This window comes from Diabrotica undecimpunctata, chromosome 4 (assembly GCF_040954645.1).
Source record: "Diabrotica undecimpunctata isolate CICGRU chromosome 4, icDiaUnde3, whole genome shotgun sequence".
Taxonomy (NCBI): Eukaryota; Metazoa; Arthropoda; class Insecta; order Coleoptera; family Chrysomelidae; genus Diabrotica; species Diabrotica undecimpunctata.
In genome coordinates, this window is record NC_092806.1 from 3,808,780 (window position 1) to 4,087,825 (window position 279,046).

Sequence of the window (279,046 nt, forward strand, 5' to 3'; positions counted from 1 at the left end):
TTGCAGAGAAAACAATAAAAACAAATTTCAATCAAGCAATCCTCACAATTTGTCCGCGTGTGCGCCACGTGGCCGAGCACACCCTCACGTGAAGCCGTGGCTCTTCCGCGTGTGAACATACGCTCGCAAATAGAAATGCGTAACGAGCGATGTGCATTTGTTTACATTGGTTTGTTTTCAGTTTAGAATCGTTCCAAAAGTCGACACCTCGTTTAATGATGTACCATGTCGATCAAAAAGGTGTGGTACGATGTGTTTGCGATCGTGATGTGGAAGTTTTATCGTGAGATAAGTAAATATTGGTCTTAGGGTGGTTTTTATAACGGTCAGTTAGTTTCCTTTGAAAGATTTCGAAAGAAGTTGCTTTTTTCCAGTTTTCTATTGACTTATTTCTCTTCAGTAATTAATTTCAAAAGCTTTGCTTTGTATGGAACCTATTAAGGAAACTTTATTGAAAGAAGCACGCGAGTTTTCTCTAAATCTCTAAATAAAACCAAACACAAAAAATATGAGCGGCATTTTTTAATTAGGGCAAGAATAAAAAATTAAAAAAAAAAACACTCTTACAGGTGCCATCTCACCCAAATATTTGTGGGTACACCGGATTACAAAAATAAATAGATAATCTACACTCTATATATATATATATATATATATATATATATATATATATATATATATATATATATATATATATATCACAAATGTATGTTTTTTGCTTATACCCATGCACTCGACATGGGTCCATTTTGCATAAATTTGACATCTGATCCATTTCTCTTGAAATCAAGAGATTGAAAATAGCTCATTACAGAAGATACAAACTGCATCTTAATCGTAAGCGTCATCAGCAAATAACTCTGAGCTATCACTGTTTGCTTTCTCTTCAATTAACATTTCTCGCTTTATTTTCTTGGCAAATTTTCTTAGTTCTTTTTGCTTCTCTTTAAGCAGTTATCTGTTTGGCTATTTTCATTTCAGGTGTAGAGTTAAGAACTCGATATTTTTCTTGATTTCTGTTAGTCTTGCGTTTAGTCTGACTGGCAGCTGGAAGAGGTGATCAGTAGCGCACCTAGAATTTGCCTCTGGGGGGGGTTTTGGTTGGTCACCAAAATTTTTTTTATGGTGTTACCTCCATTTTGAGTCCTTAAAATGTGTAAGTAACAGTGTCGGAATAGGGTCCTGGGGGGGGTTTTAACCCCCAAAACCCCCCCCTCGGTGCCCCACTGCAGGTGATATTTCGGCTACTGTTATGGACCTGGCATACCTACACTTATTGAGATGGGAATTTCTTCGTTATGCAAAGGATTATTGCTTGATTAATTCTCGATTCTAAGATTAGGTTTAGCATCATTTGGCTCGTCTGGAGCCTTGGGTATATTGGTAGTCTCTGCTGAGGCAAATGAATAATCGAGAAAAATCTCTGCATTTAGTGGACATATTCCTGTTGAAATAAAACCGCTTTGAGCACTTTGAGCTTCCTGGGTGGCTTCTAATTCATTTATTTAGTGCTTGGTTTAGAACTATAGTATTTAAAGGTCCATAAAAGCTCAAATCAGGTGGTTGTACCCTGTGGGGGCAATGTGGCGGAAAGCAAAATAATATGACACCATTAGATTTCGCATATCCCATCACTTCGAGGCCTTTATGACGACCGTGTTCATCTAAAAGCAATAAAACTTTTTGTGGTTGGTCTTATAATCTTGTCGAAATACTTCATCCATTGAATGCAAACTTTACAATTCATTTACCCATTTTCTAGCTGTGTTAATCTGACTACTTGGGAAGTATTCCTTCATTATGTTTTGTAGGTATGGGCATACTTCCAATTTTTCCAGTATTTCAGCTATTACTCTTCAGCTTGCGCAGTTAAAGGCATTTTTCATGTCCAGATAGAAGGCCACCAACCACTTGCTCCTGATGTGGCAGTTATTTCCGTGATCCGACTGACTGTGTCTATTGCAGATTTTCAGTTCCTCAATCAATACTGGCGTTTAGACAAGCCCCCTTTATCTATGACTTCTTCTTCTAGTTTAGTCTTTATAAGTATCTCGAAGATCTTTCCGATTGTGTTTAATAGGCAGATCGGTCTAAAAGCTCTCGGTTCCGTAAGTTCTTTCACAGACTTGGGAATAAGTAAGAGATTTGCCGTTTTCCATGCTTCTGGGAATTTTTGTTTAGAAGGTCATTCATGATTTCTTTCACCCATGATGCTTTTTCCTCTATGATTATCTTTACAATTTCTGGTAAGTCTCTGTCGGATCCAGGTGCTCTCCCGGCCTCTAGTGCTTCTCCGGCTCTACCAGTTTCTCTGTAGAGAAGTCTACTATCAGCATTTCTACATGAAAATGTGTGAATTTCTTTATATCTCTCTATGGGAATAGCTCTTCTGCCAGCTCTCTCCTTCGGCTTTCTTCGATTTTGATGATATTACTTTCTTTAAGATTTTTGGTAACTATCTTGTACACAGCCGAGACCAGACAAATATAACAATACAAAATCATACCATAGAAAATGTTGAACATTATGTATATCTAGGTCATGTTATCAAACTAGGAAAACCAAATCAAGATGCTGAAATTAAAAGAAGAACACAACTGGCATGGGGCGCTTTCGGCAAATTAGCATATATCTTGAAAATCACCCCCATTCCTGTAAACTTAAAGAAAAAGGTGTATAACACATGCATACTACCAGTTTGTACTTACGGCTTGGAAACAGTAGCCCTTACCAAAAAATCTGCTAAAAAATTAGAAACAACGCAAAGAGCAATGGAACGAATCATGCTTGGAATATCACTAAGAGACAAGATTAGAAACACCGAGATAAGACGTAGAACGAAGATTAGGGATATTGTGGAAGAAATCGCAAAAATGAAATGGCGCTGGGCAGGTCACGTAGCCCGATATAATGACAACAGGTGGACACGGAGAATTCTAGAATGGAGACCAAGGACGACAACAAGAAGCACGGGAAGACCTCAAAAAAGATGGGTAGATGACATAAGAACAGTGGCAGGCAAACAGTGGATTAGATGGGCGCAAAATAGAGAAAGATGGAAGCAATTGGGAGAGACATACATTCAGGAGTGGATGGAAAATGGTTGACAAAGAAGAGAGAAGAAGAGATCTTGTACACATCACCCCAGATGACATTCCCGAGGTTATCGCACATTTCTTTCCAGTACCTTTTCTTTTCATTGTTTATTTTCTTTGCGTGTTCTTTCTTTAAAGTATTGAACCGCTCTGCCTCTTCCTCCACCAGTTACTTCTTTTTGTCTCTAGTGACTTTTCTTCTCAGTTTAATATATCCTTTTCTGATCCCCTCTATGTTGTCTGTCCACCAATATGAGCGGCTGCTTATTCTTCTACCTTGTGGGCAGCACCTTTTGGCCATCTCTTTGATTTTTTCGTCTCTCAACATAGTTGTTGTCTTTCATTGCTCTGTTGTGGATATTGGCAAGTGGAAATAGGTTCAGCAGACAAAGCCTAGACATCGTTTTCGATTGGCCAAGGTCTATGACAATTCACTGCCCTGCCTTTTGGTCTTTGTAATGCTCCAGTCACCTTTGAAAGATTGATGGAGACAGGGTTGAGGGGATTAAATTAGTTATTATAATTTAGTTTCTGCCCATCGATGGGTTTCGTTCTTCGTTCTTCTACCATCGTTTTGTTTATATTCTTTCTTATCTTGGATAGGTTGTGTCCATAGTGGGTAAATATTTCCTCCAGTGCCCATTCATTTATTTTCCTCCCCATGGTCTCCGTAGCTAGCGTGACATATATATGAATCCGGCTTTCCCTCCTAACAAAAGTTGGTTTGCCGTTTGCCCATAGCACAGATTTCGCATTTATGTCACCCGCAATAATTAATCTCTTTTTTCCTGTTACATGACTGGCTATGTCTTCCACGACTTTCTTGTATTCTCTTAGTGTATTCAATTAGTGTGTAGGCAATGTTCCTGCTTGAAGACCATCCTTGATTCGATAAGACTCAATTCTCAAATATTACTGAGAACTACACAAAACCGCATTACAGTTTGTCGAAATTTTTGTTAACTTATACCTACTGATGAAGAAGGCAGTTATACATCAAAAATACAAAACACTGGTTCATTTAAAGAAGTTATTGAAGAAATTCCAGACAGGAAAAAGGAAGAAAATGTTTTAGTATTTGGTCTGCAGGAAAAAAAATATCCAGATAATAATGAAGAAAGAAACTCGAATGATCTATACGTGATAAAATATATTATCACAACTGTTGATGAACACTTTAAATAATAATTTACCAATAAAAACATTCCGATTAGGCAAATTTAAAAATGGTTTTAGTCAAAATTATATTGGAGAATAAAATACACGCATTCTGTATCAATAGAATCCGTTGTAGAAATCTATCAATATCATTTGACAGGACTCCAAAATCTAAGATCATTATCGTAACCTAAACGAAAAATTAAAAATCAGGTTTATCAATAGTATCCCAAAATTGTTTCTTTAAATTAAAAAATATACACTTAATAATATTAATCTTCAGCCTTTTAATTTAATTTAATCAAATATTATGGAGTTTCTAAAAAAGTTTAACACTTTTTTGCTAGATTAACAATAATTTTTTTTCAAATAATCAAATAGAGAAATATTGCGAATTGTATAGAGAGTCCCTCTATATCATTAATAAACAAATAATATTCCTTAAAACAGTGATAGAGTTCTATAAAAAACTTTAGCTTCTTTGTTAATTTGGTATTACTCCAATAGATGGCACAACTAGTTGAAATATCGGAAATGTCTATAAAAAAGAGGTACGTGACAAAAACAAATTTTATAAATATTATGTAGAAATAAAAACCCCTTTTTTCTAGAATTCACACAAAAAGTTTTGAAATTTATCAATTAACACAGCGTAACACACCCAAATAATTTTAAACACACCTAGATTTTGTAAAACGGATTATTGTGTCTAAAATTATTAATCTAGCATAAGTTGGTATTTTCTTATTTGTAGTTGTTTTAAATTTGTTCTGTCGTGACAAATATAGTTAAATGTTTCTTTTGAAAATAGTTTAAATAAAAAAACATTTTTCTAATATCATTTTTAGTTATTACTAAATGACTCAAATAATTTATTCTTGATCTATATATCCTTATGATGGGGTATTTATCCACTACCACAATACGGTCCCTTTCAAATTAATAAGTCAGAAAGAGACAACTATATCAACATGTCAAAACAACATATGACAAAACGACATAAACTAACCAATAAAATTGTGACAAGTAATATTTAAATAATTTATTATTAGTTACAAGATTTATCAGCAATAAATGGAAGAGAAGAAGAAATAGTTCTTATGCCTGGTTATAAAATAATTATAACATTAGTATAAATGATATAATATTGAAGAATATTAACAGTTTAAGATGAATTCAACAGTATTTGATTTATTTAGAACAGCGGCTTTGCTAGTTCTCACACCGAAATGTTTTGATAATTACTTTTTAGAATTCAACTATTTGGACGGTAAGATCAAATGTTTAACTAGCATTTAAGGTCACCTATTTTTAATTCATCTATCAATCTTAATTATTACTACCGGTACCGGTTCACTTCACCCTTTGTATTAAGTATATAACCACCAGCCAAATAGATTGCTACTGGTGTCATGGTAACTGTCTTGTAGTATCTTTGTGTAATTGTTCCTGACTCTACTTGAATTTCATTCGCATTCCTAGTGAGATGCTCATTGTTTGTTTTTGTATTTTTGGCCATTATATTATGTTCATCTCCATTCTGTTATAACATTTAAACAACTTGTTTTAAAAATAAAATGAATATACTTTTCTTTGAATTGTTTGATTTATCAATATCATTGGTTTCCTGTTGATGTTTTTGATGCTTCTGTAATAGTTTTTGCTTTCATTGCTTCAAAAGTGTATAAATAGTTGGTTCTCCAACTCAGGTCATGGTTGAACAGTTATAAACTACATTCCGAATAATACTAGTGCTGTATTTTGTATATATAACCTTATAGTGATAGCAATTCTGAATGTATTGTTTTAATGAATAATTTTTTTATTTCAGGGCCATGTTTTTTTGCATCATTAAGTAAAGGCCTAGGATTTGGAATCATTTTGGGATCACTAACAGTTAAAGTTCCCCAAATCCTCAAAATCCTTAACAACAAGAGTGGAGAAGGCATCAATATATTAAGCGTGACCCTCGATTTGAGTGCCATAACAATTTATATGGCATACAGTTTTGTGAAAGGTTTTCCTTTCAGTGCTTGGGGAGATGCAAGCTTTTTAGCTATACAAACTGCTTTAATTGGATACTTAGTATTATATTATCAAGGAGCTATAACCAAAGCAATTATGTATATATTAGTATATGGAGCCATATGCTATGTTATGATGTTCGGAATGACACCGCTAGAATTTTTGTGGTCTCTGCAAACCTTCAACATATTTTTAGTGGTGGTTGGAAAACTGATGCAAGCATACACTAATTTAAAAAATGGACACACAGGTCAGCTATCAGCAGCCACCCTGATTATGCTGCTAGCTGGATCTTTAGCCAGAATCTTCACTTCCATGCAAGAAACTGGAGATAGTGTAGTAATTTTAACTTATATAGCTAGTAGTTTATCCAATGCTGTTCTAGTTGTACAATTATTATACTACTGGAATGTCGATCCTAAGAAGAAGGTAGAATAAATTATTCCATTTAGTAAATTAAAAGAAGTGTGAACTTTATCTTCTAAAGAGAAAATTTTACTACATAAGACTTGTAGATGTACTGAGATAAATAAGTTAAAAATAGTGTAGCAAGTGGTTCTTTTTTAAAATTTGTATCCTTTTCAAGATGTTTCTATTTTAAATATTTATATTTATTGTGTGCTGGCTGGTTCAATTATATTGTAAAATTTATTTGATTTAGTTGTTTTTTTTTTCATTGATTCATAAGGATCATAAAGTTTCTTTCTATCAATAACATTAAAGAAATAAGGTGAATAAGAATGTTTTTCATATTCACTGTTTTTGTGGTTTGGAAGCTTGGATGCTAAATAAAATTGAAATAGGGAGACTCAACGCCTTCAAAAGATGGCCTTATCAGCATATACTAAGAATATTATATATTTAGAACTTTACTAATATATAACTGTGTTGTAAAATTCAGAAGAATACAGATTAAGAATATATTGAAGTATTTAAGAAAAGAAATGAATTGATATTTAAATATTCACTACTACATAAAATCGAAGCATTTCTCATTAATGTTGGATTAGATAGCAGGGATTAGATCTGTGGTGTGCCATGAGAGAACTGAGCATTATAAAGAGGTTAATTAATCTCACTAAAGCTTGTGTAGAGAGATCTACATATATACTATAACTTGAAGGAGAACTGTCCCATCTTTATAATTGACACTAGTCTCAGATAGGGAGAGGCATTATCCCCACTCTTCTTTAACATCACTTTGGAGAGCATCGTGAGAAAACAAACACTAAAACTCATCGTAATTTAATGTTATATAGTTACAAGTATTAATACCAATGAAGATTTCATTAGACTGGGAAATATTGCAAAAGAAGTTTGGCTGTGAATCAATATTATAAACAATATATGGCTCAAAAAAGAACTGAACGACAAAAAGTTTAGCTACAAAAATAAGAATTTGTTCTTATTTTTGTAGCTTCAGAGAGAGAAGGGGACACTATATGCTAACATTTGAATACTGGTTTGAAACAAGTAAGTATGTATTTCTGTTGAAGTATGTAAATCTGATTTTATACTTGGATACATATATCTTTCATCAAACTCACCTGTAGATGACTACTTATTTATGGGTGAAAGTATAGATTTAATTTGTGGTATGTACCATGAAGCTGACAAGGAAAATGTTTGCATTGTATTAACTTCAGAGTCTTGCAACACAGACTAAACATACTGCCCCTGTCATAAAGCATAGTAGTAAGCGACCTTGACCTGCTGTTTAAAATCTCTAATTTTCTCATTGACTGTCCTGAGTTGGCTAGTAACATCGACTTCTAGATCCCACGTAATCACAAGACTTCTCATACCATTGTATAGAACTAATTCTGCAAATCACTCTAGGTGGCCTACACACTTTTAGGGCCTAACTCTCTAGGTTCGGAAAGGCCGATACAGATGAATGCCTAGACTGTAGATACTGTGACACATACGATGTTAGAGTGCAACAGATGGATAGTAGAAAGGAATAGAATGGAAAGTGAGAGGTTTGAATTTTGTTACAGTGAGAGAACTACTGTAAGTACTGCTGATGAGTGAAGTGTTGGATGGCAGAGGAAGGTCTGGTTTAGCAGGAAGGCGTTCGACGTAGACTCGGCGATGAGAGGGCATTTTAAAGTAACTCGGGAACTATCGCCGGGAGTACGAAGAACGAATTCTTCACTAAGGTCAGTCAGGCGGCGTCCTGGACTGGGATGTCTTTGAAGATTCCAGACCCCCCTCTATAAAGACGAAAAAAAAAAGGTTCTCAAGGAGCCGTGTCCCGTGAGGAACTATGTGAAGAAGTAGTTAGTCCCCCTATGGTCATGTCTTCCAGTCTCTCACGTCTGGTATCAGTGTTCTTGTCCATTAGGTCCTATGTTCGTTTTACCACTCTTCTTGCCATTTCGCGTTGGTCACTCCTCTCTCAGCTACTTTGTCGTTTTCACATACTTGATGGCTCTTTCCCTCACTAGTGGGTGAACTCGTAGCACCCCTGGTATCACTTCTAAGGCAACTGTCGAAGTTGTCTTATATGCACAGACTACCCTCAACAGCGCCCTACTCTGAGCTTCTCTGAGATGCTCCTGTATTTTTGTTTACGCATTACCTACCTGCTGGCATATTTTTGCTGCGTATAGTACCTATGGTGAAATAAACCACTTTCATAAGAACTCTTCGTTTACCTGTCCCTGGACCTCCTACGGTTGGCATGATCTTTGTTAGCGACGGTGTTCTTCGATCGGCTTTTTCACGGTATATATTACGTGTTAACCGAAGCTGTTTGGTGTCGCCAGTATTAATACCAGATACTTGACTTTCTTCTTGACAGGTAGAATACTTTCTAAGTGAATTAATCCCTAGCCAAGTTCTGCAGATATGGGGATATTTCCATTTCCGCTCGTGTTGTTGAAGGCGTTCTTGATGTCCAGGAAGTGTGCTATCATCCATCTACCCCTGCTTTTCATATACTGGCAGTCCAACAGGCCTACCTTTTCTTCTATTTCTTTTTCGCGCCTTTATGAGGACTTCGAATAGATTGCCTAGTGAATTTAGCAAGCATATTGTCTTTAGAACATCCAGTTCTTTCATTTCTTTCCCATGTTTAGGAATGAGGATAAGGTTAACCGTTTTTCATACCGTGGGAGCTTCTGTCTTCTAAAAAGGTCATTCATTATGTTCTCATCCATTCAGCGTTCTCCTTAATATTGGAGTTTATTATTTCCGGCGCAATTCTGTCAGATCCGGGTGCTTTCCCTGTCTTTATTGTCTTTTCTGTTTCCAATATCTCTTCCCTTGTGAAGATATATTTATATTAATGCCTTTGTAGGTATTATTTGGAAGGTTTTCTCCACTCTTTGTGAGAACAGTGCTTACACTAGTTTTCTCCTGCGGCTGTCCTCTTTAAGAAGATGCTTACTTTGAGTTCTCTTACTGCTTATTTTATATGCGTCTTCACATGTTATTTTCCAGGATTTCGCATAGTTCTATATAGCATACTCTGTTTTCGCAGCTTATTTCTTTCTTTAAGGCTTTTGGTTTTTCGGACTGCGGACCAACGACACTGTGCGGAAAAAATAGTTATTGACACAATTTTTGAAGCAGAAATGTGCATCTTGACTAGAGACGAAGTGCCACCGCCCTGCACGATATCGTCAGCTTCAACATCGTCATTTTCTTCGAATACTTGATAATCGTACTCTAACCCAGCTCCCCCAAGAGTAAACCAACCCCCAGGGCGACACTAATAACCACACTATTAAGAAAATGTTGCTAACTTCTCCTCACTTGCCTCATTATGAACTTGTACGCTTATTTATAAATTATAATTTTTTACTTACTCCCTTAATTATTACCTGAATATTTTCCTTTAATGCCTCGTTGTAATAGCTGAGCAAGTTTCCATTATGATGTACTGCAGAGTCTAAGAAGCAATGGCATAAGTGAATTTTAGGTCTTCTTAATCATGTTGGGTATCTCAGTGTGATAGTAACTCGAGTAGATAATTGAAACTTTCTTGGTTCATTTACAAAAAGTTTCTGTAATTCTCTGGTTCTGATCACGCAGAAAATTTAGAAGATATTCATGGTTTCTTATTTTGTTTCATCCTTGGACCTTTCCTTTGGTTTTTTTTACGATTAGTGTTAAGGCTAAGAAGCAAAAATCTGTATTCGAAGCCATTGTTCCCCAAACTCAACAACAAGAACGAAACACAAGCACAGAACCAAGTGTAGCGTGTGAACTGTACGTCGCGTCGATTACTGATGAGCGGGTTTTTATAAAAATATTGAAGAGCTGATTGTGGTTGATTGAAGTCAATAGATTGACTCAATCATTTGATTAAGCAGATTTATCGTCTAAACATGATGTCTTAAGATAAAGGACAACCAGAGGAGAGAACTTGCGGAGGCACTGTTCTCAAAAAGACTGGAGAAAACCTTCCAAACAATACCTACAGAAGCACCAACAAATGGCTTTACAATGGAAAAGACAACGTAGGAAAATGATAAGATGATAGTAGAGTAGAGTTGAGTATGTTATTAAATTACATTACAGCTAATACTTTTATGTCTTTCAAACTGTTTCTCCGTGTGTAAAGGTTACATAATATTTACTAAAATTAGTTACTCTAACCTTAACATCACTCTGTATAAAACTCGTTTATTTAGCAGAAAATATTTCGTCTTTGGGAACCTCACACATCACCGAAACTGGTTTTTTATTGTTATTTACATTGCAGATTTACAATTTTAATTTAATCGTGTTTCTAGTTTCTGGGACGCGAGTTTGTTCAAAAGAAAGTTGTTAATCCGTTCCTTCCCATTTAATAGAATAATTGGTTTGTTACGATCGCGATCCGTGTATGCGTTGGAAATACACAAATCTTATCTTCATTCTTTATTATTTCGTGTATGATAAATAATAACATTGTAAATTGTTATAATATAAAATTATAGTAATCTGTAGGATTATATTATAATCTTTATCTAGAATATAGTGAGCGTTCTGTGAGAGTGAAAAAAAAATGAACCGTAAAAAGTGTGTGCAGTTATCTGTGAGTGGAGTTGAATATACAGGTAAATAAATATAATACATACTTAATAAGGGTCACTACTTGAGAGTTAACTTACGCTAAAGCAAATAAATAGAGAAGAAGGTCATAATTGGTCTCCCGTTTTTTTTTCCAAATATTTTTTCTCCTTCATGGTAATCATATGAAATTGGACATGTACTTAGATTCAACATTCATAAATAATCCTGAACAGTTATTTATCAAAAATAGCTTCTGGAAAAGCAAATATTAAATATAATATAAATTTCGTGTGACTTTAAAATTGCTCGTTGCATTGGAAATATGGGCACGAAGCAAAATCACACAAATATTTTATTTAACCAAAGAAACATAGATCAGTAGGGTAAAGTGCTTCAAGAATGCGCACTTAAGGTTTAATCAAGTGTAAAATCCAAACCAATCAATCAATCATAAATAACAAAATCAATTTACAATTTGCGAACTAAACATTATTACTTTAATAGAAAAAGTGAATCTAAAAACTTTTGCGTACTCTTATAATCCCGCTTTTTAAAAGTATGCATTTAGGATTGTAAGATAAATAGGTCACACTTATAAGATCCAAAACCTGCGTAGGCACTGCACTTTTCATGCCACCATACAGCACATGATATGCACTTAATCCAGTCTTCTGTGATAGGTTCTTTAAATGTTTCGTTGCACCCTGGACAGCTCCAAATTTTCTTATGAGGCGTTGTTTTTGGCTTTGTGAAAACAGCTTTTTCATTTTTTTGTATCTTCTGTGCTGGTCCGAGGTTCACATCTGATTTCCTTTTTAAACTCCCTCCCAGAAGCGCTTGCATTGGTGGTAGGTTATCGCCAACATCCAGTTTGAGTTTGTATTGCGGCTTTTTTTTTTCTCATTTTCTTCAATTAGTTGGTCCTTATATGAAGAGCTGGTGATATTTTCCGACTTTTTCCTTCTGCGATTTCTGGATCTAACCACAATTAATTTAGGTAACGGAGAAATGGCTGTTAATTTAACTTGATGATGTTCCAGAAGTGTTTGACAAATCAAATGTTTTTGTTTCTGGAGCTATAACAACTTTTTCTTCCAAAGATATTGCAGGTGTGTTGGAAACCAGATCTGTAATCTGAGGGGTATTGTTTTTGATCTGAGAAATCCTTTTCGTACAATCGGGTTCAGATGTAGGTATTTCGCTGATTATGGCATCCCTTTTATTAACATGAATATTTTCGTTAGTAGTGGAATTGTCAAGAACAATAGTTGGACTGTCAAGAACATTGGGAGTATTTTCAGAGGCTGATTCAGACATTTGATGTGGTTGAATATCGATTTCAGACGAAGAGTTTTTAGCGACTCCTGATTGTACGTTAAACGCTTCTAGTTCCGTAGTTACTGCAGCTGTAGCAGGTTCTTCCCGTTCTGTGACAAAAGTGGCCATGAAGTCAACGTCAGTAAATATGTCATTATTAAAGGGACATATCCTTCGTCACTTTAAAACCTCCAATTGCATTCGTTATAGTAGCAGCTTTAAAGTATACATGAGCAAATATTGAAACAATTTGGTAAACCGTAATTACCCGCCCTGGGTGGTTCGTCAGCCATTTTTCACATTCATTGGAATAAAACTTTTTTAGCGGGCTAAAAAAACATACGCATACGGTGACTACTATGAGAAGGAAGTGTTATTGCGATAATGTTATATTGTCGAAAAAAATCAATTGCTGCAATGGAACAATGGGAAGTGTGATTATCCATTATCAATAGGACTGGTTGTTCTTTTGTCGGCTTAGCGTGATTTCTAAAATGTATAGCATAAGCAACAAACAGGTCGTGATTGATGAAACTACTGTCGCATACCATTCCAACCGATGATGGTGGAGCACCATCCAAAAGTTCTGTCTTCATTCTTTTACGTGGATATATTAATGCGGGAGGAATATATTGTCCACTAGCACTCATTGTGTATACAACAGTAACATTGGTTTCCCGTTCTGCGCTAGATATTTTATTGACACACCTTTTTCCTTTTGTAGAGAAAACTTTAGGAGGCCTATTTGGGACAGTGGAAAATCCCGATTCATCCATATTGTAAGTTGCATGTGGCGGAAATTTATATGTATTCTTTAACTTCGAGAGATTTTCATAAAACCGCTGTGGTTCATTAAACCCAGTAGCCCTTGCCTGCCATTTTTTAAGTTCTATCAAAACGATGTTCTAACTTATTTATTTCAGCGAACTTAAACGCTAGACTTCTTAGGGTTCTAGAAGGTAACCCATAAAACATGTTGTCTATTGTTTTTATATAGTTGCACAACTCTTCTTCCATTTCTGATGTTAAAGCAATGTCGTATCTTTGCAGCTTTGTAGCTAAAGTTGTTCTTTTTAGCTTTTTTCTTAACGTACTTTCGGCCATTCCCATAGATTTTGCCACGCTTATCTTACTTTCTCCATGTCCAACCCTTTTTCTTCCTGCCTTCATAACCACCGGTGAGCATAAAGCACGCTGAGAAGTTCGTTTTCTGCCACACATGCTTAAACAAAAGAAAAAATACGGTTAATCCGTTATAAAAAAAACCTGGTTTATAAGAGTGCGCGCGTACCTTACAATATTAATGACAGCGCACTCTTAGAAATCAAGCATGTTTTAAAAAATGCAAGTGCTGCCTACATCTTGGTGCAAAATTGTAAACAACGGTATGATACATACGATTATTCAAAGTTTATTGCAAGTATGGTAAAATATTATCACGAAATTCTTACAAACTACAGTTATGTACAATATCAAAACTTTCAAAATATAATAAAGAAAATAGATTAAACTAATTAAAGTTACCTAATAACGTTATTATCGGCGTTTATTTGCCTAAAATCCTCAAGACACATACAAACACTTCGCTTAATCGGTACGAACCAAAACTTTATTCCTGTCCACGACGCACTCCGAAAATCGACTTACTCGATTGTGCACTCTTATTGACCGCGCACCCTTAAAGCACTCTAAAGTTTATTCATTTAGCAAATTCCCATCTGTAAACATGAGCACGTGTTGATATTCGCCCTCTCATTCGTCAATAGGCTATTAAATATAATTTATTGCCTTAAGCCAGACGGATTCTCATGGTACAGATCCAAACTTTCCAGTCTGTTTAAATTCAAATTGTAGCGCGTTGCTTTTTTATTCAAAATGTTTACTTTTTCATGTATTTCTCAGTTAATGAATATTTTATTTTTGCACATTTTCCTTCAATGGAACATTAAATTTTGCTCACAGTGATTAAATTTCAAGAAATTCTTACACTAATAGTTTCAAAAGTAAATATTTTTAAAAATCATATAATATACCTCAGTACGACCCTGTTTGGCTTTCACGTGCGTTTGTTGACGGATGGGAATATGTAAAACGAATGAAGTTTACTCTAACTTAGAAAAACAGAAACAAATTAAAACTATTTGCAAAAATCGCAAACATAAGTGTCTTTCTCATCTCCCGAACATAGTTGATGTGCCCACAAATTTCACATAAGACATTAAATCCAAAGCGCTTTCTTTTAAAGTTCTATTTCTGTCTGCTTGAATTTCCCTTTCACAAAATATACACTCTGCATCTTGGTCGTCTATTGTGTCTTGCTTAACTTTCTCAAAATCAACATCATTGTCAGCTGGGAAAAATAGTTCAGATGCTGTAGAATTGCCTTCTCTGCTGGTTTCGGATGTTTTTAATTTCTTCTGAATTTTTCTTTTATCTGGTAATAACTCTCATTTCCTGAATTTCCAAATGCTTTTCTTTTTAGTTCATCAATTCTTTTGCTTGGAGTTTTATCGACATAATATTGTAAGTCAGTTTTATAGGGATCGGAGGTGATTATTTGCGATTTGCAACTTCTACGTCCACGAGTGGATGCTTTTTTTAAGATTGGTATAGGGAATATTGCAAAAGGGGACACAATAGAGAAAGCTGCCTAAAGCATGACGTCAATAGCTCTATAGACTATTTTTGTCAGTGAATTTGGAGCAGGTTGGTAGTAATACCATCAGATTCTATTGCAGAGAACCAGAAGCTATTCTTTTGGGAATATATTTGTTGGTTTCCACATGGGATCTTCTTAAGTCCGCTTCACCAAACCAAGCAGTTCTAGCAGAAGCCCAGGAACCACCTTTACACATACATAGGCAAATGTTAGCCAACAAACGTCTAATAACATACAGATCGTTTAATACAACTATGGTTCACAAAATAGGTTTACTTTTGACAGAAAATTTAACAAATTCATACTGGAGAATAAAAAATTCTCCTCCTCTTGCAGAATCTTTTATCGATACGAATTCATTTCAATCTTATATATTACAGCTACCAAAATTTCCTTTTTACGTACAAGACTTTGAAGCTCTGATAGACAAACCAACCATTATAATGCCCTCTTATTCAGACTTGCCAACTTTAACTAATCCGATATTCAAATCCATACTAAGCAAATTAGGGGAAGATTTAACAATAATTTATACAGATGGATCAAAAACTGTTGAAAGCACTGGTTTCGCTTTTTTTTGTTTCAAACAGCAATTATGTTGAGAAATATTGAATTCCTGAATGTTGTTCTATTTTTACAGCCGAGGCTGCTGCTATACAGAAAGCACTAACTTGGTGTGTCACTATTTATTGTGAGAACATGGTAATAGTATCAGATTCTCAGGCAGTATTACAAGCTATTCGTAGCCATCCATTAGATAGTTTTCAAGACTCCATTATACTTGATATCAAAAAATTATTACATGATCTAAAATTCACCAAAAAAAAACAGTTACTTTACTCTGGGTTAAAGGACACAAAGGAGTAATTGGAAACGAATTAGTGGATGGTATGGCAAAAAATACACCCGAGATATCCGAAATTACAAATTTTTACTACTTTATGATCTTTTTTCTATTATCAGGAGTATTGGCAGGGAAAGATGAATGTCAGAATATAAAGAGGTTCAGAAGTCTTGAAGAAACCATTACTTTTCTATTTATCCATGCTTACCAAAAAATATTCCAAATTTTAATTTTAACTATAATAAAGTACATTCTTCGTTAATAACCCGGCTAAAACTTAACCATGGCCTCTTTCCAGAGCATTTGCATAGGATTGGAATCTATGAAACTCCTTTCTGTCCTTGTGATGGTAAATCTGTCGGAGATTTGAACCACTTATTTTTCGATTGTCCTAATCATAGGGAACAGACTCGAAGCCTATATTTAGGTTTAATTGATCTCAATATTAGCCTACCAGTTAACATCAGCAATCTGTTATCTTATTCTGACAAATCTATATATAATATTCTAATTAAGTTTATTATAAACGATTCTAAAATAAAAATTTAAACATCCTTATAACAATTTTCTGAGGCAAAAAGATTTTTTGTCTAATGCCATCTCTCTCTCTCTCTCTCTCTCTCTCTCTCTCTTTCACACACACACACACACACACACACACACACACACACACACACACACACACAAGTCCGCTTCATTCTCAAGAACAATGACGTTAGGCTTTAAAGTCTACCTCAGAAAAAATGTTACGGTCAAAGGGATAGATTCCCGCTCTGGATCCATTTACAGCAATTTATCCAGACTGTGACTTTAAAAATGCCTTGCCTAACAATTCGGCTAAGAAAAATTGTGTGAAAGCTCGCTGATTTACACTAATCCAATTTCTTATTTTCTCGCCGTAGTTTTACAGCGGTTTACCCCTGTAAGCAGAGCCATTAACCGAATAAATTATTTTTTGCATTTTTATCGTACCAAACCTTTTTTATTCGATTTTTATCTATATTTTTAAGTTCAAATGTATTTTGCTTTCATTTTTCCAAGTGGACCGGAAATTGTTATTAACAAAAAACGTACAACAAAAAACAATTCCCGAATCGATTCGAGTAAAATTTTTTTAGGCGTATCTCATCGAAAAAAATACTTTTTCTAAGCTAATAATTTTTAGAAAAAGCTTTCTTTTCGAGCGCAATTTTTTGTTGAATTTAATTTAAAGTTTTCTTCTTTTGATAGTCAATTCAATATTATTTCAGCTTCATTTCCTATTATTCTAGTACCTTCTGCCTTTGATATTCTTGAGTCCATTCGTAGGATTCTTCTGTAACACCAAAATTCAAATTTGGTCACCTTATTCAGATGCACTTGTTTTAATGTCCATGCTTCCAAGCCATAAAGAAGAGTGATGAATACGTAACACCGAAGCATTCATTATATATTTATAGAACATAAAAATTAAAATGGATCATATTTTATACCTTCTTTAACGAAAATAAAAATTGATCATATTATAGGTAGGTATCTATTTAATCTAACCAAGAACTAAAATTCTAAAATAGTTCTTCTCTACTTAATATAAATAAGAATTATAAATTTTTGGCTAACATAAACCAGTATTCGACTTTCAAGGTCTCTTTTTATGGTTGGACGACCATTTTCTGTATATTTTCCCAATTTAATATGCTGTATGTATGATAATATATGCATAATCACGTAATATTTGTTGTTTTCTCTCTGTCTTTGTGTCACATAACTGGTAAGTTTATAAAAACAAAAGGATTGATTTTGTACCCGAGCAACGTAGACCTGAAGACATTTTAAAAATAACACAGTGTATTTAAATATTGATGTTTTCAATAATAAAAGTAGCAAAACAATATCAGATGCAGGAAATATTTGGTTATAATAAAAAATATACAAAAATGGGCTTTTTATATACAGGGTGGCGCACCGAAAACGAAACAGATGCATTTACTGGCAGATGATTCCTTTAAAAAAAAACGCTTGGACCCGTCGATTTTGTTATCGAGGGGGAAACAAAATTGGCATAAAATCACATTAACATTTGCAGCCCCCTAAGCGGGGGTGGCACCATCCCTAAAATCTTAAATGGAAAGGGGGGTCGAATGATCCATCATTTAAAAGGTCTTTCAACTCCCTTTACAATGATGTAAAATTCATGTACTTCAATTCAGTAGTTTTGGAGATTTATTGATTTAAAGTTTAAATACATCATCGTAAGAGGAGATCAATACATAGCAGCAAAGTTGTTAAAAAATAAAGAATGAACTGACCTGTCAGCCGAGTAAATGTTGAAAATGACCACCATTACTTTCCATGCAATAATAAAGATTTTGCTGAAAACGTTGCCGGACATTTTGCAATATTTGAGGAGTAATTTGATGGCACTCATTCACAATTCTTTGTCGTAAATCTTCTAAGGATGTTGGCTGAGTAGCATAGATTTTGCTTTTTAAGTAACCCCACAAAAAGAAATCCAAAGGTGAAAAATCTGGCGATCTTGGGGGCCATTCAACGGCACCTCTTCTACCAATCTATTGACCTGGAAAGGTCTTATCTAAATAATGCCGAACTCTTAATGCGTAATGTGGTGGGGCACCATCCTGTTGGAACATCAACATATTCTCAACGTATCGACCATCATTCTGATTTTCAATTATATCTGTTAGCGCAGGATCTATGGCATTTTGCAGTAATTCCAAATACATTTCACCAGTCAAATTTCCAGGTAAGAAAAAAGGACCAACCAAATGATCGCCAAAAATGCCAGCCCAAACATTTAATTTTTGTGGCTGCTGTGTGTGTACCTCATGGTAAATTCTGGGATTGGAGTCCGACCAATATCGACAATTATGACGATTTACTTCGCCATTTAAAAAAAAAGGAACATTCGTCGGAAAAGCAAATGTTAAATAAAAATTGTTCATCGTTTGTAATTCGTTCACTCATAACTTCACAAAATTCTAATCGCTTATCAAAATCGTCTTCATTAAGTTCTTGTACAAGGTGAATTTTATACGGATGAAAATTATGGGCCTTTAGAATCCGTTGGATAGTACGTCGACTAACACCACACGAAGTTTGCAATTTGCGGGTACTTAATGTAGGATCTACAATAACTTGCCCTAAAACCCCCACTTCTGTTGCTTCGTTCCTTATAGGATTTTCAATATTACGTTTTTTATTGGCGACTGATCCAGTTTCCCGAAATTTAGCTACAAGTTCTAGAACATATTTTCGGTGCACATTATTGTTCTCATGTCGCTCATTAAAAATTTGTGCTGTTCTATTAGCGCGCTGATTATTTCCGAAAAATATTTCAATAATTTCAACCCTTTCTGCCGTGGAATATACCATGGTTAATTTATGTATAAAGCAATAAATGATATTTTAACAACAAAGATTGGTCAAATCAATCGCAAACTAATGTACTATTTCCTATTTAAAATAAGTACGTAGCATTCTCTACTTATCTTTCTTCAAGAAACAACTTTTTTTGTCACAAAGGACGCTTCAATTGCTATTTTTATTATTAATAAACCATGGGCGTAGTAAATAAAAGCATTTACTTATCAAGAAAATGCTTTTACTCAAATTTCTTCTGAAAGAAGTACAAACTAATTTGATGTACCTATTAAAATCTACTTTAAACTTTAAATCAATAAATCTCCAAAACTACTGAATTGAATACATGAATTTTACATCATTATAAAGGGAGTTGAAAGACCTTTCAAATAATGGATCATTCGACCCCCCTTTTTATTTAAGATTTTAGGGATAATGCCACCCCTGCTTAAGGGGCTGCAAATGTTAAAGTGATTTTATGCCAATTTTGTGTCCCCCTCGAAAACAAAATCGACGGGTCCGAGCGTTTTTTCAAAAAAGGAATCATCTGCCAGTAAATGCCTCTGTTTCGTTTTCGGTGCGCCACACTGTATATACTTAACAAGATTTTTACAAAATACCTTACAAAATGAATAGTGTTATTGAATATAGTAGTAATATATTCATTATTACTTCTGAATTATCATCATCATCATTCTGGCTTTACTACCCTGCGTGGGTTTTAGTCTCATCAAGAATTTCTCTCCAGTCTCTCCAGAATAGAAAAAAATTGTAAAACATAACAACATTGGTATTTGTTTTGGTATAAGTAAAAACTAGAAATTATAATTCTTAAACCTAAAAAAAATATAATGCACAGGCACGTCATCGGTCCATCTCTCCTCAACTGTTGAGCTGAGATGGGCCACTAGGAGTAGGAGAGATGGACCAAGATAAACCTTTTTCTTTTTAATAGCAAGAGACTTTTCGCACTTGTTACAGAGATTAGCGAAGCCAATACAAGTCTCATGTAACCAGTCATCTTTTTTACATGTTTAGCGATAGTCCTCGTTGCACCCAAGACACACATTTTCAATGTTACTCACGTTTTCATCACATAGTGTCGTTTAGAGTAACATCTTCAGATAGTGACGATTCGCTTGGCTTTCCCTTACGTTTATGTTTTTTTATAGGTTTTGAGCTTTTTTTAATCAAGGCATCCTTCTTCATTTTAATAAAGTCTTGAGCAGCAATCACTCCAGTTATTTTTGTACAAACTCTCTTTACTGCTGCTGCCAATACAGGCGTTACGGGTGTTACCTCACCAAGAGCCTTTCCGGGAGTTATATCTTCATCAGTAATTGATGACTTGTTTGGGCTACCGTGCAAGGATATTTTACCACTAATTCCAGAGGGACCTGGTTGAGGAGATTCTGATCTAACTTGAAAATTCACCGTTTCTGTTTCTAATGAGGTGTGTGTCAAAATTGTATATTCTGGGATTATTAATGTATTAAATGAATCAATTCCCGTGGATTTAAATACAGAAGCCGCATTTTGGACAGTTGCTGAGTTTCCCCATGCTCGACCTAAAAGTTTACCAAACTGAAGGCGTTTTAGAACCCTGTTTGTGTTATTCTGTACCATAAAATGGCCATACAATTCAGTAATGCCATTATGGCCACCTTCTTTATATAGTTCAGCTGGGAGAATATCTATTCCGGTTGATTTGTTTCTGGCTAGATTTTAACTGCATCTTTAACTTCAAGAATTGTTGGTGGTTCCTCTTCCCTCTCGTTTGTTTCTCTTACCTCATCTCTTTCATCTTCCAGGTTTTCTTCTTCTTCCTCTAATTGTTCTGAATTATAACCATCCAGATTTAAGCCATATGTACTTTTCCCTCTAAGGGACAAAATAACTCATCCCAAATAGCTATGGTATCAAAAGGATTGAGCTCTGGTGGGACTCTTTCCGTATTATCGAGACCTAGGTAACTTGAATGTACGTTGAAGAATCTTGTAAAAAATTTTTGTATCTGGATATTGAGACCTTTCTCCATGCTCTTATAGAGATGTTCACTAAGATCCAGCTATTTTATCTTCTCTTGGTGGTTCTTGGGATGATATCAGTAGCAGAGAGAATAATAGGCATCGTCTATATACTTTGCATTATCCATTGTTTTCTTAGTTTTTATCTCAATGCTTTATCTTTGTTCGACTTCTGGGTGATCTTCTTATATTTAACACGCATGTATCGCTACATTAATTAGTGTTGTGTGTTAGATATTTTATTAACTAATATGAGATGCGGTCTATAATGTGCCACTGCCTGGTCTGTGAGCACAGTGCGGCCCCAGTGTAGCTTGTAGTTGTCGTTTTCAAGCATTCTGCATGGACCTATTGCTAATAAGGAAGATGGTTGGTTTAAAGAAGTCATGATTTATTGGCTAGTTCTTGATGAAATTCAGTGGGGTATTGGATATATTTAGGTATTTTAGTGGAGTGAAAAAACAACAATAGAATTCTTCAGAACTGCTGCAGACACATTAAAATAGGCCGTAATGATCGCCAATATCTTTAAAGGATGAGGCATACTAAGAAGAAGAAGAAAAAGTCCGCGCTGGTAAACTTCTTTTACAGGTTTTTGGCATCACTCTAATGTACCAATATTTTTTATTTAATCTGTTGTGATAAAGTTGCTACGCATATATATGTGCCCAATTAATTGTATTAATTCTATATCAGCGCATTTTCCCTTCCTCTTAGTTAACGCCACCAAATCCCTACCTACTTATGTTTATGTTTGTAGCCAGTTTACCATATGATCTATCCGAAATACGGAGGGAGGCATTTTATAGAATTTTTATATATTAATTTTTTTATTGTGCCAGGGAACTTATACGATTTCATAACCTTCTACCTGAAGTACAGCGTAATTTTATTTAAGGATTTCTCTCTAGGTTAGTTCTCTTTCCGGAATTTTAGAGCTAATCTCCCTCAATTTGTCTGTATTTTTCTCCAGACGAAAGGTATCACCTAGAAGACCTACTCAGGTGCTACTTTTTTTACCCGAAAGGCAGTGGAATTTACGTAGGGAGGGGTTGATTCAATATACTTGACAGGACTGTTTCCCAAAAAGTTTCCGCATGTAAACAATAAAACTATGTCATTTCAAAAACTGCCTCTAGTTCTTTTTTATTGAATTAATGGATTTGGATAATTTAATCCATTCAGCTACGATACTGTATTTGACTACTTGAATTTGTTAACGAACTTATTACATTTGTTAACAAAATATTACTTTGCCTAGAGGTAAAATAGAAGAATCATTAGATTGACAAGAAACCATACTTTCATTCGTTAAATTAAGGGCCTTAACCCAATATAAATTGAATATTTAGAACAAACAATGGATTAAATAATATAGGGATACTTTTTACGCTAATGTGCCGTTCATAATTTATATCTACTTTATTACAACACAAGACAGGCAATGGCTAAGAGGTAAATATATAACATACGGATAGACAGAGGCTAGATTTATACATTCCATCCTACACTTTTCTTTTTGTCCTTTTTAAATATCCCCAAAAAATTTGGTTAATCCTACTATTACGACGAGAGATATATAAAATAGAAAACACTGAGGAAAAAGTATTTGTTCTTTTATCAGATTTTCCAATAGATACTTTAATAGCAGAATAGCAGCATCATTATATGCACCCGAACATCTAATGATTGATATAGTCAGTGTTACCATTACAATCGCAGAGTTCTGTTTCACTTGAATTAAATCTACTGCCTCTTGTTAGTTAATAAATATAATATTAAGAAAAAATCTAAAATTTACTTATTAATATGAATATTGAAATAAGTTTCATCTGACATAAAAAATTGCTTAATTTTTTAACTGCTTCTTTAATAGTTTTTTAGGATGTATTACAAGGTTAAATTATATACATCGTTGGTTTGATCTCGAAAAAAACGTGTTTTACATATTCTACTTACAAAACAATTTTATAAAATACAACAGGCATTTATGTTTACCTAATTAATTTTATTTTCCCATCTGATTTGTTTAATTCATCATATCGGTTTAGACTTTAGTGTATACGTGTAGTAAATAGTGTATAGAATGCACTCACTAGTTATATTTATTATATTTTATTTATATATCTTTATTATTAGTTATATTAAATGCATAGTGTTATGCACAGTCAAATCACATTTTTTGTAAAATCGTGTTATCCCACTATGTTTTTGTAAACACGTATTACCCGATCAGCTAAAATGTTAAACAATGGTTAAATATTATCTTTATAAAATATTCGTTTAAGTCAAAATTGATTGCAATGAACATTACATTTTATAATTTTTGTTTGACGTTTTAATTTCCACTATTTCTAAAAATCTATTTTAAAAATATGAGAAAAGTATAACCAAAAAGTTGGTTAGTGGTTGTTTTTCAAAATTTTTTTCAAAGAGAAAAGATACTTGATTTTTTCCTATTTTCTCCCCTCTTTTTCATTTTCCTCTTTCGATTTCACATTATGACAACGTGACAATGAAGTACGAAAAGAAACCAGTCGAAGGTTTACACCTGAAACATACGTAATTCTGCGACTGTGCTTGATTAGTGAGATTATTGTTAAATATTTCCAGTAACGTAAATCGCCGCAACTTACGCAATGGGCGGGGGAACGTCCAATCACGAATTGTCGTGCGTCAAGCTAACCTTATATCGCTCACGTGCATGCCTGGTCACGTTTATCTCTGTACTATATATATATTTATTTAAAGATATTACAGTATTCCTGCTTTCTTTGGTCTCTTCACAACCTTCATCAATATATGTGGTTTTATTCCCCATTTCTGATGAATATTTTTATTCATATTATTTTACTTTGTTTAATTCGTTTCTCTAGGATGTTCTAGGTAGATCCATTAACTTTCTTTGTTAGAGAAGATTTTCATTCAACCATAGATCAATACGACGCGGCGAAAGAAATGACCATATAACCTCCCAAATATGACAGTAACATAAGTAATCCTTGCACTAAATTAATTTCATAGTTATCATCTAATTAACATTATATATAGTACCAACTCTCTTACTTAATTAAGGTTACACTTGTTTGCTTGATTGTTAATTTTTTGTTTCATGTTGTTGTTTTTTAGCTTTTAGTTTTTGTTAAAACAAAGACCTATGTAGTGTAGCCTGATAATGAGTGAATGATGAATGAATGAATTGTAATCTTCAATAGCGTAGAAAGTATACTACAATAAAAAAACTTACCTAAGATCGCGAAGATTGACTTATTTCCGATGCACTGTAACGATTATTTTTGCCTACCACCTAGGGTATTACTATAAGGGGTTGAAAATTGAAGACAGAAATTATGGGGCTAAGGAGTGGGTAACCAAAACAAACCGAAACGTTTGCGAACGGCTACTCAGGGTTTTTTGGAGAGCTGGATCGTGGATAAGTGAATGACAAAGGGGCTGGAATGGGATAACTACACAAAATAAAACAAAAGGGGTACTTACATGAATCTTCTGGACAAACACAATACAAGAAGGTTCTTAAGCTATTTAAAGTAAGGACGCTGCTTGGAAGAATCTTCCTGCTGGATGAAAAAAAGGCTCTTCCTTCCAAAAAAATTTAAAAAAGGGTTAGAAACTTAAAAAACTCTTTTTTTAGGGAAAAAATTACATATTTATTGTTGTCTCACCAAAAATAATTACAAACATAAATAGTAATAATAAAATACAAAATAACAAAAAAAAACTTACTATGCTACTATCGGTTTACAAACTCTAGAAGTTGGAGATACCATAAGAACTTACAATTGTTACTAGGCAATATTTTGTAACAGGAATAAATTATTACAAATGAAGAAATATCTTTTTAAATGGAACTATGCATAGAGGTTAACTTTTTTTAAAAACAAAACAAAAACAAAAGAAGATCTCAATTATGATTAGGTGTATATCAACTGTCAAAAAATAGTGCTAACTGTCATATGTCAATACTAAATCTTAAAACTTTGAGAATAATTAATATGACAGCTAGGCCACACCCTAACACATTTATAATTTTACTTATTACAATTTCTTAACTTGCCATGAAAGCAATTATTTATGGCAAATGTATATTTTTACTTTAAAAGTTCAACAAAAAAGTTACCTGAATTTCACTAAATGTTATTTTTTTCCTTTAAAATTTCTGGGATTGGAACTGTACTCGAATTTACTGCAACGCAAAAAACTGCATCTCACACTGCAAAATAGCCTGGAATGACAACCAGGGACAAACAAAATGAGGATGGAAGCTGGGCACTGGACGCAATCTTTGGAACTTGGTTTGTTTAATTTTCAAACACAATGGAACCATATCAACAAATCTCTCAGATGAGAGACGACTCGAAACAAAACAGTGACCACTCTTGCGAAAACTGACACATTACATACGAGTACAATTCACTTTTTCACAACAAATTTGCCGGTTCCTTTAAACTAAACACGCCGCGTCTGCTCTCAATAAGATCTCTCCCAAACCTAACTTCACTTACTGCACAATTAACTGCCACCTTACTACACATTTTCCCATAAAAAAGACGAAAAACGAAAATCCATTACAAATTTGACTAAAAATTTGGACCAACACCGAAACCACTTCCTTTGACAGTGGCTCCAGCAAGAGTGAGTAATTTTTACAAATTCGCCCAACTCGGTATAAACAAAACATATACGGTTAAATTCCTATTTATTTGACGCGCAAAATTTCCTAAAAGCGGTTCTCGATCAAAAGAACATCGCGGAAATACTCATCTGTGATATATAAACAAACTTTAAAACGTGTTTATTATTATTAAACGTGTATATTATTATACAAGGTGATTTGAAATGCTACAGCACTAGTATTATGGACTCACATTGGCAACCTTTTCACCATTCTGTTTTTCTTCTTTGGTTCGTTCTTTTTGTGATACTGGAGTCTCCCGTTTTCTACGCTTCTTTCATTTCATTTTATTTCAGGGATAAGATATTTGTTGTCTGTTCCAGCATCTTACTTCTCTCCATGTTTTCACGAGGCGTCCTACGCTTCGTTTTCCTTTCGACTCGTAATCTTTTATTTGTTTAATTTATGCTATTATTATTTATTCTCTTTATATTTTGTTAAATATTTATAATTAACACGGTTCTAAAATATATTGTTTTATTTATTTCAGTAACTCCTGAAGATGTGGGACCAGAAACTACTCTCAACCAATATCTCAGAGAAAAACTGCACCTTACGGGAACCAAAAGGATGTGTTTGGAAGGAGGATGCGGAACATGTACCGTAGCAGTCGAGGAGACCGTTAATGGAAAAAAGAAGATATTTTCAGTAAACTCCGTAAGTTATTCCAAACTCCATACATATCGTTTCTTTTATTGAATTATAAATAATAAGAAGGTACCGAAATAAAATGTATTAGAATATTTTATCTTCTGAAAAGCATTTTTCTTACCAGCATCTCTATTTTATCATTCCCCAATATTAAGTGAGGGGATCTTATGATCTTAGAAGGAGCTATTCCTGCGTTGGAGTAGATTTAAGGTACTGGGCTAGGTCTAAGGCACTCTGTAGTGATTCGACCCGTCTCATTTAGAGCAGTGTTTATGGACATGAATGTTATGCACTGGAAATTGTTTATTAAATCCAAATGAAAACAAATAGAGTAGTAAAGACGACAAGAGACGGTTCACAAATAGAAAAACGATCACTCGAAAGACCACGAAAACAGTGGAATGACATTTTACTGGAAGCACATTAATCATGTCTACATAAAAAAAGAATATATCATCTACAGTTGATCTGTTTTTTAAAAGATTTGTTGCTCTTAAAAGTTTAAGAATTGTATTGCGTCTTTTGTAAATATTTATAATTTTTTACACATTTTTATTATTAAAATATGTTGCGAGAACTGTCATACATGCTATATCTATATTCATTTTTGTAAACGTGTAGGTATAGAGATTATTGACATTTATTTTTAGTGTTTGGTTTCTATATTCTCCTGCCACGGTTGGACAATCCACACAATCGAAGGAATCGGCAATCCTTTGATTGGCTATAATCCAATCCAGAAAACTTTGGCTGAATATTATGGTACTCAGTGCGGATTTTGCTCATCAGGAATGGTAATGAATATGTTTGCTCTTCAGTCGTCAGGGGAAAATACGAAGGAAAAAATCGAGAATTCATTTGGAGGCAATCTCTGTAGATGTACTGGTTACAGACCTATATTAGATGCCTTTAAGTCAATTGCTAAAGATAAAGGTAAGGTTTAAGTTAAAAAATATTAAAATATCTTGATATTAATTATCTAATCCTTCTATTCCTTCTTCTATTAGTTTTGACATAATTCTTGCATTCTTGTACGTGTTAAATTTGACTTGTTATGAAACCAAAGTGGTGTTTTATTGAAATTTGGAAAAAAACCCATTTGTGTTTTTATTAACTTTTTATAAACTATTTTGACAAGTATAATAATACCAACGCCATGGGTGTTTGGCATTATAAATGTAGAAATGAAGAATTTTAACCCTAGAATACTAACTTTAATGTACAGTCCTGTAGACACTAATTATTCGAAATAATTACGATTTTTTTTTCAATTCCAAGAAAGTAAAACAAAAAAAATTAAGATGAAATATATGCCTAAAATATGCACAAAAATTTAAAATTTATTTATCTACGTCACAGGTAACGCAGCAACAAGTTCGGTGTTCTGCGCAAAATGCTCGTTTGCAGTGATTGCAATGAAGTGACGTCATTCTTCTTTTTTTGGAGGGACAGATGCAGCTTGTAGTACGTTGATTAAGATCAGCAACTTCCAAATAAATTTTGAATTAAATCGCTAATCACAAGCTTCACCGAGCGTTGCAAAGTCGGCATAAAAGCCTTTCTCGTGATTGGTGCCTGATTATTCCTTGATAAATTATGATTATATATAATTCAAGAGTTTATACACACTATGTTGATCATACCATAGAATTTACAAAGCGGCTATCTTGGAGTTTTTCGGGAACAACTTCGGTGGCCACACATTTGGTCGAAAGTTTAGTAGTTGGGAAAACAACTGAACCTTCGTGCATTGTCGATAAAACTAGAACGGTTTTGTTCTTTTTGGATTTATACGACACTAATGTCTTCTATCGGTCAAAGCAAAATCTTGAATTTCTGATTTCTCTGTTTTTAAGTTTAATCATTTCAGGGGGTCGTTTATCTCTCGTTTATTTTGCCGCAAAGTACCAATAATTTTAAGGTTGTAAGGAGGCTTCGTAAGAGTATCCGCAAGGTCCATTGAAGTGAACCAATTGTCCATTGTGACGTTTCGGCAACTTCCGTAAATACAGTAGTTTCAGTCAACTTTCTAACATAGTAATCTCCTAGAGATTCTCCATTTATGTGCATATGTTTGCCGAGGTAAGGGTCTGCGTTCATCATGTATTTGGTACCCACGTCGCAAGTCATCAAAATTTCGTACTTGACAGGCTTATTCGGGATATACATCTTAAAAGGGCACCGGCCACCAAAAGCTAATAACTGCTCGTCAATAGTTACATAGCTACCTGGTCCATAGGACTCTTTACAATTAAAAATAAATTCCTTCCATATTTGCCGGGTAAGGGCAAACCTATTTATATTTTTTCTTTCAGTTCTTGTGGTTTTATCATCGAATCTACGATTATGTAGAAGAAAATCAAATCTTTCGCAGCTCATTGTTGCTCTATAAATGGAGCCAGACATTTTGGAATCAAACGTCTTTCTACTATGAAGATGATTATCTTTTTGGGCTCCAAAAAATATAAGTAGTCCAACAAGACCATTTAATTCATCCCTTGATACGAGAGAATTAGTGGATTTAAAACTTTAAAATTTTTAGACTTTGGGCTGATTTGAGTATTGGTGTGCAACAGAATTTTTATGAACATATTATAATCGTTCATTAAACACTAAAATAAATCTAATGGTGTATTAGCATCTTTTGTCTGTCCAGATGTCCTTGAAAAATATGCAAAATATTCCTTTTTGTGGTACGTTTCCGAAGATTAGATACAGTACACCAGCTATGAGCATTTTTGCCTTTGAGACTCGTAGTAAAAATGGAAGTATGCGGTTCAGATTCCTCCACAATATTTTTGATTTTTCGTTCTTCAACTTGTTGAAAACACACTTCTTCATTACCTCTTTCGTTTTGATGAGGCTAAATTATTATTTCTCAAAATGAATGGTATTGTTGAATGTAGGTTTCCACAGAAGAAATCTCATATTAAACTCTACATCAAATGCTAGGCGTAGAAGGAGAAATTTAGTGGTTATTAGGCTTTCTTTTCTTCGTTTTAGCACTGCTACAGTCAAAATCGCTGCTTTTATCACCAGAAAATTCTGGCTCGTACTCCGATTCAGACAATTGAAACAATGTTTGAATTAATAGAAGTTTTGTCATTTGATTGAAGGCTGCCATCATCTAATTCACCCATCAATATTTTTTCTGCCTCCAGTTCCAATGCTTAAGGGTTAATGGTCTTTTATCGTCAAACTTTCTAGCCATTTTTCAATTAAATTGTGTGTGAATGAAAAAAGAAAATAATACCAAGATAAAAAACTTAACGACTGCACAAAGAAAGGCAACTACACTATAAATGTACTCGACAAACGATTACTCCAATAGCGTAGCTACTCCAATAGCTAGGTACGCTTCTACAATTCATGCAATGTTGCCAAATCTTAAAAAAATAATCAGCGTTCGTAAATTTTATGAATGGTTAGTGTTTACCATAATATAAACCCTATAACCTAACTGTATTTTTGCAAGGCATTTTGAGATATCTCGTAGATTTAGCCATATATTTATAAACCCATAAATTGATTTCACGCTTCTTATATCAATATTTTCTTTTTTAGAAGAAATTCCTGACATCGAAGAGCTCAAACTGTGTAAAAACGATCCCAATAAAATTTGCACGAATGACTGTAAACCCAAGGACAACTTTTATCTTGAGTTAACTGATTCTAGATGGGTTAAAGTACATACATTAAGAGATTTATTGGAAGTTATTAAAATTTCACCTACCAACAACTATATGTTGGTTTCTGGAAACACTGCAAGAGGTAAGACACATTTTATTTTTTCTGGAAAACCCATAACACTAATAATTTATTTATTTTTCATCACAAAATTATCGTAGAAAATGACATAGTGCTAAAAATAAGAAAAGAGATCCGCACACATGCTCTATACAACGTAAAAAATACGCGCGTTTGGATGGAGAAACTTCTACGTCAGCAGTGCCCGGTAAGCTAAACCCTAAACCAAAGGTTTCCTATTTTCCGTTCAGGATTCGTTAATTCCCCATTGAATAAAGGTATATTCTAGTTTACAACGTACATGGAAGACATATACAAGTGTTTCAGAGATACTGAAGCTTACCAGGTCACTTCGTTTTGAGTAACATGGAAAGAGTTCCTCAGAGCTCAATCGTTTTGATGCCGTAGCTGTATGGAATAAAAGGGTTTCTCATTTAGGGAGAGTGAGAGACGTATGACTCAAAAATGGATAAAAATGTTTCCAAAACTCAAAAACTTAAGTAATAACTGGGTAGTAGAATTAAATGAGAAACTTACTCACAATCTATGTCATGTCATCATCAGGTTAACGGTAAAGTACAATCTTTAGAATGATTTCGGTACAAGGTCTCTTATTTAGCGTGTTTCAAATGCTCATCTGTTTTAAAGTTTTTTATATCGGCAATAAAATAAATAAATAGATTGTGAGTAAGTCATTTATTTCTACTACTCAGTTTAAAATGGACTGGCACGAACAACCAATAATTTATTATTTTAAGTAATAACATTTTTTAGGTGTTTATAGAGAGACTCAACTTCCTAGTCAATATATAGATATTCGAGAGGTCGCCGAACTTACTCAATATTATGTGAATGCAAACGTGCTTAAACTTGGAGCCAACATAGTTTTAACCGACTTCATGAGCATCTGCACCAAAGTTTCAACAAATCCTGGATTCGAATATTTGAAAACTGTCGGCGAACATGTAGATCTGGTGGCTTCTGTCCAAATAAGAAATGTAAGTAGTATAGTTGCAATGGTCATTACATAACCTAAAACTTGCTTTCGTGTTACAATGGCGTAGAGTTTAATTTTTAAATGGTTTTGTTCTTTAGTTCCTGTATCAAGCGGTCCTGATCAGATTTGTCTGCTAAATATTATTTTAATGTCCTGTTTATATTACACCCTGATGATAGATTCATGAGATAGGGCTTCTGATTTTGTAAACTATGTAATATTTCAACATTTGCTCAGACTATTTTAAATTTTCAATGTGAAAGATATTTAAAGCAAGTTACATCACTCACCAAACAGTTTTCTAATAGTGTAAATAATAAAAGATAATTAATAAACAATTATATTAAATAATAATACTAATATTATAAATTAAAAACAAAAGAATCTATCTTTCCTCACTAACCAAAAGGAAGGAAAGACAGAAGGAAACTTTTAGCAGTTATAGTTCAATCTGGAGCACCTCACTGCCTTTTGTGTTAAAATATCCATTTTCAATATACACGTATCCTATTGAAGGCGCCAATTATTTTTTTTATTTTAGGAGAAACAGTTTTTGCAAATAACTTTGTTTTGACAATACAAAAATATGACAATAACTATTAAAATTAATAAATAGAAACTTAAAAAGAAGTTCTTAAATTATAAACAAAAGCATCTGTATATATTCTTGTATTGCATCCTTATCAGGGTGTTAAAATATGCAGATTTTAAGAAATACAGGCTTGGAACTCTTATATATAAAAATAAGATTATTATAAAATCTAATTTAATTTTCTATGCCACTCTCTTTAACTTATGTATTTTATTAATTAAAGAAGGTCCAGAATTTTGGACGTGTACGAACTCATCATTTTATAGGTCTTTAAGTTCTGCACAGTTAATAAATAAAACAAAATAAATTTATAATGCATTACTGCAGACTCACTGAAGGGCACTGCAATTGGTATGGTACTAGAAAACAGCGTTTACCAATATACTCGCATTTTAATATTACTTATTATTTTTTTTAGTTAGGAAGTCTGGCTGGAAATCTGATGATAAAATATCGCCACAATGAATTCCCTTCTGATATTTTTCTACTACTTGAGACATTTAATGCATCTATTCGTTTAGGTAAACTATACTCCTTTAATATTTTTTTCTTTTACTCTTACAAAAATACTTCATGTATAATTTTATAAAGAAAACTACAACTCATTTTTTTGGATTTTAATTTTGTAATTTGCACCAAACTATCTGCTAAAAAGATTAAAGTGATAACAGTATGGATACTCTAAGGACGCTGTAAAGTCCTATGACATGCCATATGTCTTATGTTGGGTTTTGATTCTATTCAGCATACACCATGTGTTACATGCTAGTTTGAAGTCTGATAGTTTTTGAGTGTTACAAGACATGTTGAGGTTTTGCTGTTTAGTCCATTATCGGGTCCACGCGGCTGTAATTTGATCTTGTGAGGCACTGGTTGTAAGGTATTGGGTTCTGATTTTATTCAATATACACCATTTGTTGCGTGCTAGTTAAAATCCTAGTGATTTTTCAATGGTAGATACAAGACATGTTGCTATTTTGTAGTTCAGTCCATTATCGAGGCCATGCGTCCAATTTGGATAATGGAATGTAGATCGAAAACATCTACTTCCATAATCGAATACAGGCAAAGATACATGGAAAAATAACACAGTGTATACCAGTACAAAGCGGAATCAGACAGGGTGCCTGGTTAAGCCCACTTCTTTTTAGGACGAAATAATCCAAGCAGTACGTAAAGGTCATGGATATAGAATGTGGAACAAAGAAATTCAAATATTATGTTATGCAGACGATGCCACATTAATCGCCGAGACAGAAGACGAGCTCCAATGATTAACACATATCTTCAATACAACAGCCAAGAAATACAATATGATAATATCAGCAGAAAAAACCAAATGTATGACAACATCTAAATACCCACTCGATGTAAAATCGAAATTTCGCGAAAGCCAGAATTTGAAAGAACAAATACCTAAGATAATATTCAAAACAAGAATATATAAAGCAGCAATTAGATACATATTAACATACACGGCGGAGACAAGACCTGACACATCTAAAACAAGACAACTACTAGAAACAACAGAGATGAAAATACTTCGACGAATACAAGGAAAAAGTCTGTTGGATAGGAAGAGAAGCGAAAACATAAGTAGAGCATGCAATATAAAAGACATAAATGGATGGGTGATAAAACGTAAATGTGAGTGGAACGAACACATTAGTAGAATATCAGAGGATAGGCTAGTACGAATAGCACGAGATAAGTCACCAAATGGACGAAGTATTGACAGACCAAGAAAAAGATGCTGCGATAATTTAAACAATTTGGGAGGCCAATATTGAAGAAAAAAAAGGCTTTAAAGCCTACATACAAGAAGGAAGAAGAAGTAGAATTTAGCTTGTTGTTCCCAGTGGGTTGTTCAATTGGACATCTATTTTTTTATATGTCGGTTCTTAAACCAGACTGCAAAGTAGTACTCCGCGATAGAAAAGTAAAGGCCCATGGCAGATGTTGCCCATGTTGTGACCCACAGCTTTTAAATGAAGTTGATTTTAGATTTTAGGTTTTCCGCTGTTTTTGTCAAATGAATTTTGAAGAATAGTGTCACTTCTAGGTATTTTGTTAATTCCGTTAATTATTCTTGTTGCAATATGATTATTTAGGTTCAAACTGGAAACCCCTGTGTTCGTGACCTATAGTTGGAGCTTCCATTTATGAAAGTACTTTCCCACTATATCTAGATTGAGTAACCTGCTTCTTGTTGTAAGGACCCAGTCATGAGCGTAGGCAAACTTTCTCGCCGCAATGTAAACAGAGGAGGTGGTACCGATCTTTGAGGTAGTCCATTCTTCAGTTTTATTGGTGTGCTGATGTTGGTTCTTATCACCACTTAGTTATTGGAGCATTGGATTGACCAAAAATTTACGGAGGAGCTTGTATATCACACATTCTCTCTAAACTGTATCATACGCCATTGTTAAGTCTATGCATGCTGTTGCGTTTTAAGATTTCTTTAAAACTCTTCCTCAATAAAGGTGGTAACTGAAGTTACTTTTGATCTTTATTGCCTTTAGTTTTGTGCTGATTCTATTATGGATTAGTCGTTCTAGTAACTTAAATGTCTGTAGAAATTGTAGATTTTAAGATTGTCATCATTTAGCTTGTCACATTTTAAGATAATCTGTAAGCATTTAACTTTTTGTGAGTAATCTGCAACCGGTCTTAATTATGTTTGTGAAAAAGTGAGCATATTTTTTTTTTGAATATTTGGCACCATTATTTACAAATTTGTGCTCGATACTGTCAAAACCTGAAGCCAAAGCTTTACTTAAATTTACATCTTTAAGAGTAACTTCGTTGCATATGCAGGTGCCTTTGTGCGTGAGTGTTTGATTTCTTTGGCTTCGGATTGTAGGGTCTTGAGCTATTGTTTTAACTTGATTGTGGGTGGCTTATATTTTGATACTCTGTATTTAGATACCAAATATAATGCAATGGTATTTGCACTAGATATTTTTTGTTAATGTTTTGCTATAGTTCTTTGCTGATATGGGATCAACCAGAACCGAATTACTTTAATATTCCTTTGGTATGTACTCTTTAGCTGTGCTTTTTACTTTCGCGAGAAATCTTTTATAATTTGTGCAGGCAGGTTGTATACAGCTTAGGTTATTGTCCAAAAAATAAACATTTTCCGCTTTTCTCAGTAGACACAAAAAAACATAAATCCTGGTATAAAAGGCTGTATGCCTGCCTTTTTGCTACTGACATAGATATAGATTGGTCTTAAGCATTAAACTTAAGTGAAGAATGTTTATGTTTTACCCATTTTTTTTATGCGTTCCTATTAGTAATGTTGTAATCTCTTACGTATAAGGATGGGTGAGGATGTGTGAATTATTAAGCTGGTCAAGATACAGCTAGTGGTTTGTAGGTGTTGTATCGGTTATGCGCTCAATTTTTGTAACATTATCGATTTTATTGTTATTAGGTATGGTGATGGAGTTTTCTGTATCTTATTTAAAATAACTTGTTGTACGTGGCACCCAGTTATTCAAAGCTCGGTGCTTTCTCTTTTTTCGTAGTTATTTTTTCGTTGCAGTTTGCCAATTGTAGGACGATCAGGTCAATGTTATGTCTTAAAAAACTGTGATAGGTACCGGCCTTTTAAATAGTTGATAAATTTCTACACGTAAATAATAGAGTCTGATTATAGGTCTGTTTTTTATATTCGTTCAGTCCTGAGCAGTTCTTTTTGTTTTTTTTTTGTATTGCTAATTTGATTTCTGATACTCAAGAATGATGTCTCTATAGTGAGGAGACCCTATAAGATTGCCAGTATTTGCTAGCTCATTTAACGTTACTTGTGTATGAAAACTAATAAATATAAAAAAAAAAACACAAAAATATATTTCTTTTAACGTTTCACATAACCAAAATTTTTGTGCGATACATCACTATGGTGCACATTTTGATATCTTTATCTGTATCTGTAGAGTAGGGAGGACGAGTTAAGTTTCACAGCACTTAGGCCAAAATTGACCCATTGTACATCCTCCAAGGGAGCTGTCGCCCTTAGCTCATTGTCCATCCTGCCATTTCTAGGAAGGTGGACAAGTCACCAAGAGACATCTCTCTTATGTGGACAGGTATGGGCCTGGACTCGCCGAGCGCGTACTCTCGTATGAACGATAACTCTGGGCATTCACATAGGACATGCTCTATAGTTTCGTCTTCTCGTTCACACTTCCTACATAGGGGTGTGTCTGCTAGCCCCAATGTGTGGAGGTGTTTGTTTAGTTGATAATGACCAGTTAAAAAATCAATTACCAAACGTAGGTTTTTCCTGTTCATTCCCAAGTACTTCTTTGATGTTGACTTTTCAAGGTTACTTAGTGTTACCCTGGCAAGTTTACATTTTTGCCCCTCTTCCCAGCTTTTTACGGTTTGCGTATGGAAGTGACATTTGACACCACAGTTACGTCTGAGGTGCAAAACTGCGCCATGGGGGAGGCTTCGATTTTTCTGGGAACATATATTGCTGTTCTTGGTTGTTAATTGCTTGGTAAGCTGAAAATTTGACCACTTAGACCAGTTATTTTGGTCTTGGTTATTCAAGGTTCTTGGATTATTAGTATTGCATCCTCCGATACATTCAGGCAACGACATAGTGTCGCCGTTGCCACCTTTTTGTGTTGGAGGTTGCATTGAATAATAGTAACCTTATTTTTTCTGACGTTCTTGCCCATGGCTTAGGTATCGTTCCGGTTCCTTTAGGTGTCCATTTCCTCCTCGGTTGAGGAGGGGGCAGCCTTAGTCGTTTCGGAGCCTCCTCTGCAGAGTTCGTCAACCATCCACATTTTGATATATTTATTATACAAAAATATATGAAACTTTTCCATTTTTATTTTTATGTATCTGGAAATATCTTTTTGGTTTTTTAGTTGACGTCGACGGTAACGAGTCTTTCTGCACTCCTCAAGAGTTCCTTCGAGTTGATATGACTCGGAGAGTTATTAAGAATATTATATTAAGTACTTTGGACTCCAGCTACAAGTATGCAACATACAAGGTAAGTAATTATAGCGGAGGTCAAGATATATTGTTTTATTTTACGGCTTTTTGCTAATAAATCTTTTACAACTATAAATATTCTTGGTCAAGCATTTTAACTTAGTTTGGAATCGAATATCTACTCTGGGAGACAATACTAAATGGTATCAATTGCTTTATTTGAATAAATAAGTGTTAACAAACATGAGTCGATCACTACAAAACTTGTCAGTGTTAAATGTAATACTTAATCGAATTATTTTAATCTGACTAAACTGTTTTCAATAATTGTATAATTACACTGTTCAATATAAAACTTAAACTTGTTATCTTAATATAATAGAAATAAACTTTTAACTAAACGAAATTTGTTAAAAATGTGTTAATAATCTTAGCGCCATCTGTTGGAGATACAAAAAATGATTTTTCTTCGTGCCTTCACTTGACCGTTATATAATAGGAGGATTATATCTTTATTTTCAGATAATGCCAAGGGCACAAAACGCACATGCCATGGTAAACGCAGGATTTCTGGTAAAACTTAAGAACAACGTCGTTACTTACGCGAATATCGTTTATGGTGGAATCAATCCCCAGTTCGTACATGCTTCTAAGACAGAAAAGTACCTAATTCGACAAAATTTGTATAACAATGATACTTTACAAAAAGCTTTCAATTCACTGAAGCAGGAAATAAATCCGGATTATGTACTTCCAGATCCCACTCCTGATTTTAGAAAAAATCTAGCTATTTCTTTGTTTTATAAAGTAAGTGGTATTGAAGATAATTTTTTTGATATCGTAAGTTATTATTTTTAAATGTTTGTGAACAATATTATGTACTGTTTTTAGTTTGTTTTAAAAACTAGTCCACCCAACCTAGTCGGAGCTAGATATAAAAGTGGTGGTACCATCCTAACAAGACCACTTTCGACAGGAGTACAACAATATGGTACAGATAACAAACAATGGCCTTTAACTCAACCTATTCCAAAGGTAGAATCGTTGGCACAAACGTCTGGTAAGTGTCATACTTTTAGTAATTTTGCGTGTCTAAAAAATTTCAAAATTTCTAACATTTTGAGCTTACATGAAATAATTTTCATTTCATATTTTATTTTTTAGGTCAACTTAAGTATATAATGGATATGCCGGACATACCACATGAATGCATTGCAAGCTTTGTAACAGCTAAATGCGTTGCAGGTTCTAAGATCATAAATGTAGATACCTCACAGGCACTGGTAAGTATCTATACTGTTAGATGACACTGTAATTCATGTTTTTATGAAGAATTTTATAATTTTTTTCTGCAAAGTTATGAGGGAAAGCTACATATTTGGTAGGAGAAGGTAAATTGAAACAAAGATCACTTATGACGAGGTTAAACAAGGTAGGACTTTATACTAAACCTTAAGGAGTATTATCGGTTTGAGTATAAACCATTTACATAAATTTTGAAGGTCCTTCGAGAAAATTTTTGTATGAAATGAAATATATTTCTGTTGATATTATGTTGCTTTGGCTTGGCGATTATAGCTTGTTGACTAATCGTGTCAAATGCCCCATTTATGTCAATGACGGCAGCCATAACTTCATACTTTTCATTTATTGACATGGCGATGTCACTCTGGAGAAGGACAAGATTGAATCTGTGTTGTCGAAAGCTAGATTGTTCTTTCGGAATAATTTTGTACTAGTCAAAATAACTCATTAAATTTGGAAATCCGTGAAAAGTTTACAAGATGTTACGTGTGGTCTGTACTTTTGTATGGATGTAAAACTTGGACTTTAAACGCCGATATTATGAATAAAATCGAGGCGTTTGAGATGTGGTTGTATCGAAGGATACTAAAAATTCCATGGACTAGCAGAACCAGAAACGAAGAAGTTCTTCGAAGAATGGGACATCAACAAACTCTATTAAATATTATTAAGAGGCGTAAACTAGAATATCTTGGACATATAATCAGAGGACCAAGATATGAGTTCCTTCGGCTAATTCTCAACTGTAAAATCGAAGGAAAGAAATGGAATAGGACGGAAGAAACTCTCTTGCGGACAGCGGACCAATTGCTACACGTAGCGCAAGACCGAGAACAGTATAAAAATATTATAAGTATGGTAGTCGCCGACGTTCCGTAGGGATATGGCACTCTAAGAAGAAGTCAAAATACCAGATAAAACGTTTATTGAAAACGTTTTAAAGTATTTTACAAATGGTGAAGGTAAGATATATAGGTCTACAAGAATCAGGGGCAGAGGCAGGTAGTTCATTTTTTTATTGGTAATACTATTGACGTTCACCATCCATTCGGAAACTTGCGGAAAAACCGTATTTTGTATAGACAGGGAGTTGACAATTTCTTTAAGAATATGTAGGGAACATCATCAGGGCCAGCAGGCCAACAGCTGTGTTTTTACATGATTTGAGTGCAGACTTTAGTCTGGAATAGATTATAGGAGAGCTCAGATAATTGTAATCTTGTAAAACTGTGGATGAATAAGGAAAGGATGAAGGAAAAAAGAGTAGGTCTATAGGTTTAGGTTGAGATTTGTTGTGAAATTTTTTTTCAAAGTTTTTTGCTAGAATCTTGGCTATTTCTTGATTGTCAATGATAACCTTTTGATTAAAAAAGAGATTGGAGACTTTAAATTTATTTTTTTTGTCCTGTATTTGTTTAATTTTGGATGAAGACATTACAACATTTTCAGACCATGCTTATATAAACCCTTGCGTTCAACTTTTGAACGCTTGGATCTACTTCCCCAAACACTTTTCAAAAAGTTTTCATTTATAGTCGCAGGGAAAATGATTATATTTCAAAATATTCTACAATTTTTAGTTTATGTATAAATGGCATTGATATATAGAAGAGTTGATAAATGTACTCAAGAAATTTAAAATAGTAATATTGATAAATAAGCTAATTATGAATTTTTAAAGTTCAAAAAGCTCTTTTGGCAAAAAGTTGGTCCCAGAAAAACTTCTTTTTTGGAAGCATAGCTTTTTTATCGCAGGCTACGGACTGAGCGGAGCGGTAAATAGCACTGAGGTATGAAAAAAATAAAACCGACATATAATCTGTAACGACTGTAATGACTGTAACGACACATCGCGTGACCATATACTACGCGCAACCACACACTACAGGAGTAGGCAATGCCATGCATGTTTCTGAATAAAATAAATAAAAAATAAAGTAAAATAAAATAAAATATTACTATTTTAGATAGAAATAAGCCACAATTTAAATTTAAAATGAGTTTATTTTTATACATTTTATAAAATAAAATAAAATATATTCTAATTGAATTGATTCGTATTGAGTTAATAGAATTGAATCGAGTCTAATCAAATATCGAATCTAATCGAATCGATTACTTAATCGAATCACTCATCGAATCAATTATTGAATCGATTATCAAAACGATTATCGAATCGATTATCTAATCGAATCGATTATCAAATCGAATATAGAAAAAGACTTCTTCTTCCTATGCCGTCCCCATTACCGGAGGTTGACGACCACATTTCTAAAACTTTTTCTTGTAACGTGGAATAATTCGTCTACAGTCATGTTTGTCCAGTCTCGAATATTTTGCAGCCATGAGTTCCTATTTCTACCTATTCCCTTTTTGCCATCGACTCTACCCTAAATGATGACCTGCAGAAGACTATATTTATCATTCCTCAGTATGTGTCCAAGGTATGTAGTCTTGCGTACTTTTATTGTTCTCAACAATTTTTTGTCTCGACCCATCCTTCTCAGCACTTCCTCATTGGTGACCCTGGCAGTCCACTGAATTCTCAACATTCTCCAGTATATTCAAAGTTCAAAGGCTTCAAGCTTCTTAACTATTTTCGCTTTTAATGTCCATGTTTCTACCCCGTACGATAGTTGCGACCAGACGTAGCATTCAACAAACCTCAGTCTCAGCGCAGTATTCAGATATTTGTCACAGAAAAATTGCTTGAATTTTATGAATTCTGTCCTTGCCATTTCTATTCGTACCCTGATCTCTTGGTCTGGATCTAATTCTGTGTTGATGTAAGCTCTCTGGTATTTATATTTTGTCACTCTCTCTATTTGCTGTTCACCAAGAGTTAGTTGTTCATTATTTATTGGACTCCTTGATACTATCATAAATTTGGTTTTATCTGTGTTGATGTTAAGTCCCATTTGAATGCATTCACTATTTATTGCATCTAGTGAAGTTTGTAGTTCTTCTATACTCTCAGCCATAGTTACCGTGTCATCTTCAAATCTCATGGTGTTTACGATTTCTCCACCAACTCATATTCCCTCTTTTCTTTCCCATAAGGCTTTTCTGAATATGATCTGTGAGTACACGTTGAAAAGCGTCGGAGACAAGACGCATCCTTGCCTAACCCCTCTCGCAATCGGTATATTATTTGTTTCTATATCGTTCACCTTTACTACTGCTTTCTGGTTTTAGTATATAGCCTTAATAAACTCAATGTCTTTTTTGTCTAAATTGATGTTTTTTAATTCATCTATCAACTTCATATGCTGCACTCGGTCAAAGGCCTTCCTAAGGTCTATGAAGCATACGTGTATGCACATATTCCCGAAATTTCTGCAAGAGTATCGTCAACGCAAATAATGCTTCTCTTATATCCATGCCTCCTCTGAAGCCAAACTGCGTTTCATCTATCTGCTCCTAACATTTCTTATAAAATCGATTATCAAATCGAATTGATTATCAAATCGAATCGATTATCAAATCGAATCTATTATCAAATCGAATAGAAAAAGACTAATAATGTTTTTTCATTCGGAAGTTTATGTTTTAGAAAATTGAAGGCGTTGTTGCCTTCATCGACAAACGAGACATACCTGGTCGTAATACCTGGACACCAATAGATCCTTCCATGGGTTGGTCAGTAGAAGAAGAATTATTCTGTAGCGGCACAGTTCAATATTATAACCAACCTGTAGGTCTCATTATAGCCAAAACAACACATGCTGCTCTAACCGCCGCTAATTTGGTCCAGATTAAATATACTCCTCCTCTAAACAAGTATTACTTGGATGTTAGAGAAGTTGTTGCAGATAATGTGACCAGTAGGATTACTCATGTGGATACAGTCTTGCCACGTAGTAAAGGTAGGTCTCTTAATAATAATTCTATTCGTCGATTCATTTTAATTCAATTTAAGGTGACGAAAATGAAACAGAATCGGTTAATGGACGAATAGTTCGGTTCGATATAAAAGTTAGTGGGTCGGTGTAGCTCATTGAATGTTTTGTACCGCAAGATTTAATTCTTACCATTATCATTCTGCATGAGTGATCTCAAGAATTTCTCTCCAGTCAGCTCTATCCATCCGCCAAGCACTTATTCCCATATTTCTCATGTCTTTAACAATGTTACCAAGGAATCTAGTTCTGGGTCTTCCTCTTCATCTCTGACCAATAGGTCTATTAAGGAGCGTTTTTCTAGCTGGGTAATTTTGTTCCATCGGCCTTACATACCCTTTTCACCTCAAACGTCCTATCTTAAAATGTTTTACGATATCTGGTTCCTGGTATATTCTCCATACTCCTTTGTCATTCACTACGGCATAAATTTGCCTTAGTACTTATGTAATGGAAACATGACACGGAAGTAAAGAAGGAAAAATTAAGAGGTAATTAGCCTAGTAAAGAGTAATAATTATTTAAGTAATTATTATATATTCCAAATTAATAAAGAATAAATTCGACACAGTTTAACGTATGCATTTCAAATTAAAAACAAAACAATTGACACAGTTTAACACAAGCCTGAATGTTTAAAAAATTATGACACTTAGACCTTGTTGGAAATTAATACAAGGTACGAATTGTTAAACAAATAAGAAGAATTGAGCTGACTAAGAAGTTTTACATAGCGTGATTCAGTTGAACACATGGAATATATGGCATAATCAGCGAATACATAAAAAACAAGCAGAAGTTGGTCAAACGTTCAGTAATAGCGCGGCGCCTGAGAGGGCCCCACGCGAGGGCGGACTAGTGAGAAGTTGGCACTCTAGACGCTCCACGCCATAGTGTGGAGATCGGACGATACGCAGCGAGTGGACGCGCTATCTAACTTGACGATATAGTGTGACGTATAAGTGTCGGCAACTGGAGATTCGAAGGTTCGCAATCTCAAATCCCTGTAGGACTGGAGGCGTATTCCCTAGCTAGAGCCTAGATACGCGAAGGTAACTAAGATCTATATACTAACCCAAGGTATATCTAATGATACGGAATTGTCCGACCTTTAATTCCTTGCTTGTCTCTTCTCGTCTCCCTTCGCGCCTGATCGAACATTTTGGTCATAACTGATATTTTGTAGTGTACAGTCTAGTCAATACATTGTAAACTCGAAATTTGTTTTTGTTATTCCTAGCCGTTACAGGTCGAGACCAGAAGAGATACACATTTCGCTTATGCAGTGCTCCGGCTTCTAACGTAAGCCCATAGCCTCTCACTCTTTGCAGGACCTGAGACCGAGAAGTCCTTAATTCCCTTCTTTCCAAAAATTTCCTTACCCTCTTGTTAATCCGCGAGGGGGATCCAGTCAGTCCGGACTAGTGGAACCAGTAAGCCTCGCCCGCTCGCAGGGATAAGTATCCCCTAAGAATTGTAGAGGCATTATTAAGGAGATTGAAACAGACGTCTTCTACAATGGTGACAGCCTTTATCAGAGTGGAGACAATTCATTAGAGGGGTTTATCCGATTCATTTACAGCTTCAATTATAAATTATCACACTTAACCCCCCCAATGTTATTAGACTTAGCACTTATATTTAATTCTTGCGATATAAAACTGTCTTTTTTGACCAATATATAGTTTCGCAATCAATTAGATTGAGAAGCTATATTTTGGTCTTTTCTCAAGATCTACTAAAATTACCTTTGATAACGTAATAAATTCTTGGTTGTATTATTTTAGGAAAGGATGTTAAGCATACGATTAAGGGAGAATTTTTCTTGGACAAACAATACCATTTCCACATGGAAGTACATTGCTGCAAAGTTGTACCGTTAGACGATGGCGGTATAAATATATATTCCTCCACCCAGTGGATGGACGCCAATCAAATCGGAGCTTCCACAGTTTTAAATATGCCCACCAACAAGTAAGGAAAACTAAAGATAGTAGAAGGTATTATAATTATATAGGTAGTCCATCTTGGTCTGGTGATGATTTGTTTCTTTTTTATTGACATGATTGTCCTTTTGACTTAGGTTCTTGGTTTTTTTCTAAACTAGCTGTTCTTTTGAAAATAAAAACACGATTTCTCCAACGTATATTAATATCCTCCATAATCCATAGACGCAGCATATCTCACGAATGCAAAAATGGAAAATTGTAGTAAGCGTTAGTAATATTTAAAATATATAAAAATATAGAAGAGAAAGGTCAGGAAGAATGGGAACTAAATGCCAGATTGGCAAAGGGAAATAAAAAGATGGGAAGCCTAAGACCACCGATCCAAATCTGTATCAAGAAAAACAAAGTTAAGGATATATAAAGCAGTAATAAGTCCCACAGTGACGTATTGTAGTGAAGTGCGAACAATGAAAAATCAAATACGGAAAAATTGGAAAGAGGGATCAGAGAATACTAATAGCTATATATGGAGGCAAAAACACAATGGAAGGTTGGGTGCGATGAACAAACAGGGAGCAAGAGGAACTGTATAATGAACTAAGCATCAGTCGCTTCGGAAAAGCACAGAAAGTGAGATGGATAGGGTACGTGTGAGAATAGAAAGGAAGAGGATGCCAAAGATGATTCTAAAACGCAAAAGAAATCCAATCAAGAAAAGAAGAAGAGGACAACCAAGAAGGAAGATCTTAAAAAAGAGGGAATTAGAGGGAATAGCAAAAATTATTTTTTTCCCCAACAAGATAATTGTCCAGTTCACACTGCAATTATAATAAACCAGTTACTCTAGAATAACAACATCGAAACCTTACCATGGCCCAGCTACAGTCCAGGTTTAAACCCAATCGAGAATGTGTGGAGGGTTATTATAAAACGGTTGCATCAGCTTAACTTTATACGTCAAATTGCTGAAGAGCTGTGGCACAGTATACAACAGGTTTGGGAAGAGTTCTCTAAAGAGGACAATTTCATAGTTTCTTTCACGCAGATGGACCAAAGACTACAAACTGCTATCAATGCTGATGAAGATTACAAAATAATAATTTTATTTTTCTTACATACTCAAATTTAGTATAGTTTTGGTCTTCCAGGCCCTTGCTTTCTTTTGATAGTTTCTTGTTCTCTCCATTTTTTATTAATAGAAAAACTGTGGTTCTGTTTATGCTAAAATGTTTTGCTGCCTCTGATAGTGTCGAGTTATATTTAAATTTGGTTACAATTCTTTCTTTAATATATTGTTGAGTTAAGTCGTTTGTTTTATTCCTTAATAATAATAAAAATAATAACCACAACCCTATTTTATGGAAAAACTATCATTCATATAGTCTTTATAAAATGCCGGAATTCAAAATAATATCAAACTTTAAACCTTAATAATTATTACAATTTATGAATTAACATGTGTAATCAATTATTTGTTGTTTGTTTTTTTATTTTATTATTTGTCTGTCATAATAAACATAATATATTGTCATACCAATCAAATACACTGCTCAAAATAATCAAATCTTACTAAGAATCTTAGTCTACTTACTAGATTCTACATAAAAGGTTTCATTTTGTTAGCCAAAACGTTTGTAGAAGAAAAAGTCGTCTCCTGAAAAATGAAAGCTTTGCCGCTTATGATGTTTTGACAATAACCCATCGACATTTCCTATCCCTTCTCTTATAAAGTATGGGTTGGGTGTCCAGAACAGTATGTTCCAGAATGATTTGTTTTGGTGATATCATTCATTAAGGAATTCTAAAATAATCAATGCGTATTCCATTTATTTTAATCTTTAATCTCAAATTATAATAGACTACCTAAGGATCTGACGTCATAATGGGCGGGGGGAGGGAGGGGTTAGAAACATTTCTAATTCATGTGTATTTCTGCCTCAAGAAGTTGGAAATAAGGGATTTTTTAAATATTTAAATAGTAAATAAGGATTTTTGGAACATTCAATTTGTGCAATTGGTATTATTTGTTGTTAATAAATTTGTAAGGTAATTATACCGTTCGTAAATGACACAGATGCTTTAAACACCAAATTTAATATAAATGAATACAAAGATGCATTAAACTCATTTAAACAGATTAATGAGAGTCTAGATAATATCCCAATGGTTTTTCTTAAGCATCTACCTGAGAATGCACACAATCATCTTCTTAATATAATTAATATTCTTTGGACAGAACATAAATTTCCTACGGCATTGGGAGATTCTATTATAATACCAATATTAAAACCAAAATATCTCAAAACAGATCCTGAGTCTTATAGACCAATTGCACTAACATGCCAACTGTTAGAAAAAAAAATGGTCAACCGTGGTCTCCTCTGGACACTTGAAGATCGAAATTTTATTATTCTAGAACAAAGTGGTGTGCGACAAAATACATCAACTCTAGACAATATTATAGACCTACAGAGCAGTATACATGAAGCCTCCCTTAATCTAAAATGTATTGGAATATTCTTTGACATTGAAAGAGCCTTTGATACAGCTTGGCGCCACCATATCATCAGATTACTGTACGATTTAGAAATTAAAGGACATTACCTTGCATTTATAAAAAATTTCTTATATAAAAGGACTATGCAAGTTAAAATAACTAGTAACTTGTCGTCAAAAGTAGAATTAGAAAATGGAATTCCTCAGGGATCTGTTATAAGTTCTACGCTTTTCATAATTGCCATAAATGATGTTCTACGAAATTTAAAACTTCCACTTAAAGGCCGCTTATATTCTGACGATCTCATAATATTTGATCAAAGCAAAAACTTAAACAACTTCTCACAACTTACTCAGAGTTTCTTGATAGATGTTGAAAAATGGTCACAGGAAACTCTATTCATCTTTTCAACAATTAAACGTAAATATATAGTATTTTCTAAAAACAAAGTCAGTACACCAATCTCATTATATCTATACAACTAATCACTACAACAAAAAGATTCGCTAAAATTGCTAGGAGTTACTTTTCACAGAAAATTGAATTGAAAAGAACATATTAATAATCTAACATGTAAATGTTACAGAGAAGATTAAATTTACTAAAAATTCTAGGGCACAAGAATTGGGGTTCAGACAGCAGTACATTGTTAATTATATACAGAACTATTAAACGATCACAGCTAGACTACGTGGCTATAGCTCACGACTCAGCATCGAAATCAGTACTTAAAAAGCTTGACAATATTCACAACACAGCATTCAAAATATGTCTGGGAGCCTTTTTATAACACCGATTAAAAGTTTACTTTGCGAATCAAATGAATTGTCGTTAAATTATAGAAGAGCTTACCTTAGTCTAACGTATGCAACAAAAATTAAGGATAATGCAAAAAATCCTGTCTATAGAAATACTTTTACTGATAATTACCCAAACCTTAATGCAAATCACCGTTCTAATAAACCTTTCTATAAAAGAATAAAAGACCATTTGCATCTGTTTGACATTGTCATACCTGAATGTCTTCCATACACATATTATGACCATAATCCACCTTGGATTTAAAACACACCATCATATAACTTTGAAATTACGTCATTTGATAAAAACTCCACTAATCATGATTTAATTATTTCCCATTTTAGAAAAATCCTTAGTCGTTATAAAAATCATACCCAAATATACACTGATGGTTCAAAATCATCCGAAGGTGTGGGAGCGTCTGTAGTAACTCCAGATAAGGTCCTTAAATTCAAACTATCTAATGTTAGTATTATGTATACAGCTGAACTGTATGCTATCTATCGCGCCATAGAGCTAATCAATCTGACAAAAAACTGCAAATATATTATCTTAACAGACTCACTTAGTGCCATACAAAGCAACCGACAACTTATATCGATCATAATGAGATAAATTTCATCTGGATCCCATCCCATATAGGAATAAAAGGCAACGAAACTGCTGACCATAGTGCAAAAGACGCGATAGTGAGTGACGTTTCCGAAATCGTAAACACATCAGTATCAACGGATATAAAAGCTTATATAAAAAAATCAATCTTAAGTGCGTGGAAAAATAAATGGAATGTGTCGAATTAAAAATTAAAGCAAGTGAAATCCAGCATAAAGCCATGGTATGTGTTACCTACTTCATACCGTCGGATTAACGCATGATTACTTAATTACAAAGTGCGAACCGCCGCGATGTGAAACGTGTAATACGACACTAACAATAATACACATACTATGTGAATATCCCCTCTACAATCAACAACGAAGTGACAACAAGATACCAGGAACACTTCTATAAGCTCTAAGTGCAGACTGTAACTTGAGAAATACTTTGAATTTCTTGAAAGAGATTAATTAATTAAGTACCACAATATTTAATAAATCAAATTGTAATGCAGTAATTGCACCTAATGCAATCCATTAATTTTTCGCTAATGGCCATTTGGTCGATGCGATTTTCTAAATAAAAAAAAGTTCATGACCACAAATCCTTATTTACTATTCAAACAATTAAAAAACAATATTTCCAACTTCTTATGGGGCATATACATACGAATTAGACATATTTGGAAAGGTTTTCTAAGCTTCGCACATTATGACGTCAGACTTACGTAATCCATTTCTCTTATTTCTAGAATTAACGTCAAAGTTACACGTCTGGGTGGTGGATTTGGAGGAAAACTCTTAAGAAACAGCATGATATCAGCCGCAGCAGCTGTAGCAGCAGTAAAACTTCAAGTACCTATAAAACTAGTACTAACTTTTGAACAAAATATGGATATTATAGGCAAGCGTTTTCCTGCCTATATGAAATATGATGTTGGTGTAAACGATAAAGGAGTCATCCAGTATTTAGAAGCAGATGCCTACTGCGATTTAGGTGTAGGTGGAAACGAACCATTTTACGCGTTGTTTACGACTAGTTTTGAAAATATTTATAATATGGATTCCTGGGAGTTCTCAACTTATAATGTAAAGACGGACAATGCTGCAAACTGTTACACTAGAGCTCCTGGTAAGATTCAACAGCAAGTATTTTATATCTATAATATAATGGACGAGTTTTCTATAGCTTGTGCCGTTTCTAGCATCCTAATTTCCAGCGTTTTCTTTTGAAGTAATCTTCAGTTTTTAAATCTCTGGTCATTGCATCATCGACATCTTCTCTCCAGGGCTGTCTTGGTCTCCGTCCTTTTCTTTCAGTAGCTAAGTCCATTTTTCTATCATTTTTGACCATTTATTTCAGGCATTCTCTGCAGGTGTCTATTATATCTAATTTTCATTTGTCCCCTAATATCTACGTTCCTAACTCTATTAAGTCTAGTGTGCCGGAAGCAAGATCAGGCAGGAAAGGGGAAGATCATGTAAAAGATGAGGCTTTCCAGGTCGATAGCAAGCAAAATCCTCGTTTAGATAATAAAATTCCACGTCTAAGAATACACAAACATAGACTATAAGAGTTGCAACATGAAATGTAAGAAGCTTGTACCAGTCAGGAAAATTATACAATTTAATACAAGAAATGGCCAGAATGGAAATAAATATACTGGGCATAAGTGACGTACAATGGCCAGACACCAGCAAACATCAGCCAAAAACGGCATGATGTATTATGCTGGAAACAACGATAAGGCTCATCGCAATCTTGTTAGACACAAAAACTAATAAATAAGTTATTAGCTTCACTCCTTATCAGAGAGAGTGGTAACGGTTCAGCTGAAAACAAACAGAACAAGATAACCTAATTCAAGTATACGCACCAACAGCCGATAAGGATGAAGAGGAGATAGAACATCTTTACATGGAGTTAGATACAATTTCAAGATCTATAAAAAAAGAAGACATTACAATAGTAATGGGACACTTCAATACTAAAGTGGGAAGAGAAAAAGTTGACGAATATGTTGGGGAATTTGAACTAAGTGACAAAAATGAAAGACTTGAGAATTTTTGTCAAAATGAACATTTTGCAATAATGAATTTGGCATTGAAATCCCCCATTGTTATTGTTATATCCCTAATATTGGTGCTGTCTAGTGCTTTCTTAATGTCATTGTAGAACTCTTCTATTTCATTTTCATCTTCATCTGCAGTGGCGGCGTACACCTGTAAGATATTAAGAGCTCTATGCGCTGTTTGGGCTGTGATCATTAACACTCTATCCGATATAGGAAGAAAACAAGTTACAGCCTGGCAAAAACTGCGATCAACCACTATCGCGACGCCATTATAGTGGTGAATATCTTCATTTCCTGAGTAGTATATTTTGGCACCGTCGACGTCGATTTCGCCAGATCTAGGCGATCTAAAGATCTTCAATGTAGTGGTTTCTCGTTGCCTTCTACATCCTTCTGCCGTTGACCACTTCTTTGGTTCATCCGCCTTTGAAGTCGATTTCTCAACTCCAGGACAAAAGAGTGCCCTATCACTTATCAACTCATCCGCCCGTAGCCGTTGGTCAGAAAGTGAGAGATTGCTTATACTGGCAATCACTCGGTCCCTATCTGCATTGGCCATCTATAGATAGATGTTGCCCATCTTCTACCACGTGGAAGTTGCAGATTTGGATTTTTCTTTCATTTTGATAAAGACCTTATGGCGTTTCCTAATCCCTTCAGAGCTTTAGAAGATGTCCTCAAGATGCCCGTCATCTTCATATTCTCTATAGAATAGGATAACAACATCCGCTAGTAATTTCCATAATACTCATGGGCTGTGTTTTAATAATTCGTTCGATATAGCATGGCTTTCAATATTTTTTCTACTTCGTGTTGCATCTTCGAATTCCTGTACTATTATTTCATCAGCTTCATCGTATTCCACTTCATATTTTGTTGTGATGATGTTCGTGAATTGCGGTCTTGTTTCAGTCAGAAGTTATGAATTATGTTCGATCCAAGATCATTCTTATCTTATATCTATTCTACTCGTTTCTTTTCTGTTTGTTGTAAGGTTTTTACCATTTCTATGCTTCAATTAATCTTGTTGACAATATTTAATGTTTGATATTTAATCCTAATTGATTTGCATATTTTAGGTACAGTAGAAGCTCTAGCAGAAATTGAAAATATCATGGAACATATTGCTTTTACTCTTAATATAAGCTCCGATGCGGTAAAGCAGGCTAACACCAGCACAACGTCATCTCCTAAAATGCCAGGTTACTGGACTGATCTGAATTCTTGGGCTAATATTGATCAGAGAAAGGCAGACATAGAAAAGTTTAATGCTGTAAGTTGAAATGATTAAATCAATATAAAAATTTTTTTGTTAAATATTGTCTTGTCAAAATTCACGTAAAGGCAGAAAGGTTCTATTGTAAACCAAATTTCGTCTACTGCGTCGTGGTTAGGAGTGTTTGCACTATCTCGACCAAAGTGCATTGTTCCTCTAATCGCCTTAGCTCACGCTGGGTTAAGCTGTTTTTAATAGCGACTAGACTGATAATATTTTATGATTGATAATTTTATGGACTTCAAAAATGTGATTACAATTTTTGCCGCTATTAATCAAAATTCAGAGTTGCCACAATGATATGACATGATTGTAATTTCGAGACGAATCTATTCATGTAAATTATATTGCATTTGAGTGACATTAAATTTTTCATAAGATATGTGTGATCTCTTTTGGGGTAGCTCTCTATGCAATTTAAGCTCTAAAATAATAGTAGCAAGGTAGTTGGAAGAGGCATTTGTATGGTCGCCGAAGGGCTATAAGGGGTACATCAACGGCAGTTATAGAGACCGTACCAAACCTTTCTTCTTTAAATACAGATACGCAAAAAATTATAGTTAGCATTACAAAATTAGCGTAGTCTTCCGATTCCGAAACCAGAATATTTCCGACTGAATTTAACACTGTTTAAAATATCATTTTTTACAGAAACATATCTACTAAACGAATTTGCTTGGTGGCCCTGCCAATTAGTATTGCTTCTTCTTCTTCAAGTGCCATCTCCGCGGCGGAGGTCGGCAATCATCATAGCTATTCGGACTTTTGAGACGGCTGCTCTGAAAAGTTCATTTGATGTACATCCGTACCACTCTCTCAGGTTGCGCAGCCAGTATTGCTACGTCGTTTTAATACTTGGTTTAACTGCCTGTATAAAGAGGAATATGCTTTTTATATGTAAGCGAACTGTGGGACTTTTGATAGATCTAGGTATCCAGGTATATAAGGGGATCAACAGGGTAGTCCTCGATTTGTTCCAGCTTAAAATATGGATATTTTTTAAGGTTTTAACTTTGTCATGTTCTTGTCTATGTTCTGTATAATTTTTTTATATTCTTGTCTTTGGCGTTCGTTGTAAGAGTTTCTTATTTTGTAATTTTTTTTGGAAATTCTTTTAAATCTTTCCTTGAATTCCCTTTTCCATATCCTGTATCGGTGGTTAATAATGATATATTCTATTTAATTAGGTTTAATATGACCTTTTATATGTTGTTATATTATTTTAATATTGTTAGAATTAATATAGAAATGAAATAAACAAAAATATCTTATAAAACGTTTTAGGCCAACCGCTGGACTAAAAGGGGACTATCCACAGTTCCAATGCGATGGGTTTTAGATGTGAATCTGAGTTTTTCAATTCTTGTTTCTATTTTCCATCGAGATGGAGGTGTTGCTGTTTCACACGGAGGTGTAGAAATGGGCCAAGGCATAAATACAAAGGTAATACTATGTAGTTCAATACTTTTCCCTAAATAAACTACGCAGTGATGATCTAATAATCATAAAATGCATGTCCAAAGCATATTATAAAATTATAAAATTTTAATTAATTCACTTTTAGGATAATGCACTATTTATATAGGAGATATAGAATTAGCTGGTTAATTAAATAAAGCTCAAAAAATTAAAGGTATATGGTTGTAAATAGAAGAACAATTCAATTGGCACAACTCATAAATTATTATCAGTACAATAGGGAAGCTACTGACCCTTTGAATGTTGTAGAAAATAGCAGCTAAGAACAGCCGCCGGACGGTACTGATTTTTCTGCGTTATGAGCTGGAGATCGTTGACAACGTTGGGAGTTCTGACTAACCTCTACGCAGAAGATGTATACGTCACAAACTCTACCCTCTGAGATCCTATTTACGTAGATCAATCTTGTAAAATTTACAAAAAACCTACTTGTACAGTTTAAGAGACGTATTTAATTAAGTAATCTTTAAAAAGGCTATTAACTTGAACGTTTTGGGGTAAATTCTTGATTCTCAATAATATAATAATTCAATATAGCCAATTTTAACGTGGGAAATTTAAGTTGGAAAATGGGATCTTTTCCAGATTGCACCTTTTTGTTTCTTAAGAGACACAGCTGTAGGCGGAAAAATTCCAAAGGATAGATGGCAATAAAATAATAATGTGTTGTACTAATTCCGATGGAAGTTTTTATTATTAGAAACTGTCAAGAAATTAGCAGAAAAATAGCAACATTCTTTCCTTTTTTGACAACTGTTCTGCCCGTAAACCTGACGTGAGGTTGAATATTGTAACAATCCATTTCTTGCCCGCCAATACTTCTTCTTCTTCTTCCTACTTTATAAATAGGCTTAATGCCTGTTTTACTTCGGTTTTTAGCCTCAATTGACGTTGTCTGACAATCTTTTCCTCGGTCGTCCCAATGATCTTCTTCCATTTGGCAATTTGTCTCTTGCTATTCGTACTATTCTATTTTCTGTCATTCTTTCGATGTGTTGATTCCATTCCACTTTTCTTCTTTTGGTCCACGCGTTTATTTCCTCTATAACACATCTCACTCGTATTTCCTCACTTCTTACTCTGTCTCTTAGAGTTTGGTTTGTTATTTTTCGTAAGACTTTCATTTCTGTTGTTTTCAGTAGTCTTTGTGTTTTCGCCGTATCTACTCTTGTTTCCGCTGTTTACGTCATTATCGGTCTTACTGTTGATTTATATATCCTGGTTTTCGTTTCCGTTGTTGAGATATCCTGCTGCTTTGTTTGCCATGTTTACTTGTTTTTGTACTTCTTCTTTCACTTTTCCGTAGCTTGACAGTTTTATTCCCAAGTATTGAGTTTCCATGACTTGTTCTATTATTTTGTTATTTACGACTAGATTACATCGTCTCGGTTCCGCTGATATCACTATCGTTTATAGCTTCAGAACAAGATATCACTATCGTTTTAGTTTTCTCTGTTGAGATCTCCATGTTGTATATGAGCCCCGTATCTTCGAATTCTTTAATTATTCTTTGTAGGTCATCTTCATATTCGCCAATACAACTTCACTTATTCGACCGATGGATCAAGGAATAATTTCTCCTTTTAAAAAAAAATTATACAAAAGAAGTTGTATGAAAAATTATAGCAAATATGGATTTTTTGTGACACGACGTCAGTCATCAGCTAGTTCTAATGACATGACAAGAAAACTTTTAGTTCTTTCTGCCATTCATATGATAAACAAATGTTGGTGTAAGTACTTCTGAAAATTGCATGAAAAAAATTTAAAAAGGTAGAAATTAATCACCTGTAGAAAATTAGGTAAATCCAGAACTTAACAAAAGACGAAGAATTTTCAACATTTGTTTCTTTTGACGATAATTTATCTGTTTTTTGAAGATACTCTAGATCTATAGCCAAATAACAAAATCACCCAACTAAACACGAAGAATTCCAGTCGCTGGAAATCTTTACATGAACACTATTTGGTCAGACTGGAGCACAGTAATCTCCCACAGAGTATACTATATTCGTAGTGTGTCTGCTGATGCTCCCCACCTAACACCACAGAGATTTTAGACAGCTATTGGCTTCTTTATGTGCTGCTAGACTAAGGACTTGATCTGCGCAGCGTCTATTCTATCTGAAAGTTGCTTGTTCGGGTGGGATACTTTCAAGAATTAGTACGCCTGAGAAGTCGCTTCAGCAGTTTATAGCAGCATCTAAGAAGTGCTATAGGGCGATAGCTTTTAACGTCATCGTGTAGTTTAATGAGTTTTGTTGCAGCAATTACTTCTTCGCTTTTCTTAAAAGATTTTGGTAGGTTAAGGTATTAAAATACATGAAATAAATTTTAGTTTTTTTTATATAAATATGCCTATATCCTGATCCCTATATCTAATCGTTTAAATATGCCTTAAAATAGTGATTTTTATGTATTTATATAAAACTTGTTTTCCTATAATATGTATTTGTTAAGTATTTTGTATTGAATATTGTTATTCAGACCATACAACCAATTTTTTTCTCGCTTACGACAAAAAAGAGAGGTACTGATTTCTTGAAGTCAGCACCAATTGATCTTTGGCGATCGTCTTTCATTTCAATAGTTTTTTACAAATTTATTTCAGGTGTATATTAAAAGAAAATATCAGAGTTCATTATTATATGTTATAAAAACTAAACAAATTGTTTTAAATTTGTAGGTTATCCAAGTTGTTGCATACAAATTTGGAATCGATATGGATAAAATCTCCATAAAACCATGTTACAGCTTCGTAACTCCAAACAATGCCTGCACAGGAGGAAGTCTAACCAGTGAAGCTATATGTTATGTACGTTTTTCATTATTACTTTTATATATAAAGTCATAAATGTCCAATTAAATATTAATATTTCGCGAAAAAATTACGAAATAGAACATATTATGTCAATAAGTTCACTCGTCCATTTGAATTTAAAAATGTTTAGTTTGCAAATAAGTACATAAGAAATCTTCAACGGCATGGCTCATTTCATCAATACGGCTTTAAACTTTGTTATTGCTTAAAGGAATTGTTGTGGGTACATCATGTACAGATTGGTGTAGAACACTTTCTGTTCACACACGTTTTGTTGTAGAACAGCTGGCAAAATTAGTTGATCTCCAATATTATGAGGTTTTTCTTAAAGGCTTCTAGTACTCAAAATACGAATGAAGATATCCAAATGACAGGTAAGATTTGATTTTACATATAGTGCTTCTACAATTTGTTTATACGCATTTCGTGCTTTTCGGGAGTCATTAAAGCACCTCAGTAGGAAGCATTAAACGTGAAATTAAATCTTTCCCGTCAAAAAAAAAATAATATGAAATACCTTTCTATAGACGCTTACAGCAACATCTAAAAGTAAAGCTCAAAGTAAAAAAGATTCATATTAGGGGAAAGTATTGTATCCTGGACCAATTGACATTTTGCGTATTTGTAGAAATCTGTGTGATCTCGCATTTTTTTAGTTTCGTAGTGGCTCCAAGAGATGTCGCCACTTCCTGTTGTTGTTGGAATAAGAACTAATGTCTAGAGCCTGACCCACTACTCTGAGCCGCGTAATGTGGGTTGCCTATTATGAATTTGAATCGGGAAAATTACTGACTTACGCATGCATGACGTCCGACATCGGATAGTCATTTTTTACTCAATAGATGTTATAATAATTATTTCTCTTCTAAAAACGGATTGTCATTAGAACAGGCAATTTTAGTTCTATCATATAATTATTTAATGACTCCCTTTTTAACATTTATGTTGGGATTTGATTTATAATTTAGATATATGTTCATATACGCAACAAAAAATATTAAAAGCCAGAGCTTTTCGAGGAACTAACCATCATTTAATAAATAATCTTTATATAACTTTGCTGAATAATGTATTTCGAAACGGAGAAATTATTCATTTATTGATATTACAAAGAAAAGGTCTCTAAAACGTTTTTAAAAAAGCCAAAAAAATCACATTACAAGGCATGAATGAATCAAATATGTAGCACCTTTTTTGTAGATGTATTATTCAAAAACAAACTGAACTTATTACTATAAACAGGGATCTGTATAGCTAGGGCTATGCTTAACTTAAATAAAACAACGATTAGATAGAAAAAAATCACAAATTTCATTAAAATTATCTTTTTTTAAATGTTAATATAATTTGGTACATTGATTTGTATAATATGTAATATTTTCTAAGTAAGTTTTTATATAAATAAATAGTCTATATATAAATGTACCATTAGATGAAACTTTGAAAACAATTTAGGACTAAATTACAAAATGATAGATTAACAACTAGAACCAAATTAAATGTGTCAGCTATAACGGAACTGTTGACATTATCTACTTACTACTCTAACTTATTTTCATCTAAACAATGATTTCTATAAACAACATTTTTAGGCTGTGCTTGAAATCCATTATTAGCTAATATATTGACGGAAGATTTCAAAACAAATATTCCTAATCAAAATTTAAAGGCCACAATACGTTGGAAATATGTAGATGATCTGTTGGACACACTTCTGATTAATATAAATAAAAGATAAAAAAGAGGAGTCAATAAAACTTACAATGGAAAAGAAATAAAATAAATCGTTGCCTTTTCTGGATGTTTTCAACACATATGAACATTATATCTAAATTATAAATCAAATCACAACATAAATGTTTAAAAGGGAGTCATTAAATCATTATATGATAGAACTAAAATTGCTTGTTGTAATGACAATTCGTTTTGAAAGAAAAATAATTATTAACATCTATTTTAGTCAAAAATGATTATCCGATGTCGGACGTCATGCGTAAGTCTGTCAGTAATTTCCCCGATTCAAATTCATAATAGGCAACCTACATTACGCTGCTCAGAGTAGTGGGTCAGGGGTCAGGCTCTAGACATTAGTGGAATAAGATCATTCTGTTTCACTGCAGCTCTTGATATTTTTTCATTTCGTGTGAAAGTAAAAAATTTTGATTTTAAACTTTTAGTGTTATTGGATTTTCTGTTAATATTGGGTAACAGTTCCTGTGTAGGTAAGCTTGTTGTATATTCTTCTTTTAAATGCAGTACTGACCGAATTTTTAAACATAACCTAAAACACAATATGAACTTGGAAAATGGTGTCTGTAGCTGGGTATAAGCTGGGAGGGAGTGGATACAAGGATTTTTACTTATACACCCAACTATAGCTCTACGACAACCAGAAGCTACAAGTATTGCAAGAGCTACTGCTTTCAACAAAAACACTGTTTCAAACTTCTTTGTTAACTTAAAAAAAAGTTACGATCGCTACCATTTTGAGGCAAACAAAATATATAATGTTGATGAAACTGGTAATACTACCGTTCAAGTTTCTCCAAAAATATTAGCACAAAAAGGTCAAAAACAAAATGGGAGCGTAACTTCTGGAGAACGAGGAGTCAACATAACTATGTTGGCAGCTATTTATAAATGCAGTAGGTGCCCCCTGATTATATTCCCTTAAGTACACTTTAAGGAACACAGGCACAGCGGTTGCAAATCCTTCAGGATTGATAAGCGAAAAATTATTTGTAACATATTTGAAACACTTTATAGCTCATGTTAAGCTCAGATCTCGGTTCCTGCAATAAAAGTGGCAAAAGATCATAAAGTAGTATTATTAACTATACAGCCAATTGACAGAACTATTTTGGTTCATATAGAATGTTTTTTAAACCAAGCTTCAAATCAGTGGTTAACAAATAATCCAGGAAAACCTACAAGCATCTCATTTCCGAAATAATTGGAACGTCATGTTTGAAGGCTTTTTCGATTACCAATATTGTGAAAGGCTTTCTTGTGACATGAATTTGGCCATTGAATGACACCGTTTTTAGTGAAGACGAATTTTTGTCAGCCTACGTCACCGACCGACCTAAAGAGTTCGAACCAGAACCTTCTAATAGTATTGCAAGTAATAAAGATGCTAATAACGATGGCAATAACGCCAGTAAACAACACTACACCATCTACAAGTCAAGACAACCAAACTATAGTTTCTCCACACGAAATTAGGCCTTTTCCGAAGGCAGCACCAAGAAAAGAAACTAAGAGGAAGAGAAGAAAGGTAAGAAGTGCAATTTTAACAGATACACGTGTTAAAGAAGAAATAGAACAATATAAATCGACAAAAACCCAAGAGCAGTTTAAAAAGTGTAAAAGAAAGATAAAGCGGAAAATGTTTAATGAAGAAGAACCAGAAGAAATCCCTAAAAGGAAAATTATAAACAAAAAGAAAAATGAAAGTCGCAAAGATAAACGTGAAGTAAGTCTTACAGTGTAAGATTCGTCATCAGATGAAGAAGAAGAGTTTTTTGAAAAAATTATAGCAAAAGCGGAAAACAAAGAAAATGAAGAAAATTATCAAATTAACAGTAATAATTTTGTATTAGTAGAATTAGCTACAAAAAAATAAAACGACAATTTTTAGCTAAAGTTATTAATGTCCTAGATGACGGTTATATAGTTAAATTTTACAAGAAAATTGATGGTACAGTAACATAAGAAATTTCATACCTACTGTAGTAATGAAGAACCTTTTTTTGTTTACAACTCTGATGTAATACTGCGTCTTCCTCAACCTAAATCTGTGGGTTTGTCAAAACGGCAAGAGGCATAACTATACTAAGTGACATAGAAATCCGAACACCCAGTTTAAATGATTTTACTTTAATAAAATATTTGTATAAGTACTTAATGAAGCATAATAAGTAAATGATTAAAATTTCAAAATGATTAAATTGCTTTAAAGCCCTTTTACCTTTAATAATGTGTGGATGCACCCCGATGTGTTACGCATTTTCCAACGCGCCTAGACATGCTTCTGATCAGGTGGTCAATGTCGCCTTCTAACCCTCGCTTGACCATCGTGTATGCCTTAACAAAATCGAGACTTGTCACTAAAGACAATACTGTTCCATTCCTGATTCCAGAGTGACCGTTCTCTGCACCACTTAAGGCGATTACGGCGGTGTTCTGGAGTTAAAGGGAGGACCCAGTGTGGTCGGTATGAAAACAGGCCAAAACTTCTCATTCGTCGGTAAACACTTCGCATGCCAATAGGTCTTCCGTGTTCTGCAAACCATTCATTTGCAATGGAGCTGGTAGTGGAGAAACAGTCTCTTAAGGCCAATGATCTTAGGCGGCGATCTTCACGGTCTGTTGTTCTACCGCGGCGTCCAGTGCCCCTTGCTCTTTGCGTACGGCCTTCTTGAAGCCATGCCTGACAACACCTAACCACGGTGTCTACACTTCTTTGCACTCTAACTGCAACTTCCCGAAAAGAAAGTCCAGCTTCCCGAAGTTCCATTATACGGCCCCTATCAAACTCACTAAGTTGACGAAATCGTACAGGTCTCCGTACTCTAGGCATCGTAACCAATCGTAAAAAATGTCAAGAACCACAATACGCCAAATTTGGATCTTTACTGCGGCTGAAATATTCATTTTTAGATTGTTGGTGAATTTAAAAACAAAAAGTATAAAAACCGGAATCTCCAACTGATAAGGCTAAAAACTTTATCACTTGTTTTTTTCAGTAAGATAAATAAATTATACCAAAGTTTATTGAAATAAAATCATTTAAACTGGGTGTTCGGATTTCTATGTCACTTAGTATATATTGGCAGTTGATTTTAGTCAATACAATGTTGTTTAGTTTATCGGGTATTTATATTTTAAATGAAGTTTATTTTTAAGTTACATTGTACTGTTTTCTCTTACAAAATATGTACAACAAGGAGTTGTTCCAGTGTACAACCCTAGTTGTTTCAAGGTACAACCTTATGTTGTACCTCAGACTAGAGATTGATTATTTTATAAACTTATTTTTCAAGTACTTATTTCATTTATATCAAAATTGTAAATGCATATTACAAAACTGATTAAATAAAGAAATCTTGTTTATCCATAATTTATTTATTTAATGCTATCTTTACCCAAATATCGAATTAAAAAAAAATGGTCCAAGGTACAACACTTTTCCCTATTTGTTCGATACCAAATTTCAGATTCTCACCCAAATCTGTGTTTTCTACGACTTTCAAAACAAAAAGATGATGAATAAAGTGACATGCGACATATTCATCGTGAATGATATGAATGAAATCAGAAAACTAATAAATCTGGCAACATTGCAATCATCAAATTTTAAATTCCCATATTGCAGAATATGTGTCTCATGGTTTATGTACAATTCGTATCATCATAATATATACATTCGTATCGTGCTATATATACATATACCAATTTTAGGCTGTTATCGTCGCTTGTGATAAGATCTTAGCAAGAATGAAGCCTGTCAGAGATAAAATGAACAATCCCTCTTGGGTCGATTTGGTCAACGCCTGTTATGCTGCTTCAGTGCAACTATGTGACACTGGATTGTAAGTACAATTAATAAAAACTTAATAACTTTTTCATTTACTGATTTAACCACGTTTCTAATATGTATCCATATTTATAGTTATTATGGTCAAGCACCGAATATTGAACCCTATCCAATATTTGGAATTTGTGCTACAGAGGTCGAGGTCGATATATTGACAGGACAGCATCAAATCCTGCAAGTGGATATTATTGAAGATTTGGGACAGAGCATGAGTCCACTGATCGACATAGGACAAATCGAGGGAGCCTTTGTCATGGGTAACATAAAATTTTCTAATAAGTAACAATAGAATCTCTCTGTAATTGAGTACAATTCATCATTATCTTTACGTTTGTCTCTATATTGTGTCGGTTTCCCTAATTTTGTTTTTTGTAAGTTTCTATATTAGTGCATAGTTAGTCATTAGTTTAACCTTTAAGTAGCAAACACCTTCTTCAAACAACATCCTCAAAGGCTATATACTTGAAAATCACCTGCAGACAGATAACATTGTTAGAAATGAAATTGACTTTATTTTCCTCGATAACAACTTCAAGAAGTACATAAAATCGACTAAAAAAATCTAAAGCTGGCATTCATAGCGATCACAATCCAGTTATAATGGATTTTAGCATAAAAAGGTTTCTTAAAGTTAAAAGGGAAAACGTGTCAAGAAAAATAGACATCTCACAACTAAAGAACCCTGAAAAAATAATGGAAAAAGTATTAAGGATAAGAAAGAAATAGAAATGCTAGAGAACTTGGTAAAAACGGACGTTGAAGTAACATGGACTGCTCTTAAAATGCAAATAACAAAGATAGGTACAAGAAGACGACATCGAGTTGACCAAAAACAACAGAAAACAAAAATGGATAACACAAGAGATTATGCACCTCATGGACGTAAGACGAAAACATTAAAACAAAACCAATAGAATACAAACGAGTCAATCAAATCATTATAAAAAAGTGCAGAGAAGCTAAAGAAAACTTGATGTCAACCAAATGCCTAGAAATTGAACAACTTCAGGAAAAATACGACACCTTCAATGTCCATAAAAATTCAATGTCCATAATGGATTTATTTATTGTATTCCAAAAATGGAAATGTTATTACGAATCATAGAAGTTCCAGGAAGAATATTTATTTGCAAAAGACTTTGGCCAAATGTATATATCTACCGAATTAATATAAAATAATAATATTATTAAATATATTTACAAAAGGAACATTTTTATTCTCGAGAAAGAAACAGAGAGAAAATATATCTTCTGTCTCTCTCTTACCTATATCTTTTACATTATGTAATGGTTTTGCCAATTCACTCCCGTACAAATTTCCAACGTCGAACGCGCGTATAGAAGTATAATTTCAATAATCCTATCAAAAATCGAACAAGCGAGGAAAATACTCATGAACATGAAAACATTTTTTACTAGATCAGATCTTAGCTGTTTTGCTGTATGGCTGTTAAAGTTGGACAATGGACTTTGAAACAGAAAAAAGAATAGATGCCGAGAATTGAATTCAAAAAGTTACCAATGGTGAGATACTTCTGGGCATGAGTAAACAAAAAGAATTACTCAGCATAATCAAAGAGAGAAAAATACAATACTTTGGTCATGTGTTGAGAGGTGAAAGATATGAATCACTCCAAATCATATTGGAAGGTAAAGTGCAGGGCAAAAGATCAGTTGGAAGACGCCAAAACTCAAGGCTGAAAGACCTGAGGAGATGGTTTGAGTGCTCATCCATAGAAATCTTTAATGCAGCAGTTTTCAAAGCTACAATTGCTTTGAATATTAGGAGAAGTCATAAATAATACATCATTTTATGATAAAAGATGACAGAGTAGGGAACTGTTATAAAGGTACCACGTCAGTACTATAATGATTTGAATGCAGTAAATCATTCAATTAATTAATAGTATTTTTTTTTTGAATACTTTTAAATTTTTAGGAATTGGATATTATACGACGGAAGAGCTTATCTATGGAAAGGACGGTAAATTGTACACAAACAGAACTTGGACATATAAGCCCCCAGGAGCCAAAGATATTCCAATTAACTTCAGAGTCAAATTCACCGAAAACAGTTTTAATCCCGTTGGAGTGCTTAAGTCAAAAGGTAATGTGTATTATTTCTCAATTATTTAAAAAAAGTTATATTTAAATTTTACATTTATCCGTTTTACCCAAATTTTCTCCCAGTTTACAAATTTTTGATTTTGGCTTTCCATTTTGACCTTGAACTTACTGAAGGTTAAAATTTCTAAGATATTATAAGACAAAAACTGGATTTATGTTTTAGCTGTTGCAGAACCACCGATATGCTTGTCTGTGGCCTTAGCTTTTGCCATCCGAAATGCACTGTATTCTGCTAGGAAAGAGGCTGATCCGAATCATATTGAATTTTTAACCATGAGTAAGTATTTAGATCATAAAATCCGGGTCACCTGGAAAATTTCAAGTTTCTGGAATATTTTTGCCTCTGGTGGAGTAATAACCTTTTTTTTAGGTTAACGTATTTTTTATTTGTCATCAATGTTTGGTTTGAAAGAAAAAAAAACGGTTTTTTATGGTTTTTATTGAAAAAGCTGAAAACAAACCAAATTATTGATAAAACAAGCATACGAAAAAAATGGAAAATACAGAACGTGGTAAAATGTCAGTGAAATTTCAATGACTAATATCGTGTATTGCCTCCACTTGCTCTAATGACCTCTTGCAGACGATGGGGCATACTCTCAATTTTTCTCCGGATTACATGTTGTGGTATGTTATTCCACTCTCTCACTAACATATCCTTAAGCTCCTGTACGTTATTAGGAGGAGATGTTAGGGGTTGAATACGTTTTTTCAAATCATCCCAGATATGTTTGATGGGATTCAGGTCCGGAGACCTAGCTGGATAGGGTAACCTCGTAATTCCAACCTCGTCCAAGTATTGCATACTGATCGTGGCAACGTGCTTTCGCGCGTTGTTCTGCATAAAAACGACGTTTTCTCCAAGCCTTGCCATGGTATGCATAACATGTTCTTCCAGAATCTCCGTAATGTTCCTTCGTGCAGTTAAGGACCCATTTTCGATGAAGGGTAATTCTGTGCGGAAGTCGGAAGAGACACCTCCCCAAGCCATGACCGAGCCTCCACCAAATGGCATTCTTGGAGCAATGCAAGCTTGTGAAAATCATTCACCGGTTCTCCTCCAAACTCTTACACGTCCATCGGATCCAGTTAGGCAGAAACGGAATTCATCTGAGAATAACTCTTTGCTCCAATCGTTAATTCCCCAATGCGCGTATTGTCGAGCAAAAGCTAGTCGTGCAACTCGATGCGCCAGGCGAAGTGGCGGTCCTGTAGCCATAACCCAAGAAGATAGTCCAAAAGAACGAAGTCTTCTCCTGACTGTTGCAACGCTAACATTGCCATTTCGTACTTCCTGTAGACGATTTCGATGCATAATCGCAGTTGAGGTCCGGTTTCGTAAAGCCTGAAACACAAGAAAACGGTCATCTCGTACCGTGGTCATTCTTCTTCGTCCAGAGCCAGGTCGTCTGGATAGCAAACCCTTCTACTGAAAGCGTTGAAGCACTCGTTGAACCGTAGAAAGGCTTACGCTAACAGTTTTTGCGACTTGCCGTTGAGTGTGACCGTCTTTCACAAGAGCAACAATTTGTGCCGTTTCAACAACAGTCAAGGGTATTTTTGGCAAAAAATAAACAATAATAAACACTAATAATGGCACTAATAAACACTAATGGTGGCAATAATAAACGTTTGTTCGTTGCGTTTGAACAGAAAGTCGAAGCACAAATGAGACATTTAAAACAAGCGGCAGTTACAGGTACCGTTCATTTTGGGAAGTGTGCGCTTTCCCGCGAAATCGGCACTATTGAAATTCTTTGTTGCAAAGGAAACCGCTAAGACTACAACAATTCTCAGAAACATGCATTAGTTTGTATTTGTGTTATTATTATTTACGATAAAGCTCGTTAAAAATGAAATATCGGTGATTTTCAAGGTGACCCGGATTTTATGATCGCGAGTGTATTTTCAGGCCTAGGGCATTAACAACTAATACGACAAAAATTTTTGCTCTACCCGTAATAATAATGGAGAACACTTTCAAATATTTGCTTCATTAACTATTGTGTTCATGATAATTCAGTTTTTTCAATGGGAAGTTCAAAACCACTGGTGCAATATATTTAGCATATATCCATATATTTGTTAATTTAAATCAACAAAACGATAGCAACTTTTGCTAGAAGATTTATTATTTTACACATTTCGCATAGCCCAGAGTACAAAAAAAGATATTATTATATATTTTTCGTTCATGGCCGCCAAAGCAGGTGGCGCCTCTGCATGCTAACCACTGCTGTGGTAAAATTTTGGGAGACATTGGACTTTCCGAGTTTGAATTTGTATCAGCCCAAGTGTCGGATGAGGCTGGGATAGGCCGAAATGATCATAACACTTTATTGATACCGATTCGAGTACGGGAAGTTTAACGAATTTGTCCTTGTAGGCCATATATTTGGCAATTTAAATCAACAAAGCGATAGCAGCCTTTGCTAGAAGATTTATTCTTTACACATTTTACACTATTTACAATATTTTAAAATATTGTACTTACATAACTATATAATTTTAATAAGTTAAGTTTTAATGTTTTGTCAATTTAAAAATTTAATGGATTAACCTCATGTTGTAAGTTTTTATACTAGTTTTATACAATGTTATTTAATTCTAATTTCATTGTATTTACTGATACCATATTTTAGCATATCCTGAAGAAGCAAATAAATTTTGCGATAGCTTGATTAAAGAACAAAGAGTTTCACTTTCCTGCCCTATTAATGACTGCATCCTCAAAATAAAAACTTTATTTTATATATATACCAATATACCAATTTATTTGCTGTTTTATGTCTGGATCCAAATGTTCCAGCTTCGAAAAGAATTTTAAATCGGTTTTTAAGTCATAAATATCATACAACAGTTTTATGTTTTTTTTTTTTTATTTTTCAGATGGACCTACCACTGTAGAAAAAACCTTTTTATATTCCAAGAATAACTATCAACAATACGTTTTACAGTGATGCAACTTTTAATTTAATGTGTAAGATAATAAAATAATTCCTAATAATAATAACATGTGAATGGTTTTTTTTTACAAAATATACTTTTTAAGATTTTATATTTTATTCACCATGACCCACCAACTAAAAATATATCTAATGTCAGTTGCGAGTTACAGATGTTGGCAGAATTGTGCCGACAGCTAAATAACACAACACATTAACTACTGTTTACTCTGTCTTTGTTATCACGCGCTCTTAGTTGTGAACTAATGAGCCAGTTGACCTGGAAATTCCAAAGATTGATACTCACGGGCAAACACTCGTGTATAAATGTGAGCGATTTCTAGGTCAGAGGCTAAAGGCAACTTTAGATAGGGTTAGAAATCGAGTCCGCCTCCTCATACCACTTACAGGGGAAATTGAACGAACACACACAAACTCCCGCACATACTTATAAAACATTCATTTGGCCCTTTATAGAGTATAAGTCTAACTTATATTATCTTCTGAGAGATTATCAGAAAAAAAGACTACTCGCTGATAAACGCAGAATTCTGCGTAGTGTAAGGAGAAAACCCTGGAGATTCTTATCCCATGAAATCCATAATACCGCAAATGTTGCCACAATCATCGAGAGAATTAAAACTCTCAACAGCAACTTTACGCTTATAACCATCAATGACCCCCACTTACACCCAAGAAATCCTAAAAAGTACCTGCTCTTATCTAGGTCACATAAGAACCGGGAGACCACAAGAGAAGAACTTCATATTCCGTCCATTCCAATGCAGACCTGCATAGACGAAATCCCGGGCGAATACGCTGATATCCTTAAAGCTACTCTGCTAACTTGTAACGATAAGACTACCAAAGAGAATTGAAATACTATTGTAAAAATAATACCTCAATCAACCATGGGAGCTTATCGTCTATACCTTGCCTAGCTCAGTATCTCAAGGGTGAGTTCGTCTTGTCTTAAACTAGGGATTGAACCTGAGTTCTCAGTTGATAGCAAATAAGACAAATTTTAACCAATCATATTTATTTAAATCAATAAAAAAAACAATAATTAACCCTGCCAAAGCTTAACAGTTATAAGTGTTACTTATTGCTTCGATGGGCGGCTTGTGTGTTCTAGCTGTTGGATCCTCCAATTAGAAGTTGTAGCTTCTGGAGAGCTGCAGTCACACGTGGCTGTATGTCCGGACCAATTATTGAACTCCAAATATGCCAATAAAACCAATAAACCAATTAAATTGTCCAGTAAACCAATAAGTTTTATATCTCCAATAAACTAAAAGGATAAGAAACAACATGCATTAGAAACACATCAAAAAGAAAGGTTTAACTTCCTTGCCATCTTACAAAATTACACTTAAACAAATAGCATATGGCAAGGATAAAATGAAATATGAATGTTACTACTTAGTTAAATTCTGTTAAAGAGTCCTAATGCATATATCAGAAAAAAAAATGTGCTTTGGAAAGAAAGTAAGGTTACAAATATTGGAAATGTGGTCAGAATTATAGAATAAATATCACAATGAAAGTACTTACCCCAAGAGAATTTGTAGACCATAAAAATGAGTCTTATAATAATTTTTGCCTTCTTTTATAAATTTCAAAAAGAGGCAAAAAATAATCCCACTACAGAAAAGTTGTTTTGACAGAAAGTGGGAGACTGAATGAAGTTAGCACAGATGTCATAGAATGTTGGTATAGATATCATGAAACTAGCTTGTCAGTCAACACAGAACAGAATAGTCTGCCGAACAAAAGTGAGAGGGCAAATATTTATTCTATGGGACAGAAAGAGAGAAAATAAAGACAGAGGAAGAAGAGAAAAACAGGGGCGCCAACTATTTTTATAAACAAAAAAATAGTAAAAATTAAACTGAAGATAAAGAAATTAATAAATTAATAAAGAAATTAAAATGAAATAATTATTAAAATATAAATTAATAGAGATGTGACGTTTATAACGTTACAAACTTATCGAACCAATCTATAACCTAATCCTTTCCCTTACCCCGGACAGGAGGAGATTGATTTTGTGCGGTTTCCTAATCTCACTACTCAGTGATACCTGTCCGTCCCGGTAGGGGACATTGAGGAACGTTGAAATACTTTTCTACCTCTTGAAAAGTGTTCAACACTATCATGATTCTTATATCAGTTAAGCCCAGAACTAGCGCAGAATCCTATAGACTAATTTTTCTCCTAAACCCTCGAGGTAAAGTCTTTGAGAGGATCCTCCCAAAGTTTCAATTCGAATTTAAAGCTAGACACTTACTTCACTTCATTAATTGAAGCAGCCGCTTCCGTTTCACTATCCATACACCAACACAATAGGTTCACCATTGGCATCATACTAGACGTCCAAAAGGTTTTTTGATCAGGTTTGGCATGCCAAACTGATCGAAAAATTCCACCACATTTTACTTCCTACATCGCTCGTCAAAATTATACATTACTATCTCTCCAATGGGACAATCCGAGTCAAAGTAGCCAACAAACTCCCAACGCCCTTTACTTCACTAGCAGGAGTTATACCGGGCTTAATTTTAGCGCCAACATTTTACACAGTCTACAATCTATCTCTATATGCTGATAATACGGTGATGATGCTAAGACACTCACCTATATTCGATGGAGCTCAAAATTTCTTAGACAAAATTGTAAGGTGATGCAATAGATGGAGAATCGCATTAAAACCAACCAACACCCAAATAATTCTATCTAGATCTCCTCGCTGTAGGGCGAGAGTAACTCTCTTAAGAGACAAGCTCGAATTCAGAAGAAGATTAGCGTTGGTGTACTATTTGGGTGTTCATTTTAGTATGACTCTCAATTGGGACATTGATATTTAGTACTCTCTACATAAAGTAAGGAAAAAAGCTAATCTTCTAGGTGCGTTGTCTGGTAAAAGAGGTAACACTAGCTCCAAAACTCTCTTACATACTTACAAAACCTTTATAAGGCCAATAATTGAATACAAGCCGGATATCTATGCGTCAATTAACACGTGCCAAAGGAAAAAATCTTGCATGAGAAAACGTGCTGACTATCCGTCTGCACTAATCAACCTTTACGCTATAGTGATCAGAATCCATTCTCTCAGTAAAAGATATGTATTGCGCACGATAGATAGCTGCATGACTAGAGAGACCTTTAACACTTCTTGCCATCGCCTAGGGTACATACTTATAGAAATCCCATTAAAAATGTTCCATTCCTTCCAGCCAAACTTCTGCATTTGACTGGTAACCAACTCCCTGATGAGTCCTAGAAGCTACACTCGTAAAATATCGCAGATAGAATAAGCTGCATGCCAAAACGTTAATCTAGGAGCCGTTCCCATAGTATTAATAGTAACAGCGAGGGTACTTGCTCCTCGACTTCTCCCTGTACAAACAAAACTTACCAATACTGCTACTCCAATAGAGAATGGAGTTCCGCCAGAGTGAGATCTGGCGGATAATCTGGTAATCTGGTGAGAACTTCATCGGGCCTTTGGGTGTTGACTGAAGGCCAACCTTCCGAAGTTATAGGAGTCCAACACTCTGATAGGTTGATCTGGTAACAACTCCAGTGGCCTCAGGATGTTGACTAACAGCCAACCGCTTCTGCTAGAGTATTGATATAGCGGCAGTTCCTTATCGGTCTTAGAGTGTTGATCTGAGACAGACCTATTCCGTGGTTAAGTGTTGATTAATCATTTTCCCCATTGGGCCCTAGATGACGTTGGAGTGGATATAATACATCAAATTTGTCAAAGAGTGTGGGAGACAGGTAAATGGCCTGAGGACTGGACACAATCACTATATAATTACTATTTAAATGGGAATAAGCCACAATTAAAGGTTAAAATACGTTTATTGACGTTTCAATTTCCACTTTGGAAATCGTTCTCAATTTTTTTTTGAGAACGATTTCCGAAGTGGAAATTGAAACGTCAATAAACGTATTTTAACCTTTAATTGTGGCTTACTCCCATTTAAATAGTAATTAATTTAAAATGCCACAAGAAAATAGCTTCAGAACAAAATCACTATATATTCCCATACATAAAAAGGGAGCGAAAGATTTATGTAGCAACTATCGCACAATTGCTCTAATTGCGCATTGCAGTAAGATACTCTTACACATAATTCTCGAGAGGATAAAGCCCTTTTTACTACCTAACATTGCGAAGGAACAAGCAGGTTTCGTCCCCGGACGTGGTACTAGAGAACAAATTTTAAACGTACGGCAGATTGTAGAAAAATCCAGAGAATTCAACATTACAACATATTTGTGCTTCATGGATTATAGTAAAGCTTTCGATTTGGTCAACTGGAGTAAAATGTGGCAGGTTTTGTCTGAAATGGGAGTCCCCAATCATCTGATACTGCTAATTAAAAGCCTGTACAATAACAATTATGCCAGAGTTAGAATAAATGGGGAACTAACCGATAGTTTCAGGGTCACAAAGAGCGTGAGACAAGGCTGCATACTAAGCCCAATTCTATTTAACATCTATGAATGGTGAATGGATAATGCGGAAAGCTACTGAGGACTGGGACGGTGGCATCACCATTGGCGGGAAGAAGATTTGCAACTTGAGATGTGCAGATGATACTACTATCCTCGCTAGTTCTGAAGCTGAATTGATTCATCTGCTACAACGGATAGAAGACGTAAGCTTAACGATGGGCCTTAAAATAAACAGAGAAAAAACGAGAATCATGATAATTGACAGAGCTAACAACAATCAAAATCATCTGGTCATGATAAACAATATCGCTGTTGTAGATAAATTTGTGTATCTGGGCTCATTAATAACCAACAAAGGAGGCTGTACTGAAGAAATAAAGCGGCAGTCAGCAATCGCAAAAAGCGCTATGGCAAAATTAACAAAAATTTGGAAAAGCCATGAAATAACTACCGATACAAAAATGAGACTAGTAAGAAGTCTAGTTTTTCCAGTTTTTACTTATGCATCGGAATGCTGGACCCTTACTGAGAAAGACAAAAAGAACATAGATGTATTTGAGATGTACTGCTGGAGACGAATGCTGAGAATACCATGGGTGGCCCGAAGAACAAATGAATCCATACTGGACCAGCTAAACATAAAGAAAATACTAAGAACACAAATATCAGAACAAATAATAAGCTATTTTGGACATGTGCTTCGAAGAAATTGTCTTGAAAAACTTACCATCCAGGGAAAAGTAGAAGGCAAAAGAAATAGAGGTAGATCTCCCACACGATACACGGACCATATTGTTGCTACCATTGGCGCTCCATTGTCAGAATGTGCTAGAATGGCAGAAGATTCTACTAAGAAGACGAAGAAGAAGAAGAAGAAGAATCATTTTCCGCTCCTTGCCGGACGGAGTATATACGTTCACCTCTCATTTGTCCTTCCGTTTCTTTATCGAGTGTGTATCAACGAACCGTAATTGTTGTTTTAATTTATGACATTAATTATATTTTATTTTTTGAAGGTATTAAAGAGAGGGGTTATCGATACCGTCGCCGTATTATTGGCATTTAAATTTTGCACATATCATCTCGACAATACTAATCTATAAAAATAAAATATTTTATTGTTTATTTGTTTTAAATATATTTTTATTTAAATTTAACCTGAGTTTTACTGAGCCTGCTGTCTAAAAGATCTATCCGCCAAAAATAGTATAAGAAGAAGTGATAGAGTTCAGTATTACATTGAATGATATTATGTGTAACTAATACTAGTCAACCAACCCACTCTTATAGATATTATTAAGAAAATCTACATTTTAGGAGAGAAATTGTATAGCATTAAAAAAATATGGTATTAAACCTAAAATGTCTGGACCAAAGAGAGCTTCTAACACTTCAAGATGTTCTCTGTGTAAAAATAAAACTACAAAAGCATGTAAAAGTTATTAAAATCCAATTTACGATTAACATTTTCACGAATTTAAAAAATTGTAAACATTGAAATTTCAACAAATTAAAAAAAAAACTTAATCTTAGTTTTTATTTTAGTAAGTGCCCAAAGGGTCGTTAAACATCCACTCTCGAAGTCATAGAACTACATATTAAAACATTTTTTTTTACTTTCAATAATTTTGTGATACAACACGTTAATTTCAATAATTGTTTTAATAAAAGTTCATAGTTGTGGGTATTATGGGCAAATTTAGTTCACTTATAAAACCACTCAATTTGATTTAAAACTAGTTGTATTTTCGATTCCTTTGTGTACACGAGCTAGATAATCCTCTTAAATTTTTAGATAGTATTGTAATATAGGCTTAATAAAAACTTAGATATTTACTGAGATAAGATATTTAGATTATTCAGACATATAGATGTAAAATATGTACATGAGAAAATTAAAAAATGTTTTCTTTTGTTTTATTTATAGGATAAGTAAAGTGTTATAGATTATCATATGTCAATATTGTTGATAGATAGATACTTTGGGTTAGGGGATCCGAAGGGGTTTAAATAAATAACGAAATTCATTTAATCGATTGTGTTAAAAATAAGCTACTGTGTTTTTGATAAAAAAATGTAATGGCCTCAATGTGAAAACCACTTTTGGAATAAAATAGTTTGTGTCTTTATTTTAGAAAATTTTAAATCATGTTGAGACTCATCAACTTCTAAAGCCAAATGTGCGCCTTTTTAATATAAATTTTAATGTACAGGGTGATTCATCTAGCATAGACCATTGTCTTTATGTTTTATGAAACAAAATTGTATATTTTCATGTTTTAAAAAGTTCCTTAACAACATGTTCTTAACGAAATAGATCACGTTGGGTCTATTATAAATAAAAAAGGTAAAATTGTGAAATTCTTTATTATTTTTCGAAACATTAAAATAAATACTTAAAATGTTGGCTGTCTTCTTGACAATAACACAATCTTCTATAAGAATCGTCCCGAAATTTGTATAAAGTTTGAGGTGAAATATTTCATACGTCTATAGTTATCCTTTCTTTGAGTTTTGCAATGCTACTTGGTTGTGTTTTATATATTATGTTCTAAAAATAAAGCCACAGAAAAAATTCAAGAGCGTAAGGTCTGGCAATCTAGCTGGTTACTCCATAGTGCCTCTTCGTCTAATCCATCTATTGGGGAAAATTTCGTTTAAGTAAGCTCTTACTATTACAGCGTAATGGGGTGTTGTCCAGTCCGACTGAAATCAGACTTTTTCATTCGATAGATTCAGATAAAGAAAAGTCTATAAATTAAATAATAGTAATACGGGTTGCCCACCTAGTTATTTACACATTTAATCGTTCTCAGCCTTTGCGTCAACTCCACATGATGTCATGTTTATCAACTCCTCCTTTACTATTAGAAAATCTGCTGCTAATCTCCTTTAAATACCTTTTTCAAAAATCTTTCCAATCCATCTTTCCAATACTCCAAACTCCATGAAATTTATAATCTTATCTGGAACACTTGTAAACTCCCAGATATTTGGAGCAATTCTACAATCATTACAAGTAAAAAACCTGATAAATCCTCCAGAACCTCTAAATCTTCTCTTCCGAATTCTCTCTCGTACAACCTGCAAACTTCCTGAAAAAAGTGATTAATAAAAGACTTATTTGGTTCATCGAAAAGCGTAATTTTCTTCCCGAAGTTGAGCCCGGCTTCTGATGAAACGATCTCAAACTCTAAAGTCAGAAAAGGATATCTGGCAAAACTTATAACAAAAGAGCAAAACAACTCTTCATGAACTTCAACCATTTATTGGTGACCTCTCCCTGGACTTCTTAACTAGAAGAGAAGCATCGATAATTTGAAGACTCCAAACCAACCACACCAAACTTACCAATGGTTTCTTGATGTCTTCTGGAACTCTTTAACTTGCCACCATTGCAATGTTTTCCTGACCGTGAAACACATCCTATCGACTGCAAATCATTCACCAACCTGGATCAAGCATTGGACTTGAGACCAACTCTTCAGGAAATGCTCAACAACCCTAGAGCGATCACGAAAACTATACACCGCTCAGCTTTACTACAAGACAACCTAATAGACATTAATTAAAGTGATGTAATTATTATTTTACTTCGTCATTTTATTTATATCTAATGTTAGTGTTCCTGTACCAATGACTATACTTGTCGAGGTACTTTATGTAAATAAATAAAACAATTCTAGTTTTAATGAAATTTTGCTATTATTTTAATTTGACAATTAAACTTTTTGATATCTTGATACAATTATTTTATATTGCTTTAGTAATAAATGCGGTTAATGAAAACTGAAATGAGTCTAAAATAATATTTACAATAATAGCAATTTATTAAATAGATTTTTTTGTGTTGACATTATCTTTAGATATTAGATCCATATAAGTATAAGCAGTGCATTTTTATTTTAATTGTTGCAATAAAACCCGGTTGGAACTGAATAGTTGTTTATCAGTGGGAAGTTTGAAGTGTACTACAAATCATTGTGTCTAAAAATGGAGCAGACGGAAACGATAACGTTAACCGTTAACGAAAAACAATATACATGTAAGTATGTATATCTATTTTAATGTCAATAATAGTAGTTTTGGCCAATAAATTACTGGAAAATGAAACACTAAGTCTAAAATTAGTGTAATTATTTTTTAGATAACTTTCTCTTCTCATTTTTCTTCTTATTCATTCGTGATTTTAAGCAAAAGCCGTCTTCATCTCTTTCAGCGATAGCTCACGCTCGGATATCGTACTAGTTTATCTGTATGTGTCTTTCTAGGTATTAAATCTTCATTGCATTGTTTGCAGCAGCCTTTCAAATTGTGATGTTTTTCCATGATAGGATAAAGAATGGCTTGTTTGTACACATGCACATAAATAGTAAGTCCCAGCTTCAATGAAATGAGATTCCGGAGTAGGGAGTTCTTCAAATCCGAAGATTAGAAACTTAAGAAAAAAAGTATCTTGTCTGAAGCGGTACACATCCCTTTCCCAATGGCATGACTTAACGTTGGAGAGACTTAACTTCTTTTATATCTTCTATGCCTTGGGAAATGAGGCACCTGGGAGAGGTTGCTGCGATGATGCTGCCTAATATAGGAGGTAATGTTAGGCGTCTTTCTCCCCTTTGTCCGTGTTTTTATTATGTAACTCTAATTATGCCTCTTCACTGTATGTGTGCCCATCTAGAGGGCCAATGACTTCTTTATTAACTATCTATCCAGAGATCATGAGTGCCGGCCGATCAGCTGCTGATTTAGTAAAATAAATTTTGCTTTCCTGGCTAGCCGATCTCTGGGAGAATCTGGCCATTAAGTGGGCTTCTATCAGTGCGCGACCTTGATGCTCAGAAATCGGTGCTGGTTGCATCCTGTAAAAAATCATTATTATCTAAAAGTGAGTCCTCTGTGTGTATAGTACCCTCACATGCTAGATACATAGATAGATACATTCAGGACCCAAAAAAATTCGATCCATGACATATTTCTTATTTATTGCGAGATTTAACACTTAGAACTGATTGTTTGGCATATATAAATTTAGAGAAATTCTCGTATAATTACACTTATTAATTTTTATATATTATTTTTAAATTTTTAATAGCATTTCTTTATAAGCAATAGAAATTTATGTTTCATCAAAAATTTAAGTTTAATAAACGGTAAGAAATTAACTTGTTATTGTACTGATTATAACAACCAGACCAATTTGGTAATAAAACATTTTAAATTCAGAACTTTTAATTTAAATATTAAAATGAAATTACCACCAATGGATGCTGAAAGATCCGTGGCTTTAGTGCAAGATGGTCACAGCCAATATTACGTCGTCCGGGTGCTAGGTGTTAGTCGTTGTGCTGTTCAAAAAGCCATTTAGCGGTTCAATCAAAACGATAGCTACACTAGGTCAGGATCAGATCATCAAAGATCTATTTTTGGTTACTTCGTGTTTAAGAAATAGACATCTTACTTTAACTGAGCTGTCCAGTAGGTGAACAGTTCTTTGATGACTTCATAACGCAACTTTATTATATAGAAGACCAGCTCTATGTCCTCAGCTATCTGTGGAATACTACCGAGCCCGATTTGCTTGTGCAAGGGAACAAGAAAATTGGAATTACGCAGATTGGAGCAAAGTTTTGTTCTCGGATGAGTCCAGGTATTTCTTAAAGTCATTAGACGACCGGAAGAGAATCTGGAGAAAGCAAGGAGAACGATTTTAGCAATGTAATGTTGCTAATAGAATAACCTATCAACGAAGCTCAGTTATGGTTTGAGCTGGTGTAAGTTTCGATGACTGTACTGATTTAGTTCTTGTAGATGAAAGTTCCGAGACAGAAACAAGGAATATACTAACCATTTTAAACGAGTATATGGTATCTTTTGCGCAATTCATAGGAACAAAATTGATTTTAAGGACGATAATGCGCATCCTCACTGTGTTAGAATCGTCAATGAATACTTAGAGGATCTCGATATTGTCCGTATGAATTGGTCAGTTTTCAGTCCCGACCTTTATCCAATCGAACATCTATGAGATACATGGGGAATACAAATTAAAAGCAAAGCATATCCATATATATTTTAAAATTTTTTTTTTTTGTATTTTAACAGCCGATTAGAAATGTTTCCAGAGTCATGGCTGGAGATCATAAAAATCTCTGGTTGGCAGACTTTCGAACCACATTCTTAAATAAAAATTTTTAATAAAAGATAGAATCTAAAAACCTATGTCCTCTTCCAGAACGACGGCTGAAGATCATCTAACGGCGGATGAGCCAACCGAACTCCAATTTATGTTGTTATGAGTACTGAAGTCGTATCACAAACTGAGCGTAGTCTTCTAATAAATCCGCATTGGATTTTAATGTCTACAACCTCCATGATTGGTTTTGTTCTGTATTATTGGATGACTGTTATTTGTAGATAGGATTTCAGGTTGATTTTATGTCACGTACTACATATCTTGTTTTTTATATTTCGGCTGGGTTTAAATTTAGCGGATACTAGTTGGCTGGTTTCTCTCACGTATCTTATATCACATGTACCACAGGAAATGCTATAGACCACAATTGTAATATAAAGATGCCGTTTTTGCTAAAACTCGTCTAATTTGATTTGTGTTTACTTTGAAGAATGGAGAAACTTCTTTTGGTTTGTGTGTTGTAGTTGTATCTACTGACTGATTGGTACAAGAGCACGGGGGTGTTGGTAACTGCTTGTATTGGATGAAGGATGATAATGTCAGATGGCATTTAGGTGTCTATCTGTATGGATTGCTTTTCGGTAAACGGCGTATCCAAGTATTCCACGTTGGTGTTTGGTTGTTGAGCCATCCAAGAAGGGGATTTGGTTGTTATTCTAGTTGTAGTATGATGTAGTATGAATTTTTGGATTGATGGACTTTAAATTGCAATAACATTTTTGAAGTGCGTCTATCACGTAGAGCCAAATACCACAAATGCATAGCTAGATTAGCATTCCTGCCTCTTTGAAAATAGTATTATTCTTCTTCTCTCACGTCATCTTTTATTTTATTATTAATAATTTTGGAGTATAGTTGGCGTATTTGGAGTAGTTGGATTTTTTTAACACTTATGATCAAGGATCCCCAACCTGGATAAAATAATATCACTTTGTCAGATATCTTTAAGAGCAGATATTAAAATAGATATAGTAATCACTGATATATGTTACATAGGACCTCAGCTCTTGTAATGGCAGATTAAACCAACACCTAACTTTGATATGAATTTAATTTTATTAGAGCGGTTTTCTGTACCATACAAAAATCACAAATTTTTTCAGTTTTGGATGATTCAAATAATTTCGTTATCTATAAAGATTCTTTTACACTACAATAAAAAAATATTTTATTGTTTTTACTAATAAAATAAAACCAAATGTCCTTGTGATTTTAACATCTCTTTATACTTATTTGATTTATCTAACCCAAAGGTGTCATTAAAGCCCGATTTGGATAATGCGACCTGTTGATACGTCTTTAAAATCAGCAGAACGTCATTGACTTTCCTTTTTATTCTCATATTAAACATAGAATTTTAGTGAAACTATCGGCTTTATACTATTCGATTGTTGATAAGTTGTGAGAGTTACAAATTATCGATAAATTATATATAACAGTATTAACATTAATTATTTATCAAATTTTTAACAAAGTTTTATCAGCCGATGTTAATTCTACACGACTTTATCTTTTGCACTGCAAATTCTTTATAAGTTGAGAATATTTCAGCTATCGGCTAGTATTCAAGTACCTTTTTGTTAAAGTTTGTTATTAAAAATGGTGCTCTTGAAAACTATAACTTTGAATGTTAATGGACAGGAACATACTCGTAAGTTTCGTTTTTTATTTTGATTTGTTAATTATTATTTTTATTTTTTTTTATCCTAAAGTCCAGGTGTTACGATATAATTTTATGTATTTAACAAATTTAACAGTAAAAAGATATGAATTGTTTAATTATTGTAAATATTAAGATTGTTTGAAAAGAACTTTGATTTACAATAAATCTCCTCTTGTTCAGTGCTAGACATAAATCTCCCTCATAATTTCCATCTGTTTCAATTTGGTGTCTCTTGCATCCAGTTTTTTTTGGTTGACAACATTTCAGATCGTCTGTCCACCTGTTATCTGTCAGTCAAGCCCAGTTCCATTTCGATGTTGCTATTCTCTTTATAGCATCAGTTACTCCTGATCTTCGTCGTAGCTGGCGGTTTGGAATCTTGTCTCGCCGACATAATACTGTAAGTCAACAGCGGCAATACACACTGTTTATTTTTTTTTCTTTTAAGTCATATTGGGAAGTCTGACGATTTGAAAACATGGTTCTTTTGAACTTTCTAAAGCTGCTCAAGTCAGACTTAACTTGACAGGGAGACTACGACAGAGAAAGTCAACGGTTTAATTATCTTTTTCTACATTGACTTTCAGTCGCTAGGGAGATCCACGAAACACACATGTCTGATGTTATCATGAGTCTGGCCCAAAAAATCGTATTAGGGAGATTGATATGTTTAAAACATTATATTGCTAACTCCACTGCTCACTAATGCCCTGGTAATACATTTTACTACAATAGTCCTAGCTTTTGGTCTAAATCTATAAAGACGTTTTAGTTAATCATAAAATTAAATGCAAAACACTGCTAAGGCAGCTCCTCAGGTATGAATCAGAAATATGGACCCTAACACAGTAGGATGAGACACTTTAATTCTTTAAGGGTAAAATACGGCAAATATTTGGAGCTATAAACAAGTAAGGGCAGTGGTGCAACAGATATAACTTCGAATTATACCTAAAAACTTTACAATGAAGTAAAAAAATAGACTGTATTTAGTATGTGTTTAATAAAATATATAAATAATAATAAATAATACCATATAATAATAATTCTTCTTCTTTACGTCCCATCTCCTCGACGAAGGTTGGCAATCATCACTGCTATGCTAACATTTGACACTACAGCCCGAAAGAGTTCAGTTGAGCGGTATCCAAACCATTCTCTGAGGTTTCTCAGCCAGAACATTCTTCTTCTATGTATGCTGAGCTTTCCTTGAACCTTTCCCTGCATTATTGGTTTTAGGAATTCATATCTATCACCACGTGCTATATGACCCAGATATTGTAGTTTCTTATCTTGATGAAATCCAGTATCTCCAGATTCTCAGCATTCTTCGATATGTCCACATTTCAAATGCTTCCAATTTATTGAGACATTGTTTATTTAAAGTCCATGTTTCCACAGCATATAAAAGAACAGAAAATACATAACACTTTAGTACTCGTTTTTTAAGATTTAGGCTGAGGTCTCTACAACATAATATTTGTTTCATATTATTGAATGCACTTCTAGCCTTTTCTATTCTAACTCTAATTTCTTTGGTATAATCGTTTGCTTCATTTATGTTTGCCCCTAAATAGTTATAATTCTAAACTCGTTTTATCGTCTTATTATTTACGTGTAGATTGATGTATCTAATATCTTTCTTTGATATAACCATGAATTTTGTTTTCTTTATCTTTAGTGACAACCAAATTCTTCACTCGCTACAAAAACCTTATCTAAAATTCTTTGTAGATCTGTAATATTTTTTGCTATTAGTATTGTATCAGCAGCATATCTAATTTGCCGTATGGGTATTCCATTTATTTTTATGGCTGCTACTTCATCTTCTAATGCTGTTTTGAAATTTTTTTCTGAGTATGCATTAAACTGAGTATGCATCTCAAAAGTGAAAATAGCTGTGATAATTACCAACCTCCTTAGAGGAGACGGTACCTAAAGAAGAAAGAAGAAAGAAAGAAGAAAGAAGAAAGAACACCTCTTTTGATTTTTATTTTATTAGTTTTTAAATTATTTATTCTTATGGCAGCTTCTTGTTCATATTACAGTTTATTTATTATTCTTATATCCTGTGTGTCGATGTTCTTTTTTCTCAGTAGTTTTATTAACGGATTATGTTTCACTGTATCGAATGCCTTGTTATAATCTAAGAAACAGACATAGATGTCCTGCTTTACATCTAAACATATCTGTATTAGCACTTTTACTGCATATAATACTTCTTTGGTTCCTTGAGCATTTCTAAATCCGAACTGAGTTTGTCCAATGTCTTGTTCTAGTTTTTTATATATTCTACGATGAATAATCTTTAGGAATACTTTTAGTATGTGGCACATTAGACTGATGGTATGGTGATCGCAACATTGTCTGGCGTTTTTCTTTTTAGGTTTAGTCACGAATGTTGATAGAGGCCATTCTTTAGGTAATATACCTGTTGTGTATATGATATTAAATAATTCGACAATAACATGTATATTGCAGTCGGCGATAAGTTGCAATATTTCTGTCGGTATTTCGTCTGGTCCTACTACTTTCCCAGTTTTCATTTCTTTAATTGTGTGTTTTACTTCACTTTCTGTTATTTCTGGTCCAGTCTCTTCAACGAAATATTCGTTATCCATTTTGTCTTGTTTGTCGTTAAACAGCTGTTCTGTATAGTTTGCCCATACCATCAATTTGTTTTCTGTATCCATTAGTGTGTCTCCCTTTTCATCAACTAGTATATTTTGTTTGTATTCTAGTCTTCTAGTTAATTCTTTTATTTTTCTGTGTAAATTAAAGCTGTCATGTTTATTTTGTAGCTTTTCTATTTCTTTACATTTTTCTTTTAACCAATTTATTTTGCTATTTGAATTTGTCGCCGTATTTCGTTTTGTATTTGCTGGTACAATGATTTATTTTTGTCCTTATATACTCTTCTTTTATTCATTAATTTAGTATTTCGCCCGTCATCCAATCTTTTTTCTTTTCTTTGGTTTTGCGAAGATACTTTTTTTGAAGGTTCTATTAAGTCAGCCTTTATTTTTTCCCAGTTTTGTTTATGTTTTCTTCATTGCATTCAATAATAAGATACCAGGCAATAAATAGTTAGCGGGTGTATTCTGACCAACTCAGATGTTAGTGCAGTTTCAAGTAGAGGCCATAGTGCTCATGAAAAGTTAATTATTTACATAAACATCGACAATACGTGGTTTAAATTTATAATTTTAACTATTTAATATGTAATATAAACACTGCTTGGTAATAAGGTTATTTAGTAAGTACTTCAAAGTTCACTAAAGATGGTCTGATTAAAATCAGAATGGCGACAAATCTTGAAGTAGCTCACTATCCACAAAGGTGGTGATGATGATGTATAGGTAGATGAGGCACATTAATTGAAAGATTTTGGTTTAAGATGAAATCTTTCATTCAGTATCTTTATATTTATGCGAAGATATCTATACGAAGCATGCTGCTCTGTTTGAGTTCCATCGATATCGATACTTAAACTAAGTTCATCTAATCTTCACAGACTCCATGTAACTTTTTTAATACTTTTTTGACACTATTAATACACTCTGCGTTTAAAAATTGGCGAATTAAAGATTTGATAGCACTTTACCATTAATATTTATGCCCGAGCCATACCCTAATTTATTTATTTGCACATTTATTAGGGCATTTTACCAAACAATGGCCGAACTTTCTATCGGTAAATTTAATATCTATTGATAAATATCACTTTAATAAAAAGCATTAACCTTTAAATCATTTTTAATAATTGATGTATTAAAAATTACAATAGGAGCTTAAATTATTATAAGGATTTTTGAACAATAAATAAAGTAGGATTCTATTATAAAAATAAAAGTAAAACAAATCCGTTTATAGGGTTTCTAACGAAATGTAATGTTGATGCTGTAATCTAAAAATATATGATTTCTGATCACTAAATAGGTTAATCGTTATAGAGTACTGTTAGAATTAATTGAATCATAGACTGTTTTAATAAAAAAACAGTTTATTTAGAAAGTTCACAAATATCCTCTCATCACAAATGTCTTCATCATTTGCTTTGACTTATGACAAGGAGCAGAATTCTGTTGAAGAATTGCTCCTCCTTGGGGCTGACATTTTTGGAGTTCTGTGTCCAAACGCTGTTTCAACACAGATTTGTATTTTTGGCTGTTCATCATGCTTTCGATTAGTACCAAAGATCCAAACCCTAAGTATGAAAAACATCCTCCAAACATTTTTTTGTTAGATGTTTTACGGTTTCATCAATAAAAGATGGTGTAAGGTTTTCATTGTCAGACTTCCTGACAAATTTCGACCGCTGTCACTGAACTATAAAGTAAGTTTTATCTGTAAATAGGACTTTTCTCCAGTCATCTACAGGGTGAGTCATGAGGAACTTTACATACTTCTACCATATGTAGAGTCCCTCAGGGAGCATATCATGTGGCCACTAAAAAATGTCAACTCCTCTTCTTTATTAATTAACAGGGTGATTTGTGTAATTGACCATTTATTTCATTTTAGTGTAGTGTTTATACGGCTCATTTGATTTTTTAAATTTTTGCATGATACAGTACACTACTATCAAGCATTCGACTGGTATTAGCTAAACTAAAAAATTCCAGGACTGGCTTTGGAAAAATTAATGTTTTGGTAGAGCTTTTGTTACTTTCGTTCAAAATGCCACATCAGTCTTCGACCACAGAATATGCAGACATAATATTTGTTTATGGATTCTGTAATGGGAATGGTAGGGCTACTAGTAGAGAATATCGCAGGAGATTTCCTAATCGTCGAACTCCCAGTCATCCAACATTTGGGTCAGTTTTTAATTATTTGCAAGCAAATGGCACTTTTCCTAGTGGAATAACAGAGCGACATGTAGATGAAGCGCAGGAAGATGACATTATGGACGCCGTTACTATGAACCCTACAATAATCACTAGACAAGTAAGTCGAGAACTCAATGTTACTCAATCAAAAGTAAGTAGAGTCTTACAAAAAAATAATCTATACCCATATCACATTCAAATGGTTCAGCGACTACATGCTGGAGATGAGATCGATAGGTTGGAATTTTGTAGATGGATTAACAATAATCGACCAACGCTATACAGGACACTATTTACAGATGAAGCCCAATTTACCAGAGACAGGATAAATAATTCACGAAATTCACATGTGTGGATAGAAGAAAATCCCCATGCTATTCGAGAACGTCGTTCTCAGTTAAGGTTTTCGGTTAACGTGTGGATTGGTGTCATAAATAACCAATTAGTAGGTCCTCACTTTTTTGATGGTCCTTTAACAGGGCAGGTCTATTTTAACTTTCTACAAAATATTTTGCCAAATTTGCTTGCCAACGCGAACGTTGCTATCCGAGGGATGTATTTTCAGTATGATGGGGCACCCCCACACTTTTTACTGGCAGTGAGACAACATCTCAATAATGTTTATGGCAACAGGTGGATAGGACGTGCAGGTCCTATTTCGTGGCCTTCAAGACCCCCGAATTTAAATCCCGTTGATTACCATATTTGGGGACGATTGAAGCAACTAGTTTACGCAGTGAATATTAATAACCGACAACAATTAATTGATAGAATTATACATTGTTGTAATACTATTAGAAACGATCCCCAGAGTATCCGTAATTCAATACGTCAATTAACAATTCGGCAACAAAAATGTGTACAGGCTGCAGGGTTCCATTTCGAAAATCTATTTTGAATTATTTTTATTTTGTTACCATTATTGTATCTTTTCCAGTTCTAATTTATGGGTTTATCATAACTATGTACATATTTTTAGTTTTTTTTTAAATTGTTCTTCGTTATTGTTAGTAGTTACTGTTTTTTGTTGTGCAGTGACTCAGTTTATTATTTCAATTAAAATGTTTGAAATTTATAACATTTGTTTAAATTAATTACCTTATAATTTGATACTTCATTATGGTTGTTCTATTTTTGGTAAGATTTGATCGTTCACTAAAAATTTAATAAAAGTGAGACAACATTGTCGCATATGTCGTTTTCATTGGCTATTTATGTAGTTTGAAAATCACTTATTGCATTTTAAAAAATATATATACAGGGTGTAATATTTAATACGAATCGCTAAATTAATTTTTCCAAAGCCAGTCCTGGAATTTTTTAGTTTAGCTAATACCAGTCGAATGCTTGATAGTAGTGTACTGTATCATGCAAAAATTTAAACAATCAAATGAGCCGTATAAACACTACACTAAAATGAAATAAATGGTCAATTACACAAATCACCCTGTTAATTAATAAAGAAGAGGAGTTGACATTTTTTAGTGGCCACATGATATGCTCCCTGAGGGACTCTACATATGGTAGAAGTGTGTAAAGTTCCTCATGACTCACCCTGTATAGTACAATTAGAGTATTTTTTAGTCCACAACAGCCTTTGTTTTTTTATTATTTTAGTTAGAAGCTGTTTTTCTGTGGACGCACTGCCCTTTTACCATTCTCCAAAAGTCTTTTCTTTAAAAAACTTTCTATTTTCTTTAAAACTTTCCAATAGTTAAGCCTAAAATTTTGATAAATTTCTCTAGAAATCTATTATAAACAAATCATAGCTATTTTATTATTGACCAAAAACTTTTTATAGAAGTGTTTAGAAATAGGAGTATAAATATAAATAGGAATATAAATAAAATTTGCAACAAAGTCAAAATGTGCAAAAACACCTAGAATAGGCAAAAAAGATAAAAAAGGCATTTTGACTATAATTCGAGTTTTATTAATAACATCATATATTATTTTCAGTAAACACTAATGATGTAAAACCAGGAGACTCTCTGAACTCATACCTTAGAGATGTGTTACACCTTACAGGCACCAAGAGAATGTGCTTTGAAGGAGGCTGCGGAACCTGCACGGTGGCTGTGGAAGAAACAGTGGATGGCAAATCTAATGTTTATTCGGTTATGTCTGTAAGTACACACCGGTTTTATTTTTATTTAATCGTATCTTTCCTCGGTGCTTTTTAAGTTGTTTCTGTCAAAATTGTGTTTTTCAGAACTTTGATTTTCATGATAATTATTTTATCTATATTTTCTTTTGATTATAGTGTATTTTTATGTATGAGAGAGTAATAAAACAATAAATTATGTATGCAAATCCCTAAACTGTTGATACGGGTGACTCAATGAAAAACAGATATTTGTCAACAAGTTTACAGAAGTATATAGGAAAACAATTTTAAATTGACTATGACCACCAGGTATAAAGGTTGGAGCAGAATAGAATACAATAGTTGTGAGGGTTACTAATCCCTAAATAAGGTTGCCAGTGTCGGAGTGATGGAGGTTAACAGGTACTAATGAATTTGCAAGAAAAGTAAGATGTTTATTTTATTGGTTATATATAACCAATAAAAGTTTAATAAGTAACTACCTATTTGCAAAATAAAGTTTAATTCTTTAGATAAAATAAAACGTTTTATTTTATTTGAAATGAGTGCATTCCACGAAGTAAGGGTTTCAACAATCAAACATTTAATTCTTTAATTCCAGGAATCTACGACAGTAATTTACTAGATAATTACCTTCTAAACTTATTCCACAGAAAATGTGATAGTGGGTTTTTCCATTTTGTAGGAAGGTCCAAGTGGCGTATTCAAAATTCTTAACAGTTCACTAAAAAGTTTGGAAAATTTGGAAGTGCCGTGTAAACGCCGAAAAATTGGTACTTTAACAGTTAATGAAAAAACATTAATATTTAATTGTTTTAAATCATTTACAGACAAACGTTTATGTGAAAGTGTTGATGAGACCGTTGAGTTAGTTAGCAGTACACTTGGTGTTGGGAAATCTACGATTTACAGAGTTATTAAAGAAGAGAAATGTGGTAGTTTTCAAATGCCACGTAATGCTCCAGGGAAATCAAAATTTCAAATAGAATATCATTTTAAAGAAGGACTTCGACGGAAAGTGCATGAATTCTTCTTTAGACAAGAATTTCCAACATTGGATAAAGTTCTTGTCTCAGTTCAAGATGATAAGGATTACCCAGAAATGAGTCGAAGTACGTTATGGAAACTTTTAAAAGAAATAGGCTTCCGCTGGAAAAAGAATCCCAGAAAGTCTATTTTATTAGAAAGAAGCGATATTGTCATATGGAGAAGACATTTTCTAAGAACCATAAAGGAAATGAGAAACCAAAAAAGAAAAATATTTTATCTTGATGAAACATGGATCAACGAGGGCCATACACCAAATAAATTTTGGCAGGATGAAACTGTTACAAGTCAAAGGCACGCTTTTGTAAATAACTTATCTACTGGTTTAAACCCACCATCAGGAAAGGGACGCAGGCTGATAATAGTACACATTGGCAGTTCAGACGGTTTTGTTGAAGGTGGTTTATTAACTTTTGAATCAACTCGTACCGGTGACTACCATGAAGACATGAACGCTGATGTCTTTCAAGAATGGTTCGAACAAATGATAGATCTTCTTCCTAAGAACTGTGTAATAGTAATGGATAATGCAAGTTATCACTCCAGACTTATAGAAGGACTGCCCACAACCAAGTGGTTAAAAAAAGACTTGCAGAATTGGCTGAGTTCAAAAAATATTACGTATAATCCCGGATCTATAAGAAAGGAACTTTATTCTTTGTGTGCCCTTCATAAAGAAAAATTTTAAAAATACGAAATTGATGAAATTGCCAAAAATCGTGGAATGACAGTACTTAGATCCCCACCATATCATTGTGAATTAAACCCGATTGAACTGGTATGGGCACAGATAAAGAGTGAAGTTTCAAGAAAAAATACCACTTTTAAAATTCATGATGTTAAACAGTTGTTTTTGGAGGCCGTAAATAATGTAAAACCTGAAAACTGGGAAAAGGCAGTAAATCACACTATTAAAGAAGAGGAAAAAATGTGGAAGCTGGAAAATATTACTGATAAAATGATCGAGCCAGTTATTATAAATCTTGGTTCTGAAAGTTCATCTTCTGAATCTGATTTGGATTTGTAACAAGTAGCTGTAAGTTTTATATTAATATTTTTATTCATCTATTTAACATACCTTAGACGGTTTTAAAAACTCTTTTTCTCTTTTGTAATTTTTAAAAATTAAAAAAAAATGTGAATTTTTTAAAACCCTTTTTAATGTAGGCCAGTCAGTTCTAATATAGTGTGTGATAAAAGAGGTCACTTTTGTTTACATTTATTCAAAGTAATTTTTCAATTAATCTTGAGCACGCCCATGGAGTGGTCGGAGGTACCAGTTAAAATTATGCTAATTACTCTCTCGTTCATAAAAATAAACTATAGTTGACAAATTTATAAAATAATTAAAAAAAAGATTTATAACCTTTTAGTAAGTAATATAGTGTTTTACATTTTAGTGTTTGATGCCACTCTTATCATGCGACGGCAAGAAAATTCACACTGTTGAGGGAATTGGTAATCCTATAAAAGGATACCACAAAATCCAGAAAACACTCGCGGAAAATTATGGTACGCAATGCGGTTTTTGCACACCCGGAATGATAATGAATATGTACGCCCTTCATGAATCTGGTGTTAAAACTGAAAGAGAAATTGAAGATTCTTTCGGAGGAAATATATGCAGGTGTACAGGATATAGACCAATTTTAAAAGCTTTTAAGGAACTAATTGGTAATACATGTTTACACACAGTTACAAAAAACTATAATATTTTGCTTGACATTCATTTTTAATTATCACAGCTCAAACATTTTCCCTTCCAAATCCTGATCTAAATTCTATTCCATTCTATTCTATTCTATTCTATTCTATTCTATTCTATTCTATTCTATTCTATTCTATTCTATTCTATTCTATTCTATTCTATTCTATTCTATTCTATTCTATTCTATTCTATTCTATTCTATTCTATTCTATTCTATTCTATTCTATTCTATTCTATTCTATTCTATTCTATTCTATTCTATTCTATTCTATTCTATTCTATTCTATTCTATTCTATTCTATTCTATTCTATTCTATTCTATTCTATTCTATTCTATTCTATTCTATTCTATTCTATTCTATTCTATTCTATTCTATTCTATTCTATTCTATTCTATTCTATTCTATTCTATTCTATTCTATTCTATTCTATTCTATTCTATTCTATTCTATTCTATTCTATTCTATTCTATTCTATTCTATTCTATTCTATTCTATTCTATTCTATTCTATTCTATTCTATTCTATTCTATTCTATTCTATTCTATTCTATTCTATTCTATTCTATTCTATTCTATTCTATTCTATTCTATTCTATTCTATTCTATTCTATTCTATTCTATTCTATTCTATTCTATTCTATTCTATTCTTTTCTATTCTATTCTATTCTATTCTATTCTATTCTATTCTATTCTATTCTATTCTATTCTATTCTATTCTATTCTATTCTATTCTATTCTATTCTATTCTATTCTATTCTATTCTATTCTATTCTATTCTATTCTATTCTATTCTATTCTATTCTATTCTATTCTTTTCTATTCTATTCTATTCTATTCTATTCTATTCTATTCTATTCTATTCGTTGCAGAGTGATTATTTTTGAAAAATAATATAATAATATAAATAATATTTTTAGACAAAGAACCTATTGCTGACATAGAAGATTTAAAAGTTTGTCCTAGCACAGGGAAAACGTGCGCCAATGGTTGTAAAAGTAAACAAACTAAAGTTCTCGAACTTGGTGATTCGAAGTGGGTCCAAGTTAATTCTTTGAAAGATCTGTTATCTACGTTAAAAAGTATAACAACTACCAACTACATGTTGGTATCTGGAAATACAGCTAAAGGTAAGGTCTTAAATGGAATATTTCTCTGTAAATTAATTAATATTTTAATTTAAATTTATCACATTAGAGTCTTTAAAGATTCTTCTAGTATTTGAGGCTGACCAAAACCAAAATCGTAATAAAAGTCTAAGTTAACAGCGATAATTTGGTTCACATGACACTAGAGCATGTGAAGTGAATGTGAACCATTACATTTTTGGAAGTAAAAAAACTATATGTTTAATATCAAAAAATATGTCAAATGTTTCAGGTATATTCCGCAGTATTGGCAGCGCAGACTTTTATATAGATATTCAGAACGTCCCTGAGATTAGCGGCTACTCCATCACAGATAAATCTCTAACTCTTGGTGGAAATGTAAATCTGACACAGTGGATGCACATATGCCATGAAAATTCCCAAAAGACGAACTATTCATTTTTGGACACTATTGAAAAGCATCTTGCTTTGGTAGCGACAGTGCAAATAAGAAATGTAAGTTTTAACACAAAGTTTAGTAAAAAAAAAATATAGTAAGCGGTACAGTAGACTATAATAACACCAGCTTTCGGAACTAACAACAACTTATGCAAATATATTAAGAATAACATGAGTCCAAAGACACTTATACAATGCCGACTGCCCAAAAACTTACATGGTCAAACAGGTAGAACTTTTAACAAATGCATAGCAAAACACAAAAGGGGTTTCTATGATAGAAAAACAGATTCTACGTACGCACTTCACTTTCTAGGCCATAATCACTCTTTTAATGACCAATTTTAAATTCTTCACACGCTAAATTCTTCACACGCAAATTAAAGGCCTTAAGCTATGTTTATTAGAATCTATGAAATTAAAACAAATTAACGAAATAACAAATTAAAAAATACAGACATAATTCTAAATGACTAACTTGGGACAAACAGTTCTTCACTCCTTAACTTATTCAGTTAAAGATTATAAAGTGTAAACGCGTACCAAAAATAGATCACTAGAGAAAGACACTAAAGACAAAGTTTTATTGTTAGATTTTATATAAAGGGTCTTTCTTTCTCTTTCTCCCTCCCTCATTACTGAGGATTTCTTCCCAATATTCCTAACAATTTTTCTCCATTGGTGTCTATTTTCAGCTGCTCTGGGAGCTTCGCAGAATAAATTTTCAGTTTAATTCTTAATTTGTCAGACCATGTAGTTGGTAATCGTCTTCTTGACATCTCCCCGGAACGTTTCCAAAAACAAATAATCTCTCCAAACTATGGTCACCTCTGCGAACTACGTTACCGAATAATTGCAGAGTACGTTGCTGACATATTGTGTACAGCCTTTTTTTAATCTGGAGTTGGTTTAGAATGGAAACCTTTGTCCTTCCCGAATGGAAATCAGCTGTCCAAGGTATAAGCAGCATTCTTCTCAAGCACCACATCTCATAGACACCAATTTTTTGGCTCTCACGTCCGTAAAAAGGGCATTCACCAGTCTCATCTTAATATTTTGAGAGATATCTCTGTCTTTCCTGAAAGATTAAATCATCTAAGATTTGCAGATGATGTTGTATAAATCGCAGATAACTTACAGGATACAGTTTCTATGATACATTCGCTTAAAAGTCTGTCTGAAAGAGCAGGATTAAAGATAAACTTTAAGAAAACTAAACTTATGACAAATCTCGTAATGAGTGGAAATATAACTATAGACAATAATACGATACAACAAACAGACACTTATAAATATCTGGAACACGAGATCAAACTAAGCAGAGACAATCAATCACATGAAATACAGAGGCGAATAGGCCTGACATGGGCAGCATTTGGCAAATTAAGCCGTATTCTAAAAAGTTCAATTTCCATGTGTCTTAAGCGAAAGGTTTTTAACCAATGTGTTTTGCCTGTACAAACTTACGGAGCAGAGACTTTAGCACTCACGCAAAAATCTGCGAATAAACTCCTCAACAAACTCCTGAGCGTTCAAGACCACATAAAAAACCAACAAATTAGCCAAAGATCAGGAGTTCAAGACGTCGTCGAAAGAACCACGACGCTTAAGTGGAACTGGGTAGGGCACTTAGTGAGAACATAAAATGGACGGTGGACGAGACGTATTATGGAATGGAGGCCCAGAATCTATAAAAGAAGCCGAGGACGACCACCGACTAGATGGACCGATGATATAAAACTTGTAGCGGGAAACTGGCTACAGCGGACCAGTGTAGAGAACACTGGAAAGAACGGGGGGAGGCTTATGTCCAGTAGTAAACGCGATTGGCTGATTAATGATGATGATCTGTCTTTCCAATCTTTAGTTAGGCCACTCATCGCATTTTTTGTCATACAAATACGTCTACGAAATTCTGCTTCTCAGTTACCATCGTTAGTTATACTATACCAGAGATAGACAAAACTGTCCACTATCTGGTATTCCTGTAACATGTTACTCAGTTAAATAGTGTGGAATTTGTCGATCACCATTATTCTTGTCTTAGCTTTATTGATTTTCAGACCAACTTTATTGCTTTCGTACTCAACTCTTCGCAGGAGATTAATATTTCTTGCTCTTTGCTGCTATAAGTGTAGTGTCATCAGCAAATCTTAAATTGGAGATTTTCCTATTAGCCACTGTTACTCCATGATCCCATCCATCTAAAGCCACGCTTATGACACGTTCACCATAAATGTTGAATAAGTCAGGTGACAACACACATCCTTGTCTAGCACCTCTCTCGGTCTTGAATTGGTTTGATAACTTCTGATCTAGTCGTACTGTTGCTATATTGGACTGGTACAGATTTTTAATAAGTGTCTCCAGGTGAATTAGTGTGCCAATTTCTATTAAAATGGACTACAGATTCATCCAGATTACACAATTAAATGCCTTTTGGTAGTCAAAGAAGCTTATAATCATAAGTACTTGAAATTCTCAGGTTCGGGATTTGTTTCCATATACCTTTACCCTTTACAATCGCTGCTTGTTCTTTAGGTATTTGGTAATTTAGAAAGTCCCTTTTTTTGTGTAGCGGGATATAAATTGAAGTACACCAATCAGATGGCTATTTTCCTGAATTCAAAACAGTGACACAGATAAAATGGATGATCTGTAATATTTCTCTTTTTTTTTTATTTATTTACGCTGTAACCACCAGAGTTATTAGCGACCTAAATATATAATACAGGTAAAGTTATAAAAAATTACAATAATTGATACAGTCCTGAGTCTTTAAGATAACTTATTGTGTTTTTAATGTTCATGTTTTTTCCTAGGGCTTCCTTTATATTATTTGGTATAGTGTGCTTCTTCTTGCTGCTTCATATGTTTTGCACTGAGTTAGTATATGTTTCACGGTGAGTGTTACTTGACAATTTTCACACATTGGCGGCACAGTTCGCGTAAAGAAGTGTTTATGTGTAAAGTTACTGTGTCCTAGTCGCAAACGTGTTATTCTCACTTGGTCCTGTCTATTCGCTGTGGGTTGGAACCATGGTTTCACTAATTGTTTGATTTCCTTGAGTTTATTTTGTGATGCACTCCACTTATTTTGCCACGCACTTAACACTTTATGTTTTATTTCTGACTTAAAGTCATCTGAAGAAACCTCATTAATAAGAATGGAGTCCTGGCTGAAGGATGCTAAGCGTGCTAGTTCATCTGCTTCTTCATTTCCTTGTATACCTGAATGTGATGGAACAAACATGAAGTCAACAGTGATCTTATTATTATTTAGAATCTCTATTTCTGATTTGATATGTGAGGCAATTGGATTATTGGTATATAAACGTTTGATAGTGTGAAGTGAGCTTAGTGAATCGGTTATTATGAGAGACGGGGACCGTTTTGACTCTTTTATGTGGATAAGTGCTTGTAATATTGCAAACAACTCCGCAGTATATGACGAAGTAATGGGCTTGAATTAAAATTTTAAGGATGTATTGGGTGTAAGGATGGCTGCACCAACACCGTTTGAAGATTTGGATGCGTCAGTGTATATCTTATAGTGATTTTTATATCTGTAATCTTTTATTACCTAGTAACTGTAGTATTTAACCTGGTATTGAATCAATGCCTGGGGCTTTATTTCTCTTTAGCGATTTAATTGCATCTTTGACTTCAGCGAGTAAGACAGTAGGTCCTCTAGGGTAGTCAGAGGGTCATATAAAGGGTATACACATAAAATAAGAAACATATTCTACAAAGCAATACACAATATACAATGAAGACGTGCTCATTTATCTACAAATTTAAATTCAGAGAACGACATTTTCTTTATGACAAATTTACCAGAGAAGTGGTAACTTATAAACGTACAGGGACCATTTTCTACTACATCTACACACATTTTAGCTATAGAAAACTTTTGCATATTAATTTTTTTTGTGCAACTTTTAGGTTAGCAGCATTGCAGGAAACTTAATGATAAAATATAAATACAACGAGTTTCAGTCAGATGTTTTCATCTTACTTGAAACTTTCAAAGCCTCTATTATAACAGGTATGTATCATAATGAATGAAAAATCTCCACTATTACATTTAAACTTAATTTATTTCTTAAACATTTTTATATCTGAGTCATTTACATTCAAACATGTAAAGAGAGCTTTTACATTTTTCTTCTTTTCCTCAGATTTCCTCAGACTTTATTCAGGAGTTTCATATAAATTAAAAACTGTGCATTCAGCGTAAAAATGTAAATATAACACAAGACATAGAGGTACCATTACTGAAATGCCAAAGGTTAATCACTCCTGGACTAGATACAATACATCCCTTTATGACAAAAAAACTATCATGGTGCTGAAATTATTTTCTTGTCGCACTTCTATTATCTACTTTATTAAGAAAAAAAAATAAATCACAAGCTTATAAGTTTTTAAAGCCTGATGTAATAGTATATTGATAAAAATATGTAATACAATACTTAAATTTTTAGTTGATGTTCATGGTAAGGAAACATGTACCACTGCCCAAGAATTTTTGAAACTGGACATGACAAAACGTGTAATAAAATCCATAGTATTGCATTCTTTGGCTGATACCTTAAAATTTGGTTCTTATAAGGTAATTTTTAAGTTTTAAATCAACATTATATGTTTGGAAAAGTATTTATTGTTTAACTATATATATTTTATCTTTAAATTCTCATGGAAAAATTGGCTATATTCATATTTTTACTAAGTCTGGAAACCACTTGTCATTAATTACCCCAGAGTGCTCGAGATAAGAACTTTTAAAGGATCTTATAGATCTTATAAATGGTGCCTTATCTAGTTTACTATATTTCAGCTTTATTGTTTATTGCATTCATAGAATAATTACATATTTTTGCTCATTCATCATCATCATGCAACCTCTTCTGTCCACTGCTGGACGTAGGTCTCTCCCATTTTTTGCCACTCTTCACGGTTCTGTGCTTCTTGTTGCCATTTCTTGGATATTCGTCCAATGTCGTCCATCCAGCGTGTTGGTGGTCGTCCTTTGCTGCGTTTTTCTTCTCTTGGGCGCCAGTCAATTAGTTTTCTGGTCCATCTTGTGTCTTTCAGTGCTCATTAGTTGCCAAGAAAATCTTAAAAATTCAAGAAATTGGCAGAAATCCTTCCTCACTTTAATAGTAGATTAGATTAGATTAAGAGAGGTTTCTATTCGGCCTATTCCACTGCAACCTTTTCAGATCTATTGTGGTCCTCTAGTCCTAGATAATATTCTCTAGCCTAACCCTTTTTATAAAGTCTATTAGCTTCGAGACTGTACCTTCCATGTAGCTATTTGCGGTAGATTTTCTTCTCCTAATGCAAAGAACCGCACATTTGCCAGACTGTCACACTGACATAAAATGTGCTTTGCTGTTTCTTCTTCGAGTTGACAGAATCTGCACAGGTCATCATCTGATAATCCCATCAGCTTCAAGTGCCTATTACTTTAATAGTAAGATTAAGACAGTATTACTGTGTAGATGTAGGACTTGGATACCTAATGACAGATGGAACACGTCAAGTGTTTTGGTGTCAAAGTCTTAAAATATCTAAAATAACAATTAGGGGAAAAATAAAATTGACTGGGATTTGCTAAGAAAAATTACTTAAACATAACAAAAAATCTATTGGATACATTACAACATTATAGTTAGTTTAAGAAACATAGGATCACGACAATGATGGTTACAAAAAAAATTAAGATAACTACAAAACTATAACGAAGGAATAAGGAATGATAGGCTTCGTGGATGCCCATGCTTTTCACAAAATGAAAAATAATTTTGTTTTTGCTTATGTCCATTCTTTTACAATAAAATTTTTCGAACTATAATACTAGATTATCAATTTTTCTTTTAGATTATGAGAAGGGCACAAAATGCCCACGCTTTGGTAAACGCCGGATTTTTAGTAGAACTGAATAGCGAAAATGTTGTCCAATCGGCTACAATTGTATACGGATCTATTAATAAGGACTTTATACACGCAAATGCTACAGAAGCTCTGTTAAAAGGAAAAACCTTATTTAATAATGAAACTTTACAACAAGTTTTTGACTCGCTAAATAAAGAGCTTGTCTGTGACTATACTCCGCCTGATCCTTCTCCAGAATTTAGAAAAAATCTAGCAATATCATTGTTTTATAAGGTCAGTATACATTTTTATATAAACATTTTTTACATATACATATAAATAAGTCGTTGTACCCCGCTTATGTATTTACCCGAGAAAAATTTTGAATACAAAAAAAATTAAAGATTCAAATTAACTCTTCCAGTTCATTTTGAAAATATGCCCGGAAGGAATTGTAGGGGAAAAGTATAAAAGTGGTGGAACCCTATTGGATCGACCAATCTCAACTGGAACTCAAGAGTATGGTACTATCCAAGACGAATGGCCTTTAACTCAACCCATTCCAAAGCTGGAATCTCTAGTACAATGTTCAGGTATGCAAAAAATAATTTTGATTTGTATAACTAACATGCTGTTAATGAGTCTTATATAAGAAAGAGATGGATAGTCTAGGTCAGCACGCTTAAGAGTATGGAGTAGAATTTCGATTCGGAAGATGATCAGTCTTAACTGAACACGCTGTAAGAAATCCATCTAAGGCTCAACAAGCTCATTATTAGTCAAATGCAGTATACGTAGTGAGCTTAACAATTTTTAAATATGTACTTTTGAAACTATCAACACACCAGTTCGTTTTATCTACTTTCACAAAAATTTGTAGTCTACCACAAGGAATACCAAATTAGTTGGTAAATTTAACAAAACTAACTCTTGAAAAAGTTTAATGTAGAGTACGAATTCAGAGGGAAGTGTCTGAACCTTTTAACACAAATAATGGGCTGCGCCAGGGAGACCCTCTCTTCGGTATACTGTTCAATCTGGCCCTGAAAACGCTGTACAAGAGGCGTGCGCAGCATTAAAAGAATCAGCTACAAAAATGGGTTTAATAATAAACACCAACAAAACGAAGTATATGAAAATAAGTACGCAACCACAAATCCTACGACCACTTATTATAGAAAACGACGTCATCAAAGCAGTGAATGAATTTTGTATACCTGGGAGCGCTCCTTAACACTGAAAATAATACTACCGCAGAGATAAACCGTAGAATTTGCACGGCCAAAAGATGCTATTTTGGGCTCAATCTCCTCCTTAAATCTACAATTATAAATCAAAAATTACAAAAATAAAACTCTACAAAACAATAATACGCCCAGTCCTAACATATGGTTCAGAGACCTGGACTCTTCCAAAAAATCATGAAAACATATTAGGATGTTTCGAAAGAAAAGTACTAAGGCGAATCTATGGAGCAGTGAATGACAATGTAGTGTGGAGAAGACGATACAACTTCAAACTTCAAAAAGAATATACCAGGAATCTGATATCGTAAAACATATTAAGATAGGACGTCTGAGGTGAATAGGGCATGTAATTCAAATGGAACAAAATGACCTAGCTAGAAAAACGCTCCTTAATAGACCCATTGGTCAGAGAAGAAGAGGAAGAACAAGGTTCCTTAATAATATGGACGAAGACATGGGAATACGTGCTTGGCGAAGAAGGGCGATGGATAGGGACGACTGGAGGGAAATTCTTGAGGAGGCTAAGACCCATGGAGGTTTGTAAAGCCAGAATGATGATGATACCAAAAGGGTAATGAAAGAGGTAGTAGGATGCCGTATTGTAGAATCTGTTCAAACTGCAAAAATGAAGAATATAATAAGAGAATTAAAAAATAAAATGTCGAAATAAAAGGTAGGTTTTCAAAAAATCAGAAAAAAAAATCTAGGGACAAACAGAAAAAAATAATTGCAACATTTTTTCACTTAGACTTAGGCAAAAAACATAAGGACAAAGACTACATTCATAGTAATAAGAATAATGTAATAAATAGTTGTACCCCTTTCGATAACAAGACGTGAATCACAAAGAAGTAGTTGGCTTTTGGACAATTATAATACCTCGGTAGATTCCCATATCCACTTTATCACTTTATTAACATTTTAGGTGAAGCAGAATACATCATGGACAAACCACTTAGACCAAATGAAGTTTTCTGTTCATTTGTGACAGCACAAGCGCCCCCTGGGTCGACAATTGTTAAAATCGATGCATCCAAAGCTCTAGTAAGTTGTTTTACTTGATTAAAATACATAATACAACTATTATAGTATAACCCCGATTATTCATGTTCCACGAAACCGCAAATGGCACGGATAATTTATTGTATATGATACATATGTACACACATACATATTGTACCTATAATAAAAAGATAGCAGAAAAAATAAGTATCGTAAGTTCAAACTAACTTTTAAATTACATAAAAAGATACACAACAAAAAAAACAGTATATTAAATAGGTAGCTGAGTTCTTGAGAAAAAAGTCAGTCACTTTGGCTTTTGTTAAAAGTCTTCGATTTTTTTATTCTTCTGATATATTCTGCGCAAGCCCAAGATATAGACTAGTTTCCAATTTTTTTCTTCTTCTTCTACGGCACTGCAGCCCAAATTGAGCCTTGGCCTCCTTTATTTTTTGCCTCCACACTTGTTTGTCTGTGGCTGATCTCCATACACAGACTCCTAAAAGGGCTTGTACGTCGCTGTTTACTGTATCTTCCCATCGCTTTCTTGGCTTTCCAACCGTTTTCTTTCCCTGCATTCTAGCATTCAGTTGTCATCACATGTCCGGCCCATTGCGATCTTTGTATTCTAATGAAGTCTGACAGTGGTGCTTCCTTATAAAGTTGATAAGGCTCGTTGTTGTATCGACTTCTGAAGATTCACTTTTCCCCCACAGGTCCTAGTATTCTCCTCAGTACTTTTCTTTTGAATGTGTCGAGGTTCGAAGGTTTCCGTTTCCCAAAATAGTCTAGTAGAATATTGGCAGCTTCGTCAGCCTCCTGCTTAGTTACTCTTTTGCTTGATCCCGTCCTATCATTTCCTTGGTCTTGACTCTCATTTTCTGATAAATCAGTTTGAAAGGTTCTTTGAATGCTTCATCGAGTTATTGAGAAGTCGATTTTTTTCAATGATTTTCGTGTAGATATGTTTTTAAAAGAATCAGACTGAGGTTGCCAACTTCATAGAATTGTGACAATTGTGCCACACATTCACCCTTTTTACTTCTGTTTAAAATCACTAGTTTTTAACTACTATTTAAATGGGAATAAGCCACAATTAAAGGTTAAAATACGTTTATTGACGTTTTAATTTCCACTTCTGAAATCGTTCTCAAAATACAAACATTAGTAAATTATAAATAGCTTCAAAATCACTAGATTTTGTTCAATCGGTAAAATAGTTCTTTTGCGTTTAACCCTAGTTATTGCCATTTTGGAAACACGTATTAAGAATATAGCAGAGTAGCGTGTCTTCGCTAGCGCGCAACTAAACTTCACATATTCGGTGCAACTCGTAGTGGCAGATGATAAGCAAATGATTTCCAGGGATTCCCCGAGCGTTGTTGCTATCGATTATTGTGTTGGGTGTCTCTCCCACGTCTCTCCCACGGCGTAAAGAGTTTCCATCAAGTGATTTATGGTGACGCAATTCCAAAGAAATATCAAAAATGCAATTTGAATTTCTACACTGAGGATTTCTACATTTCTTTCTCCCTTTCTTAGTTTTATCTAGCTTCATCGTCTTCTAATTTAATGATTTATCTATTGTATGTGTTTGTGTATCTGTTGATTTATTCTGGCCTTTTTGGGGGCTTCTTGTTACATCTGTTTATTTATTCTGCCCCTTTTTGTGACTTGTGGCTGCCCTTAGATGTTCATTAAAAATATAAAATAGTAATTTTTATCATGGGGAATATTTTAAAGAGAGTGGGGGATATAAAATAAAGCAAACTTGCAATAGACCTTTTTTTCGTTTTAAATAGGTGTTATATATTGGTTTTGATTAAATTGTCTACTTTGTTATTAGTGCTTTTAATGCTTATGTCAGTTTTTGTAAAACTAAGATATCGTTCATTATTTTACATAATTTTGTTCTATGTATTGATGCGTACTCCTCTTAAGGTCTATAAACGTTAAATAGACGAGCCTATTTTTAGCCATAAGTTATTTGAACGTACAAATGTGATCTATACAAAACTTTTCTGCTATAAATTCGAAATTATATAAAAAATATTAAAATACCTTAATATTATCGTTAACAGATAATTTATTTTCTTTTGAGGCTCTTCCTGGAGTTGTAGCATTTTATGACATTAACGATATACCAGGAAGTAACATCTTCACGCCAACAGACGTAACCGTGTTTTCCGTAGAAGAGGAGTTATTCTGTAGCGGAAAAGTCACGTATTACAATCAACCCATTGGAATAATTGTTACAGAATCATCAGGTCTTACCTTTACAGCTGTCCCCTTGGTCAGTGTTACGTATGAGGCTCCTACCAGTAAACCCTACCTGGACGTTAGGGATGTGGTTAACGATAATGTTCAGTCAAGAATTGAATTACAAGATACTCAGAAACGACTCAGAAAAGGTAGGAAATTATAAGTTTTAAAGAGTCCATTATTATATTAAAAACAAGTGGGCTTAACGAGTCACCCTGTCTGAATCCGCTTTGTACTGGTATTCACTGTGTTGGTTTTCAATTTATCTTTGTCTGTATGCGATTAGGGAAGTAGATGTTTTCTACCGTTTGTATAATATTAATTGGTATGTTTTTTTATACACTAGGTGTAAGACTTCTTTATCTCCTTTCTTGAACATTGGTATCATTATGCTATTTCTCCATACGTCTGGTATCTTGCAGTGCAATATAAATTTTTGTATAAGTTTTGTCATCTCTAGAGTTATACTTTCTCCTTCATGTTTTAGAAGTCGTTGGTTATTCCATCTGGTCCTGGTGACTTTCTATTTTTGAGTGAATTTATAGCTATCTCTACTTCCTGAAAACTGCCTTCTATTTCGTGTCTTAATTCAGGTACGTTATTGTCTTGATTATTATTTTCCTTTACTTTAAACAGTTCCTTCAGGTATCTTTCCCATTCGTTTGCTGGTATGTTATTGTATTCCTTCAATCCTGCCTTTTTTCCGTTGGTTTCTTATGAATCTCCATATTTGTTTTTGTGTACCGTAGAAGACGCTTTCCATCCTTTTTATAAACTATTCCAGTGTTTACTTTTTGTTCTTCTTACCAACTGCTTCGTTTTATTTCGTATTCTTCTATGGGTGTCTCGAGATTCTGGAGTATTTGCTGTTTTGTACTTAGGCCTCTCGTTACTCTTTACATTTTTTTTTTATTTCTTTTCTAAACCATGGTGTATTGGTAAAATTAGTTCGTACCAATGAATCACTTTCTCCAATAAATTGCCAGAGTAAATTTATTTTGACATATATTTTCTTCAAGAGCGCATAAAAACAACAGCCATCATGCCACACTCCTTTTTTGTATTGTAGCATCTTCGCACAAAGCATCTTCTATTCCTAGAGTGTCTTTTTGTGCCATGGCGATATTTTATAATTCTTCTATTATTTTTGTTTATGGCTAAATTGTTCAATGATTCCATTAGAGTTTTATAGTGAACCTAAAACTTTCTCGAAATCCACAAAGCACGGTGTTATGAACATAAAGTTACTATTATCAACAATTTTTTAGGTGACGATGTGAAGAAAGTTGTTAAAGGAGACATTTACCTAGGACCACAATACCATTACCATATGGAAGTTCACTGTTGTAAAGTTGTACCAACTGAAGATGGCATCGACATTTTTCCTACTTCACAATGGATCGATGGCAACCAGATCGGAGCTGCAGTTGTTTTGAATTTACCTACAAATAAGTAAGTTTGCTAAAATTTTTAAACATATATTTAAGAATTTTAAGCCTTTTTCACTTGGAGATAGTTTGAAAAAGTCCTTGATTGTTATAATCACACCAAGATTTAAAATGCGTGTGAAAATATTGAATATGTGTTTTATCTATGAAAACTATAGACTGCTTTTTACTGCTTTAAAAAATATGCCCTCTTGGTTAAATGACGGGCTTCCCTTCTTCTTTTTGATGTGCCTATCCGTGATGAATGTTGGTGATCACGATGACAATCTTAATTTTGTCTACAGCCTAAAGTAGGTTATAAGGTTCTTTAACCAGGATATACTTCTTCGGCCCGGACCTGGCTTTTCAAATTCTCGGGCTTCTTTATAAGAAGAATTTTCTGTTGGTTCTTTTTTATTCAACTAAATTTAATCTTTTTTTTACAAATGGTTTATTGTAGTAAAACTTTAATATCAAAATTGTCCAACTGTGTTTTAGGAGATATTTTTTTAGGAAAAAATTCTGCTTGTTCGCTATCTTCAACAATTCTTGTTCGTTGGGCTATTTTTTTTTAAAACTCACAATTGAATTTATTTTAACTCCATAACTGGTTTCTTCACCATGCTTCACTCTGCATTCTTCTTCTTCTTCAGTGCCTTATCCGGTCCAGATGTTGACGATTATCAAGGCTATCATGATTTTGTTGACTGCTCTGCGAAACAGCTCCGCAGTCATCCCAAACCATTTTCGGAGGTTTTTCAACCACGAGATACGACGGCGTCCCGGTCCTCTCCTGCCAAATACTTTACCCTGCATAACGAGTTAAAGAATTAGATATCTTTCTTCGATCCACATCACGTGGCCGAGGTACTCAAGCTTACGTTGTTTCACTAAATTAAGCACTTCTTTTTCTTGCGCTCATGCGCTCTAGGACCTCAACGTTGGTGATATGATCCACCCACGATATTTTTAGTATTCTCCTGTAAATCCACATCTCGAAGGCTTCAATCCGCTTTTCTGTGGCTTATCCGCTTATAGTAATACTGGAAGAATGTAGCACCTCACTATCTGCATCTTGGTTCCCAAACTGAGATCACTGCAGTACAGCAAGGATCTCAACTTGATAAATGTAGACCGTGCCATTTCAATTCTCGATCTAATCTCTTGAGCGTAGTCCCATTGTACGTTGAGGGTAGTTCCGAGGTAAGTGAATCTGTCGACTCGCACGGCCAACAAACAGATCATTTAGGCTGGTTGCTAGTAATACAGTGTCATCGGCGTAGCGGATAATATTGATGTATTCACCGTTCCCCGGATTCCCATCTCTAAGTTTGTGAGGGGTTCAGTAAAAATTTCCTCAGAGTATATATTGAAAAGAATCGACGAAAGTACACAGCCTTGCCTTGCTCATCGCATGATCTTCAATTGGTCGGTCAGCTTGTTTTCTACCTTGACTTGAGCACGCTGCTTTCAGTATAAATTCATGATGATCCGAATGTACTTCTCATCCAATCCTACTCTTTGTATGTCAACGACCATCTTCTGGTGCTGATAACGGTCAAATGCGTTGGCGTAGTCAATAAAACAAATAAACATCATAACTGACATCGCGGCATCTCTGAAGTAGGACTTGTAAAGTGAAAAGTGCTTAACGTGTACCCATGTAATTGCGAAATCCAAATTGCATTTCACCGACATTTTCTTCACATTTCATGTAAATTCTGGCATGTATGATTTTAAGAAAAATCTTAAGTACATGAATCATAAGGCTGATAGTTCGGAAATCTTGGCAAGTTTTCGCAGGTCGTTTTTTTTTGGTAGTGTTAAAAATGTTGACAATAGCCATTCCTCTGGGATATTATCTGAATCGTGTATAGCGTTAAACAGTTCAGTTAACTCCTTCGTGCTCACTTCACTCATAAGTTCAACGTGTATTTCGGCCGGACCTGTGGCCTTACCATTCTTGGACTGTTTTAAAGCTGCTTTCACCTCGCTTTCTAGTATTGAAGGTCCTGTCATGCAATTTATTTCTGGAAGATTACTTCGGTAGTCTCAGAAAAGTTCTTCGATGTACATTTTCTAGGTCACCAACTTCTCCTTAACTGTCGTCGCCAGGTTCCCGTCTTTGCTTATGAGGAGGTGTGTGTTTCACCTCTTGTATTGACCAGTGGCTTCTAGAATCTTTCGGTGGATATTTATATGACCGTGTTTCACTTGGAGCTCATCGATTAGTTTACATTTTTCTTGTATCTATGTCTCCTTGGCTCTTCGTATTTCCTTTTTAATTGTTTGGTTTATTTCTTGGTATTTCTTCGCGTCCCTGTTTTTCAATAATATATTTTGGTTTATCATCTGCAAAATGTCATCAGTCATATATTCTGTATTTTTTGCTCTTGTTATCTTTCCCAGATGTTCTTTTTTCGCATTTAGCATGACGTCTTTGATATAACTCCATTTTTTTTCTACACTCTGTTCTTGTTGTTTAGCGGTTTCTAGTTTTTCTCTCATTACATCTCTCACGTTCTGACGAACTACGGAGTCTTTTAGAGGGTCATAATCCAGGTTCTGTTTAGGTTTCCTTTTGATGAGTTTATTATTTTGAGTTCTATCTGGCCAACTAATGGATCGTGGTCCAATGAGGCGTCTGCTCCTGGGAAGGTTTTTGCCGAAATTGTTGGCTGTATCTGCAGGTGACTTCCACGTATAAATTAGTCTCGGAAGAAGTCTAAAAAAGTATTAGCAATGGTAAAATCTTCTTCCCGACAAAATTGGATAAGTCTCCTCTTTCGTTTTTTTTTTTACCTAACCCGTGTTGTCTGACGATGTCTTCACTCTGCATTAATTGATCCATTTCAGTTTCTTATTAAAAAGTTTAGAAGCAAAGTCTGGAAAATATCAACCATCTCGCTTTGCTGTAGTCATTTAAGAAACTTTGCGCCGCACCTATCCATAGCGCATCTTTAGATCTAGGACTTCCGAAGAAACCCAGCCGTACAGATATAATGATTGACCTGAAATTTGCATATGTGTACGAATGATTTCGTGCATTTTCTATATTTGAATACAATAAAATCTTTAATAGAAGAAATCTGATTGATGTAAACGTGTTGTTCAGATCACGTGGAAGATAAAATAGGACAGCACTTTAGATACGGTCTCTAGTTGTTTAATTCATGTATATCCTCTTTATTTTTTGTTTTAGAATGCTCTTCAAGGGATGCTTTTCCTAAAAAAATATTTTCTCTTACTGTGCTAATGATATTGCAACATTTTTTTTATTTTAGAGTGAATGTAAAAGTCAAACGTCTAGGTGGAGCTTTCGGTGGCAAAATGTTCAGAAATTCCATAGTCTCATCGGCAACTGCTCTAGCCGCATACAAACTTAAGCGACCTGCCACAATGATCATGTCCTTCCAACAAAATATGAACATTATCGGCAAGCGCTATCCTACGTATGTAACGTATGAGGTTGGAGTGAACGATACAGGTGTTGTACAATATTTGGATTCTAAAGTATATTCCGATTTTGGTCTTGGAGGTAACGAGCCATTGGGAGATATGCTGATGGATGGTTTAAGAAACTGTTATGATGTTTCTACTTGGCAATTTTCTGCGTATAAAGTGACGACTGACAGTGCACCATATTGTTACGCAAGAGCTCCAGGTAAGATTTTTAAATTTAGTAAACTAAACCCTAAACCCTAACCCTAAAAACTTTAAAAAGGACATTGATAATTTTAGTTAAAAATTATCATACGATGTAAATAATATTTAAGTAATACATGAATATTTGTAGGAACTTTGGAAGGAGTTGCTTCAACAGAAATTATATTTGATGAAATTGCCTACGCCGCAAATCTGGACCCAATGGATGTAAGGCTAGCCAACATCATTATCCCACAAATTCCCAAGTACTTGGAGGATTTAAAAAGTTGGACTGATGTTGAAAAGAGAAAAACCGAAATTGCTAAATTTAATAAAGTAAGTAACAAAACGCCCCAGCTCGGTGTACAGAAAAATAAAAAAATAAAAAAGGCTAACGCAGCAGTTTAAAATTCTAGATGAATCTGCGGCTTAGGCTAGAATATGCTGGTGTCTGATCGGCCTATGGTGGAGCAGTACGGCAAGAGATAAGGGCTTGCGGCTCGGTGATACTTCTCCATAGATCCCTACCGGAAGGTCGTGGCGCCTAAATACCGGTGTATATATAAGCAACAATACGATAAAGATGTAACAATACGTAAAACATATTGATGGAAATGGTATTATGCCAAGTATTTGCAGTTTTTGGTTAATCTCCAACAGGTGACTCTATCAATTTGTCATCTTGATCTGCTGTTTAAGCTGCTCATAGAATTCCAACGGTTACTTTTGTATTTTATGCATAATTAGAATTCTCTAGAGTCTAGAGGGTTGTTTCTTGAGCGTTGGCATGGCCTTATTGAGCCTGATATAATACGCAAGTCTGGTTTAGTGGGACGCCAACACGTTTGGTGTCCCCGCTACGGATACAGTAGTATTATTATAATAACATATTTTATTATTTAATGGTTTCTTAACCCTAGAACACTACCCTTAATTTACACTCTCGTAGACACTGACCATTCGTAATATTTATGATTTTTTTTTCAGTTCCAAAAAAGTAAAAAAAAAAGATGAAATTTCAATTAATTTTTTTAAATAAACAAAGGGACATTTATGTGACTAAAATATGCAAAAAAAAATTCAAAATTTATTTATCTACGTCACAGGTAACGCAACAACAAGCACGGTATTCTTCGCAAAATGCTCGTTTGCAGTGATTGCAATAAAATGACGTCATTCTTCTTCTTCTGGAAGCTAGTCCAATACTAAATTTTGTTAATATTAAATAAACTGTTCACCGTTCATTCTAGCTTTCGTTAAATCAGTATTGGTGTAACTTTGTTATTAATTATAGGAAAACAGGTGGAAGAAACAAGGCATCTCAATAGTTCCAATAGAGTGGTATTTGGAGGTTGCAGCTACTTACTCTGTAGTTGTTTCAATTTTCCACGCTGATGGAGGGGTTGCCATTTCTCATGCAGGTATAGAAATGGGTCAAGGTATTAACACAAAGGTAAATGTATCTAAATTTGTTTGAATGTAAATTCCTATACGAGATTGGTTCATAAGTTAATTTGTTGTAGGCAGCTCAAGTCTGTGCCTATAAATTTGGAATACCACTCGATAAAGTATCTATTAAGCCTACATACAGTTTCATTAATCCGAATGCGACTGCCACAGGAGGTAGCTTAACCAGTGAAGCAATTTGCTATGTAAGGATAATATTATATACTAAAGTGCAGAAATTTTATACAGACTTATTTTAGAGTGTAATAAAAGCTTGTGATAAGCTTCTGGACCGCATGCAGCCTATAAAAGATGGATTGGAGGATAAATCATGGGAAAAGGTAGTTGCCGCTTCATTTGCTGCAAATATTCAATTAAATGCCACAGGATTGTAAGTAGAAATCAGAAATATTTATCTTTAAAATCCACATATAGTATAATTTAATGCTTAAATCTGCATTAAAAAGATTTTTTTCCTTAGATAGGATGCGCGCGTATTATTATTCTCTAAATTTAAGACAAGTGGTTCTCATTTCTTTTAAATGAAAAATTTAGTCATCCTAGACAACTGCTGTATTCTTGTTCTTATGGTGCCCTATCCAATTAGTGGATGTTGGCGACAATTCTAGCATACTCCTCTCGGTCTTGTGTGGTTCTAAAGAGTGCATGGGCATCGAGCTTTGTAACTGCTGTATTAAAAGAATTAAGCTCCATGGACTTCTTTTTGTATTATTAATTAATGAAATCTTTAAAAGTGTGAGCAGTTTTTCGAAAACATGGCTATTAAATCTCCTAAATCAATGTTCTGCACAGGCTAAGATCTCCAAACTATGGGGATAATCTAAAGTGGTAGCTATATTAAAACTAGAAAAGGATTCACAGGACACAAAAACTACTGCTATATCTATCTCCTGTATTTAACAATCACCTGTACGAACTATTAATATTGAATAGATTCAAATAGGTAAAAAGAAATAAAATAAGACTTGCTCACAATCAATTTAATTATACCACCAACGACCGGTTTCGCATACTACAATATGCTATGCATCGTCAGGTCTAACGGTATCTGGTAAATTAAATGCTGAAATTACAAAAAAACCACATTATTGTGTTGTCTTATAAAGAGAACAATTATAGCAATCATGCCAATATTATATGTCTATGTTATAGACTATGTCTATGTATAAGTAAATTGATTGTAAGTCTTATTTTGTACGCAGATGATGTAGTACTAATAGCCGACACGTGGAATGCACTGAATACGATGATTTAGGAGCTACACATAGAATCCCTAAAAAAAGAACTGAAAATGAATTTCAGCAAAAAAAAACTTACTGTACTTACATATGGAGCTCAAACCTGGACATTAACTAAAATAAACATTGATAAGATCAGAAAAACTCAGAGAGCTATGGAACGACAGATGCTGGGTATCTCACTTAAAGACATAATGAACGTCTTACGGATGACCGATGGAATAAAGAAATCGGGAATTGGCCGCCATATGAAGCCAAAAGATCACGAGGAAGACCGCAAATGCGATGGAGCGACGATATTAAAAGAACTGCAGAGCCAATGTGGAAACGTCTTACAAACAACAGATATGAATGGCGAGAATTAGGAGAGGCCTATATTCGGTAATCCGAATAGAGAAAAGGGCATAAAAAAGTCTTATTTTATTTCTTTTTACTTAATTGAAATGGACTCACACAGGCAACACATATGATTTCATGATTTTAATATATTCAATCTACACATAGAAGAAAACCTTATAAAGAAGCTGACAGGATTTAGAGCCGGAAGGCAATGTACAAGCCAAATACTTAATCTTACCAAGTACATTGAGGACGGATAACAAAAGCTATTAAAGACTGGAGTCTTGTTTATTGATCTAACGGCTGGGTATAATACTAACCATCGAATATCCTGAACAAACTGAGGCAGCAGAAGAGGAAGAAGAATAAGTTGTTTTAACTGTAACTGTAAGATTTTTGAGCCATGTAGTTTGTATGTGAAATAAATAAATAAACACCACTATTTAAGTTAATATTTCTATTATTTTTGTAGCTATGGTAGCGAAGACCCTATGATCCAAAAATATCCAATATATGGTATTTGCTGCACAACTGTCGAAGTAGATTTGTTGACAGGCAATCACGAAATACTGCAAGTAGATATTATTGAGGATCTAGGAGAGAGTATGAGCCCGTTAGTAGACATAGGCCAAATTGAAGGAGCATTTGTAATGGGTATGTTTAGTAATTTGGACTTTTAATTCACGTCTACATATTATGAGCTCAATTTTATTTTAAAGGTATCGGCTACTTCACAACCGAAGAACTTATTTTTGATAAAGATGGTCAACTCTTGACTAACAGAACTTGGACATACAAACCACCTGGTGCCAAAGACATTCCTCAGAAATTTAATGTAAAGTTTGCTGAAAATAGTCCCAATCCAGTGGGAGTTCTCAAGTCTAAAGGTAAAAGATTTCAATATGTGTTAATAAAAGATTTTTTGATTTAGGAAAATACCTTATGCGTACTGATTTTAGTTTAATAATAAACTCGATGTGGATATATGTATGTTTGAAACATTGATACATAGTAGGTAAAATCATTTATTAATAATTATAAGTTATTTATAGATTTGCAGTTACTAAGTTGAGAACCATCATGGCTGAGATGGTTTCGAACTTTCCACAGCAGTCGTAATTTATGATTGAGTTCAAGACACACTCTTGAAAGAAACGTTTTAAAATTTCGTTTATCAAAAAAATAATACAATATGAAGTACCTAAATAGATTCTAAAGGATCACTGTAAAATCAGTTTTGATGTTTTTATGTTATTGAATATAGAAAAATTTAATACCAATAGTATCAATTTTGCAGAAATAAAATAATTAGATGGCTTAAATACCTTGCAAAAGTATTTAAAACACAGTCAACTCAGTCTAAATAGCTAATACAAAGAAAAGGATTTAGCAGTATATAATCACTTAACCCTTGAACCTTAAGTCTAAACTTGAAAAACGCGATTTCATTGGTTGTAGTTACTATCATGCGATGTGCCGTGCGAATTCTTCATTTGTTTGTATTATTTTTATGGTAGTCAGAGATGTCATAGAAAATGTTGAACATTGTGTATATCTAGGTCATGTCATCAAACTAGGAAAAACAAAATAAGGAGCTGAAATTAAAAGAAGCATCTAGCATACATCTTGAAAAACACCTCAATTCCTGTAAACTTAAAGAAAAAGGTGTATAACACACGCATTACTACCAGTTTCTACCTACGGCTTGGAGACAGTAGTCCTTACCAAAAAATCTGCTAAAAAATTAGAAACAACGCAAAGAGCAATGGAACGAATCATGCTTGGAGTATCACTGAGAGACAAGATTAGAAACACCGAGATAAGACGTAGAACGAAGATTAGGGATATTGTGAAAGAAATTACAAAAATGAAATGGCGCTGGGCAGATCACGTAGTCCGATATAATGACAACAAGTGAACACGGAGAATTCTGGAATGGAGACCAAGGACGACAACAAGAAGCATGGGAAGACCTCAAAAGAGATGGGTAGATGACATAAGAGCAGTGGCAGGCAAACAGTGGATTAGATTGGCGCAAGACAGAGAAAGATGAAAGCAATTGGGAGAGACTTACATTCAGGAGTGGATGTCTATTAGTGTTTCCTTTAAAGTGTATTTTTTATTGTTGAATTTCATTTCAGACATTGTTCACAGTGGCGGAAAATAAAAGGTTTGGCTGATGCCGAATTGTTAGAACTTATAGAAAATCATGATTTTAATGATTTTGTGCCTCCATAAGATAATGCAGAAGGTACTGATGTTGAATCAGATGTCGATGATGAGCTAAATATTTCTAACACTGGAATATATTTACAAACAAATCGAGAAGAAGAGGCAAATAATAAAGACCCTAAATTAATTTTTGATGACCAATCTAACGAACGACAAATTCAGGAACCTAATGAACATCACGATCAAGAGCTATAACTACATGGAACCTGAATGTACAGAAAGAAAATAAAGTAAATTGGAAAAAAACCACAGAAATTCCTCAATATACAGAAGCTGCCTTTATTTGAGAAGAAGTTTATTTTAGAGAATGTACACTTTATATACTTTTGTTAAGCTTTTAGATAAAAGCATAGAAAATAAAATATAACTTATCAGATTAACCTTTATGTCACCCAAAAGGAAAAACAACTAAATATGTCCAAGGAAGAACCCTTAACATTTATTGGAATAAACTTTTTAATGAGATACCATATAGTTCCTGGAGGCCGAAATTATTGGTCAAGTCAAAAAGATCTATCTGTTTCATTTGTTGCAGAAAATATGCCAAGGAAAAGGTTTCAGACCATTTTAAGATTTTTCATGTAAACGACAACTTGCTAATACCAAATAAGAATACCGATCGGTTATAAAAAAATAAACCTTTGCTGGTTTGTCTAAATTCTCAATTTAATAATTATTGTGGTGGACAGAAAATGTGTATCAAATCTAAAAAGGTGTCAATTGTAAAATTTAAGGGCCGATCATCTTTTAAACAATATGATCCAGTAAAACCTATAAAAATGGGTATATAATATCTGGTGTTACTGACGCAAATGGCTTTGCAAAAAAATTTCAAGTATATCAAGGCAAAAACAAAAACATTCAAGAGAAATACTCCAAATATAATTTAGGTGAACGAGTTGTTTTATCTTTGACAGAAGCAGACTGGGGAAAAAATAAAAAAAAATTTTTTGATAACTTTTACACCACTATAAAACTATTTTAGAAACTGAAAGCTGAAACTACTTTAGCCTTTGGTACGATCCGAGCTAATAGAAAGAATCTTCCTAAAAACCTGTTAGAAGATAAAAAAACTTGCTAGAGGTGACTTTGACTACCGTATTTTTTTTTAATAAAAGATTATAACGTATCTATGGGCGGTGTAGACCACCACGACCAACTTATTCAATGTTACGGTTTGGACAGAAGATCTAATAAATGGTGGCATCGACTTCTTTGGGCATGCCTAGAAATGAACTTTGTAAATAGTTTCGTTATAGCTAAAAATGTATTAGAGCCACCTCCAAAAAATTTGTAGGATTTTCGTAGAGACCTTACTAGTGTCCTCTGTTTTGCATCCTCTCACAGAACAAACAATACTCCAAGGAAAAAAACGAAGGCATAATTTTAGCGCTTCTGTGGAAATAAGATTGTCTAATAGAGGAAATTCTATTGGCCAAAATCTATCTAATGGCCAAAATTCGTTAATCAAAGGGGAATATGTAAAGTTTGTAGTATGAACAAAATCCAATCTAAACCGATGCCAATGTGCTTTTTATGTTAAGTTTTTTTATGTATTAATCAAAATAAGAACTGTTTCGTAGAATATAATGAGATAAATAATTGAAATATATAGTTACTATATTATGCCTTAATATTTTTTTCCACTCTGAATTTATCCCAACGGTACTAACAACACAACATCCATTATGAAAATTAAACTGTTTAAAATCTATTAAAAAATGTTTATAGGATCTTCTATTCATTAAAAAAGTATTATCTCTATAATCCCAATATCTGGGTTACTGGTACTTCTTCTGAGACTTAAAAAGTTAATTAATATACCTTCACTTCAAATGTTTTTTTCATGGTAATCCTGCTAAATTTTAATCGCTAAGTATATTGTTTTGTATGCTTTATAAAGATTTATAAAGACTAATATTATTTTTATTTACTTTTTAGCTGTAGCTGAACCGCCCATGTGTTTAACAGTATCCGTCATGCTTGCGCTTCGGAATGCACTAGCCTCTGCTAGACAGGATTCTGACGCAAGTAAAGCATTGTTGGTACCCGTTGGTGAGTATTACATCTCTAAAAGTTAATGTAATCTCTCAAATTCAAAATTAAATCAAAATTCGATAATGGATATAGATGAAACTTCAAGAGAAGATGATTAAAAATATTAGTCCACTTATATTTTTCAATTCTCGTGAACACAATATTGAAATTTTACAAAAAAATAAAAAATAAGTAACATAATGAATGAGCTCTTACATGTTTAATTTTCGCGAGCGGTCTGTTATAAAATATTTCTGCTACAGCGAACTGGTTAATTATACATTTTCTATTTCTTTATGATAGTTATTCCAGGATTCTAAAACTCTTCCAGTTCGTACAAGTATAGTGGATAGGTACCATATATTTTTGAAGTACCTGGTTGTTTCCAAAAAAAAACTTGTTTTCCCCTACTATTTATTGCCTCGTTGTCATGCAAGATATGGTTTACTGTTTCAGGTTCCCTAATACAGAGGACATTACACCTACATTCTATGTAGGTCTTCCTCGACTGGCGCATATCTAGTGAGATTTCCTGTTGAACTGATTCCTGATTATTTTTTGCAGCACTTTAGCCCTATTATAACAAATATTCATCAGCTCTTTCATTACCGTGCAGTTTCCAATTACCTAGAACTTGTGACACCAGCATATCGAGTACTCGGCTATTAGTTTATGAGAGTAGATGTTTCCCAAGAGCTTGTAAAAGTCCCCATGACTGTTTGACTATATGTGCATATCTTGTTTAGCTTCAGTTCTAAAGTCCTCACATCAATTTCTCTGTTATAGTATAAAAGAAATGAAGAAAGAAAGAAAGAAAGTTTTAAAAATCTCAAAAAGCCTTGAATATGGGGATATATTCTTCTGGTGGAATTAAAATGTTTACATTTCCACAACTACTGAACATTCCTTTAGTTGACTCTTCTGGAGTAAATGGTCATTCGGTATCTATCTGTGCTGGCACTGTATCCCCCAATAACGTTGTGTATCACAATGCACGAAGTGCGAACGAGAGGACAAAACTCTGGAGTATGGCCTATGTGAATGTATGGATTATCGTTAATACGAGAGTACGCGTTTGGCGAGTCCTGACGCATACCTGCCTACATAAGGAAGATGTCTCCTGATGACTTGTCCACCTTAGTACAAATGGTAGGATGGACAATGAGCTAAGGACGACAGCTCCCTAGGAGGACGCACAATGGGGCAATTGTGGCCTAAGTGCTGTGGATTAAAACTAGCTCTCCCTACTCTACAGATATAGAACGTTGTGTATATCACACGGCTCCTCAGCATACACTCTATCCATCTGCGTCCATACCTGTTAGGATATACCTTTCGTCCATACCTTTTAGACAAATTGCCCTTGCGATTGCTTTATAGGCATTGTCGAATGCTGCTTCTATATTAAGAAATGCATCCACCATCACCTTTTAATTTTCCAGAACGTACTTTACCCTCTGGATGGGATAGTGCAGTGTCGTTTGCTTCAAATCCAGCTCTATACGCATACTGTGCATGGGGCACTTAGTTATTTTATTAGGACCGACTACAAGTCTGCTCATATACCTTTCATATCCCTCACCACAGTCAATTTCATGTTTGGTATATTCGTTGGTATTACATTACTATTTAACAGTATGCTCGTTAGAGTTTCTAGTCTTTTTGGCCACCCGTTGTTGGTACTCTTTAGAAGTCTATTTTAACCCTCAGGATTAACCAGTTCCGTCGCTCTGGTTTTGTGTGAATTTTCTTTGGATCACGTTTTATCAGCTATTTTTACGTCTTTCTTGATCTTTTGCTGAGCTTGCTTTTGCAGATAGGCGTTTTTAATTGATTCAGAGTTTGTTCCTATCGAGAACATTATCTGACTTATTATTTGGGACTTAGATAGGTCAGTGAACGAAGTTACCTCTCTGATCGTTCTTGTCAGATTTTTGTTTTTAAACTCATACTTTGACTTGTTTTAAGAGTTGTCCCTTTCTCTTCTGAGGCATCTCTTTTATTTTTTATTACGTTTTTCATTTTTATTAACTCGAGTTGAGACGAAATTTAACTAATGACAGTTGGAAAGAGTCACGAGTCACGAGTCTCAAGAAAAATCACAAATCAACAAAGGAAATATCAGACAATCTTCTCTAGAGGTATTAACCCTCCAATGAACAAGCAGACTGGCTTAAGCACCATCGTGTTACACCTCGATTGTGGCAATAGCTTCATGGTAAGGGTTTATGGAATAGGGATAGCTTTATGGTTAAAGTAAATAATATAATAGTATTTGAGTATTTAGATCTGTTTTTAAAATTTTACAATTTTTTATTGGGACAACTAGTTCGTACCGAAAATACATAAATAGAAGGAGATGTGAAGCTACTAATAAACATTTTTATCCATAGAAATTTTTAGATTTATTTACTTTTCGTTTATCTTTTAATTTTTTGTTTTATTTTTAGATGGACCACTAACAGTCGAGAAGGTGTTCCTTAATGCACTCAATGATTACAATCAATATGTTTTAAATTAATTAAAATGAAAATATAGTACTAAGCATAAATATTTATAATTTTTTTTAATATTAAGTAACATTGTTAGATAAATAAATCTGGTGAAGGATTTCTGGTGTACAACTTTTATTTTTCAGTTAGATTGCGTTAACACTTTTACAAGCTGTGACTAGGACTTTATGTATATGTAATAAGCCTAGTAGAAAGCCATTATTTATTAATTGATAAAAATATTTGGTAAAACTGAACCTTAGATATAGTTACTCAGTTTACAGGAGTAAACGGTTGCTAAAGAGGCCAAAATAGGGGCAGTTGCAAGCTTTTTTTCTCAAATGGAATCATTCAATATGTGACAGATAAATTACAGCTAAAGAAACTTATCAAAATTATAGCCATAATTAAAACAAGCTTTTTTTCGTAAAAAAATATACTTACTTCAAGGTTTTACACTGTGTTTACTGTGTTTACATAGTGTTTACTAACTAAAGCGACGTTGTCAACCGTTTGTTAAGTTTCTTAGATTTCAGGGAAAATTAAAATATTCAGAATCATTTACAGTTGTCAATTTTGCGCCTTTGGATCAATTTTATCCCATTTTACGGTACAGAAGATGAGATGATTGAGGAATTAATGGCAGACGCAAGTTCCGCCAGAATATTGACATTTATGCAGGTAAATAATCCATTGGTTGTTTAATAACAAATATTGGTCCAATTTAACTAATCATTTTTTAATTACTTGACTACAGTTTTGTATCGAGGACTTAAGGCGTTATACTGGTACTGGCTACAATGTACAACTACTTTTATACTTTAGCCTATACCCGGTTCACAATTTGTTGATAGCTCACTACAAGTTTAACCCTAATTAGAAAACTGAAATACAGAAAATTGAATTTGAATAGTTTTCTAATCGTAATTATATAAGGTAAGTAATAGTAGTTGTAATCGTAAGGTATTAAAGGGGAAAGGCGCCAAATGTCGCCTGGCAAAATTTCCAATGTGTTTTAAATGTATCCATTATTTTCGAATCCGGAGAAAACTAATAAATATTTTTGAAAAATTTAAACGCAGAATGAAAGATTACATTATTACTCAGGGCAGAAAGTCCCTGAAAACTTCTACAATGTTTATTTTAATATGTTATGTAACAGGGGTAAAAATAAAAGAGAAAATATACTTAGTATAATTTTTAATTAAAAATATTGCATGCAAAAGAAACTTTTTATTTATTCTAAAAAATATTTCATTCTGCCTTTAAATTTTTCAAAAATGCTTTTTAGTTTTCTCAGGATTTGAAAAAAAATGGATACATTTAAAACACATTGAACATTTTGACAGGCGACATTTTGCGCCTTTCCCCTTTAATACCTTACGATTACAACTACTATTACTTACCTTATATAATTACGATTAGAAAACTATTCAAATTCAAAATAAATAGGATCAACTTCGGAATCAGAGTCGTCTTGAGGGTTAATAATTAGGTTAATAATCTCTACGGTCGCATCAATTATGTTATCAAGATCCCACATTTTTTGTTCTTCTTCTATTACATGTCTTACTGTATCTTTCCAGTTTTGTTTTGTAATATGTTATAAAGACTCGTATAACAATTCACGTACAGCTTGTATTTTATATGACGTATTTTTTCTAGCCACATAACTTTTCATTTGTGCCCAAATGAGTTCAATTAAATTTATTTCGCAGTGGTAGGGTGGAAGTCTAAAGACTGTGATGTTTCGCCTTTCCGCCATTTTGTCAACTACGTATTTCTTGAACTTAGATTTGTGTTGCCGGGCAATTTTTAAAAGTTCTGCTTTTACCATTTCATCTTCGTAAGGCAGATACTTATTCCGCAGCCAGTCAAGAATATCCTGTTTCTTCCACGCATTCGTTAGAAGTCTTTCTACTAGTCGTGAATGATAAGGTGCATTATCTAATACTATAATTGAATTTGGTGGTATGTGTTCAATCATTTGCTCAAAATACTCTTCGAAAACATCAGCTATCATCTCCTCGTGATAGTCTTTTGTGCTTTTGGAATGAAATTCCAACAAACCATGCTTAACAAATCCTTTTTCACTGCCAATGTGAGAAATTATGAAATTATTAATCTACTGCCTTTACCAGAAGGTGGGGAGATACCAGTAGACCAACCTTCCATAAAGGCTTGCCTGGAGCTTAATATATTTTTATCTGACCAAATTTTTTTTAGAGTATGACCTGAGTTTTACCCACGTTTCATCCTGATAGAAGATGGGCCTTTCTTCAGCCCGGAATTTTCGTATGAATCTTAGATAATTTCTTCTCCAACATCCTCTTCTCCTCCCGGTCAATCGAAAGTGATTTTCGGTCTGATTTTTCCCACCGGAAATTTAATTCTTTTAAAAGTTGGCACAATTTAGTTCGTCCGATATGAGGCAAATTCGGGTCGTCTCTAACTTCTTGTAAAATTTTGTTTAGATTTGGTATTTCTTTTTTGAAAAAAAATCCATGAATTTTCCTTCGAATACCATTTTTGTCAAATTCATAAATTTCAATAGGCTTTTTCCCTCTCTTTAAGTGTTCGTTTGTGTTTGGGTTAGCTATACCGTGTTTTTTTCTTTCTGATAGGAACCTATATAAAGTTGACTCTTCTCCTACGCCAGTCGAAGAAATATTCGAGACGCTAATTACTGCCGTAGACGCGGAAACACCGACGAGCCGTAAATTACATGCGATCAAAAACGTACTAAACAAAAAAATTGTTTTCGTTCGTAATAGCTTCACCCTTTCAAGTTAAGTTTCGAATATAATTATATTATTAAAAATCTGGGGAATTCCATCTTAATTATCTTGCAACGAATAGTACCTTCGGATATGAATTCCAGGTTTTCTAGTAAAGTGATTAAACGCGAAGATTAGTATTGAAATATCCAAAGAGATAAGGTATTCTTATTTACAAAATTGTTAATGGTTAAATTCTTATTTTTATTATTATAATATAATAACCAACATTAGTCGTGAAAATTATAATTGTTTTTTTGCTAAATATATTAGTATTAAAATATTATCAATATTATATATAACAGTATTAAAACATTATAATATTATTTAATGAATAAACACCTTAGGAACGCCTATGATTTACGACCGTTTTATGAGTTTGAGGCATATTTCGTGCTCTCAACAATTTGTGAACGAAGAATAGGTTTAATTTATTGTTTTGTTGGACTCTTACATATGCGTACTAGGGCATGGAAATTTATCTTACTAGGTAACTTATTGTCTGTTAGGAAGTGACTGGAAGGATGAAAAATGCGTACAATTAAAAATAGAGTCATTTTATTTACAATATCTACAAAATTGGTCATAAATACAACTAAAGGGTAAAACTAAATATTAGTCAGCTAAGGCATTCTCGATACTATCCATGGAAGTTTCCCCGACTTCTTAAAATGGTAGTAATCATAAGCTAGCTTGCCCAAAATAAAAATTATGAGGCTGGCCAGAACCGCATTCAGGAGATCCAGACCCTCTTGCAAAGAAAAATCGGACGAGACGATGCAAACGGAGCTCCTTGACAAATTTATAATCTGAAAAATATACAAATCAATCTCTATATATGTATATATTTATTTATTTGGTTATTTATATCAAGTATGTGGCAATATTATCAAATTTGAAAAACTGAAGAAAGTATCTTAAATAAAAAACGTAAATTTAGAAGAAAATAATATTTAATTCTAATTAATACAGGCGATCATAAATACGTTTCGGCATTGAGTTACTTATATATTGAATGTCAAGTTGATCCAATATCTAGCGTTGTACTAAGCTTATGTACCAATTTATTAGCACATGCTACTCTTGAGCGAATGCATCTTTTCAGTGTGTGTCTTTTTCAAATTAATTCAATTCCCGTTTGTGTTTGTTTATACCCAGCGTTTTGTTTATTCTAACTTTTGGAAGATAATTGCTCATTCTTACTTAAGTCGCTGTAAAAGACAGTCGGCTTAGGTCTGGATCCAAATTCATTCGTCGAATTTGTAAAGTTTTATGTTTTTGCCCCTTTTCATGGAAATCTTCGTCTTACGTTATGGAAAGTGATTTGAGTGGCAGTTGATTTTTAAGAGGCAGAGTCCAAAGTTTTGTGTTCAGTGCCGGCTTCAGCCTCAAATGGTCGGTCCAACTCGCAGTGTGAGATGCAGTCCTTTTGTTCGTATGTTCGTGTCCAGAGAGTTCAACTCCAGTTTCCAACCTCAGGAACTTAAAGTTATAAAGTGAAATCCAGGTAACTTTTTGTGTATGAATTTTAAAGTAAGGTAGACATTTAAAAAAAAAACAATAATTGCTTTCATACAGGATAAAAATTGTAATATTTAAAGTTGTAAATTTTATGGTTTAACTATAGCTGTCATTTTAATTGTTGTTTTAAATTTAATGTTAACTTATGACAGCTCCTTTTATTATTTTTGATGTTAGTTTGTTTTGTTTTGGGACATATGTAAGTCTTTTTTATATTTTATTTTGGTAAACCCATGTAATTTGTGTCATTATTTTTATAACTGTTTGTGGTAAGACACAATAAATGTTAAATTTTTTTGAAGTTATACTTCTATACGCGCGCTCCACGTTGGAAATTTGTATGGGAGTGAATCTGTAAAATCATTACATATGTAAGATAATGAGTAAGAGAGAGACAGAAGATATGTTTTCTCTCTCTCTTCCTCTCTCGAATACAAAAATATTCCTTTTGTATATATAATTTAATATTATATATATATATATATATATATATATATATATATATATATATATATATATATTTAATATATATATATATATATATATATTTTATAAAGATATATATACATATAATATTATACATATAATAAAATATTTATTAATATTATTATTTATGTGATATGTTTTGTATTATTTATTAAATGTTCATAATTATATTAGTCTTTTGTATTTCAAAATAATAATCTCAATAAATCACTGTATGATCCAGAACTGTCAATTTTGAAATATATTTGCGTCATGTCTTCGGTAGTATAGTAGTCAGTATCCCCGCCTGTCACGCGGGAGACCGGGGTTCGATTCCCAGTCGGGGAGGACTTTTTTATTAATATTATTACATTATTGTCATTTTTAAATACTTATGGATATTGCATTTTAATTTGTATTGTATTATTATATGGAATTATGTTGCACTGTATTGTAGTGTATTTTTTTTATGTATATTATTCTCATTTTTAAATACTTATGAATATTGCAGTTTAATTTGTATTGTACTATTATATTAGTAACAAAATAAACAATGAATTTTACTGCAGAGTATGTGTAAAAAAATTTTTGCATTCAACTCCTTTCATACATATATGAAAATAAAAATATACATTTTCATCAAAATATTGATTCAATCCTTCATTGTTAGTAAGTTGTTATTAATTCTGTTTCTCTTTATGCTATGTCTTACCTATAGAATTACATATGTAATGATTGTGCAGATTGACTCCCAAATAAATTTGTAACGGCGAATGCGTGTATAGAAGTGTAACTTCCACCGGCAGTCCCACTGGACTGCCACACCCGTTTTTTTAACATTTTGTTTTTTTTAACTAACCCTTTTTTGAGTTTCATTTGAAAAAGATATGTTCTGCATTTCTAATAATTATTTCCCTAGTTACAACTAGTTGTTGTAATAGTTATAATTAGGCACCTCAAAGTGGCGTCCTTTTCAAATTACTAGAGGTATTTCCTGTTTCCTTTCTGTATTTTGTTTTATTTGTCCCAAGAGATTCATGACCTTTTGTTTAATTTTTTGTAGTTGCCCCAATCTGACCCCTTGCCAGTTACTTATCCACGACCTCAGCTCTCCAACTAACCCCTGAGTGCCGTCCGCACAGTATCGTTTATTTTGCTTGCCCTATCTCCACCCCCAATAATTTCTGTCCCCCCTTATAATAATACCCCATGTGGTAGGCAAAATATTTCGTTACAGTTATGTATTGTTCTTCTGTCATAGAACCTCCCTTTGTAAGCATAAAGCTAGTAGACGCATTAGAAATTATATCAGCTACTTAATGAACAGTTCTCGTTGAAGGAATCTTACGGAAAACCTTTACTTACCGGTTTTAAAGAATTTTCATCGTTTCTCATATAAGAACACTTTACATCTCGTAAGTCATCAATTTGAAAAGAATATTTTTGCAAAACCAGTTCCTAAAATAATATATACAGAAATTAAAAAAATACAAACAGTTCAAAGTAAAGTATATAAGTAAATGAGTTGTATAATTGAATTGTATAAAGAATTATATAAAGATTGTGTTAGATAATCACAGCTCAACAAAAAAAATTTGTCTTGCTGTCGAAAAAATCAACTGGTTTTGCTTAATTTATCTGTGCTGATTCCAAAAATACAAACCTTTTCTTTGTATCAGCTCTACTTTTCGAGATATAACATAATCATCAAATACTTAAATATTCTTACATTTATGTATATTCCACATACAATGGGGCACAATATACATAAATATTCCAACACTATAGTTGCAACATGTTTATAAATAAACTTAACAAATTTTAAGACAAATGCATACTAATGCCCTAATTAAAGTGAACTTATAGGAAATGCCCATAACTTGAAATAATCGCTAATTCTTCTTGCCTATTCGTTTCGAATTATGGCGATCATTCTGGCTATAATTATTTTATTAACTGATGCTGTAAATAGATTAGTTGTTGTTGTGAAGAACCATTTCGTCAGGTTTTTTAACCATGATATTCTTCTTCTCCCAATTCCTCGCTTTCCGAATATTTGCCTTGAAGGATTATTTTCAGTAATTTGTATTTAGTGCCGTTTCTCATTATGTGGCCGAAACTTTCTACTTTTAATCGTATACATCACTTCTCTTTCTTTCCCCATTCTTCGTCGTACACTCTCGTTGATTATCTTCCGTCCATGATATTGTAACGTCGGAAACGTTTTTTGGATGGTGATAGAAAGGTTACCAATGGAGACACTGCGGACGGCAGCCAGATGGTTGGTGGAGAGCGAGTCGTGGGTTCGAAACTAGCTTTTTGAACCGGGAATGGGTCAAACGGACGAAATAAGTAAAGATATGACAGGATAAGACGTATTAGAAAAGATACCGAAATAAACAAAAAGATAGATGGGTAAAATTACCAAAGATAAGATAAGATAGGAACATGGCGCCACTTAATTTTTTGGGGTTTAAGGAGAAAATTAAGAAATCTTAGTAGGTTTGATAAAGTAAAACATGACCGACTTATGGAAATTCTAAAAAATAAAAACCTAGATAAAAGAGATTTAAGGCTAATAACAAAAATTTATTACAATCAGCGAGCGATAGTACGAACTGCAAAAGAGACATCTGAAGAAATGGAAATAAAGAGAGGAGTCATGCAATGCTGCATACTATCACGTCTATTATTTAACGCTTATTATGAAGAGGTAATTCGAGAAACTCTGGAAGATGAAACAGTCGGCATAAGAGTAAATGGTGTCTTAGTTAACATCAGATATGCAGATGATACAGTAATAATAGCCGATAGTTTAAAAGACCTGGAGAGACTCATAAGTAAAATAGTAATGTATAGTAGGGAGTACGGATTCCCGATCAATATCAAAAAGACGAAGTTTATGAAAATTTGTAAAAACAACCATAATACTAACGAAATCTTGATAGTAGAAGGCCAGCAGATCGAAAGAGTAAAAAAATAAACTTATCTAGGAACACTTATAACAGAAAATAATGACTACACTCCAGAAATCAAAGTCAGAATCGAAAAAGCACGTTCTAATTTTATGAAAATGAAAAAGGTTCTATGTGGCAAAGATTTAACATTAGCTCTTAAAGTATGCCTAACAAAATGTTACGTATACAGTGTACTATACTATGGAGTGGAATCATGGACGTTAAGTCTAGACACAATGAGACTTAACGCCTTTGAAATGTAGACCTATAGAAGAATTATGAGGGTTTCCTGGGTAAATAGAGTTACGAACAATGAAGTACGGAAAAGAATAGGTAAAGAGAAGGAAGTTGAACTTACAATTAAAGTAAGGAAGCTACAGTATCTCGGACATGTGATGCGGGGTGAGAAGTATGGCATCCTGCGACTCACAATGCAAGGAAAGATAGATGGCTTCGTAGCGGAGATGGCACCTGAAGAAGAAGATCTTTTCTACCTCATATTCGCCAATTTTTAACCTTGTCATATTAACTGTATTTTTTCTCGAGCATATTGGTTATTTTGATTTATTTTGATTTATTGCCAAACCTCTTTTGGATGTTTCCTTGGTTAACCTTGCAGGTTCTTTCTTAAAACTGTTTAGGTGTAATTTATTGCCGTTAAATAGAGCAGTTCAGTCATTTTCTATAAAAAACACTGATACAAATACTCAATGATGACTGAAGAGATCGAAAATGGTTTATTAAATGTATAATAAAATGGTAAATTCTTTTACTTGAGGTTTATAGTATAAATCCTTATTAGAATAGTTTGCAAATATACTTTTGTACCTACTTGAAACACTGGTGTAAAAACGCAGTCACATTTCCATGGATTTCCACCAAGAAATAATCGCACTGCTTTTGGCATATTTGGATTCTTCATTAATGCGTTGTCCAAGGCATACGATGGTAACTGCAATAATATACATACTTATACAAATTATTATTAATCTATTCATATATCTGGTATGTTAAACAAAAGTAAAACCAATAAAAAGGATGAGTCTGCTAATGTTGTATATTATCATAAACTGTTTTCAATATTTTTAAATACAATAATATTAATAAAGTTTACAAGATGTTACGTGTGGTCTGTACTTTTGTATGGATGTGAAACTTGGACTTTAAACACCGATATCATGAATAAAATCGAGGCGTTTGAGATGTGGTTGTATCGAAGGATACTAAAAATTCCATGGACTAGCAGAACTAGAAACGAAGAAGTTCTTCGAAGAATGGGACATCAACGAACTCTATTAAATATTATTAAGAGGCGTAAACTAGAATATCTTGGACATATAATCAGAGGACCAAGATATGAGTTCCTTCGGCTAATTCTCAACGGTAAAATCGAAGGAAAGAAATGGATAGGACGGAAGAAACTCTATTGGTTGAGGAATTTGCGGCAGTGAAGAGGTTTGACAGCGGATCAATTGCTACACGTAGCGCAAGACCGAGATCAGTATAAAAATATTATAAGCATGGTATTCGCCGACGTTCCGTAGGGATATGGCACTCTAAGAAGAAGAAGAAATACAATAAAATATTTCATTCAGGTGCAATTCCAGCTAAAGATTACAACGAAAAAAAAGTCATGCGCAAAAAGAAATAGATAAGTAACTAATAAGCGAAATATCTAATAAATTTTATTTCATATTAAGATTAGAAACTCACCTTACCTTGGCCAATCGATTACCCTTCAGCGAAAACACTCTGAAGTGAGACAACCAGTACGATCCTTCCAAATATGAGACACTCTCGATAGTATTATTGTCCAAATACAAATCCCAAAGTTGCTTAAACGCGGGATCGGTTTTAAGAGATTTTATATTGCTAATTTTGTTGTGTTCCAAATGCAGTATTCTAGTGTCGTGGGGCAGGTGGCTTGGTAGCTCCGTTAGACCCCTTCCTGAGCAATTGACCATTATTATTGGATACTGTATGTTGGTTATTGGATCAGGAGCTATATATTCCAGCGAACAATCACAGCCTTGGGTACAGCTCTCCTTCATTGTCTGTATAAAAAATAAATAAAAATTTTAATTTTTTATCGTATTTATTTTGTTTTAGAATTTATTAATTAATTTTATTTTTTTTACTCTGAAAATGATGCTTTTTTCATATTTGTAGCTCGTCAGATACACCTTACTGGTTTCTTCTTCTTCTTAGAGTGCCATATCCCTACGGAACGTCGGCGACTACCATGCTTATAATATTTTTATACTGATCTCGGTCTTGCGCTACGTGTAGCAATTGGTCCGCTGTCAAACCTGTCCACTGCCGCAAATTCCTCAACCAAGAGAGTTTCTTCCGTCCTATCCATTTCTTTCCTTCGATTTTACCGTTGAGAATTAGCCGAAGGAACTCATATATTGGTCCTCTGATTATATGTCCAAGATATTCTAGTTTACGCCTCTTAATAATATTTAATAGAGTTCGTTGATGTCCCATTCTTCGAAGAACTTCTTCGTTTCTGGTTCTGCTAGGCCATGGAATTTTTAGTATCCTTCGATAAAACCACATCTCAAACGCCTCGATTTTATTCATGATATTGGCGTTTAAAGTCCAAGTTTCACATCCATAATTCCTTTTTGATTTTTTAAAGCTTCCCTAAATAGATTCTCAGAATACACGTTAAAGAGGGTGGGAGATAGTATACAGCCTTGTCGTACGCCTCGTTCAATTACTGGTTTAGACAGGTTTATTTGCACAGCTTTTTTGGACTTTCTTTAAAGTAAAAAGTTGCAAATTATTTCTACATAACGGTGCGTTCTTAGATATTTTATAAAATGTATACGGCGCCATCTAGTGTCCTTTAAAGGGAAGAGACAGACAATGTGATTTTAGTAGGTTGGCTTCAATAATTGTCCCCCTTTCTCGATTTTTAATAATATTTACGAAAATAAAGATAATAATGGTGAGAAGTTTTCAAATTAAAAATTACCTTTTTGTATTGAGCAACTAATAAAACGCTTTTTGCGGAAAAAAGTTTATCCTTGCATGTAAGGTTTCTTAGATCTTGGCAGACTCCACTTTTGTTTAAATGAATGGCCCATGATAGATCCCTCGAGCAATTCCATCGGTTATCTAAAAAAAAGTTATTAAAAACTTCAGATATAATCCAAAAATAATAACACCATCTAGTTTAGGTCTTGGAGAAGATAAGTTATCAACATTGTTTTTCTGGCAGTCGTTTTTTGTCAAACGGTCCTACGAGAGCCAATTGTGTACTAGCATTTTTAACCACTGTGTCAGTTTCTACCTTCATAATACCTGCATGAGTAACATTTCTATAAAAATCAAGATTCAATTGATCTAGTTGATAGCATCCTGTAAGGATCTCACGTGTATGGCTATGACTAAGGCAGATAATGAGAATATTTGAAACTGGAGGGGAGGACTAAGCTAAGAATATAAGGTCTTCTAGGTAGTCAACATGCGAAACCCTTGCATAATCATCATAGTCATTAACATCAGCTTGAGCAGCTCAGATAGTCTGATTAATGATATTTCTTTACTGGTCGCGGTCATCTATTACATGTACTGCTTTTTGAGAAGCTTTTTGTAATGTCTGCTCATCGCTGTGGAGATCTGCTGCTTTGGTGTTGAGTCTGAGTGCTTCATTAGACCACCAATTGCTTTATTTTATCTAGAACCCAGATATTCGTACGGCAAGCCTTCCATGGAATTCGAAGCAGTCGTCTCCATGTCTACATTTCAAAAGCGTCTATGCGTTGCGTCGTCCATCTGATTCTCTGACTGTCCATGCCTTGCATGCATAGTAAAATATAAAAAGGACTAAAGTTGAAACGAGTATTTTCTTGTTTGTCATAGTAATGTGACAATCACGCCAAACCCTGTTTAATTTTGTCATTACTAAAAATCCATGTATACAAAAGCAAAAATAGCAGTCTCGAAGATTGCAGAATGTTAGATAGACTTGCTGTTACTGATGTACCATGGTCACGAAAATAAAAGATATCAATAAAAAAAAATATAAAATGTGCTACAGTGAAGGCGACGAATCAGATCATCATATGGAAAAGCGTGCATCATAAATAACACGGTAAGAAAATTTTGTGCTACGAGTAGCTGAAATTTAAGAAAAAATAATAATGATAAACATTCAAACACGGAACTGCAATATTAATATGATTTAAGTAATGCTTTCATAGCTGCTAAGACCAAATATAAGATCCAGATTTTTTATTTATAGTTGCACAATCTATAAATATTCTGTTCATTTAAGTAGAATAGCGCAACAAATAGAGAAACTATTGTTGAAAATATAGTAAGATTGCTCATAGTAGGAACTAGAACCAAGAGAGGGAAAAGGATGACATAATTTTGTCAAGAAAAGAATATAGTTATTAGACATTCTCGATTTCCAGCTTTCTAAAAAAGACTTTATACGTGAATATCTCTTTCATGTATTTCAGAAACACAAAATATATTCGGAACTCCGGCTGTACGGAAGAAGATTAAAAATATCATGGACTTATTAAAGATAAATATGTACTGGAGAGGATTGGAAAAAATTATAACAAATAACCATTGTACATACATGAAAACTAGAATGCCTGGATGGCGTGATGAAGGGGTTAAAATATGAAATATTGAGACTCATAGTAGGGGCAAATATTTAAGGAAGAAAATCTATTCTTCGAATAATCTGCGTGATGGGTATCAATGCAGAACAATTGATCTGCACCGATAACACCGATTGATCCCAACAGAACTACTTGACTTCTTCTTCTTCTGGTTCCTATCCGTTTCGGATGTTGGAAACCATATTGGCAATCATGACCTTGCTCGCTGCGGCTCGAAACAGCTCCGTTGAGGTTTTCTTAAACCATGTTCTCAAATTCCACAGCCATGATCTTCTCCTTCTACCCAGTCCTCGCTTACCTTTGACTTTACCTTGCAATATAGACTGCAGCAGGGAGTAACGGTGCTGATTTCTCATAACGTGTCCCAGATATTGCAATTTTATGCGTTTGATCGTAAACACAATCTCTGGTTCCTTCTTCATTTTTTCTAGAACTTCCTTGTTTGTGATCCTTGCTGTCCATGATATTCTCAGCATTCTTCTATAAAGCCACATCTCAAATGCTTCAAGTTTTTTAATAGTGGTGTCTGTAAGCGTCCATGCCTCCGCCCCGTACAACAACACAGAGAAAACGTAGCATCTCAAATGTCTCATTTTTGTATCTAGGGATATGTTGTGACTTGTGAAGATGGCGCTCATTTTGTTAAAGACCATTCTTGCCTTTCCTATGCGGCACTTTATTTTCTGTACATTGCTCCACTGTTCGTTTATAATGGTTCCCAGGTAGCAATACTGCTTTACTCGCTCTATCTGCGTCCCATTAATGTATAGATGAGCCCCATTTATATTCTCCTAGAGAATATAAATGGGGCTCATCTATACTTGACTTCTGTACATATTTTGATTCTTTGAATCTTTGCTTAGAATACATTTTCTTCTTCTTCTTCCTTTTTATAAGCAATTCTGTTTGTTAATTGGCGGATTAATACCTCCATGGAAAATTGTCACTTCATCTTTTACGCGGTCGTCCGATACTTCTTCTGCGATTGGTGACTTATATCTTGCTTTTTTGATGACACAGCTCTCCTCCATTCTGCTTATGTGGTTATTCCAACTTTTTTTTCTATTTTGTGTCCATTCATTTATACACTGTGCGTTACATTTTCTTTTAATGCCGTCACTTCCTTTCGATCTCTCAGGGAATTTCTTGTAATTTTTCTCAGTACTCTCATCTCTGCCGTTTCCAGTAGCCTTTGCAGTAGTGTCGTGGCTGTGTCGGGTCTTGTTTCTGAGGCATAGTCATTATTGGTCACCATATAGTTTATTACCAATTACTGTTTCGCCATATAGTGCTAAAAGAATCTAAGGATTTTACTAAGATATCCTGCCAGTGTATTTGCTTTTTGTACTTGATATTTTACTTCTTTGTCCAGGTCTGCATAGCTGGACAGCGTAATTCCCAGTTATTTTATTTCCATTACTTATTCAATACTGATGCCATCAATTTCTATTTTACATCTGGTTGGTTCTTTGCTGACTACTATTGTTTTAGTTTTTTGAGATGAGATTGTCATTGAATTGTCATCGTCATTGTCAATAAATTATTTTGTTCTTATGTTAAATCTGTAGACCAGTCTTTGCAGACTATGTTTATCTTGAGCTATCAATATTGCTTTGTCTGCATAACAGAGTATTTTTATTTCTTTGTTTTTCATTCTGTATGCTCCTCCTTTGTTAACGCTTTTGACGATTTCATCCATGATCAAATTGAAGAGCAAAGATATCAATGACTGCCCTGCCTATTTCTATAGGTTCTGTAAGTTGTCCATCTATTCTGACTTCCATTTTGTTGCTTTAGTAGATTTTTTCGATGGTTTTTTTAATATTTAGGGGAACCTAGAATATAGAGGTAATAAAATCCCAGTTGAATAGAAATGCTTACGTTTGCATCACCTTCACCCGCCCTTTCTAAAGTTTTATACGTATTTGCGTTCCAGGAGCAGTTTTTCAACCAACTCTGGGATTCATCTGCTCTATCTCTCATTTCTCTAGCAGCATCCTTTTTATAAAGAAAACAATATTAGTCTACTGGATCTACTAAGAGGGTCTGAAAAGTAATGAGAATAGAACGATTCCGGTGATTATTGAACTTCTTTATGTCGGTATGAATAATACGATTCTGGAAAATCAGCAAAAAAGGCGTTTGTATCTTAATTATCTATTTGTTCGAGTTATGTTTTTATTTACTACCCATCTCTTCGGACTTAAGAATACATAATAATCGAAGAGGACCAAATAAGGAGAATAAGCCAGAGAACAAAACAATTATAAGCCGAACTCATGAATTTTTGCCATTGTCATAACGTTTTTGTGAGACGGTGCATTATCTTGGTGTATTTTTCTTTTTATTTGTTTCTACACAAGCCGTTTCTCACTAAGTTCTACTTTAATTTGTCCAATAATGTATAATAATATTGCTAACTGATAGTTTTACTTTTTTTTAAATAGTCAAAAAAAATTATGCCTTTACAATTTTAAAATATAGGAGTCATTGCTCTTTGCCACATCCGAATATTGCCGTGCGTTCATTTACTTCTCTGATGTGTAGCAGTGGATCCAGAGCTTTTATCAACTGTTACCAGTCAATACCAAAATTTCTTTCAGAAGGTCCAAACACTTCTGAGAAATGGTCAAACTCTTATGCTTTTGGTCAATGGTCAACAAAAGTGACACCAATCGTCAGGAATCATTTTCATATTTAAATCTTCCTGCAAAAATCACAAGTGCGCTTATTACTAATTCTTGAGGCTTTACTTTACAATCAGCTAAAACTATTACATGAACTTTCCTCAAATTTTCTGGCGGAACTTTTCGTATAATCCCAAATTAAGTTTGGTTATGTGACCAAAATTTGACAGTTTAGGCTGTGGTTGATGTAGTCAAAATATTTAGCCAACTTTTCTGTTGTTTCCTTAACCTTTTTATTTTTTAAAAAATAATGTTTAATGAGAGATCGAAAATCGTTTTTCTCCATATGCGTCTTTTTCCCAAGCACCTCAAATTTAAGCAGCTGTCAAAAAGTTACTAATGTCTGTATCGAACTAAAGTTTGACGTGTACGCTCAAAATCGGTTAGACTTACTAGAACTAATAGTTTTTTTGAGATCTTAGTCGGCGAAACAGATTTCTTATCGGACCACCAAATTTATTAAACTGGACAAGGAAAAAACGAAATAAAATAGCAATAATTTCCAAAACGTGATAAACCACAACATGTTGTCATAAGAACATAAACTGGTAAGGAAAGTAAAAATGTTCTAGTAATTTATAGTTTTAGGTCTAAATTTAAAAAATATATACAGGGTGAGTCATGAGGAACTTTACATACTTCTACCATATGTAGAGTCCCTCAGGGAGCATATCATGTGGCCACTAAAAAATGTCAACTCCTCTTCTTTATTAATTAACAGGATGATTTGTGTAATTGACCATTTATTTCATTTTACTGTAGTGTTTATACGGCTCATTTGATTTTTTTAATTTTTGCATGATACAGTACACTACTATCAAGCATTCGACTGGTATTAGCTAAACTAAAAAATTCCAGGACTGGCTTTGGAAAAATTAATTTAGGGATTCGTATTAAATATTACACCCTGTATATATTTTTTTTAAAATGCAATAAGTGATTTTCAAACTACATAAATAGCCAATGAAAACGACATATGCAACAATGTTGTCGCACTTTTATTAAATTTTTAGTGGACGATCAAATCTTACCAAAAATAGAACAACCATAATGAAGTATCAAATTATAAGGTAATTAATTTAAACAAATGTTATAAATTTCAAACATTTTAATTGAAATGATAAACTGAGTCACTGCACAACAAAAAACAGTAACTACTAACAATAACGAAGAACAATTAAAAAAAAAACTAAAAATATGTACATAGTTATGATAAACCCATAAATTAGAACTGGAAAAGATACAATAATGGTAACAAAATAAAAATAATTCAAAATAGATTTTCGAAATGGAACCCTGTAGCCTGTACACATTTTTGTTGCCAAATTGTTAATTGACGTATTGAATTACGGATACTCTGGGGATCGTTTCTAATAGTATTACAACAATGTATAAATCTATCAATTAATTGTTGTCGGTTATTAATATTCACTGCGTAAACTATTTGCTTCAATCGTCCCCAAATATGGTAATCAACGGGATTGAAATCAGGGGATCTTGAAGGCCACGAAATAGGACCTGCACGTCCTATCCACCTGTTGCCATAAACATTATTGAGATGTTGTCTCACTGCCAGTAAAAAGTGTGGGGGTGCCCCATCATGCTGAAAATACATCCCTCGGATAGCAACGTTCGCGTTGGCAAGCAAATTCGGCAAAATATTTTGTAGAAAGTTCAAATAGACCTGCCCTGTTAAAGGACCATCAAAAAAGTGAGGACCTACTAATTGGTTATTTATGACACCAATCCACGCGTTAACCGAAAACCTTAACTGAGAACGACGTTCTCGAATAGCATGGAGATTTTCTTCTGCCCACACATGTGAATTTCGTGAATTATTTATCCCGTCTCTCCCGTTGGTCGATTATTGTTAATCCATCTACAAAATTCCAACCTATCGATCTCATCTCCAGCATGTAGTCGCTGAACCATTTGAATGTGATATGGGTATAGATTATTTTTTTGTAAGACTCTACTTACTTTTGATTGAGTAACATTGAGTTCTCGACTTACTTGTCTAGTGCTTATTGTAGGGTTCATAGTAACGGCGTCCATAATGTCATCTTCCTGCGCTTCATCTACATGTCGCTCTGTTGTTCTACTAGGAAAAGTGCCATTTTCTCGTAAATAATTAAAAACTGACCCAAATGTTGGATGACTGGGAGTTCGACGATTAGGAAATCTCCTGCGATATTCTCTACTAGCAGCCCTACCATTCCCATTACAGAATCCATAAACAAATATTATGTCTGCATATTCTGTGGTCGAAAACTTATGTGGCATTTTGAACGAAAGTAACAAAAGCTCTACGAAAACTAACACAATGTACTTAACGTAGATATGACAGAAGAAATATGTATTCTTGTACACATAAATAACAATTGATAATGACAATAATGACAATGGGTATAAAATATCAAGAAACGTCAAACGGTCAACGCCAACCTTCATTTTAAACTTTTTTAGATTTATTTTTATTTAGTACAGTTGATGCAATGTATTATTATTTGACATAAAATTTTAATCATTTACAATCAACAAAAACTAACACATACAAGAGGTTTGACTTTTTAATCAATTTAATTTATTATTTATCGAAAATAATGCCCCAATACGATCTATGAGTAAAAATTTATATAAAGTGACAGTAAAGATGTTAATTTTCTACGTATTAGATTATGTTGTAGGAACTCATTTTAATTAAAATGTTTGAAATTTATAACATTTGTTTAAATTAATACCTTATAATTTGATACTTCATTATGGTTGTTCTATTTTTGGTAAGATTTGATCGTTCACTAAAAATTTAATAAAAGTGCGACAACATTGTCGCATATTTCGTTTTTATTGGCTATTTATGTAGTTTGAAAATCACTTATTGCATTTTAAAAAAAAATTATACAGGGTGTAATATTTAATACGAATCCTTAAATTAATTTTTCCAAAGCCAGTCCTGGAATTTTTTTAGTTTAGCTAATACCAATTGAATGCTTGATAGTAGTGTACTGTATCATGCAAAAATTAAAAAAATCAAATGAGCCGTATAAACACTACTGTTAATTAATAAAGAAGAGGAGTTGACACATGATATGCTCCCTGAGGGACTCTACATATGGTAGAAGTATGTAAAGTTCCTCATGACTCACCCTGTATATATATATATATATATATATATATATATTTTTTTTTTTAAATAAAAGTCATTACTTTTATTTAAAATTTCAATTCCAGGTGTAACAATAAAGGTGATGAGAAGATCAAGTCAGAGAAGATATCAAGAGAATAAAGATACCTAAATGGTGATCAAGAATAGAAAATAGACCGAAATGGAGGTTAATCACCAATGGGGTGAAAACACACAACAACCTGGGAAGTAAGGCAACAAAGAATAAGATAACAAAGAAAGGCGGAGTGATCTCCTGCGAAGAACAGGACCCAACATATTGGACTGACTATCTAAAACGTTGCCAAAGGAATTGGATGCAACAGACACAAAATTAAAACAGATAGAAAATATTTTGAGGGGGTTCTATGTCCGGCAGTGGACAAGCAAAGATTGAATGATATGTATATATGTTTTCAATTCATAATATACACATCGGTTTAGAACGTCTTTCGACGTTGTCCGATACCTAAACACCATCTCTTCCTATCTTCGCAGTCGTTTGTTGTTAAATTTCTTTCGCTCATGGACTTGTTTACGCCGTGTTGCCATTCTAATCTGGGTCTTCCTCTTTTCCGTCGACCTATCGGTTGCCATTCTATTACTTTTTTGGGGAGTCTTGATGCTGGCATCCGTTGAACATGCCCATACCACCTTAATTGTTTCTTCTCTATATCTTGAGTTATATTTCCTTCTATTCCCATACGTTGTTTTATTACATCATTTCTGGTTCGGTCTCGTCTGGAAATACCTAAAGATCTTCTCATTGCATCCATCTCTACTGCTTCTATTCGCTTTTTGTTCTTTTCACTAATTCTCCATGTTTCAGCGCCATAAAGAAGAGTAGTTTTAATCATGGTCTCATATATATTAAATTTCCTTCCTATCGTTATCTCTTTACTCTACAGTATACCATTGAGACATCCTAAGACTTTCTTTGCTTGAGTGATTCGTTTTTCTATTTCCCGTGTATCAGTTCCTGTATTGTCAAAGGCAACACCCAAGTAGTCATAGCTCTGATAGCAGGAAATATGTTGTCCGTTTTCCTGTCCTTTTTCAATTCATAATACCCACATTATTTCCATTTCTTCTAAGTTCTTTTAATAGTCGATACAATAAAGTGTGTCAATACGTAAAATATTTGATACGTCTGAATAAAGTCAGAAAATATTTGAAGAATAAAATGCAGTGAAGTGAAAAACGGGAGCACGAATACTAGCAAGTTATTAACGTTGCTTAACGTTGCGACTGCATTAAAAGTTTGCGACGTAAATAGACGAGAGAATTTAGAGAAAATAATATTTTATCAAGCGTTACTTACTTTTTATATAAAGCTCATCCAATGTCCCAGTATGAAAGCGGCTGCTTAATTCCGACAGAAAATTCTTTTCTAAATGCAGCCTTTTTAAAAATGGAAAAAATCGTACAAAATCCCTGTGGATATGTTTTATTTTTAAGTTGCTTAGCACTAGTTCCTGAAAAAAAACAGATTTTTTCTATTAGAAAGGTAAATTAAAATTTGCAATATTTTAAAGATTCTGTGATTTCAATCTAATTAGTTAATTAATTATATTAACATCCTCACTAATATTCACTAATATTCAGATCATACTCTCCTTGTAGCTAAAGTAAAGCTCAAACTTAAAGCAAATGGAAAGATACAGAGAGGATAGAAGAAGGGCGACCTTCTCCAAAAAGTACAAAAAAGTATGCCCTCTGTTTGTAATTGTACATCATGGAATGGAAGATTATTAAACATTATGTAACAACACCAATTAACCGTCCAAAGCTAAATAATCACGTTAAACAGAAATACCGTATAACAGATGATACTCTTAAAACCAAAGGTTCTGAGAAGGATGAATAAAGAAATGGAAATTTTAAATACAATCGCAACAAAAAAAAATTTAATATTTTGGACAAATTACATGTGGAGAGAGATAACTTCCTCTAACTGATTATGCAGGGAAAGATACAAGGAAAGTTTCTGAAGTCCGAATATCTAAGATGATTGGCGACCTCCGTCAAGGAGATGGCACTTGAAGAAGAAGAAGTTAATCCATAAAACAGATTTATGTCCAATTAGAAAGGGCGTTCCCATTTAGGAATTGTCGTCAAACTTTTTCTGTTAAGAGAGCTTTCGCTGTGACAATCAAGACTTAGAGTCAAACACGATCGCTTGTTGTGATTAATTTGTCAATCCCAGTTTTTGGACAACGACAACTTTATCAACTTCTTATGAGATCGTTGTAGAATAAATGCTGTCAAAATATTTATGAAGGAAACTTAATTGAAGGAATAATAGTATATTCTTTCTGATGAATCTCTTGCATGCACAGCTGGTTCCTAAAGAAACTGATACGACTCTGAGTAAGATTTGATTTTTTGAGCAGTGTGTTTGATTGATCTGATAATATATTATATTTATTATGATAGAGAAATAACAAAACAAACAAACCAACAACAAACAATTAATTACATATGTTAATTCATAAATTGGAATAATAATTATTGTCTAAATTTTGATATTATTTTGAATTTCTGCATTTTATAAAGAGTATATAAATAATAGTTTCTACATAAAATAGGGATGTTGTCCAGATTTATCCATACGGCTCTCACTCCCTCTAAGGGGAAAATTCACTTATCCCAGATACCTACGGTATCAAAAGGGTTGAGCTCTGGTGGGACTCTTTCCGTGTTATCGAGCCCTAGGTGACTTGGTATGTTGGAGTATCTCCCAAAAATTTTCGTACACATCTGGACGTGGCGAGGAGTACAGCTTTCTGTATGGCCTTATAGAGATGTTCATTTAGACTAAGCTGTTTCATGTTCTCTATGAGGTTTTTGGGAATAACACCAGTAGTAGATAAAATAATGGGTACTGTCTGAGTACTTTTCATTCTCCATTGTCTTCTGATTTGTATTTCTAGATCTCTGTACTTGGCGATCTTTTCGTTGTATTTAACACGTAAATTATTGGCGTTGGGTATCGCCACATCAATAGGTGTTGTTTTCCTAGAAGGTATATTAACTAGTATGAGATCCGGTCTATTATGCGACACTGATTCGTCTGTGAGTACAGTGCGGTCCCAGTATAGCTTGTAGTTGTCATTTTCAAGCATTCTGTCATGGACGTATTGATAATAAGGAAGATGGTCGGTTTGGAGAAGTCCCAGTTTGTCGGCTAGTTCTTGGTGGATAATTTTTCCTACTGAGTCATGGCGTTCTTTATAATCTGTACCGACAAATGCCTGGCAGCCATCGGTAAAATGTTGGATGGTTTCTTGGGCTTGACATACATATCGGCATTTGTCATTTTGGACTTGAGGATCTTTAATAATATATTTCAGGTAGTTTTTTGTTGGAATAACCTGATCCTGAATGGCAAGTAGGAAACCCTCAGTCTCAGGAAACATCTTTCCTGATGTCAACCAATAGTTCAACGCTGTATTGTCGACATATTCGTGGCTGATCTCATTGAGATGTCGCTCATGCAGAGGTTTACTGATCCAGGGGCGCATTTTTTCTTGCTGAGTCAGATGGTTTATGCGCATTTCTTGTTCCCTCAGTTTAAGTGGCGTTGTATCGTCTACTGCGCAGATTGCTCGATTTAAAGTAGATGTCTCAGCCTGAACTTGAAAATAAGTTTTTAAATTAGCAATTTGTTTATTCAATTGCTCACCTATATCCATAAGTCCTCTTTCTTTTTGATACCGTGGCAATGTTGTTCTTTCTACTGCACTGCGTGGATAATGTTTTTGCGCCTTTGTGAGAAGTGTTCTTACTTTCCGCTGAATACCCTCTATATCCGTTTTTGACCACTTTTTAATACCAAATGAGTGGCTCAGCGCGGAACAGGCGTACGTATTTAATGCCTTAAACAAATTTTTACTATTAAGATATAACTGATTTAATTGTCTTACTCTTCGCACGAACTCAGAAGTTAGTTCAGTTTTCATTTGTTTATGGTCAATTTTCCGCGCTTGTTTTACTCCGAGATATTTGTAAATATCATTTTCACCCATTGCCACGATGTTTTGGCCATCTTGCATATCGAAACCTCCGGGCTGAACCTTTCCTCTGACTAGGGTTGTTGTTATTATTTTTATTATTAATAAGGAATAAAACAAACGACTTAACTCAACAATATATTAAAACAAGAATTAAAATCAAATTAAAAGATAACTGGGCACTATCGAGAGCAGCAACATTTTAACGTAAGCAGAACCACAGTTTTTCTATTAATAAATAATGGAGGAAACAAAAAACTATCGAAAGAAAGCGAGGGTCTGGAAGACCAAAACTATACTAAATTTAGGTATGTAAAAATAAAATTAATATTTTACAATATCTCCATCAGCATTGACAACACCTTGTATTCTTCGGTCCATCTGCGTGAAAGAAACTATGAAATTGTCCTCCAGAGAGCTCTTCCCAAATCTGTTGTATACTGTGCCACAACTATTTAGCATTTTGAGGTGTAAAATTACTCCGATACAACTGTTTTAAAATATCCCTCCACACATTCTCAACTGGGTTTAAATCTGGACTGTGGCTGGGCCATGGTAAGGTTTCGATGTTGTTATTCTAGTACCACCGATTTATTATATTTGCAGTGTGAACAGGACAATTGTCTTGTTGGAGGATAAAATTATTTTCTGGATACAACTATTCTACACTGGGAAACATGAGGTTTTCTGGAATGTTCAGATAAGTCTGCTCAACAAACCTGCCATCAATATGCCATACCATTCCCATTCCTCTAGATGAAATCCATTCCCATACATTGGCGCTAAAATGACCAGCTGCTCGATATGTATCAACATATAGAGGACTAAATATATTATTATCTGGATATACATCTCAATTTTGCCCAATTTAGAAGATTGCAAAATTTTCTCATCTGTAAATATTACTGATGGTTTAAAGCAAATATAGTAAATAGCAAATAAGTTTTGATTGCTTCTGTTGTGCTGTAAGAGCTTGTTTTTTTCCTACAGTTCAGTACCTAGAATGCGATGCTTTAATTCTGCTCCAAGTTGTTGTCTTTCTTCCTGGAAACTGTCACATAATTCTTGCAGTTTTCGCATCTTCAAAAGGATTCTCTTCTAATCTCTCCAAAGCGTACGATCACCATGAGCGGTAGATATTCGTTACAATTCGTTTGTAACGAATTACGAATCACGAATTTGTTCAATTTGGTTCTTTGCTAGCATGTGAAGCCATTTTTTAAGGTTCAACAGAATAAGTTATCTCACAAATTTTAAGATTTGCCTGTGATAGTGATAAGATGTAAATAATAAATATTTATCCTTCAAAATACACTGCTCAATTTTCTACAAACTACGCTTTAAGAATTGTATCAGTTGTATTTAAATTGAAAATATAGGTTGAAGGTTTATTAAAAACTTAAGTGTTCATATTCTTAACCAACTTATCGCTTGGTTTTATGAATTGGTTTTGTCAGAACTTATTTATCTCATCTTGGGTTGGACCTCGTGCTAGTAGTTTTATGGCATCTAAAAATCTTTTGCATCTAGATCCTAATAAAGTTATGAAAAATAAATTAACATAATAATATCCAGACCCAAAAAGTTTTATTTTACATTATCCCACAATTACCTAAAACCAACATAAAACTATACAAAAAATGTTTAAAAAACTTACAGTAATGGCGTTATCCGCTTCTGGCGGAACAACATTCGTCACCTCACCATTCTCTACCACTAATAATTTTAAATTAGGAAATCTTTCTACTATAATATTCAGATCTAACGTTCGAATCGTTAAGTTGGATAAATTAAGTTCTGAGACAGTCGATGGATAACTGATTCCATCGTGGAGATTCCCGTGGCATTTGAGAGTATCATTTAAGTATTTACACGTGTTGCGGTGGTGGTCTCCAGGTCGCGTGTTTATTGTGGCAAATTGTAATATCAGGTAAAAGCAGCTAAAACAAATACAATAAATTAATATAAGGTAGTATACTTTAGGTTTAAATATAAATATTTCGAAAACAAAAATCATGACCAATTTGGTACCCAACCAGAACATCAGTATTGGTAGGGAAGAAATAGAACTCGTAGATAGATATAAATACCTGGGACATGAAATTATGATTGGCAGGGATAACCAGACTCATAACCTGAAGACGGCCTTGGGTGGGCAGCATTTGGAAAACTGAGAGAAACTTTTAAAAGTGAGCTGTCCACATGCCTAAAGAGAAAAGTATTTAATCAGTGCGTCCTCCCAGTCTTGACGTACGAAGCAGAAACACTTACCTTAATAAAAGCAGCAGCTACCAAACTGAGTTTCACGCAGAGAAGAATGGAGCGATCCATGTTAGGAATAACTCTGCGAGACAGAATAACCAACGAAGACATCAGGAGAAGAACCGGAGTGACTGACATCATCGAGAAGATAGCCAGACTAAAATGGAGATGGGCAGGACACATAGCCAGAATGACAGATGGGCGATGGACAAAGAGGTTATTGGAATGGAGGCCAAGGGAAGACAAGAGAAGCGTCGGTCGACCACCTACAAGATGGACTGACGATTTAAGAAGACTTAACGCAGCCAGAGGTGAAAACCAAATGCCAGGACAGGGATTCACGTCCAACAGCTCAGAACACTAACGCGTCGAGAGGCGGGGAGTGAATCCGACGAAAAAACTTGTCGCCAACGGTTACTTCAAGTCCACAATTCAAAACATTACACACCGACATCTACATCCCCCTTTACACCCTAGGACGACAAATTCAGAATCTTCGGGTAATACTCCTGTGGCTTTTCTTCCGTATATTCGAAGTGTCACTGATAGGATTGGCAAAATTCTTCGCAAAGAAGGTATCAGGACTACTTTTCGACCACCCAAGAAAGTCTCACAATATCTACCCTCTCCTAAGGACCCATTACCGCCCCTATCTTCCTGTGGTGTCTATTCTATTCCTTGTTCATGTGGACAAGTGTATATTGGCGAAACTGGTCGTTCCGTCAAAACTCGGATTCAAGAGCATCAAAGATGCATTCGATCAGGTCTTTTCTCCCATTCTGCAGTTGCAAAACACTACCAAGAAACCGGTCATTCCATATTGTTCGAAAAAACCCATATTATTTCTAAGAGCCCCTTCTTTTATTCCAGGAAAATCCGCGAATCTCTAGAGATCCGAAAAAATCCACATAATATCAATCGAGAGGAAGGATACTACTTGTCTCCCATCTGGAATCTCAGTCTAGAGCCGCCGTCCGGTCCCGCTACCACGATGCAGCCACATGATTGGCCAACGCGCGCTTCTTCCGTATATTTGAAGTGTCACTGATAGGATTGGCAAAATTCTTCGCAAAGAAGGTATCAGGACTACTTTTCGACCACCCAAGAAAGTCTCACAATATCTACCCTCTCCTAAGGACCCATTACCGCCCCTATCTTCCTGTGGTGTCTATTCTATTCCTTGTTCATGTGGACAAGTGTATATTGGCGAAACTGGTCGTTCCGTCAAAACTCGGATTCAAGAGCATCAAAGATGCATTCGATCAGGTCTTTTCTCCCATTCTGCAGTTGCAAAACACTGCCAAGAAACCGGTCATTCCATATTGTTCGAAAAAACCCATATTATTTCTAAGAGCCCCTTCTTTTATTCCAGGAAAATCCGCGAATCTCTAGAGATCCGAAAAAATCCACATAATATCAATCGAGAGGAAGGATACTACTTGTCTCCCATCTGGAATCTCAGTCTAGAGCCGCCGTCCGGTCCCGCTACCACGATGCAGCCACATGATTGGCCAGCGCGCGCTTCTTGACGTTCGCGCCACGGAGTGTGCCGATACGTCCCGACACGACAGGTCACCGCGACTATAAATAGAGCGGCAGCGGAGTAATCGTCGGATTCACTCCCCGCCTCTCGACGCGATAGTGTTCTGAGCTGTTGGACGTGAATCCCTGTCCTGGCATTTGGTTTTCACCTCTGGCTGCGTTAAGTAGTTGAGTTACTGTGACCAAATGCCCATCTTGGTAGTTAGTATTCGCCTCTGGTTGCGTTGAGTAACTGAGTTACCGTTGCTAACTACCCATCTTCCTGTCTTTTGTTTTCTTTTTGTTCTCCTGAAGAAGCTACATACAATTGTAGCGAAACGTCGAGATGAACCCACTTTTGGGTCACTTACAAATGACACAGTCCAAACCCGGAAGACGAATAAACCATAAAACAATATTGTTCTGAAGCTATTTTCTTGTGACATGTAAAAGTAATTACTATTTAAATGGGAATAAGCCACAACTAAAGGTTAAAGTACATTTATTGACGTTTCAATTTCCAGTTCGGAAATCGTTCTCAAAATAAAAACATTAGTTAATTAAACAAATTTTGTTTTTTTGTTGTATAACGTCATATATAATTTTATAATTATATAACGTCAATACATGTACTTTAACCTTTAATTGTGGCTTATTCCTATTTAAATAGTAATTAATATAAAACAAGTAATTTCTAAATTGAAATAAAAAATCCTTTTACGATCATTTTTTGCAGTATTAATATTACTAATAATTTTACAGTATTAATAGGATTTTATTCTTACTGTATACTTTACTATTTAATATGGTTCTAATCAGTGAGCTCTGAAAGATAACACAAGCGTAGATTTTGTCATGAATCTCTCATATCCTGTAATTGGGTTTTTGAAAATCGAAAAAAAAACTGATACCCGACTTTAGCGATATTCCCAAACCGGTTGCAAATTAATGGTACCCTAATAAATTTGTCATCGTTGTACTTGTGATTTGAAAAAGATTTCTCTTTAAAATCAAAATCAGCTGATTATAAGGTATACATAAATATGGAGATATTTGTGAAATATTTGAAAACAAAACTGCTTCTAAGTTTACATAAACCATCTGTTATAATTTTTGATAATGTCCCATACTATTCGGAAATTTTAAATAAGCAACCAACAAATTTCTAGACAGTACATCAAATAAAAGAATACAGTTGGTCAAAAATAAAGAAACGCCAAAAATATTTATAGTAGATGAGTTTATACACCGTTTTGGATATAAAATGTTATGACTGTCCATTTACCATTGAAAATTAAATTAAATATTAAATAAAATATGGGGAATGTGCAAAATTTACTACAATACAACTATTTTGGACGCAACGGTTAAAGTGGAGCAGCAGTTTTGGAAACATGACAAGAAGAATTGACTACGCATCTCCGTTCGGCTGGCGGAGATAATACGGCCGAGGTCAGAAGGCCCTGCCTGTCGTAAGAGGCGACTAATGGGTAGAAATCGAAAGGTGGAGAGCCGTCGCTTGAGATGTCGGGTTTGGAGAAACGCACACGGTCGCTTAGGCGACACGGTCACCGGTCAAATTCCTAGTATCCGAAACGAGACTCTCGTGGGACCACTCTACTCTCATTCCAAGAGAACCTGGCGAGGTTGAACGAGCTGGGCCCGTACACACCTCTCTTGGCCTTGTGTCAAGAGTGGTGTTGGTGCCCCGGCACGTAACCATCAGGAGATTCAAGAGTGGTAGAGGAGAGATCCTCGGCGGCGACCTGTTTACGTATGAGGTGGAAATTTTAAAGTTATTGTTATCACTTGTATCAGTAAATATTTATCACTACAATTAAGAAACAATAAAATTTGTAATTTTTTTCTATTTTTGCTCTAATAATTGTACATTTCTGTTAATGAATGTAAAATACATTAGCTTTCATCCCTAATACAAAATGGTGACAAATTCGTGAAATATACTTTAGAAAGTGACCTCTAACATTTGGAGAATACCTTTGGAAACAAATTTTGATTTCAATAAAGCGTATTTGAAACATTTATTTGAGGAATATTACAGACATTTCAATTTTTTTAGTTTGAAGTCTATGATTTATATAAATGTATATACCAAAGCTTCATTTAACTTTTAAAAGCTAATTATCCAACAAACTCTATCAGTGACTTTAGTAAACAAAGCTGTTTAAAAAACACTAAAGCCAAAACCTATTAAAACTTTTAATCTAATTTAGTTTTGTCAATTTAAAACTTTAAATAAATGGAATACGAATAAATAAATATATCTGTTTTGCAACAATATTAGATTGGATTGTTAATTGGTTTTTAAGGAAAGTTATTACGAAAGTCTCTATTTAATGTTTTAAAGCTCATAGATCATATCTTGTAACAATAAAGCTAAAAAGAATATATGGTAAGAAGCTGATTGTTCACAAGTAGTTTAGACAGGATGCGTTGCTCAATTCGGAGGCTTTATTGAAGGTAAGTAGGTATATTATTGATTGAATTGATTAAATTGATTGCATAGATAAAAGTTTTACAATAATTTGACAAAAAAAGGACAAGAAATACTGAATTTTGGACACTGCAAAAATTAGGGCGTCAACAAATCTGAACCAGAACTTAAAAAGGACTCGAGAAAAAATTAATTAGACAATAGATCGACATTTCAGTCCAGTCTCTCAAAAATACGTATATTATATCTATATATTAATATGTATCTGAAAGAATTATTAATACAAAACTATTAAAATTGACATATTTATTCTCAAGCTAAAAAAGATTATATCTTTAACAAAGTAGTTCAGAAAAATTATATCATCAATAAGATAAAATGCACAACTACTTATATTTTTAATAAAATACTGCAAAAAGTTCATATTGTTTTCGGTATACTTATAAGTAAATAAAAAACAAGTTGCAGTCTTTAAATAAACTGAAATTACATTTACTAAGCAAATTAATGTAATTAATTCTTTAAATTTTTTAACACAACGAAATGACTAATAAATTATATTATATTATAAGAAAAAGGCCTTAATTTCGTTTATCTAAAAATTAAGAAACACAAAATTAGAAACGTTCTTCATTCCTTTTCTTTATAAATAAACAAAGATAACTCAGAACAAAACTTATGCTCTTAATCGCTTAGTGCAGTCACACTATTATCCTAATACGCTGATCAGCTTAAGTCACTAACTTCCTAATGTCCTAATCAGCTTAAGATGGAATACTGGTAGTTCTGTTATGACATTGTGAAGACACACTCAACTTCTAATACGGTGATTGGCTTGAGTCACTAATTACCTTATATGGTCACGGGTTGTTCGGTGATGACACATAAACACAGCGGAACGAGAGATAATAATTTGGTGTGATTTAATTATGACCATTGTGAACGAGTTTGATTTAATTTAATAAAATAGCTATATTTACGTAAATACGTGTTTTAACTATTTCAATAGACGATACTATTTTAATAGACGATATCAGAAGTGTGTTAAAGAACCTACGGTAGAATTTAGTGAACTGTTTTTAATGTTAAGTGATTAAAAGTGTCCAAAATGCCGAAAAGGAAAAAGTCCAAGCGAGATAGTAGTTCCAGTCATGGTACAATGAATACACAAGTGAAACCACAACAATTTTCGTCTACCGATTCTTCGCCGAGAAGGTAGTCAAGGTATACAAAAACGAAAAGAACACGTAGAATGAAGTAAGTGTACTTAAAGGTTTTTACTAGTCGATATGGAAGAGAAATTTTAATAAATCATACACGTAAAATGTATTAAAGACACTTATCACCTTTTTACTGAATATGGTTTGCAGTAGTAGAAATATATTGTTGTCCGGCATAATAATATATGTGGGCTTACTTTGTTTTACATGCAACAGAACTTTAATTTTATGGAAGTAAGTAGCGATATATTGTTTTATTTGAAAACGAAAAGTTGATTAGGTGTAACTTATTTGTTTATTACACAAATTATCTGCTGAATGGTAAGTCGTATCATTTATTTGGTTTTACCTGTATGTAGAGCGGAAAAAGCTGAGAATTTTGGTATACTTAACTCAATATTTTAAAATTTGTCATTTACCTGGTTTTCGCAGTATACCGACGATATTTCAAGCGATTTCTAAGCTTAGAGGTACCTCTAAAACATGGTACGCTAGTTTTATTGAAAATGAAGTTGCATGGTCTCAATTTTCTTGGGCAGAATGGAGATCAGTGTTAGAAAATACTTTTCAAAGTACACGAAATACTTATGATCTTTTTATGGACGTAGCCCATCATAAACCAACAGAGGGTTCTTCATTATATGAATTTTATTTTGAACATTTAGCAAAAATTAATAAACTTAAAGTAAATTTTTCCAAGTCAGATAAGATTTCTTTAATAATTGGTGCTATTAGAGACGAACATATTAAATCTGCTATTGAAGTTGCTCAAATCAAAGATGTCAATTTATTGGCAGTTTATTTAAGAAATAAGCTTTATCACAAAAGTCCAGAAAAATTGCCTGATTTAACAAATCCAATTGTTTTTTTTTCCAAATCAAAATTTGTACATAATAACAAATTTGTTAATAACAAATTTAACAAGAATAAACCTTGTATGTGCTGTGGAATTCAGGGTCATTTAAAAAAAGATTGTCACCACAGAAACCAAATATGCAGGTTTTTTTTTTTAAATTAAAGGTCATATTGAACAATACTGTTTTAAAAAGAACAAAGAATGTCAAGAGACAAAAGTAAATAAAACGAACAAAAATTTAGAAAAAAATAAATCTGTTAAACAAATACAGTTTGATTCATTCGAAAATAAATTTAATAAAATTATTTTCTTAAATGAGCACAGCCATACTGCATTCATTGATTTTGGCAGCGATTGTTCGCTAATTTCAAAAGAATTGGCAGATAAGTTTAAATTAGAAATAAAATCATTAACTAAAGATGTAAAACTTTCTGGATTTTTGGGAAATTCTTTATCAGTTGAATATTATGTATTTGCTAAAATAAAAATCGATTTTGTAGAATTAAATATTATGTTATATGTCATGGATAAAGATTGGGTTAATGACCTTCTAATAGGAAGAAATTTTACAGAAGATGTAAATATTATGTACTATAGGATAGATAATAGTTTAACATTTAAATATAAGAGAGACTTAGATAAAGAAATAAGTACCGGAAATATATCTAAACACGAGAAAATGATGTTGGAAAATATTTTGCTAAATCACGAGGACTGTTTTTATACAAATTTGAAAGCTCTAAAAAAAAATCGCATTCTGTTGTTATGAGAATCGATATTACAAGTTCAGATGTAGTTAAGTTTCGTCCCTACAGAACACCTGCAGCTGACAAAGAAATTTTACAAAAAACAGTACAAGAATTATTGGATGCAAATATTATTCGAAAGAGTAATTCATCGTTCGCAAGCCTTTCTTTTCTTATTGATAAAAAAAAGATGTAAATTGGACATGGACATAAGAAGAAACAAAAATTGTTAAAGAAATAAAGAAAGTTATAGTCTCAGAACCAATTTTAACAATATTTAATCCGAAACATGACATAATAGTTTACACGGATGCAAGTAGAGAAGGATTTGGAGGCATAATAACTCAAATTGTTGATGGTCGTGAAAAGTCAATTGCCTATTTTAGCAAGCAAACCACAAAAGAAGAAAAGAAATATCATTCTTTTGAATTAGAGCTTTTGGCTATTGTCAAAACCCTAGAAAGGTATAGATAATATTTAGCAGGAAGATCTTTTACTGTAATAACAGACTGCAATTCCGTTAAAAATGCATTAGTAAAACAAACAATAATCCCAAGAATAGCAAGATGGGTTTTGTGTTTACAAAATTTTTGTTTTGAAATAAAACATAAATCAGGAGTACAACTACAACATGTAGATGCCTTAAATAGGAACTTTGAAAGAACTGAAGCAGGGGAAAGTCTTGAAATTAAAGTGATGCTCATCAAAGAAGACGACTATCTAAGAGAAGCACAGGATACAGATACGGAAATAAATAAAAAAAGATTATTCTTTTGTCAGGAGATCAGGAAAATCATAAGGATACTTTCAAGAAATATGATTTAAGAGGAAACAAAGTTTATAAAATAACGGAATATGGTAGAAGATGGTATGTGCCTAAAGATTGTCGTTGGCAAATTGTCAAAATGAATCATGACGATATTGGACATTTTGCGTTGGATAAAACAATTAAAAGAATAAAAGAACGGTATTGGTTCCCACGAATGCGAAGATTTATTAAGAAATACATTTCGGCTTGTCTTGCCTGTTTATACCATAAACAACCGGGAGGAAAAAAGCCTGGCTATCTACATTCCATTCCAAAATATGCTAGACCGTTTCATACATTCTATGCCGATCATTTAGGGCCATTTGTGTTAACGAAATCACAAAATAAATACGTCTTGGTTTTGATTGATGCCTTTTCTAAATTTGTGTTTGTTGAAGCTGTCCCAGATACATCAAGTAAACATGTTATTCGTGCTTTAGAAGAAATTTTTAAAATATTTGGTAACACCAAACGAATGATATCAGATGCAGGATCAGCTTTTGTTTCAAAAAAATTTTTGAATTATATGGCATAGAGAGGAATTAGAGTGTTTACAACTGCAGTAGGAATGGCAAGAGGCAACGGCCAAGTAGAAAGGGCAAATAAAACATTACTGGATACCATGGCCACAATGGGTGCAAAGTTTGAGTCCGATATGTGGGATAAGAATTTAAAAAACATTTAACAAGGAATAAACGGAAGAAAACACCGAATAACTAAATCTTCTCCCAGTGAAGTGTTTTTCGGGTACAAATTAAGAGTTGATGGAGACAAATACATAGATGATAATGATATGGACATTATTGGAGTAATGTTATTGAGAAAGGATGTAGCTAAACGATTAGAAGAAAACAGAATCAAACAGAATAACGAATTTAATAAAAAAAGATGCTCTCCAGTGAAATATGCTGTTGGTGACCTGGTATTGACAAAAGTTACAAGTTTTCCAGCAAACAATGAAAGTAAGAAGCTTTTAGAAAAGTATAGAGGGCCATTCAGGATTGTTGAGGTTCTACCAAATGATAGATATCGTGTAACAGAAGATGTACATTCATCAAGAAAAAGGCGTCCTTATGAAGGAGTTGTTGGTGGAGAAAACATCAAGAGATTTAAGATTCAAAGATCTTAAAATTATTCAGGTTAGTTACATGATAGTGTAGTCATTTTGTAGAATGACATAAAGATATTCTATTGTTTAAGAGGAATTTGTTTGAATAGCTGGAACAAAAAAAAATATATTTTAATTGTCATTCTGAAAAATGACAACAAAGTGTTTCAATGATCTGAATGGGTTTATTTGAGTAGTTCTGACTATTTGAAGCAAATTTATTTTATTCGTCATTCTGCAAAATGACAAATAAATGTTTTAATGTTCTGAATGGATTTTCAGTTCGTCATTCTGCAAAATGACAAATAAATGTTATAGTGTTCTGAATGGATTTTCAGTTCGTCATTCTGAAAAATGACAAATAAATGTTCTAATGTTCTGAATGGATTTTCAGTTCGTCATTCTGCAAAATGACAAATAAATGTTTTAATGTTCTGAATGGATTTTCAGTTCGTCATTCTGCAAAATGACAAATAAATGTTTTAATGTTCTGAATGGATGTTCAGTTCGTCATTCTGAAAAATGACAAATAAATGTTCTAATGTTCTGAATGGATTTTCAGTTCGTCATTCTGAAAAATGACAAATAAATGTTCTAATGTTCTGAATGGATTTTCAGTTCGTCATTCTGAAAAATGACAAATAAATGTTATAGTGTTCTGAATGGATTTTCAGTTCGTCATTCTGAAAAATGACAAATAAATGTTTTAATGTTCTGAATGGATATTCAGTTCACCATTCTGCAAAATGACACCCAAATATTTTAATGTCTTGAATGAGTTTGTTTGGATAGCCGTAGCTATGTGAAACAAATTTATTCACATTGTCATTCTGAAAAATGACAGCCATATGTTTTAATGTTTAAAAATGAGCTTGTATGGATAGTTGTAGCTATCTGAAACGAATTGATTTAGACTATGTCATTCTGCAGAATGATGGAGCCTTTCTATAAATTAGCATTCTTAATAATAAAGAACATATTATTTTTTTTAATAGGTGTTGTACGATCGAGGACGATCGTGACGTCAGGATGGTCGAATGCAGTCACACTATTATCCTAATACGCTGATCAGCTTAAGTCACTAACTTCCTAATGTCCTAATCAGCTTAAGATGGAATACTGGTAGTTCTGTTATGACATTGTGAAGACACACTCAACTTCTAATACGGTGATTGGCTTGAGTCACTAATTACCTTATATGGTCACGGGTTGTTCGGTGATGACACATAAACACAGCGGAACGAGAGATAATAATTTGGTGTGATTTAATTATGACCATTGTGAACGAGTTTGATTTAATTTAATAAAATAGCTATATTTACGTAAATACGTGTTTTAACTATTTCAATAGACGATACTATTTTAATAGACGATATTAGTGCGAAAAACGCCTATACAACATTTTTTTCCTTTTTTCTTTAAAAATAAAGCTAATTATGAAATAATTTTTTTTGCTTTATTCTACCTGAATTATTTTAGTTTCTCCTATACAAAAACCCCAAAATGTAGTTATGTTACTTTATTTAGAAATTTATATAACCGATTAACTTTACTCTCAATTATCTCAAAAGCGTGAATTTGTTGTATAGTCACCTCTGGTTCTGAGCCACGCGATATAAGCTAAAGTTTAAACTTATATGTTTTTATTATAAGAGCGGAACACAAACTAATAACTTAGACGAAGCTACAAGTAACTTAAGTTTGCCTTTTTGTATACTAATGAAACAACTTGCTGCTCATTTAATGAATATTTAGTTCTAAAACTATTAAAGCCGAGGAAATTTAGACTAACACTAACTTAGGAAGTTTATACAGGAGTTTACTTGTGTATCCAGGCCTACAGTGCGGAAATTATTGTGGTTGTTAGTTTACTTTAGAGGAATTTCTTGTATAGGTACTAAATATTATTTACACTTATTATTACACTGAATCTTATTTTGTTCAATTATAAATAATTTCTCTTCCAATTTCTAGTATTAAATAAAATACAACTGTCTAAATAGAAGTTTAAAACTTTATTGTTATACTAAGATTATTTCAATATCGACCTTTCAAAGTCTTTTAGTTCCCCAGATTGTGCTCTGCCGCACAGAAATATGAGAGGATGTAGTGAACTTCATTAAACTTTCGCTCTTACGATTACAATCAGACTGAATAATAATGAATTAAATGAAATATATCATACATTAGAAAATAAATATTTTAATATAGAATTTTTCATATAAAAATTGCACGTCATTCAAGATCTACGACGTCAGAACCCCACAGCGTTGCCAAAACATCAGAATAGTTAGTAAGTGAGGAATTTTTAAAATGTCAAATATTTGTCAAAAGTATTTTTAGGACTACTGCAGCACACTAAAATACATAAGAAAACATTTTAATACAAAATTATGTATTCTAAATTTTAAACTTACCTCTTTTAGAGCATTAATAGTAAAAACGTCCCGCTATTATTTCTTGTTCAAAATAATCTATCTTATATAAAAGCTTATTAGCTTTCTCCAGACTATTTAGTTGTTTTGGCATAGCACAATCACAATACACAACAATAATTAATTTTTAAAGCTATTAATCTAAATTTAATATGTATTTATTAGTATAATATAATATATTATGATCAAATTGTGTAAGAAATTAAAACATAAACAAAATTCTTACTCTAAAAAAGTGGCAACACTTTATACAATTTTGCCACACGCTGAACTGTCATTAAAATTTGAAGTATTTCCGTATCAGTTGCGTACAATTGTCTAATCTATTTAATTAAAATTATTATTTTGTAGAATATTAGGCTTAAAGCGTTATTTCATAAAATTTATTATATTAATAATAACAAATGTTTTTGATTATTTAATCAATATAATTCTAAAATTTCCAATACCATGACGATTACATTTTTCTGATTAATATGGTTATTATTTATTCATCAAAATATTCTGCTTTAGAGACGATACAACCATTCCAACGCTTTTCTAATTTTTCAATGCCGTACTTTTAAAACGATTTATCTTTGCCGTTAGAATAGGCTTTAATTTTGGAGCTTACTTTCCTATCGGAGCGACATCTCTTGTTACGGAGCTTTTTTTAGATCGGAAAGAAGATGGAACTCTCTGAGAATCAGATATTGACTACACGGCAATTAAAAGCCTAATTCGTGCATTTTTGTCATCGTTTTTATCGACTTGTGACATGATGTATTGTCTTAGTAAAACAACAATTATTTTTTATTTAACAAATGAGGTTGTTTCTATGCGATTTCGACCTTTAAACGTTCCAATAAACCGATATAGTAGTCACTATTGATTGTTTTTCTATGTTTTAAATAGTCAATAAAAATAATTCCTTGCGGATCACAAAATACAGTGGCCATAACTTCTCCGCCGGCTTTTTTGGGTCGTTTGTCGCTTTGGACGGCTTTCTCCGGGTGCTGTCCTATTAGGTTGTTGTTGGTTATTCCCATTCCTAATGTTGCTTATCCCCCATCCCTAATATTGTTGCTTATCCATCCCTAATAATTTTGCTTTATCACATAATGGTCGCTGATTTTGATACGTCATAGTATCTGTTTGTCGAAAGTGTAGTCTAAAAGAAGACGTGATAGCTAATGGACGAGAAGACGAATTAACAGTTGACAGACGAAAAGAAGACGAACTGACATGACAGACGCCGTGACAAATACCAAAAAAATTAATTAACAGCGGTCCGAAATGAAGACCAGAAGAAAGTTCCCACGCTCTCCTGTCACACCTGCCACGTGCCACACCCGGCTTCAAAGGATGCCGCTTTTTCCCAAGATCCGAAAAATTCTCTCACTTTAAGTGCTCCAACCCCTGCTTGTTCATATCATATTCTAAAAAGAATCATGAATAATGGGAGAATATATTAATTAATTTTCATTAAAGACTTTCTATTTGTAAAGTCTTATTAATTTTATTTAATGTTATTTCATTTTATTTAATTTTACATAATTTTATTTATCATATTTAATTTTTAGACTTTTTTTTATAATTTTTTATAATTTTTTTTATTTTTTATAATTTTATTTAATTTTATTTAATTCTATTTTTTTTTATTTTTATATAATTTTGATGATTGTTTTTGTTGGAAATGGGCCACAATATAAGTTTAAAATAGGTTTATTTTTGACGTTTCGATTCCCACTTTCACACTTCTCTACTTCTTCTACGAGGAACGTAGACATTAGGAGAGAAATGGAAATGGGCCTAGACCTAATAGATACTATCGAAGCCAAAAGACTAAACTGGTATGGACACCTGCACAGAATGCCTGAAAATGGATGGCCAAAAAAGATAGAAAAATGAACTCCGCCCACTAGAAGAAAACGAGGTAGACCAAGACGGACATGGAAAGAAGATTTCAAAGATTCAATGACCGCCAGAGATTTAAAAACTGAAGATTGCTTCGACAGAAAACGCTGGCAATTAGAATGCGAGAAAAGGCGCCAGTTGTAGAAAACTCACCTATTATACATATATACATAATATATATTACAGTATACCGCAAGGTTAAACATCATACCGAGCCATAAGAAGTATTCACTTCAAAAATCTTCTCGAAGCCGGACTACAGGTAGCAAAGAAAACAAGAACTAAAGAAAAAAACGTGGAATCTGAGATGCTACTAAAAGAGAGATTCGAAATAAAAATACCTTTAAAAAACCTAAAAATTAATAAATCTCTAGGACACAATGGCATAATTGCCGAGATTTTGAAAAAAAAGCAAGACAATAATTATACAAGAAATATTTTTTGAAGTTTTGATTATTTTCGAAAAAGCTTTTGCTCGAGTCGAACGAAATTGGGTTTAGGAAAATGAATAACAATGACTACCTATGGATACCATAATCCATACAGGCGACACTTTTAAAATAATAGATAAGAGACTTTCCTTGGCCTATATTTTAATCACACAGATATAGGAGCCAAAAGTATCCAGACGGACTGGAATTGGTTCTATCAGTGTATGAAATAAATCCATATATGACAGAAATTTTCGACTCCCAAATTCAACAAATTTGATACTCAATATTTGTGTTAAATGATTTTATTTTGATATTCGTCATTAATCCAAACAAACCTTTCATTTTATCAACAACAGCAATTGATATTTGTAATTATCAGTCCAACTTATAAGTAAATCGGCTAGTTGAATAATAAGAATGCTCTTAACATTCCACATTTAACTTATTTGATAAGTAATAAAAACAAATAAAGCACTTACCACGTTACAATGTTGCTTACTCCCATATTAAGCTCACCAAAGCACTGGCGATTGACACGATTATTTTTAAGTACTCGTTAATTCATTACTCCAACATTGCAAGACTAATAAAATGTTTACTAGCATTGTACTTCAAGTTTACTTTTTTATTGATAATGTACGCAATATGAAGCACTTTTTACATAAACAACGTCAGACGGTTTTATCTTAATCTGGAGGTAATGTTCTGAAACAAAGAAAACAAGAATTTAATTACTAAGGTGTTATTATAGTACTACTTAAAAATAATTCATTTCGATTTACTTTAATTATAAGAATATGCTAGACGAAAATCTAATAGTGATAGTAAACATGCACATAAAAAATTAAGTGTGCTGTTATAATTATTGTTTTTTAATGCTTGACTGAACGGAAAAGAGTTTAACCATACACTGCCCACTGTAGCAGATTTGGTACGGTCTGGTAAAATTTCGTCTATTTCTATAATACAGTAAATTTTATTTGAATGCTTAGTGTATCACATCTGCAATACCCTTATTAATTTATCAAATTACAAAGCATATTGTGGGGATTTTGTTATTGAAGTTAGATTAAACAGGTCAGTTCTTTCTGAGTTACACTCGAGTAAGTGGTGTTTGGAAGGTTATCACCGTTATATACCGTTATTTGTAGGAATTTACAAGCGAAACCCGCGAAATTGTGCTTTGAGGTGTATTTATTCTAACACGAATAGATCTAATGTAACGAATGGACGAATAGTCAATAGGTATCAAATTAGAAGATGGATCTGTTTTGCTGCCTCCAACTACTATTAAAGAATCTAAAGGAAAGTCTGATACAACCCATTTTTTTGTTATTGATAAGTATATATATTAATCAAAACATTATTTAATTTTTTTCCCATATTCTGTACCTACCTTCTAATGATATAGGAAAACTTTTTTTTTTAAGTAAAAAATTGGGCAGTGTAAAGTTAAAGTGATAATCTTCTTCTTCACCTTAGGGGATTTTTTTTTAATATGAAAATATTGAGATTTAGTATTATATAGGGTTACTTAAAAGTCTGGTAATAAGGTTAGGTGCTACAGTAAAACCTCTGTAAGCGACTACTCCTATAAAGTGACCACCTACCTATAATGACCGATTCTGAATTCCTGATCATTAGAAATGGAAATCCTCGTTCTTCTATATGTCTTAATACCGACGAATCTCTTAAAAAACCGCTTGCGTCAATCAGTCGACCATTTTTAAGAAATATAATTAGGCTAAAAATTCTTTTAAGATAATTCCTAATCTTTAGATTCTTTAAAGAGAATTAACAAAATTGATTTCTCCAGCTTTTCAGATACGTTTGTATAAGTAGAGAAGTTTAAATGAGAAGTTCCCCCAAATATTATAAAAGCTATCAAAGACATCTACCAAAACAACAAAATGGAAGTCAGAATAGATGGACAACTTACAGAACCTATAGAAATAGGGAGCAAAATAAGACAAGGGGATTTATTGAGTCCCATGCTCTTCAATTTGATCATGGATGAAATCATCAAAAGCGTTAACAAAGGAAGAAAATACAAAGTGGGAAACAAAGAAATTAAAATACTCTGTTACGCAGGCGACGCAATATTGATAGCACAAGATAAAGATAGTCTACAAAGACTGGTCCACAGATTGAACATAAGAGCAAAAGAATTTGATATGACAATCTCATCTCAGAAAACTAAAACAATAGTAGTCAGGAAAGAACCAACCAGATGTTAAATAGAAATCAGTAGGCATCAGTATTGAATAATTTTGGAAGTAAAATACCGGGAATACACTGTTTATCTATGGAGACCTGGACAAAGAAGTGAGAGCTCAAGTACAAGAAGCTAATAGACTGGTAGGATGCCTTAATAACACTATATGGCTAAACAGACACATTAACACTGAGATGAAGTCAAGAATTTATAAAATTAGTGTAAGACCAATAATGGCATATGCCTTAGAAGCAACCACAAAGCAAAGGCTATTGGAAACGGTAGAGATGAGAGTACTGAGAAGAATTACACTAAATACGCTGAGAGATCGAAAGAGAAGTGAAGACATTAGAAGAAAATGTAACGTGCAGTGTGTAAATGAATAGACACAAAATAGAAAAAAAGAATGGATAATCACATCAGCAGAATCGAGGAGACCTGTGCCGTCAAAATAGCAAGAAATAAGTCACCAATCGGCAGAAGAAGTATCGGACGATTGCGCAAAAGATGGAGTGACTACCTTCCATAGAGGTATTATTCCGCCAATGAACAAACAGACTTGCTTATAAAGAGGAAGAAGAAGAAGAAGACGAAGAAGATTTTAAGATCTGGTTTTACTATTCAGTTCAATTTTAAACTTTTATGTGTTAATTAGTGTTGCCTACCGCTAAATGATTTTTGGCTTGACACGCAATAGTGGCCAGTTTTTTTTTCTATGGTGTGAATGTTCTATTTGAACTAACGAGTATGATAAGAAAACAAAAACGCCACTCTTTTAAAGAAAAACCAAATATAATTAAGGAAAGTGAAAAAAATGGGATAAGTACCAGGAAGTTGGCCGAAAAATTTAAAGTAGGCAAGACTCAAGTGACCATATTCAAAATAAAGAAGATGTCTGAAATGTGTTTCAAAAAGCTGCTTACGCTGATCAAAAAAGAAAATTTTCTAAAACCGAGGAACTTGCTGAGCATCAAACTCTGTTTAGTTGATTTTGTAAGGCTCGAAACATGAGTTGGCCAAATCTGGACCTATAATTTAAGCCAAAGTCCTCGAAGGTAACCAATGTCTAGGACTAAGTGACTTTAAGGCATCAAATAGTTGGTTAGAAAGAGTTCGTCGTCAACACGATACGCTGATATTAATTTCAAAAACGTGAAATCTTGGAAGGAAAAGCTGGTTGCTATTCTAATATTACAATATAACAATTTAGTTCTGGGCAAATATGGAAGGTGAAAAGAAGGAACGATTTATCATAGCAAAAGCAACAATCCTCGATGTTTTAAGAGGGCACATAATTTGTTGCCTACTAAATGGATCTCCAACAAAAGGGTATAATATTGTTCTGAAGCTATTTTCTTGTGGCATATTAAAGTAATTAATATTTAAATGGGAATAAGCCACAATTAAAGGTTAAAGTACGTTTATTGACGTTTCAATTTCCACTTCGAAAAAAAAGGGTGTGAATGGTAGCAGATATTATGATGACATGGCTTCACAAATTTGAAACATAGATAAAAAGCAGAATAGGAAATAGGTATTGGAGAGAGCATATAGATAATGATCTTTCTCCAACACTGCACTGGATAACGTGAAATTTATTTTTGTTTCACTCAATACTACCTCACATTACCAACCCTTGGACCAAGGCATTATCCAGAATTTTAAAATGATCTATAGATACTACTTTATTAAAAGGCTTTTCATTTGTATAAACAGTGGCTGTCCTCTTCAAGAAAAAGCAAAAGAAGAAACACATTACCATAACCAACGTCTTTATATGGGTTACAGTGGCTTTATCATAATAAAAAAATGCTTTACTAGAGCCGGATTTTTGTGTAATATAGATGAGAATGATTTTAGAGAAGATGATAATATTTCACTTGCACATTTAATCTTCAGTATTAACGACACATTAGTTAGTGTATTTAAAACAATTCACCTTGATTGATAGTTAAGACTTGACCACCAACAGAAAGTGGAGAATTGACCATTAACGACTGTATTGAAGAAATACAAGAATTATTGAAAATGTCCCCAACTCTGAAACGAACAAAGAGGAACCTGAAGTGTTTCCAGTAAATACATATATCAAGCCTATCTGAAGCCTATGTAAATCTCAGAGATTTAGAAAACTTCTTTATTAATGAGAACAATTTTGAGGGCCTTGACTTAAATTATAGGCCTAGACTTTGGCAATTTCATTTTTCGAGCCTTACAAAACTAATGGTACATTGTATGATATACAGCAAGTCCGTCGGTATTAGAATTTTTTTTTTTTTTGATCAGCGTTACCAACTTCTTGCAACAAATTTGTTAGCCTTTTGGCTACTTTAAATTTTTCAGTCGACTTCTTGGTACGTATGCCACTTTTTTCACTTTCCTTAATTATATCCATTTGTTCGTTGATAGAAAGGCGTTTTGTTTTTCCCACCATACTCAAGTTAGTTCCAAAACAATACTAATACTAGTGTACAGAAACTGTAGTCAGTAGAGAAGGTTACAGAATGAAAGATCATTTCGTAAACCAAGCTCTAATCACTAATAGTGATTTTTCTAGATACGTCTAATGATTAATGTAATTTTAGTAAAGAAGATGCTACAATAAAATAAATTTTCTCTCTCCTATCAATATGTAAGTTGACTTATAAACTTTATATGTAACACGATGCACTTTAAATTTTTGATATTCTTCCAATTATTTTTACTGCGATAATTATTTTTAAGATGTAGTATATCAACAGCCTATTTATCAAAATAGTATGGCTATATTTAGTTTTAAATATAATTTCAATAGATAACATTGCAAATAATAATTTGCAAGTAAATGATTCTTAAAAAGCTTCTATTAATATTTGCATTATCATAATTATCGTGTTGACTCCACTATAAATAATCTTTTTAATAGTTTTTCTATATATTATGTAGCAAGGCCGACAAAACTCGTTTGAAGTTATTAATATAAATTTGATGCCGAAAATTATATGTTTTCGTTAAAATACCTTGATGAATTACATACAACTCTGTCGTATCGATCAGGTATTTTATTAAGCAAATAAATGAAGTGAATATATAGACAATGATTCAACAATCTGTTATCTTATAAACGGTATTATTAGATATCAGATTATCAAAAAATGAAGACTCTCAACAGCTCCAATTGAAGAGCATTCACGCAAAAGTTGATATAGTGAAGTCGTTTTATAGTCGTATTTCAGATTAACACCCGAAAAATAATTTATGACTCTAGTTACAGCCACTCTGTTATGCTTTCCCTTTTCTACCTGCTTTGTGGTACCGAACCTCCTACTGGTCGGCTGTAGTACTTGAGGATAAATCAGCGCTACCAAAACAATTTTTTATAAATCGTGAAAAAACGTGAAAAATTAGTATTCAACGATCGCCGGTTTTTAATAGTGACAATGGATAACGTACAAAAAAACGATAGAACACCTAAATATAAGTTTTTATCTCCGAGTGAGCGTCGAATTGTGTTCGTGAAAGTGGAAAATTATTTTACTTTAGAAAAAATCAACATGGGACCAATTACATCAGTACTGGCAGTTCAAAAAAGGATAGCTTGTGGAATTTTAGAACGGACCTTGCAAAGAGTTCGCAAAATGAGTGAGGAGGAATTAAGTAAGGAAAAGGATTCGTTTGCATCCGAAAACCTTCGACTTGCCACAAGGTATTAAAATCTCAATCAGAAATATCATTTACGACATATACAAAGCAAAAGAACATGTTACAAGAAAGACACTTATTCAAAAAATAAAGGACAGAGAACTTTGTGATATGGGTTTGACCAGTTTATCAAAAGTATTAAAAGCTGTCCAATGTTGATGGAAAAAGGTGGAAATTTAAAGGAAACTATTTAAAAAACAAGAATTCCGAATTTGCCAGACAATTTATGTTTCTTAACGAAACACAGATTTTTGCGAAAGGAAATAATACCAAATCATCCTGGCAAGATGATTCTACCAAATGCTATTCGAGTACTAGTGCGAGTAATAACAAAAGATATATTATATTGCATGCAGGAAATACGGAAGGTTTTATACCCAAGTCTTATATTTTCTTTGACAAAAAAAAACTGATGATTACCACGGAAATATGGACGCCGATATTTTTGAACATTGGTTTGAGGAAAAATTATTAAAAAATCTGGAAAATCCGTCATTAATAATCTTGGACAATGCTTCGTATTACACCAGAGAGGAGGAAAAGTTTCCCACAAGCAGCTGGAAAAAGAAGACTTAAGAGAGTGGCTGTCGGAGAAAAATATAGAACACGAATATATAGTTTTAAAAGCTAAATTATTAAATAAGTGCAAAGAACACATTACTGAGAAAAAATTTGTCGTTGACCAAATGGCACTAAAATATGGTCATGAGGTCCTAAGACTACCACCATCTCACTGCCAATACAATCCAATTGAATTGGTGTGGGGCATCACTAAAAACTACTATGATAAACATGCATGTAAGACCACCGACGAAGCCAGCGTTTTACAACTCTGGCAAGACGCACTAAGCCAAGTCAATGAGGAACAATGGCGGAAATGTATTAAGCATACTGAAAAAAAATTTTTAGAGTCATATGAAATAGAACAAGTTATTGATGAAGTAAGACCTTTAATTATTCCTAATGATGAAGATTTAGATGAATCGGATAGCGATGATATCTGTCCATAGATTAAGACGTAGATAGAAAAATTAACACAAAAGGGTACCAACCACCAAAAAAAAAATAAAAAAATATAAAACAAAAACCACATGCAGGAGAGAGCCGGAGGCACGCCGCACGACGCTCTTAAATGCAAGCACCAAAAAAATTAGATTAACAAGTAAGGTAGAAAAAGGACATGACTGGACGAATGACTGGATATTAGACGACTGATGAAAGGATTCGATGCTTGCTCGCTGTCGACTGCACTTGGTGCAGAAAAGGGAAAGCAAGTATCGGCACACACAACCATCATTAGATGGCCGAGCAATTGCTTTGGCCGGTAGTGATAAAGCCAAATGGGCTAACCTACCACTTAAATGTAAATACACGGAAATCTCCCATTGCCTGACGGGGGATACCGCGAAATAGTCGAGACCTGGCTCCAAAGACCAGGGGGCGGAGGAAAGCCGGGGCTGGTTGTACCGCAGGAGGACAACCTACCTCGGTGGGTTTGGTTAGGTGTGTGTGGGAAGTAGAAATAAGTCTTTGTTTTATATAGATATATATTTTTATAGATATATTTATAAAATATATAAAAATAAAAATATAATACAAAATTTTGAACACCCAGTATTAACATTGGCAAATTTTTTTATGCTTAAATAAAAATAGAGTTTAGTACACGCTGAAAAAGAATTTTTGTGTTTTCAGCATAAATATCAACCACAATATTAATTTTTGAAGTTGCATGTGTAATATGAAAAATTTTTCAAAAACTTAAAATATCTCAAAAATGGCTATTTTTTCGAGAATGGTATCCGAATAAAAATCGATCCAGAATTTTACTTAGATTCTAAAAAAATAACAAAAAGCACAGTTTCTATTTAAAATAAGAAACTTAATGACGAATTCCGGTACAACCGGAAGTGCTAGAAGAATGCAAATATTTAAAAGATGAAGAATGCTTTGCATAACCCATTATTCCAAGTTTGCAGAAACCAGTGACGACCAGAACTTTGAAAACGTTTAACCAACATGTTGCGTGAATGACCCTGTATATTTCATACTCAATGTTTATCAATTTACATTATGATATTCAATTATTATTAAACATAATACAAAGTTATTTTATTAAAAAAATCCATAATGTCGTATTATCAAATTAAGAAAACCGTACATTTTTAATTTGAGAACCGCTGACTACCTGAGGCAAATCTGAACAGACACTTTTATTACTTATGCGACAGGCTAAAACGATCCTACTATAGGTCCAATTTAACCCATTTCGAAAATACAGTTCTTTTGTTATTGCCTCTTTGAAGCAACTGATTTTTTTATGCGGATAAATACCTTTAAAATGTTTATTACTCTACTTAGCTCATATAATAATTAGCGGTAAATTAAATGCTATAACAGCCCTATAAAACCATATTAATTTTTGCAATTAACAACTTTTGCTTGCATCTTATGGACTTATTTTTTTTTGAGTAGGTTAACATAAATATTGAGTTTTAAATGATTTTATTTTTATTTTCGTGAATATGATCGTTAACAACAAATATGTTTTAAATAATTAGAAAAAAACAAAAAGTATTACAAAAAACAAAAAAAAAATATACAACTAAAGGTGAAAACCTGGATCTTCGTCAAGACATTAACAAGGCTCTTCAAGTTCTCACTTACAGTTTTCATGACAGTTTGCATCTTGAGGTTTTCTGAAACTTAAACTTAGACATCTGAAAACGATATCGACAAATAAAAAGAGAATAGACACGAATACAATAAAAAATCCGACAGCCTAGGGGGTAAAAAGAATTAAAGAAAATAAGAAGAAGATATTCATTTCATTAATTTCATAATACGATGTTAAAATTAATGTACGCTTTTTTGTTGGGCAGTGTATTCACAACTAATTGATTAGTTAAATATTATATAAACAAACTGTGATCATGAAATACAGGGAAGTTTAATAATGAAGAAAACTAAATTATATGATAAATGTAATATTTAGCACATGTGGTGTTACAAATGTCATCGTTTTATCAGAAAAAACTTACATTTACATGATATATCTGTTGTTTATTTTATTATCGCGTTAAGTGTTAACCGATAAGTCGGTTAAAAATTAACTATATTTTGCAATAAAGATGTTTATATGTGAATTTGTTAAATACATATGGCATAATATATATAAATAACAGCTTTAATAAAATACTTAATCCTATATTTAGTAATTTAATACTTTGATCTTATTTTTTGTTAAAATTTTTAAAATATTTATACACATGGTAGCCAAACAACTTATTTGTGCTTAATCTGTTCTTATACGCTTAAAGTAATACCTAAAATAGCATAACAAATAACATTATACTGCTACTTTTAGAGCTCGTAATTTCTGATTTGCTTTGTACACAAGCGTTGTTTCATAGTTACTACACACTCTAATTTTAAACACTTTTAAACCGGCCCATTTAACGCTATGTGAGTAAACAGACTGCGACGAATATAGTACGAAAGATAAAACAAAACAGTAGAAACCAAAGATTAATTATTGATTTAATAATAGTAAGAAAAGCCAGCAAAACAATAATACAAGATGTAAGAGTATACAGACAAGCAGAATGTGCAAGTAACCACCGATTAGTGCTAGGAAAATTCATATACACGGGAAGACGACAAAAAGACAATATCCAGAAAGATGAGGAGATGCAAAAAATCGCAAATACGAGGTATAAAGTAGAGCTTCTGCAACAATTTAGTACTCGAACACTATATCAGAATAGGCTACAGAATATGCTACAGATGAACGAAGAATGGACCCCAACAGAAATGTATCAACACCTAAAGGAAAAAATAAACAAAGCGGCAAACGAAGTGCTGGGTATTGAACAACATAAGAATACATATTTGGAGAAATACAGCGACGACTTAGAAGAGATGATTAAAAGAAAAAAAAGTGCATTTCATAAATTACTAAACGACAGAACCCAAGGAACACGGGGAGAATATGTTACCCTCAGACAACAAGTTAAACAAAGAATAAAGCTCGAGAAAAACGAATACTGGGAGAGAATGTGCAGGGACATAGACAACACGATAGGGTATAACACATCAATGGAAGCATGGAAAAAAATAAAAAACATCAGAAGTAATAAACGAAGTAAAAATACCATACAGGTAATTACATCAAAAGAGTGGACAAAGCATTACTCAAAATTATCGCAGGAGAATTGGCCGGAGTATATCTCATACGACCCTGTGACAATAACAACTGAGGAAGCAGAAATCACAGAGGAAGATATAAATAAAGCACTAAAGAAATCCAAAAACAATAAAGCACCAGGAACAGGGAACATAAAAATGGAAATGCTGAAATATGGAGGCGCAACGATAGTATCCTTTATACGAATGTTGTTCAATAAAATCGAAGCAGGAGAGAAGATTCCCGATGAGTGGAATTTATCATACATGTCCTCCATTTTCAAAAAAGGTGACAAAAGGTCACCAAATAACTACAGAGGGATCAGTGTAATGCCTTAACTAGCAAGAATCTTTTCATCAGTTATAAAAGAAAAAATAGAACAACACATGGACCATTATAGCGAAGAACAAGCCGGATTCCGAAAAGCCAGATCATGTTTAGATAATATATTCATTATGAGACAGGTGATTGAAAAGAACAAAGAAAAAACATTGAAACACATATGACTTGAAACAACTATGAGAAGCAATGAGAAGAATGAGCGTTAGAGAGAAATGGGTGAATATAACACAAAGACTGTATAAAGAAACACAAGTGCAAATAAATTTAAGTAATGAAATAACAAAAACAATCACCACAACAAAAGGCCTCAAACAGGGATGTGGTCTCTTACCTACACTTTTTAACATATATGTATATGTATAGATCAGGCTTTGAAAAAATGGTATAGAAAATGCGGAACAATGGGCATACCAGTACAAGAGAATATATTACATTCACTACTTTTCGCAGATGATCAAGTCATTTTTGCACAAGACAGAGAGGATATGGAATATATGATAAGGAAATTAAAGGAAGAATATGAACTTTGGGGACTCAAGATAAATATGTGCAAGACCGAATACTTATGTATTGGACCCGAGGTTGCAGATTTAAACTTAAGTTTAGAAGAAGAGACTATTAAGAGTTGTAAGGCTTTTCAGTATTTAGGGTCAATAATTAGCCGATATGGTACTTGTATGAAAGATATAGAAATTAAAATAGCACGGGGAAAACAAGCCACAAGAGCACTTCATGGAGTGATATGGAATAACACTCTAACCAAAGAAAACAAAAAAAAATCTTTCAAAGCATAGTGATGAATATTACCCTATATGGAGCGGAAGTATGGCCAATGACAACAACAATACGAAATAAAATAAGAACAGTTGAACTGGACTTTATGAGAAGATGTCTACAAATCACAAGAGCGGATAGAATAAGAACGGAGGAAATATGGTACAGAACGGAAGTAAAATGCTCAATTACAAAAAAGTTGGAAAACAGAGCCCTGCAGTGGTACGGGCATGTACAAAGAATGTCAGAGCATAGGTGGCCGAAAAGAATATTAAAATGGGACCCGCCGGGAAGAAGACGGAGAGGAAGACCTGCTACAAGATGGAAAACATACGTCGGAAATGCTATGATAGATAGAGACCTCAGAGAAGGTGACTGGGAGAATAGAGTGCTGTGGAGGACGAAAACGGCGAACTCATAATGGGAAAAGCCAAAGAAGAAAAAGAAGAAGATAAAACAAAGAAAAGACCAAGTGTTATAGAGGACGGGGAATATAATAGAATTAAAAAAATACATTTGCTGCCCTGAAATAATAGGAAACTAGAAAAAGCACTTCTTCTTCCTTTTATGAAGATGTGACTCTGTCTGTTTCTTAATATGTCTCAAGTAAGTTGTCGTTCCATCGTTTTCGTGGTCTTCCTACTGATCGTCTTCCTATTGAAGAAGCGTCTTATACCATCTTTATTAGTCCATTTGTTGTCATTCGGCCTATATAATCGTTCCATTCTACTCTTCTATTTTTTACCCAGTTCTTGATGTTCTCCACCTTGCATCTACGTCGTATATCTGTACTTCTAGCCCTACCTATAGTGTCTTTCCATCAATTTTTTATCTCTGCTATTTCTAACATGGAGGCAGTAGAAACGGACGCTTTTAGAAGATCAGTAGGAGTGTCACGCAGAGAGAGAATACGTAATGATGAGATAAGACAGCGAATGGGGGTTGACGGCTCTCTAACAACAGACATAGAAAGAAAACAACTGATATGGTACGGACAAGTCCAGAGGATGGATAATTCAAGACTCCCAAAAATAATTATGCAATGGATACCACCAAACCGCAGAAAGAGAGGAAGACCCAAGAAATCTTGGAAATAGGGAGTAACGAAGGCGATGAGCACAAGAGATCTTAGAGAGGGCCAATGGGATGATAGAATGTCATGGAAATTAGACATCGGACAACGTCGCAAGACGGTTTAAAACCGATTGATATATATTTCTAACATCCTTTTTGTTCTCTCTGTGTCAGGTCGTGTTTCTGCCACGTAGGGTTAACAGTAGTACAACTTGCTCTAGTTTTAAAATCTACTATAGATATGTTAAATCCAAATGTTATCTGAAGCGGGTTTAGGGCATGCGGTATATTCCCTTGGAATTCGTCTGCACTTGACTATTCAAAATGTCTTAGAAAAGAATTTAAAACTGAAGGTAATCTGGATGAGCACAAAAATTTGCCAACACTTATTGATCCGAATACAACAATCTCTTATAAACAATTTTGTAAAATAGTGAACAATGACAAAACTAAACAGCTATCTCGAAATAATTGTAAAACTCAATCTGATAATTACCAAATATTGAAACAAATCTTTTCAGCATTTGCAGAAAAGTCGTCAGTAGAAATTTCCTTAAAAACTCGAACAAGAAAATCTCCTAGACAAAGATGCATAAGTTTTAGAAACAAGTAAAATAAGATATACCTGTAATAATAGATGATACTGAACTTGTATACATACCTAAAATCGAGAACGCAACCTTTATAGCACCCGAGAATTTCAACATGCAAGGAACAGAAGACTGGAGAGAACCGATGGAGGAATTGGAAAAAAATATATAGAATAAAAAAGGATAAAAGACGAAATAGTACTCAAACATATGCTGACTTAAACCTAATGCTCTGTATAAAGCAATTGTAACAATGTCCCTTTGGTACAGCAAGAAGTATTGTCTGAAAATTTCGACATAGTCTGCGTCGCTCACTTATTGTGGAAAAGGGAATATATGTTTCCCTAATCAGGTTAATTGAAAATCGACACTTAGTCTTATTATGAATACTTTCCATTATTGTTCAAAGTTCCACTGAATTATTCAGCCATGATAAAAATACTGTTTGCTCTACTTCTTCACGTGCTTGTTTAAGATCTTTGGATCTGAATACTGACTCATCGTTTGAAAATTTCTTAAAACGTAGACTGCCACCATTCCTCCAACTTTCTGATTGAAAAAACCTAGTGAGATTTTTTTTTATTTTAAAAGAGAATATTTTTGCATGCTAATCTATAGTTTTCTAAAGTTAAAAGAATTCTTACATTTGTGAAGTATTCGTTACTTAAAAAAATTGTTTACAACTCATGAAACTTAATAAATAAACTACTTAAAGCAAAAACAGTAATTAAATACCAGACCATAAATCCTAATCATGTAATAAAGCAAAAAATAAAAAACATACTGTTTCAAAATAATGTAAGAATTATTCAATTACTTTAAGATTTATGGTAATAAAAAACAAAATCATACGCAAACTAATTATTGTCTAGAGTTAATTGTAGTTAGTTAATTCTTTAAAAAAATCCAACAGAAATACTTGACGTGAAATAAATTCTTATTTCGTGGCCAAAGAGTGTCGATATTTCAAAGGGGTCAATAAAAAATAGCAGCTTAGGAAAACGAGAGTTCTCAGTATATTTGCTCATCATCTCTAAAAGCTCACTTATGTATTGATGTCGTCCAAGACATTCTAAAAATACAGTTAATTTACTTTTAAGTAACTGACATAGAAATAAGAAGACTCATCACTACAGCTCAGAGACTTGTAACATCAAATTCTTGTGCTACTGTTCCAATCACGTTAATTAAACAAGAACTACATAAGATGGTTATAAATGCCGTCTTAAAAATTACTTTCCTAAGAGTGGAATGCCTGAAAGTGAATACAGCCATGTCTTAAGTTTTAGAAGCCGAATATTTATCACACGTTTAGAAAATATGCCCATTCCGGATTCTTTTATGATAATACCACGTACCGATTATACCTTTCTATCAAAGGATTTAACTGTAAAAATGTAAGACTATTGGCGACCAGGAAGCAGAAGCTCTGACAAAGCTAATCCAACCGATTCTAATGAACATTTAGAATCTTCTTAAAATATAATAAGTACAGTAAATTCATCTAATAACCAAACAGAACAAACCATAGAAACTGACGACAACATGAGAGGATTTATAAATAATATAAGTGAAATATCCTGCTTAACCCTTTGAGACCTGACTTTTTTATTTTCAACAAAAAAATCTTATGTGTTTTTATATTTCAAAAGTCTTCAATTAGTAAGATAAAATGAAAAAAACTTGTGTACGCTTTTTAAAAAATTTTTTTTTATTGTACATATGTATGTACATATGGTCTTAAATATAAACTCAACACTAAAAATATATTTACTACAAAGTAATTATTATTACATATTTATTGTTCATGAAAAGCTGCAAAACAGTTTCTAGCCTTAATTAAACACAGATGTATTTTACATTTTGTACAGAACACATGACTACGTCCATTATAATCTGTGTTTTTACACCTAGTAGCCTCCTTCTTAGAATCAAACTCCGGTATGTGACCAAAATTGTCCGTTTGTATTTCCAAAAATGGTCTCGTCTCTCCTCGTCTTTTAAATGTTGAAATAGAAGGCTTAGGAGATGAAGATGCTGGTCTTCCTCGTTTTCTACTTACTGAATTGCCCATATTTATTAGGCTTTCGGCAACTCTGACTCTGAAGTCTAGAAATTTCATTCGATCCTTATTGGTTGTATTACATTTGTCGCAGTCCTTCCTGTATTCCAGCCAGCTGTTGGTGAGAGCGAAGTCTATCATGTGCATAATAACACGCAATGTCCACTTTCGCGATCTAATAAATATTCGATAATAATTAATCATCTGGTCCATTAGATCAACTCCGCCCATTCCATAATTATAATCTTTTACAATTTCAGGTCGGTTAACATCTACGTAACAAGAGCCTTTTTTGTCCCATCTTCTAACTATGTCTAAATTACCTGCACCAACATAATTGGAGGCTAATTTCACAGTCTTTGTATCTAACCATTTGACTAGCACCAAATTTTTTTCTTTATGGACGACTTTATCTACGGAACCTCTCGGTAGTTTCAGCATTTCATTGTCTGGTATCACAGGAGGTTTGTAAAATCTATCTATTCGAATAGTCCCTCCAGCATATATTTTTTTGGCCAATAATATTTCAAGTAGTTCATAGGATGAGAAATAATTGATTGTCATAATATAATTTGTGGCCTTCACAGGTGGAAATTCTTTCGGCTAGTTGAAGAAGGATAGATGCCCCTAATCCATGTTTTGTTTTATTATCTGCATTCAGTTCTGTAGATTTACCCTGATAAAACGAATAATTTTATTCCCCAAGGACAGGGCTTCCCCTTCACATATTGTTTTACGGAAAGTTTTCCTGTGTAAGGAATTATTTGCTCGTCAACACTAAGTACTTCCTCAAGTTCAAGCTGTAAACATCTCTTTCTGACAGCGTCGATGATAGGACGAACCTTATAAAATTTATCTGTATCACCTGCTGGTCTTTCCAAATTGTTCACTAGATGTAAACATGTTCTAAGCTGGAAAAATCTGTCCCTAGACATGTTATCTAGGAACATTCTAATACCAAGGCTTCTTTCCCAGTACATTTTAATTTTGGGAAATTTGTTTAAATTTCCAATCATTATATGAAGTGCAAATAAAATTTTAATTTCTCTTTCATTAGTTGGTCTAAAATTTTTTCCGTTCTGTAAGGCATATACATTTGTAAATGTTGCTATATTTTCAAACAAATCATTTGAAATATACTTCGAAAAATACTGAATTGGGTACAGTGGCTCTGTAAGACTTGTATTTGGGAAAGGAGGATGCCATGTAAATGTAGGAGTCTCTATCGATGCCTTAGTCTACTCTACGGTTCTCTTTTTTGTTTTAATTTCTCTTTGTTTTGGTTTTTTAGAACAATCCTTTTCTGAGAAACATACTTTACTTCCTAATTTTTTTTGGTACCCGAGTAACCTGCAACTTCATCTGGTATATATTCGTCGTCTGAATCATAAGTTCTCCCTAACTCTTCATTATCATTTTCGCTGCCATCACCTTCTTCCAGTGTCTCAGTGTCACGTCTGGTCAAAGCATCAACCCCTGGTCTTATAATAGATTTATTCTCACAGTTATCCAGAATTCCATCCTCCTCGTCAGAACTCTCTCCTCCGAGAACTTCCAAATTGTCTATTTCTGATACGTTACCGTCCTCTATCAGGTCAATTAACTCTTGGAGATGTTTTGGGTTGTCGAAATCATATTTTTTTCTTTTCTAATCCATGTTATCTGCAATCAACAATACTAAGTTAAAACCCAAGTTTAGACCATATGTACATACAGATGTACAATCAGAAATATGCTTTCAGACCACTTGTACATGCTCATGTGCATCTAAAAAATGTTTGTTTATTTCAAAACTATCGTTTTTATGGCAATGTTTTGTACTTTATGAAAAACTACTTACCTTATAAATCACACTTAAAAAGTTGGATCGATTTCGTTTCACAAAAGATAACAGTTTCTCGTAAAATAAAACTAGCAGTATCGGTTACCAACTAAACAGCTGACACTTTACAATAAAATCGCTGACAACTTTACCTGTTGACCACTAGATGGAAACAGAAGTTAAAAATGTGGATCGTAAATGTATATTTGAGTGACTGAATGCTATTTCGGTATAGATAAGCGAGTAGTTGGTATTTAACAAAACAATAAAAGCTATGTACATACACATGTACACAGGGTCTCAAAGGGTTAAAGACCCCAACCTCATTAAACCCAAACAACATCAGCAATTTAACTCCGGTAAAAATAGCACTATTCTTCTTCTTATAATAGACATGACTCTGTCTGTTTTTCAATGTGCCTCCAGTAAGTTGTCATTCCATCGTTTATGTGGTCTTCCTACTGATCGTCTTCCTATTGAGGAACTATCTTTTGCCGTCTTTACTACTCTATTTGTTGTCATTCTGCTTATATGATCGTTCCATTCTACTCTTCTATTTCTTACCCAGTTCTTGATGTTTTTCACCTTGCATCTACGTCGTATATCTGTACTTCTAGCTCTGTCCCATAGTGTCTTACCATCAATTTTTCTAAGTATTTTCATCTCTGCTGTTTCTAACATCCTTTTTGTCCTCTCTGTGTCAGGTCTTATTTCTGCAGCGTATCTCATTATTGGTCTGATGACTGTTTTGTAAATTCTGCCTTTCATTTCTTTCCCGATATTTTTATTTTTTCATATTGTTTCATTTAGGCAGCCTACTGTTCTGTTTGCCCTATTCACTAGATCTTTCACTTCGGTTTCGAGCTTTCCGTAGCTAGATAATGTGGTGCCTAGATATTTAAACTTCATCACTTATTCTATTATCTGACCTTCCAGCTCCAATTTACGTCTTAGTAAATTTGCTATTGTAACCATGCATTTTGTCTTTTTTGAGGAAATTTTCTGGCGGTTATATTAAATTGGTGCAGCATACGTTGTAAATCATCTTCACTTTGAGAGAGGTGAACGACGTATTGCGTCGTCTGCATAGCAGATTATTTTAAGTTGTTTCTCTCCCATTTGGTATCTTTTTTTAGTTCTTACGTTTTTTATTATTTCGTCCATAATCAGGTTGAACAATAGAGGACTCAGGGAATCTCCCTGTCTTATCCCATTGCCAGCTTCAATAGAGTCGGTTAGTTCTTCTTCTACTTTTACTTTTATTGTGTTGTTTTGGTAGATATTTTCACCTACACCTACAAATTTATTTAGTGATTAACGGTACTTTGATTTTATTCCGCGACTTTCAAAGCTTTAAAATTACAAATTGTTTGAAATACAAGCCACTGCGCTGCTGGCTACAATACAAGCTCAAATTTTTATATTCGCCGCATTGTTTACTACTACATGATATTTTTAATCTGGGTTGATTCTTTTGTTCGAGCGATTTTGATTAAAGTTCCCTTCACGGAAGAAAGACATCAAACAAGTAATTTCCTTTTAAAATAGTAGAGTAGAGTTATAAACGGCGGAAGTTATAGAAGAATTTATAGCTTTTATGATAAATTTACTAGCTCGAAATGAAAGTACATATTTTATTTTCGGTTTGGAAAACGTAAAAATATTTTTAAAACTTTGTAAACTGAATAAGTTTGTATAAAAAAGATTCGTATATTTATAAAAGATAATAAATCGATAACCTTACAGCAAAGATTCTAAAATATATACGGGAAGGAGCGATATATGTTAATATCCAATTTACTATTTTTGTTAGGAATAAGACACAATACAAATATTAATATACTAGCCAAATTTTATTTTTTGTTACTTGGTAAAAAATTCTTCTAGTAATTGATGCTTTCACAGAAGCTTTCAGTTTCTGTGTTCTGAAGGTTATGTTATTGCTCAGTTTGTTTTATTTTAAAGTGAAAGTGATTATTTACGACGTTTGATACTTTTATCTGATAAATTAAAATAATCATTGGAGATACGGGTGAGTGTTCGAGTGATCAATTATCTTGTGCTCGTGTGAAAAACTCTAAGAAGGGTAACAACCTTGCTCCGAGCACACAATTGATCATTTTCCCATGTAAATCTTCATAAGAAAATTAAAGGTCCAAAATAGCAAATTGGTCAAATCGTACAGGTCAAAAACAGCTAGATGGATCATAAGGTATGACGTATGGGGATGAGGTATGAAAATACGATAAAAAGGGTGGGGAGAGACGATTATTAAAACAAACATGGCTTTGTTTCAAAAAAGCACTGTGGTTTATTTTTATTGGATCGTGATCGTATGAGGTATCAAACGATTGGATTTTATGTATAATAAAACTACTCGTATATAGGAAAAACGAGAATACAGGGTATCGTCAAAGTCTGTAATGTCCACTGATAGATATGAGTAAACATATATGAAGGGTAACGTTCACTGATAGGCATAAGTCTGTCGAAGCATATATACAGGGCATGGTCAAAAATATGTGACTACAAGAAGACTACAGGGTATTGTTAATAAATGGAAAACTGCCTACAGCCAATGATTTTATAGGGAAAAACGGGAAAGTCCTTCTTTACAGAGAACAAATTTGTCCATAGACGAATAAAAAACAATTAATACCAGTAGTATTAGATATAATTTAAAAAAAAACTAAAACGTTATCCAACAACCAATATAGCAAATTTTATTCCTTTTATTGCTGATTAATTGTAAGATATATTTTATCATAATCACAGAGTTTTAAATTTTAAAAATGTTCTTCTGAACAAAACCAAAAATGTGACTTATCAAGATATTTTCCTGTGTGGTCTCCATATAAAATTGCGTCGCCGAATGTGCATAATTTTCTTACATGTCGCTAATAACCATGGATATTTTATGCGACAAAAATTGTAGATAAAAAGAAAGAAAAATAACAATAATATTTTTAATGTCGCAAATGTATACGGAAACAGATAATTTAATTGTTCATTTTGCATTAGGATTTTATACAATTTTCAATTGATTCGATATTTAATTTAGGTGCGATATTTAATTGTATTAGTAATAGTAATTTTTTAAAAGCTTTTTAATTAACAAATCCAAATAAATATATTAATTTTTAGTATTTGCACAGAACTGTAGATGGAATTTTTTTGTGCCAAATTTTTTTCTTTTGTATTCATGTCTATTTTTTCATTTGTATAATAGTATATTATTTTATGAGGCGGAGAAGCATGACTTTTCTTGATACGCCCGATATTAATAGAGGGCAAGTCAAGAAAAGTCGCTTCTTTGCCGAATAAAGTATACTATTTTTTCTTCAAACGTAGCAATTTTCAACCATAAATAGTACAATTCATACGCTATTTTTACTCGAAATTAACTGTGACAACTCTATCAAAGTCGTCTAGATGTTAGAAATTAAAATAATTAAGTCGTCGGTGGGATTTGCGTCTCCCTGGTTACAGTTGTTTGCAATTATTAAAGACAGGTTATTGTTGTTGCAACCGCAAGCGCAAATTTATTGCGAAAATGGAAAACCTAAACGAAATTGAGTCCGCGGCTAATGATGCAGTAGCACGTTTGGGGCCCTCCAAGTCCGGAATAAAGTATCGGTTAGCGTACAAGCACTTCCAAGAGTGGTGCGATACAAGAGAAGTACCGCAAGTTACCGAAGACGTTTTACTGGCATATTTTAATATAATGGAAAATGAAAATAAATGGAAATCTTCTACAATGTGGTCACGATACTCTATGATAAAATCCGAGTTAGTTATTAGAAAAAATGTGGATATAAGCAAATTTTTAAAGTTACGTGCCTTTCTGAAAAAAAAACAAGCGAAGGATATACTGCAAAGAAGTCTAAAGTTTTCACTAAAGACGAGTTTGATAAATTTTTGTTCAAGTTGTATTTAGGATTAAAGGTAAAAAACATTATATTGCAAAGCATGTAGTATACTCTACTAAATTATAAAAATATTTCAGATTGTTTTGTTAATTGGGGTTACCGCCGTTACCGGCGCCTGTCGATGCGACGAAATGGTAAAAATGAAGACTGTGGACATTGAGGATAAAGAAAATGTAATAATTATCAAAATCCCAGACAGTAAAACACGACAAATTAGATCTTTTACGATAATTGGTCAAAACTACATTAAACTGTATAAAAAGTATGCATCACTGCGGCCTGAAAATTTCACAGAAAACCGATTTTTTATCAAGTACCAAAATGGAAAGTGTTACCGAAACGTCATGGGAATACATTCGATCAGCGCAGTAGCCCAAAAAGTAGCTAGTTATTTAAATTTAAACGATGCAAGCGCATACACGGGTCACTCTTTACGACGAACTTCAGCAACACTTTTAATTGATGGAGGCGGAAATCTAGAATGCCTCAAACGACATGGGGGCTGGAAATCAAGCACGGTTGCCGAAGGATATAGAGAGGATTCAATAAGAAATAAGAACGATAATGCTCAAACAATTTTAAACCCTCATGATTCGCCAACATCGGGAATGATTGCTGAAAGTTGTTCTCGACCATCAGTATCATCAACAATTACCAATGCGTATCAAAAGTCGGGAACATTTTTGCACGGTTTCAATTTTGAAAATGCCTCATTAACTAATTGTACTTTTAATATTACTATAAATAAAAATGATGTTTAATTGTTGTTAATGACATTTGTATTGTTGCTTTGTGACATGTTTCATATTGTTGCCATGACAACATTTTTCCCTCCGCCGTAAAGAAATGGGAAAAAAAACTGCTGCCGGCGGAGACATCAAACTTTGACAGGATCAAGTTAGATAAGTAATGTCATCATTATTTGACGTTTGAAGAAAAAAAGTATTACCTTACATACTTGTTAGATAAGCTACTGTTAAAATATTAAACTAATGTTTTATTACAAATGGATAAAAGGTAGACAAAATTACGCAAAGAAAAAAAGATTTTACAGTAGATGGTACAGTAGACTAGTTTAAAGCTTTATACTATGTTTTCTATATTTCAATAATACCTATAAAATTGAATAAAGTAATTTTAATATTTATTGTTTATATTTTAAACAAGTTAAATTATATTCGAATATTTCAATGAATTATTATGTTTGCTCCTAACGCCACCTGTTGACGTATTATCAAAGCATACGTTGTTTACTTCTGACTGACCTGTCCAATTCAAACGAAATATTAAATTATAATAAAATATCAATAAATATCATTTGATAGTAAATTTAATTATTATATAAAATTGTATTTTTATGAAATTATTTTAAAACAAGAAGTGTATTAAAAATTTAAACATTGATTAAATGTTGGTATTAATCGGATGACATTTATGACGTTTAAATTTTGACAATCGTTTGAATGTGAATTGAATCTTTTATTGACAGATCTTCTTCTTTTTCTTCTTCCCTCTTGTATGCAGGCTTTAAAGCCTGTTTCTTCTTCAATATTAGCCTCCTAAATTGTTTAAATTGTCGCACCATCTTTTTCTTGGTATGCCAATACTTGTTAGTGCCATTTGGTGACTTATCTCGTGCTATTCGTACTAATCTATCCTCCGCCATTCTACTAATGTGTTCGTTAAACTCCTGTTTCCGTTTTGTCACCCATCCATTTATGTCTTCTATATTGCATGACTTCTTATGTTTTCGCTTCTTTCCCTATCCAACAGACTTTTCCCTGATATTTGTCGGAGTATTTGCATCTCTGTTGTTTCTAGAAGTCGTCTCGTTTTAGAAGTTGCAGGTCTTGTCTCTGTCGTGTATGTTAATATAGGTCTAATTGCTGCTTTATAGATTCTTGTTTTTGTATCTTGTCGTAGGTGTTTGTTCCTCCAAATTCTGTCATTAAGAGATCCCGCCGCTTTAGTTGCTTTTAAGCTTTGTTGTAGTATTTTTTCTTCAACATCTACGTAACTAGTTTTATATATTCCCAGATATCTAAACATTGCTTCCTGCTTTATTATTTTCCCAAATAATTTCGATTTTACATCGGAGTGGGTTTTTAGATGTTGTCATACATTTGGTTTTTTCTGCTGATCTTTGGAGCTCGTCTTCTGTCTCGGCGATTAATGCGGCATCGTCTGAATAACATAATATTTGAATTTGTTTGTTCTCCATTTTGTAACCATGACCTTTATGTACTGCTTGTATTATTTCGTCCATTATTATAAGAAATAGAAGTGAACTTAACGAGTCACCCTGTCTGACTCCGCTTTGTACTGGTATACACTGTGTTAGTTTTCCATTTATCTTTGCCTGTATTCCATTATGGAAGTAGATGTTTTCGGTGGTTTGTATATAATTGATTGGTATGTTTCTTTTATACAGTAGGAGTAAGACGTCTTTGACTTGGATGCGATTGAAAGCCTCTGTCAGGTCTATAAAACATAGATATGCTGGTTTATTGTACTCGATGGTCTTTTCTGTGACTTTTCTTAGTACAAATACAGCGTCTACGCAGGATCTTCTAAATCTGACTCCTTGTTGTTTATCTGATTAAGTTGTTAGTTTATTGATTTTGTTGGTTAGGACTTTTGTGGTAAGCTAAATGCGGTGTTTTATACCTCTATAATTGTTGGGGTTTTCTTTTTCTTCTTTATTGAACATCGGTATCATTATGCCGTTTCTCCATGCATCTGGTATCTTGCAGTGCAATATTAGTTTCTGTATAAGTTTTGTCATCTTTGGGCTTATACTTTCTTCTCCGTATTTTAGAAGCTTGTTGGTTATACTATCTGGTATCTATTTTTGAGTGAATTTATGGCTATTTCTACTTCCTTTTCAAAGCTCCTGTAAATGTTCATTACTTTCGACGCATTCATTACAGTCAAGCCTTTCCAACACAAATCGTCTGTTTTCATATCATTCATTTTTCACCCAACTCGACGAAGTGAAGAAACTTAAGTTTGGATTCAAGAAGACCATTCAAGCTTTAATTACCAGCAACTAAAATTTAAACCTGACACCGAAAAGTATAGAGTTATCCCTCCTTTCCACGGGTGACTTTATTGTGACACAAATCCACGGGTGGGGTCTATCAGGACCAAATTTTAAACATCCTATTTCTCATTAAAAAATTTTTTTTTTTTATGTTTTTAAGGAAGCTTACTAATATAACGTTGTACTACCTAAATGTACATATTATATGTGTATCAATATGTATTGGTATAGTTTACTGCGAAATAATTAACACCATTATTTTTTACAAGAGTTTATTAAAAAAATTATAAACGGCAAAATACAAAAGAAAAATATAAAAAGAGACAACATTATTACTCTATATACTTACAGTAATACAAGTAAAAACTAAATATCCAAAATTAAAATTTGAAACAGAAAATAGAGGGGGTTAAATAATGTTAATTTTGTTTCTACACAATCAGCACAACACGCTTTTATATGTTCCATACATAACCAGTTTTTACACAATTGGCAAAAATATCTAGTTTTTCTTTTTTTCCTTTCTTTTTTCACATCCCCGTTTTCCTGGGGCTGGGTCATCCCTCGTCGTTTGCTCAATTCCAGAAAATTTTGCAGCAAGTAATCGTGATGTTCTCGGTATACGCATATTTGGTGCTCGTATTTTTATTTTTTTCTGGACTACCGCAATTCCTAAAGACTTCAGAAACAATCGACGACAAGACCGAAATTCTGCATTCGTATTATTGAATCTTAGTATATAATAAATGCATTTATAGCTGCAATGTTAGCCAAGCCACAGCACAAAACAAGAAACGCCCACTCACGGGTGGGGTCTGTCAGGACACTTTTACAGGTAGCGATTGAAGGGATTCATACAATTTCACCAAATTATGCTAAAGTGTACTATTCATTGCCATTAAAAGGTACGCCGAGTGTAAGAAAAAAATACAAAAAAAAATGAAAAAATTAAGCAATTTCATTTATAGTTGTCCTGATGGACCCCACCCGTGGGAAGGAGGGTTATACGAGAAAAGAAAAAAAAGCATTAAATCTTTGTCTCGGTTTAAAATTTTCTATGACGACATTGGTATTCAAAAAATTTCCATTGATCGCGTCTTACCCATTGTATTTATCTTTGAAGCCGTATAATAAATTACATAACACAATTAAAGAAAGATATTTATAGAGTATATTTATTTAACAAATTAAATTTGTATCCTGGCTTGATAAAACTATTTTATTAGGTAATGAAAAAATCAAGTTCAGTGCCAGATGCAAAAAGTACGAGGTTTGTATTTAAATAATTGTCATTTTAAAATTAAAAATCCAAAGAAACTGTAGTTGTGATGAAAATTTTATTCTTACATAAAAGCTCGTTACTTACTATAATTTTTTATAGAGCTGCCACTTTTCTTAACTAGCTTTACTATTATTCTTTTGCTTTTATTCATTAATTTTCATTTAAAACTTTTCATTTGGAAATAATAATCTTTAACAACTATAAAATTCTAACCATAAATTTTGTTTTAATCGATGCAGTTTGATTTTGAAGTTTTAAATGCCTTTTAAAAATGTAGAAAGAGAACACTACAAGTGTTCCGTTAAGTATAGCAGTCGTAAAATTTTATTTAATCTTATAAACATTTATAAGGAAATTTTTACAAAATTTATTTAATTAATGTGTCATATTACGTGTCATGTGAGATATTACAAGCAATAGAAATGCTCAGGGGATTCATTTTGTCACCGCTGCTATTTGTTTATAGTGAAAGCATCTGCCAGGAAACCCTTTTGCACGCAAACGAAGGAATCGTAATCAATGGAGAGGTTGTAAATAATATTCGATAAGTAGACGACACTGTACTAGTTGCAAGAACAGTGGAAGAATTACAATGATTACTTACAAATATAAATATTGCCTGCAACAATTATGGCATAAGTATCAATATCAAAAAAATCAAGTATACGGTCTTCAGTAAGAACATGACACAACCAACACATATTCGTATAAACAGCATTCAAATTGAAAACGTATGAAGTTACAAAACCTTGGGGACTTCAATAAACGAAACTGGAGACCAAAATAATGAAATAAAAAGACGTATCGAAATTGCCAGGGCCACCTTCATAAAGATGGGGAAATTCTTCTCCAACAGAGATATAAGCATCCCTCTCAGATTAAGAATGCTAAGGGGCTACGTATTTAACACGCTATTATACGGTGTAGAGGCCTGGACTCTCAAACAGAACAACATAAAAAATATTGAAAGTTTCGAGATGTGGCGCTACCGTCGAATGCTGAAGATAAGTTGGGTTGAAGGAGTCACAAACTTTGAAGTAATGCGAAGGATAGGAAAAGATCCAGAAATTTTGTTAACGATCAAACGAAGAAAACTCAAATATTTGGGTCACCTAATGAGAGGACATAAATACGCATTACTTCAAAATATAATGCAAGGAAAAATAGAAGGAAAACAAAATCCAGGCCGTGGAAGAATGTCATGGTTGCGTAATTTGAGAGAGTGGTTTGGCTGTCCCACTAATGAACTCTTAAGGTCAGCTGTAAACAAGGCTAGGATAGCCTTGATGATTTCCAATCTCCGATAGGAGTGGCACAAGAAGAAGAAGAACGTCACTCATAATGTTTTCTATATAGACTAGACTAATAACTAGACTAATACAATTAGCCCAGTCCCTTCTTCTTTAGGTACCATGTTCTTTCAGAACGCTGGTTACCATCATAGCTATCTTAATTTTATTCACTGACACCCTAAATAGCATCATCATCATCGTTCTGGCTTTACAACGCTGTGTGGGTCCTAGCCTCCTCAAGAATTTTTCGCCTTTCTCGTCTCTATCTATCTCGTTGTCCCTATCTATCGCCTTTCACCGCCAAGCACGTATTCCCATATTTCTCACGTCTTCATCGATGTAATCAAAGAACCTTGTTCTGGCTCTGCCTCTTCTTCTGCTGGGTCATGTTTTACTATATCAGGTTACTGGCATTTTCTATAAAGTTCGAACTTGTATCGTCTTCTTCACACTCCTTTGTCATTCTCTGCTCCATAGATTAGCCTTAGTACCTTTCTTTCGAAACATCCTAATATGTTTTTATTATTTTTTGTCCAGATCTCTGAACCATATGTTAGGACTGGGTGTATTATTTTTTTGTAGAGTTAAATTTTTGTACTTTTCCATATAATTGTGGATTTATTCCAAACATAGTAAGCTCAAAATAGCATCTGTTGGCCGTGCAGTTTCTTTTTTTCTTAAAAAGAAACTGCACCTAAATAAATACGTACTTGGGGAGTAGCAGAAGCACCGAAAGCTGGAAAATACTTCGATCTTTTTGACAAAATAACAGTAAAGACATCATCTCACCGATCAGCCTAGATAAATGAGACAAATACTTCGCAAATCTACTGGCGGAAGAAAGGGCAGAATATTTGCAAACACCTCAAACACAATCAGAGGTGCAAGTACATACAACAGCTTCCCCAATAAGGATTGATGACAAAGAAGTAGCACGAGTATGCCAAGCATTAAAGAATAAAAAATCACCAGGCCCTAGCAATATCCCACCTGAGCTACTCAAGTATGAAACCAGCAACTTATATAAGCAGCTAGTCAGCTTTTACCAAAAATGTATTAACGAAGAGAGTATACCGGTGGAGTGGAAAACATCGTTTATCACGACAATACATAAGAAGGGAAGTAAAGATGTATGTGACAATTATCGAGGAATCGCAGTCCTTAGCACCATCTCGAGAGTTCAAGGTAAACTCATTAAAAAGCAAATGGAAGATGATTTCTGTGATAAGGAGGCCGAAGAACAGGCATTTAGAAGCGTAATTCCTCTATGGTTAGAGCATTTAAAGATATCTCCTTTTTTGTGTGTTGTGCAAAGTATTCCAATATTCCAATCATTGGGGAGAATTATTTCTTCACTTTCAAAGTCACCTTCTTTGCATGCTAAATAGCATGCTTGTAACAATACCATACCAATCTCGCAGGTTCTTCAACCATAAAGTCTGTCTTTGTCCTGGACTGCATTTGCCTGCTATTTTCCCTTTAATAATCTGTAATCTAATAAATCTGAAAATTGGAAATCTGCACCTTGCTTCTGTTATTAGTTTTATATATTTCTAACGAAACATTTTTTAATTTATATTAAAGGAAAATAGTCAACCACTTTTATTATTTACCAAATCCACTATATGTTTAATCTAGTGAAGCAATATCTACATTCCCGTAACAATGTTCAATCTATAAAATGGTTTTGCTTCCGGATATATATAATAAACTTCAATGTACGTATCTGTACATTTTCTAAAGAAGCTGGAAAAAAGAGAAAAACTACAAAAATATCATCACGAAAATTGGATTTACTCTGAAATTCTCCAAGAGAACATATTCAAATTGATCGAAACTTATAAATAAAATATCCTGTGTAACATTCCAGAGTCGTCGCATGTTCTGACTTCTTTACACAACATACTGCAATAAATAAATGAAAATAGAATCAGACAGCGTCTGTAAACTACACGTTTAATAAGAAAATGGGTGTAATACATTTAATAGCATGTTTTTGTAAAGTGTTCAAGGAAGAGTTTAAGAGTTCCGCCAGTGCGACAGACAAAACTGACTGCATCTATTTAATGCCCTCTCATAATTTACCACGTGACCTAAATGTCAAATAGGAAGCTGTGGCGCACCCAGGGGGCGTTTTGAAGGTTAAAAAGGCCCCCCCCCCCCAGGGCATATAAAGTAAACAATATATAAAGAATAGTAGAAAAATGTAACTTGTCTTTCACACACAATACAAAAAATCCAAAACGCTGATTGAATAATTAAATTACCACTTTAAATATGTAGAACACAATAATTATTGTATAAATACGCAATAATTAATAATATTTTTCATTATATTTAGATATAGATACCTAATATTAGGCTTATAAAAAATTAGACAGAACGAGTCTGTTGCGAGTAGCATGCGCCTACAAGACTGTATCTGCGGCGGCCTTGTGGACTATCACGGGTTGTGTTCCTCTGCATGTGTTAGAGCAGTAGAAAAGAAAAGAGACAGCTCTATGGGAGAAGAAAGCATTTGACAACAGCTATAAAAAAAAGAAAGGGAAAGATCAATGGAAAATGGCAAGAAGAGTGGAACAACAAGATAAATGTTGCTCAGTGGACAAAGATGCTGATCCCGAGCCTAAGGGACTGGGTAGATTGTCTGTTTTAGGGCGTATCTTCATAGGTTCAGAAAGACAGATGCAGATAAATGCCTATACTGCGAATATTCCGACACTGTTACTCACACAATGCTGGAGTGTAATAGATGTACAGTGGAGAGAAACAGAATGTATAAAGAAATAGGTATGAACCCTGTGACTGTAAGAGATGATCGTAAAGATGACGGGAAATACGGAGGGATGGAATAGTGTTCACAATTACATCCAAGTAGTCATTAAAAAGAAAGAAGAAGAAGAGAAATACCAACCGGGCTAATGACAGAGATAAGATCTAATTACTATTTAAATGGGAATAAGTTGCAATTGAAGGTTAAAATAAGTTTATTGACGTTTGAATTTTTGATCTTTGATCTTGCACTGATAACTTGTTTATACTCCAACAATTAATATAAAAAAGAATAACAGTTGATACAGAAGTACATCTAGCCTTCATCGACCTAGAAAACGCGTATAATACAGTTCCAAGACTTAAATTGTGGCAAGCTTAACTACAACTCGACATTAGTCCATACCTTTTAGGAATAATGACAGAAGTATACAGGGATAACACTACTTACCTAAAAATCGGATATAGACTATCAGAGCCAATAAAAGAAACTAAAGGACTAAAACAAGGATGCAGTATGTCACCCTTACTGTTTAATTTATATATTGAGGCAGCCCTCCAAAATTGGAAAAACCACTGCCAGGGAATGGGAATCCCCATTGGAAATGACGTACTGTTCTCCCTTAGCTTTGCGGATGACCAAGTCATCCTAGCTCAAGATTCTTATGATCTAGAATTTATGCTAAAGTGTCTATAGAGAGAATATTTAGAATGGGGGTTACAAGTCAGCATGAAGAAAACAGAATATTTACTTAATTATCAGTTCAGATGCAAGGTTTGAAGTGTTGATAGACGAGGACGTGGAAATCAAACAAGTGAAAAAATTTAAATATTTAGATCCACTCATTGCTAAGAACGGCTTGGGAGAAACCGAAATTAAACACGAAGTAATCAGGGACGTAAAATTGTAGGATGTCTGAACTCCTTATGGTGGGATCACCACATTTCCAAAAGGAACAAAAAAAGAATAGGACAAACCATGGTTGAATCAGTTCTTTGTTCTATGGCTCTGAAGTATGGACAATTAATGCAGACCTGAAGAGAAGATTGTTGACAGTTGAAATGGATTATTTGAGAAGAAGTGCTAGAATGACAAGGCAGGAAAGGAAGACTAACGAATCTATAAGAAATAACATGAATGCTACAGAAACGGTCATTGACAGAATAGAAAGAAGAGTCCAAATGGTTTGGACATCAACTGATAATGTCTGACAAACGTTGGCCCCAAAAACTTTACAAATCGAAGCCCCCTGGAAGAAAAAAAAAAGAAGTAGACCTCGACGCTCTTGAAATGAAGGAATTAGAAGAGCGATGGAATCGACAGGTTTGGAGGAGGAGCATGCCTTGCACCGGAAGGATTCCCGGAGGAGAACGGGAATACGGCGATAGCCGTCTTCAAAATGTATTGTATTTACAAGTTCGATTAATGTCAAACGTCAATAACCTTATTTTAACCTTAAATTTTGGCTTATTCTCATTAAAATAGTAATTACTTTAAAATGCCACAAGAAAATAGCTTCAGAACAATAGATAAGATCTAGATAAGAGAAGGGAGTGTTCCAAAAATGTCGTCAGCCTTACAGTGGCCATCCCACTTTCGGAGTACGGTACGTGCGACAGTCAACTGCGCATAAGTAAGAGAGGGTGGTTTTAGTTAGTTGGTAGGATAATAGATACCTGAATCTTTGGAACTGCTATCTTTAGTACTTTAAATTAAACTAAAACCCAAATTGTAGGGACTCAACATGGAGGTAGCATAAAAAAAATTTCAAAACCCCCCCTAAGACAAATTCTGGGTGCGCCACTGATAGGAAGGTCATGTAATTGATAAATGGGGTTAATTAAAAAAAGATGCAGGTTCTGCTTTACATCAGTTTTCTTTATCGCACTGGAAGAACGGTAATGCATTGTAGCGATCAGTTGGTTTATATTATATGTCTATGGATTCATAGTGAATGGGTGCATTGCCACTATTCCACTCGACCTTAGAAGGCTATTGTAAATCATTTTTAGCTTAGAGTTGTCCTTCAGCCCAGTCTTTTTAACAAAATCTATTATTGCCGCCTTTTCTGACATTTCTGCGAAGTCGTAGTGTTCAAGTTTATAATCTTCTTTACGTGCCATCTCCGCGACGGAAGTTGGCAATCATCATGGCTATTCTGATCTTAGATGCTGCCGCTCTGAATAGTTCGATTAATGTGCATCCTTACCATTCCCTCAAGCTACGCAACCATGAGATTCTTCTCCTTCCTACACTTCTCTTGCCCTAGATTTTCCCTTGTATAATTAATTGATCTATTTTGTATCTTTCATTATGCATTACATGCCCCAGGTATTGCAGCTTTCGCATCTTGATGGTTTCCAATATTTCCATTCTTTGGTTGACACTTCTCTTGCCCTAGATTTTCCCTTGTATAATTAATTGATCTATTTTGTATCTTTCATTATGCATTACATGCCCCAGGTATTGCAGCTTTCGCATCTTGATGGTTTCCAATATTTCCATTCTTTGGTTGACTCTTCTCATGACTTCGTTGTTTGTTACATGTTCGGTCCAGGATATCTTCAGGATTCTCCTATACATCCACAGTTCAAATTCTTCTAACTTTTGAAGTAAAGCAGAGTCGAGAAAATATAACACGTTGCCAGCCTAACTTTCAAGTCTAATTTCAGTTCTCCTGCACAAAGTACCTTTCTCATTTGATTGAAGTTTGTTTGTGCTTTCTCTATTCGAACTTTGATTTCTTTGAAGTAATCGTTTGTGTGAATAATTATTGTACCAAGTTAATTGTAGTTTTTAACTTGTTCTAAAGTTTTACCGTTAATTGTCAGGCTTTCATCATTATTTTGTGTTTTTGATATTCTCATAAATTTAGTTTTCTTGATGTTTATTGATAATCCATATTCTTCTCCATACTCAACTGTCTTGTTCATTAGCTTTTAGAGGTCTTGGAGGTTGTCTGCTATTATGATAGCATCGTCCGCATATCTAATGTTGTTAATTGGTGTTTCATTGACCTTTATTCCTGCTGTTTCTTCCTCAAAAGCTCTTTTCATAATTTCTTCAGAGTATGCATTAAATAGTAGCGGTGACAATACAGAGCCCTGTCGAACTCCTCTTTAAATTTCGAACTCTTTTGATGTGTGTTTATTATTGCGTATGTGTGCCTGCTGTGTATAATATAAATTTGTTATAATTCGAAGGTAATTGTATTCTAATTGTTTTGCTTTGAGGACGTCCATTAGCTCTTTGTAGCAGACTTTATCGAAAGCCTTATTGTAAGAAACAGACGTATATATCTTGGATCACATCCAAGCATATCTGGATTAGTACGTTGAATACAAAGAGAGCTTAACGGGTACCTACGCCTCTACGGAATCCAAGTTCGGTTTCTTCAATATCCATATCAAGTATTTGATAAATGCGTTTATGGATGATCTTTAAAAACATTTTAAGTCTGTGAGACATCTATGTACTCATTTTCTATTATTTTAAGGATATCGATAGGTAGTTGATCTGGCCCCGGACTTTTTCCGTTTCTGGTATTCTTTAGTGCATACAATATTTCTTCCTTTGTAATTTCTATACTTGTTTCTCTGTCTTCGAAAGATATGTCTTGTAGGTTTCCTCTTTCATCGTCGAAGAGCACTTCCATATATTCTTTCCATCGTTTTAGATTTTCGTCAGTCGTTATCATAGATTCCATTTTTATCTAAAAGAGTTGTTTTGTGGTTGTTTTTTTGCAGCAATGCCATTTCTTAAACCTTTTTATGTAGGTTGAATATGTCGTATTTGTTCTGAAGATCTTTTATCTCTTTACGTTTTTCCTCATAGTAAGTTTGTTTTGCATCTCTTATCGAAAATTCCAAACCGCCTGCAAAGAAGAGGAAACCTAATCAGCGAAGACGATGTTAAAAATGCCTCAGAAATAGAGACAGGAAAACTAGATACGTGTGTGAAGATTTTTGTGTGTTTAGAACACTGTGTAACATTTTGTTACGAATTTAATCCAGTTCCATTATAATTTACAATAAATAGGTATTTCCATTAAACATTTGAAAGAAAAACAAATTTAAATTTTTTCTAATCGAAAGTACTCTCTATCCATGACAATTAAATCTAAATGTAAATAAAATCATCCACACTCTTTTTAATGATACTAATTTCGTTAAAATCGGTTGATCCAAACCAAAGTTATAGGTATTTATCCACAAATACTTTCCCACTCTCCCCCACCCTTTATTTAAAAAAATAAATAAAAGCAGTCAAGTTATAATAACATGAATAGTTTCTGATATATAGTTGAAGATCGCCTTATTGGACCACCCGGTACTATGTGTGTATTACTAATCCTAAAACCCCACGTTGTTATTTACTAATTAAAAAGTATTATATTTTTTCCAAAAATAAATGTTCAATAAATACCGCTCTCTTGGACCGGCGCAACTATGCATAACCTGAAAATCTACGCGACTTGTACATAAGTTATTGTTAAATAAAATTGTTTGTTGATTTTATTGATCAGATTATAATTGGAAAACACTCTGGAGCATTTCCATCGCAAAAAAGGCTTTAAAACTTAGCGTGAGTATACAATTTGGTTGTGCCCTTAAGACATCTATTTTAGCGGTTATAAAAATATATCTTCTATAAAAATACAAGTAAACAACATACCTGTACTTGGATTTCTGTGCCTTTGCAGTCACCTATTGGTACAATCACTTTGATATTTTTAATGTTTTTCACGAATCACAACATATATATCTTATATAATGTTATAACATAGAGATAACTAACTTACATGTGTTTGTAAGTCACACAAGTACTATTTATTTTAAGACATCCTTGAACCACGATGTTTTTTAACAACTGATTAGAAAAATGTCAGAACATCGCTAATTTTTCTGATAATACAGTTTGTTTTATTTATTTTTTTGTATCAACACGACGAGTACGCAATGAATACTACAACGTGGTCAATCTAAAACTAAATACCTGTTTATACCGAACGTAAAAATTCAAAATTACATAATGAAATGTAAATGATATGTTGATATTATGTGCGTAAGTCGTCCAAGATCCAACGATATTAATTTGACTAAGTTAGATAAAATGGTGGATGTAAATAACCTTTCGTGATTGGTACAAAAGATGCTGCCTGTACTGCGTGTTGTATCCGAAATAATAAATCAGTAAAATAAGCAAAAAAAGTGGATGAGCAGGCAGTACTGTAGACTAATGAGGAGTTTCATACTATATTTTTATTTCATTTGAATATTCATTTAAATAATATATTTAAAATTAAATAAAGTAATTTTATATTTTAAACAAATTTAATAAATAATTATGATTGCTCCTAACGCCACCTACTGACGTATTAACAAAGTATATGTTGTTTAATTACGACAAACCTGTCCAATTTAGATCAACTATTAATAATCTGTCTATATAAAAGGCTATGATGAACTAAACTAACGACGCCATTTAGAAAAGAAATCTAAACTACCACCATTTGATATTTCAATCATGTTTTGTTTTTTAAACGATACAGTTAAATAATAATACCGTATTAATTTAGATGTATAAATTAGTTTTATTATATTACTATAATTAGTAAAAATTTAGATTTATTAGTTTAGATTTAAAATCTTAACGCCATCTGAGCAAAGAAATCTGAACTACTGACATTTCAACCTATGAATCAATCATATTTTGTTCTTGAAACGATTCTTCTTCTTGTAGTTCTTTCTCTTATCGGAGGTTGGCTATCATCACAGCTGTCCGTACCTTATTAGCGACTACTCTGAAAAGATCTACTGAGCTTAGCTTAATATCTTTATTTTGCACCTCTAGTAATGTGGCCTAAATATTCCAGCTTTCTTGTTTTGATGTGATTTATGACCTTTATGACCTCGCAATCCTTTTGTAGCCTTCTTAACAGTTCTGCAATTGTAATTCGTTGGATCCATGGTATTTTTAAAATCCTTCTATAGCACCACATCTCAAATAATTCCAACTTCTTTATATTATCCACTTTTAGTGTCCAGCTTTCCATTCCATAAAACAAAGTCGAGAACACGTGGCATCTTATCCTCAGCTCCAGAGGAAGGTCTCGATTAACAAACATTGTTTTTATTTAGTTGCTTGTCTTGCAATTTCAATACGTGTCCTTATTTTTTTACCTAGGCCATTATTTTCATTTACTCAGGTTCCCAGATATTTGTAGTTATTCACTCTTTCCACTTGTTTTTCCTCGATGTCTAGCCTTCCTACTTATGTTGCTTAGAAATAATCATGCACTTGGTTTTCTTAACGGTCATTTGTAGTCCATATTTTATACTGACTTGATGTAATCTATTTACTAAGTGTTGCAGTGCTTCTAGACTATCTGCAAAAACAGCGGTATTTTCTGCCAATCTTATGTTGTTCAAGATTTTTCCGTTTATTGATATACTCTGTTGTTCCTCCAATATTTCTTCCTTAAAAAAGCTTCGCTGTACAGATTGAATAACAATGAGGACAGCACACAACCCTGTCTAACACCTCTTTTGATTTCTATAGTTTCTATATCGACATTTTCCATTCTAAACTCTGCTTTTTGATTCCGGTACAGATTGACAATAACCCGTATATTTCGACTATCCACATTCTTTTCTTTTAACAATTTTACGAGTTACTGATGTCGTACTCTATCAAAAGCCTTTTGATAATCTATAAAGCAGACATAGAGATCCTGGTTCATATCTAGTCTTCTTTGCGCGAGAACGTTAAAAGCGAACAGAGCCTCTCTCGTTCCTCCTCTGAATCGAAACTAGGTGTCATCTTAATCTTTATCTATGTTTTTGTACAGTCTTCCATGTATTATTTTGAGAAATATCTTAAGTGTGTGGCTTATTAGAAAAATTGTTTTGTACTGGGAGCATTCTGTCGCATGTACTGACTTTGATAGTGTTACAAAAGTGGACAGCAACCAATCTTTGGGTATTACTCCTTATGTATTCTTGCCAAAATCTTAGTATATCTTTGATGTCTGCAATGAGTTAACCATTATCATCTTTGAGTACCCCATAGTGTGCTCGCTTTTTGGTATTTGTTATTTCTTTTATTTTTTTATGCATGTTAAAGCTGTCGTATTTTCTATCATACTCTTCTTGAAACGATCGTTTAATTAATAATACAAAAAATATTAATTACATATTCATATAATTAATAAATAAAAATAATTTAAACTTTCATGTTAGTTCAGATTTCAAATTAGCGTCACTTAGGAAAGAAATCTGAACAGATAAACTAACAGATAAACTAAATTAAACTTAACTGTCTTATAAAATAGAAAATATTTATTCGCCAAATAAAGTACTAAATAAAAAGTTATCTGAAAAATAAATTGTGTTTATTGTAGTTTGTTTTAATGCCTCAGGTTATCGTGAAATAAAAAATATACCTAAATAGTTTAGTGTAGGTTAGAGACATGAATATTAAAAGATTTAATCTAATCGGAGAGTATGATCAGTATCATGTTTAATGTTTATAAACTTAGTTCGAGAATATAATATTTAATGCAGAATTGGTAATTGGTAAAGGCTTTTTTAAAAGGTTAAGATTAAGTAAACCGACAGTAATCTATATTCTGAGAAAATATTGTAAATAGTTGTTCATAAATGATTATAAAAGTAGGTGTATACATATTTTCAATTATTTAATTTAGGGATATAATATTTTCATAATTTTGATATTTAAAAAATAGATTAATTAACCTTTTTCAAGAGATATTGGGGCTATTGATTCAATAATAGTAATATCGAATTCAAAAATGAAAAATATGAAAAAATTCTTTTAATAATTATAAAATACATTCAATTATATATAAAAAAGACTCAGAGTAGATATACAAAATATCCAGAGTGTAGTAGAAAATTTTCAAAACTTTCAATAAATCTTCTATATAATATATGAAATACTTATTGATTTTAAACTCTGACAATTTCGTGATACTTCTTGCATACGTTTTTCTATGTACCTACCACGTAATAATAAATAATTCGGTATTCTTAATAAGAAGTTTAAATGAAGATGATAGAAATGGGTTCTTACAAGGAGATTCTGATTATAAAGTAAAGCCATTTTTAAGAAGTCCACTAAACAATCTAATTTCTATAATAAATTTCATATCAGAACCAGATATGCAACATAACTTTTTATGTATGGAAGAGGTTTAGGTACTATTTCATACAGTAACATTCTACGAGTATAACCTAGAGAGAGATCAAAATAAAGACAATTTTGATCATGAATTGCTAAATTAAGACATTACTGAACTTTTTAAAGTTAAAGATATTTGGGCTAACCTTATATAATATTTTAGTGTTATGGAAAAACCTGGGAAGAATCATTAAACATGTATTATTTTTTATTCGTCATTAAATTTTTCTATAGATTATTTAATTTATTCTTGCCACCACAAATTCTGTATTCAAAAGAGATATTAAAATATTATTATGATTTATTTGACAATTAATTAAATGTTGGTGTGTTCCGAAATAAATTTTACATTTATTGTACAGATAAGTAACCGCGACATAATTTGACGTAAACATACTTATTATTCAATATTGTTATTATTCGGATGACATTTATTAAATTTTTGGCAATCGTTAAAAATCGAATCTTTTAGTGATAAATATTCTTGACCTAATATAAGTGTTTGAAAAACATTGTATAAAGAAAGGTTTGTTTTCCCCTAATTTTTTTGTATTTCTTGTTATTTTGCTAAGTGTAATGAATTAAAATATTTTTAACCAGCCGTATCTTACGTAAAATTTAATTTTCGTTATTTTATTTCACTATGATTTTGCTCCAAAATGAACTGTTTTAGGGCCGATTTTTCGAACGCTAATCAAAACTTGATTATAATCAAATATTTAATTACAAGCAAATACGTCACCGTAGCTGTCAAAATTATTAAAAATTGCTTATTAATATTGATTTGTAAATAAAAACATGAAATTAACATCAGAAAAAGTTTAATTATGGTTTGTTTAAATTAAAACGCAAAATATTAAAATTGAATAAAATAAATCAGTCAACATAACCTCAAAATGTGACGTATTTAATTTTAATTAAATATTTGAGTTTTGATTAGCATTCGAACAACCGGCCCTTAAAGATACAAGCAGGAAAAGTAGAAAATATCAATATTTTTAGTAATTTTTAAATATTTTAATTTTCGATTTTTCATAAATCCGCCCTGGTGTAGAGGTTTTGCAGTCAATATTCCAACCACACATACAGATGGGAGTAAAAAGTGACGACAACTATATCCATAACCTTTTTGTTTGCCGATGAATAAATAATTTTAGCAGAAGACAAAAACAATAACGTCTACATAATAGAAAAGTTGAAAGAAGAATTTGAAAGCTGTAGTTTAAAAATTAACTGCGATAAAGGGCACTACATCGTCATTAAAAATACCGCAGAAGAACCTAGAGGTAAATAACAACTCAATAAACCAAACAAATGAATATTAATACTTGGAGGCTACTTGGGGGGATAAATATAATGTGCTGTGTAAAGCCCCGGCGAACTAAGTAAGTAATTCAAAAATACTAAAATAGTTAAAGAAATTAAAAAAAATCTGGGCGTTAATCGGTAATCAAAAGTTATTAGTGAAGGAAATATCCATAGGTTACACAAATAGCGATGCAGAAGAAGAAGAATAATTAACTGTAAAGTAGCGTACACAAGTCAAATAAAGACACAAAAAAATCAGAAGAGAAGATTAACACTGCAAATGGATCAAAACAACATCACAGCTAGAGAGTCAGGGCGTGTGAGTTCATAACAAATAGAAAAAAAAATAGATAGCATTTAAATTAAACAACAGCTGTGTTCAAAGAATGACAGAGAAAAAACCTAAATTAAACTTGAAGTGCAAATCTACACAACATAAAAAGGAGAACTATTCAAAGCTGAATTGAATAATCAAATCAAAGATTCCAGAGAGAGCGAGGGAGAAAGATAAATACTTGAAAGAATATAAATGAATATATAGAGAATCGTGGTAAATGTGTTAATGCACTTGGTAAAACTAAGCTGACGTTGAAACTGCTGTCATTATTAAGTAATAATTTTTTGGCAAATTTTAAAACAATGGCTACTAATTAAATAAAATCAAAGGCTTCTTACCTTTTATTGCATCAAAAACTTCGAGGCAAGCTGTTTTAATTAATTTTTCCACAAGCACAACGTTTCTACATTCGAGCGAAACATATTCATGCGACGAATCGCAGTAATCTTCTAACGCAGCACCGAGTTTCAGCAAATCTGAGTTGTCGACTGACCGAAAATGAGAATTGAGACTGCTACTCCACAGTAAACGGCTAAAAACTGCTCTGTTCTCGCAGGTGATAAGTTAATACCGCTCGACTGGAGTATTTACGGAATTTGAATTTTCAGAGCAACGATGTGCTTGCTTTGTGCACCAGCATCAGTTCAATTATACTATTTGAATTTGCAACGGTGCATCCAATACGAACTGAGTCAAGGTAAATTATGTTCGGAAACAAGAGCGCCGATGGGAGTTTTGTTTTGGCGGGGTATTTGAACGATTTTTTTTATTAGGATTCGATAAGAAAATCGATTTAATTTAGTATGATGAAATAGTAGGCATTTATTTATCAACAGATTTCTTCAAGTTCACTAAAAATGTGAACCTAAAAAAAATTTTTTGTGTTTCGAAATTAAATAAGAAAAGATTGTCGAATATATTGATTAAACCTTTCTCAGTACACAAACAGGCACTTTTTATTTAAATTTACCCAATGTAAGTCCTTATTATCGCTAATCTTTATTGCTATTGTTCTGAAGCTATTTTCTTGTGACATCGAAATGCAATTTACTATTTTTGTTGGGAATAAATAAATTTATTTCAAAGTAAAAAATCGGTTGCCTGTAAAGTCGGTTTTACGGGCGAAGATTTTACGTGACAACGTCTTTTTCTCGGTAGAATATTTATTGATATGAATATTATTAAATTGCACAATAGGAACAAGGAATTGGATGAAAATAAGAATTGCACAAATTTTAACTATAGAAATATATTTTGTTTACTAAAACATTGTACATGTAAACTTAAACTTAACTAATTTCTATTTGAGTGATTTTGTTGAGGATAGGACGATGATAAGAGAAATATGAAATGAAAGGAAGTGTTTCTGCTGTAGTGAACGCCAAGAACGCTCGAGAAAGAGACACAAGCACGCACCGATTCAACGCGCCTAATTCTCTAGTGCTGCGCGCGCAGCGGACCGATCATGTTTGAGTGGGAGAGAGACGCAAGGCATTCGCCGGTCCGGCGGGCCTCTCTCTCGTTCGGTGACTCATCGTAACAGACGTGAGCGGGCGTTACACTTTTTCATGAATGACTCCGAGCCACAACCTAATTTAAGACGTTGTCACGTCAACAACAAAGATTGATTTAAAACGTTTTCAACATGGCAGCAGTTAAAGAGGTCAGGAAAGAATTGAATAAATTAAATAAAACTAATTAAATTAGGCTAAAAAACGGCACGTGGTACTTGTGAAGTGCCGACAGAAGTGAATACTTCTTATAGAGCGTTATTACTATAGGTGGGTTAATGGAATTTTGTGTCTGCTTATTACTAATTAATTTGTTTTTAAATAATACACATTAAAGTTCTTTAAAATTTCAAAAATCTTAATTGTTTCTTTTTGTTTAATGATTTTAGTAATTTTCAAAATTTGTGAAATATAATACAAAATTTATTCATCTTTATATTATCTTGCATCATTTACGTTTGTTTGAAAATTAAAAAAGTAAATCTATCCCAAAATAGCCATGTTTTTAGTAACGTCAATCCAGAAGAGTATTACCATTGTATGCGAAAATAAAAGCCAAAATCCATTAGTTACATTAAAGCAAAGTTTCTTAAGTTTTCTTCTGTTTCATGTCCAGTAGGGGTACTATTTGAGTATTTCTTTTCCCTTTGTAGTCCCATTGCTTTTTGTGTTGTTTTTTACGGTTCCTTGAACATAAATGTTGAAAAAACTGCCAACTAGAAGCTCTCAGTTTATCACGACTTGATAGAACAGACCGTTCCGTGTTCGAGGTTCGGGCCTCTAGTTTCGCCTTAATACTCAAGCAACCAAGCAAGCAATGTAATTAAATCCAGTTGTGCATTTAATTTAATAATTTAATTGTGGAAAACAGGAGTTACTCCACCGCGCCCCAATGCTTATCCCTTTCCCCCCTATAGCACTCTGATGCGCGATAGGGGCGCAACTATCAGCCAAATGCTCTTCATGTGAAGGTCCTGGGTAATAGAACCCCAACATGGTTTCCTAACCGAATTCAAAACTCAGGACAGCGCATTGTCGCTATATTCCTGTTATCTTAATGTGGCTTATCCGCGAACTAAAATTGCTTACTTGGGCCTTAAGTCTCCGCTCTGAACTAGGCTCAGTTTAGCGACTTGGTGCTCAAGGGGTTGGCCCTACGTGTCCAGGTTTTTGGGTTTTTTTGTTAGCTTGCGCTGGTTTTTGTTGGTATTTTTTTGATTTTTTTGGTGGCCGAGGCCGATTTTTTGTATGTTTTTTAATTTTTTTCTGTAGGTAACCCTGAAACAAAAATCATAATTATGACAATATCTATATCATAATATTGAAAAATATAAAAAAATATGAGACAATAAAACAATATAGAGTTTGTCTTCTTTAAGGCAACCGGGCCCACGTTGCATTTTGCGATTGTCCACGAGTGTTTTGAGCTACGAACTATCTTCATTGTGCTTTGTTGTTGTTTTTTGGAGTATTTTCCTTCTGGTGTTTTGTTTTCTCTCTGGTGTGGTCTTAGTACTCACGCGGTGCGTGACTGTGCTGGGAACTGCTTCCCCCTCTCTCGGAACCGCATGCTCATTCAGGACAAATGATCAAATGTGTACGCGGCTTAAGAAATCCATAAATGCCTTCAAAATGAATTTTCAATTCAATTTTTTAATCACATAAGATAAAAGCTATAATATTATAGTTTACCATTTTATAAACTAAAATATAACAAATTTCCAATATTTTGATACACTTTAGATAATACTTTCGCAGCAAAAACCATATAAAATTTGAAAACAAAAGTTTTGAAATATCAATAACTTAAATATCGAACATAACCTATTGTAGATAACAATGTTACATCGTTTTCAGGTTCTGGTTCATAAAACCATTTAAAATTAAATTCAAGAGAAATGCAGACTGACAATTTTAATATAAAGAAAAATCGATAATATGCCTACAAAAGAACAATGGACTTTGGAAATGGAATGAAATAAATAGCTATTTTAGTTTAATTATAAAAGTTTTGTAAATTCGTGCTTTGTTAAAATTTAAAAAAATAATATGAAAGTGTGAGATATTCACTCGATTAGATTCATAATAAAAAGGGGGTTAAAATAATAAATGCTATAGAACGATTGAGATTGTCGTTAATATTAGTATCTAAAAAATGTACACATTAGGCAAATTAGCAAAAAAGGGCGAAAAATATTATATAAAGTTTTATGATGTAAAGGTAGGTCGGGGTATAATACATAAAATTAATGTTTTTTTTCGGCAAATTTGACACCTTATCAAAAAATTTTGAGGTGCGAAAGTTGTAAACAATATAAAAATGAAGAAAATCGTCTTTTTTTCGAGGTTTTTGTTTTTAATTTTTCACTTGTATAAAAGTTATTGTATTTTGATAAAACGCAGAAAAGTTGTCTAATTAATTCGTGAAATGCACAGCTTTAACTTCATTCGAGATGCTAAATACATATTTATTCAATTACTGCTAAGTTTAATAAATTTACTGCCCTTATAAAATAATGGAAAAGAGGCCTGCTTCATGGTTAATGAGAAGTGGAAGACTCCAAAAATACGAGATAACACAGCCGGATACACTATTTATCGTAATTCGAATATCGAAAGGAGAAGAATCGAATAATGAGTTGATATTTACATTTAATTTTACATTAGTATCTGTTGTAACTAGTTTTTATATTTATAACATATTTAAAGCAATAGTATAAAATATAGATAAAGCTTCTTCTTCACACCTTAACTTGGCAATTATCTCGGTTGGCAATAGTTTTACCACGACTTCTTCGTCCTTGTAGTTTCCTTGCATGATCAGCAGCAGTATGTAGAGCTCACTTCCTACAACATGGTCTAAATATTACAACTTTCTAATTTTGATAGTGTTTAAAACTTCTTTTTGTTTCGTTCTTTTCATTATTTACAATACTGCGTTGTCCACATTTTCAAAAGTCTCAAATCTACCAGCGATCAGTTTCTTTATCGGCGATGCCTCCGCCCCATACACTCTAACTCTTAATCTTATTGACAAATCTCTGTTACACAAACCATTAATCATTTTCGTCAAGGCTAATATTGCTTGTCAACTTCTGAATTAGATTTCTTCAGTATAATAGTTGTTGTCGTTATCTAACTATCCTAAATTTTTGTATTTTGGATTTGTTTTATATGTTCTCCGTGGATTATTAGGCTCTCTTGTCGTTATTCTGATTTAGTAATCACCATAAATTGAGTTTTTTTCGTATTCAGAGTTATATATTTTTTCTCTGTTCTCTGTATTCATTATCAGTGTCATTGCAGCTCGTTATGAGCCAAAGCCTTCTTCAGAACAATCTTCCATTCGCCCCTGTCTCTGGCAATTATTCTGTATGCTTTCATTTCCAACGGATTTTAGATCATCCTATATGTTATCTTAATACTCAAGTTTTGATCTTCCTCTGGTTCGTCTTCCCACTGGTCCTCTTCGGTCGAAATTTTTTCTGATCGTTGTATCTTCATTTCGCCTAATAACATGTCCTATCCATCGAAGGCGTGCTAATTTATCTGCATATCCGACCACTTGTACAGATTTATTAAAGATGGTGCCATTCGTATTATTATGGCACTTTCGAATTACTTTTTCTAGTGCAAGGTTAAATAAGAGACACGACAGTCAATCTCCCTGTCTCAGTACATTTTTATAATGGAAGGGTATTGAAAAGTCGTTTTGGATTGTGACTACACTCTCTACGCTTGTCAGTGTAAGTTTCGTTAGTTGAACAAGATGAATCGGCATTTGAAATTCCACCATAGCCTGTAGAAATTTTTGCGAGTCGTATGCGGCTTTGAAATCCACGAATATGTGGTTTCTCCACACGATCATACACCATCACATCTCCCTTTTTGTAAAGAGGGTGCATTACAACTAACTTCTAGTCCGCGAGCGTTTCCTTCCGTTGCCAGATTTCGGTTACTAATTTATGTATGTATTTAAAAAGGGTGTCACCATCATTTTTAAAAAGTTCGGCAGGAAGATTGTCTAAACCGGGGAATTTGTTATTTTTCCGCTCTTGTCTGTTGCCGACCCAACCTTCCAGCCGGGTTGTATACCGCATCTCCAGTTGGGCTGCGACACCACTGTCGTGAAGGTAAGAGTCGGATTTGAGTAGAAGAGGCTAAGTGGAGTAAACTGGAATTAACTGAATATTTTTGCATCCTACTCCTTTGTCCCCATGTTCTCTGTATTACTCAACTCGATTTACTAGTTGCTGTAGATCTTCGGGACAATTAGCTATCAGTATTGTATCATCAGCGTATTTAAAATTCTTGATAGGTTTTCCATTTACTTTTATGCCTATTGTTTGTCCCATTAGCGCTTTTAGGAATAGGATAGGTGATAGTATGCATTTTTATTTCACATCTCCCCTTATTTTGATTTTTCCCTCCTTCATTACCCCTGTTTGGTTATAGTAACATTCGATAATAATTTTAATGTCTTTATGTGTATGATTTTATTGAATGCTATGTTGTCGCATAAAAAGCAAACGTACATCTTTGATAAATATATATTTCGGAGAAATATTCTCAAAGTACTTATGACATATAATAATATAATTTAATGAAAACTACTCTTTAGAGTATTTAACCTAAATACAGTAAAAAGATACAATGCATATTTCTATTTAAAATTTTCCACTTTTTTCAGCTTTTTTCCAGCTTTTAATAATAATCAAAAGATATTATCTGGAGCTAAGCATAATGCTGGGAGAAACATCACAAAGGATTATTTTAAAATTCGTTATCTCTCGCTTTAAATTTCAGGATTTTACGGAATACTAGTTCATAACTAAAAGAAATTTTAAAAATGTTTTTTACTCTGTTTTAAGTATTCAAAACCTTTAATAACCTTATATTTCGTAAAATATTTTGCAGTTATTTTACACTGTAAAAATAAACATGACAGTCATGTTTTTCTAAATGTTTACCTAAATTATATTAGGCTGTTCAATATGTTTTGCGGTTCGATTAGAGACGGCATTGTTAATGGTCTAATTTTTTTTTGTTATGCTTATACACTCTTTATATGAATGTATGTGAAGTTTCATTTTAATCTGTCAATTAATTCTTTGTTTAGCAGCCGTATTAGGATTATTTGTCTTCAATTAGAGTAATACAAAGACTGGTTAGTGAATTTAAACGTGATCGTACAAGCATTGAAGATGATCCACGTCAAAGACATCCAAAAACAGCAACAACACCAGAAATTGTAGAAATAATACAGGATATCGCATTGGAAAATCATCGAGTGACTAAAAGAAATTTACTCAAAGCCCTCGGCATCTTCATCTTCATTTTTTTTTTTCGATAATTTTAAGGATATATTAAAAAGGTTATGAATATGGGGGATAAAGGGGTAGAATACGAAAACATGGAGTTGATTCCAGTTTACTCCAATTTGCCTCCTCTACTCAAATCCGACTCTTACCTTTACACTGGTGTATGATCTGTACTCTAGATCAGGTATCCAACCCGGGTGGAAATTTGGGTCGGGAAGTGACGAGAGCGGGTGAAATGGCCATCCGAAACGGAGGTTTGGCGTTGGGTTAACTACCCAACCCTGTAAAAAAACCTTTTGTTCAAAAAGCTACAAAAAAAGAAACCGGACTGTCTAACCTACGATGAACTACAATGAAAATTTTCACGTGTAATGTAAGAAGCCTTTATCAGCCTGAAGCCACGGCTCTGCTCAGACAAGAGATGAATAAAGCCAAAGCAGATATCATTGATTTACGGGAAATGAGGTGGACTAACTAAGGCATCCTGGAAAAAAATAACTGCAATATTTGCTACAGTGGAAATCCTACCCGACACGAATTTATTACCAGATTTATTGTAAGCAGCAACGTCAAATATAGTATACACGATTTCGTTGTAAAGATATACATAAGGGATAAATCTCCTGTTATTGAAACGAGTGACCAAATAGATCATATTATAATCATCGATGCAAGACACTGCAACTTATTAGATGGAATCAACAAATATTTAACGATCCTCTCACCTGCAGATGATACAAAATTTGCTATGGAAACTAAGAAAAAAATTTAAACACAATGAACAAATGAATATGCCAATTAGAAAACAAAATGGCACTTGGGCTAAAACTAACATAGATAAAACATATACTTTTGCAAATCATCTATACAAGGTATTTCAACCGCATCAGAAGGAAGTCTCAGTTGAAGAACAGCAAGCTATCCATGAAATCGTAAATTCACCATATTAAATGGCTCCACCTATTAAATATGTTAATAAATCTGAAATCAAAGAAATAATTGATAATCTGGAAATTAAAAAGTCATCTGAATATAACTTAATATCTAGTTTAGTACTAAAAAATCTACCCAACGAAGGCGTAAGTTTAATTACTTATATTACTTATATTTAATTCAATAATAAAAACAGGTTATTTTCCATTCCAATGGAAAGCTGCTCAAATTGTTCTTATTTCAAAACCTAATAAGAATCACACAAGTATCTTCATATCGCCCAATTAGCTTATTGCCTATTATATCCAAAGTATTTGGACGGCTTTTTCTGAGAAAACTGGAGCTTATTTTATGTATATGACAGTAATGTTTTACCGAATTATCAGTTTGGATTTAGGAAACAACATGGTACTATCAAGCAAATTCATAGGGTGGTAAAGACTATCAGAAATTCGCTCGAACAAAAAAATTAGTGTAGTGCTGCATTTCTAGATGTCTCTCAAGCATTCGACAAAGTATGGCATGTAGGTCTTATCTCCAAAATTAAATCCATATTTCCTCATCCCATATGGGAAAGTTTCTTTCCAATTTTAAAAAACTGATGGTAACACCTTCTTGGCTGATTTCTGAACACGAACTTGTTTTGGAGCCGAAAAACTAGATGGACGCCACTCTTTAGCCTCTTATTTTGATTCAGGATTATAGTTGTAGACCAAAGTCTCATCTATAGTAATGAATCGAAGCACAAAATCCCACTTTTTCCTTTCAAATTCGAATTTGTTTTTATTCCATTATTATCGAATGCCGTACCTATTGCGAACACAGCTTTGAATGAAATCCAATACATTTTCCAATACGAAATCTTATATTTTTCCAAGATTTCTGGGGTTGTTGCCTTTTTTGGACGTCGTTGACGTGAATCGTCTTCACGGCTTGCACGACCACGATTAAATTCAGCAACCCACCTTTCTATTGTACTAATTAAAGGCGGAGAATCTTTATACAGTTTTAACATTCGTTTATAAATTTCCTTTGTTTTTAAACTCTCCAAAATAAAAGTTCAATCAGTGCACGATACTACACGATGAATTGTAAAATAATACTGTGACACGTCGATACTAAACGGCTTGTAAACAAAGAATTCATTAACAGATTAAAATAAAACTTCACATAATTTCATATGAAGAGTGTACCAATATAACAATTTAGACTATTAGCAATGCCCTCTCTTATCGAACCGCAAATGTTATTGAACATTATATTGAGCCTAATATAATTTAGATAAACATGATTTTCCTTAATTTTTAGTGTAAAATAATTGTAAAATATTCCTTGAAATATAAGGTTATTAAAAACTTTTTATACTTAAAACAGAAGTAAAAAACATTTCTAAAATTTCTTTTAGTTATGAGCTAATATTTCGTAAACTCCTGAAATTTAAAGCGAGAGATAACGAATTATAAAGTAATCCTTTGTGATGTTTCTCCCAGCATTACGCTTAGCTCCAGATAATATCTTTTGATTATTATTAAAAGCTGCAGAACATTTTAAATAAAAATGTGCATTGTATGTTTTTACTATAGATTTAAATGCTGTAAATCCAACTACAGGAAAAATATGTTTGTGATTTTAATTAAATGTTGTAAAGAGAAGTTTCCATTAAATTGTAATACTTTATGTCATAAATACTTTGAGAAAATTTCTTCAAAAGATATATTTATCAAAGTTCTATGTTTGTTTTTTAAACTACAACAAAGCATTCAATAAAATCATACACATAGAGACATTAGAAATATTACCGAATGTTACCATATCTAAACAGTCGTAATGAAAGAGTGGAAAATTGAAATAAGAAAAGATGTCAAACAAAAATGCATATTATCACCTATCCTATATGTCCAATATCTATTCTGAAGAAATTATCCACGAAGCGCTAAAATGACAAAGAATAGGCATAAAAGTGAACGGAAAACCTATCAAGAATTTGAAATACGCTGATGATACGGTACTGATAGCAAAATGCCTTGAAGATCTACAGCAACCAGTAAATCGAGTTGAGTAACACAGAGAAGAAATAGATATAGCTCTGAATACGAAAAAAACTCAATTTATGCTGATTATTAAATCACAGTAATGACAAGAGAAATACAACTAATTTACAATTTAGAAACAGATCACAAGGTGCTGAAATGAAATGCAAAAGAAAATAAACCCACAGATATTAAAAATGCTAGAAAAAGAAGAATGGATGGATGAAAAGGAAACAGACAATGCAAGCGAAGAAGAAAATGAGTCTAGGTATTGTTACGTAAAAATATGAGTCATATTTAAAAACCTGTAAACATGTTTTTATTCACATGTTTATGTTTTAGATTTTACGAGAGGCTTCTATTTACCTGAACGGAGCTTCCAGAAAACGGTCGAAACGATGACCCGGATTGACCTTCTAGTATAATCAGGCTGAATTCTCGACCGGCTGTGTTTTGATATATAATAACGGAGCTTTCATGGAAGGGACAGTTAATTTTGAACGCGCTCGCGATTTTAATTGTTACGTTCGGATATATAAATTATTGGAAGATAAATTAATATAAATAAAGAAAATAAATTAAATTCGTAAGTGTTATAAATATTGAACCTTTAGTAAATTAAAGAATTTACAACAAAATATAAATAATTATAAATAAATAAAAGACTTTACAGTGGTGTCAGAAGAAAAGTGGAATAAGTGGAAATTGTGGAAATGGCTACGATTTATGAGCTCACAGTGACGAATTTAAGGATACATATCGAGGATAGAGAATTAGCTTCTACCGGAAAAAAGGCTGAGTTAGTCCAACGACTAAAGAACGCTCTGGAGGAAGATGGGTTTAATCCAGAAACGTATATATTTGAAGATAAACATGATGCTGTCATCTCGTCGATTTCGAAATTAGAGAACAAAGTTTCTGACGATATGTCGAAAGTTTCTTCTGATGTAGCCAAAGTTTCTGGTGATGTAGCCAAAGTTTCTGGTGATGTAGCCAAAGTTTCTGGTGACATCGCGTCATTAGAGAACAAAGTTTCTAACGAGATTTCGTCTCTGGAAAGTAAAGTTTCTGCTAACATCTCTAAAGTAACTTCTGAGATGTCTGCCCTCAACGATAGAATATCTTCGTTAAAAAATCAAGTTGCTGCCGATATGTTGGCCTTCGAAGAAAAGATGAAAGAGATGGAAAGGAAGATGGAGGAAACAGGGACAGCAGAGAAAGGTAACAATCCGATTACAGTGGAGATAAAAGAAGACGAGACAAAATGTAAGTTGGAGACACGGCCGAAATTTGAAGGAAGTGGAGGTTCTATTCATGTTAAAGTCCCAACTTTCGACGGAAAATCATCATGGAACAACAACATGAAACAGTTCGAATCAGCCGCAAGAGCGAATGGATGGTCTGAAAAAGAAAAGACTTTACAGTATATTCAGAATAATAAGAAAAATACAAAAAGAGAATGAGAATTAAGAAAATGACAAAAACATTGGAACATGGAACGTGAGGACGCTACAGGAAACAGGAAAAATGGCAGAACTAGCGACACAGTTAAAATAATATAAGATAGATATTGCAGGAATTCAGATACCAGATGGAGGGACATGGAAAAATCGGAAAGCAAAATTATACAGTTTGGTTTGCAGGCGAAGAAAAACAGTGATATGGAGGAACGGCTTTTATGGCGATAGTAGAAATGAGACATAAAGTTATGGAATTTAAATCCATAAGAGTAAACAACAAACCGAACAAGTTGTCCATATAAATGTCTATGCACCTACAAAAAACAGTAATGACATGACAAAACAGCAGTTCTATGAAAGACTGGAAGAAAACGCTGAGAAAATCTCGGGAGAACATATATTAATCCTTATAGGAGATATTAATGTCCAAATAGACAAAGCAAATAGCTTTAGATAGGTTGCAGGTGCAAACTCAATACATGAAAAAACAAACAATAATAGAGAAAGACTATGTAATTTAGCAGCGGCATTAAACATGGACATGAGTAGCACGAGATATAAACACAAAGACGTACACAAAATAACATGGATGAGACCAGGAAGTCTGGAGGGAAATTGTACTGATTAAAAAGACACACACAAACAATCGATAAATGACGTTAAATCTCACAGAGGGATCAACATCGATAAAGAAACAGACTGCTGGTAGATTTGAGACTTTCGAAATGTGGACTTATAGAAGACCGCTTAGAATACGCAGGGTGGATAGGGTTACAAATGACAACAGTATTGTGAAGAATGAGATGAATGGAACAAATTTCGGCATGTTGTGATAAGCGAGCACTACGAACTGCTGCAGATGATCATGCAAGGGAAAATACTAGGACAAAGAACCCGTGGTAGAACCATTGCCAACCGAGATAGTTGCCAACTTAAGGCGTAAAGAAGCAGCTTTAATTATGTTTGTTAAATGTCTCTTCATAAGACTACTTTGGGGCACGAATATAAAAATTGTTCTGAACCGAATTTTGTAAGATAGTATCCAAAATATAAATACCAACTTATCCTTCGATTCTTCTCCTTGCGATCCTTCCGATAAATATTGTATCCGGCAGTGATATCTCGTATTTTTGAAGTCATCCACTTCTCATTAACCATAAAGAAGGCTTTTTCGCGTTATTTATAAGGGTAGTAAATTTATTAAACTTAGGACTTAATAAACAAAGATTTATCATCTCGAATGAAATTAAAATTGTGCATTTTAATTCACGAATTAATTGGAAAACTTTTGCGAGAAAAACTAAGTTTTTAGTAAAATTGATAGGATACCTTAGTTTAAGTTTTTATTTAACTAGGTAATTTTTAACTCGAACAATAAAATATAATTTCCCAAGAATAAATTGGCTTTCGACAAAAAAGATCAGTATTAGACAATATTATGGACCTAGAAAACACTGTACAGAAAGCTCTAGCTGTAAATCACAACTTCACACGTGAAATTAGAATGTTCTTCGACAATCAATGATAAAATTAGTTTTAGTTTCAAACTTAATAGCTTATTCTCTATTTTATCATGCGAGATAGTGGTAAATATGTCAGATACTAGAGTATCGCTAGAATTATTAGTATACGTATTTGAATTTGCGCATTCAAGTATGTATCAAGACTTGTTTAATAATGCATCTATATTATTCATAAAATAAACATGATTAAAATATAATACGATTTAAAATTTAAAAAATAATAATTATATATATTGATAGCAATAATATTTATCAATATATTTGCAAATTATAATAATAAAAAATATTAAAATTTGGGTTTCAAACTGTTTACATGATTTTGCAGATTTCGTATTTGTAATTGTAGGAATATGGCTCATAATCTTTGAATAAATATAAGTATAATATTTTTGACCAGCTGTCGTGCAAAGCGAATGACCTTAATGATCTCATCTCATATATCTCATAATTAAAAAACAAATTTTTTTCCGCGTTTTTTAACCATTTTAATGGCCATGGTGTTGCCTTAGTTTGGGGTATTCAACAACAATTACAATAATATTTGACTTAAAAAATTTATTTAACCATACGTTTTACCTTTACAAATACAAATAATACATCTATGTATTTATTCAAAATGCTATTTTACGTACGAACGACTCAGTCATTCTCAAGTAAGTATCCTCTTCGATAGTCACTATTAGTATTACTATGGTTTGTTTTTTGGGCGTAGGAAATTTCGACACTAAGCAGGTAGCGACTAAAATTTAATGGCAATTTTCGACACCAGCCCCAATTCCCGTTTTTATCTTACAGGTATATTCGACACCAAATAAATATAGCTGCAACATAAATAAAATACCATAATTAATTAATTTATTTATTTTAATAAAAGTAATGTGCATTTTATTTCTTTATAACTGTAATAATATCTAAATATAATACAACTAGTACCTAATTTTTGTACATTTTACCGTTAATATACTTGTATACAATGATTTTTGCTATTATAGGAATGATAAGATACAGCTTTTATAAAATCTAACCTACGTATTTGTTGGGATCGTAGTTTATCCATCATTTTCTCCAAAAATGCCAATTTAGCCTTAACAGTAGTATTTTTGATTTTTGCTGGTATATGTAAACATAATTATGTATTTATTTTGACATAAGTGTCTACTTGAAATTCTTTTAACTTTTCAATAAAAATAAAAGGATGTATTGAATAAAAACAAGAATTAAATCTCGAATGAAAGGATTCACAGGCATTTGTGGTCCTCGCAATAGACGGATTCTGATTAGACCATATGTGTGGTGGAAATAGAGTGCTATCGAAAATGTAATTTTCCAGTAAATAATCTGCATATATATCAAGTGTTGCGTTTATAGGTTTATATGACATTAAATCATAAAGAAAGCATTCTTCAACTTCTGCTGGATTTAAATAAGTTAAACCAAACGTATGCCTTAACCATTTTCCAATTTCTGAATTTGTATCCTTATATTCTTGTACCAAACCCAAAGATTGAATTTTTTTAAACCAGTTTTGGTGTAAGTGAAAACGACATCCACTAATTTTTGCATTGGGCCACATATACAATAAAGCACAGTGAATTGCTTTTTCAAAGTCCACAAATATTTCTGTTGGCTCTAATGATAATTGAAATGTTTCAAAAATCTTAGACCTTAATAAAGAGAATAAATTTTTGTATGTCATTGACAATTTGTCCTTTAACAAACAGTATGCTAAAGGAACATAATGTCCATTTTCCAAGGCATGTATAGTAAATAATTGTAGAAAATATTTGGTACTGTATGAAAATGCATCATCCATATACAAAGTTTTTAATTTACACAACAAACGAATATTTGTCTCGCATGAAAATACAATTACATTTAATTCAGGATGATTTAAAAACAAAAAACTTTCATTGCGACAGGTTTTAGGAGAATAATTACTAACCGCGTTATGGACTTCTGATATGCTTCTTGGTAACGGACCTGGTAACAGTTTACGACGACAGTTGTAAATGTTCTTTCTTATGCTAGCTATGTCAGGAACCGTCAGCAAATTGGCATCACACTCAGCAACAGCAGTTCTTGTAATTTTGGCAGGCTTTTCCGATATGTCCTCTTGGGCTTTTCTTTTACATGCATTGGTTACCATCTTTACTTCAAGCTTTTTTGGATCGACTTCATGATTATGTACCAAATCACTTCTTGTGATGGTGAGGTCCTCGCAGCCTATTGTAAACACTTTTGCGAAACACTTAGTGTTTCTTTAAATGCAGCGCCAAAATATCTCGCCGCTTTTTAACACTTTCTGTTTCGAGAACGAATGATGCTCCACCACTAATAAATCTCGACCACGGGAACTTTTTATTAAACTCATTTTTTAAATATCCGTATACGTGCACAAGTCAACGTCAAACAAGAAATAAATTACAACTGAAATAATTTAGTCACAAGTACACAAGTGCCACGCCCCCCGCTGTGACAATAAATATTGGGAAAACCCGCTTGTCCTGCTTGGGTGCAAATGTCCATCGCCGCTAATTACCTACCTACCTGCTTTACGCCGCGGTGTCGAAATTTCCTATAATAAAATTTGACCGTTCGATTACCCAAGGTACAAAGACAATTTGGTGTCGAAAGTTCGCCAGCCGTGTTTTTTAACCAGGAGTAATTCAAATTTACCGCGCCGTAATGCTTGTTTGTAATTGGTCCAACCGCAGACAAGTTTACTCCACTAAAATATGACATTTTGACACTAACGGCATTTATGAAATTTTAAAATTCAAAATTTATATCGGCGATTTTTTGTATTTTCTTTTAAAGCAGTTCTTTTCAGAATTATTTAGCGACGTATTAGTGTTACGAAGATTTTTATATCCTATTATTTTACAAAGATACAAGCACTGCTACAAGATTTTTCTGCTTAAAAATTTGCAAATCAATTTTTTTAGAAAACGGCGCATCCTACACACTTAAAGTAAGAGTTGCTTTTAGTACTAGAATATCTGAAAATTTAATAATCTAGTATCACAAATACTTAAAAGTTACAGATAAAAAAGTTATGCGTTAAAATATCCGTTGACTTACCTAAAACCGACGCCTATGAACGGTACTAGAAATTTGCAATTAATGGAATCGATTCAACTCTAGAGGATAAATAATTGTACCAGTTTTCATTTTTCTAAATAGAACCGTTCTAGAGTTATTAAAACAAAACTACTTACAAGGCGCTATCTCCCTTAGGAAGCATTTTCAGACTAGGTGAATTGGGTTGAATCGTCTTAAAATTATCTGAGGAATCTGCGATTTCCGTTTGTCAGGAGAGTTTCTGGACAACTTATATATCTACTGTTGAATAACTTTCAGTAGAATTTTTAATATGTGGCTTTTAGGGCTACGAAGTCGGCACTCATCGCAGGACGTATTATTTTTCTTGGGCAATCGTAAAAAGACAATTTTTATTGACCTTCGTATTCTATTTTCTTAAATAATTTAGTTAGATGCTCTATATTTTCATCGTTTGAAATTTGTATTAGCTGAACTAGAATTTTTTCTCGCCTTCTTCTTCATGTACCATGTCCTTTCAGAACGTTGGTTACCATCATAGCTATCTTAATTTTATTCACTTCCATCCTAAATAGCATGCTTGTATCAACACCAAACCAATCTCGCAAGTTCATTAACCATGAGGTTCTTCTTCGTCAAGGACTGCGTTTGCCTGCTATTTTTCCTTGCATGATAGTTTGTAGCAACCTATATTTGGGATCTCTCATTACATGTCCGAAATACTCCAGCTTTCTCTGCTTGATGCTTTTTATGATCTCAGTAGTCTTTTGGAGTTTCGAATCTTCTTCACCCAGGAAACTTTTAAAATTCTTCTATAGCAACACATTTCGAAAGCCTCAAGGCAATTTAGATCGATTTTATTCACAGTCCAGGACTCTACACCATAAAGTAAGACCGAGAACACGTAGTAGCGAAGTAGGAGGATCCTCAATGCCAATTTTAGGTCTCTGTTACATAACACCTTGGACATCTTTCTAAAAGATGCTCTAGCCTGTTCTATCCTAGATCTAATTTCGCCGTGACTTTCTGCGTTACAATTTAATTGCTGCCCATGGTCAACGATTTTATCAACTTGCTCAACTTTGGTATTATTTACATATATAGACGGGTTTATATGCTGTTGTTTACTTATTACGAGTAATTTAGTTTTCCGTATGTTCAGATCCAGACCTGCCTTCCTACAACTCTCAACGACGCTATCAAGTAGTGTTTGCAGATCTTCTTGACTAGTAGCTAGGAGTACTGTATCGTCCGAATATCGCAAATTATTGATGACTTCACCGTTCACAAGTATTCCTTCTTGTTTTTCAGAAAGTGCTTTACTGAAAATTCTTTCGGAGTAAACGTTGAAAAGCAAGGGTGACAAGAGGCAATTTTGCCGTACTTCTCTTTTAATATTAAGAGCCTGTGATTCTACACCATCTACTAAAACTGGTATTGTTTGATTCCAATATAAATTTGCAATTATTCGAACATTTCTGACGTCCAAGCCAATGTCTTTTAGAGCTTCGATCAATATAGAGTGGTTAACACGATCGAATGCCTTTCGGAAGTCAATAAAACAACAGTATATGTCTACAGGTATATCTCGACATCTTTGAGCAAGTACGTTAATTCCAAACAGTGCCTCTCTCGTTCCAAACCCTTTACGGAAACCAAACTGTGCGTCATCCAGGTACTCTTCGCATTTATTGTAGATACGACCATGTATTACCTTTAGAAAAATTTTTTGGGTAGAGCTATAAACAGTGAATTAGACCAACCGTCAGGTAGCTGTCCGCTGGTATAAATGGTATTGAAAAACGAAGTTATAGCCTCTAAAACATTGCTATCATTTCTGGGCCTGGTGTTCTATTATCTGTAAAAAACGCCTTTTGTGTTGTTCTTTCTATTCTTTGTTTATCTTTTTCTTATGACTGCAGTTCTCTAAGGAATATATTATCTGATGTTAGCCAATCCATTTTTGCTCTTGTGTTTTTTTTCTACTAACAAATTTTTCGCCTGCAATAATTACTGCTGACTTCGTTTTTGAGTTTATTCTATGGTAACAACATGACTTGGGAACTTAACATTTAACGAGATACTTATCTTGTTGTACGCTTCTGGTCAATATTCAGACATTTGGAGATCCATTTTGCAGAAATTTCTAAATCGACGTGAACTATATGATGTACGCGTTCATATGAAATATTCAGTGCCTCGGTATCCGTTTTAACCTAATTCGGCGGTGTGATATAATCATGTCACGAACTCCATCGATATGTACGAGAGTGGATACCGAAACTGTGGTGTTAAAATTTCAGATGCAATTCTAATATTCCAATTGTTAATATCAACTATCCCAAGAGGCTTTGTATTTGTGTATGCAGACAGAAAGCTTGCATTAGACAAGATTGTTTTTGCCACAAAACTATAAAAATAAAGATGTTAAATTTTTCATCTTAGCTTCGTTTATAAAGTCAATTAAAATATAGAATATAGATTTCTTTAATTTAACAGATTGTTGATGTTAATTGGTAAAATAATGTTAAGATGGATTAACTTTAGGTAGAGATTTGGAGAATGATCTATGATTAAGACATGTCTTGTTTAAATCCTTAGTACGAACAATCCTAGACAGGATTGCCGCAGTTGTAGTGGATGAAGATGCCTGACGATGTAACCCCATATTAAAATAGTAATTTCGTAAATTGTTCGGATATTTAGTTGCCACGATGCTATGCAACAATTTCGATTTTGCCGCCAACGCTGAAATTCAAAGTTTATAAAGATCGAGCCATTTTAACATTTTGTTACTAATTTTCCTCTTCTTTTTTTGGCATCACAACCCTGGATGAGTCTTTGCCTGTCTGGCTATGTCCTTTCATTCAGATCTCTCTTGGGTCCTTCTGCTTTATTGTCTTGGTTTTCAGGTCGTCTTCCACGTCATCCATCTCGTCCTGGGCCTTCCGTTTTTCCGCCTTCCCACCGGCTTCTACTTTTCATTCACCGACTTCACATTTTCTTTGTCGTTTTCGTATCGTTTTCGTGTCTTTTTGTCGCTGAACATGTCCCAGCCATGATAGCGTTTGACTTTTCACAAATCTTACAATGACATACCTTTCATTTAGTTCATTAACCTCATCGTTTCTCCTGATTTTCCATGTGCCGTCTTCCTCTTGCATCAGACCATATATTTTTCATTTTGACTGATTTCATTATGCAAACTATGTTTCCCAAATATGATAACGAAAGTTTCTTTTTTCCCCAGCTTAGCATTAAAGTCGCCTTATGTTATAACAGCATCGTGTCTTTGGACATCGTGTCTTTATCACATACTTCTTGAAGTTCGTCATAGAATCTTTCCACCTCGTCTACATCATGTTGTTACTAATGATAGAGTTTAATATATTATTGACCTAATTCTTTGATTCGATAAGAAAGATCGTGAAGTTGAAAATTTTCATTAAATTTTCGTTTGTCCGAACATTTAGTTGTTAGGACTCGCATATTTTTTGTTTATCTAGAGGACTTTATTTAGTCCGATATCCGAGGCTGTATCTTCAGTTCTATGAGCCACTATGGATTCTTTACCCCAGATAGGTGGCTAACCTCACCTTTGGAACCCTCCTCCTCTATCCGGGCTTGGGACCGGCAGTTTCATTCGATGAGCTGCTCAATTCACCCATCAGACAACTCAGGTGAAGACGGGGTGAGAAATACAAACGTCAAAGAGCAGTGCAAAATTCAAGATATTGTAAGATGGGGAAGGCAGCGTAAGAGGATGTGATACATTCATTTAAGACGAATGGATGAGAATAGACTCCTAAAAATTGCCCTAGAAAACAACCCGCGCGGTTCAAGACCTCCCGGAAGACCACCTAAAAGATGGAGAGATAGTTGGCAATCTACCTCCCAGGAAACTAACCAGAGGCAGCTTCAGAATTAAACAGATCGAAAGATCAAAAGAAGTAGAAGAAGAAGAGACTTTATTTAGTATAGATATTGCTCTTCTGCCCTATAGCGTTTTGTACCGTATTGGGTGGTCCATTGTGCCATGATTCCTAATATGCAAGCCTAGATATTTATAGTTTTCTTAAAGCCTAATATGTTCGCTATTTTCTAATATTACTTTTTTGTATTAGTTCACTTCTTATCCCAATTTACTGTATTGTTTATATGAGTTTCTCTTTATATTCCAGATCGAAGTGGTCCTGTGCTATTACTATCTAATCGTCTGCGAAGCACAACCTATACAGCGCCTTATTGTTGTTTAGTGGAATGCCAATTCCTTCACATTTCCTTTTCCATATTTTTATTGCCTGTTCAAGGTATATTCGAGAGTATATTGGAGAGCTGCACCATCCCTGTTTTAGGCCTTTGTGAATTTTACAAAAGAATATAATATACAGAAATACGAACCTTTGTATTTTGTAGCTTTTTAAAATGCTTTATCCGCTAACAAATAAATAAATACGAATATTTCCCTAAGCAAAAGAGTGCAACAGTAAAAATTTATTATAAGTACATTTTGTGAATTTAAAATTTTGTGAAAATTAAACAAATATAAGTTTTCAGTATTTTGTTTACATACTGAACTTTCATCACTATGGATTAAAATCCATTAGATATTGTAAAATTTTGTATATTGTTTATGTCCAGAGAAGTAATATAACAGCTACCACGCAAAATTCAATTTTTTGCTAAAAATCAAAGCCGAATGTTGCACTGATAATTAAATATGTCAGTCTTATGCCATTCGTATGTTGTAAACGAATTCCGACGGAGATTAAACATCGTGACAGACGAAAATCATCCAATAGAGCTATATATATTGAGAGTTAAATACAATGGAATGCTAAAAATAATACAGGGAAAAATTATGAAGGATTACTTACAAGTAATAATAAAAACAGATTTAAATTGGTTTTTATGGCATCATATATACACTAACATACAAAAGTCTTTTTCCAAATAGTTAATAACATAAGCAGATTAGTATCGTGGGGTATCACATACCCCATTATACTGATCTGCTTAGCTTAGCTTACTTAGCTTCTATATTTTCAGGCGTTGTCAAAAGTTGAGTATGCTGTTTCTTTTTCGCTACGGCAGGGCATCACATTTTGGTACTGGTGACACAATTTGTAGAAGTTTCGTAGGAGTTGCTTTTGAAGTTTTATGAAAATATGGATCAGTAGGCTTCTTCTTTGAAGTATTAAGTGAGAGTGAAACAGATGTGCTGGGTTGAGGATCTAAGGCTGAGCTAACACTTTCGTCATCATTGTCCATAGAGTTGGACTCCAAGATTTTTTGCAGGTAAGCGTAATCAGGAATAGAGGAGGACAGAGAACTAGTACAAACAAATAAATTTTTGGAAACACGCTCATGATGTTTATTTTCAGTCTTTCGATTTTCTTCTCTACATTAGGGTTGGTACCTATTGCAAAAGAGCTCTTAAGATTCCAGGTACCCATGTTAATATTTGATTTTACTATTTTAAACCTGGGATTTTTAGCCCTTACCCAATTCTTTTTCGTCTAAGAGCTGCCAGGAAATGGGGATCGATATTGTTTTCTTTATCGTCATCATCACACCCTATTCCCTTTCGCATCACACTGTTAGAGCGGGTTGAATCGGTATGAAAATATACTTTTGGCCAAAATTAACCGGCCACCTTAAAAATGGGTAATTTTTGATTTCTTATATCTCCTAAACCTGTTGCTCGATTTTAGTGATCTTTTTAATGTTATAGCCTTATTCCTTGACAATATCTTTATAATAATATTGTTGCTAAACAGGTAAATTTTCATTGTATACCGGGTGTACGAATCAAAATGTGTTTTTTGTTTGCATCGCCCTGTGGAATATTCTAGCATTTGTAGAATACTGAAATTAAATCGTAACTATAGCCTCATGTTTCCTCAATAGTTTGTTTTTTCATTGATTCGCGTATGTTGAATAATACAAAAGTTAGCTGCTTTAGCAACTAGACATGTTTTTTATCAATTTTTATCTCCGCGGAAGGGAAAAAATAATCTTCCGTTAATTAGTTGCCGCCTCTAGCCCTTGGGACTTGTTGGACCCGGTTTGGCAATCCATTCATGATATCCTGGATATCAGATTGGGAGATATTGTGCCACTCCTCTACTGCAGCTATCTTCAGCTCTTGAAAGGATGCAGGGTCTGGTACTCTTCCTCTTACCCGTCTTTTAAGGTTGTCCCAGATATGCTCAATTGGGTTAAGATCGAGACTGTGTGCTGGCCATGGAAGAACCTAATTAAGGTACTCACGGGTAGATCTTTCTATATGGCAACGTGCATTGTCATGCATTAGTCTGAAGTTATCACCAATGAATGGTGCAAAAGGCATGACCCTCCTCGGTAAGCCACAGTTTCGGTTATAGCGCATGCAGCAAACCTTTCATTTTGACGCCTATAGATACATTGGCGTTCATCTGGACCTTTTAGGGCTATTCTGCTTTCACCTGAGAACAGTATATTCTAACCATTCCGCCATAGTCCAGTTAGCATATTCTCGCGCACAAAATAAAGTCTAGCCCTACGGTGGTGTGGGAGCAGTTGTGGTGCGCGAGCTGGACGAAAAGCCCTCCAGTTTATTTCGGACAGTCTTCTTCTAATCGTCTGTCTACTCACACTAACGTTTCTCACCTCAAGAAAAGAGACCTACGAGCTTCAGAAGCGGTGCAAAAGCGATTTCTTAATACTATAGTGACAATGAAGCGGTCATCTCGAACTGAAGTGCATCGTTTTCTTTCTATGTCTGTTGTTAGAGAGCCTCAACCCCCATTTAAACGTGTGAAATATGTAATTGTTCACAGCCACGGCTCTATTCCATCATGCTTCTATTCCATCATGCTTCTCTACTGTGCCTAAAAACCTATCAGTAACCCTAGAGGAGTGCATTTTGTAGTCTGCTATCAGTCGGGCAGGCTGAACCTTCTTTTTTATAGTAATATTACGCTGTTAAATAAACTACTATTTATAACACGGAAGAAAATAAAAAAAATCAACTAAAATAGATATCCAAATTAAAAACGTTTATAATCCAAACGCAAATAATGGATATATAAGAAATCTTGTCAATCAATTTTGTAGTGTAACATAAGGTGTAGTTAATATTTATTTAGTTTAGTATCCAACCTCGTTATGTGCCGCAATTCCACTGACGATTTCCTTCGACTGCAATACCTGCATAAACGATTATTGTAATACAAATCATTCTACGGCATTCAAAACCAACATGACGGCTGAACCTTCAAACTCGCACGTGAGCCTTAATTTATGAGTACGAAAGATGCAATTTTGTTTCCTTTTTCAAGTCGATACTCTTTTTATTATGTTACCTTACTAGGACAACCGGTGTCATTACATGTATCTCAAGATCTTGTTCTAATTAAATAAGTCAATATAACATAAAAACTAAACAATACAAGACAAGTCACCGGTGGCGAATTGGGTAAATAAGAGGGTAAATACAAAATAATTCTCGTTAAAAATTAAAATAAATATAAAGATAAGGTATTGCTGGGTTAATACGCGTAAGGAAAATCATTAAAAAATTGCTCTAATTTAAAACATTAATTTTTATTTTAATAGTTTGTCAATTGGCAAAAAATGAATAGAAAGATTGTGCAATTTGAGGAAAATTAAATCGACTGCGCCAAGCTTTCGACTCCCTCTATGACGTTTTCTTCAGGATTTCTTTTTTTGGTGATTTTTTGGTGGTCGTGTGGAGATTTATAGTAAATGTTGCATTTAATTTATTTTTAATCATCGATGTTGCATTGCTCTAATGAATTTAAAATAGTGACAATATCTATTGGGTCGAAAGCCTTGCGAAAGTCTATAATATTAAAAGCATCAAGAGTTGATTATATTATTACAACTAAAGCTCGGATTATAGGCAAAATGCTTTTGGTGTCTATTTTGCCTATTATAATTGTTTTTTGCACTTTTTGCCTTTTTTCGTAAATTCCGCCTATTTGTGCCTTTTTAAAATTTCATGGTACTACCCATGATATTATTCTATTACTAAACCATTCTATAATAAAATTTTGGGTCAATAATAAAATATCAATGGTTTGTTTATATAACAGATTTCTCGAAAAATGTACCTGATCGAGACTTGAGGGTTAACTATTTGGAAATCCCTAAGCTTAATTAGTTTATTATCAGTTGTACAGTCGGTTACTGTATCAGAGTTTAGTCACAAATTGCTATATCCTAGTTTAGTTTTGTTGCGTATACCGAAAAGCAAAGAACACGTTTTAAAACGTTTTAGACATTTGTGTGAAAAGATGACCCATCGCACCTTATTCGGAACTTTCTCTAGAAGGAGATAGAGCATTTTGTAAACCATGCGGCAAATCGGTAAGTTTTATATTTTCTCGTCCCACATAACTAAATCCTAAAGCGGTTTTAGAATTCTATTTTTTTTTTAAATTCTCAGATTTCAAGTAGAAAAAAGTACTTTATTGACCAGCATTGTGGAACCCCACTTCATAAACGTAATTTGGAAAAATTAAATTCCTCTAAGTTAGCCCAAATATCTCTGCGGGATAGTTTAAGCAGTTCAAAAAAAAGGAGGAAGACGCATTTAAATTTGATTTATGCCAGATGATGATTGCATCCAACATTCCTCTATATAAAGTTAATAACCCTAGTTTTAAATGCTTTTTCGAAAAATATCTTAATAAATCCTTACCGGACGAGAGTACATTGAGAAAACATACTGTGGAAAAATGTTATGTGGAATGTATTTCAAAAATTAAGCGGGAGAAAGAGGGCAATTTTTTGTATATTATCGTGGATGAAACGACAGATGTATGCGGCAGGTATATAGCTAATTTAATGATTGGAATTTTGAACGAAAACTTTCCGAGAAAACCTTATTTAGTTGCCGTTAAAGAATTGGAAAAAACAAACAACTTAACAATAAGTCGATTTATACAAGATAGTTTAACAAACCTCTTTTTACCCAACGCTATACCAGTGAATAAAATAGTTTTAATGCTTTCAGCATTAAATTAATTTAAAGATTTTTTATTCTAATTTAATTCATTGCACTTGTGTAGCCCACGGGGTAAATAGAATTGCTAAAGAAATTGGAAATCTGTTTTCTTTGGTAAATAATTTTATAAATTTTATGAAAAAAAGGACTTTTTGTAAAGGCTCCGTTGAAGGTGCAAATATATAAAGAAAGACTTCCCGGTGTCCCTTTGCCACCTAAACCAGTAATTACAAGGTGGGGAACCTGGCTCGAAGCAGTTTTTTTTTACTTTGAACACTGCAATAAAATAGAATTAGTGATGTCAGAATTTGATGATGATATTTCCGAAGCCATTCGAGAAGCAAAAAAAATATTAAAAAATTCCAAATTGAAACAGGAACTCGCTTATATCAATGACAATTATAAATTAATAGTTACCACAATTACCTTATTACACAAACAAGAGATAAATTTATGTGAGTCAGTAAAATTAATAGATAATTTAAAGACGAAAATTAAATCGACACCTCGTCACGTCAATTAGTCAATAAGTAACGGTCAATTAATTAAAAAAAAATGAAATATGTTTTCGACAAGAATGAAGGTTTTTCGTTTTTATCTAATGTTACTAAAGTTTTGAATGGGACATTTTCTGAGGAATTTCAAATTATGCCAGATTTATTATCCGCTTTGAAATATGCTCCAATTACATCTATCGATGTCGAACGTTCGTTTTCAATGTACAAATTAATTTTAAGTGATCGAAGACATAGTTTTAAGACCGAAAATATTGAAAAACATTTAGTTGTTTCTATTAATGATAAAATTTTAAGTGGTTACAATGTTTAATTATTAATTTACAGTTATTTAGTTACTAGTTTATTTATACTAATGTTATGATTAGGATGTGTAAATATACCTGCCTTAAGTTAATATTACGTTAATTCACTTTGTACAATAAATATTAAGTTATATTCCTTTATTGCCTATATTTTGCCTAAATGTTAATATTTTTGCCTTTTTTAATAAAAATTTTTTTCCTATATAGGCGCCTTTTTCTTCAATTGTTGTTGTCTATAAATCCGAGCTTTAATTATAACGTATGGTCCTAAAGTTTTGGGAAAAATTTCAAAAGCATATAACTCTGACCACAATAATCTTATATTTTTATTAAATTATTCAATAATTTAACTTAACTATCCTTATTATAAATCAAAATTCAAATGACAGATAATGGACATTATTTTCGATTTGCCTAATAATTCCCCTGACACGTTGCAACATCCTTTGGACGACCTCGGCGTCAATTTCTCTAATTTTTGTATATATGCGGCGTCTTAACTGTTCTTGATTTTGTGCTTCCCATCCGTTATTATAGACTTTCCGACTTAATATTGCCCAGAACACTTTTGAATTTTATTTCGTCAGGTACATTTTCGTAATCGTTCGTGTAAAACCCATCGTTACCCTTCATCTCAGAGTTGGACAAAGTAAAATATTTTTCATCGTCCATCATGATCAACTTGTTGACGAAATGCACTCGCCTTAACGCGCGGCAACATCTCGGAATTCTCTCTAATCGACCCTCTGTGTATTTTGGAGCTTTCCTTCTTTTCCGGTAGATAATATTGTTACTCGATAGGGTCCTGTATACTGTAGTCTTTCCAACATGAAATCTTCTGGCCAGTTTTCGCTGTGAGACCCCAATTTTGTTCTTAGCTGCTTCAATCAGTCTTGCCTCTCTTATATGGTTCAAAATCCGCGGTCGGCCACTTTTACGCAAGTTAACACATGGTATCCCTTCTTCACATTCTCTGATTGTGCGATAAATTGTCGATTTGCTTATGTTTTGATATCGATAAATATTAACAATATCTCGTTTCGACATTCGCCCAACCATATTATAAACACCTCGACGAATATCAATTTTATAAGACATTTTGCAGAGCACAAACCAAAATATTCTGCTTTGTTTATTAAATGTCAATAGCTGATGACATTTCAATTCCATGGCCTTCTTTGTTAAATGCATTTTGCTTCTCAATCAGACCAGGTGAAATTTTTCCCAAAACTTTAGGACCATACGTTAGTTGATTATAATGATTTTTGATTATATACCTATATACCGTAAGGCGGTATATAGGTATATAATAATCTTTTTATGCGATTTTAAAGTTGTACGGTTTGTCAGATGTCAGTTAAGTGAGCCTTTGCAATTCGGGGATTCCCATGTTACCTGATGTCCCTATTGCATCATTGCGAGTTTCGAATTGAAATGTATAACCTGTCAGGTTATACCTTTTATAATTTTTCTCTTAGCGGTGCTTCGTTTTATAATAACTTGTTTAAAATTTGGCTGATTCCAAGTTGCAGTATAATAAGCAGCACGGATGGTGGTTTTCGGATGGAAAGATTTCAAGTGAGGGTCGTAAAGTTTTATTTTTCTTTAGAAGAGGTTTTTGCCATCTCAATATCGTATGTCTAATTTTTTTTAATATCCACAAGAAATCTAAGTTCCTGTAGTTGGCTGTATATCATATGTAACAAAAAATTTTATTAAAAATCCTATATAACAGGTACATAATTTTAAAACCCAATCGGGCTATATCACAAAACGTTTTCGGAATCCATATTCCATCATCAGTGCACTAGGTGGGTATACATGTATTGAGCCACTAAATATGTGGGTAAAACCCCGTAAAAATTTGTTTTTTTTTTAAATTCAGTTCAGATATTCAAAGTAATTTATCATGCAGCCTATTTCTTCTAATTTATGGAAACTTTTTTGTTTTTGTCTTGGTTTTATGTAATTTTAAAGGGCTACAGGACGTATTTCTACTTTTTCAAGGCAAGTAATGTCTTTTTTTATGCAACATTTTTATATTTCCGTTTTTCTGTGGAACGTATCCACCGCATGAAACGAGACCTTACTGTATTTCTGCTTCTACAAGTGATTCATTTTAACAATACTTACATAAACTTAAAAATTGTTGTAATTATATACCTATTGACATTGCAGATAATTACTGCAGGACTGTCACGAGTTGGAATAGCAAAGCTGCATTTGTTAAAATTTAGTACACAACTCAACAAAATGAAACGATCCTTTGTTATTGAAAATATAATGAAAATTCATTGAAAATCCTAACAAGCATGAAGGCTATTTGCAGTGTATTGGTAAAATGCATTTTGTAGTTATTAATATTCTAATCATTGTACATAAATACTGTCATTGTGTAATGTGAAAAAATGTTTTTTATTTTTAAATTATAACTCAATCTTATTAAATGTTATTGGAAAATTTGTAGTTTTCTTTTAGTACCTCAAAAAAGTATTTTTCTAAGCCTTCTCTTTATTCGGATTGCCGAGTATATGCCTCTCCTAATTGTCGCGGCCATTCTTAAGACGTTCATTATGTCCAGAACATTTCCATTTCAGTTTAGCTGCCTGTTCGACAGCATCTTTTACTTTTGTTTTATTACGAATGTCTTGATTGGTTTTATGGTCTTTGAGTGAGATACCCAGCATGTGTCCTTCCAAAGCTCTCTGAGTTTTTCTGATCTTCTCCATGTTTATTTTAGTGAATGTCCAGGTTTGAGCTTCATATGTAAGTACAGGTAAAATACAGGAATTAAACACTTTGGTTCGCAGTATTTGAGGTATATTTTTATTTTTAAGTACGTATGAGAGTTTTCCGAATGCTGCCCATCCCATTTTTACACGTCTGCTTATTTCGGTAGTATGATTTTCTTTGCTTACCTTGATATTTTGAACCAGATATGTATATTCATCTACGTGTTCTATCTCTGTCCCTTGGATGTTTATCATAGGTTTGTCATCTTCGTTTGATATTAGTTTAGTTATGCTGAAATTCATTTTAAGTCCTTTTTTTAGGGATTCTGTGTGTAGCTCCTCAATCATCGTATTCAGTGCATTCCACGCGTCGGCTATTAGTACTACATCATCTGCGTATCTAAGATGCTTCAAGTATCTTACCTTAATAGGGATTCCCTTATTCTCCCAGTCTAAATAATTTTGGAGATATTGTGTCTTCTTCTCTTACGCCTCGGTTGATGTTTACTGGTCTTGTTTCGATTTCATTACCCAACGTCACTATCATTTCAGCTTGTTTGTAAATATTATGTATTAAGTAATATTCTATACCTGGAATCGATTCGGTTGTTAACTAATGCTTCTTCTATTGCCCACAATTCTACGCTATCAAAAGCTTTTTCACAATCTATAAAAGGCAGACATAATGGGAGATTGTATTCGTTAGTCTTTTCTATTAGGATTTTCAAAGTATAAAGATGTTCACAGGTACTGTACCCTTTTCTAAATCCGGCTTGTTCTACTGGTTGATATCCGTCAAATTTAATTGTTAACCTGTTTGTAATAATCTGTAAAGATTTTGTAAAGTTGTAAAAGAAGTGAAATTGGTCGATAATTTTTCAGGTCTATGGTGTCTCCCTTTTTGTGTATTAGTATTGTTTTAGCAGTATTCCATTGTTCGGGTATGTTGCCTTCGAATATCAAAAAAGTATACAAATTGGTACTTTTTTATGGAAACTTTTCACAGTAAAAATTCGACAAAAAATACAATTTTTTTAAGCAATTGGTGTATTTTTCGGAAAAAATATAAATATAAAAATATAGTTAAAATTTAAATGGCAATCGAGAATTTCCGACACTATACATCACTGTATTTATGATCAATTTTTTTTACCGTTTTACTTCATTCTTTCGAAATTAAACTAATATTGATGTTTATCTGGTCTATCATCAGATGGCTCATACGTGAACAAATTAACTCTAATAGGATAACATAAAAAACAAAAGTAGATATGGTTATTGTTATAATTTATTTGTCCAGTCGTCACAGATTTGATCCCTAAAAATTAATGTTCAATAAAATTTGTATCAGCTCGACGGTAAAAATCGATATCTTTTGATCCAAGTGTCCTATCCACAAAAATAAAGATGCATTTTAATGGTAAAGAGCGCAACTTTCGTACGCAGTTTTTGTATTTTGCCGAGAATAAACTCAGTTTTTATAAAGGTGTTAAATAAACAAATGTGGCGCGATTTTATCAAAAAAAGCCTTAAACTAAAGTTGTAGGTCTTAAAATTTCCTACAAAAATAGTTTTTAATGGTTTTTTTCTTAAGAATTACCATTCCTGAGATAACGCAATTCTAAGAGTCATATTATACATGATATTTACATACATATCAGCCACATATATACATATCAGGCACTTAAGACAAGTATAAATACCTATTTGTGTATATTGTATATTTTTTTATAAATATTATACTATTCTGAAAACATTTATTCAAAAGATAGTCAGTTCCTAACTGAGTTTTAGTGCTAAAGGTTCAGTTCAAGTAAATTCGTACTTATTACCAGCGTCTACCATTTAGGTTATTTGTACTATTTTATAGCTCTAAAAAATGTCTCAGTTTTGCTTTATTTGCAAAAATTTTAAGTGAAGATAAAACAGTTGTGGTTGATTGTGGAATTACTTCACCAGTTTAGTACCAAATTAATTAAATATCAGAAACTAGGCCCAACCGCACAATTATGGGTACAATACTTTCGGATGGTGTTCATTGCAAAGGAGTTTATAAGAGCATAAGTTATGGAAGACTGGCAAGCACATTTGAACTGCGTTAAAGAAATGCTGCTCATCAGCAAAAATAAAATTAGAGAAGTCCAACTGTCTATTAAGAATACACCAGTGGACCGAGTAAAACAGTTTACCTATTTTGGAACAATGGTAAATGAACAATGGGATCACTCACAAGAAGTAAAATGTAGAATAGAGAAGGCTAGAAGTGCGTTCAACAACATGGCCAAACTCTTTAAAAGCCACAACCTTAATCTGGAGATAAAAGTAGGGCTCCTACGATGTTATATCTTCTCGATATTATACTACTGAGATGAATTCTGTACACTCACTGAAGCGAGGGAAAAAATCTTGAAGCCTACGAGATGTAGCTATACAGAAGAATCCTAAGGATATCATGGAAGGACAAGATAACCAACGAGACGTATTTATTAAAGGTTTACAAAAGGATTTTTACTGTTCAACGTTCTGATAAACTTTGTAATGGAACTTCAACAGGATTATTAAACAATCGATAATAAAATCTATGAAAACAGATTTACAGAACATTACTTGAAAAAAATAGCTTCAGAACAATATTGAAAAAAAGTACGAAAGAAAGTGTGATAAGTAATAAATACTGCGTGAGAGGTTGGAAGTTCTTGGTAATGTTCAAATGGATACAAAAGATATAGATGCATATAGATGCAAGTGATTCGCCGGCTAAACAAAATGCTAAAGATATTAAAAAACTTCTAGACTGGTTTTCGTCACATGATCCTTTTCCTAAACTTATTAAACCCATATCTATTGATTCTGGAGTTGTTGGTGACGATAAGTATATTTGCCATAAAACACGTGAAGTTGGGATTGCTTGCTTCCATGTCTAGAATAGGAGGTGAAACATTTAATAATATAAAGTTAAAAGGCTCTGAAAAAAAAATCCCTGTTTTATCTGCGAGTAGCACCGTAAAAGTTCTCGAAGAAGAAGTAGCTATAGACTCTGTATTATTATTTCAACGCATGAGTATCACTGAAGCTTTTGAGGATGAGATTGAAAAATTTTTTTAGTATGAATTAGCTCCTTACCCCTTATCACTATTCATTCAAATATGACTAAGAAATCAACTTAATCCAGAACACTGGGTTTGGAAATTGATAGATGATACTCGGGAACCGATTAAAACTTAAAAAAAAACTGCCCCAGCAAAATTCCTCAACACTATTTTTTACAATTGCAAAAAAGGTCGTAGTGGTAAATGTGGCTGTAAAAAGGGTTGCTGTGTTCTCCAGCGTGTACCAATTGCCAAGGTCAGTCTTGGTCAAATGTCCAGTTGATTACAATAGAGGATGATTCCTGTGATTTTAATAAAGAGACCAATGACTCAGCCACATTTGAACAATTTATAACCATCCAGCAAAAGGAAGAAGAAGAAATCAAAGACGACTTGACTGTTGAAGTAGACTGTCAGGAGTGTGTATCTGAATAAAATATCTAAAGAAATCAAAACAATGGAGTAGAATATGCCTACAGGGAAAACCACGGTAAAAAAAAAAACGTGCCGAGTACACTACCTCGCAGGTGGCGTAGAAATGTGGTCATATCATGTATAACGTGACGCTTAGAATTGCGACTTCTAAGGAATGAAAACTCTTGAAGACCATTTTTGTAGAGAATTTTGTTTTAAGGTTTGATAAATCTTACCGTAAACGGTGAACCATAGCTCTCCACCAGTATTTGGCTTTCAGCATTTGATGTTCCAATTTTGAGGATCACTAATTCTCCACTCCCCTATTCTTGTATTACATTTTAGAGAAAAATGTCTTACATGTTAAAGATATACGGGGTCAAGGCTACGATAGTGGATCGAACACAAAAGGGAAAATATAGGGCTTCAAAAACGGATTCTTGATATATCAGTTCTTGAGATTTATACGTGTTCTATGTGCCCATACATTAAATTTAGTCGTTAATGAGGCTGCCATGTATAGAAAGGAAATTTATTTTTTTTTTGATATGGTACAAGAGGTTTATAATTACTTTTCTGCTTCCCCATATCGATGGAATTTACAAAAAGATCATGTAACAAGTCTAATTTTAAAACCGTTAAATGAAACAAGCTGAGGAACATGGGCGGATCCAAGACTATAAGGTTATAAAAACATTCAATTTTCAGTCATCTTTCATTTGGAGGGAGGGCAGATCGGCTCTACCACCCACCCCCATACCACCAGAGACATGAAAACAAAAATTGGTACTAAGTCAATAATTAAAAGTTTAAAACATTTTAATAATATCTTTATCAACGTCTGTTTTGCCTTGCAATTCTTAGAAGGCACAGATTAAAGCGAAATTCTGAATTTTGTTTCGAAAATTAGTTTACGGATTTTATTATCAGATTTCGCTATTTGCGTCTATACGAAGCCATGTTAGACTTGCTTCCTAAGACAGAAAAGATTTATTTTCACGTTCAGAGCGACTGCGAAAGCCGTTCTGATGAGGCCTATTAGGCCGAAATACGTATAAGCGGATGCGCAGGCGCCCTGTACGTAAAATCAAATCTTAACTGTCTTTTCCTTTTTTTCTTCCTATTTAAATTTTTGTGTTCAATTGTAATTTGGCATGATTTATTAGCAAAAATTGATGTCTTAAGTAAAATGCTACAAAATTAGAAATTAGATATAGCGGAATGCATTCAAGGCTTTGATTTCCCCATAGGCACATTTCCCTTATGCTGATGTGCTTTTCTGTATATTTCTTTGTTTTAAATCACTGATACATCATTTCTACTGGACACACGATACCCTTAAGTGCTCGACCTACAGAACCCTGCAATTGTCCGTACTTTCGTGTATTCAATCCAATTTTAATTGGTTTCGTTAGTTCAAATTTCTGTAATTTTATTCTCTTGTCGTCAATTAGATTCGTAGATTAAATTTGTTTACTAGATTTGTGTTGACCGGTTTAATCCTATTAAAAGAGAATATTTCAGTAAATCAAGTGCAGTAATTAATTAAAATAAATCAACTCCATCGCAATTGAAAATCATTTGTTTACCCTTTTAAAGCAGTTTGTAGCAATTATTGATAAAGGATTTCTATAAACAGGGAAGCTTGAATAGAAAAACAATGTGATTAAATAACAAAAATGTATTTAGCTAAACATTTTTAAAAAATATTTCTTTAATTATTATGTACAGTGAAGTCAATTCGTAAAATATTTATTATATACAAATAATATCACAGTATGCAGAATGTATTAATTAACTGTCCCAAAGATATCAGAATCTTGTAGACAGGATAAAACTACTAAACAAGTAATATATACAGTCTATTTCAGCACTTATATACAGTATGGTGCAAATGAAAGGAATAAACGAAATATTCGAAAGGATTCCTTTTATTTTTGACGTCATCCATGTGAACGTAATGACGTTGTTAAAGTCTTAACATATCGCCAATAATCTCTTATCATTTTTGTTACAATTAATAATAAAACACGAAAACATATTCTATTTATTTTCGATATATCTCAGCTCCAATAAAACGAATTTTTTTGTTTAGTACGTTTTCCGTTGAGACGCCCGCTAAAACAAGTGGTTTCTTTTAGTATCTAAACACCCTTTGATATTATTTTACCCCTAATTTTCCTCTTCTCAATATAAAAAGTTATCATTTTTACGACCACAACTGGTGATAAACGTTTTTTCCTAGTACCAACCGCTTCGCTAATTCGTTACTAAAAACAAGTTGCAAATCGGTGGATAGATTGAAGAGGAACAATGAATGACCGCATAGGTCACCTGATTTGACTCCTCTTGATTATTTATGGCTATTCTTAAAAAGTAGAGTTTACTCTAAAATAAAAAGGTATTCTAACGAATAGCCTGTTAAAAAATAAAAATCAACGGGTTATAGGATTTTTCCTTAGAGTCGTCGGTTTACAAAATAGAAATTTATTCCTTTCATTTGCACCATACCGTATGTACATCAACACATCATTTGAAATAAATAAAAATACCAACATGTTGACCATAAAATAAATTAAATCTAATCATCAACCAATATTAACTAGTAGGTCATAAATGCCTTATCATAATTGCCTCCTAAATATAAAAATATAAAATAGTCCTACAAGGACTATTATTTTAGCCATTTTTTAATCTTCTGGTATCGTTGCTTCTTTTCAACATATTGGATAGGAAACTAACGATTTTTTCATGAGACTAGTTGATATAGGTATCTAACAAGTACTTCTGTTAGATGGCATTCCAGAAGAATGGAGCAATCCATGTTAGAAATAATACTACGAGACAAAGTAAAAAACGAATAGGTCAGAAGCAAAACCAGGGTGACTGACGTCATCGAAAGGATACCCAGACTAAAATGTAGGTGGGCAAGACAAATAGCTAGAATGACAGATGGACGATGGACAAAGTAGTTATTGGAATGTAGACCAAGGGAAGATAAGAGAAGCGATAAATAAAAACTGGATGTTATAGACGGGGTTGGAAATACGAGAAAGAGACCTATGTTCAGCAAGGGACTTTTAAAGCTAGATGATGATAATGATAAAGTTTCTGTATGTTTTGTTTTAGTATTGAACTTGAATTTACATCAAGTAACTGCTAACTCAATTCATTATTGTTTTTATTAATAGAAAATAGTCTGGCCAATGCTCTGGTTCCTTAAGACCTCCGTATCTCTTATCTAATAATCTGTTGTAGATTTTGGTTCCCCACCGCCCCTGCACTAATAAATCGTTTAATGAAGAAACCGTTTGTTATTTTGAGATTCACAGGCCGACATGATTTTTGCTGTTTTAGTTTGACATGTGTCCTTAGCTAATACGGGTACGCTGATTCAGATGAAAAAAACATTGTGAAATATTATGTACTAGAGCAAACAAATACCTTGTTTTATGAGTGTCTATTTTATGACTTTATAAAGAAAGCTTATCACGGTTACTTCGGTGTAAAGCTTGGTGATCAGGACAAAGCTTGGGCTCCAGACAAAGTGTGCTATCAGTGTGTCGAACTACTGAGAAAATGGACAAAAGGTACACGTATTTCTTTACACTTCGGCATTCCTATGGTATGGAGGAAACCAAAAAACCATGTAGACGACTACTACTTTTGCTCCTACAGTATTAAGTGTTTCGATTAAAAAAAACATAAAATTCAATATTGTGGTGATGATTTACCTTCTGCTAAATGACCTGTATCTCATGGATTAGGAATCCCTATTCCTGCACCTTTTCTTTACATCATCCAACAGCAATCATTAGATGAAAGTTAAGACGAAAAACCGACGAAGACGAATTCAATCCTGTGATAGTCCAACCTCAAAAGTTTATCCTAAGCGAACTAAATGACTTAGTGAGAGACTTGGACCTATCGAAGGATGCTGCACAAATCTTAGGATCACGACTGAAAGATAAAAATCTATTGGATCCAGGTACCACATTTTAGTGTTATAGGTATCGTGAAAAAGAGTTCGTGGAATTTTTTTCTCAAGAGGACTCACTGGTGTATTGTTATAATATTCCTGAAGTAGTCATGAAACTGTAAGCTGACAATTATGATTCCACATCATGGAGGTAATTTCTTGATTCTTCTAAAAGAAGTCTGAAGGGTGTCCTGTTGCACAATGGTAATACTTATGCCTCAGTGCGTTTTGCTCATTCCGTGCATCTCAATGAAACATATGAGAATATTGAGCTGTTGCTAAATAAAATAAAGTATACCAAATATTGTTGACAGCTCTGTGGAGTTCACAAAATAATATCCATGCTTTTGGGTCGGCAGTCTGGATTCACAAAGTAGCCATGTTATTGTGTGAGTGGGACAGTCGAACTCGAAATGAATATTACTTGTAGAGAAAGACATACCGGGACAAAAAATGTGCAACGTAAACGTAATATACTAGTTGCCACAAAATTAGTTCTTTTGCCTCCTCTTTACATAAAGTTAGGATTGATGAGCAGTTTGTCAAAGCTTTAGATAATCAAGGTGTCTGCTTTAAATATCTGTGCGACAAATTTCCTGCACTTTCTGAAGCTAAATGTAAAGAAGGAATTTTTGTAGGCCCTCAAATTTGAACCTTAAAATCGGACAGATTGTTCCAGAATACAATGACCCAGGATGAATCTGAAGCATGGATTTCTTTCGTAGAAGTCATAGACGCTTTCCTTGGAAACAACAAGTCTCCAAACTATAAAGAAATTTTAGCCAACATGGTCGAAAATTATAAAAAACTGGAATGCAATATGAGCGTCAAACTTTACTTTCTGGATTCCCATGTTGACTATTTTCCCGAAAATCTTCGATCTGTCAGCGAGGAGCAGGGTGAGAGGTTCCATCAAAATATAAAGAAGATGGACAGACGTTACCAAGGAAGATGGGATATAAGAATGATGGTTGATTACTGCTGGACCTTGAAGAGAGACTCGGTCACAAAAATCCATAAAAAAAGACTACAAAACCCAGTTTTCATGGAAAAAGGAGAACAGTGTTATTTAAAAAAACCAAAAGTTTAATAAATATTTTCTCAGTATTTTTGGCAGCTTCTATAAAAAAATTTAAACACACTTTTCTTGAAAACCTGACGTGCTGAAAAAAAAACTAAGTACAAATTCGTGATCAGCACATCCCATTTACTATAGGACACCTATTAAATTTAAAACACTTTTTCATGAAAAAAAAAATGTAGACCTGTGATTAAACTGCAAAACCTCTTAGGAGTTTGTCATTTTAATTGCAGGTCTCTTATTACTGTGAGCTGGTCACTTATATTATAATTCATAATTTCAGCTTGTATAATTTTGAAAAAAAAATTAATTTCCTATATTTTTCTTCTTAAAAGATAAACATAAAACTTAAGGCAATAGACCGTAAAGCACCAGAAGAAATAATACATTGGGAGTGCAGCTTAAAAAATAGATTAAAGTATATAGAAAAGTACAAAAATATTGAACCTAAATCTTGGAAGTTCTATAAAGAAGAAGTTGACTTGAACACAACAATTTGTTTGCCGTGGTTTTTAACTATTACTACATTCACTTGTTGATTTGGTATGTTTGACTCCTTTAAAATAATCTTGAATCTCCTCTAAAGTCTTTCCTTTCGTCTCAGGAACCATAAAGAACATCAAAACAACAGCAATGGCACAAATTGTGGAGAAGGAAATAAATGGTACAAACATACCGTAGTGATCTCTGGTAAGTTGAAAGAACTTTGACGTAAAAGTGGCAATGATAGCAAAATATATGTCGGCGAATCCCAGTGCAACTGATTTTATATCAGCGTTAAACACTTCACTCAAAATGATAATTGGAACGCCTTGAAGACCGATACTGAAGAAGATAACATACACTAAGAGTGCTATTACTGGCACCATAGCAAAACTGCTAACATCTATTAAGGTTTTTAAATAAAAATATATTCCTTCTATCATTAAAGTGATTCCTACTCCAGATACAGATATCAATATTAAAGGCCTTCTTCCGACTTTATCGACGATGGTAGATGCAAGTATTGTAACTATTAACTGCGTTAGGAAAAACAGATTGGACGCCAGTTCAGCAGACATGAAGTTACCGGCTGAGTTAAATATGTTCTGAGCGTAAAAAGATATCGCTGAGTTACCAGAAAACTGTTGTGTTCCTCGGCATAACATCATTATGAGTACAGCTTTTCGATTTCTTTTTAGGGTGAATAAATGTAGCGGATTTGTGCGGGTTTTTGTAAGATCGGCTTTGACTGCTTTATCGATTCTGTTCAGTTCAGTATCCACGTCATCTGATCCCCTTAAAATTTTGAGGCTTTTCTTGGCACCTGAAAAATTTTTAGTATTTAGTATATTGATCATGAAAAATCACTTATCGAAAAAAGTATAAAAATATTAATATTTGCCTTGTTTTTTAATAGGTGATCATACAAAATGATTATAAAATCTTTTTAAATCTACCATTTTATGTGCAGAATATGAATTGGTATATAATACCGCGTAGCGTATTTTCGTCATTTCATAATTTCCTAAATAGGCCATTGATGATGAACTTTATAAAGGACCTACAACTTTAAAGTGGGTTTATTATTTCATATCGTTCAAATCCCCAAATATTTAAAAAAAAAAATGAAGCAAAAAACACAAAAAACGCAATTTTTTAACCCATAACTTTTTTTCACAGATTTAAAAATACCAGGAGTTTCGTTTTTTTAAAAAACCTACAATAATGTTGTTCAAAGCAGTCCCCATCCTATATTATACACTTATGACAACGCTTCTACGAATCGTTAAAACACTTCTCTAACTCGATCTTTGGGATAGCCTTTAATTCTCACAGCGATGCGCTTTTAATATCATCTGTGCTGTGTGAAAAAGTCACACGGAGCTCTTTCTGGCGAATATGGAGGCTAGAGCATCATAACAGTATTGTTTTTGGCCAAAAATTCCCGAACAAGCAACGTAGTGTGAGCTGGTGTATTATCGTGATCTAAAACCATGAGATGTTTTTCCACAAATTCGGTCTTTTTAGGTTTAATGACCGTTTGACCTTGTGTCAAAATTCATGGTCCATTCTATGCCATTAAAATCAAAGAACACAGTGAGCAATAACCTTCACGTTCGACCGCACTTGTCGAGCCTTTTTTGGTCTTGGTGAACCAGAATGCCTCCACTGCCTCCTCCTTTTGAGCAAATCTCGTTAGGGTTGTTGTTTATGTTCTTTAGTGACTCCTGAGCAACTTATATTCGCCGCTGTTTTTGTTTAATATTCAACAATTTTTTGAACAAATTTTGCTGATTCACACCCAAAACGTTTAAAAAAAAATGTTTTAACATGAGCCAATTAATATGCCAACTTCATCAGCGACTTCTCTGATTATGATCTGGCGGTCGTTCATAACAATTTCTGTCACTTTTATTACGTTTTCATCGGTTCTTGATGTGCTGGGGAGCCCGGGGCTTTCAGGATCTTCAACGTCTTCACTGCCGTCTTGGAAGCGCTTATACCATTCGTAAACACTTGTTTTTTTCATAGCATGTTTACCATAGCCCTTCATTAATATTTTACATACTCTGTTACACTGTATTACGCCAAATTCATAAACTCTGTATTTTAATCAATAGGACAATTTTTCACATTTACTTGATTATCACACCATAATTTTAACACTGTTTATATCTCAGCAATAATGGCATGACCTTAAGGAACGATGGTTGAATTTAAAGATTGTGTATATTTAACAGCTTCGAGAATTTTTTCTTTGGCTTTCTGGCCGTCGATTCATTAGATCAAACTTCTTTGCTAATTCACAAAATTCTGTGAATCTGTAGAACTTTTTTGTTTAAAACAAGCCGTTGTCGAAAGTGATTACTACTAAAATAATATCAATAGGAGTATACATAAGCAACTAGCTCCCATTCAATCTAAATCCAAACAATCAGTTCCTTATTAGATAAAAATCTTTTCCCAGATGAATTGATAACATGAAGTTTTTGAAATTCGTTGTATCAATCGAAGAATCTGAACATCATCTCCACACAGGTCACAGCAATGATATTGAAAATTGAAGAACTGTAGCCTCCACCCATTTCTATAAACCAGGAATTAGTTAAGAAATCATTGAGATCCAAAAGCCCACTAATTGTCACAATAAAAAACATAACGGCATCAGACTTCAATATGTAAACCCTTTCCTAGGTTATCATCTATATAAAATATTGTCCATTTATCATCATTATCATTTATCAATCCACATCCAATAGAAAATCAAATAACTTATTCCATATTATGATCCACAAAAATTGAATTATTCCCAAAACCGAGACCGAACTTTAAGACCGAAGTGTGGTTTGTTCACTTCAAATCTATACTAGACCAGAAAATGATTCCTTTCATAATTGAAACAGTGATTTTAACGCATCAAAATAAATACTTCCGTTAGTGAAATCTTAAACAGGCCTAATCGGTAAGCAGCTGATTATACACTGATGTAATCTCAACTCCTTATATATTGATGGATTTCCTAATTTCTTCGTAAAAAAATTACAAAGGAAAAAAAATTAAATATGTATATAATGACACTTTATTATCTATTTAAGACATTAAAGTAGTACTCTTTTATACCAGAAGAGACTTTATTCTTCAGTTTTTCCTGAAATCTTGAGAATGAAAAGAACATAAAACGAATGGGAAAATATGTTAGTATGATTCTAAATATCAAGGTTAGCCTATATCGCCATACAGAATTTTAAATTAATGTATTTGTTTTACGTACCTTCTAAATTGTTCTTGACGATGTAATAATAAGGAGACTCAGGCATCCACATGAACGTTAAAATCAATAATACAGGTATGGCGCCGCCTACTATTGCAGTATGTTGTATACTCAGATAGGATCCAACAAAGTTTACAGCCAAAATTCCAAAAATAAATGAAATACTACTCCAAGAGGCAAACATGCCTCTTTTATTTGCATCTGATACCTCTCCAGTGTACATTGGAACGGAGGAGAAGCTCCAACCATCTGATATTCCAGCGATGAATCTATATAAAGAAAATACATGTTATAAGTAGGTTTTTTTTTTACTTTTGTGTGTTAATTTGTTATTTTCGAAATCCGCTAATGCATGATAACATTTTTTCCTAATTTTTTTATGACGAACTCAGAAATGCTTACATAAAAAAACGAATGGATATGCGTCACAGAAGATCCAAGCAAGGCGCATCAACTGGACTGAAATGAGATGTTTTCTAGCAGTCCTTCTCAGTGGTATAATTCCACTTCATAGAAGAAGAATGAAAGAACCAACAAGGAGACCAACAAATAGATCTTTTCGTTGTGTTTGTAGACTATAAGAAAGCTTTCGATAAAGTTAAACATAGCATTTTCATGGAATGTCTTAAGAGAAAAGGACTCGACTAAAATGGCATTAACATAGTGAAAAATCTCTATTGGAACCAACAGGCTTTGGTAACATTAGATGGAAATAGCACGGATGGGCAAGAGATAAGTAGAGGAGTGAGACAGGGCTATGTACTTTCACCATTACTATTTAATATTAATTCGCACGCACTTGAAAACTGTACAAAAGCGATCAAGATAATTGGTGAAAATATAAATAACATCCGTTATGTTGACGATACAGTCATTATCGCTGAAAGTGAGACAGACCTGCAGACGATACTAACACAATTTGTGATACTGGGGAACAGTTTGGTTTAACAATAAACACAAGGAAAACAAAAACCATGGTTATCAGTAAGAGGGGCAAAGTCATTACAAGGATCCAGATAAAAGTGAAGATATTGAGCAAGTGGACAAAATGAAATACTTAGGAGTCTGGATTACGGAAGATCTGAATCCGAAATCAGAAATTCGCTAAAGAATAGAGCAATCGAGAGCAGCCCTTTTGAAGATGAGGAAATTTCTGAGTAACCAAAGACTCAATCTGCAAATCCGATATCGGATGGTAAAATGTTATATTCACTCTATTCTTCTTTATGGTGTCGAAGCCTGGACTGTTCATATTGACTTAATGAGAAAACTGAAAGCTTCTGAGATATGGATTTTTAGAAGAATTTTGAAGATACCATGGACCGATCATATTACGGACGAAATGGTGTTGCACATAATGGGAAGAGACAAAGAACTTTTGACCACTATTAAAAGATGAAAGACAGCATATTTGGGCACATACTTAGAAATAATAAGTACGAGTTGTTGCAGCTGATTATAAAGAGTAAAATCGAAGAAAAAAGGGGTCCTGGAGACGGCAAATATCCTGACTGAAAAACATTCGCGACTGGACCGGTTTAAACACACAGACGCTCTTAAGAAAAGCCGAAGATAGAGACGAATTTGCAATAGTTATAGCTAACCTTCTTTACTGGAGACGGCACTAGAAGAAGAATGTACTGTAATCAAATAAATTTGATTTTATACTATTCAACATTCACTTATAAGACAACACGTTGGACAAATCAGACAAATCTGCTAAAGTTAGGCCTATTTTTAATAAACTAAATAAACTAGGCCTAAACTAAATAAAAAGTTTTTGTAAAATGCCTATTTGAAAGAAGACCAGAGAATAGATGAAGCGATGGTTCCTTACATAGTAAACCGATCCGATATTGATATAAATGAATCTTACCAGGGAGCTTCCACAAATATTAGCAATAAATATAAAGATCTAGGTGTTGAAACGTCTGTTATGCTAAAATATGCTGATTTACCTACATCTTGATACACTGACTTGAAATTTTACTTATTTTTTGACAATTTTTTTCTTCAGTACCTCAGTTTGAACATTCAACTGATAATTTTTTTTACAGTCAGACCTAATCGCAAAGGTTTACCTGATTTCATGTTGAAAAAGCAAACCAAAAATGAAAAACTTTGAAAGAATTACTTCTATTGCTTGAGCAGTGGCTCTATAACAGCAATAAAGTGGTTGGATACCAAAAAAGTCACGGTTATTACAACTGCCAATCAACCACATGAAGTAACCATGATGAAACGTACACAAAGAGATGGCACAAAGAAAGATGCAATGTGCCCAAAAATTATTTCAGATTATACACTAAACATAGGAGGTTTTCATTACTTTGGCCAGTTTAGAGCATCATAACCCATAAATAGGAAGTCTAGAGAATCGTTAATAAGATTGTTCTTCTTTCTCTTAGATACAAGTGTGATCAATGCATATATTGTTATACACAAGAATTTATGATCAAAAAAATACTTCATACAAGAATTTTAGGCTTCGGGAGAAAAAAAAAACGGGACTTTGGTGTTCCAGACGAAATTCGTCTGAAAAATTTAGGACCAAAAAAAAGAAGAAAAACGAACTAACATTATATCTAGTTATTGTCAAGTAGCTTAATGCCTAAAAAAAAATCATTTCACACTGCTATAGTTGAGACCTAACTTTGTCCTAACGTTTTGTCACCCATATGTGCATTTTTGTATTTTTTTATTAAATAGGTAAATTGTTTCACAAACTGTACAAGGGTAATTGTTTCCCACCTACAAACACTTTTTAAGGAACAACGGGAAAATAGTTCCCACCACTTTGCTTTTTATTACTTTTTCAAATTATTTGTTATTTCAATAAAAATATGTTTTATTTACCTCCTTTAGATACCAAAAGTATATGAACAAACAAATTAATTCTCCTTATATCCCGTGTCTTATTAAGGGAACAGATGTTAAAAAAAAGATAAATGAAAAACAAATTAAAGCAATATAAAAAACCAAATTAAAATCAGCTGAAACGTTAAATCAGGAAATATTTTTTTGTATTCGGAATTTAAAAAATCACAAAAATGTAGTTATTGTAATATAAAACACAATAGATGTTAGATAATATTAGTAAAACTATCAAATTCAATCAAGATAAGTACTTAAAAGTCAAATACTTAACTATTTTTGTATAATCCATCAGTATTATGTTGTCAGTATAATATCGCCAATTAAAAAAGTTAAGTGGAATATTTGTTTCAAGTATGTAAAGTAGTCTGAAAAATGTTCCTTATATATGCTATTTCCTGTGATAATCTGTTATTATCTTTACATCAAAATGAAATTTTTTAGCTCATTTGCAAAAGTTTGATGCATTCTTCAATTGGATGATAAGATCAAAAATTTTATCGAAAATAAATTTTTATAGAATAAGGATTTTATTTTGGAATTTGTATGATTTGTATATTTCCTAAAAAATAGGGATTAAAAAAACCTTTACATATACACTAAATTTATGATAACATACGTCATGTTGGACATCTTAAATATAAATTAGCTGAGATGCATGCTATTTATATCGTTTATCATATAATTTTTGCTTAATTATTTGTAAAGTGTTTTATAATAGAATTTGTTGATAAAGGGCGACAAACTCCTCTGTTAAAACTATAGAGGAATCTCCTTGCTGTGTTGTGAATATAAAATATTTACCAGTACTTATACTTAACCAAAGACTAAAGCCCTCACAGATTTAGTCTTCTAAGAAAGCCCCAATATATTTAGGTAAGATTTTTGCAACATGAGAAGGTTCTAAAAGAACTGTTGAAATATTTTTATCCGTTTAATTTGCATTTTCGCACTGCCTGTTGCCCTGTATGTTACTCTGGTCCACATAAAGAAAGATAAAGGAAATTTGTAAAGTACCCTAGTGTTATTATAACAGTAGATATATAAAGAGAATTCCCGACTATATCTTTATCATAGTAGAGATCCCAACCAAAGTGGTCTGGAATTGTCAGAGAGATCCCGACCACATCCTTATCGCAGTGTCTTGAAATTGTCAGAGAAATTCCGGACACATCTTTATCACAGTGTCCTGAAACTGTCAGAGGGTTCTAGGCCAACGTAGTCTGAAACTATCAGAGGGTTGACCAACGTGGTCAGAGGGTTCTATGCCAATGTATCATGACGTACGTATTCGTTGGCCCCCATCATGGTCCAGAATCGGCATACCGATCCCGCTCAGGTGACGTCAAAATGCTGTTTCATTGATATGTAGTAACACCTTCCTGCCCCCACGTGCTGTGCTTGCCGCTAGACATAGACCTCCAGTAAATTTACAAACATATGACGTATGACACTTATGTGACATTCGACGTATGACGTTTTATGTGTCGCTCGACTTTTTTTGCGATGTTTTATGCTTCGCTCGACGTTTTTTACGACGTTTAATGCGTAGTTCGACGTTTATACGACGTTTTATGCGTCGTTTGACGTTTTTTACTATTATCAATAAGAAATTCCCTATTTTCATTCTATTTTCTAAATACTATTAATACAAAAATATTACCTGGCAATATACATCATAGGAACATTTCTTGCAAAATAGATCATAATCCACGCCATTAGATAAGGACCTGATGTTAATAATATCGTTTTGTGTCTTCCTATTCTGTCCACTATCAACGGATTTGTAAGTGAACCAACGAAAGCTCCGAATAAAGGCATAGTGGCAAGCCAAAATCCTTCATCTTCGGTTATGGGAATTAGGGAATCCTCGGCTAGAAGTTTTGGTAATGTTGGTGACGGCCAACCGTAATGAAAGCCGCTGGATACTATTGCTAATATGGCTAAAAATTTAAAACAATAAATTTTTGTAATAAAAATAGTATAAGATAAATAAATTTAAATGAATTCTAGCTATATACTATTCAGGCTAATATACAAATAGTTTTAATTAACAACAGTATCCCAAATAAGGTACATACGAAATGATCCTGGACCGGCTAATCATTGGATTTTCATAAGTAGAGCTGTATTAGCAAAATGGTTGTAATATTGCGAAGCAATAGGGCAGGGGAATAAATTGCATGATCGTTCCCAAGAAAGTTATGTACTACCTTTGTCCAGGCACTCTGTTATAATAAGACTAAGAAATTGGTCTGTGGGCGAAATGACCAAAAAAGTGGTTAACGGCAAAATGCAAGGAGAAACCACTGCATTAAATGTCCCTGATGACATCTCTTCCCTGATTATGGTAATAGGAGATCAGAATCAGGCAGAGAAGACAACCATCAGAATGCAAGGCCTCCTCAGTCGTCAACATGCCAAACCCTTACACACAAATGCAATAAAAACTGAATATACTCAGATAAAATTAGCTACCTGGAATGTATGTAAGAATTCTGTGTCAGCCTGGAAAACTACATAACGTTATCAAAGAGAAGGAGAAGCTAAATATAGATATACGAGCCCCTTCCCATATCAGTTGGCCCACCTATAAAATTTGCACTTTAAGTCGATTACCATAAACAAATTAAACTGCATGTTTTTATAGGTTTACATATTAATTAATACGGTCTTTTTATCTTCTTCTTCTTCGGCTTTTCCCATTATGAGTTCTCCGTTTTCGTCCTCCACAGCACTCTATTCTCCCAGTCACCTTCTCTGAGGTCTCTATCTATCATAGCATTTCCGACGTATGTTTTCCATCTTGTAGCAGGTCTTCCTCTCCGTCTTCTTCCCAACGGGTTCCAGTTTAATATTCTTTTCGGCCACCTATGCACTGGCATTCTTTGTACATGCCCGTACCACTACAGGGCTCTGTTTTCCAACTTTTTTGTAATTGAGCATTTTACTTCCACTCTGTTCCATATATCCTCCGTTCTTATTCTATCCGCTCTTGTGATTTGTAGACATCTTCTCATAAAGTCCAGTTCAACTGTTCTTATTTTATTTCGTATTGTTGTTGTCATTGGCCATACTTCCGCTCCATATAGGGTAATATTCATCACTATGCTTTGAAAGATCCTCTTTTTGTTTTCTTTGGTTAGAGTGTTGTTCCATATCACTCCATGAAGTGCTCTTGTGGCTTGTTTTCCCCGTGCTATTTTCATTTCTATATCTTTCATACAAGTACCATCTCGGCTAATCATTGACCCTAAATACTTAAAAGCCTTACAACTCTTAATAGTCTCTTCTTCTGAACTTAAGTTCAAATCTGCAACCTCGGGTCCAATACATAAGTATTCGGTCTTGCACATATTTATCTTTAGTCCCCAAAGTTCATATTCTTGCTTTAATTTCCTTATCATATATTCCATATCCTCCCTGTCTTGTGCAAAAATGACTTAATCATCTGCGAAAAGTAGTGAATATTATATATTCTCTTGTACTGGTATGCCCATTGTTCCGCATTTTCTATAACATCTTTTCAAAGCCTGATCTATATATATGTTAAAAAGTGTAGGTGAGAGACCACATCCCTGTTTGAGGCCTTTTGTTGCGTTGCCTTTTTATTAATATTTAATAAAAATATTACCATTACGGTTTTTTATTTATTTTCAACAATAAAAAAAAAATTCACTAAACCCTGGCTATGCATTCATTTATGTCAACATACGTTGATTTTTTCATAATTACCTTAAATCCAGAGGTAGCTATGGAAAAATGAAAATGGATAAAAAAATTCAAGGACACATAAAAGACAAGGAAGGATTACCACTAATAGATTTACCCAAGAAACTAAGAAGATGGAGGAAGTATGTTAAACAACTTTTCTAAGATAAAAGGGGTGAAATGTAGGAGGTACAAAAATTAAATCCTTTTAAAAGACAGAAGATCTCGATAGATGTTATCAAATATGCTATCAAAACAAACTGCTATCTGTTTGAACAGTTCTAAAGCTATTTCATCTAGAGATAGATGAAAAAGCTGTAGATAGATCTCGATAGATGAAATAGCTGTAGAACTGTTTAAACTAGTGGAAGAGGATAACTTGGAAGTATAGGCAGATTTGTTCAACGATAAGGGGATTATACCGCAAACGTAGCTGAAGTCAGCGTTTATAACCATCCCTAAAAAACTAACAGCAAGGGAGTGCTCTGACTATCATTCATCATACTTTAAAACTACTGTTTGAAGTAATACATAAGACATTCTACGAAAAGAGGAGATTAGTGAGATGCAGTTCGGGTTCCAAAATGAAATGAGTACTCGAAAAGAACTCTTCCATCAAAATACTGATTTAGCAAGTTCGTGATGTAAACGTTGACCTACACTGATGCTTTTTTTGACTGCGAAAAAGATATGAAAAACTAATATCAATACTTATGAATAAGCACATTGACAGTAAAATCATATTGGAACATTAAATTGGAACCAAAGAGTGCTAGTTTAAATTGATGGGCAACAGTAAGACGAAATGAAGATCTGTAGAGAGTAAGTTAGATGAAGATGCGTTTTATCACCAGTTTTGTTTAACTTATATTCTGAAGACATTTTCAGAACCACGCTCAATAACATCAAAGCTGGAGTTACCGTTAACCACAAATTAGCATAGAAGACCTACAACATCTAATGAAAAACTTAAGTATGAATAGTGCTGAGATGGGAATTACTATAAACGCTAAAAACGAAATATATGTTAATTACAAAAAGACCACAGAATATATACCACATATTGTCAGTAAATGGTAACGTGGAAGAACAAGTTAAAAAATATCAGTACTTGGGAACTGTACAAAAATCTTAATGTGAAAATCAGACTAGGTACTATAAACGAAAATATTACAAACTAAAACAGTAAAGAATCAAAAGAGAGAACGGCCAAAAAAAAAAAGATGACAATGGGAAATAAAAGATGGCCAAAGATAATATTACAAACTAAAAGAGTAAAGAAACAAAAGAGATGACGGCAGAACAAAAGATGATGGTGGAAAATAAAAAAGGTCAAAGATAATATTACAAACTAAAAGAGTAAAGAAACAAAAGAGAAGATGGCCAAAAAAGCAGGATTAGGGGAATTATAAAAGCAGGTATAGCACTACAAAGAAATGAAAAGGATCTTGGAAAACAAAAAGGAATGGAAAAAGAAAATAGACATCGACAATCGGATAAAATTAGTTTAAGAAAAAAAAAGAAGATGGATAAATAGATAAATGGTTTATAAACAATTTTAAATATAAATTACGAAGAAACCTTTGGGGAGGCTTTAACAAGAAATAAGGATAGAATAAAAAATAATTAACGATGTAAGATATATGCAGACGATACAGCCATTCTAGCAAAGAACTTAAAACAAACTCCAAACATTATGAAATTTGGTCAATGAAGTAGGTTGTTGAAGGTGCCCCAAAATTAACATTTTAAGAACAAAGTGGGGAAATCAAATAACCAAAAATCAAGTGAAATGCTTATTTCCCGTACAAATGATGGGAAATAAAAGATAGTCAAAGTGAATATTATAAACTAAAAGAATAAAGAAACGAAAAAACGATGGAGAGGACAGCCAAAGAAAAAGCAGGATTATAAACATTTATGAGCAGGTATAGCTAGAGGGGTGTACTACAAAGGAATGAAAATGCTCTTGGGACACAAAAAAGAATGGAAAAAGAAAATAGACTCCAATTAGCGGGTAAAATAAGTTTTAGAAAGAAGAAGATGAAGATAGATAAATAGGTTTTATTGGATAAAATTACTTATGGTGGCTAAAAATTGGCATTTAACATGGGAATTTATTGTAATATAAAAAAATTTAAATATAATTTCTGAAAATACCTTTGGGAAGGCTTTAACAAGAAATAATGATAGGAGAAGAAATAATTAATGATGTAAGATATATGCTGACGATACACCATTCTGGCAAAGAACTTAAAACAAATTCCAAACATTATCAAACCTGGTCAAAGGAGTAGGTTGTCGAAGGTGCCCAAAATTAACATTTTAAGAACAAAGTGGGCAAGTTAAATAACCAGAAATCAAGTGGAATGCTTAGTGCCCGTACAAATGATGGAAAATGAAAGATAGCCAAAGAGAATATTATAAACTAAAAGTATAAAGAAACGAAGAAATGAGAGAGAGGACAGCCAGGGAAAAAGCAGGATTGTTGAAATGTATAAGCAGGTATAGCCAGAGGTATATACTACAAAGAAATGAAAATAATCTTGGAAAACAAAAAATAATGAAAAAATCAAATGAATGCCAACTAGCGGGTGGGTAAAAGAAATTTTAGGAAGAAGATGAAGATAAATAAATAGATTTTTTTGGTTAAAATTTCTCATGGTGACTAAACATTGACATTTAACATGGGAATTTAATGCAATATAAACTAATTTAAACATAATTTCTGAAGATACCTTTGGGAAGGCTTTAACAAGAAATAATGATAGGAGAAGAAATAATTAATGATGCAAGATATATGCTGACGATACACCATTCTGGCAAAGAACTTAAAACAAATTCCAAACATTATCAAACCTGGTCAAAGAAGTAGGTTGTCGAAGGTGCTCAAAATTAACATTTCAAGAGTAAAGTGGGGAAGTTGAATAAAGATTAGTGCCAGTTTTGGCTAGACGGCGAAAGAATAAAACGTGTTAAAATGAATTTTAAATACCTTGACGAATAGCTAAATAATCGGAACTATCAGTTCCGAAATATCACGAAACTTCTTTATAATTAGGAAACCAGTCATGTGTAATAGAAATCTATCAATGCATATTTGTGAAAAGGTCCTAAGGTGCTATGAGTGGCCTATTATAAGGTTGCGACACTGTTCAAAGAAAAGTTGAGAAATCAAAACACTACTATGCTAGAACAATCAATGAATTTCTGAACCCTAGAAGACATCCTAATGTAATAACCAAGAAAATATACTTATAAAAGAGCAAAACCAAAAAAAATCTTACTGAAAATAGTAAAAAAAACAAAAGTAATCAACTTTTGTTCAAATGCAGTTAAAGAAAACAGAAAGTGGCGCAATAAATCTATATAAAACAGTTAATAATATTAACAATATAATACTTACCCGAATAACATGCTAAGTATTGATACAGAGCACTTCCGTTTGCATTTACAACAACCATTTTACTGTTTTGTTCTCTAAAATACAACACATTAACAATCCCAAAGATTTATTGACACACATACACACACAGCAACTATTAAGAAACTTTTAAAAAATAATTAAATTCAACTTTAAATAGTGACGCGACCCTTTTATCGTGTTCTGATAATCAATTAATAAAACCAAATCAGTTATAATTAGAATCGAAATAGTTTGGCACTAAAATAAATATGAGAGACAATTTATTGTCCAAGAGAATTTTATCTGAAGTTTAGGAACATTTGTTTACAATTTTAAATTATCATATGTATAACGTTTTACGTATTCATTTTATATAAATGGTAGTTTATCTATATACTCGTAGAAGTACTTTAATGTTATTTGTTCTATTTTTAACTTTTGTTACCATGTCAGCTGCTCCAATACGTTCAAAATACAAATCTTCTGGGTGTTTGCATTGTCAATTTTGAGTAATCCTGTAGTATCTTTTACTAAGCCTTAAAACTAATTCTTGGAAACGACGAATAGTAAAGACAATAACAAGGTAAACGTTTTTTGAATAAAAGCATTGATACTGGAGTGAATTTTACTTTTTTCTCTACAGTAAAATGCTGAGGCATGCATCACGGAACTAGCGCCACAAAATGCAGTCATGGAGTAGCGGGTCTTCACACACGATTCACTACTATCGACAAAACATTGGGTTTTAAAGAAACCTACAGCGAACGGCAGCAAAACTGAAAACGCGAAATAATATAGTCCAAAAGCTATGTGGGAATCCTCAGTCTCCGTACTTAGATCATTTGCTCTAGGACTTGTATACTTGGCGGTTGAATATGCTTCTCCTTCTTCTTAGAGTGCCATATCCCTACGGAACGTCGGCGACTATAATAAATAAAAATAAAAATAAAAACGTTTATTGCCTTACAAAATATATTTACATGTCAAACTTAAAAAATGTTTGCCTTCTTTCTTCGGCGTACCGCTTTTGCACCGCCAGTGTTTGTTGTTTCTTTCTCTCGGCTCCTGGATTTTCCTTGGTGGTGTCCTCGTCTGCTTCTGTAGGTACTTGTATCGGCAATCGGCGACTACCATGCTTATAATATTTTTATACTGATCTCGGTCTTGCGCTACGTGTAGCAATTGGTCCGCTGTCAAACCTGTCCACTGCCGCAAATTCCTCAACCAAGAGAGTTTCTTCCGTCCTATCCATTTCTTTCCTTCGATTTTACCGTTGAGAATTAGCCGAAGGAACTCATATCTTGGTCCTTTGATTATATGTCCAAGATATTCTAGTTTACGCCTCTTAATAATATTTAATAGAGTTCGTTGATGTTCCATTCTTCGAAGAACTTCTTCGTTTCTAGTTCTGCTAGTCCATGGAATTTTTAGTATCCTTCGATACAACCACATCTCAAACGCCACGATTTTATTCATGATATCGGCGTTTTAAGTTCAAGTTTCACATCCATACAAAAGTACAGACCACACGTAACATCTTGTAAACTTTTCACGGATTTCTAAATTTAATGAGTTATTGGATCATAGAGGCTTGAATTTTTGAAATGAGTTTCTTGCCTGTTTAATTCTACATTCGAAGGATGGATCTAGATTTTGGGTAATCCAACATCCAAGGTATTTGAATCTCTGAACTCTCTTTGCTAATGTTGGTTTAATATCAGTTGGGTTGCGCCGGTATCCACTTTACTGGTCACCATGTATTTAGTTTTATCGATATTTATCGACAGTCCCCAATTTGTGCATTCCATGTCAACTCTATTGATTAGCTCCTGCAGATCGTCGATGTTTTCAGCTAGAATCACAGTATCGTCGGCGTACCGTATATTGTTAATTATTTCTCCTCCTATGATAATTCCTTTTTGATCTTTTAAAGCTTCCCTAAATAGATTCTCAGAATACACGTTAAAGAGGGTGGGAGATAGTAGACAGCCTTGTCTTACGCCTCGTTCAATACTGATTGGCTTTGATTCTCTGTTGTTGGTATTAATAATGGCTGTTTGGTTCCAGTAAAGTTTGGCAATAAGTTTGATGTCTTTCTCATCTAGTTGGATGCTCTGCAAGGCGGTAATTAGTCTGGTATGCTGAACGCGATCAAATGCCAAATGCTTCTCCGGTATGGCTCAATAGCAAACACACGAAGATTATTGACACCCAATTAAACCAGACAATGCGAATGAACTCAGGTACAATTAGACCCACATCGAACTATTGGCTTCCCATTCCGAGTCACATTCCACTGCCGAAACTGCGAAGAAGTCATTCTCTTCTCAGAGGATATCGAAAAATCAAGGCTTAAAATCAACTACCCATCCACCATGATAAGCTTGATATGGAAATAAACAGACTGCGCTCCAGATATCCTCCATTGCTTAGAGCCAACTCCTTATATCAGGAAAATTTCAACCTCACCAACGCTTGGAGAAGACAAACGGAGAGCGACTCACCACAGGAAGCACACCAAATGGCCTGTATCGGTCAGGAACCGCCAGGCTTTGAACTGAATCCCAATACATGGACAAAGCTAAACAGAATAAAAACAATGTGACACTGCATCTCCAATTATAATTGGTGGAGGAAAAAAAGTAATAAAAATCACTATAGACACAAAAGTAGTTGAGTCAGGGGTCTTCACATACGATTCACTACTCTCGACAAAACATTAAATTTAAAAGAACACCTACAAAGAGCGGCAGCAAAACTGAAAACGCGAAATAATATAGTCCAAAAGCTATGTGGGAATCCTCAGTCTCCGTACTTAGATCATTCGCTCTCGGACTTGTATACTTGGCGGTTGAATATGCTTCTCCTTCTTCTTAGAGTGCCATATCCCTACGGAACGTCGGCGACTACCATGCTTATAATATTTTTATACTGATCTCGGTCTTGCGCTACATGTAGCAATTGGTCCGCTGTCAAACCTGTCCACTGCCGCAAATTCCTCAACCAAGAGAGTTTCTTCCGTCCTATCCATTTCTTTCCTTCGATTTTACCGTTGAGAATTAGCCGAAGGAACTCATATCTTGGTCCTCTGATTATATGTCCTAGATATTCTAGTTTACGCCTCTTAATAATATTTAATAGAGTTCGTTGATGTCCCATTCTTCGAAGAACTTCTTCGTTTCTAGTTCTGCTAGTCCATGGAATTTTTAGTATCCTTCGATACAACCACATCTCAAACGCCTCGATTTTATTCATGATATCGGCGTTTAAAGTCCAAGTTTCACATCCATACAAAAGTACAGACCACACGTAACATCTTGTAAACTTTTCACGGATTTCCAAATTTAATGAGTTATTGGATAACAGAGGCTTGAATTTTTGAAATGAGTTTCTTGCCTGTTTAATTCTACATCGAATTTCGAAGGATGTATCTAGATTTTGGGTAATCCAACATCCAAGGTATTTGAATCTCTGAACTCTCTTTGCTAAGGTTTAATATCAGTTGGATTGCGCCGGTATCCACTTTACTGGTCACCATGTATTTAGTTTTATCGATATTTATCGACAGTCCCCAATTTGTGCATTCCATGTCAACTCTATTGATTAGCTCCTGCAGATCGTCGATGTTTTCAGCTAGAATCACAGTATCGTCGGCGTACCGTATATTGTTAATTATTTCTCCTCCTATGATAATTCCTTTTTAATCTTTTAAAGCTTCCCTAAATAGATTCTCAGAATACACGTTAAAGAGGGTGGGAGATAGTATACAGCCTTGTCTTACGCCTCGTTCAATACTGATTGGCTTTGATTCTCTGTTGTTGGTATTAATAATGGCTGTTTGGTTCCAGTAAAGTTTGGCAATAAGTTTGATGTCTTTCTCATCTAGTTGGATGCTCTGCAAGGCGGTAATTAGTCTGGTATGCTGAACGCGATCAAATGCCAAATGCTTCTCCGGTATGGCTCAATAGCAAACACACGAAGATTATTGACACCCAATTAAACCAAACAATGCGAATGATCTCAGGTACAATTAGACCCACACCGAACTATTAGCTTCCCATTCCGAGTCACATTCCACTGACGAAACTGCGAAGAAGTCATTCTCTTCTCAGAGAATATCGAAAAATCGAGGCTAACAATCAACGACCCATCCACCAGGATAAGCTTGATATTGAAATAAACAGACTGCGCTCCAGATATCCTCCATTGCTTAGAGCCAACTCCTTATATCAGGAAAATTTCAACCTCACCAACGCTTGGAGAAGACAAAGGGAGAGCGACTCACCACAGGAAGCACACCAAATGGCCTGTATCGGTCAGGAACCTCCAGGCTTTGAACTGAATCCCAATACATGGACAAAGCTAAACAGAATAAGAACAATGTGACACTGCATCTCCAATTATAATTGGTGGAGGAAAAAAAGTAATAAAAATCACTATAGACACAAAAGTAGTTGAGTCAGATAAGTATTACGTGAAATTCTTAGAAAAAATAAGAATCACTATGGACTACGTCGTGGTTTTTAATTTTTTATGATGGACAACATCGAAAAAAAAAAGACTAAAAAAATAAAAGCCCATGAATAACAGAAATATCGGCTGAAATGATAAAAGTAGAAGGTAAAAGACTACATAAAGAGATATATAAGCTGATTAAAAGCAAATGAGAAACAGAAAACATGCCAGGCGAGTGGACAATAGCAAAGTTATGCCCAACAGATAACAAAGGTGACACAATGAGATGAGAAGACTATAGAGATAAAAATTATACAGATGAGCCGAAAATGGTACTATCACGAAAACGAATACAAAAAAAAAGGAAAGGAAGACCAAGAATGAGATGGATCGACAGCGCATATGAAGACTTACAAAAAAATATTATTGAGAATTGAGAAACAAAAGCATTAGACAAAAATAACTGGAAGGAAGTGGTTACGAAACGTATGGAAAGCGTATAAGAAATATTATTTATAATATTAATATTATAAACAAATGTAAATAGTAATTGCAATGAAAAATGTTGAAGTACAACAGACTCTGTTGAAGTACGATTTCAGGCAGAACAAGAGCAGTTTGAAGAGGATGAAAGGAATGAAATACTTTATTTATACTAACGATAAAATATTTCGGGCGACATCTCTGTAAACAAGTTATTCGGGGAAAACCAATTACGTTCAGCTACAAGATGTGGTGTCTAAATACTCCATCGGAGTCTCTAGTAAATTTTGATGTATACCAAGGTAAATGCCCTAGAGGCATTTGAACCACCACATTTGAAACAGAATTTGGAAAAAACATAGCTTCAATGGTTAATATGATACACGAATTCCCTGAAGCTTTCAAAACTTTACCATTTAAATTTTATTTTGACAACCTATTTTTGTTAATAAAGTGTGATCCTATCATATTTTTTTTAATTTTTCGAAAAAATATATAGTCTTAATACATCGCTGGCAGAAAAGGCAGATAACAAATGTCAACTCAGAAGTGATGCCCGAAATAAGCCACGAAGAAATAGAAAGAGCAGTAAAAGAAATAAAACTCCTGAAAGCGATGGAATCCTAGCAGAAATGCTGAAGGAAGGAGGAGAAGAAGCCATCATATATCTAAAAATACTATTTATTAAATGTCTATTCGAAGGCAACATACCCGAACAATGGAATACTGCTAAAATAATACTAATACACAAAAAGGGAGACATCACAGACCTGAAAAATTATCGACCAATTTCACTTCTTTTACAACTTTACAAAACTTTTACAAAGATTATTACAAACAGGTTAACAATTAAATTTGACGAATATCAACCAGTAGAACAAGCCGGATTTAGAAAAAGGTGTGACCATCTATATACTTTGATTATCCTAATAGAAAAGACTAACGAATACAATCTCCCATTATGTCTGGCATTTATAGATTATGAAAAAGCTTTTGATAGCGTAGAACTGTGGGCAATAGAAGAAGCATTACTCAACAACCGGATCGACTCCAGGTAAAGAATATTAATACATAACATTTACGAACAACCTGAAATGATAGTGACGTTGGGTAATGGAATCGAAACAAGACCAGTAAAAATCAACCGAGGTGTAAGACAAGGAGACACAATATCTCCAAAATTATTTACAGCTACTCTAGAAAATATCTTTAAGTCAATAGACTGGAAAAATAAGGGAATCCCTATTAACGGAAGATACTTAAACCATCTTAGATACGCAGATGATGTAGTACTAATAGCCGACACGTGAAATGCACTGAATAAAATGACTGAGGAGCTCTACACAGAATCCCTAAAAACAGAACTGAAAATGAGTTTCAGCAAAACTAAACTAATGTCAAACAAAGAAGACAAGCCTAAGGGACAGAGATAGAACACGTAGATGAATATACATATCTGGGTCAAAATGTCAAGGTAAGCAAAGAAAATCAGACTACCGAAATAAGCAGACGTGTAAAAATGGGATGGGCAGCATTGGAAAGACTCTCATATGTAACCAAAGTGTTTAATTTCTGTATCCTACCTGTACTTACATATGGAGCTCAAACCTGGACATTTACTAAAATAAACATGGAGAAGATCAGAAACACAGCGAGCTATGGAACGACATGCTGGGCATCGCACTCAAAGACCATAAAACCAATGAAGACATTCGTAATAGAACAAAAGTAAAACAGGCAGCTAAACTGAAATGTAAATGGGCTGGACATAACGAGCGTCTTAAGGATGGTCGGTGGAATAAATAGATCGGGAATTGGCGACCACATGAAGCCAAAAGACCACGAGGAAGACCGCAAATGTGCTGGAGCGATGATATTAAAAGAACTGCAGGACCAATGTGGAAACGGCTTACAAACAACAGAGATGAATGAGAGAGAATTAGGAGAGGCCTATATTCGGCAATCCGAATAGAGAAAAGGGCTTAAAAAAATATATATACATCGGTAAACAATCTCCTTTCCAAAAAAAAAACAAATTTCGCCGTTAAAGGGTTAAGCAATGCAATATTTTAGATAAGGCTTTAAGAAATTTGATCTTTTAAAAGCGTTTTGTGCTTTCTGGGTTAGAATTAATGGTTTCCCGAGAACGTTTGGTGATAAACAAGTGGTGTTCTCTAAACTTGAAAAATATGTGAGTTAGCTGGTCTTAGAGCGAGGAATTTAAAAATATGAAATTAACTTAACCCTAGAGTACTAAAGTAAATTTTACGTACCAAATACTATCACCAAACTGGCAAAACTACCAAACTACGAAAAATGTTACCAGTGCGGGAGTGCCTTGTGTGGCGAGCATAAGATAAACATTTGTATGTAATATGTACATCAATAGAAGGTTATCGTTTCTATATTTGTAATGGGTATTATATGCACAGGTTTATCGTGTACATATTACAAGACTCTGTTCTGTGCCAAAAGTATCTATTTTAAGTTGTTTATGTTTAGATTATTAATATTTCAATGTTTTTTATTTGTATCGTTCATAAATAAACTTTTCTTAAGATTTAACGTTTAACAATTTTGTTTTAATTAGATTTGAAATAAAAAAAATACTAGACCTAAATTAATAAGTAGGCAAAATGTAGTTTACATATTATGTTAAGTAGCGTTAGCATTTTAGGGTTCAATAAGGTCAGAATATGTTATATTTGGGACCTCTATTTGCAAAAAAATAATCTCCCACCCTGGCAAAATTGCCTTCAATCGTAATTGTTTCCCGTGAATATATTTGTAAAACCTGGAGCCACAAAATTCGTTATCCATAAACTTTAATCGTTCAAAATTAGTTTTTCGTTGCTAGTTTGTAACGATAAGACTACCAAAGAGAATTGAAATACTATTATAAATATAATACGTCAATCAACCATGGGAGCTTATCGTCTATGCTTCGCCTAGCTCAGTATCTCAAGTGTGAGGTCGTTTTGTCTTAAACTAGGAATCAAACCTAAACCCCCAGCTGATAGGAAATAAAACAAAATTTAACTAATCATATTTATTAAAAACAGGAAACAATCAACCCTGCCAATGCTTCTTCTTCTTAAGGTGCCATGCATTTCTGCGTAGGCGTCCACCGTACATCGTCTTGTCAGGTGAGATGTTAAATATTCTGGATTAAATAATTCTGTTTTTAGCAGCATTGCGAAGCATTTCATAGCTGTGGATTCCTGTCCATTGTCGAATATTGCGCAGCCATGACATTTTTTTACGTCCGAGACCTCTCCTACCCTCTATTTTCCCTTCGAGTATCAGTTGCTGAAAAGTGTATCGTTCTCCTCGTATAATGTGCCCCAAGTATGCAGTCTTCTTACTTTTTACATAATTAAAAAGTTCCCTATCCTGTAAGCCCGCTCTTCTGAGTACTTCCTCATTTCTGACCCTGTCGTCCGTCCATGATATTCTGAGCATTCGACGCAGGCACCACATTTCGAACACTTCAAGTTTGTTAATGGAACTGGCCTTTATGCCAGTTAACTGGCCTAACTGCCAATGCTTAAGAATAAATATAGTGAGGGTGATACTTAAGACAATGATGGCATCAATGGGCTGATTGTGTGTCCTCCTAATTAGACGGTTAGGTCCTCCTGTCAGCCGTAGTTATACCATGTGAGTGATTCCCAATTAAGTGGTGAAGTCCTCCAATGGTCAATAAATTTTCATCCGATGTGGCCGATAGGATGAAAAGTCTGGAATAAGGCCAATAAACCGTGAATACGGTTGATTAATTTAGCCAATAAAATTTCGAATACAGCCAATAAACCAGCCGATAAACCCAAGAGAATGTTGTAGACCATAAAATGAAGCTTATTATAATTCCTACCTTCTTTTATAAATTTCAATTACAAACAAAAAATAATCCGACCATTAAAGGTGATTAACAGAAAGTAGGAAGGGACTGCATGAAGTTAGCACAGATGTCATAGGATGTTCATATATTATATAATTAGCTTTTCTGTCAACATAGAACAGAATATTTAGTCTACCGGACAGAAAGAGAGAGGGCGAATATTTATTCTACGGGACAGAAAGAGAAAGGAAAGAAAGACAGAGGGCGCCAACTACGTTTTGAAGAAAAAATAGTAAAAACAAATCTGAAGGCAAAGGAATTAATAAAGAAATTAAAATAAAATAATTATTTAAATATAAGTTAATAAAGATATTGGCTATTTTGAAATGAACAGACCAAGAGATTGGTTTTTTCTTAATGTAGGACGTTTTTGAAATAAGCCAGTTTCTTGATCATTTTGCCATTCTTCGCCGTACTTTCCAGTAGCTTCCTTATGTCCTTCAATTTCTCTTTGCTAATGTTGGCCAAGTTCTCGACTCCTATTTGATTTGGATTGACGTTATTGGTCGATCTTCCTTCTTTTAAAATATTTCTAAATAACCCGATGCTTGAGTTGTAGCTTTCGTCTCCTTTAACCAATACGACGTTATTTTGTTTTCTTGATCTTACCAAACAAATCCTTTTTATTTTTGATATCTGAAAGCGCCAACTCTGCAGTGCTTTTAATGTAGATAATGCTTCTGTTTTCCAATCGCAGAGCTTGAAATCCATATTGGTGCGCTGTAAGATTGTACTTTCAGATATTATTTTAAAATAGCCCTCAGATATCGGAATAACTTACATTTTTTAAAGTTTTTTCTTGATGAATGTCCCTCGAACGGGATACACTATTTCAATATATTTTATGTTTTTTTGGAGCTTGTATCAGCCAGCGACTTGCCATGGATAAAATTAGTTAATTCTTATTCTGGCCTCCACATCCATCACACATTAATCTTAAGACACTGATATCTTTTAAATCAGTATTAGACAGCCTGTGATACATTGCCGAAGCCACTTGATTAGAGCCCTTGCCATACTCATCCTCTGGCCATACATAGCTAAAACAATTTTACTTCGTTAATGGGGCTTTAGAATGTCCCACTATGATTGTCAAGTTATGTACATATAGCTGTCTGCTGTAGTACGCTGCTTGATCCAGGACTTTAGGCAGCGGAAGGTTTTTTTGTAAGTCGAAGGATAAAGTCAATAATTCAGGCTTTGATTCCTTCAATAATGCAAAAAATGCTTTCGATCTAAGCTTGTGAATTTTTTTAGCGGCCATGAGAGATTGCTTCATCGATGTTGTCGTTTTCTTTGAGATTTTTTCAGTGAGTGGCCATTTATTGGCCTCTCTTTAATTGAAGAGTGGCCTCTATTTAATTTTAATGGGAGGTTGGTATTATGTTACGAAATTTATGTATAGCTGGATGCGTCTTTTTACAAGGAATCCGGTGGCGTATTCAGGCTAGATTGCAAGTAGAGGTCTCATTTATTCAAGTAAGTACTAAATACTTTTTCAAACAACATCGATATTTAAAAAGATCTATAATATATTCCTTAAGTCTACCTTTGTTGCTATGATGACGAACCTAATGCAAACAATGTGAGAAATATAGAAATATTAGATCACCTAGTTATCTATTTAAAACGATACTAAAAGTAATTTATAAAAAAAACTATAGACAATTCAAAGAACAACTGACACATATACTGTTTGGTTTTAGGGTAGGTACTGTAGGTAGATATGAGAGACATCAGGATCATTAACGCTGTCTATTATAATCAGATCGCTGTGGTAAAAGAGAACAACGTCTTTTCAAATGAAATACAGATTGAGAGGGGCGTCAGGCAGGGCTGTGTTCTGTCTCCTACTTTGTTCAATTATTCAGAGGAAATAATCTAGCAAGCACTAGAAGAACTAACTATGGGAATAAAAGTAAATGGCCGACCAATCAATAATATACGGTTTGCCGACGACACTATTTCATTAGCGGAATGTCTTTAGGATTTACAACAAATGGTTGACAGAGTGGTAGAAGTCAGTGAAGAAAACGGACTGTCCCTAAACACAAAAAAGACACAATTTATGGTAATTACAAAAGCTCAACAGCGCCAAGAAAACATAACAATACATGGAGAACAAATTAAAAAAGTTGAAAAATATAACTATCTGGGTACAATAATTAACGAAAATAATGAGTACACAGAAGAGATTAAGGCAAGAATAGGACAAGCAAGAAATTCTTTCAACAAACTGAAAAAAGTACTCTGCAGCAGGGACATTTCAATTTCTTTAAAGATAAGACTTCTGAGATGCTACTTGTTCTCCATATTATTTTATTGGTTGGAGGCTTGGACATTAAAGAAAGATGTTTCGGACAGATTAGAAGCCTTCGAGTTATGGGTCTACAGAAGAATATTAAGAATAAGTTGGGTGGATAGAGCCACGAATGTCGAGGTGTTGAGAAGAATGGGAAAAGATAAAGAGGTTTTAAATACAATTAAAGTCAGAAAACTGCAATATCTGGGACATGTCATGAGGGGCGAGCGTTATAACTTGCTGCAATTAATAATACAAGGAAGAATACAGGGTTGAAGGAGTCGCGGAAGAAGACGCATCTTCTGGTTAAACAATTTGAGAGCTTGGTTTAACTTCACTTCTGCTGACCTCTTTATAGAAGCGGTATCGAAAGTGCGAATTGCCATGATGGTTGCCAACCTTCTTAGAGGAGATGGCACATGAAGAAGAAGAAGACTGTAGGTACAAGAGCAGCACCTTTTGTTGGTGCTGTTCCAGTAGGAGAAGAAATCATAGAATCTTTTCACAGCAGTCAAAGAAACATTTGAATTGAAGTATAATATAGTCGTGAGTCGGTAGAGGCAGATAATGCCTTCAATGATGGCATAATAAATATTTCAATGTTTTGCTCAAAAAATGGTCCAGAATTACGAAAAATATACTACTTTATTTACATAGTGTGTAGTAATAAAAATGTAGATGATATTATTAAAGACAACACATAAATAATAAATAAGAGCTACAATGCGAATTATATTGTCATTAAATCTGCGAAATTAAATTTCTATTTACAAAGTTTTGCACATGTAATATTTAATTTAATAAACTTTGTAGCATATGTTTAAAATTAGCAAATATATTTTAAGATATATAATTTACTTAATCCTTAAAGAAATTCCATTATTTGACTTCAACTTTTGTTTTCCACTTACAAATACATTTTTATAGTAAACTAGATAAATATTTTTCCAAATTTTTTTTTTATTTAAGACGCTTGCTTGTTTAATTTTTAATTATTTGTTGAATGTCACGTTTTTGTTACCATATTGTTTTATCCTTTTCTCAGATTACCTTTTTTATAAACCATATTTACGTCACTTACTTTAACATGGGTATACCTCCATAATTGTATCCTTATTTCGTCATTGAAACTGTAAAGGTTTCTTAGATATTTCAAATATTTTTGTGTCGAAGCTTTTACTGTTAGCTTTGGAGGTCAGGAGTGTCTAAAAAATAGAAAATAACGCAGGCAGACTCCCTCTTCGCCTGTTCCATTCATTTAGTACTTATCCCATATATGGATTATCCTCTTGGAAGTTACGGATAATATATGCAACTGGCAGAATATCTAAATTTACCATAATATTATTATTACCATTTAATATGAAGGGCACACGGCTTAAACCATGAAAATCCTTCTGATATTATTATGAGAAAACTTAAATTGTCTTTTAGGAACTTACATCTATAAAATTGGTTAAGATAAATCTTAATTTATTCATCAGTTACACTTGCAGATATTATTAAATGATAAATACTTATGAAAAGTTTAACATTTTGTGTAAAAAGTATTTTATTGAAAAAATAAAAAAATACTAACAAAGGTGGTGTGTCATAAATATGTAAAATCAATGAAAGTCCAGGCTTTTCATTGGTCTGTAAGCATTATCAGTACCATTAGTTATTATCATCTCTGACATTGTTGGCATGAGGTAAACTATCATAATAGTCCTTGGCTGATTGAGAACAAAATATTCTGAAAGCCTGAATATCTTTGAACTTCAGCTCAGGAATAGGTAGTTTGCCTGTGTAAGCCTGCTGAGCAGTTTTTGAGGACTATTAATTATGCTTGACAACCATGAGCCACTGTAATTTTCTTTGTAAAAGATTAACCTTCTATGATTAACATCAATTTTCAACTGTCTTAAAGGTCTGCTTGCAGCAAAGGGACACTTTTTTTTGTAAAAAGGAGTCAGAAATGCAGTCCAAGATTTAAAATGATTTGTAGTACATTCGTTGACATTGAATGGTTTAGGTTTCTTTCTATACTCTCTAATGTGCTATGTCCACTCACTAGGTAACTCAATCCTTGCTTTTTGATTAATGAAAACCATATTGCGGTCACACTCTAAATAAGAGTGGCCACGGATAGGAAATACAACAATAATTTCTGTAAAGCGATGGCAGGTATGGAACATATAGTGAAGAAATCTAAAAAATGCATAATTTTTATTCTGACCCCCACATGAGTCACAGAATATGGTCAACTTTTGTACTTGAGAATTCAATTCAACAACCGCGGATTTGGTCAACATCGTGAAGGACCGTAAGCTGCAGTACTTGGGACATATAATGAGAAATCAAGGCAGATACGAGCTACTTCAATGCATTTTGCAAGGTAAAATTGAAGGAAAAAGGTCCCCAGGACGAAGAAGAATATCCTGGCTTGCTAACCTGAGAGCATGGTATAGAAAGCTTAATACCCTAGCGTGACATATAATTTACGCAATATTGTGTAATTTAAACAGCGTTCTGTAAGGAAACTTGTGATAGGATCGCATAGATGGTGTAAGTATTGTGCAATTTGACACTTCCTCTAATGCATGTTTACTAGTTTGCGGACATAGTGTGCGAAAATTTTGTGCCATTTTTGTGCGTTAAAAAACATTTTAAATAAGCTGTCAATAAATATTTAGAAAAAATGGACATCAATCTAGAGTAAGTACATTCAGTAGCGCACCTAGAATTGGCCTCTGGGGAGGGTTTTGGTTGGTCACCGAAATTTTTTATGATGTTACCTCCATTTCGAGTTCTTAAAATGTGTGAGTAACAGTGTCGGAATACGGTCCTGGGGGGGGTTTCAACCCCCAAAACCCCCCCTTAGTGCGCCACTGAGTACATTAATTTTTTTATCTTGCAATTTTTTAGCTCAAAAAGTAAGTTAAGCTTTACATAAAGGTACATAACCTACATATTTCAAATTTTATTTAAATATTTCACTACCACTTAGTTCTGACCAGATCTTGACCAGATATCATGTATTAGGTATCAATTTCACGGTCGCTGTGTCATCACACATGTTTATAATATAATAAATATTACGATATTCTCGGCGATTTGAGGAACAATCATCTGGGGATTTACCAACAGAGAATTTTAAGAAACTATTTTGTTTTTATGTAATACATAAACGCCTTTATGGGAATGTATTTCTTATTTGGCATTTAAGGGTTTATTCCATTTTAGGCGCGGTTTTACCCTTGAAGAAGCACTTCAAATAGCTTACGGTGATGTAGAGTTAGATTTAGATGCCATATACACAGAACCTCCAGTAGTAAACGTCCTCACAGACGAAGAATATGGAGATAAAATTGATGATGGAGATCTTGACCATTTGCCAGGGAGACAACTTCGTGTCCAAACCGAGGTAAAACTTTTAAATAATGATAGAATTGGCGCCACTGAAGCCAGCGCACCTAGAGATGAGCCATCAAAATGTTCATATTCTTGGTTAAAAGGAGATGATTTTCAAAATCGTCTGGATACTTTTCTAACACTAAATTTTTCTGATTATGAGAATTTAACTCCTGTTGAATTGTTCGAGTTATTCTGGGATGGCCCGTTATTCCAATACTTAGAGTCAGAAACTAAAAAATATGCTCTTTTCAAAAATGTTGCCGACCCACATATCTCACTTGAAGAACTGAAATGCTTTATTGGCATTTTGATTCTTAGTGGATACGATCCAAAACCAGGAAAGAGATATTACTGGGATTCAAAACCAGACATGAAGCATCGTTTTGTTAAAAACGCAATGAGGCGTAATCGATTCGAGAAAATTATGCAATTTATACATTGGGAAGACAATAATAACATAAACCCAAAGGATAAAGCATGGAAAGTCCGTCCCCTTATGGATTATTTACAAAATTTATAAGTTTATAAAGAACTTCGTGCTAGACGAAGAAATATACTATAACGAATCTATGGTTAGATACTATGAAAAGCCTTCTTGTAAACAGTTTATAAGGGGAAAGCCAATCAGATTTGGATTTAAAATGTGGTCGCTAAACACAAAAGACGGTTTTCTAATTAATTTTGATATATATCAGGGAAATAACCCAAAATCCAGCGAAGTACGTTGGACAATAATATTGTTACTGCTGCGTCTACCTCTTATGGTATTCAACCCATGACACATGCAAAATGATTTTCTCAGAAAGAGAAGAAAATTATTCAAGTACCTCGTCCGTGTCTCATAGGAAAATATAACTCATCGATGGGAGGGACGGACTTGATGGATCAAAATATAGGAAGGTACAGGATTGGTATTAGATACAAAAAATGGTGGTGGTCATTATTTACATGGTTTCTAGACGCATCATTGGAAAACGCTTGGCATATTTATAAAAAGATCGGCAATTCTATAAAACAAATCGATTTTCGCAGAGATATAGCCACCTTATATCTTATGAAGTATGGTATAGAAGCTAAACGTGCAGGTCGACCAAAACCCTCAATTTCAAGCAGTATCGGTAGTCGAACCAGCGACACCGTCACATTTGACAGACAAGATCACATCTTGATATATATTCCAAACAAGAAAAGACGACGGTGCGAATTTGAAAATTGCACTTTTGTTGTTAGAACCATGTGTAGAATGTGTGATTTGGGGTTGTGCATTGATTGTAATGAGCAGTTTCATACACATACAAGATAATTCTCTATACATATGTAAAAGATATTTTTTGTTTAAATATAGAATTTAATAAAGCTTTCGCATTTTTTCTTATTTTGCTCCCTGTATGTCCTAGAGTGGCATATATGTCACAGCTGATAATTTTTTTTGTTAACTTTTTTTTGAAAATATGCTCAGAAACTCGACTAGAGGACTCATACGAACAATAAATTACCATAAAATATATTATTGTTCAAAATAATAATAATGCAGGATATTAAGGGTTAATTATTGCCCACTAGATTATTGACGTAAGTATTATTTCCGAACTTAGTATAAAAAATCATAGGAATTTATATAAAATTGTATGAGGTGTATTTATGAGCAACTTTTTTTCAATTTTTCAAATTTCAATGAAGTATGATGCTATTATATGATGCTATAGATTGAATTTGCTGTCTCATAAAAACATGAAGATTACTTGCATCATAAATCATCTTAATATTTTAATTACCGCTATCGCAATATTTAAACAGCATTTGAACTTTAGTATTTTTTTCTATGTTAAGCTTAAACGGGGAGTAATGTTAGAAAACACAGATATATACGTGCTTTTGAATTATCATTTTTAATACTTACTCAGAAAATTGTAAGGATGGTTGCGCTGTCAGGACGAAATTATAACTATTTAAAGAAACCAACAGCAAATTGAACAATTGAGAAAAATTTTAAACACTCTTCTATAAATACGTACATGTATATAAATAAAATTAAAAATAACTATTACTTTATACAGTGTGTGTCCAAAGAAATGTAAAATATTTTTGTGGGTATTCAATTTTAATACTATAAAAATGTGCTTGATATTTTGCCTTTGAATTAATTAACGTGTCGGTACTTCTGAGGTGATTGACACGATTGTAATATGGTAAAATATTACAATATTAGTATAGTTTTGTATATTACATTTTTACATATATTTACAGTCTAAATTTTTTTTACCCTGTAGTAAAAAGTTTATACAAGTCTTTTGCTTGGTGTGTTCTAAATTTACTTGTAAACCTCTAAACTTTATAAATCTCTGTAATTTGAACTGCAAACTCTGTGAACTCTGTAAATTTACCTCTAAACTCCAGGGCCTCTTAGGAGGCTCCTGATACATGTATTACAGTTTCTGGCTCCTCATTGCAGAATCTACAGTCAAGGTCTCCATTATAAATGACCATTTTATTAAGGAATTCTCTTACTGGTGCATGCCCAATCAATATTCTTGTTAATGATCTCACTTTATTCCTGCGTATTTTTCCCATGTGTTTATTTTGGATTCTCTCCCAATATCGCTCATGACTTTCTCGAATGAAGTCTTCTACAGCCCTACGTACTGCAGCCTTTGGTGTTTCCAGGGTTACAGCTTGTCTGTTTTATTCGTTAGATCCTTTTTTAACAAATTGATCTGCTTTTTCATTGCCTTCAGTGGCCTGATGCCTTGCTATCCAAACAAGTTCAACCTTGTTCCGGTCTCCCACTTTATTCAGTTCTCTGATGCATTCCTATACCAGCTTGGGCGTCCCCTCCTGATACGCCAGTGCCTTCAGTGGCGCTCGACTGTCAAACAATATACGGATCTTTGCTTTTTCAAGGGCTCTCTCATTACATCCCCTTGCACATTGCAGTATCACATAAATCGCTTGTAAAATAGTGTAATATTCCGGTATAAGGCAAAGCTTGCCCTAATGCTTGGATTTTTGGAGTATATATTGGAGTATACACCGGATTGAATAATTAGGACGAATTCCAAATACTATTCTAAATAAAAGTATAAGTATATAAATAAAATAAATAAAAATGATTAAGTTATATAGTTTGTGTCCAACGCAATGTAAAATATTTTTGTAGATATTCAATTCTAAGACTAAAATTTTACTAAAATATTACAATATTAGTAATAAAGTATTTAATTTTTACATATGTACCTTGTTACATTTATCAACAGTTTAAAAGTATGTGAATTTTTCTTTCATATACTTCTTTGTTTTTTTTTTAATTGCCGTATTGCCAGATTCCAGTAAGAGCCTAAGAAGGTATCCATTGAATTCTGACAGGTAACGGTGGCGGAAATCTTTTTTGGACATCTACGTCACGGAACAAGACACCCTGGCATCTTTCAGCCTAGTAGGATACTAGCCCAGAAGACCACAGGGTAGTGCCGGATTAACCGTGTTTCGGCTAAAACCCTAACCACCGTTTCAAAGAGGAGGTCTTGCTACTCAATGAACAACTAAAATAAAAAACTAAAAATTTATAAATAACAATGCCTGTTACTGTAAATCAAAAAATATTTTACACGTGAGGTCATAAACTAATAAATAATATTAACCATAAATTTCATAACCATAAATTTCAGATACCTGGCTCAATTTCCTCCTCTGTCCTCCTGTTCCTTTTTCTTCATCACCCCAGAAATCAGACAGTGTACTTCTCTCCATTCTTTCTCTCCTCTCAACATTATGTTTTCAACGTTTCTTTCATCCAGTCCGAAACCCATTCGCCTCTCGAAATCTCCCCTCTCATTTGCCCATTTCTGGCAGTTGAAAACGTGGGCGGGAGCGTCCGATACCCTACAAACAGTACAGTCTGCCGAGATACATTTGTCTATTCTATTTGTGAAGGTAACAGAACTACCATGTCCAGGAAGAAGCTGCGTCAGGAAGTAGTCTAGTTTCCTGAACTTAAATTCCCACCACGGCCTCAGATCGGGAATAAGCTCCTTCGTCCACCTTACCTTTCCGCTATCATTCGCCCATTCTCTCTGCCACCCTACTATCGTTCTTTCTCTCTCATTTTCATCTATATTTACATACATCCTCCTCGCATACACCCTCGCTTCCTCTTTGCACAAAAAAACGATCGGTATCACCGCTCCAATGACATATAGAGCCTCATTTGAAACTCTCTTATATGCGCTAGATACCTTGAGGGGCATTCACCTTTGTGAAGTCTCCATCAGCTTAGTGTATTTCGCAGTGTTTGGTACGCTACACCACACGGGGGCAGCGTAAGTTACCACTGACTAGAAAACTCCATTTAACACCTTTCTTTTGGTGCTACCTGGGCCTTCAATGTTTGGCATCAGCCGTATCAACGCCTCCAGATTTTGGTTTGCCTTCTCCACCGTTTTTTGGATGTGTACTCCGAACCTTAGTCCTTATGGGGAGAATGATGTAGATGAGACGCCAGAAATCTCCTTGCCAGTCGATCTTGAAAGAGAAAGCTACAGACCATAACGGATGGAGATTTTTAATGAGGAATGCCAGGGCTTGAATTAGGCTTTAGAGCCATAGGATGTTTGGAACTCCAATAGATAGTATACAATGTGAAGATGATACTGTAATTCTAATACTAACTTTGTAGGAAATTATCAATGCTGCAGAGACCAAAGATAATTGGTAAATGGCTCATAATCAATACCATCTTGACAAGCGAAGAAAATACTATAAATCAAGTATTAAATTTAAATATCTAGGCCCCGTGTCCAACGAAACATGTTAGTTGTAGTTAGTTAATAGACTCTGCAGAGATATTAGCACCATGGACAGCACATGTCAGGAATCAAGGAATTTTAAGATTAAAAGTAAAGAAAAATTTCATACCTTGGATACTTCCTCATGAGAAGCAGATGCAATATTCTCACATTTTGCAAGAAAATTTACAGGAGCACCGAGGCTCAGGAAGCACATATTTCTGGATAATAAACTGATGGAGAACTTCTGTAACATCAATAACATAGCTACTATATTTTGAAGAACCGGAGATAACGCTCTACAACTGGTCTGAAGATTACAAACAACGACCAAGGTGTATCTAAGCATAAAGCACAAGGAAAAGTATCCAGACTTGCTAATTTTTCTGTCATTTTCTACATACTTGATCTTAGTACTGTAGATAAGTCCATTCTAATCATTTTGGGCATAAGTTCTCAAGTTATATGGTCAGGAACTTGATTTGTTCACAAAATATTGCATATTATCTTTGAAACACCCTGTATATTGCAATACGTATTTTAATGAAAAAATACAACGAATATATTTAAGACAGTAATCAATTTTAATTGCATCTCTAGGCACATAAAGATGCTCATTTTTGTATCGATTATAGAGACACGTTTTATTCAATTTAAAGATTGATAAAAAATAAAATATAATTGAGGTATATATCAAGAATAAATAAATGTTTCTTAGATATTACAGAGAGATTAGTATGAAATTACTTACAATTTACAAATTATTTTTAATTCTATTTTAATTCTAAAGAACCTTATTAAACTTTCGTTACAACACGTTTATATTTTTATAAAATAAACAGTTATGTCAATTATAGTATTTATTTTTATTAAAAACACACCCGTTTGTAAACAAAAATTTCAGTTATTAGTTTTTTATATTTTTTTCTACCCAGTTACTACGGTGACAATTGGTAATACAAGTGACAATTAAAACATAAATATTGGCGTTTTGACGTATTGACGTTTTCGAATCATCGGCCATACCGTTGATTTATAGGTACACGACATCGACCTTATGCAGATATAAATTCGTCCTCCTACAAAGTTAAGCGTGATTTTTCTTCTTCCAGTGAAGTATTTAGGCATACGTAAAAAATTGTATTTTCTCGGCTTCCGATAAAGCAATTGTCTTTATTTATTTTTTAATCTGACGTAAATCGAAGAGAGCCATCTAAAAAACGCATTACCAGGGGCGAGGGATGCTTCAGTTTTGTTATAAATAAATTTATAAATATTTAAGTATACTCCAATCGTCAAAGATGAAAATGCCAGTAAATCTCTAAAAATCATACAAACAAACTTAGTTATTCTACAAATGTTAATTTTCGGACCCCAAAAAAGATGCAAAAAGTTTACTGTTCTTACCGTCCCGCTTCCCTAACCTCCCCCCCCCCCGTTCTAAGGGGAAAAACTGAAAAGAAAAATCGATTTATTAAGAATCTGTGCGTGATAGATTAAATTCGGCATTTTTTAGGCATATTTCAAATGCCTCACACCAATTTCCACTAACCACCAATTGCTTTAAAAAATTCATGACATATACCAAAATCTGTCTTCTCTCGATGTAACAGGGTAACAGTCTCTCTTATGAATGAAACAGCAGATCATTTTGCCAAAGAAGCTACCAACTATAATACTGAAATATCCATAATTCAACTAACTAACGATCTCGTCTATCTAGAAGCCATACTATGAAAAGTATTTTGGAACGGCTTCGTAGGGACATACAAAATTAAGGTTGAAATTGAGCCACTAAAGTATATTCGTTTACCAAATTCCCATCAGTAAACATGAGCACGTGTTGATATTCGCCGTCTCATTCGTCAAGAGGCTATAAAAATTAATTTATTACCGTAAGCGAGACATATTCTCATGTTACAGATCCTAACTTGCCATCATTTTAAATTCAAATTGTATCGTGTTGATTTTTAAGTTAATTATATTGTGTTATATTTATGTTATAGTTATTGTTAAGTTATTTACTGGTCGTGTTATTTTTTAGAGTTTAGTTTAATTGTGATATAATGATTAAATTTCAAGAAATTCTTACACTAACAGTTTCAAAAGTAAATATTTTTAAAAATCATATGATACATAGGTCGTACATCAGTACGACCCTGTTTGGCTTACACGTGGTTATGTTGACGATTGGGAATTTGTAGAATGAATAGGGTTTAGATACAAACTTTAGACTCGGCTTCTTAAAAAACAGGAAAATGGAACATGTGGATATCTTTTAAAACCTTACTTTAACTGTAACTATTAACTGCGACAATACACCACATATTTTCCATGAAAACGGACGAAAAACAAGAAAACATTACATATTTGACGTGAAATTTGGACCAACCCTGAAATAAACCGCTCTTGACAACTCCTCAGCGAGAGTGTCGCAATTATCTTTCCGGCAGGATCTTCTCAGCGATTTAAATGGATGTTTATTTGAAACGCAATATCGAATGGCTTTCGATCAAAGAAAATACGCGTCCGTGGTATATAAACAAACTCTAAAAATGTGTTTTTATCAACTCGGCGACGCAAAGAGGAACTGAAAGAATATTCTTCGGCGTTTTAATACACATACGAGGGGATTTTAATACATACCAAGGAATTAAAAAATGCTACAAGCTTATATGGTAACTCCGGATGATTGGAGAGAATTCCTCCGCAACAACAGAATGAAACCGAAACTATTTCAAGTGGTAGACTGTGAGAAAGATATCAAATTTCTGGATTGGACTAAGCAGTTCTCCACCAAGTATTCCAAGAAATGCCCAATACCTACGAGACCTATTCGAGTGTTAGAAATCAGGAAAAATAGCCCTCAATTTATCTTTCACAAGAATACCCATTTTGGGTTATTTTCAAGCTAGTTTTTTGAGAGCAAAGTTAAACGAAACCCAAAAAGAAACTTAAGGAAAGCTCATAATATCACAACTCCTGAAGTTACTAGCCACAATCATCCTGAAGCTTTGTACAACTACCAGGGCACTTTCGGTCAAAGCTGTCAAAGATATTCTTCATTTGACCAAATATTTGGAAAACGTAAACTCTAGAAAGTTCTACACCGATTTACAAGTTACTAAACAGAAGGGAAGTTCGGGGGAAGAAACATTTTGTGACGCAGAAGTTCATTCACTTAATTTTTTGATGTTTCGCAAATAAAATATTTTTTATCACCAACAATTTGTTTTAATTTGAAACATTAAATTTCGATTTCCATGAAAACTGTTTTTGTGGACTCAGATTGTTTTTCTCCCTGACTCCTCATATATCTAATGTTAGTATGCCTGTACCAATGGCCATAGTTTTCGAGGTACTTTATTAAATAAAAAAAATTACAGACGAAAATTATAAAAATCATCCATTTTTCTTTTAAATTGTTGAGAAATAAAAGTATGCGAGAAAAATTTGGATAAATTTGCACAAATTTTGTTATTTTACTTTCTTTTAATCGTATTTGTAACTACAAGCATATTTTCACACATTTATCTAGTGAATTTCCTGTAAGAGGATATGTACTTCTTTGGTAGTAAAAAAATAAAACAAATAATATCCAAAAGAAACGGAAATCCTTTATGTAGAAGCTAATCATGGAAACTTAATATAAGTTACATAAAATATTTAATCTTAAAACAGATTTAATATTCAATATTACTTAAATATTACTGGATTCGTTTGTAGTTTTAACGTCTTTATCACCTTTAAAATATTCTTGAATATCTTCCAGAGTCTTTCCTTTTGTTTCGGGAACCATAAAGAACATCAATACAAAGGAAATGGCACAAATTGCGGAGAAAGTAATAAACGGCACAAACATACCGTAGGTATCTCTAGTAGCTTGAAAGTACTTCGACGTAGCGGTAGCAGTAACAGCAAAATAGACATCAGAGAATGCCAACGCAACCGCCTTGACGTCAGCATTAAACACTTCACTTAAAATAATAACTGGAATACCTTGAAGACCCAAACTGAAGAAAATAACATACACTATTAGAGCTATTATTGGCACCATCGTAAAATTGGTAACATCTACTGAAGTTTTTAAATAAAAGTAAATCCCTTCTACTAAAAGAGCTATCCCTGCGCCAGCTACAGATATCAATATGAGAGGTCTCCTTCCAGCTCTATCGACCATGTTAGATGCAATTATCGTAACTATTAGCTGTATGAGGAAATATAAATTTGATGCTAGTTCTGCAGGAACAAAGCTGTCTGCTGAGGTAAATATATTCTGCGCATAAAACGATATTGCTGTGTTACCAGAGAGCTGTTGAGCCCCCCGGCATAAAGTCATTATAAGTAACGCTCTTCGATTTCGCTTTACAGTAAATAATTGCAGCGGATTAATGCTAGTTTTGTTCATATCAGCTTTGACTGCTTCATTAATTCTATTTAATTCCATCTCAACATCTTTTGATCCTCTTAAAATTTTAAGGCTTTTTCTTGCACCTAAAAAGATTTTATTTTTTAATATATAGATAAAAAAGTTGTAAAAGAAATATATTTGACTGTACTAAATAAAATCACACAAATAAGGCCTTATTGACCAGCTTATTATTGGACTACAAGAAATGAAGCTATAACAGCAGAATTGTTATATTACTGTTATGCAGAAAGACCAAGGAATCCACTGCATTATTATTTCCAAGAAAGTCAAGCACAATGTAATCTTATAGTATAGACAGTCTCGGACTGTCCAAGTGATGAAGGACAGATGAGGACAAATCCAAGTGATGACCAGCGCTACATTGAGTCCTGGTCGAGGAGTGAAAGATGACTTACCAGCCACACGACTGCTCCAGGCATACCAGGAAATGTAAAATAGCAAAACTGATCGACCATGGCATAAAATTAAATGGAGAAACGCTTAGCCGCCTAAGGTTTGCAGATGATATTGTACTAACAGCTGATAGGATAGATTAGACCAAAGAACCATTAAATCAACACTATCTTTCTTCGCTAGAAGAGGGATTATAAATTAATATATCTAAAGCCCAGATGATGACAAATCTTGTAGTCAGCGAAGATATATGCGTAGGAACAACATCCATAGACCAGGTAATGGCTTATAAATACCTAGGTCACGAGATTCGCACAGAAAAAGATGCCATCGGCAAGTTGAATCGTTCGACATTAAAAAATACGTCTTAAAAAAAAAACCTTTAATCAGCCTGTTTTGCCAGTGTTGACTTACGACGCTGAAACGTTGGCAATGACAAGGAGAATAGTGAAAAAGATCCGTATGACTCAAATAGCGATGAAGCGTGCTATGTTGGGCATTTTAACACGAGACAAGACCCCAAACCGCCAGCTACGACGAAGATGCTCGTCGTGGCTCGAATGACAAATAACAGATGGACAAAGCGGATACTGGAATGGACATCAAGAGATTATGCCTACCAAAGCAGAGGTCGTCCACCAACACAAAAGATCGAAACAAACGGAAAATTATGAAAGAGATATATGTTCAGTAGTGGACAAGCGAAGATTGAATGATAAATTAGCATACAATTATTTCTGTATGTCTTAATAATCACTAGTGCTCGTGTTATTGTTAGGAATACTATAACTAAATAACTTTTCCTCACGTAGCTTACAATAGTAGCTGTAAATTTCCAAATTTATAATTTGAAAATATATACATGTCTTGTTAGATCAGATGTGATTACAACATTGCTGTCATATATGAAAAATGAAATAATAACTTATTTAGAGAAAGAAATACAACGGACGATCAAAAATAAAAGAAATAACTGAACTCTCAGCTTTGTATTAGCTTCAAAAATTTTTACGTACCCTCTAAATTACCCTTAATAATATAATAATAAGGTGATTCCGGCATCCATATGAACGTTAAAACCAATAATATTGGTATACTGCCACCTACTAATGCTGTTTGTTGTATAGACAGATACGATCCAACAACGTTGGCTGTTAAGATTCCAAAAATAAACGAAATACTGGTCCAAGCTCCAAACATACCTCTTTTCTTGGGATCTGATATCTCTCCAGTGTATATTGGAATCGAATAGGTCCAACCATCTGATATACCAGCGATAAATCTAAATAAAAATTAACATCGTTGTTTACTTCATTACAAAAAACATTCTCCCAATAGCTCTGTACTGAACTGTTTTTAGGAAGCAATACATTACATTTTAACAAAAAAAAGTATTAGTGACAAAGTTAGGCAACGAACACTTAAGTTATGATACAGATGGAATATTACAAAACGTTTTGTTTTGTTAATTCTAAGTTATTAATTTCATAACAATATAGAAACTGTTTGTGCTTTTTATATGTATATATCTGCAGATGAAACTGATAAACAAGGAAGAACCACAAATGTTAGAAAATACAAATAAATTATGGAATGGAATAAAACGCTGTATATATTCAAAGCATACCACGTAAGATTCAAAGGAACAAACCTAAGATGTCAAGGGAAACCTAAGATTTAGTGTAAGAAAGAAGGCTTATCATCATCATCATTGGCGTTACAGCTCTTTATGAGCCAAAGCCTTCTTCAGAACAATCCTCCATTCGCCCCTGTCTCTGACAACTCTTCTTCATGCTCTTATTCCGATAGACTTCAAATCATTTTCTAGGTTGTCTTGGTACCTAAGTTTCGGTCTTCCTCTTCTTCGTTGTCCGATCGGCCCTCTTCGGTCAAAAACTTTTCTGACTATGGCATCTTCCTCTCGCGTGATTACATGACCTATCCATCTGAGGCGTGCTACCTTAATGAATTTTACAACGTCAGGTTCTCCAAATCATCTATACAACTCAAAATTGTAACACCTGCGCCACAAACCTTGTTCTTTTATGCCTCCATATATTCGTCTTAGTATTTTTCGCTCAAAACGTTTGAGCACTTCTTGGTCATTCTGTGTTAGTGTCCAAGTTTCTGAACCATATGTTAGCACTGGTCTTATTAGTGTTTTGTATACAGTCAGTATAATTTTTCTAGTCATTTTTGGGGCCATCTGTCTTCTTAAGCCATAGTAACACTTAATGGCGAACATTATTCTTCTTTTGATTTCTTCACTGAAGACGACTTATCAATAAACCACAAAAAGAGGAAACAAAAATCGAGAAATAGCGGAGCTAAGCAAGAAAATAAAATATATCTGCGTCAGAGATAAAACAACCATATAAATAACTTTGTAAAGAATTGGAGCAACATGTAAACCACCATAAAAGTCATGAACTATTTAATATACATTAATAAAAGTACCTGACAACCATAATTCTACAACGAATACGAATTTTAAATTTCATTAAGCAATATAAAGTTTATAAATTTTTAACCAGTTTTTCTTTGTCACGATAAATTGTAACAACGTTTCAATTTTCTTACTAGAGAGAAAACCGGAAAAATCAGGAAGTTATGATTGAAGCAATCACGACAAAGTTAAATGTTTGTCCCGAGAGCTCATGCCATATTTTCAAGCCATTCAAGACCATAATCGAGAAATAAAAACCGACATAGAACATTTCAGAAACCTAAAAAAATGATATAGCAAATATAATTCTCCGAATTATATAGCAAAATATTTAAGTAAAGCACACAGCGGTCTAGACATGAGTTAAATGAAACGTTGACGAAACTAAATTTAAAAAAGGCTTGTCTATATAGTTATTTGGCACAATTTGGTTCCAAAAGAATTCCTAGCAATCCTCGACTATTAAAGGTTCGCCACAGATATTAACCATGTGATTGACCGTATTTGCTATTTATGGTTCTAGGGGAATCTGAAAATCTTTAATTTTTTGCCTCGTTATTCCTTCTGTAACATTCTTACACCGTTAAATATATACTAATATATATAACTAATAAAGTTGTTCTGTCTTTGCTCATCGTGCCCTTCTTTCTTTCTTTCTTGAGCAATATACTTTCCGTACTTTCCGCATATTTAGTGATTTCCGCACTTTGGTTCTCTTTGTCAAGTTTCAGAATTTGGCCTAGGTAGATTTGGTCTGGGGTAATCTGTGTTTGTCTTTTTTTTTTGTTTTTGTCATATTCATTTTTAGGCTGACGTATTGGGAACTGTTTTTGAGTTCCTCCACCATAGTTCATAATTCCTCGAATATGCTCGCTTAATCACCATGTTAATAGCAAATCTAAAGTGGTTTACCTTATAACCATTAACGTTGATCCATATGTTGACCAATTTGCCCTACTTCTTACCAACTCATCCGCATCAGTTAGGGAAAAAGTGGGGGAGTGCTTATAACGGCAATGACTCGTTGAGATTTTTCGTCATATCTGACTACCCTTAGTTTATCCTGCAGACCAATTCAGCTGCCCAGAGTGTTGTTAGGATCACTAATCAAATTCAAATTTATGTCGATATTCAAAGATAAGAATTTACAATAAAATAAAGAATCGCATATCGTAATGAAGTAAGGACAATAAAAATATTAGATGTGGAAAAATAAGAAAGGTGGAAAAGAATATGGTCAGTAGAAAGTTGGTACAACAAACAAATAAAGAGCTAGAAGAATTATCCGATGAGAATGGATAATAAAAAGATGCTAAAGATAGTCCTAAAACAGAGCCCAATCACGAAAAGAGAGAAAGGATGACCAAGGGAAAGATGATTTGATAGAGTGCAAGAAGATTCCACAAAAAATGGTAGTTCATGACCTCTTCTTGTCTCTTGTAGCGGTTGATTATTAATTTCTTTGCTTGTTTAACATTTAAAGTACGTTAAACAATTTTTTTTAAGTGGTTATGTTTCTTTGGAGAACGATTAGGTTTAGAAAAATTAAAAACTAAATCGGTCGATCGGATTAGCCAAGCGGGCTGGGCGGCTGGCTTCTCCTTCGCTTCAATGCGAGAGATGTCAGTTCGATCCTCGGCTCGGTGTGCAGAAAAACAAAAAGGCTAACGCAGCAGTTTAAAATTCTAAAATGAATCTGCGGCTTAGTCTAGAATATGCTGGTATCTGATCGGCCTATGGTGGAGCAGTACGGCAAGAGATAAGGGCTTGCGGCTAGGTGATACTCCTCCATAGATCCCTACCGGAAGGGCGTCGAACGCCTAAATACCGGGTATATATATATATATATATATATATATATATATATATATATATATATATATATATATATATATATAAAAACTAAACAAGTATGGTATAAAGATTTACGAACGTTGTAGTCCAGATATAGCTTGTCTAGATGGCGGAAAACAGCTGAAACAATAATTATATTTTACGATACATTATCCAAGGAAAGGAAGAGAAAATAAGTCAGCTTAAGGATGTTACACTTGAATGAGAAACCAGCTTTTTGTCTAGGATCGAATTATGGAGTAGTCAAATCTACATAATATACATAATGAAGATATTCTTCTGAAGATATTAGGCATAGAGGATATGTCTAGGAAGACAGTAAAGCCTCCAGTCTTCGGACTTTTTTGTAAGAAAAAATGTATTATACAGTATTTCAAACTACTACACATCATTGTTTTTGACTTTTAAAGTCATTTTTCAAAATTATTAAGTAAGCAGTATAAATAAATTGTATTGTAACTTAATAAAACAAAGTTTTTACACAAATCACGAATTTTTACCTAGCACTATATATCGCAGGAATATTTGTTGCCAAATATATAAGAATCCAAGATAACAGATATGGTCCTGATGTTAATAATATAGTTTTGTATCTTCCAATCTTATCTACTAAAAATGGATTTGTAAATGAACCAATGAAAGCACCGAATAAGGGCATAGTCGCAAGCCAAAATCCTTCATCTTCGCTTATATGAATTGGAGAGTCTTTGGATAGAAGTTTAGGTAGCGTGGGGGATGGCCAACCGTAGTGAAAACCACTGGATACCATTGAGAACATAGCTAAAATAAATCATAGTATATATTATACTTAAATTAGGTGCAGTGTATTATAGTTGCATAATATTAATAAAAACAAATTTACAAGTAATCTAAAAAATTGTAGTTTTCAATAAAATGTATTTTTTGCGATTGTATTTTAAATCTGTATCTAGCGTTTATAAGTACTTATTGTAATTGTTTTATTTTTACCATAATTTATGAAAAATATATACGGTAGGTGTATAAAAAATAAAAACACTTTAAGGAAATTTTAGTGTAATGTGGGTTGCCTAGTTGTAAGGACGAAATTTACAATGAAACAAGAAATGTAGTCGGTTTTCACTTCACTGTGAATGATCTATACCCTGAATTCAATAGGATTGTCAGGGCAGACATTTTGTAGTTCGTTAACACTCGGTGGTAAGCGGCTATATATTTATTTCTTTATTAGCACACAAATTCACTTCTCAATTATGATTTTCGCCGGTTATATCTGTTGGAAGTCCGAACTAGAGAAGGTACACTCGCCTTGTTTTCTATATCTACTGGTTCGCAAGGTAAATGTCTATTTATCTGTATCTACTGGTTCGCAAGGTAAATGTTAACATTTAAAAGAAGAATTAGGTAGTAGTTTTAGTATTTTTTTTGTATGTAAACCGACATGAACTTTTAAAAATGTCTTTATGGCTCCTAAACAAAGTTTTGCTTTTACCGTGTATGATTTTTATTCAATGAAATAAATAATGAAATGTACTTAAAGTATATTGTAGAAACTGCATGAAAATGTTATTATTGAGTAAAGATGCAGCTGAAAAGTTAGATTACTGTTTGTACACATTGTATTCGCTTGTTTTAACAAATTTGTATACTTACCAAAAAAACACGATAAGTATTGATACAAAGCACTTCCACTTTCTTTATCCATTGCCTTCTTACTTTTCTATTTTGTAAAATGCAAAATACATTATATTAACAAACAAATAACTTGACCATAGGTTCAATTTTTTAAAGCATGTAATAATTTTAAGGAAATAGCGTACTTATATGCATGTTTACTGATTCTTCTGCAAAAGAAAAGTGTTAGTGGGCATTTGGTCTAAATGTTAAAAAGAATTATAGTGTGGTTTAAAGAGAAAGATTTTAACGACAGGATTTTTCAAACTAAATGATTTATAAAGTCCTGAAAAATTAACCCAACACAAGTATTTTGAGATTATTTACTATCTTTAATGGGTGTTCACTACAATCACAGTGGAAGTCAATGTAAAATGAGTTTACTTTAACCACCGTTTAGGAAAGCATTTTACAACAACAAAAAAAACGTCAAAATAAGCGTAGTTTCAACTAAAGTTGTGGTTTATTCTCAAAAAACACAATTTTATGGGTTAAAATACAATTTATTGTACAGTATTGTCTCCCTGGACATCCAGACACTTCTTCCAACGAGATTCCAATATATGAATTCAATCCCTGAAGCGAGAATCTGGAAGGGGTGCAAAATACGCTTCCACCGCTGTTATGATCTCATCATTTGATAAACAATGCTATCCACTCATGAATTTTTTTTAGATATTAAAACAGATAAAAATCGCTAGGAGCTAAATCTATTAAATACTGGATGATCCAACAATTTGCACCTAAATTCATAGATTTTTGCCATTGTCAAAATTCTCATATGACACGGTGCATTGTCCAGATGAAAAAGGATTTTTTTTGTGAAGAAAACATTAAAGAGGGAACCTGAACCCGGAAACCTGTTGAGTTTAATACTAATTCTTGTTATAGTATTAATCTTAGCTTTGGGTTTAATGGTACTAACCGCGGTACTAAGTACAATCGAAGTTGGTAAATGAAAATCAATTATGAATTATGAAATAAAGATGATTACGTCATACATTTTCCAATATAAGTAATTACATTAAAAACCACTTCTCATTATATTTTTAAACACACATTCATACGAGTACAACAAAACAATTAGGTACTTTTATACATATTTCCATTAAAATCATTAATATTGTTTACATAAGCTACTATACAGGATATGTTCAGATGAAAACATTATAATATTATAGCAGAAAGTATAATTTAGTTAAAGTTTAACAATGAAGTTAAATTGTTTATTAATTAGAGTAGGAACTATCAAATTAAAAATTACTTACATTTTATAAACTAATTGAATTTTACTAAAATCTAACATAAGTTATTTTCGTATACATACTTATTTTTCGTATAACAACATATTTATACTAACACAAATTATATGTCTGAGCAAATTATTAAAAAGAATACGGTTCCTCTTTAATACATTGTAAATAAAATACTTATTTTAACGGTAGATAAAATAAACATCATGTATAATTAGGCATTTATCTTTATCTACATAATTGCTATAGTACTCTACTTACTATAATGATTCAAATAAAAGTATCCATATCAGTCTCCACTTCGCTGTCTTTCATGACAGTCTATATCAGCGATTGTTAGGTAACATTTTATAAACCGCTGGTCAAAAGTTATAGTCCAATGAAATAAGATATTCAAAAAATTTTTGACTCGGTTAGATATGACAAGTTTTTAGAATTTTAAGGACCTCGATAATTAAAACCTCTTATGTTTCGTGTAGTGAGTCCGGTGGTTTTTTAAGTATTAACATCTTGCAAATTATTATTATTATTATTATTATTATTATTATTATTATTAAAAAATGCACTCTTTTCCTTTTTCCACCAGCAAAAAGTAAAACAAAACTTTTTATCTAAATTTTTTGATGTAACTCTCTGATTAAAACACATTTTATCATCATCACCAGTGGTGCTAACGCCGTAGTTGAGCCTCGACCTTCCCCAGTTTATTTCGCCAGTCGTTTCTGTTCATCACCAACCATTCTAGTTTACTGCACCGAACGTCCTCGCGTCCTCGTTCACACCATCTCTTTACCTCAATCTTGGTCTACGTCTACTCTTATTTCCTACTGTTGCCGCTAACAGAGTTCGTCTGGGTGGGTAATTTGCTCTTGACACATGTCCAGTTCATCTATCCAGATTACGCCCATTATTTCGAACACAAGCAGACGATTTGCGTCTGTTTTGAAGATGGTCCATGTTTCTAACCCATATGTCAACTATGATAGGATGAGTGTTCTATATATTGTTAGTTTGGTTTTTTGGCTTAAATTATATTTTTTGACTGCTTCTTTAGTCCAAAATAACATTTGTTCGCTATCAGTACCGTTCGTTTTAATTCTTCAGATGTGTCATTATCGCTTATTATGAGAGAACCCAGATAGGTAAACTTATTTACTAGCTCATTATTGTAGTCGTCTAAGCTAAAGTTTTATTTGGCGTTTCTAGATAAATCTCTATTATTTGGCATCGTCGCCAAATCGTCTATTTTAAGGCCCATATTTTGTGCCGCCGTCAAGTAGTTAGAAACGATCTCTTAACAGCATTGACTTATAACGATTGTTCCCCTGTTGTGTAACTCAACATCTCTTAAATTTTTTCCTAATGTTATACTAAAGTCAAGACACTCCAGCGCATCTCCCTACCGTAACCCTGATTGTTACTATGTTTAAAATTCTAGTGATATATCGCCTTGTATTTGCACTCTGCAGATCACTTTACTCATAGTCGTTTTTATAAGTCTTATTAATCTATGGACAATATTAAGTTCAATAATGGCTTCATATAATTTACATCTTAGAACGCTATTCTACGCTGATTTCTTAAAGTCCACAAAGAGATGAAACGTATCAATGTTAAATTCATTGGTTTTTTCTAAGATTTGCCTTAGTACAAAAATCTGATCAATTGTTAACCTACCTGGGATAAAATTTCTTTGATATTTACCAAGAAGTTCTTCCACAAACGTAATTAAACAGCTGTACAGGGTGTTGGAGAATATTTTGTATACTGTGTTCAAAAAAGTTATACCCCTATAATTTTTCCATTCCCACAAATCTCCGTTTTTGTGCAGTGGACATACGATTCTGTGTAGATATCACTGATTCTGATGTACCAGGGAGTATTTACAATATTCCTCAGTATTTTGGTTTGACATCTTTGTATCATAATACTATTGCTGCATAATATTATTGCATTTTGCTGTATTTGATTTCGAGTTCCCGTTTTGTAATAAAAGTCGCCTGTGTAAATGAGGTACAGCACCGGATCGAGTGCACTTACTTGTGCACTCCCTTCCATACCTTGATACTACAAGTGGTGCTGAAAATAAAAGGAATCGTTTTCTTATAGCTCGTCTATCTTTTAATGGGGACATCATTGTTTTTGAAATTAAATTATTTTTAATAATTGACTTTGCTTATAAAAAACATGAAAATATAATGATAGTTCACACACAAATTTCAAGCCAGAAAACGCGCTCTCATAATGCAGAAAAAGACACAGACAGTCACTACCCAGACAAATTCCCTTAAAGGGACTCACCTCGGACATGAAGGGAGATTGGTTTTCTATGATTTCCCAATCTAATTGCATACCGATACCTATAACTAAGTGAGGAACTAGCCACAGTCAACTTTCAAGCGTTTCTTACTACAGAAACTCCAAACAATTCTCAAAGTAATCGCTTCATTTTTGGATGCATGTGGCATTTTTATCAACGGGCCACCTCAAATGGTCTACGACAAAGTTGTCCATCGAACGCATAAGCGCCGATGAAACTCCTGCCTCGATACCTACGACGGTCTTAAGTCATTAACAAAAAATCGTCCCAAACATATACAAAAACTCCATACATTTAAGGGGCACGTAGCCTGAAGCAAGGCTTTACAACTCCTATTCTTCTTCTTCTTTCCAAGCTTTTCCCTTTTCAGGGATTTCAAGTCCTCTGCCATACAGTCCTACCATCTTCTCCTCGGTTTTCCTCTACCTCTCCTCCCATCAACTTCTAACAACTCTATCCTTCGTCACACATAGTTTTTCACGATCCTCCACTCTAAAACCCCCATACTTACACACCCCTGCAAACACAAAACACATTCTCACCAACACACACTCAACCAACACCATCACTCATACACACACCCATACACTCACTCACCACACTACAACAAGCAACACACAACTCACGATACAAAACACACAACAATCACCACACATTAGAGCCCAAAATTAGAGAATCGAGGACATTCCCCCAGATATCTGTCAGCAAAGACTATCGTTATAGATAGTCTATCGACTACCAAAGACAACAATCTAATCCCAGATTTTGACTCAATAAAAGACCTCCAAACCCAAAATACAGTTTCCGTACGAACCACCAATCTTCTAGACCTCAAAGATCTCATGGCAAAACTTCGACGACTCACCGGAGAGAGCGATATTTCCATAAATTCAGGTTTAAAATCTAAAATCCCAGCTAATTCGCAACTCGTTCTAAATTATCAACAAAAGTTTCATTTAGTCATTGTCGGCGTCGACAAAAAACTATCTCAAAAAATCATCGAGGATAATCTATCCGAAAACAAATTCCCATTCACCAAAATAGTTCTTATAATTGCCCACTCTACAAGTCAACCCACCCTTTTCATTAGAGTTTTCACAAACTCTGAAACTAAATTCACTGATGTACTCTCGAATGGTATTAAGATCGAAGGAGAACGATTAAAATGCGAGATTTCAAGATCAAGCAATTCCGTTCCGGTTCAACTGAAATATTATTCGAAATGCTGCAAAAGCGGACCTTTTGCAACGAATGTCTCGAAAAATCAATTATCTGTCCATACTGTGCACAACCACACAGGTCTACTGCATGCCCCACGATAGAAGTTCTTAAATGTCCGAACTGTAATGGAGGCCACCCGGCATTTTCGGAAAAATGCCCACACCGAAGAATCAAACCAAAATCCCCTCATACGACCTATCCTCGGACATGAAATCCCTAATCCACTTTAAATCCATGATCCTCTTCAATGTCCTTTCTGAAAAGAGGAGTGACACAATCCGCTATTCAAATCAAATGTCCAATGCACTGTATGGGTATGCAATATAAACCTCCTGCTACAATTCCATAAACCAAACTTTTACTCAACTCCGTAGATAGACACACAATACAACACACATAGAGAAACAATAATTCGATTTGAAAGACCTGATTTGATCGACAGGGTTAAACTTAAAATTTCATTTAATCGAAAACGACGATTTTGTAGTTAGCCAAGTTTGGAACCAGACCATCGATATAAAAGAAGGTCCAAATTTTCAAATCATAATATATATATATATATATATATATATATATATATATATATATATATATATTGTGATTAAACTAAACAACCACGAGTATGTAATCAATTCTCGGATAAAATGAACCTTTCTACGTGTTAAATCCATCCTCGAATTACCAACGCCCGTGACACCCCTTTTGCCCTTAAAATGCCCTTAATACCGCATTGTGTATATCAAGTAGTATATGTGCAGTAATTTTATTAGGTTGATTATCTGTCTGCTGGTTTAAAAGTACAGTGTCACAACAACTGTGAGAATTTATGCCATAAAACTGTTTTTTAGAATGTAAAAATGGTAGATTCAATAAATATTCAAGGTAAGATGCTTGATTAGTAAATATAAAGCTTTCTAGTAAACCTAAAGAATATTTTTACGTTATAATATTCGTAAGATTTTTTAAGGGATATATTTATATTTATTTTCGAAATGTTGCTGAAACCTGAATTAGGAGACAAATAAATTTACATTTATGCTCTTATTCTTCTTCCTCTAGCGCTACAAACCTCTGTGGGTTTTTGGTCTATTCAAAAATTACATTACATTCTTTTCTGCCATTGGCGGCTGGCTCTTCTTCAATTGCGAACTCTTATAATTCTTGAATCATTCTTGACTTCCTTTAACCAACTATCGTGGCTCTGGTGGTCTATTTTC

The 279,046-nt window shown here is 33.6% G+C and overlaps 6 protein-coding genes across 11 annotated transcripts; 3 read left to right on the forward strand and 3 right to left on the reverse strand.

Moving 5' to 3' along the window:
* The first annotated feature begins 5,256 nt into the window (after positions 1-5,256).
* On the forward strand, positions 5,257-6,934 carry LOC140438093 (mannose-P-dolichol utilization defect 1 protein homolog). The gene is made up of 2 exons (XM_072527808.1): positions 5,257-5,523; positions 6,085-6,934. Exons 1-2 carry the CDS (start codon positions 5,424-5,426, stop codon positions 6,714-6,716), a joined length of 732 nt encoding a protein of 243 aa, XP_072383909.1. The 5' UTR covers positions 5,257-5,423; the 3' UTR covers positions 6,717-6,934.
* Positions 6,935-11,011: 4,077 nt separating this feature from the next.
* On the forward strand, positions 11,012-66,614 carry LOC140439051 (xanthine dehydrogenase-like). The gene is made up of 21 exons (XM_072528692.1): positions 11,012-11,329; positions 26,676-26,842; positions 27,487-27,769; positions 30,401-30,607; positions 31,358-31,581; positions 32,591-32,693; positions 37,065-37,192; positions 37,657-37,941; positions 38,026-38,194; positions 38,299-38,417; positions 41,993-42,305; positions 44,126-44,312; positions 48,934-49,313; positions 51,336-51,529; positions 52,817-52,975; positions 55,698-55,826; positions 61,296-61,426; positions 61,507-61,688; positions 63,371-63,538; positions 63,722-63,835; positions 66,448-66,614. The coding sequence occupies exons 1-21, from the start codon at positions 11,278-11,280 to the stop codon at positions 66,516-66,518; spliced, it is 3,765 nt and encodes a 1,254-aa protein (XP_072384793.1). The 5' UTR covers positions 11,012-11,277; the 3' UTR covers positions 66,519-66,614.
* An 8,255-nt stretch (positions 66,615-74,869) lies between these two features.
* On the forward strand, positions 74,870-115,463 carry LOC140439052 (xanthine dehydrogenase-like). Of its 2 annotated transcripts, none has more exons than XM_072528693.1 (21): positions 74,870-75,021; positions 85,627-85,793; positions 88,222-88,495; positions 89,449-89,658; positions 89,909-90,132; positions 94,021-94,123; positions 94,563-94,690; positions 95,962-96,249; positions 96,380-96,548; positions 98,128-98,246; positions 100,306-100,615; positions 101,735-101,918; positions 105,178-105,557; positions 105,690-105,874; positions 106,833-106,991; positions 107,062-107,190; positions 107,245-107,375; positions 109,055-109,236; positions 109,302-109,469; positions 112,756-112,869; positions 115,302-115,463. In XM_072528693.1, exons 1-21 carry the CDS (start codon positions 74,970-74,972, stop codon positions 115,370-115,372), a joined length of 3,747 nt encoding a protein of 1,248 aa, XP_072384794.1. In that variant the 5' UTR covers positions 74,870-74,969; the 3' UTR covers positions 115,373-115,463. The 2 variants fall into 2 exon arrangements, with proteins under 2 accessions (XP_072384794.1, XP_072384795.1); XM_072528694.1 differs by lacking the exon at positions 74,870-75,021 and adding an exon at positions 78,681-78,823.
* A 3,197-nt stretch (positions 115,464-118,660) lies between these two features.
* Positions 118,661-192,878, reverse strand: swi2 (Protein singed wings 2). 3 transcript variants are annotated; one of them, XM_072528696.1, is made up of 9 exons: positions 192,567-192,878; positions 153,796-154,021; positions 139,233-139,515; positions 134,884-135,037; positions 126,047-126,189; positions 124,782-125,117; positions 123,896-124,015; positions 121,472-121,564; positions 118,661-118,929 (listed from the first exon to the last, which is right to left on the reverse strand). In XM_072528696.1, the coding sequence occupies exons 2-9, from the start codon at positions 153,819-153,821 to the stop codon at positions 118,744-118,746; spliced, it is 1,341 nt and encodes a 446-aa protein (XP_072384797.1). In that variant the 5' UTR covers positions 153,822-154,021; positions 192,567-192,878; the 3' UTR covers positions 118,661-118,743. The 3 variants fall into 3 exon arrangements, with proteins under 3 accessions (XP_072384797.1, XP_072384798.1, XP_072384796.1); XM_072528697.1 differs by lacking the exon at positions 192,567-192,878 and adding an exon at positions 187,183-187,350; XM_072528695.1 differs by lacking the exon at positions 192,567-192,878 and adding an exon at positions 187,056-187,350.
* A 32,920-nt stretch (positions 192,879-225,798) lies between these two features.
* On the reverse strand, positions 225,799-259,458 carry LOC140439055 (facilitated trehalose transporter Tret1-like). 2 transcript variants are annotated; one of them, XM_072528698.1, is made up of 5 exons: positions 259,377-259,458; positions 242,940-243,013; positions 237,486-237,765; positions 232,949-233,217; positions 225,799-230,500 (listed from the first exon to the last, which is right to left on the reverse strand). In XM_072528698.1, exons 2-5 carry the CDS (start codon positions 242,995-242,997, stop codon positions 229,707-229,709), a joined length of 1,401 nt encoding a protein of 466 aa, XP_072384799.1. In that variant the 5' UTR covers positions 242,998-243,013; positions 259,377-259,458; the 3' UTR covers positions 225,799-229,706. The 2 variants fall into 2 exon arrangements, with proteins under 2 accessions (XP_072384799.1, XP_072384800.1); XM_072528699.1 differs by lacking the exon at positions 259,377-259,458 and adding an exon at positions 250,151-250,180.
* Positions 259,459-265,879: 6,421 nt separating this feature from the next.
* Positions 265,880-274,435, reverse strand: LOC140438094 (facilitated trehalose transporter Tret1-like). 2 transcript variants are annotated; one of them, XM_072527810.1, is made up of 5 exons: positions 274,304-274,435; positions 273,015-273,081; positions 271,883-272,162; positions 268,099-268,364; positions 265,880-266,751 (listed from the first exon to the last, which is right to left on the reverse strand). In XM_072527810.1, the coding sequence occupies exons 2-5, from the start codon at positions 273,064-273,066 to the stop codon at positions 265,958-265,960; spliced, it is 1,392 nt and encodes a 463-aa protein (XP_072383911.1). In that variant the 5' UTR covers positions 273,067-273,081; positions 274,304-274,435; the 3' UTR covers positions 265,880-265,957. The 2 variants fall into 2 exon arrangements, with proteins under 2 accessions (XP_072383911.1, XP_072383910.1); XM_072527809.1 differs by having other exon boundaries at positions 273,015-273,205.
* Positions 274,436-279,046: the final 4,611 nt, after the last annotated feature.

Excerpts from the sequence above, each read along its gene's own strand:
- LOC140438093 (XM_072527808.1), top strand. The coding sequence starts at position 5,424 with ATGAATTCAACAGTATTTGATTTATTTAGAACAGCGGCTTTGCTAGTT. Across the intron at positions 5,524-6,084 it reads AGAATTCAACTATTTGGACG|GGCCATGTTTTTTTGCATCA; the intron begins GTAAGATCAAAT and ends TTTTTATTTCAG.
- LOC140439051 (XM_072528692.1), top strand. The coding sequence starts at position 11,278 with ATGAACCGTAAAAAGTGTGTGCAGTTATCTGTGAGTGGAGTTGAATAT. Across the intron at positions 31,582-32,590 it reads CTTCTGTCCAAATAAGAAAT|TTAGGAAGTCTGGCTGGAAA; the intron begins GTAAGTAGTATA and ends TATTTTTTTTAG. Across the intron at positions 61,689-63,370 it reads CGAGGGAGCCTTTGTCATGG|GAATTGGATATTATACGACG; the intron begins GTAACATAAAAT and ends TTAAATTTTTAG.
- LOC140439052 (XM_072528693.1), top strand. The coding sequence starts at position 74,970 with ATGGAGCAGACGGAAACGATAACGTTAACCGTTAACGAAAAACAATAT. Across the intron at positions 100,616-101,734 it reads TCAGAAACGACTCAGAAAAG|GTGACGATGTGAAGAAAGTT; the intron begins GTAGGAAATTAT and ends ACAATTTTTTAG. Across the intron at positions 105,558-105,689 it reads TTGTTACGCAAGAGCTCCAG|GAACTTTGGAAGGAGTTGCT; the intron begins GTAAGATTTTTA and ends GAATATTTGTAG.
- swi2 (XM_072528696.1), bottom strand. The coding sequence starts at position 153,821 with ATGGGAGTAAGCAACATTGTAACGTG. Across the intron at positions 135,038-139,232 it reads AAGCGGATAACGCCATTACT|GAACTAGTGCTAAGCAACTT; the intron begins GTAAGTTTTTTA and ends GTTTTTTTTCAG. Across the intron at positions 124,016-124,781 it reads AGGGTAATCGATTGGCCAAG|TTACCATCGTATGCCTTGGA; the intron begins GTAAGGTGAGTT and ends ATATTATTGCAG.
- LOC140439055 (XM_072528698.1), bottom strand. The coding sequence starts at position 242,997 with ATGGTTGTTGTAAATGCAAACGGAAGTGCTCTGTATCAATACTTAGCA. Across the intron at positions 233,218-237,485 it reads CCTATGATGTATATTGCCAG|ATTCATCGCTGGAATATCAG; the intron begins GTAATATTTTTG and ends TTCTTTATATAG. Across the intron at positions 230,501-232,948 it reads CGTCAAGAACAATTTAGAAG|GTGCCAAGAAAAGCCTCAAA; the intron begins GTACGTAAAACA and ends AAAATTTTTCAG.
- LOC140438094 (XM_072527810.1), bottom strand. The coding sequence starts at position 273,066 with ATGGATAAAGAAAGTGGAAGTGCTTTGTATCAATACTTATCGTGTTTT. Across the intron at positions 272,163-273,014 it reads ATACTTATCGTGTTTTTTTG|CTATGTTCTCAATGGTATCC; the intron begins GTAAGTATACAA and ends GATTTATTTTAG. Across the intron at positions 268,365-271,882 it reads CCTGCGATATATAGTGCTAG|ATTTATCGCTGGTATATCAG; the intron begins GTAAAAATTCGT and ends ATTTTTATTTAG.